Source organism: Dunckerocampus dactyliophorus, chromosome 11 (genome assembly GCF_027744805.1).
Source record: "Dunckerocampus dactyliophorus isolate RoL2022-P2 chromosome 11, RoL_Ddac_1.1, whole genome shotgun sequence".
NCBI lineage: Eukaryota > Metazoa > Chordata > Actinopteri > Syngnathiformes > Syngnathidae > Dunckerocampus > Dunckerocampus dactyliophorus.
Window position 1 is genome coordinate 4788058 of NC_072829.1, and position 269823 is coordinate 5057880.

The 269823-nt window shown below is 40.8% G+C and overlaps 6 protein-coding genes and 1 long non-coding RNA gene across 21 annotated transcripts; 4 read left to right on the forward strand and 3 right to left on the reverse strand.

Annotated features, from left to right (window-relative positions):
- The first annotated feature begins 27593 nt into the window (after window positions 1-27593).
- LOC129189597 (major histocompatibility complex class I-related gene protein-like) lies at window positions 27594-36556 on the forward strand. Of its 3 annotated transcripts, none has more exons than XM_054791422.1 (7): window positions 27594-27746; window positions 29441-29707; window positions 29923-30201; window positions 30393-30701; window positions 31430-31531; window positions 31611-31628; window positions 32266-36537. In XM_054791422.1, coding segments are annotated over exons 1-7 (1032 nt in total). In that variant the 5' UTR covers window positions 27594-27691; the 3' UTR covers window positions 32268-36537. The 3 variants fall into 3 exon arrangements, with proteins under 3 accessions (XP_054647397.1, XP_054647396.1, XP_054647398.1); XM_054791421.1 differs by having other exon boundaries at window positions 32071-35259; XM_054791423.1 differs by lacking the exon at window positions 29923-30201 and having other exon boundaries at window positions 32071-36556.
- Window positions 36557-41610: 5054 nt separating this feature from the next.
- LOC129190194 (uncharacterized) lies at window positions 41611-43863 on the forward strand. Its single transcript, XR_008572951.1, has 3 exons — window positions 41611-41728; window positions 42426-42603; window positions 43283-43863. It is a non-coding gene; the product is annotated as an uncharacterized LOC129190194 (long non-coding RNA).
- Window positions 43864-48296: 4433 nt separating this feature from the next.
- On the reverse strand, window positions 48297-174299 carry rapgef2b (Rap guanine nucleotide exchange factor 2b). 10 transcript variants are annotated; one of them, XM_054793007.1, is made up of 29 exons: window positions 173664-174299; window positions 139141-139211; window positions 134917-134973; window positions 119933-120016; window positions 103497-103572; window positions 99269-99436; window positions 94195-94212; window positions 75467-75598; window positions 70454-70631; window positions 67868-68004; window positions 66182-66340; window positions 65683-65835; window positions 65445-65609; window positions 63819-63926; window positions 63540-63743; window positions 61035-61143; window positions 60679-60955; window positions 60277-60434; window positions 58494-58734; window positions 58032-58415; window positions 57507-57718; window positions 57012-57135; window positions 56644-56667; window positions 54803-55026; window positions 54558-54725; window positions 53319-53468; window positions 52778-52976; window positions 52131-52636; window positions 48297-51852 (listed from the first exon to the last, which is right to left on the reverse strand). In XM_054793007.1, exons 1-29 carry the CDS (start codon window positions 173730-173732, stop codon window positions 51455-51457), a joined length of 4953 nt encoding a protein of 1650 aa, XP_054648982.1. In that variant the 5' UTR covers window positions 173733-174299; the 3' UTR covers window positions 48297-51454. The 10 variants fall into 10 exon arrangements, with proteins under 10 accessions (XP_054648982.1, XP_054648980.1, XP_054648984.1 ...); XM_054793005.1 differs by having other exon boundaries at window positions 54803-55029; XM_054793009.1 differs by lacking the exon at window positions 94195-94212.
- A 714-nt stretch (window positions 174300-175013) lies between these two features.
- On the forward strand, window positions 175014-178998 carry LOC129190096 (uncharacterized protein C4orf45). Of its 2 annotated transcripts, XM_054792478.1 has the most exons (4): window positions 175014-175176; window positions 176959-177188; window positions 178425-178483; window positions 178816-178998. In XM_054792478.1, the coding sequence occupies exons 1-4, from the start codon at window positions 175113-175115 to the stop codon at window positions 178859-178861; spliced, it is 399 nt and encodes a 132-aa protein (XP_054648453.1). In that variant the 5' UTR covers window positions 175014-175112; the 3' UTR covers window positions 178862-178998. The 2 variants fall into 2 exon arrangements, with proteins under 2 accessions (XP_054648453.1, XP_054648454.1); XM_054792479.1 differs by lacking the exon at window positions 178425-178483 and having other exon boundaries at window positions 178816-178980.
- Window positions 178999-179102: 104 nt separating this feature from the next.
- ppid (peptidylprolyl isomerase D) lies at window positions 179103-184625 on the forward strand. The gene is made up of 10 exons (XM_054792477.1): window positions 179103-179295; window positions 179946-180086; window positions 180221-180327; window positions 182042-182230; window positions 182315-182437; window positions 182633-182739; window positions 183266-183416; window positions 183563-183649; window positions 183747-183789; window positions 184318-184625. The coding sequence occupies exons 1-10, from the start codon at window positions 179211-179213 to the stop codon at window positions 184404-184406; spliced, it is 1122 nt and encodes a 373-aa protein (XP_054648452.1). The 5' UTR covers window positions 179103-179210; the 3' UTR covers window positions 184407-184625.
- Window positions 184626-184634: 9 nt separating this feature from the next.
- Window positions 184635-195980, reverse strand: etfdh (electron transfer flavoprotein dehydrogenase). Its single transcript, XM_054792476.1, has 13 exons — window positions 195744-195980; window positions 194946-195107; window positions 191735-191964; window positions 191345-191426; window positions 189199-189317; window positions 188702-188779; window positions 188486-188632; window positions 188122-188262; window positions 186739-186882; window positions 186458-186626; window positions 186203-186385; window positions 185913-186134; window positions 184635-185074 (listed from the first exon to the last, which is right to left on the reverse strand). The coding sequence occupies exons 1-13, from the start codon at window positions 195772-195774 to the stop codon at window positions 184911-184913; spliced, it is 1872 nt and encodes a 623-aa protein (XP_054648451.1). The 5' UTR covers window positions 195775-195980; the 3' UTR covers window positions 184635-184910.
- A 10688-nt stretch (window positions 195981-206668) lies between these two features.
- On the reverse strand, window positions 206669-254462 carry rxfp1 (relaxin family peptide receptor 1). 3 transcript variants are annotated; one of them, XM_054792788.1, is made up of 18 exons: window positions 254253-254462; window positions 245556-245693; window positions 232224-232307; window positions 231856-231961; window positions 229694-229765; window positions 228586-228657; window positions 227219-227290; window positions 226915-226986; window positions 226758-226826; window positions 223437-223505; window positions 217997-218068; window positions 217675-217746; window positions 215791-215862; window positions 215414-215485; window positions 213629-213858; window positions 209660-210070; window positions 207789-208007; window positions 206669-206999 (listed from the first exon to the last, which is right to left on the reverse strand). In XM_054792788.1, the coding sequence occupies exons 1-18, from the start codon at window positions 254329-254331 to the stop codon at window positions 206707-206709; spliced, it is 2274 nt and encodes a 757-aa protein (XP_054648763.1). In that variant the 5' UTR covers window positions 254332-254462; the 3' UTR covers window positions 206669-206706. The 3 variants fall into 3 exon arrangements, with proteins under 3 accessions (XP_054648763.1, XP_054648764.1, XP_054648765.1); XM_054792790.1 differs by having other exon boundaries at window positions 206823-206999; window positions 207802-208007; XM_054792789.1 differs by lacking the exon at window positions 215791-215862.
- Between the last annotated feature and the right edge of the window lie 15361 nt (window positions 254463-269823).

A 269823-nucleotide genomic window follows, 5' to 3' on the forward strand; every position in this document is an offset into this window, starting at 1 on the left:
AAAACAAACAACAAGATTAACTGTATTGATGAGAAAGTATGTTTTGCTATGGGTAATGCATCTGTTGTTTACCAGTGGTCTTACGAATTTGCCCGGCAATACAGTAGTATCAAGCATATTTTAAGATAATGTCAGAGATGAAAAGGAAATCTATATCATACAGTACATATATATCTACACATGATATTCTATATCTAATGAACACCCTTTAAAAACAAATATTAGTCAATGTTTAGACAATAGTGTTTTACATAGGAATTTCTAATGATAGGAATGTTCTCCAATGATGGATGATGGGTTTGTGGTAATCAGTAAAGGGTGAATATTACCTGAAGACCTCTGCTGCGCCATGTTGAATTAAATAAGGGTTGGGGGAAAAAGAGTCTCCTTCTCTCAATCAAGTTCCAGATGACAGTAGAATGTAGTGGGTACAGCGGATGGTTTTTCGGGTATCTGTCGAAAGGGGGTGGAGATTGAGGAAGCATAGCCTGCCTCCTGAGGCCCCCCATGTCCTGGAGACAAGTCAGGGCATGTTTGTTGGTTTGTTTTTTTAAATCAAATAATGTCTCTGCTTTAGTATTTGAATGCTTACAGTATACCGGCGATGTGTTTGGAAATTAAATAAATAAAAAAATCAGTACTTCTGTAGGATTTCATACAGAATGCACGGGTAGCATGCATATATTGTGTCATTACCAACCCCTTGAACGCCGTGTTGTAACTGTAATAAAAAGAAAAAATGAAGAAAGAAGTAAAAGAGAAGTCAAAATGAATAGTACACATATGTACTAATTAACTGTGATTAAAAAGGACACAATGAAAATAATTAATAGAACTCATACAAAACATCATATCTGCACAACTAGACAATGAATAACAATAATAACAACCTCTAACCAATCTCTCCGGGTGTATTAAGTGCCAATATATACATAATGATAATAAATATAATATTGGTCATATGTAAACAGTATATGCGTGTCTTTCTGTTAGCCAACATACAGTATGTACAGTATTTGCATCCACTTTAGGGGGAGGAATTGGCCCTGTAATGTCAAATGTATGCATCAGGACAATCAGGTTTGCTAATGACCAACATTCACACTTTTCAATCAAGACACTCCTTTGTAGGAAAGGCTTTCAGAAGGACACATACCTAACAAAGTCACTATCTATTGTTTTAGATCACCTTTATACAGTATGTTCTAGACTTTTTATTTGTATTAACAGAGCCCAAATGGTTGCAAGTCTACCTTCCTTTAGTCCTTCATAACACTAGAGTGCTGATTAAAAGATAAGACGCTGCAGGGATAGCATGGCTGTGTGAGGAAAGCTCTACAAGTCCAATACATCATGCTGAGATGCAAAACATTTTAACATAAGAAAGCAGACCAAATGGAGATGCGGCCAGGATGGACTCCCGAGAGAAGTCACACCAAATGGACCCGAGTCAGGATGTTCATTCATGACAAACAAGCCAGGAGAAGAAGTTCCAAGAGGAGCCCTGTTGATCAAAGCTTCACAAAGACTAGGTAAAGGGGGCAAAGACTGATGCGTTTCAAAATAAATAAATAGAATATAGTACATTCTTGTATTTGGGTACTTGCTGTATACTGGTACTGCGTTTGAAATAAATAAATCAATAGAATATAGTACATTCTTGTATTTGGGTACTTGCAGTATACTGGTACTGCGTTTGAAATAAATAAATAAATAAAATATAGTACATTCTTGTATTTGGGTACTTGCAGTATACTGGTACTGCGTTTGAAATAAATAAATAAATAAAATATAGTACATTCTTGTATTTGGGTACTTGCAGTATACTGGTACTGCGTTTGAAATAAATAAATAAATAAAATATAGTACATTCTTGTATTTGGGTACTTGCAGTATACTGGTACTGCGTTTGAAATAAATAAATAAAATATAGTACATTCTTGTATTTGGGTACTTGCAGTATACTGGTACTGCGTTTGAAATAAATAAATAAATAAAATATAGTACATTCTTGTATTTGGGTACTTGCAGTATACTGGTACTGCGTTTGAAATAAATAAATAAATAAAATATAGTACATTCTTGTATTTGGGTACTTGCAGTATACTGGTACTGCGTTTGAAATAAATAAATAAATAAAATATAGTACATTCTTGTATTTGGGTACTTGCAGTATACTGGTACTGCGTTTGAAATAAATAAATAAATAAAATATAGTACATTCTTGTATTTGGGTACTTGCAGTATACTGGTACTGCGTTTGAAATAAATAAATAAATAAAATATAGTACATTCTTGTATTTGGGTACTTGCAGTATACTGGTACTGCGTTTGAAATAAATAAATAAATAGAATATAGTACATTCTTGTATTTGGGTACTTGCAGTATACTGGTACTGCGTTTGAAATAAATAAATAAATTGAATATAGTACATTCTTGTATTTGGGTACTTGCAGTATACTGGTACTGCGTTTGAAATAAATAAATAAATAGAATATAGTACATTCTTGTATTTGGGTACTTGCAGTATACTGGTACTGCGTTTGAAATAAATAAATAAATTGAATATAGTACATTCTTGTATTTGGGTACTTGCTGTATACTGGTACTGCGTTTGAAATAAATAAATAAATTGAATATAGTACATTCTTGTATTTGGGTACTTGCAGTATACCGGTACTGTGTTTGGAAATAAATAAATAAAAGTAACACTTTAACACACACACGCACGCACGCACGCACGCACGCACGCACGCACACACGATCAGGGGGGTGGGAGAGGCAAAAAAAAAAAATACACAACACCACATTCAAATGTATATTTTATTTACTTAATAAGCATTAAACCTTGATATAAAACTGAATGATCAACATTTACATAGAGAAAAGCACGCAGGGATGTTAATTCTAGGCTTGATAAAATCCGTACACAGTCTGCAGGATATTGTAGGCCTCTCGCCCAAAGAGACGATGGTTGTGGGAGGCGGTACTGGTAGGCTGGGCTCTGGTAGGTCTTTGTAGAAGGTGGAGCCCAGCATGTGTGATAGAATCACACGGAATCAGTCTCTAATTCACAAACAGGCCCTCTTCCGACCAAACCATCAACCTCCAGTTCTCTGTCAAAAACGGTGATCGGATTTATTCGCCTCTTATCACTAGTCATCTTCTGTCTTCCAACACTGTCTTCAGCTCGAGTGGTTAACCTCTCCCCCAGCAGGGCATGCCTCCGCTTCACACTGTCTTGAGTGAAAAACAAACTAATTTCTTTCAAGAGATCAGCCAGCTTTGGGAAGTCTACCGCCTTGAACGCAAGGTGAATTGGGAAATCCCGCTCTTTCTCCAGATCTGTCCTTGGTCTGGCAGTATTAGCAGCAGAGGTGGCATATCTGACCAGCAGCCAGATGTGTGATCTCGAACAATCGACGAGAAAAGATCCACCCTCTTCACGCAGTAGCGAATCCGTTCTCACCGCTACACTTGGCAACATTCTCGTAAGTCCTACATCCCCTTGGTCGTGCACATGTTGCATGTAAACGATGAAATCTTGAATGGAGCTCTTCAGTTTTTCAAATTCAGTAGAATAGATTCTCAGCTGCGTAACCTCTGGTTCCATATATTCATGACTGTATAGATCCACAAAGGGGACTACTCCCATGCCTCTAAACTCACAAACCACCAGGCGTCCCCCGTCAAGATGCAGACTCTTTTTCCTGAACACCGCCATTTTTTTTCGAACAATCACTCATAGTTTGACTCAAACACCCCTCGTTATATAAGACATCTCACACATTTCCACACCCCCAACACGTTCGCCACGCCCATCAACGCCCTTTAAGATATTACTCACGTTCTAAAGTAAATAACAAAGTCACGCCTCCTTCCTTTACCCCCACCTCCTCAGCCCATGACCTTTATCGGCCGGTTGGGGGGAGTGTTCTAGATGTAGGAGGGAGTGGCCTAGATGGGTCATTTGTACTTTGCTATTGAAGAAACAAGGCTGGTGGATGGACGGCTGACAGGTAATCATGATATTTTTTAAGAAAATATAATTTTTAACAAAATAGCTATAGTAGAAAGACTGGTATCTAAGGATGCAATGTGTTGAATGTTTTAGCAGTATTATTTCTATTGTTTCAATGAGACTATGGTAAAAAGTGTTTTCAGTGTTTTGACTGTTGTTTTGATCAGTGTTTTGACTGTCTTTGCAATTGGCTGATTGAAATGGTTTGAATGGGGACGTGTGAGCTAAGGTTGTAATGTTTTGACTGTTTTAGCAGTATTACTTGTATTGTTTCAATGAGGCTATGGTAAAAAAGTGTTTTCAGTGTTTTGACTGTCTTTGCAAATGGCGGATTTAAATGGTTTGAATGGGGACGTGTGAGCTAAGGATGTAATGTTTTGACTGTTTTAGCAGTATTATTTCTATTGTTTCAATGAGAATGTGGAAAAAAAGTCTTTTCAGTGTTTTGACTGTCTTTGCAATTGGCTGATTTAAATGGTTTGAATGGGGACGTGTGAGCTCAGGATGCAATGTTTTGACTGTTTTAGCAGTATTACTTGTATTGTTTCAATGAGAAAACCCCATGTTTGAGACACAACCTGACACACAGACAGGCCGGAGGGGGGCGGTATTGGGGGCCCCAGTCACACATGCTGAGACACACCCAGATAAGGCCGGAGGATGTCTTGGGGGTGGTGGGGGTGGAGGGGGGGGGGGGGGGGGGTCGTTAGGAAAGGAGGGGTATGGGAATGGGGGCTTCCCCCACACGCAGCCGGAAGAAAACACAGTCACGTGGGAATGATTTTATGATTGTTTGTTTGTTTTATGACTTCCGCATGTCCGCTTCCTGATGCTTTGACCCCTGACACATAGGTGTGAAACTTCTTTCATGGTTTATGGCTTCCAGATGTCCGTTTATGACTTCCGCATGTCCGCTTCCTGATGCTTTGATGTTTTATTATTTTATTGTTTTATTGCTTTATTGGTATGCCATAAACTTTTATTGTTTTATTGGTATGCCATAAACTTTTATTGATCCCTGACACATAGGTGTGAAAACACTTTGATGTTTTATTGTTTTATTGCTTTATTGTTTTATTGTTTTATTGCCATATCATAAACTTTTATTGTTTTATTGCCATGTCATAAACTTTTATGACAGGGTGCCATAAATCAATCAAGACATGTCATAAATACCTTTTTGACACAAAGTGGATTTTATTACTCTCTCACCAATTTACAAATTATCGACCAGTTTCCTTGTTACCACAATTCTCGAAAATTGTGGAGAAGCTATTTAATAATAGGTTGGACAAATTTATTAATAAGAATGAATTATTGGCAAGTAGTCAATATGGTTACAGAGCCAACATTTCAACTTCTATGGCACTGATGGAAATCACGGAGGAAATCACTACTGCCATAGACAACAGAAGATGCGCAGCTGCAGTATTCATGGATCTGACAAAAGCTTTCGATACAATTAATCACACTATTTTAATTTCAAAATTAGAAAGGTACGGAATTAGAGGTTTAGTCTTAAATTGGGTTAAAAGCTACCTAGCAAAGAGGACACAATTTGTAAAGCTAGGAGAATATACATCTGGGAGTCTACACAATACGTGTGGAGTACCACAGGGGTCCACACTGGGACCAAAACTGTTTAACTTGTACATTAACGACATTTGCAAAGTAACTAACAACTTAAAATTGGTCTTATTCGCCGATGATACCACCGCTTTCTGTTCTGGTGAAAGCACACAAGAACTCATTAAAAAGGTCAAGGATGAAATGGTCATATTAAAGTCATGGTTTGACAAGAATAGATTATCTCTGAATTTAAGTAAAACTAAAATAATGTTATTTGGTAATAGTAGAAAGGACACGTACGACCAAATACAAATTAATGGAACGGATATTGAAAAAGTGGAAGAATATAAATTCCTTGGGGTTATAATAGATGAAAAAATGAGTTGGAAATCTCATATTAAATATATACAACAAAAGGTGGCAAGAAATATCTCTATATTGAATAAAGCAAAATATCTTCTTGATCAAAAATCACTCCACACTCTGTACTGTTCCTTAGTATTACCATATCTAACGTATTGTGTGGAGATATGGGGAAATAATTACAAAGGCAATCTTCACTCACTCACTGTACTGCAAAAAAGATCTGTGAGGATAATTCATAATGCCAAGTATAGAGAACATACAAACCCTTTATTTTTAAAATCACAGATATTAAAATTCGCAGATTTAGTACACTTTCAAACCGCTAGAATAATGTATAAAGTTAATAATAACTCGTTACCCAAAAATCTAATCAAGTATTTCTCAATCAGAGAGGAGAAATATGATCTTAGAGGAAAATTAAACCTAAAACATTTATATGCGAGAACAACGCTGAAAACCCACAGCATTTCCGTGTGTGGAATTAAATTATGGAACGGATTGAGTAAAGAACTCAAACAATGTACCGAGATGAGCAAATTCAAAAAACAATACAAGCAGTTGATGTTTGCTAAATACAAGGCAGAAGAGTCCTGATTGTTCTGTCAGGTTTGTTATTTTATTTTATTTATTTATTTATTTATTTTCTATTTTATTTTATTTTATTTTATTTTATTTTTTATTTATTTAATTAAATTTTATTATTTATTTATTTATTTCTATTTATTTATTTATTTATTTATTTTATAATTTTCTTTGTTGTGTTTAAAAAAAAAAAAAAAGGAAAGGGAAAAAAAAAAAAAAAAAGCTTTGTTCTTATTTATTTATTTATTTATTTAGTATTGTCATCATTATTATGAATGTTCTCTCTTTTTTGGGGGGGAGGGTTATCTCACCGTTATCTATTATGTGTTATCCTGACTATCACTGAAAACATGACATGGAATCCAGGAAGTGAACTACATGTACTGTACTAGATGTAGAATGGATGGGGGGTAGGATTAAATAAGCTTTGCTTCTTCCTACTCCTTTTGGACATGTGGAACTGTCAAAAAATGATTCACGAGATGTATTCCATTGTAACCTTCATGTTCAAATAAACTAAACCAAACCAAACCAAACCAAACCAAACCAAACTGTTGCCTATACTAGCTGTACCTGCTATTTTGTTCCCTGCCCGGCTTACTCCGGCAGCGTAAGGACATAGCTAGTTTTCTCCTGCGTGATTTGTTCAGCAGTGTTTTGTGTTTCCTGGCTCTACCCCTTTTGGTAGCTACTTTATTTCTCGTCGTTTTCCCGTGTGCCATCCGGGTCACCTTTTGTTGTACACCCCTTTTGTTGTACCCTTTTTGTTGTGTTGTACTTTTTCCCTTCCTGGTTTGGAATTAAACTCTTAAAATCAACTCTTAAAATCAAACCCCCAACGTTGACTCCCGCGTCTTGGGATCCACCCGCGGCACGCACCGTTCCCTAACAAAAATAATACTTCAGATCATTTTCAACAGTGCAACAAGTGTCTTTGAAGTTGCATTGTCCAAATATGCATTATATGCGTGTGTATATACAAGTATGTATATATATATATATATATATCCTGTATATGCAATACTTTAATTTAATGGCCAAATCAAAAACAAAAAAATGAGGACGTTTTTTAATCACTTTCTGAAAAAAAAAAAAGACACAAAAACGGGACAGAAAATGGAAACAGAACATGTACTGGACAAACAGCATGTTTAGTCACCCTAATCTGTTTGTATATGCCCATCACTTTGTTGAAGAGAAAAAAGAGGCTTCACTACACATCTTAAAATTAAGCTCTGTCAACTATCTGCCAGCCAGCTACAGACGTGGGAGCTATAAGTTTGATCATTTTGTGATGTATGACATCTACGACGTACTGGACAAGTACAGAGTTACAAAGTATATGCAGAAAGTAGATAAAGTACACAACGCGGCTTCTTGGAGAGACACACACACACTGATGGAGACAAACACCGCTCATTAGCATTTATGCTACATACACACAAAGCGGTGTGTTCCCAGTAAGGCTTCCTATAAGCACTGAAAATAACTCATTTTTTGCATTTATTTAGAAATGTATTTCACAAAAATCATTGAATCTGGACAGGCACGTGATGTAACTAAACAACAGCACACACAACAACAGACTGTATAGGCGTCCGATATTATCACACATTATTTATTATTTGGCTACACAAGGGGTGTCCATACTTTTACAGCATACTCAAAAAATTAAAAGGATGTGGGGCCCATTTATAAACTTTATTGAAAACCAACCCATGTAGATCTGCTGGGATTTTTTCAAATTTGTTTTATAAAGAAAAAGTCTGCATCTTTTATAAAGTCTACATTTTTTATAAAGAAAAACAACAGTCTGCATCTTCGCTGTGTGTTACTGGTGACAAAGCGTATTGTTGATATTTTTTACATTACGATACACTTTTTGCTCGTTTTTTCCATTTTCTTAAATATTTTATTTATAATTGTTTCTTCTTGTAATATTATGTCTTTATTTTCATAATATTCTAACTTTATCATCATATTATATCTTTTACCCAACTGAATTTTCCTAAAATTGATACTTATTCTTTTTGATTTTCATGATATTCTAAAAAATACAATAAAAAAAAAATGCTTTTCACATTTTAACTTGATGCTATTTTTTCTCTTAATATTGTGACTTTTTCCTCCTAATATTACGTCTGTATTCTCATTAAAAAAAAATTCCATTTTGTTGTTGACAGCCGCAAGCCCCCGGGCCACACTTTGGTCACCCCTGAGCTCCACAATAGCATAAAGAACATACTGTACCTGGGGGGCTGAATTAGGCTAAATTAACATAACAAGTCAGAAACAAGGGTGGTCTAATCATTGCGTGCAATCCAACTATCAAGTTACCAGTTCGCAAATTCACCAAGCTCCCGATCTCATGTCACATCACTGTTGCGGTTGCCGATGGTAAATTTCACTCCTTTATTCATGTCAGTCAATATAAATTAACATTTAAAACAAACGTGTTAAAGATGTATAAATGTTGGCATAGTAGTCACACCAATAATAAATCACAGGACCATCCAAACCTTGGAAAAAAAAAGTGATTTATAGTCTGAAAAATACCGTAGGTTTTAGACAACATGCTTTTGGCGGCCTATTGTGGGGCCTGTAAAGTAGAAATTTGAAAATGCTCATAAAGTGTTTGCTAGAGGACTGTAGCCATCATACATCACACCAAACTGATCTGCACATGAACATGACAGGCACTGACATTAAATTGCGTTGCATCCGGCTCACGGATAACGGTTAAAAGTACGACAAAGATGAGAAAGCAATGAAAGTGCTTCTGTGTGCATGCGGTTAAAAAGTCATGAATAAATATGTCGTAAAAGACAAATTAATAGATAAACAAATCAGCCTGGCAGCTGTTCTTTGTCATTTTATCAGCCGGTGTGGCTTTTTGGGATAACTTAACTTTTTATTGAGAAGCGGTTGCAGAATCTTGCTGTACTGCTCCTCACACGGTCCACGGTGTGGATGTGTGGGGTCTGGGATAGTGTTATTTGTTCTCGCAAGATAGCACCTGCGTTCGATGTCCAGGGCGGAGGGAAGAGATATCCCCATAAGTTTCTACTGCTGGTCCTCGCCCCTCTCAGCAGGCACTTCCAGTCCACAGCTGAGACTTAGACAGATATTGTTAAGACCCAGTGGTGTGCCGTCAGGGCCATCAAAGCCTTCTCTGCTGGCCTCATCTCTATCACCACTGACCTACATTCTAGTATTTTTTTTCATGAAATTGTATGAATATATTCCCAATAGTCGATTATCTTCATTTCCTGCACTGTTTCCAGATTTTTTTGTCCAATCAGATTTCAGCACCCAAGAGGATTAACTCACTTGTCAGCGATTTAGACTCACTTTATGAGTCATTTTTAGTGGCTAGTAAATCTATATTGCTATACAAGCTGTACACTGACTACTCTAAAGTATACCTTTACTTTCAATAATATTCTCCCTCAAAAAGATGTGAGGGCCCAGTCGTCTTTATGTGGAATTAGTCAGCTGATGCCACGCAATTAAAAAAAAACGCACACTCATGCTCCTTTTAAACAACTCCTCGCTCCGTGCGCCTCGCCTCGGGCGCCTCGCCTGTTATGGAGCCGCATTCGAAGAATACTGCCGCCCTGTTAAACTGCAAAATTAGGAGGGTGTATTTTTAGCTATTAAAATGTATATTTTCCTCCCCCCCCCCGCTCGGCAAGCTCCATTAACTTTTTACATGCGACGGTCCGAGCGCCGAGCATTTCCATCTTATACATTCCGTGTAATTTCCACACATGCTAGTAAATATCTCACAGACTCCTGCAGAATGGCAAATATACGACTTCGTCGTTCAAAAGAGCAAGACGAGGCCGGGTTGTAACTTTATTGGCACACTTTCCACCAGCAGACACGATCAGGTCGGGTTGTGACATTGTGAAAAGTTTACAAGCTTAAACCGGCCGACGTTCACCCTTTTTGTTGCAGGACATTTTGACCCTCTGACAGCCAGCAGGGGACTCATATCGTGGTTTTTTTTGTTTTGTTTTTTTACCAGGGCGTCAACTGTGAAGGCACAGAATTGCCAATCAGTGCCCATTGGCTAATATGGTGGAGGACTGGGGGGTAACACTAACTACACCTTAATACTGGAAGATTGTCCTATCAAGTTATTTCAAAAATATATTCATTCATAAATCATTGCTTTTTTGTGGCTGAAAAAATCCGATTATTAGTCCAATAAAATGCAAATTCCAGCAAATTTGACATATTTTTGGCCTAAATTAAGAATTTTCATGTCACGTTCGTCAGTGACCTGTCTTCGTGCTCTATGTTGCTCTAGTTCCTGCCTTCTCCTGGCCTGTGTTTTTTCCCTTGCAGTCACACCTTGAGCGGGCTGGAGGCGGGGACGCTGGGCACACCTGTTACTGATTACTCGCCATCCATTTAAGCTGACTGCTTACAGCTGGACGCTGCTGGTTCTTTGGTTTTGACAACCGCCGCCTGCTCACACGTGGACTCCTACCACGCTGCCAGTCTTTTCCCTGTTTCTGGTTTTTAGCCAGGCTAGCCCAGCTGTTACCCAGCTACCCAGCCAGCTCCTTCTATTGTGTTCTTGGACTATTTCATGGTGACTCTTAGTTTTGCCTTTTCTGCACCATCGCCTTCTGTTACTCTGTTGGATTTTGCCTGCACACTTGCATTAAAGTGTTAAACTACGTCTAAAGCTCCCTGCCTCTGCTTCTGGGGCCCCAACCCCATCTCCACTCGTCACATCTCAAGCATAAAAAAATTCAAATGCATTATACTACAAATGTAAGGCATTGAGAAGACGCATCCAAACACGTTGTGATGATATGTAATATTCTACACTGGTCAGTAATAAGGTGTCAGTAATATTATATTGTTGCATGTTACAATAGCCACAACAGGAAGTCGCGCAGATGATAATGTGACTCTCCCAATGCTAACATGTGTGAGTCTATATTACGTCTTGACGTCTTATTTTCTTTGATTATGTCTACTATATTGGGTAATAGGAGTGGAAAGGTGACTGCAGGGGTGTTATTTCATGTCTAGAGGACTCTAATGATGTTAAAACCCGTATTTAGGAGGTCGTAAACCGGATTTCTATCCTCCAACTACAAAAATATTCCAGTAATCCCATTTTGAGGAAATACACTTCTCACGCTTGGGTCTGGAACCAATTAACCGTGATAAATGAGGGATTACTGTATTTTACACTGGCCACTAGGTGCCATTAATGTTACAGTAGCCACCACAGGAAGTGCTGTACAGTAAGAGAGAAGTTAAAAAAGGAACAAGGAACTCTCCCAATGCTAACATGTTTCAGTCTATATTCTGTCTTATATGGCTTATTTTCTCTAATAATGTCTACTACTGTATATTGGCTAATAGGAGTGTCAAGGTGACACTATGGGTTGCTTTTTCGTGTCTAGAGGGCGCTAGCGAGAACCCAAGCCAAATAGGCACTTCAAAGGAGACGCCCTCGCGTTCTTGAGTGGAGAGGGACGACTGTACAGTATATTTTGTCATTATTACATAGTACTCTTGTAGGGTCCTGTTATGGCCCCTAGGGGCCGGGTCGTAGCAAGTACAATAGTATCTATTCGGAAATTTGGCTTTGCCTGCTCGAGAAAATGCTAACCCAAAGGTCATATAAGTTAGGGATCTCACAAGGCCAGGCACAGAGAATAGAAAGTTAGTTTATTCATTGGAGATCAGAGTTGGAGGAAGTAATACAGTATTTACTAGCGGGAAACCCCAGATCCGAAGAACTATGAACCAGGATGCATGCCGTGGGAACCCAAGCCAAACGGGGAGGTCAAAGGTGACCCCCCCATTTTGATCTGAGTGGGACAGGGACTATATCAGTTGGTCGATGCAAGAGGAGGGAGGGCACTAATTCCCTAAGTAGTTCTCCCTTCACGAGAGGGCTACTCAAGACTTTACATTTTCGCTTCAGTCGACCACACTGCAAAGTCAATCTAAGACGGTGAATCTGATATTGACAGAAACTTGGTGAGTCCGGGGTCACCCTCATGCTGCCCCCTTGGGTTCCATAGTCTACCTTAAAAAGTGGAACAGAATCTAATGAACCGAATTCATGTTTTTTAGTGCATGTAAATATACTGACTGTCAAAACATCCAAACAGCTTCTGTTAGCACGAAGCCATTTCATTGTCAAAACAAAGCTCACCAAGCATCTGTCAATTTCAGATTCACACGCTTTGATTTATTTTACACTGTCATTGACTTGAAGCAAAAGGATACAATTTCAGGCGGCCGTCGGGATAAGGGAGACGTCTCAACTTCTCATGGCTTCTTCCAAAGATGTCTGCCAACTTTCATCTTAGGCTAACCCTATCAAACATAACAGTGATGCAACAGTTGCAGAAATATAGTGGCAAAAAATCAATATATTCATTTTATCAAATGTATGTGTGTGCTAGCAAGGGTGTGTGAATTTAGCATGCTAATATACATTCATGGGAAAAAATGATTAGACCACCCTTGTTTCTTCAGTTTATGGATCCATTTTAATGGCTGGGACAACTAAAGGTACATTTGATTGGACAAATATAATGATGATAACAAATATAGCTCGTAAGAGTTTCATTTAAGAGCTGATATCCAGCAACTTCCATGGTTTCCTTGATAAGAACCAAAATCACTTCAGTTCTTACATGAATAGCTACAGCATTGTACTGCCCAAAAGCTTAACTCTTATGAGCTATTTTTGTTGTCATTGTTGTATTTGTCCAACAAATGTACCTTTAGTTGTATCAGGCAAGAGAGTAATAAAATCCACTTTGTGTCAAAAAGGTATTTATGGCATGTCTTGATTGATTTATGGCACCCTGTCATAAAAGTTTATGACATGGCAATAAAACAATAAAAGTTTATGATATGGCAATAAAACAATAAAGCAATAAAACAATAAAACATCAAAGCGTTTTCACACCTATGTGTCAGGGATCAATAAAAGTTTATGGCATACCAATAAAACAATAAAAGTTTATGGCATACCAATAAAGCAATAAAACAATAAAATAATAAAACATCAAAGCATCAGGAAGCGGACATGCGGAAGTCATAAACGGACATCTGGAAGCCATAAAACATCAAAGCGTTTTCACACCTATGTGTCAGGGGTCAAAGCATCAGGAAGCGGACATGCGGAAGTCATAAAACAAACAAACAATCATAAAATCATTCCCACGTGACTGTGTTTTCTTCCGGCTGCGTGTGGGGGAAGCCCCCATTCCCATACCCCTCCTTTCCTAACGACCCCCCCCTCCACCCCCGCCACCCCCAAGACATCCTCCGGCCTTATCTGGGTGTGTCTCAGCATGTGTGACTGGGGCCCCCAATACCGCCCCCGCCGGCCTGTCTGTGTGTCAGGTTGTGTCTCAAACATGTAGTTTTCTCATTGAAGCAATATAAACACCATAATAATAATACTGCTAAAACAGTCAAAACATTACAACCTTAGCTCACACGTCCCCATTCAAACCATTTAAATCCGCCATTTGCAAAGACAGTCAAAACACTGATCAAAACAACAGTCAAAACACTGAAAACACTTTTTTTACCATAGTCTCATTGAAACAATAGAAATAATACTACTAAAACATTCAACACATTGCATTGCATCCTTAGCTCACACGTCCCCATTCAAACCATTTCAATCAGCCAATTGCAAAGACAGTCAAAACACTGATCAAAACAACAGTCAAAACACTGAAAACACTTTTTACCATAGTCTCATTGAAACAATAGAAATAATACTGCTAAAACATTCAACACATTGCATCCTTAGATACCAGTCTTTCTACTATAGCTATTTTGTTAAAAATTATATTTTCTTAAAAAATATCATGATTACCTGTCAGCCGTCCATCCACCAGCCTTGTTTCTTCAATAGCAAAGTACAAATGACCCATCTAGGCCACTCCCTCCTACATCTAGAACACTCCCCCCAACCGGCCGATAAAGGTCATGGGCTGAGGAGGTGGGGGTAAAGGAAGGAGGCGTGACTTTGTTATTTACTTTAGAACGTGAGTAATATCTTAAAGGGCGTTGATGGGCGTGGCGAACGTGTTGGGGGTGTGGAAATGTGTGAGATGTCTTATATAACGAGGGGTGTTTGAGTCAAACTATGAGTGATTGTTCGAAAAAAAATGGCGGTGTTCAGGAAAAAGAGTCTGCATCTTGACGGGGGACGCCTGGTGGTTTGTGAGTTTAGAGGCATGGGAGTAGTCCCCTTTGTGGATCTATACAGTCATGAATATATGGAACCAGAGGTTACGCAGCTGAGAATCTATTCTACTGAATTTGAAAAACTGAAGAGCTCCATTCAAGATTTCATCGTTTACATGCAACATGTGCACGACCAAGGGGATGTAGGACTTACGAGAATGTTGCCAAGTGTAGCGGTGAGAACGGATTCGCTACTGCGTGAAGAGGGTGGATCTTTTCTCGTCGATTGTTCGAGATCACACATCTGGCTGCTGGTCAGATATGCCACCTCTGCTGCTAATACTGCCAGACCAAGGACAGTTCTGGAGAAAGAGCGGGATTTCCCAATTCACCTTGCGTTCAAGGCGGTAGACTTCCCAAAGCTGGCTGATCTCTTGAAAGAAATTAGTTTGTTTTTCACTCAAGACAGTGTGAAGCGGAGGCATGCCCTGCTGGGGGAGAGGTTAACCACTCGAGCTGAAGACAGTGTTGGAAGACAGAAGATGACTAGTGATAAGAGGCGAATAAATCCGATCACCGTTTTTGACAGAGAACTGGAGGTTGATGGTTTGGTCGGAAGAGGGCCTGTTTGTGAATTAGAGACTGATTCCGTGTGATTCTATCACACATGCTGGGCTCCACCTTCTACAAAGACCTACCAGAGCCCAGCCTACCAGTACCGCCTCCCACAACCATCGTCTCTTTGGGCGAGAGGCCTACAATATCCTGCAGACTGTGTACGGATTTTATCAAGCCTAGAATTAACATCCCTGCGTGCTTTTCTCTATGTAAATGTTGATCATTCAGTTTTATATCAAGGTTTAATGCTTATTAAGTAAATAAAATATACATTTGAATGTGGTGTTGTGTATTTTTTTTTGCCTCTCCCACCCGTGTGTGCGTGCGTGCGTGCGTGCGTGCGTGCGTGCGTGCGTGCGTGCGTGCGTGCGTGTTAAAGTGTTACTTTTATTTATTTATTTCCAAACACAGAAGAATGTACTATATTCTATTTATTTATTTATTTCAAACGCAGTACCAGTATACAGCAAGTACCCAAATACAAGAATGTACTATATTCTATTTATTTATTTATTTTGAAACGCATCAGGCTTTGCCCCCTTTACCTAGTCTTTGTGAAGCTTTGATCAACAGGGCTCCTCTTGGAACTTCTTCTCCTGGCTTGTTTGTCATGAATGAACACCCTGACTCGGGTCCATTTGGTGTGACTTCTCTCGGGAGTCCATCCTGGCCGCATCTCCATTTGGTCTGCTTTCTTATGTTAAAATGTTTTGCATCTCAGCATGATGTATTGGACTTGTAGAGCTTTCCTCACACAGCCATGCTCTCCCTGCAGCGTCTTATCTTTTAATCAGCACGCTAGTGTTATGAAGGACTAAAGGAAGGTAGACTTACAACCATTTGGGCTCTGTTAATACAAATAAAAAGTCTAGAACATACTGTATAAAGGTGATCTAAAACGATAGATAGTGACTTTGTTAGGTATGTGTCCTTCTGAAAGCCTTTCCTACAAAGGAATGTCTTGATTGAAAAGTGTGAATGTTGGTCATTAGCAAACCTGATTGTCCTGATGCGTACATTTGACATTACAGGGCCAATTCCTCCCCCTAAAGTGGATGCAAATACTGTACATACTGTATGTTGGCTAACAGAAAGACACATATATACTGTTTACATATGACCAATATTATATTTATTATCATTATGTATATATTGGCACTTAATACACCCGGAGAGATTGGTTAGAGGTTGTTATTATTGTTATTCATTGTCTAGTTGTCCAGATATGATGTTTTGTATGAGTTCTATTTATTATTTTCATTGTGTCCCTTTTAATCACAGTTAATTAGTACATATGTGTACTATTCATTTTGACTTCTCTTTTACTTCTTTCTTCATTTTTTCTTTTTATTACAGTTACAACACGGCGTTCAAGGGGTTGGTAATGACACAATATATGCATGCTACCCGTGCATTCTGTATGAAATCCTACAGAAGTACTGATATGATGCTACTTCAGTGACACATTTGACGAATACATCACTAGCAGCAACTTTAAAGGTTCTTTCAGTTAGATATGCGTATGTGCCTGATAGGACAGGATGCTCCATTTGTTGTATAATGTATAATCATGCCATTCTCTCAGCAGGTGTCGTAAGCACAATACGCTTTTTTAAAATTTATTTAATTTCCAAACACATCGCCGGTATACTGAAAGCATTCAAATACTAAAGCAGAGACCTTATTTGATTTAAAAAAAACAAACCAACAAACATGCCCTGACTTGTCTCCAGGACATGGGGGGCCTCAGGAGGCAGGCTATGCTTCCTCAATCTCCACCCCCTTTCGACAGATACCCGAAAAACCATCCGCTGTACCCACGACATTCTACTGTCATCTGGAACTTGATTGAGAGAAGGAGACTCTTTTTCCCCCAACCCCTATTTAATTCAACATGGCGCAGCAGAGGTCTTCAGGTAATATTCACCCTTTACTGATTACCACAAACCCATCATCCATCATTGGAGAACATTCCTATCATAAGAAAGTCCTATGTAAAACACTATTGTCTAAACATTGACTAATATCTGTTTTTAAAGAGTGCTCATTAGATATAGAATATCATGTGTAGATATATATGTACTGTATGATATAGATTTCCTTTTCATCTCTGACATTATCTTAAAATATGCTTGATACTACTGTATTGCCGGGCAAATTCGTAAGACTACTGGTAAACAACAGATGCATCACCCATAGCAAAACATACTTTCTCATCAATACAGTTAATCTTGTTGTTTTATTTCTAATCTCATTATTTTCTTTATAATCATACAGGAATCATCAAGGATCCACACAATAAGACGGCTGAATGCACCAACCTCGACAATGTCCCTACAACTTGGGGTTATGCCCACAATGAATCGACCTACGTGCCCGTTTATCGGCACGACGACGTAACCCCGTCTGAAGACGTTGGAAGGGCGACAAGATTCACTGCAAACATCATCACCCTCTTCCAAACCTTACTGAAAAAATGTTTGAATCAGGTAGCGTGGGAAATAGCACGATCTGAATGCAACGGCTGCATCATAGAACATCCAAGCCAGTTGCAGCATTCATGTCTCAATGAACGAGGAAGAGTCATTTACATCAACCACTACAGCAGGGTAGTTGACAGCGTTTTCCGTCCTACCCTGACAACCGCACTTCAGCAGCTGTCATGTGTAGAACCAGGATGCGTTGTTATAAGTACAGAGAGACTTCTTGGTGCTGCCGAAGCAATAATACACGACCTGATGGAGAAAGCATGCTTTGGTCGCACTCAGGACGACGATGAGGAGCAAGGAAACGAGCCCTCACCTAGAAAAATATCCATGGCTTTCTTGACATGGTTACCCTAAAAACCATGTGTCTTCTTTTGTTTTTATTAACTTTTATATCTCTTTTATACAAAAATGTACATTTTTTATATGTAGGATTACCTCACTTATGTACTTCAAATGACAAATGTATTCCTTTGTTTTATCCTGTCACGGTTAGGTACTGCAATGGGGGGCGCTACTGCTCCAACGACCTATTTCCCTTCCCCCACTTCCTGCTCAGCCATGGCTGCTAATTGTCCATTGTTTTTCCGAGACTGCGTACACGCGTGCGTTCCTGTGCTTTCCCCTTTGTTTCTTTTTTTCCTGGCTCAAACAACAATTGTTAAGAATATAGATTTTTTTTTCTGCGTGCTTGCGTGTGTACAGTTTTTGCTGGTTGGTGTTCTTATATTTTTGGGTGAAAAAGCGTCATTTACATCCAAGGATGGAGACCACCTTTAACCGTCAATAAAAGAGTTCTTTAAAAACTATGCCTCTATTTCCTCATTCGCTTTTCAATAAGCACAATCTTCCAACTACACGTCTTCATTGCATTATGAACACGAACATTTGTAGAGTGACGACGAGCGTCGGACAGTACAGTGACATAAAAGGCTTTGCAGAAGTATGAAAGAAAGTGTGAAACTAACGTTTGCCTTCCTGACTGTGTTACCAATGCTAACCAGGCTACATAGAAAACCAATACAAATAAGTAATTACATTTCTCAATCAAAAACTATCACATACAACTGCAGAATGAACTTGATCGGTACGTGAAATCATTTGCTGCTCAAATCTGAACGTAAAGAATGAGAAGTGCTGTGTGCCACCTTATCCACAGAGATGAATACATCAACTGTTGGCAACTTGGATTGCATAAAAAACCTTGTCACTGTATTCTGACCCATTATTAAAATGTAATGTGCACTTTTTTATTATGTACTGCTTTTTAGGATGTGTGAGTCCTGCTTTCAGTGCATCACAATTATTGAAATTCACTGACCTGCTACAACTCCTATCCAAACTACCCTCTACTACTACAATATTTTTTTCTCAACGGCGAAATAAGAGGGAACAATTGTACTTAAAATATTTGCATGCAAAAACAACACAAAACCTTGTGTGACACAATAATACCACTGATGTACCTTTATTTATCATATTTAAATGTTTATAATGTCTTTTCAATAGTTGTAAAGTAATTGCACCTTTTAAGTCTTCATCTAAATTATTCCATAGATCCGTACCTCTCCGTGTGACACATTGACTCTTAAGGGTTGTACGTGTACACTGTACTTTCAGACTTTGTGTTCACCTTAAGCTATATTTCTCATTTCTATTGGCAGCCCATTGTTGGATGTTACTGTGGGGCTGGTTCTTTTTAAATTTTGTATATTACTGACAACGTTTTTAATTTCAAGTCCTCAGTTTTAAAGTGTTAAATTTTAAGAACAGTGCGTTGGTACGGTCGGGCTAACCGACATTGTGCACAACTTGTCACGGGTGGCACACAGCACTTCTCATTCCTTCCGTTCAGATTTGAGCAGCAAATGATTTCACGTACCGATCAAGTTCATTCTGCAGTTGTATGTGATAGTTTTTGATTGAGAAATGTAATTACTTATTTGTATTGGTTTTCTATGTAGCCTGGTTAGCATTGGTAACACAGTCAGGAAGGCAAACGTTAGTTTCACACTTTCTTTCATACTTCTGCAAAGCCTTTTATGTCACTGTACTGTCCGACGCTCGTCGTCACTCTACAAATGTTCGTGTTCATAATGCAATGAAGACGTGTAGTTGGAAGATTGTGCTTATTGAAAAGCGAATGAGGAAATAGAGGCATAGTTTTTAAAGAACTCTTTTATTGACGGTTAAAGGTGGTCTCCATCCTTGGATGTAAATGACGCTTTTTCACCCAAAAATATAAGAACACCAACCAGCAAAAACTGTACACACGCAAGCACGCAGAAAAAAAAATCTATATTCTTAACAATTGTTGTTTGAGCCAGGAAAAAAAGAAACAAAGGGGAAAGCACAGGAACGCACGCGTGTACGCAGTCTCGGAAAAACAATGGACAATTAGCAGCCATGGCTGAGCAGGAAGTGGGGGAAGGGAAATAGGTCGTTGGAGCAGTAGCGCCCCCCATTGCAGTACCTAACCGTGACAGGATAAAACAAAGGAATACATTTGTCATTTGAAGTACATAAGTGAGGTAATCCTACATATAAAAAATGTACATTTTTGTATAAAAGAGATATAAAAGTTAATAAAAACAAAAGAAGACACATGGTTTTTAGGGTAACCATGTCAAGAAAGCCATGGATATTTTTCTAGGTGAGGGCTCGTTTCCTTGCTCCTCATCGTCGTCCTGAGTGCGACCAAAGCATGCTTTCTCCATCAGGTCGTGTATTATTGCTTCGGCAGCACCAAGAAGTCTCTCTGTACTTATAACAACGCATCCTGGTTCTACACATGACAGCTGCTGAAGTGCGGTTGTCAGGGTAGGACGGAAAACGCTGTCAACTACCCTGCTGTAGTGGTTGATGTAAATGACTCTTCCTCGTTCATTGAGACATGAATGCTGCAACTGGCTTGGATGTTCTATGATGCAGCCGTTGCATTCAGATCGTGCTATTTCCCACGCTACCTGATTCAAACATTTTTTCAGTAAGGTTTGGAAGAGGGTGATGATGTTTGCAGTGAATCTTGTCGCCCTTCCAACGTCTTCAGACGGGGTTACGTCGTCGTGCCGATAAACGGGCACGTAGGTCGATTCATTGTGGGCATAACCCCAAGTTGTAGGGACATTGTCGAGGTTGGTGCATTCAGCCGTCTTATTGTGTGGATCCTTGATGATTCCTGTATGATTATAAAGAAAATAATGAGATTAGAAATAAAACAACAAGATTAACTGTATTGATGAGAAAGTATGTTTTGCTATGGGTGATGCATCTGTTGTTTACCAGTAGTCTTACGAATTTGCCCGGCAATACAGTAGTATCAAGCATATTTTAAGATAATGTCAGAGATGAAAAGGAAATCTATATCATACAGTACATATATATCTACACATGATATTCTATATCTAATGAGCACTCTTTAAAAACAGATATTAGTCAATGTTTAGACAATAGTGTTTTACATAGGACTTTCTTATGATAGGAATGTTCTCCAATGATGGATGATGGGTTTGTGGTAATCAGTAAAGGGTGAATATTACCTGAAGACCTCTGCTGCGCCATGTTGAATTAAATAGGGGTTGGGGGAAAAAGAGTCTCCTTCTCTCAATCAAGTTCCAGATGACAGTAGAATGTCGTGGGTACAGCGGATGGTTTTTCGGGTATCTGTCGAAAGGGGGTGGAGATTGAGGAAGCATAGCCTGCCTCCTGAGGCCCCCCATGTCCTGGAGACAAGTCAGGGCATGTTTGTTGGTTTGTTTTTTTTAAATCAAATAAGGTCTCTGCTTTAGTATTTGAATGCTTTCAGTATACCGGCGATGTGTTTGGAAATTAAATAAATTTTAAAAAAGCGTATTGTGCTTACGACACCTGCTGAGAGAATGGCATGATTATACATTATACAACAAATGGAGCATCCTGTCCTATCAGGCACATACGCATATCTAACTGAAAGAACCTTTAAAGTTGCTGCTAGTGATGTATTCGTCAAATGTGTCACTGAAGTAGCATCATATCAGTACTTCTGTAGGATTTCATACAGAATGCACGGGTAGCATGCATATATTGTGTCATTACCAACCCCTTGAACGCCGTGTTGTAACTGTAATAAAAAGAAAAAATGAAGAAAGAAGTAAAAGAGAAGTCAAAATGAATAGTACACATATGTACTAATTAACTGTGATTAAAAGGGACACAATGAAAATAATAAATAGAACTCATACAAAACATCATATCTGGACAACTAGACAATGAATAACAATAATAACAACCTCTAACCAATCTCTCCGGGTGTATTAAGTGCCAATATATACATAATGATAATAAATATAATATTGGTCATATGTAAACAGTATATATGTGTCTTTCTGTTAGCCAACATACAGTATGTACAGTATTTGCATCCACTTTAGGGGGAGGAATTGGCCCTGTAATGTCAAATGTACGCATCAGGACAATCAGGTTTGCTAATGACCAACATTCACACTTTTCAATCAAGACATTCCTTTGTAGGAAAGGCTTTCAGAAGGACACATACCTAACAAAGTCACTATCTATCGTTTTAGATCACCTTTATACAGTATGTTCTAGACTTTTTATTTGTATTAACAGAGCCCAAATGGTTGTAAGTCTACCTTCCTTTAGTCCTTCATAACACTAGCGTGCTGATTAAAAGATAAGACGCTGCAGGGAGAGCATGGCTGTGTGAGGAAAGCTCTACAAGTCCAATACATCATGCTGAGATGCAAAACATTTTAACATAAGAAAGCAGACCAAATGGAGATGCGGCCAGGATGGACTCCCGAGAGAAGTCACACCAAATGGACCCGAGTCAGGGTGTTCATTCATGACAAACAAGCCAGGAGAAGAAGTTCCAAGAGGAGCCCTGTTGATCAAAGCTTCACAAAGACTAGGTAAAGGGGGCAAAGCCTGATGCGTTTCAAAATAAATAAATAAATAGAATATAGTACATTCTTGTATTTGGGTACTTGCTGTATACTGGTACTGCGTTTGAAATAAATAAATAAATAGAATATAGTACATTCTTCTGTGTTTGGAAATAAATAAATAAAAGTAACACTTTAACACGCACGCACGCACGCACGCACGCACGCACGCACGCACGCACGCACGCACGCACACACGGGTGGGAGAGGCAAAAAAAAATACACAACACCACATTCAAATGTATATTTTATTTACTTAATAAGCATTAAACCTTGATATAAAACTGAATGATCAACATTTACATAGAGAAAAGCACGCAGGGATGTTAATTCTAGGCTTGATAAAATCCGTACACAGTCTGCAGGATATTGTAGGCCTCTCGCCCAAAGAGACGATGGTTGTGGGAGGCGGTACTGGTAGGCTGGGCTCTGGTAGGTCTTTGTAGAAGGTGGAGCCCAGCATGTGTGATAGAATCACACGGAATCAGTCTCTAATTCACAAACAGGCCCTCTTCCGACCAAACCATCAACCTCCAGTTCTCTGTCAAAAACGGTGATCGGATTTATTCGCCTCTTATCACTAGTCATCTTCTGTCTTCCAACACTGTCTTCAGCTCGAGTGGTTAACCTCTCCCCCAGCAGGGCATGCCTCCGCTTCACACTGTCTTGAGTGAAAAACAAACTAATTTCTTTCAAGAGATCAGCCAGCTTTGGGAAGTCTACCGCCTTGAACGCAAGGTGAATTGGGAAATCCCGCTCTTTCTCCAGATCTGTCCTTGGTCTGGCAGTATTAGCAGCAGAGGTGGCATATCTGACCAGCAGCCAGATGTGTGATCTCGAACAATCGACGAGAAAAGATCCACCCTCTTCACGCAGTAGCGAATCCGTTCTCACCGCTACACTTGGCAACATTCTCGTAAGTCCTACATCCCCTTGGTCGTGCACATGTTGCATGTAAACGATGAAATCTTGAATGGAGCTCTTCAGTTTTTCAAATTCAGTAGAATAGATTCTCAGCTGCGTAACCTCTGGTTCCATATATTCATGACTGTATAGATCCACAAAGGGGACTACTCCCATGCCTCTAAACTCACAAACCACCAGGCGTCCCCCGTCAAGATGCAGACTCTTTTTCCTGAACACCGCCATTTTTTTTCGAACAATCACTCATAGTTTGACTCAAACACCCCTCGTTATATAAGACATCTCACACATTTCCACACCCCCAACACGTTCGCCACGCCCATCAACGCCCTTTAAGATATTACTCACGTTCTAAAGTAAATAACAAAGTCACGCCTCCTTCCTTTACCCCCACCTCCTCAGCCCATGACCTTTATCGGCCGGTTGGGGGGAGTGTTCTAGATGTAGGAGGGAGTGGCCTAGATGGGTCATTTGTACTTTGCTATTGAAGAAACAAGGCTGGTGGATGGACGGCTGACAGGTAATCATGATATTTTTTAAGAAAATATAATTTTTAACAAAATAGCTATAGTAGAAAGACTGGTATCTAAGGATGCAATGTGTTGAATGTTTTAGCAGTATTATTTCTATTGTTTCAATGAGACTATGGTAAAAAAAAGTGTTTTCAGTGTTTTGACTGTTGTTTTGATCAGTGTTTTGACTGTCTTTGCAAATGGCGGATTTAAATGGTTTGAATGGGGACGTGTGAGCTAAGGTTGTAATGTTTTGACTGTTTTAGCAGTATTATTATTATGGTGTTTATATTGCTTCAATGAGAAAACTACATGTTTGAGACACAACCTGACACACAGACAGGCCGGCGGGGGCGGTATTGGGGGCCCCAGTCACACATGCTGAGACACACCCAGATAAGGCCGGAGGATGTCTTGGGGGTGGCGGGGGTGGAGGGGGGGGTCGTTAGGAAAGGAGGGGTATGGGAATGGGGGCTTCCCCCACACGCAGCCGGAAGAAAACACAGTCACGTGGGAATGATTTTATGATTGTTTGTTTGTTTTATGACTTCCGCATGTCCGCTTCCTGATGCTTTGACCCCTGACACATAGGTGTGAAAACGCTTTGATGTTTTATGGCTTCCAGATGTTCGTTTATGACTTCCGCATGTCCGCTTCCTGATGCTTTGATGTTTTATTATTTTATTGTTTTATTGCTTTATTGGTATGCCATAAACTTTTTAACAAAATAGCTATAGTAGAAAGACTGGTAACTGTTCTAGACTTTTTATTTTTATTAAAAGAGCCCAAATAGTTGCAAGTTGTAAGTCTACCTTCCTTTAGTCATTCATAACACTAGAGTGCTGATTAAAAGATAAGACACTGCAGGGATAGCATGGCTATGTTAGGAAAGCTCTAGGAGTGCAATACATCATGCTCAGAGGATGATGTCACAATGCAAAACATTTTAACATAAGAAAGTAGACCAAATGCATGTATAAAGTCTGTTTTAGTGTTTTGACTGTTGTTTTGATCAGTGTTTTGACTGTCTTTGCAATTGGCTGATTGAAATGGTTTGAATGGGGACGTGTGAGCTAAGGTTGTTATGTTTTGACTGTTTTAGTAGTATTATTTCTATTGTTTCAATGAGGCTATGGTAAAAAAGTGTTTGCAATGCTTTTGACTGTCTTTGCAAATGGCGGATTGAAATGGTTTGAATGGGGACGTGTGAGCTAAGGATGCAATGTGTTGAATGTTTTAGTAGTATTATTTCTATTGTTTCAATGAGGCTATGGTAAAAAAGTGTTTTCAGTGTTTTGACTGTCTTTGCAATTGGCTGATTGAAATGGTTTGAATGGGGACGTGTGAGCTAAGGATGCAATGCAATGTGTTGAATGTTTTAGCAGTATTACTTGTATTGTTTCAATGAGAAAACTACATGTTTGAGACACAACCTGACACACAGACAGGCCGGAGGGGGGCGGTATTGGGGGCCCCAGTCACACATGCTGAGACACACCCAGATAAGGCCGGAGGATGTCTTGAGGGTGGTGGGGGTGGGGGGGGGGGGGGGGGGGGGGGTGGTGGTTAGGAAAGGAGGGGTATGGGAATGGGGGCTTCCCCCACACGCAGCCGGAAGAAAACACAGTCACGTGGGAATGATTTTATGATTGTTTGTTTGTTTTATGACTTCCGCATGTCCGCTTCCTGATGCTTTGACCCCTGACACATAGGTGTGAAAACGCTTTGATGTTTTATGGCTTCCAGATGTCCGTTTATGACTTCCGCATGTCCGCTTCCTGATGCTTTGATGTTTTATTATTTTATTGTTTTATTGCTTTATTGGTATGCCATAAACTTTTATTGTTTTATTGGTATGCCATAAACTTTTATTGATCCCTGACACATAGGTGTGAAAACGCTTTGATGTTTTATTGTTTTATTGCTTTATTGTTTTATTGCCATATCATAAACTTTTATTGTTTTATTGCCATGTCATAAACTTTTATGACAGGGTGCCATAAATCAATCAAGACATGCCATAAATACCTTTTTGACACAAAGTGGATTTTATTACTCTCTCAGGCATTAAAATGAACAAGAAACTGAAGAAACAAGGGTGGTCTCATCATTTTTTGCATGACTGTATAATTATTTATCCTTTCCCTTCCTGTCAAGAAGCCCGCATGCGTGCAGAGCAACTGCTAGAAATGTATTTCCATTTGAATGTGGAGTGCAGGCCTTGTCAGTGCGCTGCATCTAACACAGTGAAGTGCAGCAGGGCCCGTTGAGACAAATAACATCTTAAGCAAAAGTAAAACTATTTTTAATGCATTAGCACGTCACCACCGGAGCGCGTCAAGGCCTGACAGGCGCAATGAGCGTTTGAATCGTTTGGAAAACCGGCCGTGAAGGCTACAAAATATCAGCGAGAGGCGAAACAAGCCCGCAGTCATTTGTATTGATCAACAGCCGCTATCTGCTCGCACACGTATCCAATTACATGGTGTTCTGTCTGCACCGCAGGAAAGGAAATAAAAACGCTTACCCTTTTAATACAGTGAAGAAACGATTGCTGAGTTGAGCGCAGGAGGACAAACATTGTAGATTTAGGTCAGCACTGTGTGCATTTTCAAGAGGATATGCTATTATTTGTGTGTCAAGTTATAATGATTGAAGTTATGGACAACATTGCAACTCTTTTTTGAGGTAAATATCAAATTGAGTGTGAAGTATCCCATTGTAATTTGTTGCACACTTTGAACATAGTGTTTTTTAATGTCTATATAAAGGAAAGCACATGCAGACAAATTACTATAATGAAAAAGGAGAAAAGAAGGTTGGTATTGGTATCGGCCGATATACAATGTTTCAGTATCGTATTGGTATCCAGTGTTGAGCCATTTACCTTTAAAAAAGTAATTCATTCTAATTTTCTTTCTTTTGTTTTTTTTGTTTATTTTTTTTAATTTTATGACAATTTCACCTATATCTTGATTTGGTTCCTGTAATGATGATAGGACTTTTCTTCATAATCATTTGGTACTTGCAGTAGAGGAGTTCTGTTGTTGACGTAAATGAGCAAGAGAGCTAGAGAGGGGTCACGTGATTTCCCAGAACTCCACCCTGCGTTTTCGTGCTCTTTTGTGACACTTCCTGATTGCTGAGCGGGAAGAAAAAAGTTGCTGCTACTTTTCATTTGCTACATAACTCCATTTTATCACCACGAACAACAACACAACACACGCTACACCTGACAAACAGTCTCCTATTATGTTCAAATGAACCATATGGAGCTTTCTAACTCCAGTACAGTATAGCGGAGACGCTTACCAAGTGATAGGTGACGTCAGAGGTAGGCTGAATCCTCATTGGCTCAGGTGAAGGTTTATATATTCTGGTCTCAAGTTCAGCGTCCATTTCTAGTTTGCTCGTCAAACTAGATTTTGTCATTTTGTCTTCCTCTGAGGGATTAAAACTAGTGACAGCTAATCATGAACTTGTTTTTATTCGTTCTCCTGGCTGTGCAAATACACAGCGTGGCGCCTGGTAAGTCCACTTTTCTTTACAAGTTTATAGACGTCATTCCAAAATCCTATTTATGCTACTTTATTCAAAATATGTTGACACCTTTTTGACACTGTCTGATGACTTGATATCATGACTGACGCTGTTTATTTTTGAAATGTTTTCATTTTCATTTGTGCTCAACCGCTTCATTTGTTGCTCCAACATTTAATGAGTCAAAGTTGTTCACGTTGCGTCACTTTTACAATCTTTACTTACACGGAAATGCATCAACCTTATTATTTAAGATGATTTTTTCCACAAGAGTGTGAGTCTATTTTCAGGAGCATTTCCTGAAACTTTGGTTTCACTTTTAAATGGCAGTATAAAAAAATGTCACGTACACAATCAAGGTTTATTTAGACCATGTTAAAGTATTTACCAGCACCACGATATGTATACAAGTAGTTCAACATGTCCAAAAGGAGTAGGAATTAAAAAAGCTTATACTACTTAAAGACGATCTACTTGTACCGTTTCTTACTGGCTCATATTAATACATAGTTTGTTGCTTATTCTGCTCATTCCATAATTTAATTCCACATACAGATATGCTAAAAGTTGTCAACATGCGTATAAAAGCTTAAGATCTTTTTCCTCCTTGAAAAACACTGGTGGTGCCCAAGACGAGACTTAAGACCCGCTTTTATTCTTTTAACTCGGCGTGAATGTGTGGTCCTCTGTGGCTTTTATTCTTTTTTATTTTTATTTTTTTTTAGGTTTTAATTAGTTTTATTTATGTTAGTTTTTATTTGATTTATTTTATACCTACTTCTTGTATTTATTGCTTTCATTGTTTTTACTTCTTGTTTCAAATATTTTACTGTTCTAAGTGTCTTTTGTTTTTATTTGATCTTTTAGTTTTTACTGTAGTAATTTGTACTTTTACTTATTATTTATGGTTTTACTAGTCTCTGCAGCACTTTGGAAGCAGTGTTTATAAAATGTGCTGTAGAAATAAAGTGGATTGGATTGGATTGGAAAAAAATGCACATTTTGGGGTAGGCCCTTACTCTTATCTTTGCATCATTTTGGCAACATCCACATGGCTTTCATTCAATCATTCAAGTTGTCGGATATTCAACCTTTTAAAAGGACTCTTCGTAAACTCAAGACACTTTCCATGTCTTAAACATTTCTCCCTCAATTGTGTTCATTTGTTAGACGTGGGCTGACTTATCTTGGCTCTGGAAGCCGTGATCTGGTCAAGTGTGGGCTGACGACAGCATTTGCTAACGTTAGCGCCGTGCTCACCGCATCGCGTTTTAGAGGGTGATTATTGTGGAGGCTAAGTGCTTCCGTGATAAGCAAAGTCTTTGCCGCACAAAAACATAAAAACACTGACACTAATCATTTTTAAAATCTAGAAAACTACACCAAAAGTGCTCCTTTACTCCTTTTACGACTCTGGTAGCAATAATGTGGTTTATGTCTTTGCCAGTTACAGTTGTAAAATGACATGAAAGTCAAGTTATTAGTGTCTGTTGTCTTCAAGTACTGTTAATATAAAATGTATCAAATGTCCATAAAAGACAAACTGTGTTATTGTCTCTTATCGACTCTTTACTGTGACGACTCTTCAAGTTTAAAAGAAGACACGATCATTTCACATATGAATTGTTGAACATGAAACAATCATAAAATGTTCTTTTTGTGTGTTTTTTTTTTTCTTTCAGTGATTCATTCGGTGAAGTATTTCGGCACTACAACCTCTCAAGTTCCAAACTTCCCAGAGTTTGTTTCGGTTGGTTATGTTGATGAAGTTCAGATTTCTCACTATGACAGCAACAGCAGGAAAGCAGAACCCAAACAGGCCTGGATGAACAAAATCACAGCAGAGGATCCACGGTACTGGCAGACAGAGACAGAGACCAGTGTTGGTAATGAACAGAGAAGCAAAGTCAGCATTGAAAACATGAAGAAGCGCTTCAACCAAACTGGAGGTTTGTTATGTTGAACGTCCTACTGTTAAAATATATTTGATGTACTCGTACACATTTTATACTGTAGTATACACACACATTACTGCACGGATACCTTCTCTGTCCATCCCATAATGACCTACCAAAAAGCACGACTGACACTTAGAAAGAGAGTTGTGTGCATGTGCGTGTGTGATGGTGATGAGGTTTCACTCTGCCTTGTGTCATTCTCGCAGGTGTTCACATTTACCAGAGGATGTCAGGCTGTGAATGGAATAATGAGACTGATGCGGTTGATGGTTGGGAGCAGTACAGTTATGATGGGGAAGACTTAATATCATTGGACACGAAGACATGGACTTGGACCGCAGCAAAACCACAAGCTGTTCCCACCAAACACAAGTGGGACCATGACAAAGCTTTGATAGAACATAAGAAGTATTACTTCACTGAGCTTTGTCCTTCTTACTTGAAGAAGTACGTGAACAATGGGGCGAACGTCCTAATGAGAACAGGTAGAACCACATGATGTACTTTCACCTTTGTAACCATGTTAGCACGCCCCCTGTATGAACATTACTAGCATTACAAGCTACACTCTGGCTCTGTAAACTTTTCTCTCTCTCCTTTTCTCTCCACCTTGACTCCTCTCGCACCTTCTGTCCGCGTTGTCCTCCGTTCACACGTCACGTCACTTCCTGTGCAGAGCTTCCGGAGGTGTATCTCCTCCAGAAGACGCCGTCCTCGCCGGTCAGCTGCTTCGCCACAGGTTTCTACCCCGACGGAGCGATCATGTTTTGGAGAAAAGACGGCGAGGAGCTCCACGAGGACGTCGAGCACGGAGAGCTCCTCCCCAACCACGATGGAACCTTCCAGATGGCGGTGGACCTGAAAGTGGAGGTGGCGGCCGATGTGGAGGGCAAGTACGAATGTGTGTTTCAGCTGGCTGGCGTCAAGGAGGACATGGTCACCAAGCTGGAGAGAAAACGCATCCTGAGCAATGCAAGCCTTGAAGGTGAGAAAGGTTGAAGTTGACGATGCAGCATGAACATAATAACACCACTCTACAATAATAACATACAGTCATGTTGTTTCTTCACTTTCTTGTTCATTTTAATGCCTGATACAACTAAAGGTACATTAGTTTGGACAAATGTAACAACGGCAACAAAAATAACTCATAAGAGTTACATTTTTGGCAGTACAATGCTATAGCTATCCATGTAAGAACTTCAGTGAGTTTGGTTATCAAGAAAACCATGGAAGTTGCGAGATATCAGCTCTTTAATGAAACTCTCATAAACTATATTTGTTACTGTCATTATATTTGTCCAATCAAATGTACCTTTAGTTGTACCAGCCATTAAAATGGATCCATAAACTGAAGAAACAAGGGTGGTCACATCATTTTTTCCCATGAATGTATATTAGCATGCTAAATTCACACACCCTTGCTAGCACACACATACATTTTTTCCATGTGTGTAGATGATGCCAAATTCAACAATAGGAGCAATCATTTCATTCATTTATCATCACCAATACGTTATTGCATCATTTATATCCAGACTGACTGTACCATGTGCGATTCAGTCCAAATTTGGACTCCGGTATTTCTATATTTATTTACAATGTCTTTGCTTTACTTATTATAGCTTATCTCTTTTCTATTTATTAACCACATGGTGTTCCTTCATGTAACTTATTGTCAAACAAGTAAAGCATACCCTACCATACCAACAGACAACTCCAGCTTAGCCATCACTGTCACGCTGGCGCTCCTCGCTGCGGCGGCCATCCTGGCAGCCATCATCTTCCTCGTCTGGCGTTGTAAAGACAGACCAGGTGAGGGACACAAACGTTTCGTCTTTGCAGTCTGCCGTTTGTGAGATGTGAATTTCACTGAGTTTGTCTTTCATTTCAGCCAAATACGATCCAGCTTGTAAGTAAAACATCTTCTTCTCTTTGAGCCGCAATAAACACAGCAGTGGTGAAGCATCACCCAAACACCTTACCCCCTTCCCGAGATAGAAACACTACACAACTTTCATGCTAGCTTTATTTTAACCGAGAGAGAGTGAAAATAAAAGCGCTTTCCTCCACAGGTGTAATTTGACACGCCAGTATAAAGTGTCACATAAGCCAACTTTTGAAATGAGGCATCATGATAAGGATCAGCCGTGTTCACGTTCATGTTTGCTGACTCACTAAGAAGGCATCCTAGTCAGGAAGTAGAAGAGCAGTATTCTGCTTCTTCATGCTTTTGATCCAAGTCACAATAAATGTTGGAGTCGCACCTCCAAAGATCTGATATGAGTGAAGATGCACATTCTGGGATGAATGCACACAGTCACCAGCTCACGCTGACTTTTGTGGTCCGACAGCTGGTGACGGTGATTTCAAGCTCTCGGAGAACCTGAAGGCTGGAATCTCAGTGAGACACAGCAGCGGGCACAAAGCGAGTTAGCTCACACGGACACCTCCAGATGTTCTTGTGGCTTTGTGTGAAGATGATGTTCATCTACCATCTCCCCTTGGATTCATGTGCTTCTGTTGCTGCTGTCATCTTCTTCCTCCAGGATGGTTTGTGCACTGGAACGCAGAGCGATGTCTCCATCCCTGAGGGACGTCATCACTGTTGAATCACACATTGAGATGTCATTTCCTCATGTTATATACTGTCTTCTTTTGGTGTTTATGGCTTAGAAAACACGGTCTATCAAATATTTTTGCCGGATTAGTGGATGATATTTTGTCAGTCAATCAGGTTGGTCTTTGTGTCCATGTCTATGGTCTATGTCATCATTTGGGACTCGTGTCATCACATTCACAAGGATTTCTTCTTTCTTTTTGAAACCGATAGGTAGCTGCTTATGGGTGAATACCACATTGTGTCACATGTCTCCTGGCCTTTCAATACGTTTTGTTCCAAGGTGTGTACGCTTCAAACTGATTTTTGCGGGGTAACGAGAGGCACAGTTGAAGACAAATACATTTTCTTTGTTTATTTGCATTATTGTGTACTTGTCATGGATTAACAAGCCTTTAAGGTAAAAGATGTAGCAGGTGATTGGATTTGCAATGCTACTTTTAAATGACCGTAAGTCTCCAACTATCAAAATAATTGCAGTGGTTTCTGAGACTAGAGAGACTGGTGAGGCAGGTTAGGGAAGATGAGGCTTTGACAAAAGCAGAGTGGGGGTTTGTTTACAGAGCAGTGCAAGCCAGTGTGACGGAGAGGGACAGAAACGAAGGCTTTCTATGACAAAGTGCTGCAAAAGTTATATTTTATCAGACTTTTTTTTTTTACCATTAGGTTTTGGATGTTGCTGTGTTGTCGCATTTTTGCTGTGTTTTTGCTCAATGAAAAATGCAGAGGAGGTGGTCTGGGAAGTAACCAAGGGAGAACGATCACATACTTTTGATATTCAATGTTTAATCATTCTTGGTTTATATTACAAATCCTTTGCTCATATACACTGTGGGTGTCTTATCAGTAAATACCTTTCAAATTAAATTCTGTTTTTGGGGATGGTCTTTGTACACATTATAACAGTTTCAGCATGCAGTCATGCAAAAGAGATCTTTTAAAGTAGTTCTGAAAAAAGGGACACACGCACATACAGCAGATTGTAGGACACTTTAACAGCTAAAATAAGACTAAAAATTCCAGGTGGACAGTTGCAGTTACAGTAGTAGGTGTGGTGGATGTGACCCGTGAGTTAAAAAGCTTGCTCTAGAATGTTCTGCCACTTTTTAAACAGGTTGGTTTCTTTGCAATATTGACTGATTTGAAGCTGCTGTAGCAAGACCAATCAGGATGGGACGCATGACGATTCCAGAAGCTACCTGATGAGTGTGCATTATCAGTTTCCCTCCACGTCTTGTTTTGTGCTACCAAGCATACGTTACCTGGGACGCACGTTTTGACAAAGGGAAAATGACTACATTTTTAAAAAAGAGAAGCTTTGTGCACTCGGTAGCACTGCTAACGTGTACTGACCTCTAATTCTCTGCTGGGTTACGTGAATGTTAGTTGGAGTGAGACGTGGTTCAGGGCCGGAGTCAGCTGGCCACACTGGTCCCTGCTAGCTGTAGAATAGCTAACAAGTGACACTTAATTGGGGCTAAAATGCAGAAGAAGCTGATAAAACGTGGCTTCCAGCGCCATCACGTTCAACGGAAGACTCTGGTTTTTGTTAAACACAGCAAATTACCAAATAAAAAAAAAGCTTCATAGTAACAACCATGACCAACAAAAGGCACCGCCTCCAGCTTTTGAGGAACTATTTGTTAGGGGGTCATACTGCGCCTAAATCTGAATTTACTATGAAAGAATTTACTCATGTTAAAAAATATATATTTTTTTATATTTAAAAGTATGAAACACGATGAAAGCCTATCAGAGGTTCCTCAACATGTTTTATGTCTAAAATAATACTTCAGATCATTTTCAATAGTGCAACAAGTGTCTTTGAAGTTGCATTGTCCAAATATGCATTATATGCGTGTGTATATACAGTGTATATATATATATATGCAATACTTTAATTTAATGGCCAAATCAAAAACAAAAAAATGAGGACATTTTCATCACTTTCTGAAAAAAAAAAAGACACAAAAACGGGACAGAAAATGAAAACAGAACATGTACTGGACAAACAGCATGTTTAGTCACCCTAATCTGTTTGTATATGCCCATCACTTTGTTAAAGAGAAAGAAGAGGCTTCACTACACATCTTAAAATTAAGCTCTGTCAACTATCTGCCAGCCAGCTACAGACGTGGGAGCTATAAGTTTGATCATTTTGTGATGTATGACATCTACGACGTACTGGACAAGTACAGAGTTACAAAGTATATGCAGAAAGTAGATAAAGTACACAACGCGGCTTCTTGGAGAGACACACACACACTGATGGAGACAAACACCGCTCATTAGCATTTATGCTACATACACACAAAGCGGTGTGTTCCCAGTAAGGCTTCCTATAAGCACTGAAAATATCTCATTTTTTGCATTTATTTAGAAATGTATTTCACAAAAATCATTGAATCTGGACAGGCACGTGATGTAACTAAACAACAGCACACACAACAACAGGCTGTATAGGCGTCCGATATTATCACACATTATTTATTATTCGGCTACACAAGGGGTGTCCATACTTTTACAGCATACTCAGAAAATTAAAAGGATGTGGGGCCCATTTATAAACTTTATTGAAAAACAACCCATGTAGATCTGCTGGGATTTTTTCAAATTTGTTTTATAAAGAAAAAGTCTGCATCTTTTATAAAGTCTACATTTTTTTATAAAGAAAAACAACAGTCTGCATCTTCGCTGTGTGTTACTGGTGACAAAGCGTATTGTTGATATTTTTTACATTACGGTACACTTTTTGCTGTTTTTTTCCATTTTCTTAAATATTTTATTTATAATTGTTTCTTCTTGTAATATTATGTCTTTATTTTCATAATATTCTAACTTTATCATCATATTATATCTTTTACCCTACTGAATTTTCCTAAAATTGATACTTATTCTTTTTGATTTTCATGATATTCTAAAAAATATGATTTAAAAAAAATTGCTTTTAACATTTTAACTTGATGCTATTTTTTCTCTTAATGTTATGACTTTATCCTCCTAATATTACGGCTGTATTCTCATAAAAATGAATTTCCATTTTTGTTGTTGACAGCCGCAAGCCCCCGGGCCACACTCTGGTCACCCCTGAGCTCCACAATAGCATAAAGAACATACTGTACCTGGGGGGCTGAATTAGGCTAAATTAACATAACAAGTCAGCAAATCCAACTATCAAGTTACCAGTTCGCAAATTCACCAAGCTCCCGATCTCATGTCACATCACTGTTGCGGTTGCCGGTGGTAAATTTCCCTCCTTTATTCAAGTCAGTCAGTATAAATTAACATTTAAAACAAACGTGTTAAAGATGTATAAATGTTGGCATAGTAGTCACACCAATAATGAATCGCAGGACCATCCAAACCTTGGAAAAAAAAAGTGATTTATAGTCTGAAAAATACCGTAGGTTTTAGACAACATGCTTTTGGCGGCCTATGTGGGGCCTGTAAAGTAGAAATTTGAAAATGCTCATCAAGTGTTTGCTAGAGGACTGTAGCCATCATACATCACACCAAACTGATCTGCACATGAACATGACAGGTAATGCTATTCCATCAAACTGATCAAACTTCATGGTTAAGTCATCACATTTAGACAACCGAGAGCGAAGTATTCCTTAGCGTTGGTCGGTGGGAATATGAGCGCAGGTTTGCCCATGACGCTTATCTTTACCAGCTCATTACTGCAGCGGCTGCTGATCTGTGGCATTTATCTGGCCTGGAAGAAACAGCCAATTATCCAGCGCTTATCTGCTGCTGCAATCAGAATTGAAATGGCGCCATCAATTTCAGACGTGGATGCAAACGAGATGACGGATGCAGACAGTATGCCTGAAACCTTACGGAAGTGCATTTGTTTTAAAAAGTGTATTTTTTTTTTTACAGTTAAATGCACAACTGTTGTGCACTAGTAATATTAATAACATGAGCACTCAACCATTAAGGACCCATGATGGCCGCGTCATAAACATAACGACCCTTTTAGTGTGGTACTAAGAACATTACTAGCGCCTTTTTCTTAATGTGTACACAATAGAACATTTTTATGCATGTAGGCTGAAACAACCACACCAATCTCAACTCAGACCAGAATTTAAAGGGCATTTTTGACATTTTACAACAGTGGTTTTAGTCCAAAAACACACAAAAAGGACCTACCACACAACAGGTATTATAAACAAGACAATATCAAATTATTGTTAATTTTCAATGTCAGCAAATCTTTTGTTCATCATTGTGTCTGTGGACAATGATCTCATGTATATGCTGATAATACTTCAATTAAATATCATTTCCAATTCAACATTTCTAAACGTTATTTATTAATTTATAATGTGATTCATTTTTGCAATATATCATTTTCTTTTTTTAAATCTGTTTTCAGATACCACCAGTAACAGTCGTACCACACATTTTAACTAAATAGAATTATTTAAGTCATGTATTTTCTAATGTAAATTATTTATGTACTAATTTTTAACATCATTAAATATAAAAATGTAAAAATAATCTCTGCTGTTTTTGGCTACTATTGGATGGAGTCCAGTGCCACCAATGGTACTTGTACCATAAATATAATTAATTAAATAATGTCTTTTCATGTATAACATAATGAATTACATATAAAATTGAATATAACCCATGTTTTAAAAATCTCAAATATCAAGAATTGAATCATGCATTTCCAAAATGTAATTATGTACCTTAAATTCACAACATAAATAAATAATTATATTTAAATATAAAATGCAGTTTCCAATACCTCTGGTGTTTCTTGGTACCACTAGATGCAGCCCATGTACCACCTGTGATACTGCTACCACATATGTTAATTGAATATCCTGAATTAAATAATACATTTTCAATATTTTATTATTACATGTGTAACATAGTTAATTAAATACAAAATAAATAAATAAATGCTGGTGTTTCTTAGTACCACTGGATAGAGCCCACATGCCACCAGTGATACTTGTACCACAGTTATGAAATCCTGAATCAAAAGCGCTCCCCGGCTCCTCCTCCAGTTCTGAAGTGCACTTCACTGAGACAGGAGGCAATTAAATAATTAGAAAGATTTTTTGTAAAAAAAAAAAAAAATTGAATAAATAATACATTTTATAATTTAATCATCATAAATTGAATAAAAACAGAAACTTCGTCAACTGGACGCAAACCACCTGCACCTCAACACCACCAAGACCTGGGAAATGGTGGTGGACTGTAGGAGAAACAGGACGCACCCGGTACCTGGGACCACACCTGCAAATACCCGGGATGATAAACTGGACTGGACCGCCGACATAGATGCTCTGTGCAGAAAAGGGCAAGGCCGTCTGTACTTCCTCAGAAGGCTGGCGTCCTTCAATGTATGAAAGAAGCTGCTACTTATCTTCTACCAGACTGTGGTAGCTAGCCCCTCCTGTATGCAGTAGTGTGCTGGGGGAGCAGCCTCAAGAAGAAGGACGCCACACGCCTGGACAAACTGGTGAGGAAGGCAGGCTCTGTCATTGGCACTGGGCTGGACAGCCTGACATCTGTGGACTCTGAGGGGGCTCCTTTCCATCGTGGACAACCGGCATCATCCAATGCACAGCATCATCTCCCGACAGAAGAGCAGTTTCAGTGGCAGATTACTATCACTGTCCTGCTCCACTGAAAGACTGAGCAGATCATTCCTCCCCCACGCCATGCGGCCTTTCAACACAACAGAGAGTGAGCAATAAAAACACACACAGGACTGGACTTATTACCTTATGATGTATTATTATTATTATTATTATTATTATTATTATTATTATATTTATTATTGCACTACAAATTTGACATCATCCGTAAGTATTTATTCTTATTTTGCTTATATCTCGTGTTCATTATGATATTTTTGCAGAGCTGCTGGAATCTATCTATCTAATCAGATCACTTCATTTAAGGCCAAATGAGCACATGTTTATTGTTTTACCATACAGGATTGCCAATAACAAAAGGTGCTTATTTCAAGTACATTAGTAAAGCAGCAGCAGCATGTTTCAGTCGGAAGGTCTCTCGAGCAAATATTATTGTAAAATGAATGTTTCCTTGCGCAAACATTGATGATTTATTGTTTGTCCTTGCGCTGGCAGGCATTTAAGAAATTAATGGCACCTGGGAAGAAACTAATGAGAGCTGGAAAAAAAGGATTTTACCAGCGTGGAATGCAAATGACGCTCGTACCTGGAGCTGGTGGAATGTGGAAATAAATCTCACTCTATGGAAATGTTTGCTGCTCTTAAGCTTTCCGAGGTGGGGCTTGTTGTCGTTGTTCGTTATTGCAGAATAAGTGGAAGGTGTTTTTTTTAAGGCAATCTGCCTAAATGAAAGTAATGATGATGTTAAGCCAGTGACCGGTTGGCGCCTTTAAAGTCTCACAGCAACAACAATTTGTAATTACTGTTTTTAACAACATTTTGAATGGTGCTGAAATCTGCTTTTGTCACGGCTAAACATGAATATTTTACAACACATTTATGCTAACTGTAATTCTTTCATCTCTGCTCTGACAGGAAGTTCAATTACAGTATGGTGACCATGAGGGATGCTTCGATCAGTATCGGCCGATTTCCGTGAAAAATCATGTGACCGGAATATGCCGATGAATGCCTTTCAACGCCGGTCACAAAAGCCGATCACCCGTGGCTAGTACTATTCCAGCCCGCAGCGATGCCTTCAAGGAGTGTAGTGTCTTGCCCGATGTAAGGTCTTGGGCAGTGTCCTCCGCCCACTTTCCTTCACAGTGCGCAGGAATGCCAAAACAAAAACAACCACGTCTGCCGTGTGGAACTTAACTGCCAACACATCCCACATCAACTATCTTGCGGGGCTGGCATGTTAAAAAGATGTCATTTAATACGGCATTTGAAGAACAAACAATTGATGGAGTATGGTGAGATTTCGAGGCTCGAAGTGTGATCATCAGTCCAACGAGACAGCTAATGCAGCCGTGTGGACACTCGCCCGTATGTGCGTGACAGTCAGAAGGATGAGCAAATAACCCGAAAAAGAATTGTATTCGTCGGATGAGATGAGCAGCCTTTCTCAGCGGCAGACACCGGGTTCTCCGATTGTTCTCTCACTTACCTGGCAGTCCTGCTAGCGCTGTCTCCTTAAAGAAGGCGTCTCATCCTCTGTATGTTTCACCAGTCATTTATGTTCTCTTGAAAAAGTAAGTCAAATATGTTTTTGTCCAAATGAAGTCGATTTTATGGGACCCTTTTTTCACATCACATAGCCAGTCGCAGGGGTGCAGCCAGGAATTCTGTGTCCCATGAAAAAAATCCCCTTCCGCCCCACCCCTTATTAATTAATTACTAATTTTATTAGTAATTACCAATTTTTTGAGCCCCCTGGCAGTCAAGGGACGTCTCGGCCAATTTCATTCTTGGATGATCGGAATCAGCAGCATAAAACCCTGATCGGAGCATCCCTAAAGACCATATTTTGAATACCAAAATCCAAGACACTTGGATACTCAAAGATGCCTTATCATTTCCACACATTTAAAGTATACCTAAGTATTGTTGTACTACAAAGTACTATTTATAACCAAAGGGAGAATATTCAAAAGCAGGCATGAAAAAGATTCCAAGAACAGAAGAACAGAAGCTGAAATCAAATTCTTGTTGAGTTTTGGAATGTAACCGTCTAAAATCACAAGAAGATGGGACTTTGACATCCCCAATTTCACAAGACTTCAACTCAGCAAGCGTCAGAGGATTAACTCTTCGCATACGTTTAGTTTTTCATATGTTTCTCTTTGGCTTTTTGCCACTTTTTGGCAGCACTTCTTCCAAAATCAGCCCCTCGGGGATTATGTCACATGCAGCAGAGTGAGCTGATGCTGGTCCATTTAGGCCCCGTCCACACGGGAACACATCACCAGGTGAAAACGATGTGATACGCGGGCCACACTTACATGTGGCGCTGTAAACAGACGTGCAGACGGAAGCACGCGACACAGCAAACTATAGAAGAAGAAAGAGCGCACGCGCACGAGTCCGTCATCTTCCGCTTGGGTGACTTGCCTAGACTTATGATGAAGTGGAATTACTCGTGCGTGTCATTACGGAATATAAAAAATGAGTCAATATTTTAATCAGATTAATCACGGTTTTCAAATGAATTAATCATGATGCCCAATATGCCCGTTTTTGCTGTATTTTAGTGAAAGAAAGATAAATGACTAGGCAGGATTACATATATTTCGCTGCTGTGACGTCTACATTTCCCCATTGTGGGATAAATAAAGTACAATATAACATATTTGTATGCATTGGCACACATGTCTGAAAATCTATTTACCTAACGCTGGTTCCTTTAATAGCAGAATACTTGAATCAGACTTAAACTGCATTATTATGCGCAAGGAGGAGTTGCGTTCAAAGACACCACGTCATTTAAGGTGAAATCAAATGTTTGGAGTGCATTTTCTGGAATTTCCGAGCATACTTAAATACAGCAAATTTTACTTCCGCATGAAGAGCTACAAAGTGAGTGATAGGAATATAGACTTTTGTCTTTGCGTTTTTGTTTAATTAGACCCACTGATCTGTATAATACATCTGGATAGACCATACGTCGCACGCCGCCGTGCAAGCCGCTGAAGCCAAAGAGACGCCATCTTACCACTCACATCTCGACTACATTGGCACAGCGGACATTGCGTGCAAAGCAGATGAAGAGGCTCGCAGAACACCTATATTTTTAATTAAAAAGCGGGGAGATTCTCCCATTCCTTCAAGTAACGCAACCTTCGTCCCTTAAAGAAATACATATATCATGATATAACAAAAAAGTACGTACATTTCCTCTTAGCTACTATAGAGCTATATAAACCTATCAATTCTGGACATACATTTAATCAGAGGAATTTTACACGATCGAAAATATCTGAGAGATCGACAGTGCAAAACCCTTAAATGATCAATCATAAATCTACATTTCAATCATACTTACACGTGAAATGTTCGTCCACAGCCTTTGAACTGGCGATATGTGCAGTTAATAGCTGCACGTGCAGGCATCTTAAGGCAAAATTTGCGTCCAATCCGAATTAATAAAAGAAGTTCACCACGAATGCAAAAGCTTGCCTGAGAAGTGTTTCTTGCGAGTGGCAATATGGCGGCCGTGTGGCTTCACTAGTCATCGCCAATGAGCTATCCAGATACATAATACAGATCAGTGACTTAGACCGCACATACAGGCATAATAAAGACGTTTTTTGTGACGTTCCGGGTGTCCTTGAGTGCATCTTGCGGTCTGTCTCGTGACAATGAGGAAGTGGCGTTGCAATGGCGAATGGACTAGCGATATGTTTGTATATGGTGTTGGAATTGCACTACTGATGATGTGTTCAGGTAAGAATAAAGTTATAAAAGAGCGTCAGAGACTGTGTGGGGATCTACACTGTGTAGCCGTTTGTCGTCATAGCAGAGAGCAGCGGCTTGCCATAATGCGTATGCGTTAATTAGGCTACAATATAACGTAATTAATTGAGTTACCGCCGTTAATGCTGTTTTTGGCAGCCCTAAATATAATACAACAATAGATCAGGAGAATGTTGACTGGGGTGAGTCATGCCAGTCCAAATATTCAGATATTACGTTGGCTTGTCGTCAAAGCTCACTTCATCAGTTCACATGACGGTAATGTCATCGTTCTCAGAAGGTAGCGTTTGCATGTCTACACAGAAACGACAAGCCGGCGTTGTCAGATTTTCTCACTCTGGAAGCCGTCTCAAAAAATACCGTTTCAGTGTCCACAGAATGTCATTTCCGTGTGGATGAAAGGTTGAAATGCTAAAATACTTGACCGTTGCAGACGTGAAATCAGCGGATAGGCTAACCTAGCATGATGTTGCTGTTAAAATGTGTGTAATGTTAGCACTTTAGCTTTTGTGTCCTCTGTTCCCCATGTCTCCAGACTGACTAAAAACTAGTGAAAAATGTTATAAAATGGGCTCTTCTGTTATGCGCCAGTTCTACGTCCTCACGGAGCACACTTACACAATAAATGACACAATTAAAAACAGGAAATATTTTGTTCACTTTGCAGGCGTCCAGCTGAGCTGGGTTGGTGCCTTCATCAGACCTCCTCCTCCTCCTCTTCGGGCATATGTGAGGCTCCATTGGATGCCGCCATGTGAATGTGATAAGGCGCCATGCTGGGCCGCCGCGGGACTTCTCAAGATTTATATCTGAACCAGGAGGCCAAAAAGTGCGTCTAATCCATGGTGAGCCATGTAGCTGCACTTGCATCACCGGGGATTCTCACAAGGCTTTGAGAAGAGCGTCCACCAAAATAAAGAGCAACAAAACCAAATTAAGTCGGAGTGTGAAAAAAAACGAAACAAAAAGACCCAACAGTGGGCACACCCAAATCCCACTTTTGCCATGATTCCATTACACGAATAAACACAAACGATTCCCTTTTAGCGTGAGAATTCACTTCCACATTTCACAATCCAGTCAAACCATTCCAACGTCAGAACATTCAAACTGTCTGTCTGTCTGTCTGTCAAACAGACAAATGTAGCTCATAAGAGTTTCGTTTAAGAGCTGATATCTAGCAACTTCCATGGTTTTCTTGATAACCAAAATCACTTAAGTTCTTACATGGATAGCTATAGCATTTTACTGCCAAAAAATGGAACTCTTCTGAGCTATTTTTGTTGTCATTGTTATATTTGTCCAAACTAAGGTACCTTTAGTTGCATCAGGCATTAAAATGAACAAGAAAGTGAAGAAACAAGGGTGGTCTCATCATTGTTTCCATGACTGTACAGAAGGGTCCTTCTTTGCTCAGGATTAGTATGAAAAAACAACATGGGGGGGGGGGGGGGGGGCGCTAAGGAAATGGAACAAACAGTTCAAACAATTCTTTTAACAATACTTGTCCCCAATATTGTCCAGGGCGCCACACCTGCCGTCAAGCAGACAGACAAATTCCTATCTCCCTTTTGGTTTAAGCTGATCTGAGCAGCCTGGACGTCGTGCGGACTGACTGTAAGTAGCACCTGTTACTTTTATTGCTAACGTGCACCAGGACTACACCTACTGCAAGAACCCTTTGAAGGAATGAAAAACCAAAAGAGCAAGTGTGGAGGCAATGGCAGAGAGAGCGATGAGAAACATAGCCAGCCAGCCTAATTAGCTTCCAAATGGAAAAAAAGAGGAGATTCAAAGAGGGTAATTAGTGTGGATCCAGCATGTGCAGACGCTCCCAAGGAGATAAAAGGATGCATTTAAATGCACAAGTAAAGCAAAAACGCTCTATTTTTAGCCTGAAAAGGCATTTTGGTTTGCTTTCCAAATCAACAAAATGGTGCCGAGTCCCAAAATACCGATCCTCTGATACCAATCTTTATGGTTCTAGTGTGAATTCCCAAATAGCGATATCAATATTTGATACATTTAATGGTGATGCGCGTTTGAGGGAAGCGCTTGGAATTGATCACCTGACATGATCTCATTTCATCTTGCATATCACAATAAAGTGTCCATCTCCCTGCAAGTATCGTGCAGCATAGGTCTGATCCACATCACAATAGAGTGGATGTACTTTAACCTGTGTATTTGTTGCTTGAGATATCAGTACTGATTAAAAAGTGAACTACCAGCAAGCATTTCTGCGTAAAATGCGTCATTATGGTGTTTGATTCCACAACTGAGTCTTCTTCATTTCCTAAACACGTTGCTTTGCCAAAGTATTGGTACCATTTTACTAACATGCAGTGTGCAAACATGCTACGCGTAAACATGCAAGACATTGCGCCGTGTTCTACTCCAGTCCTGTGGGTGGCGCTATCACAAAGTATCACAAGGTGAGTGCACCTCTTGCACAAAGTCTTGTGGGAAAACACTGACATCCTGATATGCGCTCAGATGAATTGTAGGTTGCCTTGTGCCACCCTCTCTTACAAAGTCTTGTGGGAAATGTGTGTTTTGGCGTAAGCTTGCTCAGTCTCCCAAAGAACTTCCAATGCTATGTGCAAACATTTATTCTGATATGCACTAAAATGTATTAGGTTGCCTTGTACTACCCTTTTGGACAAAGTATGCTGGGAAAATTGACAAAAATTACAATGCTATGTGCAAATATGCAATGTGTAAACATACAGTGGGCAAACGTTTATCCTACCAGGCACTAAAATGTATTAAATACCCTCGAGTGCTAAGTATTGTGAGAGAATTAACGCAAATTGCAGTGCTGTGTGCAAGCTAGCAATGTGCAAACGTGAATCCCATTTTGGTCCTTCATGTGGCGGTAAGGTGCGTGGCACCTTTATCCTGATGTGCACTAATTCGGTGTATTCGGTTCGTTCCGTGCGTTGCACTTTTTGTGCTCTTGCTAACCGTCCGAAAAACGGAAAAACCAAGAAAAAGCTTGTTGGAAGTAACGAGGTTATTTGCTTCTCTGTGCAGCAGCAAATGGAGGCATTATTACGCATGCACGCAAAGCGTCTTACGATGTTAAAGTCATGCGACATTGCGGTCAGTTTCAAGCGGTGGCACTTGTCCAAGGTCACGCCCTCTCTTCATCCATCACCGTCTCCATCCTCCCGCTGTCTCTCACGTGGCGCAAGAGGAGGACATGTCAATGTTATCAGCACGCCACAGACGGCGGCGGCCTTGAGGGAGACTTTCGCCCGTTATCTAATTACGCTCACGGGCGCACTCACACACGCGCACACACACTTTGTTTCAAAGTTGGCAAAGCGACGCAGCTCTAACTAATTGAAATATCCCAGTAGGAACAATTTAGTTCCAACGGACAGACTGGATTAAAAAAGAAAGAAATAAAAACAGTACTCACATGTGTGACAGCAAAATAGCATCCCATTTTTAGAAGATTTTCCATGACACTAAAAATGTGAAGCATATCAGTACGTGCAGCAAAATGATAGACCAAGCTGAGCAAACTGTTCCCGTGAGCCACTTTAATTCTTGGAAAATTGCATTTTTTTTTTTTTACGAATATGATTTGTTTCATTCGAATCTCCATTGGGCACCTCTGTGTGGAGTTTGCATGTTCTCTCCGTGCGTGCGTGGGTTTTCTCCGGGTACTCCGGTTTCCTCCCACATTCCAAAAACATGCATGTTAGGTTAATTGGAGACTCTAAATTGTCCATAGGTATGAATGTGAGTGTGAATGGTTGTTTGTCTATATGTGCCCTGCCATTGGCTGGCCACCAGTCCAGGGTGTACCCCACCTGTCGCCCTAAGTCAGCTGGGATAGGCTCCAGCATACCCCCGCGACCCTGATGAGGATAAGTGGCATAGAAAACAGATGAATGGATGCATGATTTGTTTCATAAAAATAGAAATATTCCATTACGTTACGTTAGCATTTATTTTTTTGCCTATGTTTTATTATTTTAATGATCAACAAATGAAAGGCAAAATCATGAAATCATTCAATGATCTTGAAACATTTCAAGTAAAACGTATCTGTATCAGTATCGATATTGGCAAACGCTGGGTTTTTATTTACTTGGTATGGGATCGATACCAATATTTGCAGCGTCGGAGGCCCCGGTTTTGAGATAAAAAAAACAACAAAAAAACCTTTTCTCTTGTAATATGATTTTTAGTCGAGTAAAATTACAATCTTAATATTACACTTGTTTGTCATAATATAATCATTTCATTTTCATAAAATGTCTTATTTTCCCCGTCATACTATTGCGCTTTTATTCTTTTATATTAGCATTTTTAAAAAAATATATCTGTTTTTTAATATAGTCATGGTTGTAATTTCCTGAAGTTAGTTTTTTCTAGCAATATTGTGATTTACGTAATTCTCGTAAAATGACCATTTTTCATAATGAAATACATTATACAGTATATACTGTATATATATATAAATAATATGGAAAAACCCATCTCGCTCTACTTCCAAGCAAAGCTGTACTTTACAGGCGCGGATTTAGAGGGGAGTGTGTGTGTGTGTGTGTGTGTGTGTGGGGGGGGGGGGGGGGGGGGGTGCACCCACAATTTTTTTGGGGATCATTTACATTGGACATTGAACGTGTGCTGTACAAGGCTATTCAGGTGCAGGTGCAAAATAAAGGTTCTGGCATCATGACTAGAAGGACAACTGCTGTCTATTCTCAATGAAAATGAACCAGAAAAGCGATCCCCAGGGACATAAAATGATACTCAAATCCTCGGAATTTACAGCTGCTTCAAATTGGAAAATATTTCAGGAAATTGAGATAAAACGGGTTTCTCCTAGTACCGGTAATTTTATAAATAGAATGTTTTGTCTTAAACGATATATTCCAAGCATAAAAATAACAACAAACTCTTGAAATTAAGGACATAAAATTGGCCTCAGATATCACCAGATTGCAGGAAATGAGGTCTAATTAAAAAAAAAAAATAAAATGTGGTGGGAGGGCCCACAGACCCCAGGCTCCATTTCCAGCGCCTCGGCCACACCCCCCCTTTTCAAAAAAGCTAGATCCGCCCCTGCTTTAATCCTCCTTTTCACCGCCACCGCCTTTCACCGAGTGCTCAGGTCAGTTCAGGCCCGTCCGGTGTAGACAAGGACCGCTGGGCGCCGTGACATCTGCCCTCCGCTCACTTGTAACATGGCCGCTTTCGTCCAGTTTACGGTGAAAGCCATCCCGTAATATGACCCATAAAGACACACAAAACAGACACGCGCACTCACTATTAACACGATCTCAGAGAAGACTTACATGGAGAATGTCTCCCTCTGGTGGCTGCGAGTGCACACTACACCTCATTTGTTAGTTCAGTTAGTCCAGTGTCACTCGCAGGATTTGAGAAAATGTCGTTGCTGTGCTTTCTTTTTCTTTACATAAAAAATAATCATGAAAAATATTTATTAAAGCACTTTATCACAAGGAAAAGACAATTTGTCAGTGAGGTGTTGTACCTAAGGCTGTTTTTATTTTTTTTAATTCATGCTAACAAAGTCCAACAAGGCATTACATCGTTTTTCTTTACATAATAATTTGTTTAAAAAGAATAACAATTATAAATGCTTTGATTTGACATTGATTACATTTAATGTTATTTTTCTTCAATGTTACTGTTGGCTCGCACTCCAAACAATAACAAAAATATATATAAAAAATAAAATACAGAATAAAGAAAATATATATTCATGCTTATTTTGGACCTCACTTTAAAGGCTTGAAACAATGCCTTCCATTGTTTTTCTTGTAATAATAATTCAAAAACTAACCAAAAAATAATTAGTTTTAAAAATATATATATTTAAACAAATAAAAAAATCAAAGAGTAACGTATGTAGACTAATGCTATTTTGGACATTGCAAAAATGTAGTGTTACTTATTCATTTTTATTTCTGTCAAATGTTACTGCACTCTTTAGTCCAACACGCCTTCCACTGCTTTATGTCTAATTTCAACAAACCATCATTTGTTTTTGTTTTTTAAAAGCAAAAAATAATCAAAATATATTTATACATTTTTATATTTTTAAAAATTAAATAAAATAATAGGTGAGTGCTTTTGCTGATCATTGCAAAAAATATACCATTAATTATTTTTTGAAATGTTTGTTAAATATTAGCTTTGGCTCACACACTAAAGTTCAAGAGCGCATTCCATTGTTTTTCTTTATAAAAGTAACAATAATAATAAAAACACTACCAAAAAACATTTTTTTCCAAGAAAAAATGAAGATAAAATAAAAATACATGCCTTTTTGGACATTGACACAACAAAGTTATTAACTGATTTTTGTATCATATTTTTGCCACATTTGGAGCTGGACTTTCATTTTAATCACCAAACAGGTTCATTTACATTTTCTATTTAGTGTGGATGTTTACGGTCAACTGAAAAAAAAGTGCAAAAAAGCAATAAAATGGAGTTGCAGGTCATGACTTGATGCATCTTTCTGAGAAGCAACAAGAAAAAGAGGGAGTGTGTTGACAGGATTCTGTATGCAGTATTTATTGATTCCCAGCTTTTCATACAAACTGGATGTTGAGGCATAAACAATAATACATTTCAACAAAAATATAACCAATATGTACAATTATTGTATTAAAAATACAAAAAGAAAAGAAAGGAAAGCAAAAGATAGTTCCAGTACCCCACCAATGGTCTTTGTAAAAGACATAGAGGTGCAAGCAGCGGTAGGAGTACAAGAAGGAAGAGAGAACATCACCAGCTAAATGTACACGTCTTCACCGACATCACACGTCAAAAAAACAGTAGCACTTCTACGGCCACTACACCAAATCTTTACGCTCTTTGTGCAACGGTACTTTTTCAAAGGAGCTGGCAGCCCGACCGCTCGTCCACAAAAACGCCATGGAGCGTACAAAACAAAGTAGATCACGATACCACAAAAAAAAACATGTTTTGTTTTTAGTGTGTCGTCGCAGTGGAAAACACAGCAGCGTTTCCCCATCAGTCTCCTTTCTGTCTGTTTGAAATCTCCTCCAAAACTGATCAATGTGATCAGCGTCAATCTGCGATTCCCGACTCTACCAGGAACTATCGGCACCACGCTGAAACCAAAATACCCCCGTCACCGGAACAGTTGTCAACTTGCACGAATAAAGATGGACACGCGACATTGAAACGTTACGGAGACAAAGTTGTCAAATTACCAGGATAAATTCTTTTTTTTTGTCTACTGTGGGGAAAAAGTCAGGTTACTCATGAAATTATGAGAAAATATGAAATGTCAATCATTCATAAACTATACTTTTTTCCCCCCGGTAATTTTATGATGTTAGTCTCGTAAAATTAAGACTTATTTGTTCATTAGAAACGGGTTCTTGGGTATTAATAATCTGTTTAATCATATAACTCCTCTCTTACTATTGCCATCATTCTATTAAAATTAGGATTTTTTTTCCACCAGGTATTATATTCACTTTATCCTGGTAAAATTGTAATTTCTTTGCCTCCTTTTTTTCTGCTGGGAATTTTATGATGTAATACTTTGACTTCATCTTGGTTTGTCCCCACCCTTTGTTTTCCTTTTGCTCATATTTTGATTGAATTGACAGGAAGGAATGATTAGATATCACTTATGTTGGATATTTTTTCCTGTATTATTCTGACTTCATCCTGACAATATGATATTAATGTACATATTATATTCTATCATTTTTTCCTGTATTATTTTGACTAATAATTTTATAATCATATAAACAATTCTCGTAAAAATCTAAGATTTCCTCCTTAACACTACAACTTTATTCTCATAAAAAGAATTTATTCTGGTAAAATGACACCGTTCTCCGTAACTGTGGTCGTGTGTCCATATTACATCATTTCAGCGTGCTGGTGATGGTCCTTGGTGTCTTTTTTTTTTTTTTTTTACTTCTCCACCGAAGTCTGGAAAAAGGAAAAGTGTTCAGTCAGCGCGTTGCAAGGTGGGCGTCATGTGATGCTTGGGGGGGGGGGGTTTGAGGATGTTGGAAGGAAGCGGCCATGAGAGAAGAGGGGAATCATCTCCAATAAGGCATTTCACTCTGCTAGTGGAGGGGTGGGGCTTTGGGGGGAATTTGGAGGGGGGGGGGGGGGGGGGGGGTGTCTCCTTTGATCCTAAAAAGAAGCAGTCATGTAGTTTGTAAGGCGCTTTGGACATTCACACAATGTTGTCATCTTCTTTAAAAGAGGAGGTCATGATTGACAGGCCCCCCCCCCCTTGTACTTTCAGTCCTCAGGCCGGCCCCCCCTCCCTTCTCAACTTGTTTTTGTGCTTTTGGGCAGAAGACGAAGATGATCCATTGATGGTCCACTCTTACCCTGGTGTCCAGGAGGCCGCGTGTCCGCTAGCATTGTGCTCAAAGTGCTAGGTTTTTGTGTGTGTGCGCTAATACTGGGGGAGTTGGGGGGGGGTCGACGGTTCAAACACTTGATGGAGAGACGAGCAAAGTGCAAACATCACATCCAGACTGTCCTCTGCTTGTCAAAGTGCACGGGGACGTCCAACACTTGTCCACCACGTGCGAGTCTGTGGGGTTTTTTGTATTCATTATTGTCCAAAGTGCCAAGCGTTTGACCTCTTCTTCTTCTTCTCTTCTTCTTCTTCACAGTATTTGTTTTATTTTTTGCATGCAGGGTCGTTCAACCCCCCATGATGCTTTAAGGCAGGGGGGAGGAGGAGTCGTCCACCAATCAGGAGGCAGAGCAGGCACGTACGTAACTGATGAGTCTCTTTAACCCCCGCCCGCTTCTGCGTCCGTCCATCCCGTCCATCCAGCCCCGGGCGTGGCCCCTCAGACTGCCGACACCTGCTCGTCGTCTGCAGAGAGACGGAGGAGAGAGAGGTCAGCATCTCGTTTAGCTACGTGGTCAACGCTTCTACTCGTGTCAAACGTGTCGAAGCATGCGCCCCCCCCCCCCCCGGCTGCGTTGCCTGTGATGTTATTTCTCTGACAAGTACGCCACATGGTGGCGCTGTTATTACACCTCAACAGTCAGAACAACTTGAAACTTCTCACACACACGACACTGCAACTTTAAGGCGCTCAGCCGAATCAACACCAAATCTGGCACGCAGCTTTAGGGGTGTGACAAGCACATGCATGTTCACTAAACATGGCCGCCGTCAAGCAAAACGTCTTGCCAGGGGTGCCGGGGGCGGGACTTCTCAACCAGTTGTCCACAAGTCATTCCCAACTTGTGTGACGTGCATGCTAGCATGTACTCCAAAGCACTCCAGCCATAATCCTTAGGGGTGTGCATGGTGGTGCATGTTGTGTTGGACCAGTGCAGGTATGAAAGTTTGCTACTAACAGAAGAGAGTCCAGCCGGGGGCCTGGTGGGGTGGGGGTGGGGGTGGTGCAGGAGAGTGGGTGCGGTGGTGTTGTTGTGCTTCTGCAAGCATGCATGAGAGTCCCACGACGGTAAAGGTCGCAACAGAATCGTGATTTGGAATTGGGTGGGGTCTAGGGGGTGGAGCCACCCCCCTTCAGGAAGTAGTGTGAGTGGTCTCAGTCCAAGTGTGTGTCCATGCATTGAGAGGAGGGGAGGGGCTAGCTGATAAATCAGTCTTTACCTGCCGTGGGGGGGAGGGGCCCTGCCTTTTTTACACCCCCCCCTGCACACACACTCTTGTCACGGTCGGGGCGTCTGGGATGTACGCTGCGCCCTCGGCTTCCTCAGAGCGACAAGTTTGGGAGACAAGGACTCACCCTCCTCTTCCTCCTCCACCTCGTGGTCCTCCGCAGGCGAGCGCGTGCGCTGAAGGCCCCCGCCGCCGCCGCCCCTCTGCTTGGCCGTCTGCTGGTGGGCTTGCGAGTCGGGCGACTGCGTCACCATGCGCGAGCGCTGCAGCGCCGTGGTGTAGTCAGGCGGCCGGCGCGACGGCGCCGTGGTGGTGGCGCTGGTGTTGGTGGCGGTGGACACGGGGGCCGGCGAGGGCGGGTGCTGGCCTTCGGCGAGGTCGGAGATGGTCAAGGCCGTGTAGCCGGGCGGGGTCGGTGGAGGCTCGCGGTATCGCCCCTCTTTCCGGGCTGCAGGGACACAAGAGAGATGCAAACGTTTAAATAATCTCGTCTAGAAGATTTCAAAGGTGGCGGAGCAGCAGCTTGAGAAAAATAAAGAAAAACCTTTCTGTTTTAAAAGAAACAAAAAAACCCTGCAAAGCTAACAATGACGAACACGGTGGATCAGGACTTGATGGCTTGGTTGACGTAAGCATGCCGAACTTAAATGGTTTGTAGCAGTGCCCAGTGTACATGCATTACTGCAGTACTGATGCCAGCCACAAGAGGGAGGTGCGGACACTCACAGATGAGACCTTTACAGCCAGCGGTGATGGGCGACGGCGACGGCCGGCCGATCTGCTTGGCCTCCTCCGACCCCGTGGACGTGATGCTACTCGTCTCCGGGTCGGCGTTGACGTCCTTGCCGCCCCTCCTCTTGATGGTGCCCGTGTCCCCCTCCGAGTCCTCCCCCCAGTAGGCGGCCGAGGATGAGGACGAGCTGGCCGAGGCCCAGCTCCCCCTCGCCTGGGCCGCCCACAACGCGGCGGGCCCACCAAGCAAGGCCTCGGAGCCGCCGGGCGGGAGCCCCCCTCCGAAGGCCAGCGTCTCCCAGCTACGGCCCTGCTGCATGGTCTGGATGTTGTCATGGGAGCCGGACGAGCAGGACGTCCACGAGCCTCGGCCGCTGTCGGCGGCATCCAGGGAGACGCGGTCACCCTGATCCTGGGTCAGCTCTTCAGAACTGGGAGAGGAGAGCACCGTGGGGCAGCCGGCGTAGATGCCCCGACAGTCCTGCATCGATGAGTACGACCTGGAACGTGAGCACCAGATTAACTTGTCTTGCTGTTCCTGAACCATGAGAACATATCGAGTACTTCACACGTGTACACGTTCTAACGCTTATCACACATTATCTTAGTCCAGAAGAACGCTCCTGTGTCATGTGACCTACCCGAGGCTGTACTGGTCAGGGTCGGTGGTGGCTCGCCGTTCCAGCCGGGCTCCCACGTGGGAATCCCCGACCCCTCCCGAGTGCCGCAGCCGCCTCTCGTCGTGCGCCATGTCGAAGGATAAGTTACTGACCAGGCTGGAGCGCGACGAGATCTCGCTGTGGCCCGAGTCCGAGTAGGCGTCGCCCGTGCGGTTGTAACCTGGACCACATGGCAGGGAGCGGGTCATGTGAAACATATTTACAAAAATATACCAATAATAAATGGATATATAATAAATGTAAACACCGCTATGTAATGCTACGCTAAACAATGAACATAACAGTATAAATCCTTTAAAATATTGCTGTATTTTGTTAGAATGATGTGCTAATAATAAATTGTGATAGAAAATCAGCAAAAGGTGCTAAATGTATTTGTCTTTTCTACCGTCCTTGTGCAATAAAGTGAGCTGTGATGCTTTAATTATGCAGTGCACAATGCCAGCCACCAGGGGGCACAAGCGGAATACAGGTGGAGGAGGAGCAGGATTATTGGCTTTACCCTTCCTGGGCGAGCTCTGGGGGGAGGTGGGCGGCGAAGAGAGCTGGGAGGAGGCGTTGGACGCCGTGTCCTCTGGATGCCTCCGATGCCTCTCGCTGGCCTCCTCCGACAAAGACAGGATCTTCTTTAGCGACTGAGGGGAACTGGTGCCTGCGGAGACGTGGGCCAGAAAGAAACCGGCGGAATTAGCAGGAGACGGGAAGAGCGGGGGGGTTGGCGGGTTAACGCTGCCGCCAGTAGTCCGCCCTCGGGGGCATTTGGACGCTAAGCTGCTTTGTCTGAAATTCTGTGTTTGGCAGAAGAGACGCAAGGGGGCAGCACTGGCATACAGCAAGTCAGAATGGACTCATTTTTCATCATGTTTGCATTGGGAGACGTCATGGACAAGTTCATGTTCCCCAACTTTGTGGAAGGTCATACAAAATAAAATTATGATGATTATTATGATTATAGTTATTATGATATAGATTATTATGATATACTTGTTTCTCAATATGTGCCTTGCAGCTCAGAAGTCAGCGACTCTAATGAGGATGAGCGGCTTAGAAACTGGATGGATGGATTTCTATTATTATATTGAATCACATTCACAAGTTCAACGCAATAAAATATGAATACTTTTTTTTAAAATTATGAACTTTCAAGTCCTGTAAGCAGAAGGGCCCAATACTTTTGTCCATATAGCTAACGCATAAATGTATTCTTGTATGCAAAAATAGAATAACAATAATGATAATAATAATAAAATAAAAAACCTATAACAATAATAGTAACTATGACAATACATTTTAAAAAAATACAGCCTTAAATTAAAAATGAAATATAATACAATTTATTATTATTACCATTATTAGTATTATTTTATTTTTATGTTTATTGTTTTAATCAAATATAGTGTGAATAATTTTGTCATTATTATTAATACATACATATGTATTAATATAAATATATATACCCATATATATATATATATAATGTGCACATGTACTCTTATGAATATAAATGAATATGAATACAAATACATATGAATGAATGAATATGAATGTAAATACAGTTGGGCGACTGATAGGTCTTAGTGCTCTGGCCCTAATAAGTACTAATAACAAACTATATATACTGTATGTACAAATAATTATAATAGTAATAATACAGCAAATAATAATAGATATTTAAATGAATCACAGTCATAAGTTGAATGGAAGGATGAATTATTAATTTTCAAAAAGCATGGATCCTTACCAAAAGGAGGCAGATCCTTGACGGGCACCTTCTTGCGGGAAGGGTAAAGGGCCACCGCGGGCACCTGGAGGGCCTGGTTCCCTTTGGCGAGCTGGCCTCTCTGTTGGCTGGCTGCTCTGGACACCACGGGGGACGTGTCGGGTCGTTTGCCGCCAGCGTTCTTGGGCACTGAAGAGAACAGAGGAGATCGTTTAAGGCAGCCGAGCAAGCCTTTCGGTTCCTAACTCGTGGAGCCGAAAACCCACGCGTGCTGATGGAGGGCTCGCACTGCAGCGAGAGCGTCTGCAGGCTCTCCTCGTTGGTCTCCAGGCTCAGGTTGGACAGATACTGCTTGACCTTGCGGGCCATCTGGGCGTCCTCGTAGAGCTTCTTGGCGTTGAGGAACGAGCTGCGGCGCACTCGCTTCTTGTGGCCGCCCGTCTGGTTGACGTCCAGCACGGCCGCGTTGGCGCTGCCCTGACTCAGAGAGCTGCTTGTGTGCACAGGACGTGCGGCACAAAGACAACAGAGACGGTAGAATTAATTCTTCTGAATGCACAAACTTGTTGGGATGCAGAAATAAAACATGCAGAGAGCCGTATTAGCTTTTTGGGAAAAACATTCCACACATTCCAGGCGGGTGAGAGCTGACAGAAGAGTCAAAAAAGAAATTTCTACAACTCCTAATTTCCATTTGTGTAGCTGGACGCTCATCTGAAGACATCAAGATGCAAAGTGAAGATTTGTATCAGCTTTCTCAACATTTCTCCTCCTCTGCTGATTATCTGGTAAATAAGTCATTCCCAGGATGAAGATCAGATCATGAACACGAGCGTGGTCTCCTCATGAGGTATGGATCTTGTCTTTTGATCTCCTTGTTAAAAAGCACTCTTAATCACAAGACGGGAAGCTCCCGTTTTAGTTTCTTTTTTAGACCCCCACTGACTTCCATATGTTTCCCTTTATGTCTTCTGTAGGCACGATGTCGTCCAGCTTCACCACAAAAATGTAAAGAATGATGAAAATGAACATAAAACCTCTGGCTTGGCCGTCCAAACAAAACCTTCAAAAAATACTCAGCACACAAAGAGTCACTTTTGCTGATAATAAGACTTGTGTAGAAATTGCGTGTGAATGCTGAAAGCTGTACGGAAAATGTGGCATTCCAGGAAAATGCGGACTGTTTACAGTCTTGAGAATAGGTAGCCTGAATATCCTGAATGAATGGAATGTTTCGGTGTGGAATGCTTTGAATTGGTTGAGAATTGTCGTAATAACTCTTAAGATCAAAGTGAATTGGTGTTCCGGAAAGTGTGGAATTTTGGGACTAAAAGGAAAGTTTTGGATGAGGAAAATTAGCCTGAATGTTTTGATGCTGTAATGGTCTCAATTGGGTTGAGGAATATTGGAAAAATTGCTTTCATTTCAATAGAAAATTTTCAGCCTGAAAATGTGGAATTCTGGGAAAACTGGGACTTTTTAGAATGTTGAATCTAGATAGCCTGAATGTCCTGAATGAGCTAAATGTTGGAATGGTCTGAACCGGTTGGGAAATGTGGAAGTGGCAAGAACTGTTGAGATCAAAAGTAAATTTCAGAAAAGTGTGAATTTGGGGGTGTGGGAAATTTGCAGTCGGAATGTCCTGACTGAGTTGAACGATTTCATTTTGGAATGGTTTCAATCAGCTGAGGAATGATGAAAGATGTGGAACTTGTAAAATAGGTCCTTGAACGATGTCCCAGAAAATATGAAATTACAAAAAAAGTGGGGATTTTCAGAATTGTTTGAATGGGCTGAGAAAGGTGGACGTAGTGTCGAAATAGGAATAATAATAATGATAAAAATAATAATATATAAAATAATAATAATAATAATAATAAATAATAATAAACAGAAGAATTTTGGTGCGATATAAAGTGCGTGCGAGTGTGTGTGTAGTTGTGTGTAATTGTGTGAATATTCTTCCAGTCCAGACAATCCTGAGCAAAGTGACCTTTTGCTGCTGTGCAGCATGTACAGTATTAGTAAGCAGCGGTTAGTCCAACCCGGTAAAGCAAAGCAGGCCAAGAAATGTGGAAGCACAGCAGGGAGGGCTCTCCAAACTTACCCTAAACTTCTCCACTTCTTCTTCCTACAGGGTGGGTGCCATGAACAGAGAAGCATGATGAGCAACGAGAGAGAGAAAGAGAAGAAGACAAAGCTTAGGACAGGAAAGACCACGCAGATCACCAAAAGTAGAATCAACGTCACCACGGAAAGGTGCCCGCAAAAAAAAAAAAGCCACAGGAGAGGTGACACCACCGGGGGAAGACACTGTGCGCAACTTATGTCAACGTGTACACGATGCAACCGCAGAGGCTGCTTTACACACACAAAAGCGTGGAGCAGAAAACCAAAGGCTACAAAACCTGCCAACCTACAGGGGGAATCACCTAAAATCTTTTTTTTTTTTAAAGCTTCTAAAGACCTCCTTACCGGGTCCTGAACATGAGGGCGGGGTCCATATTGACCGAAGCCATGCGACCCACATGGCGGATTTCTTTGGCAATCATCCTTAGCTTCTCAAAGTTCACCAGGCCGTCCACTTTGGAGTCGTTACCTGAGACAAAGGAAAGACATGATTGGTTGTGCCGTAACATATGATTCCATTTGATTGAATTTATAAAATAAAATACATTTTTTTGGTGTAGCTGTGTGTAATTGTTTTATTTTAGAATACAATAATTTTAGAATGCAATAATTTTTTTTTTTATTTCATTTGATCTATATATATATATATATATATATATATATATAAAGTAATATTATGTACATCAAGTTTACCTACACTGCAAAGATTATAGCACGTTAATTGGAGAGGCTGTTATTTCGTAAATGTGAAAGTCATTACATACGACAAGTTCATTGTTTAACAATGATTCGGAGCGCACAAAAACGTGGACAGGAAAACAGTTCTCTCTGGCCACATACCTTCGTGCAGGAAGGTGAGATCCTTCTTGATGACAGGGAAGAGAGGGATGATGGGCGGCTGCAGGTTCTGATTGTTGAGGACGTTCCTGTACTTGGCCATGTTCCTGGAGGGGTCGAAGAGGTCCTGCAGGTCGCCAAAGAGCTTCTCGTACTTGCTGGGAAGCTTCTCCCACGTCCCCCGCAGCCTCGAGACGGGCGCCAGGTTCAAACCGCTGCGTAGGTAAAAGCCGCAGTGTTAGTGGAGCAAAACAAAGGCACAGAACGTCGTCAGTCGATGCTAACCGCAACTTAAATGGAACGCAGACCTCTGGCAAGGCCAAGTAGTGCAAAAAATGTCCATCTGGACATGGGTTGGTCAGAAAAATGTACTTGTCAGGCCATGCAGTTCCACAATAATTACAACTGTCAACAGAGCCCCAACTGCTGGAGCTGGTGGAGCCAAAATTGAACGGGTTTAACACTTCTGTGTCATCCTGTTAACCAACTCTGTTAAAAATAAAGCAAAGCTTATATTAAGGCTTTTACCTGATGATGGCAAACATGGAGTTGAAGTTCTTGCACTCGCGGCAGTGCAGCGCGATCTTGATGAAGTGCTTGACCGTCTTCATGCGCTTGAGCTGGTTGGGCTCGCGCGTCACCTCAGTGGCCACCCAGAAGGTCTCGTGGTTGATTGCCTCCTCGAAGCGCTTGAGGCTGACCGAGCCCGCCTTGGAGCGCAGCTTGAACAGGTCGTCGATGTACTCGGTGGGCTCGATGGCGCAGAAGAGCTCGAAGGCCCGCATGGACAGCTGCGTGGCCACTTCCACCGTGCTGAGCTGCAGCAGTGAAATCTGGCCCTCGCGGAGGAGGTCCTGGGCGTCCTCGTCGGAGCAGAGTGTCTCCGTCTCCATGTTGCTCTTCAAGTAGTATCTGCGGGTGTACATATTTTTATTTGTAGCATACCCGCAACTCTCACTTCATACTGAGCTGTCGTCACGGCGCTAGCACCTTCCACTGAGCTGTATCCTGTCTGCTAGCTTAGACAGCTGGTCTGGTAGCCGCCGCTGCTTGATGACGCCCTCGGGGGTGACCGACACCTCGCATAGCGAATAGGCCTCAGGCGCCGCCGTCAGGGCAAACTCCCTGATGGCCTGGACCACCACCTCCTTGGCCGTGGTGTCCTTCCCGATCATGATGTAGCGCGACTGTTGATCTGCTTTGAAGACCCGCAACACCTGGTCTGACATATCTGAAAAAGACAAGTTGGAGTGAGCATCTTCTACAGGCTACCAGCTTGGATTTCACCACTTGCACAGGGTACTGAAGTTGGATTTAAACTAGATGGAGTGAGGTTCCACAAAACCTGCATCCAACACAACTTCAGCACCATCAGAGGTTGGCAGCTGATATTTCATTGATTGAAGCATTGCTGGCATGTAATTTATGATTCTAACATTGATATATTCGTGGCAAAACACACATTAATTAATACATTTTTAATAAATCATGCTGTTTTGGGGTTGAATGCAGCCTATTAGTCAAACATATGCATTTTTAATGAAGTAATATCCAAACGTAAGGCATTCAGAAGACGCATTCAAAGGCGTTGAGATGATATGTAGTATTCTACCCTGGTCACTAGGTGTTAGTAATGCTCTTGTAGTGTTCGTTTGTAGTGTAACACGGGCTACTGGTGCGGCTGTAACCCACGCCAAGCTAAAACTCCACTCTGAACCCACAACGTTACGTCCTGTCTGCCTCCCACTCAGCTCCCCTCGCACTCAACCACATTTACAGCAACACACACAAGCGTGAGTCTTCTTTATGTCTTATTTTCTCTGATTATGTCTACTATATTGGGGTAATAGGAGAGTAAAGGTGATTATGGAGTGTTATTCCATGTCTAGCGGGCTCTAATAATGTTAAAAAACGCATTTAGAAGGTCATAAACAGGTTTTCTATGCGTTTAACTACAAAAACATTCTATTTATACTTCGCAGAAATTCAATAATCACAGTTGTGTCTGGAACCAATTTAACCGCGAAAAACGACACCCTCCCATAAATGAATATTGTGCGAAAAGAAAAAGAACTAGTTTCATGCGTGTGGTGGAGGAATACAAAAGAAAACGTCACTTTTGTTCTTTTTAACTTCTTTCCATTTATGATATTCCCCAAGCTTGAGGCATACTTCTGATCGTAATGCGTCAAAGAAAAGGAAAGCGAAAGTGACATTTAGATATCGCAACGTCGCTCAACATTGGCTGCGTGCTCGATCCAAGCTGCTCAAACATCATGGGGGATAAAGGTGGTGTCTTTGAATACTTGTATGTGAAAGGATCTGCTCCTATGCAATGGCCAGTGATAACCAAGCAGTGTAGTGGTCTCCGCCTCCCAATAAGCCTGTCTCTCCCACACTTGCAACGCCCCTTCCAGTGTGCAAGACAATCAAGGCTTTTTCCCCCAATAGCCCCTCCGCCATCCCCGCATTCCTTCAGATTAAATCCATTAGTGGGATTGAAAAGCCTTAATTGCAAAGGACGACAAATCTCCCCACCATAGAAAAACAGCCATGTGCCCACAAGAGAAGGAAGGGTCAGAGGTCGGCGCAAGTGCAGATTAGCTTGACTCAATTAGCCCGAGTGAAAACAAAAGCTTTACTGTAAATTAGCGTAACTGCTAATGAGTGTCAAAGTCTGCATGCTTACTCGGGGTGACCGAGACTGGAAGAACACAAACAACATGTGAGATGGTGATGGTATGTAAAGCTAGCTCAACGCCGTCGTGCTCACCAGGCTGATTGTTGAAGTCCAGGATGCGGTGGTGGGACTGCAGGAGGTCCGGGTTTGAGGATGAGAGGTTGCCGCTGACGGGCAGCGCCGGCGGGATCTGTTTGGACTGCTTCATGCCCACAATGCTGTCATCCTGCGACTGGCCCACGCACACGTCGCTATGGCAACCACACAGAGACAAACCAGTGAGGCTGCAGTACAGCCAACAACAGACAGGGGGAACACTTTCATCTCAACAGTGGTGGGCAGGGGGAATCCAGAACACAACCAACAGGCTTGTCTTCCTTTGGAGGAGCTTTACTATTAAATGAATATGTCTTTTCTGCCATCACATCATACATATTATCTGCTGCCTGCTACCACTTTCATAACACGCTCAAAGGATACGAAAGAAAAACTTACTTGTAGGGCTTAGGGGGCAGAATGCTAGTGAGCGTCTTGTCGAAGATCTTCTTGAGCTTGTTGCGTCCCCCCACAGTGTTGGTCTTGGCCTTCTTGCTGGCCTTCTCCAGGCCCATCACCTGCTCCACGTCCACCGCCAGGTCAGGTATGGAGTAGCGGCTGGCCTTCTTGATGTCCCCGATCTTGGGGAGGTGGGGCGCGCCGTTCTTCCTGTCGTGCTCCTCCTCGCCGTCGATGTCGTGGTCCTGCTCGGGCCTGGTTAGTAGTTCTTTAAAGACTACATTCGGGAGCGTTTCAGACTCATTAGTTGTACGTTCTGCCATGTGCTCACGTCTTGTGTGGCGTGCTAAGCTTACCTAACAGATTGGTTTTCACAGTTATGGACAAGTGGGTGTTGTTCTTCAGAATCTCGTTGGCTTTGCTGAGTTGGACATTCTCAAAATTCTGACCATTCACCTCCAGAATCTTCATAGGACAAAAAGGCGGAGAGAGAAATCTGTTAATGCCATAAACACCATTTCTCTCTGCAGCACAATGTGTACTCAAAATCCTCTTTGGCGTCCAAAGTCTGGCCCAGGGGCCATTTGTGGCCCGCAGCTCACACTTTTTATAAATATAAAATGAAACATGGAACGCATCAGATCATTACAAAGGATGACTCGTGTCATGTTCGGGCTTTGCGGCGCTGTGTGGCGACCCTGAGGATGCAGAGAGCAGGACCAAGCGCAGGTAAAAATGTCTCGTTTATTATTAATGCTGCCATACAGCGACAAGAGTCCAATGAAGAGCAGCAGAAAACGCAAACTATAGTAACACGCTCCGTCAAAAGTCAGGAAGACGCACGTGAACTAAATAGGTAGAACTCAAAGTAGCAACAGGTGTGCGAAACAAGAAACGTAAAGCAGGCAACCACAGAACATGGCAACACAGGACAAACGACAAAATAAGACCAAAGAAACAGGAACTACGGCATAAAAAGGAAAGCAACGCAAATGGTCAGGCGGGCTAACTACGGCCATACTGGAAAAAAAAAACATTAAAAGGTTACCAAAAAATAAATACATAAATAAAGCAGAATTTATAATGATAATTATATATAACATATTATGCATAATATATAATATTACAAATATATATATTATATATAATAATACTATTACACACAATTATACATATATACATAGTATTGTGTCAATGTGTATTTGTGTTTTATATATACATGATATATACTTATGTTATGTTATATATATAACATATGTTATATATATATAACATATGTTATATATATAACATATGTTATATATATATAACATCTGTATTTCATCTACAAATCATTACCTAAATACTACATACTGTATCTATACTTCAGATATCTCAATGCATTTGTCTTTTATTTGTTTTTACAATTTGTTTAATATATTTTAGTTAACTGTAAAAAAATATAAAATAAAGAAATCACAGAGAAGAATGCATGGGCCGAAAATAATTATTGAATTAATGAATTTGTTAATTGTTAATTCATACGTTTGAATTATTTGGGAAATATGTGGGAAATATTGGTTCATTTTTATTGAACTCATTACTTTTAATTGTAGATTAAAAGAAAAATAAATAAAAATAGAAATATGTATGCATTGTGCTATATCCAGCCCTCCTCCTGTTCAGCTATGACTGCTAATTGTTGGCAGCTACTGTGTGTGTGTGTGTGTGTGTGTGTGTGTGTGTGTGTGTGTGTGTGTGTGTGTGTGTGTATGTACGCGCACAATACGTGCATGTGCCTGTGCATGAGGCGTGAATGAGCGACAGGCATTAACACCACTCAAGCTCATTCAGTTTAACCCATTATTGTGAAGAATATATACTTTTCTTTCTTTTTCCTTTTGCACAATCTGTTCTCTGAAACCAGTATTGGTAACATGCTAGTTGGTGGTGGCGTTCTTCGGAGCCAAGGAAGGATAGCACCTTTAATGTGAATCAAAAAAAGGCGAAAACTATCCAAATGCCCACCCCCCATCCTTTGTTTTTTTCTGTATGCAGTCCTTGGTGGAAAAACTTTGGACAAACCTGCTCTCGCACTAACAAGCTGTCAGCATGTGGAGGGAGAGGAAGTCTCTTTGGAGAGGAACGTAAGCAAAGGCGGACATTCTGTGCTGATCCCAGGCCAGTAAACACGCTAAAACCACCAATTAGCCAGCTAGCCGATATATCCGCTTACTGACCGCTTCCCGGAGGATGACTAAACTATACACCGTGCACTGATAACGACGACGCACGTGACTCCTGGCGGAATGTGTTAGCAAGTAAGGCGAGCCAACGCTTCCGAGCGGGTAAGCTTCCGACGGCGGGGAGGAAACAGCTGCGGGGGATGTTTGGATGTTGGAGGGGACTTAACGCGCATCCAGACACACTCAAGATGGTTTCCAGGATTAAGGGGACTTTGGAGCTCAGAGTACCGCTGAGTGTGAAAGCGGTTGTGGAGGTTTGCGAGGTGAACGCCAACACGGCGTGCCTGCAGCCACTGGCAAGAGCGCATATGCCAGGGCTTCCAAAAACCTTGTTTGTTCTGCCACAAATATAAACTCAATCTAAATTCCTGTAGGCCAGGGATGTCCACACTTTTTCCAGCAAGGGCCACATACAGAAAAATGAACGGATGCGTGGGACCACTTCCATACATTTTGTGCATTAAAGATGCTAATTAATGTAAGCTATCTGAACAAAAACACATCTTAGCTTTGACTTATACCTCACAAAGCATAGTGTCACATCTGAATAACAAAAAAATGAGATGCAGGCCGAAAATGGCCCTCCGGCCGCACTCTGGACACCCCTGCTATGGTCAGTGCATACGAACATCATACCTGATCCCCGCGTTTAAGGCCGGCCTCTGCCGCCTTGCTCCCAGGCTCCACGCCATCGATGAATATGCGGAAGCCTTTCTCCTGCCCACCGAGGAGGCTGAAGGCCAGCGGCGCCTCCCTGGATGGCTTGGTCAGCGTCACTAGCCGCGGCTTGGCCTTGGCGGCGCACGCTATGTTTAACAGTCGCAGGTGCCCGCACATTTTCTGTAGAAACACGACAATGTAAGGACAGCACATTTGACTTAATTATGTTCTTTTTTTTGTGAGGATGAAACATACTTCTCTCTCTAGGTTGTTTTCAAACTCTTCCAGAAAGTGAGTCATGGCAGGGTCACCCTCAAAGTCATTGAAGTGATTGTTCACCCACAGCAGGACCACCCGTGTGACCTTGAGACAAGACATGAAGCACAATGTTTTATGTTTTATGTTCATACATTTTCTATTCACATTATTAAAGATTGAAGGATTTCTTTAGCCAACTGATAAAAAAATAAAAACAACCAATGGTTAGATGAGTCTGACTATTTCAATTGTAAATGATACTATACACTGTACATTATGAAACTATATAATAATAAAACATTTGAATAAAAATGGAATATAAATATGCCCTGCGATTGGCTGGCGACCAGTCCAGGTTGTACCCCGCCTGTCGCCCGAAGTCAGCTGGGATAGGCTCCAGCATGCCTCCGCGACCCTAATGAGGTGAAGCGGCATAGAAAATGGATGGATGGATGGATGGTAATATAAATATATGAAAAATATAAAACATAAAAAAAATAACATAAAATTAACATTAAAACACAAAATTTTAAACCCAATATTTTTATGACCATAACTGGATGCCAGGCTTATTCTTCACCTTTTTTTCATTTTAACATTTTTTTTTCAAGTTTTTCAATAATTGTATTTTCAAAAATGGACTTCAAGCTTATTTGTAGAACATACCTTTATATATATATATACACACACACATACATACACATACATTATACATACATATATATATATATATACATTATACATATACACATTATACATACATATATATACAGTATATATATATATATATATATATATATATATATATATATATATATATATATATACACATACACATATACATATATATACATATACACATTTTATATATATATATATATATATATATATATATATATATGGGTCAACTTTATTTTCATTTTAATGTATTTGTTGTTTTTTCTTTTTAAAGCCTAGACGAGGCTTATGAATTTAAAAAATATATATTTAAATAGTTGTATTTTTAACAATGGATTTTAAGATTATTTGCATATTTGCATATTAATATAATTTTTTATTTTAAAAATGTTAGGACCCAAAGTGTCCAGCTGTTTTTAATTTCTCCATTGCATTATTTGTTTGCCTTGCCAGCTTACTTGTTCAAGTGTTTTTGTTTTACAATTTAATGAAAAAACATAAGATTATTGGGCTTATTTGTTCAAAGGAATAAAAGAAATATTGTTATTGTATTCAATAGTTTTATTTTGAAAAATGGATTTGAAGATTATCAATCTAAAATTGTCGGGCTTTTTTAATGTTAATTTCACAAATTGTATCTAGCCAAAATTAAGTTAAAAAATTGACATTTTTTAAAATTATAAAATAATAAAAAAAAATTGTCATTTTATTTTGCATCAAAAACCAATCATGTGTGACATATTCAACATTCCTGTGCAACCTCACCTTTGACGTTACACATTTTATACATTGTTCATTGTTTAGTCATCTTTTGTCTACTTTATTTATTATATTTGGTCATATTTCATTGTAAGTACATGCATATCCGTGTGTATATACACTCCGCTGGAGTGACACCCAGGAAATGTCAGGTCGAGAGCACCACGGCAGCAAAGCTGTCCATACCTTGTCCCTGAGACTTGGGTCGTGGAACCACTCCAAGAGCTTCTTGCCCACGATCATGGGGCTGGAGAGGAAGGTCCTGTAGGTCAACAGGAAGTCCTCAATGTAGGTAGGGTCCACCACTGAGTGCTCTTCCACCAGGTGCATGGTGAGACGCTCCGATGTGCCCTGAGAGCAAACATTGGTGCGTGACCAAAAGATCCCACTCCAGCAAGAATGTTTGGCCGACAAAAACACTCACCTTTATGACAATGTGTCCTTTCCTGGTCCCAGTGCGGTCCAGTTCCCTGTGCTCCTTCACCATGACGATTTCGCCTTCTTCTTCCACCTTCTGCATGTTCTTCTCCACCTGGTTGAGGATGCAGCAGTAATCCTGCTGGGCTATGCACACAAACTGCACACAAGAGAGGAAAACAAGACACATGTTTTGTATTCTGAGGTCCAACGTCAGATGTGGCTCTTAAAACACCAAAGTCGAGGTGCTGACATTTCTTGAGTGAGGAAGAAGGAAGGACAGTGCAATGCTTGAAAATGGACCATTAATTTGTCCCCTGGAGAGCGTCACACTGTCAACATGAAGCCCTGAAGCGCCGTTAGGGGACGCCCGAGTGAGAACATTAGCTGCAAACGACCTCAGCTATTAAAGACAGCGCTGGCAGGCACGGAGACCACCTGAATAGGAGCTGCCTTTTTAATGGTGCCAAGGTTTGTGACACGTGAAGGAGACAGGAGACTCTTACCTGACAGTCGTCCACCTTGGTCTTCATGGCGCCCTTCATGTACTCCTTCTCCATGGTTGGTGACACCCCAAAGCTGTTGCCCATGCACAGGATCTCAGTGCGCCCCTCGGGGTACGTCACCTCCACCGAGCCGTTCAGGATGACCGACCACGAGTCGAGCTGCAGACGTAAACATCCTGGTTGAATGTTTAGTTGTGGGAAACACCGCCCTCTTCAGAAATAGCCATTGTTTTCTCATAAAAAACATTAAAATCACCCTATGTTGGTAATAATGTATACATTATATGTGTTTACATTGTTATTATTAGCTAATTAGGAAAAACAACATAAAAAAAACCTACAAATGAATACAATTCAATACAATTGGTTAGGACATCACAGCATACCATAGCAACCCCACATACTACATATCATGCAAGACATGTTTGAGTCAGTGAGCAGTGAAGGGATTGTATTTGTACTTTATTTTATCCCACAGCGGGGAAATTCACTACTGATTGAATGTGTTTTAACGTTTTCTTTAGCTTATTTTGTGTTTTGTGTGACAGCACAACTCACATTGGCAAAGAGGGAATGTGAAATGACAACTATAGAACCATTCAAATTTCCACAATAAAAATTTAATTTGTAGCGCCCCCTATGGATTGTGCTACAAGAATGCCTTGGAAGACATGCAAGCATACATGCCACACGTATCCTCAAAGTTTTATTATCACTAGGCAAATGATCAATGACTTCTGGACAACTCCTAGTCCCGCCTGCATCCCCAAAAAGATTTTTCGCTTGATGGCGGCCATGTTTTCCAACCAATCTTGCTGAAATCCTAAACACATGTGCTTGTCAGCCCCCTAGAGATGTGTACCAAATTTGGCGGCGATTCGACTAAACAAGCTTTTGTAACAGCTTTTGTTTTGTCGAGCTGTGCCAAAATGTCCAATCAGTCCGACTTATGGGGTTCATACTTTGGGGTTTAATAGCAGCGCCTCCATGTGGTGTACTGTATTTGTCTCAGCTAGCTTGGTAGCTTACGTGAACAAATACAAGGGATGATGTATACTGTTTAGCATAAACAGTGGTTCAGTTAACATTTAAGATGGCTGCCTGTACTGCTATGATGGCAGTAGTTTGACACTGGAACTGTAAACCATGATTCTAATTTCAAAGAAATGAGAGGTCGGCCAGCTTCATGGGTAGGATTTTCCATGTGGAATTCCTTAAAAATCAAAGTGTGAAGGCAAACCTTTCAGCTGGACTGCAGAGACAAGCTCAGTGAACCCTGACCAGTGCCACATTTACTGAAGTGTCCTCGGAGGCAAAGTTCTCCTCTCCATTGTTGGGCCACATTACAGCCCAAGCCTACCAAATTGTCTCCTTTCAAAGCGGTGTCACGTCTCGGCCACAGCGAAGGGGGGGGAATAAAAGCCCAACGCCTGCTTCAGCCGCCCGAGGGTTCCGACGAGGAGGACCGGCGTCACAGGACGATCGTCATTCAGGTTTAATAGAGCAGAAAATACATCAAATGGGCGAAGATTCACTGGCGCGAGAGGTGAGGCCTCCGGAGAGACGCACATAGAAAGCATTTAAAACAAAGTCTGGCCTTGTGTGTGTGTGTGTGTGTGTGTGTGTGTGTGTGTGTGTGTGTGTGTGTGTGTGTGTCGTGTCATGTGGAGCTGCAAAAAGACGCACCTCCTCGCCGTCGTTGAGAACGATGGTGCCGGCGCGCTCCACCACAGCGAACACCATGACGGCGCAGAGCTCCCGCCTCACAGACATGGTCATGTTGGCGAAGGCCGGCAGTTGATGCATGAACTCCAGTAATTGCTCTGCGAGAGAAAGCGAGAGAGGCAGTGGAGGTTAAGAAAAAGAAAAAAGCATCCAAGTAGAGCGAGAGATGTGACAAGCAGCCCGTCCTCGCTGGCACTGTGCTCTCTGTGCTCGCAGCCACCATCGCCACAGCGGGCAGCCGAGACACAAATCATCATGCGGACGAGTTCATGTCCGATATCAATCTGATCGAACGCGGAGTGTGGTGAGGCAGCAATAACTGCTCCCACTTTACTCAGTGACCTCTCAGTGAGTTCACTGCAGCCTCTAAAAATCCCCGCATCACTGCAGCTATCAAACATTGTCTTGTTTTGAAAGTGTTTTTTTTGCCCGTAACACTAAAAATTCCCTGTTTGTGGCACTTTTAGTACTATTCTGCTGTTGTTAGCAGGCTAAGTGTTAGCAAGTTGGTATTTTAGCCCAAATCCCCATAATAAGTTGCATACATTTACATGGAATGACGCAAAATCACGATAAAAATGAACTTTTGGTACTTGGTAGCCACTCGCTTTAGCATTTTAGTACTTTGGATATCACATATCACAATGAGATTTAGCACTTTAGCCATCTATTGGAGCAAGACATGTTCTCACGATAGCACAACATATCCGCGCAGGTTGCTAGCATGCTATCTGTTATAATGCTGGACATTTTTGGGGGATTTTCCCCAAATTAAAAACGGTGTCAGGACTTAAGCATATTGCCTGTCTTGCTTTGCGCTTGCTTTAGCATTTTAGCAATTTGCTCGCCACATTGAGTCTTTGCACTTTACAAACCATTTATTGAAGCAAGACATGTTCCAATGATATCACAACATATCACAACATAATCCACGTTATTAATACACCGCATGAGTGTAGCTGTATTTGTGACATATTTTTATCATAAAATGTCCCTGATAGCAGCATGTTAGCATGGAAGTCATAACTAACAGTTACACCACAAGTTTTGGTTTGAGTCGGACCTTCTGGATTGGATTAATGACGCCTCACGAGGTTCCACTCTACCTATCTTGCTAGGATCTACCTTTAGCATTTTAGCATTTTGCAGATCACATTGAGAGGGCACTTTAGAAACCATTTATAGGTTATTACAACATATCCAGACAGGCTGTTACCATGCTAGCTCTTAGCATTGTTAGCGTTTGTGTTTGTTGTGCATTTGTTTCTGTAAGCTAACCCCTCTAGTCCTGAACCACCCATCCAAAAGGGTGCAAATTTGTTGTAAGTGTGCAGCCCTCCTACCGTGTGGACTGTGCAATTACTTTTTTGACAAATACACCACACGCCAGCACTGGTATTAAACTCTATTAGTCAGACTGACTTGAAATTTCCCACACAGCTCAATGCTGTCTACCAAACACCCGCTGTAACTTTAGCGTGTTTAGTCCAATCCCCACCAAATTTGGTACACACCTTCAAGAGCCTGACACGCGCATGTGTGTACAATTTTAGCAAGATTGTTTATAAAACATGGCCGCCATCAAGCAAAACATCTTTGCAAGGGGCATGGGGGGACTTAGCAACTAATTGGCCATAAGTCACTGAGCATTTTTCTCATGACGATAAAACTTTGAGGTTGTCTGTATTACATGTATATGTTAGCATGTCTTCCAAAGCATTTGGAGCCCAACCCATAGGGGGCGCTACAAACATCCCCTCTTGACTGCACATTTGCAGCATCACACTTTTGACGTCCGGAAGAGGAACGCATCCAACGTTTCTCCGCACCGTCATGGCCGACGCTGACCTGTGTTTGGCAGGTTTTTGAGTGGCGCTGCGGAAGCGCTGAATGTTTAATGTGCTGGGAAAGGTGCAGCCAGAGGATGTGCCGAGAGTGACCTAGAAAAGCCTGCTGGCATGCAGGAGGAGGTACTGCGGGGGAGATTAACCATGGAGCAGGAGGAGGGCACTCGCTCTGTTCTCTCGCCACAGCCAACGCATCCTCCTCCTCTTCCTAATTGTGTCAACATGTACAGCCATGCCTGTTCCAAGATGACTGTCACCATCAAGGTGTCATGTGTTTGATGGGGATGTTACTGCAGGCCTGAGACGACCCAAAAGCTTTGTCATGGGACAGCAGGGTGTGGCTTAGCAGCATACTACAGCAGATCCCAGCCATTTGGGGGTGTTACGTTCCAAGACCTCCAGTAAATGGCAAAAAAAAGTCCTAAAAATAGCCATTTTTCGCAATTATTTTCCGTCATGCCCCCAAGGCACAGACACTTCTTCGCAATGTGCCAGCCTGTCTATTGTTGAGCCGTACAAAATTTTTATTATGCAACATCTGATTAAGTGCAATGGACATGTCCAGATTGCTGATGCTAATGGCTAGCGTGTATATGGGATTTCCCATGTCAGTTAGCATCGAGCTAGCGCATTTGGTTGATGTTGAACGTCTCAGAGAAATGATTTGTGTGTATACAATATGCCTCTCACACACACTCACCTATGTCATCGTCCGTCCTGTCCATGGGGTCCTTCTCCAGGCAGTCCCGCACGATATCCCGACTCATGAGCGGGTCCGACGCTCGCTCGATGTCCTCCTCGTCATCGTCCTCCTCCGAGTCCACGGCGGTCTCCGGCAGGCCGCTCAGGTCCATGTCGCCGGGCTCGTTCTCTGTGGCCTGCGGGTCGGAATAAAATCACCCGGCTGTTAGTCAACAGTGGTATTTTGACGGCGTGCCGCATCGTGTCTGACCCGCTAAGCAAGCAAACACTCGGCCCAAACTCCACCAGCGACTAATTCCAAACAAAAGCCAAACTGTTGTGCAGATGTGACCCATTTTGTGAACAGGATTTTTTCTCAGCACGCAAACGAGCTAATTAACTGCCAAGTTCTCCTCTGCCCTCTGCAAACGCCGGCGTGCGCCTCTCAGCAACATCCCGTTCTTTGAAAGCCGGAGAACGTCTGGAAGTGAGAAAATGAACCTCAGTCGAGGAAGAGCAGCAAAGTAATGCAATTACTTGTGCTTGAGCGCTCCCAAAATCATCAAAGAACGTATCAGCCTGAATGTCAGCCAGCCACACTGGCGCCTCTTCATGCTCACCTAACTTGACACCCGTTTAAGAAAGCAATCCTGAAGAATACAACACAGCGTCCTCACCTGGACGCGATGCTCATTCAAAAGGGAAGAAAAGCTCGACTTGGCAAAATGGCCACAAAATTCCAGAGCCAGACGCATTTTTGCTGTTTTTCCCAAGGAGTCCTTGTGCCCTAAAAGTCGCAACCGTAGCCTTGAGCCATAGCCGCTCCAACGCCATGTGCGAGGGCGGGAGGAGGGCTCATTAATGATTCACGCCGGTGTCGGCGAGGACGTTTGGAGGGCGGGGCCAGGGCGCGGCCCTGCGTGAGAAGTTTTGATTACTAAAAAGAAAGCGGCGTCTTAATCTCTGCAAAGCACCGCCGCAATCTGCCGCCAGAAAATGACAAAATGAGAGAAAAATCAGCACAAATGCATGAAATCAGAGCGTGAGCTAAGAGCATACACATGGCAAACGCTGAGTAATTCTCAGCATCTCTGAATTTAAACAAAGGCTGCCAGTGTTTTTTTTTCTGTCATGAGCGCATCAAAAATCCATAAACGTGCAGCCAGCGTGAAGAGGCAGGTGCTGTTAATATTTCATCAGGGCTATTCTTGGATCAATGCTTTCAAAGGCCTTCTGAAGGACCCATGTCATGATTTATTCAGGCGCAAAACAGCGCTGCCGCGTTGCCCCGGCCGTGAAAAAGGTGCTCTTCCGGGCTCGGGCCGAGAAGACGAGCAGAAGGGAGCGGTAATTAAGGTTCTGGGTGTTCTACTGCCAAAAAAAAAAAAAACAACCCTCCAAAGCAGGAGTCAGCACTTCCTAAAAGGCTGCAAGGAAGCACTTTATTAGTTCCCAAGAGGCAGAGATTGTACAAGCAGGGTTACGTCATAAAAACACAAGACAGTCAGGTATGATGATATTGCTGACACCATGTTGAAGAGAGCCGCTGCCATATTGGCCGCTCACATGAGTACCTGTTCACACCATTTACCAGTTGGTGCCATCAACTTAAGTCGGGGGTGTTTTCCGCTTAGGGCCACGTAGTATAAAATGAAAGGATGCAACTTTGCCATGTTGATATTTTGTAAAGCAACACGTGTAGATATGCTAAGAAGTTATGTATATATTTCAAGAAAAAATTGCATCTCAGCTTTGTCATATAGATGAAAAAGTCTATTATTAGTACAAACTTTGCGCTTTTTTTCCCCATTTTTACTGTTTAATAGTCCAAATTTTATTTTTTTTTCTTAAATAATCTTTGTAAATTTTCCTTTATCATATTTTGACTTTATTCCCATAATATTATAACTTCCCCCAACCTCATTTCCCCAAAAATTCTACTTTTTTTTGTTTTTCACATTGACTTAAAAAATGTCTTTTATATTTCAACTCTATGCTACTAAAATGACATTATTTTCCTCATATTACGAGCTCATCGTAAAATTATAACTTTTTTCCTCATTAGAACGTTCCTTTTTTCTCTTAATATTTTAACTTTAATCTTGTAAAATTACAGCTGTTTTTTTTCTAGTTTAAAAAAAAATCCAACCATTCCAACTTTTTTCTCATAATATAACTTTATTCCCATAATATTGTAACTCTTTCCCTAACCTAATTTTCCATAAATTACAACTTTGTTTGTTTTTCATATCATTATGAATTAAAAAAAAAATAATAACATTTTCTCTTTGCTATTTCAACTCTTTGCTACTAAAATAATATTTTTCCTCATAATATGACCAGTTTATTTTCATAAAATCACTTTACTTCTCATTACAATACGCCTTTTTCCTGTTAATATTTTGACTTTAGTCTTGTAAAATTACAGCTAGTTTTTCCATTTCTACTGTTTAAAAAAAAAAAATTCTACCATTCAAACTTATCTTGTAAATGTTTTCTCATATGACTTTATTCCCATAAAATTATAACTTTTTCCCCAACCTAATTTTCCATAAATTACAACTTTTTTGTTTTTCATAACATTAGGAATATTCAAAAAATAAGGTCTTTTTTCTTTGATATTTCAACTCTATGCTACTAAAATGACATTTTTCCCATAATATTCTAAATTGCAACTTTTTTTCCCTCAGAATACAACTTTTTTCTCTTAATATTTCAACATCGTTGTCCTAAAATTACAGCTGTTTTTTTTCATTTGTGCTGTTTTTTCCCCAACCATTTTAACTTTCTTCTTGTAAATTTTATTCTTGTAATATTATTACTTTATTCCCATAATATTTACACTTTATTCTCATAATATTTTAATTTTTTCCCCAAACTAATTTTCCAAAAATTACAACTCCATGATGTTTTCTTTGTCATAATTTTACAACTACAATTTTTATAATAATAATATAATATTTTTTCCTATATTTTCACTTAATTATACTAAAATTATTTTGTCCTCATAATATGATGGTATTCTTGTAAAATCACGATTTTTTCTTGTTACATTACATATTTTTTCATAATATTTTGACTTTATTCTTGTAAAGTTAGGCTGATTTTTCAATGTTTGCTTTTTCTTTTTTTAAAGTAATTATACCATTATAAAGTGTCGTGGGCCAATAAAAAAACAGCTGTGGGCCACAAATGGTCCCCGGGCCGCACTGTGGACACCCCTGATTTAAGTCCAAATAGCTGAGGTCTATATAATCCAGTGGTACGTGACATATTTGTGGTTCAGTACTCGGGTCCTGACCAAAACCTATTATGTCCAAAGGCTACGCGGTAAAGAACATATCCATAAACTTGATGTTTCTGTTTCACATTTTGCCTTAAGTGAACCGAACCACACCAGAGTTCACTGACAAGCTGACCGAGACCCATCTCACAAGCAGTTTGGGATGATCACATTCATACTTCAACCAGCAGAGCAAATCCACCAGAGTTCCTTCTAACTGAGCACACCAAGTGGGTGTTCCATGCAGTTGCATCATTTCTCAGATGAAACCCGTGTCCTGCACTAAATGACCGAGGTTCAGGGTCAGTTCAAGTCCTGCCGACTGGCTGGTAAAAGTAAATGACAGCTTATATTCTTAAACAACAGCCGCCGTTTAAGCCCGTTTGCAGTGGAAATGTGCAAGGGGACCCCCGTGGGGGTCTTATAGCTAAATCCAAAAGGGGTCAGATGGTGATTAAGAGCAGGAGAATTACTTTTGGCTTCATTACTGTGTTTGTTGTTGCTTATTTCTTGTCTTCATACCTCCTCAAGCCTCAACAGATATGAACAAGAGCACTCGGAGAGCGCATGCATTCATCACCGGCAGGATGAACTTAACGAGCTGTGTCCGCGTTTTGTTACCTTGCCACAGCATCCCACCAGTCCTGTAGGTGGCACTAGCGCAAAACCAGTTCTTCACAATGACATTGAATAACAATGTTTGACTTTCTTGACTCATGCTACACGACTGATGGAACTCACTCAAGCACTTAACACTGTGCACAAAAAAACAAATACCACTTGTATCATAACATAGCACATACGTATGATTAAACTGTGTACAAAAATAAAATAAAAATTCAAAATGTGTAATTGCCAATGCTTTTTTTTACGAGAAAAAAAATCAGCAAATCGTCTTGCAAATGTTACCTCACAGCTCAAAACACACAGCAAACATTAAACGTCCTGATTGGACGAAGAGACTGAAACGAGGAGATCACAATGGTCACATCATTGTAGCTCAACCTAACGCACTAAACAAGCATTTTGCATACTTGAGCGCACACACACTCTCTCGAGTGACAGTGACAGAAGGGAAGGAGACTGGCGGTGCTTGGATTATGTTGGTAAAGGAAAATAAATATGGAGGAGCTGGAAGGTTAAAAGCAGTGTCAGGACACACAAAGCAGCAGCAAAGGTTGTGGAGGAAGACGACACAATAAGACCCTGCGTCTGTGTATGTGTGTGTGTTGACTTTCAGACAGGCGCACCACAGCGGCTGCCAGATGGCTTTAAGATGGGCATCGCACATGGGGGCCCAAGAGAGCGCGTCCAACCCGTCAGACAGGACGTAAACACAAACTCTCAGCTAACACGCACGCACACACACACGCACACTGTCATATAACAAACTATTTAACAAACACACTGTACACGCTTGATTATGAGCGATGCACTCAGAAATAGACGCACAGCAAGTGGCGGCGTGGGCGTTAAGAGGCTTAGTTGTGGTGTACCGTGCCACGTCCGCTGTCACAAGATGTGCTTTTTTAAGCAGTTTTATTTACTCCTGGGGGCGGGATTGCTACTTTGATATCCATCCATCGTTTTGCGAGCTTATCGGCCGCACCCGTGATGCTAACATCGCATTTAGTACTCACCTTCACAACCCAGCTTAATAAGACGCCTTAGAAATGTCACATGAGAGCGTGTCACACCCCCTCGGTGGTCCTGGGGAATGGGAGGGGAACGCGGGGCCCCGTGCCTCACCTGGTAAATATCTGACAGGCTGCTGCTTCCAGAATCGCTGGTGATACTACATCCTGAGTGGCTGGAGGACACGTGGGTCACCTGTGGGTGCAAGCCGTCAGCCAGGTGAAGTCTGCTGAAGTCTGCGGGGAGCTGCACATACACACATAACACACACACATACACGGTCAATGTGGGGGGGTCCCAGCCTGGCATGCAAAACCAACACGACCGCAGACCAACGGCGAGGCGTCGGACAATACACGTAAATGCCATCAGTGTGAATGTAGCGCTGCATACAAGTACTACGAGACGTACACCAAAGTAGGTGATCTAGGGTTGCCATGACAACCTAATGTTTTTTTTAAATGTGTTATGTTGATGGCGTATGCAGAGAATTTTATGAAAATAGGGCACCAGTAAACAATCACAGATCTTTTGTCACATGTAGAAATGGAAAATGACATGTCAAACATACATCATGTCTATTCATTGTAACAGTAAACATGTTTTTGAACTTGGAATCAGACAATTAAAAAATAAATAAAAGAAAACAGAGCACAATTTTTTCTCAAACTTGCTGTAAAAAATGTAATAATAATAATAATAATAATAATAATAATAATAATAATAATAATAATAATAATAATAATAATAATAATAGCTCAATTAAATAATTTTTTAATGATTATTTCTCATTTTTTTTCATAAAACAAAAAAAATATTACCTAGGAATTAAATGTCACTTAGGATGACAATGAGGGAAAAAAAAAAAGAAGCACACACGGGAAGCGCAAATGTAAAAAATGACTGATAATAAATAGGAATACATAGCTCAATGAAACGTTTTTATGATAATTTTACTTTTTTTTTAAATAAACCAAAACAAATCATATAATATTAAATGTCACATTAAAAAAAAAATTTTCCATAGAAATCAACGATGGGGGGGAAAAATTAACAAAAAAAACCCCAAAGAAGCAGTGAATGCAAACATTTTTTAAACTAACTGTAAAAATAATAATAAATAAGTCAAAATACCTTGGTCAATGAAAGCATGTTTTTTTTTCATAAAACCAAAATAAATATTTAACATTAAACATCACATTAAACATAATGTTTATTTTCCATAGTAAAAATAACAGTAACTGACAATGAAAAATGACAACAAAAAAAAGAAAAACAGAAACAAGCACACACAGGGAATGCAAAATTGAGACCAACTGTTAAAGGGGAAAAATGATAATAAAAAAATATATAGCTGATGAAAGCATGTTTAATGGTTATTTTTCTTTTTTTTCACAAAACAACACAAAGATTAAACAAAACATTGATAACAATAAATATATATCTTGATGAAAGTGTGTTTTTTGTGATTTACTTTTCTTTTTCATAAAACAACAAAAAGATTAAACAAAACATTTTTTCAATGGAACCTGACAATGGAAAATACACAAGCCCCGACCCCACAAAAAAGACAAACGTGCACATAGGAAGTACAATAACTTCTGACACTAACTGCAAAAAATGACTAATAAACAAATACAAAAAAACATCTAAGTCAGTGTTCTCAACAATGAAAAAATGACAATGTAGATACGTTTCTTTCTTGGGACATCTTCACTATGCATTGGGGAGTTATTTTGGCACAATGTTGCTAACATGAAAATAAACAAAGGAAATTCACTTAAAAGTGCAAAGATTATGATAAATTGAGACATACACCTTAATTGGTAGGCGTGCATGTAAAAATGTAACAGGCAAAAACATTGCATAACGCCCTTTACAGGCATTGTTAACAACGCAGAAACTCCTTTTACAAACAAGACACGCTCTGCATACGCAAGGGGAAGTTTCCTCATTAAAAGCAGCGAGTTACTACTTCATACTGTATAATTAGGAGCGCTGCAAAAGAGCCAACACTAGTTTATCGAGGGGGGCGATTATGAAACGTTGAACAGATAGAAAACCAAGTATCACAGGAGGTGGTATACATCTGAAAAATACTCCAATTAAAGAGAAAAAAGTGATGTTTTTCCTAAATGTAACGATGCATGGTACATGAGAGTCATGCGGGCTGACGTACGAATGCAATCAAACGGGCTAAAGTGGTTCACGAGGTCTGCGCGCATAAATATTTCATGACCCGATGTTTTATTTACCGGACTTACAGATGATACCCAGCAGGGAGGCCGCGCCACATCTGGCGATGGCAGACCATCAATATTACATCTGTGCGCCCCCCCACCCCCGCCACCAGTGAAATGTGGCGCACGGAAGTGGGTCGCCTCGCTCGCGTCGGGCCAAATTCGAAACATCTCCAGAGTACTTATTTATACGCTTGCATCGTGTCGAATCTCCAAAGCAAACAAGCCCTGGAGATACATTTATGTATGTACATATGGTGGGGGTGGAGGGGATGAGGTAGGGGTTTTGCCACAAAACTCCAAAGTTACAGAAAAATCACTGAGAGACACCAAGTTGGGAAAATTAGCCCTAAAAAGAGCTTTGACATTGAAACTTAATAACATTAAATGGGCTCAGGATTGTGATACCGTCCACAGTATGAGGTCTCACTCTGACACCCCCCCCAACACACACATACACACAAGTCAGGAAGTTAATTTGCAAGTAAATGGGTTTGACAAAACGCCACTGAAGTGCTCGTCTATGTTGCCGTTTATTTCAAGAGTTTTGGAAATGGAAGCGAACGTGTTGAGCCACCAGGGCCAAATCTGAGGAAGATCATGAGATTTGACTGAAGGACTTCTAAATATTCATCAGATGGAGCAGAAGCAATAACAATGTGCTAAGAAGGAGTCAGATTTTGGAACTCGGGGACATTTGAAGAGATACCAAGAGTGCGGTGAACTGGAGGTGGGATGTGATTGCGCGGTGTCAAAAGATTGCCATCCTGTTTAATTATCCGGCTGGCTGCTCCGCACCAAATTGGTCGATCAGAGGGGCCGGTCATTCGCCAGCCCCACCCTCGGGGTACTGTCTTCCTCGTCTGCTCGACTTCACTCGGACTGCCTCCTGCAGCAGACCGTGACGTTATTATTTCCGGGCCGACGCGTTTGTGTGTTAGTGCGAGGAATGTCTTCGTTTTCAGGGGTTGAGGAGTCGGGTCCAGTCACAGTTTATATCTGATACTAACTTACTCTGGAAGAAATTACCCACAAACTACAGGTTAAGAACTGAGGACTGTCATTGGCTGGCAGGGGTCTCACTCAACTGTATCTTCACGACTGGCGTATTGCATCCCAAGGGACAAACACTTGGGTCCTACACCATTCTCTCAGACTATAGAGCTGTCCTATCTAGTCTTTGAGCATGTACTGGTGAAGCCTGCTAGAATGTGAGATGAAACGTCTTTTAAGACAACCTGAACAGCCCGGTTGGGATTGATTCAACGCCTTGAGAATACAATGACCTGGATGACGAGAATACTCACAGGCATACAACAGAAGAACTCTATTTACATCTGTCATCTCTCAATGTCCGTGGTTGTAGACAACCACAACATATCACACCGGCTAACCTCCAATTACTTTTGATATTTTTTATATAACTGGAAACTGCAACCAAACAAGCTGGAATTACAGTGACGCTCACTGCTAGTAGCGCATCAAGCCTAATCTTTTAACTACAGGCATCACTGCAAACGTGTGCTACATGCTATTGAGAAGAGCAGAAGAAGGCGTGGCGTCCTAAATGAGTTAGCTTACACATTAAACAAGATCACGGCAGGCACACACGACTAGCCATGAGGAGAAAGTCAATAAGGTCTTCCGACCAGCCGCCGGAGTGGTCCGCGAGTCAATAATAAAACCCCCTGGCAATCACAGAGAAAGCCCCACCCTCCCGCCTCTGCGTACACACAAGCTCCTCCCCCAGGAAATCAGGATAAAGGGAGAGGATAATAAAACACTTAATCCTTCTCTCCACTCATTTAGGTCATCTGTCTGTGGGTCAATAAGCCGGCCGGGGTCCATTCAGTCCATAAGCATGTGGTCCATTGACCTCCTCGCTCCGATGGCATGCGAGGGGAACAAGCGGAGCGCATTAAGCTCGGACAATCAGCTGTGTGACATCTATCTTGGCGCACGGCGGCGGTGGCGTTATCCGTTAAGTTAGGATGATAACGTCTTTTGCCAACATGCTGGAATAAAACCAGATGTAACAGTCTTACCTGATATTGGCACTTGTGCGATTTGAGTGCGACCTTGTCGCCGGCGTGCAGTCACATGGGAAGGGGGCAGAGGAGCGGGGATTAAACAACGCTCGACGCACTAATGCCCGAGCCACGGCGCTGGTTTCGGCCTACATGTGAGCAGATGTGGAGCTCCTTAAATTACACTGCAGACCTAATGACCTAGATCGGGGGCTGGAAGCACTGGCTGCCTCTCAATCTAGTTAGAGGTCTTCTATATTGTACGACCAGGGCTGGATGGACATTACCGCGGGATGGGCGGGAAGGCGATGCCCTGGCTAATGCAGACACCCGATTGTGTGCAAGGTCGAATCAGGCCCCACCAGGCAGAAGAATCTTGTTCGCTTCAGTACACAATTTTTGTGGTGTTGTCATTGGCAACAGTTGTAAAAGGTAATAAAGTAGAATAAATAAAATACCCTTCTAAATCTGACCAGTTTAATTTGGTATCTTACCGTAAACATTTCCAAAATACCCAAACTAAAATTTCTCGCTTTTCAGAATGCTTTTCGTTGTATGATACGGTTGACTGGTGAATGGATGAAGAAATAAATGAGCGAAAAAAACAAAGATATAATAGAAAATGTGGTCAATTAGGACATTTTTATGAGGAATCCACATTTTGAAGACAGCGAATGCACACAGCAAGTCGGCATCCCAGAACTGTACGGGAAACATGGCTTACGCTCCCACTGCAGTCGGCGTGTATGGTTTGGTCGCAGTCTGCTGCTTCTTATTATTTACATAGCTGACTTCGTCTGTGTAGGCTCTCAGTCGTACAGGAGTTGTCCATCGACTGACTGTCAGGATGGGGTTTCCCATCCCCCAACTGTACCATGGCAAGTCACTAACAGAACTGGACTAAATTTAGCTCAGAGGCGTCCGAAGCTCCTTGAAACTTGTTTTTTTTTTTCCTTCTTTGACAAGTTGAACTGAAAAGTTCCAGTTTTGAAGGGCATAGAACCAGCCCGCAGTTCTCCTGCTGTATCGTCAGCTGGCTTGAGACTTAAGGATCAAGAGATTAACGCCCCTTTTTGGCAGGGTGTCTGATTAAATAGGCCTGATATGCTAACAGCGGCTTTCCCTCCATAGGTCACAGCTCAGATGAGTGAAAAGAACGTTTATCATTTATTGTTCATTTCCTTGCTTAACTTGATGCATCAAGCTAACTCATCCACTTATCTTCAGTAGATGTGATTTCCATTAAATGATAACCATAATCTGCGCCATGGCAACACGGCAACACGGCAACCCATCCGCTTGTCCTGTGTCCTGTTGGGTTAAAGCTACAACGCGACCACAACGACCGACCACCGAGGCCTCTATGGCGGCGCTGTTACAGTAATAAAAGTCCGGCGGCTTGGTGTTTACACTCGCCATGTTGGCTTTCCTCCTGGGATGATTGAACATTTACACAAGCCACAGTGAATATGCTAACAACGTACAGATAAGGGGCGACGAGATAGACCGAATTGCAGGGGAAAAGCCATTCAAACTGAGCAATGGCTGTAGATTATGTGACTAATATTCACACGTCTGCTTTACATCATTTGAGTTACTGGCTTACATACTGTACCCCCCATCGTATGATTAATGTTACATGTAATGTGCAGTGCCCGACTGCTTGTCCCACTTTTGCAGTTTCCTAGAAAACTTGTCAAATCAGCATTAAAAGGGCAACTTCAACGTTACTTGAATGACACGGCACAAGCTGTACGGCACTGTGGTATTGTTAGCACGGGAGTGCCATTAAGTGTCGTTTGCATGTTGCAGCTAGCATTTAAAACCCCCATCTGCCACGGTTGTTAGCGTTCTTTCGCCTGGTACAAAAGGAGGCAAAGAAGGTGCAATAAAATCCACTCCAGATGATTAAAACACAAGCGCGCATGTATACGAGACGTTTTTGTGGCTCCATAAAGCCTTCAAAGCACACAAACTGTAGGGCGATGCGACACGGACGATGACACATCCATGACTATTATGGCGACATTACGGTGATTTGTTGTCATTTATGAGTGCTACAATACGCGCCACTTGTCCCTCTCTGGCTTGATTTACAGCCCTGCCTGATTGCACGCATGTGTGTGCGTGTGGGCCGGGTTTGTGACTGATACGAGTGGCGCTGACTGCAGATCAATTCCTTCAAGTGCACGGTCTCGGGCTTGGTGAGTGCAAGCTGGAGCTGCTTCCAGCACCACGGACAGCACCACTGTCTCTACCACCAATGGCCTCGATGACCTTTCCGGTCAGTGCTTGGAAGCGGAATAACATTAATACGAGAAACAACATCCATTAGGATCACCCCTAGAGATATTCTGGATCTTATGAAGCTAAGAAAAGTAGCTTTTGTACCTCCTAGTTTGTAGTTCTTTAGAAATTATTTGATGATCAAACAGTACGAGGGCAGTTTTGAATGAGTTAAATAATCAAGTCTTAGGCCACCGCCAGGTCTGCAGTTTTAGCAATGCTACATATGACTAAAGATGACTATGGTATTCCCAGGCATCATATCAGTATACAACCAGTAAAAGTTAACATACTGCAACAACGTGTCCTATGTTTGATATTGTCCTAAACTCTAAGCCCTATTGGCCTATATTCCATACGCAAATAAGTAGTCCAACTTCTACAGACATTAAATGCAGACTTTGCTTTAAAAAAATAAATAAATAAAAATTAAAAAGGGCTAAAGGTGAAGGCAATTTTGCTACAAAATCGCTATAAAGCGACTAAAACGCTGAGCTATGCCATTGTTTTGTTTTGGTAAATTGTACAATGAACACTTTGCATACTTACTACCAATCATTTTCCACGTTTAGATGAAAACAGTAAAGTTATCATAAACATCCTCTTTTGTTTGTCCAATTTTCAGGCTCCAAAACGCCCCTCACAAATCAGCAAATGCCCCAAACTGCCCTTAAGAAGCTACAGCAAACTATTGTCAGCATAGTTTGCCATAGAACATTGTGAAGGCAGTTAGCCACAGATGGACATGAGTGAAATCATCAAGGCTTTATGCGGCCTTGAGGTTTGCGCTTTTAGCAATGCTACATACCACCACAGATGACTACTGTATTTACTAGACATCATATTACTATACAGCCAGGGAAGGGTAACATACTGCAATGTGCCTTATATTTGATAACATCCAAAACTTGGCACTTGGCACATTCAGCCTGGAGCCCATGTGTCATACGCAAAAGGGTAGTCCAACTTCTACAGACATTAAATGCTGGCTTTGCTAAAAAAAAACACTATAAACACAGTTAAAACTCTGTGTTACGATATTGTTTTGGTAAATCTTTCCATGCGTATTACCCACTGTTTTGGCTCCAGAACACCCATCACAAGGCAACAAACATCTAAAACCACTCCGATAAAGCTATAACAAACTATTGTCAGCAGTGTAACATTGAACATTATGCAGTTAGACACAAATAGACGTGGGTGAAACCAACAGTCAAGTTTTAAGGCTGGGTTATACTTTCCGCGCGGCTCGTCCGCTCGAGAGACCGTGTGTGACTCTATACTCCGTGCGGTGTCTGCTCCCAAACTGCAGGGGGGCAATGTATCAAAAACACATGTCTACCACGGTACTAAACTAGAGCGGAAGAAGTTTGCCATCGTTTACTTGACTTCCAACATGGCGACACTTGCGCCGTCATTTTTCCCAACACAGGGACTTGTACCCCGGCAGGAGAATGTGCTTCCAGAAGGCATGCTGAAGACGGCAAAAGAAAATAAAAACCAAACAACTTGACTTAAAACAATGCTTAAACTACTGTGCGTCAGGGTAGGCTGCCTCATATAACTGCCGATATTTCTGTACTTCAGCTGCGAGGATCTCCTGCTCGTCTGCCATTTTTTTCCGCGTGTCTCCGTCCGCGTAGTTACAAAAACTTGGAGTTGTACGGAGCGAGAATTTTCCGCATGACAAGGGCCACTCGAGGGGGCGTGGGTACGAAAATGATGTCATTTGTCCACACAGGGCCGCAGGGACCTCGTGGATGCGGAAAGCATAAAACAGGCTTTAAGCAGCCACTACACATGAAACCGGAAAATTATGATCCCCAAAATATTCTAAATACACACTTTGCTGGAGAAGTGCTATCAACGCGACTGAAGAGCAGTGTTCCACCATTGTTGTTTTGGTCAACCGCGCATGCCTAGAATGAAGACGTGAACACGCATGTGCATGTCCTTCACGACCGTTTCCCGGCTTCTGTGTGGAAAAAAAAATCCAAGTTTTGATCAACTTCCTGTCAAGGTTGTCCAGTTTTCAGCCTCCAAAATCAAGTGATATCCATTTTCAGTTCTTAACCGTCTCATGTAAACAAGCCTGAAATGGAACAGAACCTACTAAGGTACTGCTACAGTATATAAGGTTTGTGAGACCCATGCATTGTACTGCGTACGTTCATAGCATAACGTTTGTCTTAATAATACTGTTTTTTGTAAGGTTTCTGTCTTCTTCTACCGTACCTCTACCAGTTCTATGTTGCTGTTGCTGCAATACATTATCGTACAGTATCCACACTTCATTACTGGTGCTATTAAGTTCTCTTTTACGCCACTGATGCTCTAGCTTCTTGTTACGTCTTTCTCTGATTGTGGTTCCAATTGTACTTATAGGCCGCTACAAATTAGCAGTGTGTGTAACAGAAAGCACATGGCGTACGTTTGTACTACAACACATGTCAAGAGGCCGGCCAGAGCCCAACTCTGCGAAGGTGGGCCGCGTCCTTGACCCACCCAGCCGAGGGAACGTCCACAAGGAGGCCGGCTAGCCCGAAACCATGATGAGGGGTGGGGAGGGCAAGCGGGAAGATGGACGTCGACACGCTGCTACTCACCGGTGTTTTGTCTTGCTGGCCGGGCACTCCATTGCTGTCTGCCGCCGCTGCTGCTAATGGTTTCATCATGAAAAACTCCTCTCCAGGCTAAAAATATCTGAATAATCTAACATCCCGGGGCGTGTTCTACGTAGCCCTCATTTCCCTGCACGCTGCCTGCCCTCTCCCCTCCCTCGGCGGCTTGACACTTAAGGGAGTATCCGCCGCTTTCTGGGTAGGTCTCGCAGATCTCCCAATCGACACCCAGCCGCTAATTCCAACCAGAGAAAAACAAAAGCAAAGAGGAGGTAGAAGGGAGTGGGCAAATATCCGAGACGAGGCAGTAGCTCCCTGCAGCCTCGCTGGAGCGAGCCACGGCCGAGAGCACTGCTGCCGACAGCAGCAAAAAAAAAAAAAAAAAAAAAAAAGGATGAGAAGGTGGAGGAGGAAAATAAAGGAGGAAAATGTCTGATAACACTTTCGCTCACGGTAGCACCTCCGCCTCACCTCCACCTCTCTCCCCTCCCGTGCCCAAGACGCGTTTCGGCACCATGAGAAGTGTTAGGGAGAGCGCAGCATCTTCTATTAAAACAGCGGTTTGTTTGCAAGCGGGAGTGTGGGGGGTGGGCGCATGTGTGTATATGTGTGTCACGGGTGGAGGAGGGGGATGGCTGTGGAGTGGTGAGGGGGGGGGGTCGGTTGTATTATAAGCACCTCCTTCTTGCCAGCAGCGGCCGTGTGCTCCTCTAGAGGGCTTACAACGCCCCCAGACAGAGATGGCATGGCAGAGAGAGGGAGGCGAGCACGGCGTCCATTATCACTCCAAGCACCGGGGGCCTGGCTGGAAACAGTTGGCATGGTAACACAATGAAGGAGACTGAGGAGACCAAAAAGGGCGGCTCTATCTCATTTTTTTCCAGGCAAAAGATGGCACTAAAGGAGGTTTATACAGAGGAAAAAAAACAGTTGACAATGATGTCACTCTGTCACTGCCTCTCAGCTGGTGTAGCCATGGAAACCGAGCTTAGCACAAGCGCACCCCGCCCCTCCCGCCCTGCTTTGCACACCCTCTGGGAGCCCACGGTTGCTGAGGCAACGGAAACAGCGAACGCGAAAGAGGAGGAGGGGTGGACAAAAAAAAAAGGAAAGCGGTGCCGGCTGAAACGCCGCCTCGCTTCTCTCTCAGATGTACGCCATCATCAGAGTGTCAAAAAAAAACAACACCTTCCGAGATGGTAGGCCACACAGAACGTATGCGAATGAACGGCCCTCCGCCAAGGCCACGCAATCCCGGTTTGGCTCAGTACCAAACTGAGCACTATTTTAAATCAACTGTCTCGCAAAGTCAAAGCAACAAAAAGTCAAAGCAAGTAAAAATTTCTGGACCAGTACCAGCCTTGAATAAGGATTCTTCCTTTGGCCCGCGTCCACGTCGTTTTCACACGGAAATGCGTTTTCCAAATAAACACGAGAGCAGTAGAGGTAGCAACGTAGTTGAAAGGAAGCGGCAGGCGTTACGTCATCATAACCGAAACGTCAATCTTGTGATACAACTCGTTATGTCCACACACCCTTTTTTTGAAGTTGGATTTCAGCACTTTTCAAGCATTTTCGATGGATTTTCAAGCTTTAACGCACCAAAAGGCTGCAGCAAACGTGCGCTGATCTCTTGTGCCTTTTTTTTGGGTTTGTGACCCCAGCAGAGTGCAGCTGCAAAGAATGATTTAAAAAAAAAAACACACACACACACACAACAAAACATCTTTATACCAAACTACCTGCCAATGCGAGTGTGGCAAAAATTTTGAAAAAATTTAAAAGAATACAAACAAAGCATTGCAAAAAAATATGACGGAACAAATTAAGCTGATGCACATTTCCAAACATCCAATAAAATTTGAAATATAACAAAAGTTGCAAAATATTCATTTTCTCATCCAGACACACAGCTCAGACAAAGCCAGAAATTGGGGAGGGGAAGGGAGAGGGGGTCCTGCACCGTGACATCACCTCCCCTGCCCCCCGCCCCCAGCCATGATGTAATGTTTCACACAATAATACCAAAAAAGCTCAGGTGTTTAGCTGTGCACTGCCATCATTAATGCCTTCAACAGTGACCCCAAGGGGGGGACGAGGAGAAAGGGGGACGGTGAGGGGGAGGGGCTTGCACATCCTTACATCACCGTCAAGAACAACAGCAGCAGCAGTAGCAGTAGGCGTCATGTCTAGGGAATATGTGACCTTCCGCCTCCTTTTTAAAGCTTTCTGGGACCGATGAGCCAATTTGTCATTTTTTTCCTCCCTGACTAATCACCAGATAAATGTAAAGTGAGGCGGGGGGGGGCATCGATCCTGACCGATGGAGACAGCGACGTGAAAAAACCCACTTGAGTGGAACGCTAATGTAGTCGCGCTCAATTGCTGTGTGTGCTAAATGCATGAGGGTTGTGTGTGTGCGCGTGTGTGTGTCAGTATGGCCGCCGTGTGTCAGTGTTTTGTCTGCTGATGTGTCGCTTTCTGGCCATAAAGCCTTTAATTTCCTGTGCCAGATGATGCAAACACATGACATGGTAAAAGTGGCACTATAAGTGGATAAGAAATCTTAAGTAACCATCCGAAATGTGAATATATAAGACTATCAAGACAGTCATGTGACTGACATGGCCCTCTTGGAGGTACTAGCATCATTTTAGTATCGTCATATGGTGTGTGAGTCTGCCTTGCGTCTTCTGCAGAACTTCTATTCTACAGAGCAAGCAGTATGAGTGAATGAGCTGGCTTATTGGTTTATACGGAATGAGGCGCAGCGCCAATAGCGGTGCCTGCGTAAAAAGGGCTTTTGATTTTAATGAGCCAATATCTGAGATTTTACTTTACTTTAAAGAAGAGAGCTTGAATAATTCCATACAACTCACACAAGGAAAACCCACAATAAAACTCTCAGTGTACTTTCAGAGCTTGAATTGTGTTATGCTTTCATTTTTTATCATTATGGAGCATAAAGTTCATTAGACATTTAACAAAAAAAAAAGGCGAGCCATCCAGCAAAACACGCCACAATTATGCACAACATTCTGGATGCTACTGTTCCACTCCAGTCCTGCAGGTGGCGGTAATGCACACAGCAACATGGCTACCAAATGCCACATGCAGCGAGCAACTAATGCACTAATGCACCAAAAAAAAAAAAACTTCAAAAGGCGATCAAAAGCGGATATGCTGCTTTAGCGTAATCCTGCTAATAAATAAACCAGTCAAATACAGTGGTACCTCGGTTTTCGTTATTAATGCATTCCAAAAGGTCAAGCAAAAACCGACACATACAAAAACCGAGGCAATTTTTTCCATAGGAAATAATGTAAGCCGTTCCAGACACCCAAAAAAATATTAACAAAAAATACATTTTATAGAGAATAAATATAGTTTTACATGCAGAAAACAATGCAAATAATGCATGGACGAGTGGCGTTCTTTGTTTAGGGCATTAACGGAATTGCGGAATTTGCCAATAAAAAGGGAATCTACTGTTAAATGCGGAATCTCACATAAATTGACAGTGCAAATGAAATGCTGTAACCGTGAGGAGAAAGAACGTTAGTGTGGGGTAATATTTCCCCAGTGGACCGCTCATTCACAGCAGCATGTCCTCACTAACACTAACGAGCCCCCTCCGTTACTAAATATGTCGAGGCGGCAACCGGAAACATCGGCTAAGTCGGCGAATAAACTCTGAAACTCTTGGTTGTCACACAGTGTGAGCTCGCGTACAGCAATGCTAATGCGGATGCGTGTGCGCCAATCAGGCTGTACGAGTTGTGCTTTAAGTGCTTGTTAATGTAACCGGGCGTTCGTGCAAATTGTGTGTGAAATAGGGACGACAGCCACGACTACAAGAAGTACTCGGATAGCTATCTCACTTAGAAACAGTCAAAACACATTTTCAACACACAACACACTTCTGGCCTTCAAAATAACAGCGGCGCACATCCTGTCTAATAGTAATAGTATAGTAATAGTAATGGTAATAAAATAAGGGTGTCATAAAAAATAGCTGACATCGATAAAGGTATTACAATTGCATCTGCAACTATGTCTTCTTTAACCACAAACAAGGATATGATCGTTTGTTGTCGATTTTGTAGCACTGAAGTTAGAAAAGTTAGTGAAGCTACATCCGTAAAGCAGAATTTGGTGGGAAAAAATGGGAAAAAAAAGACACATACTATTTGTTTGGACATTTTATTTTGTGAAACGATACCGTGCAGAACAAACGTGTATGGAAACCAAGGCAACGTTTTGGGCAAAACAAATGTCAGCAAAACTGGGGGATATGAAAGCCAAAGTTTGACTGTACCATGTAACCTAACGCTTTTTTGCGTGTAATCCTGCTAACTGACAAACAAACACGAAGTGACTACTCAGCTAACTAACAATTAAAATCACCAATAATCAAAAGCTGAAAACACACCATGCAGACTCTTGCTTTTTGTGCTTGCCTAAGCAATAGTAAAATATATTTTGGTACAAAGATGTGTGCGATATTTGCTGTTTTTGCATAATAGTGCTAACCAACAAACTACCTACCTAATGTAACAAAGACCTTCAAAACTTTCGCTGTAAACCACTATCGCACAAAACACTACCTGTGCATTTTCCGCTTAACAATACGAATTGTTTTTGTGAAAACAGACAGTTCCAAGGGAGGGAATCGGCCATGTTCTCATCCATAGAACCTAAACCGAGAGCATCACACACCACCTATTATTTGATCCGCTCTGATGTATTGATCAGTGAGCCGCCGTGCATGAGAAAGCTACTAAAGGACGTCTAAATAGCATCGTTAGCGCAAGAAGGACGATCTAATAACCAGACGCCGTTTCAATTGCGTTGACGGCCCCGGGGGCACGCTTTCATTCATCATGCTGCTGTCGCTGCACGCTGGCCTGAAAATAGTTCAGCGCGTCGACAGCAGAGGTTTTTTTTTGTTTTTGTTTTTTTTTAAACGAGTGCACTCACAGGTTGACACAGAGGGCAAACATGTGTCCCGCACCACCCTTGCGCCTGCTGCCTGGCTGCATAAATCATCAAAACCTGCAAGAGAAATGCGTTCTAAGCCGCTGCGTCTTGAGGTTGATCTGTAACTAGAAGCTTCCGGATCGAGTCAAAGAACAACCGTGCAGTGTCACGAACTGGAAGTATTTGAAACTTCGGCTGCTCCAACTAAGAAAAGGACAACTTTAACTCTCAGGACGACTGTTAGCAGACTTTATGCTGACACAACAGAAAATGTCAGCAGCTTATCAAAATCAGTGGGATATTTCCTTTGGAAGTCGTTACCGACGTTCATTTCGTGGCTATTAATTTGTACACATCGTGTTTCCTCTCCAAGAGACTACAAGCTATAACTGGAAAACGGGCAATTAATGTGTTTTGCAGAAAAACAATGCCAACGCCATCAGTCATACGCGAGGGAACCAGTTTTAGCAGCTTCCATCAAACTATTTCACAGCCAAGTACAAATCACATTTGGTTGTGAAGGCCGGCCTCCGTCACATGGGAGCCATTATTGCAAAAACACAAAATAATGGTGTAATTTGTCGGAAAACGTTGTCAGATACAAAGCTTCTCAGGGCGAGAAGTTTGTGTTCCAGTTAAGTCCCTTCAATTGAAAAAACTTTTCATGGTGTTTGGATCTGGTATTCATGTTCCTGTCACTGTCCATTCTTTAGCATGCAGTCACAGTGAAGCAAAATAACGTCCCAAAAATAAAATCTGTCACAGCCTGCAGAATCTATGATGCCAGTGTTTCCCCTAGGGTTACAGCTTTGGGGGGTGGGGGCCAGGTGGCTAAAGAATACAGACAAAAACGCTCACATAGTCGCAAGCACAGTTTAATGTATTGCGACCACTCTGACAGTCACACTTGACATCTGCCACATTTCATAATAGAAATCAATAGACAGACGTCAAAATGATCCACAAAGTCTAAATTTGCAATAGCTCCTTGACATCATTTAAGAAAGCCAGAGAGATTCCAAAATAATCCACAAAATCAAAATATGTAATCACTCCACAACGGTTATATATGACAACTACCAACTCTCACCATAGAAAGCCATAGAAAGACTCCAAAATAATCCATAAAGTCAAAATATGCTACTGCTCCTCATTAGTTTTCATAACCATCGCTGTTAATAATATAAAGCCATAAAAGACTGCATAAAGATCCACAAATTAAAAATATGCAATCGAGCCTCAACAGTTACATTTGACAGCTGTGGCCTTTCATAATAGAAAGCCATAGAAATACTCTATTTAATCAACAAAGTCAAAGTATGCAATCATTTGTCAACCACCACCTTTCATAACAGAAAGCAATGGAAAGACTCCAAAATAATCTGCAAGGTCAAAATATGCGATTGCTCCTCCAGTTACATGTGACAACCACCACCTTTCATAATAGAAAGCAATGGAAATGCTCCAAAATAATCTGCAAGGTCATTATGCGATCTATTTTTACATTTGACAGCCGTAATCCAAAAATCTAAAAATACTCCAAAACTATCCACAAAGTCAAAATATGCAATCACTCCTCGACAGTTACATCTGACAACCGCCACCTTTCTTAGAAAGCCAGAGAGACTCCAAAATAATCCACAAAGTCAAAATATGCAATCAGTCCTTAACAATTAGATGCGTCAACGGCCACCTTTCCCAATATAAAGCAGTAGAAAGACCCACAATAATCCACAAAATCAAATATGCAATTACTCCTCGACAGTTACACTTGGCAACCGCCGCCTTTCATCATAGAAAGCCAAAGAAAGACTCTGCATGAATGTAACGGCAGGGGAATCAATGCAATCGACAAGCTGTGCCATAAAACACTAATCTAATGTCAATGTCAGCCTTTGGCTGTCGCTGTCATTTCAGTTTCATAAATCTGCCTTTGTTACAATGGTAGCCGAGTGTCAAAGCCACTTGAACGAGGGCAACTTTATCCAAAACAAAAAACACAACAAAAAACAGGCTTCGCCATACATCTTAAAATAAAGACAGGCGCTCCGCTAAATATCAGTCAGACAGCTACAGTCGCGATAGCTGTAAATCTGATCGTTTTGTTTGTCTTAAAATGCGACCCTAACGTTCACAAAAAAAATTGTGCCATAATTGTGCCATATAAACAAGATCGCGTTTCGACCCTGATAACGTTACCCTTTTTACGCCTGCCGAGCACCGACTCGTTGGCAATGAATGTCATCTGTCAAGCCTTCTGAAAACACATTACGACTACAAAAAAGACGGCAGCTGAATGTCAAAGCCGACATGAAAAGCACATGAAATGTCAGCTCGAGTGTCGGGATAAGAAATGGACCACAGCCGGGAAGCCATCAGCTCACAGTCCCCCCCCCCCCCCCCCACCCAGGACTGGCGCTCGCCCAAAAATATCTGTTCTATTTCCATCAGGCCTTAATGTTTGATCATCTGCTATAAATAACCACAGACGGAGGTAGGATGTTCATTAAAGCACACAAAGAAGGACCGACTTCCATGTTTAGTACGTATGTTTATGTAAGTCCTCATTCAACAGTCTCCTGATGTATTTTTAGCCTTACATCACACGATGGAGGGACACGAGGAGGAGAGGTGAGCGTAAGAAAACGGCGCAAATAAATCTCGCTTTCTTTACACCGTCTACTCAGACCCGCCGAGTGCAGCCGCGGAAGAGCAGGCAGGTTTGTCACAAAGGGAGGGCTCTAAAAATAGAGCGCCCAAGTGGCGGCGTCTGTTGAGTGGCGGCGTTTGTTGTCTGCCGTAGCTCCTCGACACCTTTAGCTCTGAACCTCCCGGCTTCAACGCTGAGATGAGACGGGTTGGTTTTTTTGTTTTTTTTTTACTCAGTGAAATTGTGTTTACAGCATGCTGTCAATCATGTGATCTGAAACCGACATGAACAACGTGACGTCTTGAAGCAATACAAGCATAATTGACTGAGATGAGTCCGCCCTGTGTATACGCCCAAAACTCCAAAAACGCTTCACTATACATCTTTAAATAAATCCTGCCAGCTATACGTCAGTCAGCTACTGATGTGGGAGCTGTAAGTTTCAGCAATTTGTTTTTCTTCAGCTTCCTAGCTAACTTAGCATGATGTTGCTGGTAAAAAAAAAAAACCCCGTACTATTAGCACTATAGCTAACATAGCTATGTAGCTTTTGTGTACCACTCCTTAAAGTTGCAATGTTGTACGTGACATATGGCATCTATTACGTTGGATAAGTGCAAGGATCCCTGCAAATTTGTGGATTTTTGATCACATTTGTTTTCCTTCTCCAAAACTGTTTTTTTCTGCAAAAATGACACATCATTCATTATACTGTAATTCAGTAATATTATTTAAAAATGTGATAATACAATATGTACAGCACACATGTGCCACTGTTTAAAAAGCCCAGACATTTTACATTTATGCTGTTGTGCTTCACTGATAATGTTTTTAGACAGAGAGCACTTTGTTTGGTGGTCCTTAAACGCACCTTACGTGTGTGACTGTGTTACACCATGATTCAGATTCCATCTGTTCTGGTGATCATCTTACATCAGTGCTTCTGAAATAGTGGGGGAGGCCAGGGCTGCCCTTTGTCACTGATTCTGTTCATTACTTTTTTGGACAGAATTTCTAAGCGCAGCTAAGGCGTTGAGGGGCTCCGGTTTGGTGGCTGCAGAATAGGGTTTCGGCTTTTTGCAAATGTTGTGGTCCTGCTGGCTTCATTGGCCCCTTGATCTTCAGCTCTCACTGGATCGGTTCGCAGCAGAGTGTAAAGCGGCTGGGCTGAGAACCAGCAACTCCAAGTCAGAGTCCATGATTCTAGAGGATGGAGGAGGAGTTTAAGTACCTCCGGGTCTTGTTCACTAGTGAGGGAAGGATGGAACACGAGATCGACAGGTGGGCTGGTTCGTCAGGTGGTCAGGATGCCTCCCGGACGCCTCCCTGAGGAGATGATCAGGGCACGTCCGACCGGTAGGAGGCCTCCAGGAAGACCCAGGGCACGTTGGAGAGACTATGTCTCTCAACTGGCCTGGGAACATCTCGAAATTTGCCATGAGGAGCTGGACGAATAACCGGGGAAAGGGAAGTCTGGGCTTCCCTGCTTAGGCTGCAGCCCCTGCGAGCCACCCTCAGATAAGCGAAAGAACATGTATAGATGGATCACTTTTATTGCAAATGTTGATTTGAAAGCAGCGGAGAAGTGAGCTTTGTGTTAAAAATAGACATTTTATGGGCGTATCAATTAGAACCATTTGTAACACCCGCAATATGAAAAATGTGGATAAAGTGCACAATAGCGCTTCTTGGAGACAAGGGTGGGCAAACACAGCTCATTAGCATTAAAGCTGCAAACACAAAACAGCATGTTCCCAGTTGGTCTTAATGAAAGCACTTTTAAACTGTCATTTCCAGCATCAAGGCTAGATTTGTAACAACACACTTCCAATAACACACTATAGCGACACCTCTGAGACGCATTTCAAATGGTTGGAAATGCTATAATATGGCAGCTTTAAAGTAGTCAAGCAGCAGCTAGATGCTACCAAGGGGGGAACACAGAGATAAAAACAACACGAACACAAAGCTATAAAACACACACACACACACACACACACAGTGGACAGACAAGATGACTGATAGTTACATATGGTACCTGAGCTTTATGGCATTCCTGGGAGCCACGTAAAAGACAGCCATGTAAAAAAAGAGAGGAGATTAAAGTTATCAAACATTCCAGGTGGAAGAACTGCAGGTGAAGCTTGGACGTTGAGTGAATATAAAACATTCGGCAGCAGAGGAAAAAATGCGGACTACTGTGTGACTCACTCTGCAGGAACGTCTAACATGTCTTTCCAAGTTTTGCACCCGCGAAACATTTTGCAGGAATAGAAAAGCAGCTATCGAACGAGGAGGGCGTACTATCAAATCCCCGTTCTTTCGTCGTATGGGATTTGTGTTACGACACGATGTTTAATGCCACGCTACACACATCACTGCAAACTTCATCAGCTAATGGAGCGAGACGCTGATCAAACAAATATGTCACGCTACGCCCGTTTGCAGCTGTTTGTTGGGTTTTTAACTGGATTGTGAAAGAACTGACAAAACGCTCAACAATAGTGTGTGTGCGTGCGTGTGTGTGTGTGTGTGTGTGTGTGCGTGCGTGCGTGCCTGCTCCCAATGGGAGTTCCTCCACCGGGTTAGCATTACATCTACAATACATTTTCTCAGTTGTATTAAGCAGAGGTTCCGATGACAGAGCACATGACTCGCAAAGCAGTTGGACTCGTGACCTTGTCAACACGGCAAAGACTCCCCTGTTTTAGGGTAATGATGTCATGTAATGTGTAGCCATCACCACAGCTTTTTTATTTAAACATTTACAAATTTAATTGGCCGATTTACCCGTTATTGTAATGTTTTATTCCCTAATATCGAAATCGGCATCAGCCCCACAAAAATTGGTCAGGCCCCAACACTGACCCTTCCAAATTGCCAAATAAGATGACCAAACTATTAAACACAGTTCTGTGCGATACAAGAGCATTCATTTTTCATAAATTACAACCGCTATGACAGAACGAATTGTAAATAAAATAAACAGAAGTACATATAAAATAATTAAATTAAACAATTATTAAAAGACAGAAAGCAAAAATAATTACAGTAATACTGCTAACAATTATTATCATTGGTAGTATTAGTATTATATTTAGATTATATTATAGTATATTTATAACGATTACTGTTACTATATTATATGCATTAAAGTCATTATTATTATTGTTATTATTACAATTTCAAATGAATATTTTTAAGTGTACCTGACAAAGTGGCTTAATCTCTAATCACATTTTTAAGAGAAAAACAAATACACAGTGTCAAAACATTAGAATACAGTTGTCCCTCACTACATCACAGTTCGAACATCGCTTCCTCATTGTAGCGTGTTTTTTTTAACATGAATTACTTCTGATCGCTTTTTCATGTTTTTTTAATGCACATTTAAGCAAATTGTCTGTATTTTTTACCTAAATTAATTAGTTCCAAGCATAAAAATGGCTAAATGAATAAATACAGTACAAGTCATTAAGACCACCAACTTGAATGCAGTATTCTACATTGGTCACTAGGTGACAGTAAGTGTTCAATGAGACTACCACCGAAGCACCAAACTTGAACAACCCTCTTTTATTGAAAGTTTAAATGATCTCACAACTGGCACAATAATAACATTATAATAATCAGAATAATAACACGGGATACTGTTGCAGCCAAAGCCCACGACAAGCTAAAACTCAACTCTGAACCCCTGACATCACTTCCTGCCCGCCCCCGAGTCTGCTCCCCTACAAGGTAAACTGTCTTACATGGCTTTTTTTTCCCCCTCATTATATCTACTATATTGGCTAATCTGAATGTAGAGGTGACTGTATGTGTTTTCATGTTGTATTTCATGTTTAGATGGTTCTAATGATGTTAAAAAAACTTATTTAAAAGATCATAAACAGGTGTCCTATGCCATAACTACAAAGATATTGCATTTAAAAAAAAAAAAGGAATCCTACTTTACGGTCGGGATTGGAACCAATTAACCGTGATAAACAAAAGATTACTTTAACGCCAAAAAGTGCATTTATTTCAGTAGTTCCCTTTATAAAGTGAAACTGGTATTGGCTACACATAGGGAAAGGGTGTGAAATCCCCAAATAATTCATTCTTAATCATTGTGGTGATTACAGCGTAGAGCTAATAAAAAAATCCCAAATTCAGTATTATCAAAAAATTGGAATATTGTGGGAAAAATATCCAGCATTGTAACCGAGAGGTGCTGCGCTTTAATCAGCTGAATTAACTCCTGAAATAAATTCACAACATTTTAATTTATTGACGTGCAGAAATCCAGATTTCTGAGCAGTAATTTTCACTCCACTCCTTCTGGGCAAGACCAAACTAAGAGCCTTCATGCTTCCTCTGCCAGAGTTTCTCCTCCAGAATACATCTGAGTAGCGGCTTGCATTCGAAACGCCTCAGATTAGCTCTCAATGTCAGCTTAGCATCCTCTCATCTTCTCTCTCGTTAACTCTCCTCTCCGCGTCAGCGTTTGGTTGCCATGGCGCCTCCCCTTCACGCCCCCCTTTCCCACAGGAGCGAGCGAGGAGAGTTGAGCGTGTGACGGGAGACATCTGGCCATGAGAAAGTTCAGCGCAGCCTTCTGACTCAAAAAACACTGACACTCTAAATTTAGGAAGCAGGGTGCGGCCTGCTCGAGAGAGAAAGTGCCGCATTTTTCCCCCCTTTTTGTCGTGTTGGTGGGGTGGGGGGTTCACAGCGTTCCAGGAGGGGTCGGGTACACTGGCAGAGGCCTTCAGGGAGCGCCGGCAATGTGCGGAATGCGGTGAAATTGCGCAGAACAGGAAGGACACTGTGCGCTAACTGCATGCTGGCTATGTTGTGCGTCGGTGTGAGAATGCTGCACTTCCTATTCCCAGGAAGAAAGCACACAGAAAGAGGAGCCACATAAAGTCATAAAAGGCACTGTTTTCACTGTAGTCATTATCAGTATCCACTAGTGAAGCCCGCATACTCATCGGTAATTACTTATAGGTGCACGATAATAAAGCATGAAATGTATAGAACCATAACGCCGCATAACTGTACAATGCAACGAGTAATTGTATGACTAGGGAAGCACTAGCATGGACAGTCAACTTTATTACAATACGTTCTCCAAACGTGCATGTACAATGTAACGAGTAACTGTGAAACACCAGCTTGACAAGTAACTATATGATGGTAAGCCATCACTGGAATTACAACAGGCAAGCAGTATGGATTATGAAGACGCAGCATTGGAGAAACACCTTCATTACCTTGAACAGCTACCTGGGGCAACCCGACGGCCTGCCCAGCAACAGACAGAAGCACGGTTGCTGTGCTAGCCTGACGACCACGCTACAGGCTAGACTGTGACTTCGATCGTTTGTGATGAGTCTCTATACATTTTACACTTTAAAGGTTTCTGAGGCATATTGTAGGCCTTAAAGGAAAACTGCACTTTTGCCCATCATCCACAATCCTTATATTCTCTTTTCTGTGCATTCTAAAGATATAAAAACATAAAAAGAGAGCTAATTACTGCACATAATGGGACACACTTACGCAGCCTCTAAAGACCGCTATTAAAACACCTCCATAAACCTCCAACAAGGATTTATGGTTTTACATCCACGCTATAACCATGCAGTAACAGGTACATTCATGATAACATGTAATACATACAACATTTTGTCATATTTTGGTCCTTTTAAGCATTACCGGAACCTCCTTCCTGGACACATTGATTTCACATAGCAACATAGACACGAACGCCTACACTTAGCGTTAACTTTTCCAAACTCAAAAATAAAAACACAGCAGCAGCTCCAATATGTAGCTTTAACCGTCGGTAGTCGTCTGAGGCGCTCTGAGCACGTTGTGATGTGCTGCAGGCGTGTGGTGAAGCTAGTCACTAGCCCATGTGGTGTGGCAAGGTGTCAATACACCAGTAACGTAGTTCAATCGGCGTAACAATGTTAATAATAATAATAACAATGTTAGTTAATATGCACATTACATTATATGTAAATGGGGCGTTGCTGATGCTTTTTGGAGTTTTTTTCAGAAGGCTTCATAGGCGGAATAAGTGTTACCTATTACGTACATTCTTAGCGTGGAAGGTGGGCAAAATTCCCCCAAAAAGTGCCGTTTTCCTTTCAACCTGGATTGTGCTGCTGTGCACTCAGTTTGTCATGAGCGAACAACAGCAGTCAAAGAGAGACGAGGAGGGTTATTGGAGCTGCAGCTCATTTAATAACAGACACAGTCAAGCTAGAGAAACGGCGTAGCATACGGTGCAGCAGCAAAATCTCAATTACTCGTGTTCTGCACTATCCGAGGGGTTATGTTCTAAAACAACCAATGAATAGCAAAAAAAAATGTGGGTAATTCAGATGCCCATAATATTTAAATAATAAAGTCTGAATTATGCCTCTGCATTGAGGCACCACCATACTCGGGCTCGCTCCTCCCTCTCCAAACCTTACTGCTTGCTTGACATTGCCATTCAGCTCTAATAATCCTGCCCCCATCTCTTTTTGACCAGGCTTGATGGCAACATTTGCAAATGAATGCCATAACCACAAAAATACCTGATTGAAAATACTTCAAAATGTTGGATACACGTAAAAATATACCTCTCGATATATAAATATGCAAACGCTTGTCCACACACCGCTTCAAAATGAGCACACTTATCATCTATACTAAAAAGAACCTATACATTCACATCAACACATTTTTGACTGCAGGAGAAGCATGTACGGGTTGCACACGCCAATGTACAGTATGTATACTTGACACCATCACGATGAATCCCGAGTGTGCCGCACACAAACAACCACAAAGTCTCACATCAGGGCACAACAACGACAAGGTAGACACAAACAAGCAGGGAAACTATTAGGCAAAACTACAAAAAGTAGACTACTAAAACTACAAAAAAAAGCACCACAAGCTTGATCTAGCTTGATCACAACATCTAGCAAGGAAGGTCACATCAACTGGCATCCCAACAAACTACAAGGGTCAGCTGACACAACAGCAGCGATTCAGCACAGCGAGGGTTAAGAACAGACAAGAGCGGCGCCCACCCCTGTCCTCCTCCCCACATCCCGTGCGACACTCACCGTGTGATACCCCCGGGCTATGGGCGGCTTTCCGGCGGGGTACGGATCCACCGTGTCGATGATGGTCTGCCTCTCCCCCTTCTGATTGATCTTCCGGAAGCGGCGGCGGGACTGTCGGTGGGAGGCTTGGCGCTGGAAGTACTCCTCATTTTCATCCATATAGTCCACCTGGGAATGACGGAGGCAGACGGTGAAGAGGGGTTAGGATGGAGGGGGTGGGGGGTTGAATGTCTTCATTCACTCGCTTCTCTCCCATCCCGTCAACCCCACCCTCCTGACACTTCTGCCTGTCCCGTTAATAAAAGCGTGCGTGTGGGTTGCGTACCTTGTGACAGTCAAAGAGGGAAAACAGAGACTTTCAACGCATCAAAATTACAAGTTAAGACCAGATCCACGCTTCCAAACGTCGTCGTCAAGCCTTCTCTCCACCACTTCTGGCTAAAAAAAAGTCGAGTGCCACTCCACTCACCATGGAATGACATAATAAAACTTCATTTTCCTTTTTTTTTAACTCCTCGCTAATTCACATTCCTACAGCGCTGGAATTACTCCGCCAAAATCTCCCTCTTCCACACCAACTGCTGCCATGACAACCGTCTCTCGTCTCAAATCTCCATGCATGCAAATGTGTACCAACGTGTGTGAGCGTTTGTGTCTTTTTTTCCCCCCACTTCGACATGTATTCAAAGTCAGACATGCAGGACTGGGGAGTCATCTGTATCCATTCCGGCTGCATAACTGTCCTGCAACAGTAATTACAGGGCTGGATGGCACCTAATACAGCAAATGGGAGCGTCTGCAGCAGCAAACCACAGCAGCAACGACTGTCATTTTAAGTGGAAGGGGGGACCAGAGGGGTGTTTAGATGATAGCTCGGCCAACATTAAAGCCCGTGACGACAACGCATTCATACCACACAGCAATTACGGCATGTGAAAGGGAGATTACCGGGATCTGCTGCAAGCTGACGCGGAGCCAGCCAGCTGTTTTCACAGCATCACATGACCATGCTTGGAAAGAGACGCTTGCGAGGGTGTAGGGCTGCAACTCACGATTATTTTAACAATCGATTCATCGGTCAATTATTTTTTCGATTCATCAATGAATCGGATTTTTAAAAAAGCACATTTTTAATTTCCGCCCCTTAGCAGCGCTCCCGTGTAAGAATGCATGAATGGGATTTTTCCCTCCCTGAAATCATAGCAAGGACGGCGTACAGGGAGAATTTCTCGGACACCAAAAGTGAAGTAGAGAAGTATGAAAAATCAACTGACAAACATCACAAACACTCTACTGCAAATCGACGAGTCACTGGCACAGACTGCTACATGTGCATCACCAATAAATAAATGAGAAATAACAAATAAATAAACTTTAGGGGCAGGTTTTGTGTTCGGCATCAGCTCATCTGCTCTGGGGGGAGAGGCGGTGCCTTGTTTGATGGTCAAGTTGTGAAGCACGTAACAAGATGATATGGCCTGCGCTGGACAGGCACAGACATAGCTATTTGTAGTTTCACTGTTCTACCACTAGGTTTTGTGTGTACGCATGGTAAGGGTTGTGCTTAAATGTATGCATTTTCCTACGCACAAGTACAAGTGGTTAAATCCTATGCTTTGCATGGGAATGTTCTTCAGGGGGTTGCTTTGCAACATATCAGAGAGGCAAAAATGTTGATTGCTTTTTTTCCAAAGTCAAAGCTGTGATGTGATGTGTGATGTGATGTGACTATCCTGTTTTGCCTGAAATGCAAAGATTATAGGTCTGCTTTCTGAGGCTGAAATCAGTATATTAACAGTACATTTTTAAATGGAACGATTAATCGATTACCAAAATAGTTGTAGATTAATTGGATAATCGATTAATAATCGATTAATCAATTGAAGGACATGGAACGCTGTATTGCCGCGTGAATCAACACTAGTCTGTAAAACCTCCAATGGTTTCAGTTTGACAGTTTGCTACGTGCTACGCCAATCGATGCCAGTGTTTGATCACTCCCTTGTCAAACCTATCGTGTTATTATGACCTTTTACCACAGTGGCATTTTGTTTTTAAAAACAAACAAGCACAATACAATAACTTAAATAATTGCATTCTCAGGCTCTAAAATAAAGTTGCCATGCAAATAAATGGCCAAAACTGCACCGTTTTATTCCATTTTCTGGCACTGGCACATTACAAACGCCTCCCAAGGCCAGTGTTGAGTCAGGGCACGTGCTCTCATTTAATAGCATGAGCAAGTATGCCCAAACTTGTGAATGGTACTGTAGCTGTTGTACGCTCTTCTATCCCTAAATCACTACACACAAAAGGGTGAAAATTTGTCAAAACATGCACCCCAACTGTTTTGCCTGTGTTATTATTTTTCTGACAAACACACCATAAGGTGGCACCGTTATTAAACCTCAAAATTTGGATCCCATAAATTGGATTGACTTCAAATGTCTCACACACTTCGATGCACTCTGCAAAATACCCTTCACCCTAACTTTAGGGTGTTAAGGCAAACACCGCCAAATTTGGTACACACCTTTAGGGTTCTGGCAAAGACCTGTGTGTAAATTGCAAGCCACCGTGGCTGAAAAACAAGGCCGCCATCAAGCAAAACAGGACTTGGCAACTAATTGTTCACAAGTCACTGACCATTTGATCCAATGATTCTAACACCCATGTTACAACCCATAGGTAGCACCACAAAGGTCATTTAGAGTCACGTACTATAATGTATATGCATGTATTGGTAGGCTAAAAGTCGACAGTAGTCGCATAACTCTGCATCTGGAACAAGTCTGACGACAAAATAGCGTTTATGACTGCCATGTGTCCTGTGGTCTGTGTTCTCCCACTGGATTCATTTCAGATGTGCGTTTTCCTTTCTTGACTGATCACTAAATCTTACTATTATAACAGTACAGTACAGTAGAGTACTTACTACTTGGAGGGTTGTGTCATGGAAGATATCACACACAAAAATTACATTTTCTATAAATCTAGGTCATATGTTTTGTAGTGTTGGACTTCAAGCAACCCCAAACAGCTTGTATTAAGCACCACACGATCATGATTCCCATTTGAGATCTTTTAGAGCAGCAGTGTCCAAAGTGCGGCACAGGGGGCCATTTGCGGCCCGCTGCTGTTTTTTTATTGTCCTGTAGCACGTTCTCAAATTATAATTTGACAGGAAAATAAAATCAGTAATTTACAAGAATAAAGTCAAAATATTAAGAGAAAATGTTGTGATTTTACAAAAACAATGTCCTAATATTCTGAGGGAAAATGTTATTTTAGTAGCATAAAGTTGAAATATTAAAGACGTTATTTTTCAATGTCGTAATATTATAAACAACAAAATAAAAGTTGTCATTTTTGGAAAATTAGGTTGTGTTATGTTATGAAAAAAAAATGTATTAGAAGAAAGTTCAAATAGTTGGAAAGTTTAAAAGAACCGCAAAAATGAAAAAAATAGCTGTAATTTAATATAAAGTCAAAACATTAAGAGAAAAATGTATTCGAACAAGAATTCAGTCAAAATTTTACAAGAATAAACTCGTAGTATTATGAGGAAAAATAATGTCATTTTGGTAGCATAAGGTTGTAATAGAAAAGGAAAAATACGTCTTTTTTTTTTACATAGTATTATTAAAAAAAACAACAACAAAAGTTTGAAATTTTTGTAAAATTAGATTGCAGAAAAAGCTTGTTACAAGAATAAAGTGAAGATATGATGGAAATAAAGTCATAATTACAAGAAGAACATTTATAAGATGAAAGTGGAAATAGTTGGACAATTAAAAAAAACAAATGGAAAAAAGCTGTAATTTTATGAATAAAATATTTGAGAAAAAAGTTGTTAAAATATTTTTTAAATGTTATTTTAAGTCTTAAAAAATGATAAAAAACAAACAAAACAAATTAAAGTTGTTTTTTGGAAACCAGGTTTGGTAAAAAGTTCTAATATTATGGGAAGAATACTGAATATTACAAGAAGAAAGTAGAAATATTCGGAAAATAAATAAAAAATAAATAAATAAAAAGTAAAGATCAAAGTTCATACTGTCACAAAGCTTAGGTTAATATGTAAGTGTCCCTTGCATCCTTTCATTTGTTAGCGTGCGGCCCTCATTTTTAAAAAGTTTGGACACCCTGATCTACAAAGTGCAGCAAATTAGCCAAAACTAAATATCTGGCTTGGCTTAATAAAAATAAAGAAAAAGAGGGTACTCACCACAATCATCTCTGAGGGTTCCAGGACGATGCACTCACATCCACGTCTCAGGCTGCCGGCCGATCGCTTTCCAAAACTGTGGGAAAAGGCATGAAATGATCACAGATTGAACGTCATTCTCTTCCAGACATGAAAGCTTATTCTGTTTCTGTCATTGTCGAGTGGGATCTGATGTACTGCTGCTTTATGACTCACGCTGAGAGCCAGGCAGCACATAAAAATCAAATTAATGTCTGTTTGAGGCTAGAAGACGTTTTATGGATTCATTATGGAATTTCTGTCTAAAAACAGAGCGGCATTGAATGGACAACTCCGCCCTTCGGCCGGGAACACCCGCCCTCTGGAAAAGTCCGCTGCCGTGACACCGCGGCAGCTCGTAAGGGAATATTTTGAAAAGCAGCAAAGACAAAAATATCCCACAAGACGAGGAGCAGCCGCCGTGGAAATTCTGGCCGTGAGGAGACCAGATTGGGAGGGTTTTGGCCAAGAAGGCCGCCTTTGTACCGCGTCCGGACTGGATGCAGAGACACAAGGCCCTCTTTGTTTGTCATGCTAAGCAAGTTTCAATTAAGAATGCGTGTGCTTGATTTGCCGATCGCCTCGTTAGATAAACTCCAGTGACTCGCACCGTTGAAGCGGCATGCTCCATCTATAATGCACGCGTCTATTATTACAGCGGTACAGACGGTTCCTGGACCGCAGGGCGCGACTGCAACAAAGTGAGCGTGGCGGCACGTGAAAGGTCTTCTAAGTTATAGACACAACCAGCAGCGGCTTGGCTACCTGCACGTCGATCACACAGACACGAGCAGATGTCATCCACTCAAGAATTCAACGAGCGGATTTGGCGGAGGATGGGGAGCTCCTCTGCACCTGTCACTCCGAGGGCAACATCGATCTTGCTTTGCTTTTCTCTTTTGGATTCATTTCTTCCCGACAAACCTTGCATCAGTGTCTTTTGTGTCTTTTACTTTTTTGTCAGCTGACTGGTGTTACTTCACGTCATGTTCCTGGTTAACAGCTAAGAAGCACAAAGCCAAATCAAAGCAAGTTGTAACAAGGAAGAGAGAGACCGCCACAGATAAAAGGTTTTTAATAATATATTTTTTAAGATCTCTTAGAGGTATTGCAAGACTAGCAACCGGTTGACAGTGCGTCTCTTAACGTGATTATTACTTACTTAGTTATTTATTATTACTTATTACTTACTTATTTATGATGTATTGTGTAAAACTAAGACAGGAACAGCATCAAATTAAAAGCGCTAATTAAAAGCACTAAATGAATTTATTTATTTTATATATATATATATATATATATATATATATATATATATATAAAACCTTAAAAACCTAATTGTCAGTAAATATAAACTATACAATAAAATATAAGTACAAAATATAAAATAATGTATTTTAAAATAAAAGAAATTATAATAAATACATGAATTAATAAAGTTTCTGTCAAAATAAAGTTTTCAAGGTGAGATACCGAGGTAAACACAAAGTTCATAAAAATGCTAAAAAACTACCCTGCATTCCAAAGGGTTAACAAATAAAAGGTTGAAATAATCAAAGGCTGATTTCATGCGGCCTGGTGAGGAGAGTCCGGACACCCTTCCTAACAGGTATGCTAGCTTCTTTTCTCTCCAAACAAATGCTGTAATTCTCTGCAGCTCATTCCAGGCTGAAGTCTCCGGGAAACCAGCCAAATCTTCTGATCTGCTTTTACAGACATTCGGAGTCGTCGGCGGCTGTGATCCCGTTGAGCTGGCCCGCTCACTGGAGGGGTAAACGTGGGCCGCACTGCGCATGACAAAACCTGCCGGGGGCCGCGTCCAATGTGACATGTTCATTCCCGTTTGCACTTTACATTCCTGATGCTGGTAAACCAATCCTGCTGGTTGCAACGTGACATATTAAGCGAGGGATTATGAAAGTGGAGATTTTCTTAATTTTTTTCTGGCACCAAAGTGTCTTGTGTGGCGATTAAAAGCTGCATTGCTTCCATGCTGCTGAGCGAATAGACTGGCAGACCCGCCGTGTGGGCCAATCAAACAACAAATGGAATAAGGCTAAACCAAACATAAGATTCCCCGCTTGGATGCGTCACGACCCTCTCAGCAGCCCAACACCCAGCAATTACTTCATTTCTATTTGCTCCAATAACGACGCTGTAGTCTATGTACCCTTTGCTGGCAATGAATAATTCACACTTTTAATCATTCACGCTTGTGTTTTCCTGCATGCTTGGCGATCGTGCAAGAGCGGATAAGAGGATGACAAAGATGAGGACGGTGCCAGATGCCGGCGCAGATCATAACTCTTTCAGAACAAGAGCGCACAACTTGACAAAGATTATCGCTTCCACGCATCGCAAGCCAGCATTTGGATGCAAAGCTCCGTTAAGCCTCTCAGTTTTATATTAGAAGGCTGACAATGTCATGTTTTTTCTGCCTTTGATGGCCCAGATGGACATGCTGCACATGCATGGTTGCAGCATACCATACAGTAGATCACCTGAAATAACGCTGCTGGGGGAACACAAACTTTTCTAGCCGTTGCTACCTTAAAAGTTTGCAGCACTTTCCAAGAGAAAGGTGGGGGGAAACTTTTATCAATGACACCTTCACTGTCTGTGCACTCATCGTTGCTTCAACATCCAAATCACAAAGATGACAGGAAACTCAGGTTTTCTCATAGAAAGATTCACTCTAACCTACTTTCCCACTAAAAGAAGAGCTGGGAAATGGAAGATGATGTAGATTTGTACATTTAGTTATTTAAGAAAGAGGGGGACGGTGCATATTGTCATGTGAACATGCAAGATTATACAGAAAGTGGCTAATTTCCATCTTTAGTCCCTGAGAGCAGGTTGACGTTAAGCACAGTAACAATAATTTTGACATCAAAGAAAAGAAGAAAGATTAAATAAAAATAGGCATAAAATCGTATGCCGGGGGTGTCCAAACGTTTTCCAGCGAGGGCCACAGACTGAAAAATAAAAGGATGCAAGGGCCACTTTGATATGAAGCAACATGTACTGTAGATATCCTAAGAAGTTAAATATATCTCAAGAAAAAAAAAACATCTCAGCTTTGTGATGTAGGTGAAAATGCCTGTTATTAGTATGAATTTCACCTTTTTTAAAAATCCATATATTTCAACTTTCTTTTTAAATAATCTTTAAAAATTTTCATCTCATCATATTATGACTTTATTCCCATATTATACGTTTTTCCCCAACCTTATTTTCCAAAAAAATGTTTACATTTTGATTGTTTCTCATAATATTACGTCTTTTAAACAATGATATATTTTTTCTTTAACAGTGCTACTGCAATGACATCACTTTTTATCATAATATTACAAATTTATTCTTGTAAAATCCCAACTTTATTTCTCTTTAGAATACACATTTCTTCTTGTAGTGTTTTGACGTTATTCTAATCAATTACAGCTGTTTTTTTATTCTGCTGTTTTTTTTATATTTTCCAACTATTTCAACCTTCTTTTAGTAAACTTTCTTCTCATAATATTTTGACTTTATTCTTGTAACTCTAGAACTTTTTTGCTGTTTTTGTTGTTTTGTTTGTTTTTCATAAAATTATGACTTAACAAAAATAACGACTTTCTTTGATATTTGAACTTCATGCTATGAAAACAATGTTATTTTTCATCAAAATACTACGTTATTCTCGCAAAATTAACTCTTTCTTGTTAAATTACAACTTTCTTCTCTTGGTAAGTTTTATATTTTTGCTGTTGTTTTTCTTGTTAAATTATATTTGTAGAATGTGCCGTGGGTCAGTTAAAAAAAAAAAGCCACGAGCGTGAAATGGCCCCCGGGCTGCACTTGGGACACGCCTGCCGTATGCACTTGACAAAACCATGAATTTGAGTGCTTGAGTGCTAAAGTGTCTATGTGCTAAAGTACCTATGAGGCTAAAGTGCTGGCTGCTTTAGCATGAAAACCTGCTGGTGTTATTACATGTTTTGACACACAAATGTGTGCGGATGTTATTGCACTTAAACGTATACAGATGTCTTTGTGTCTGCACTATTTGGAGTATTTTCCTACATAATTATACGTATGAATACAAGACCATAATGACTTAATGACACCATGCATAGAGTGGTTTGTTCTTCCACACCAAACTCCAAGTGTGCTTTTACGGCTCAAGCGCCTTCCCTAAACTGGTCCCACAAAGTTGTTAGCATACAAATGCCACAAATGTCTTGCTAAAATTAAGAATTGAAATGAAGGGACATCTATAGTACAATTTTTGAAATGTGCGAGGAAACCGGAGTACCCCAAAAAAACCCACGCATGAGGAAAACATGCAAACTCCGTACAGAGATGCCCAAACAGAGATCGGAATCCAGATTATTCGGATGTCCTGACTGTGTGGTCGACGTGCTAACCACCGTGCGGCACCCTTCGTGAGGTCATGAAGGGAAAAAACCTCAGAACCGCCTCTGACTACAGCTACGGTCGATGAGCTGACCTTATGTATACGCCCACCACTTTCTAAAAAAAAAAGCAGGCTTCGCTACACATCCTAAAATGCAGTCTGGAGCTCTGCCAACTATCTGTCTGCAGTCAGCTGCAGATGTGGGAGCTTTAAGTTTCTCCAGCGCATATGCTTCATGTGGACAAACAGAGATCATTAGAATTAAAGCTACAGACACACACCTTTAAATGGTCAAAATACACGCATCAAGGGTAAATTTTGGGCAAAACACATTCAAGTAAACTACTGTGGGACCACTGAGACATATTCAGAACTGCTAGTTAGCAAAACAGTTAGCAAAGAACTACAGAGTCAACCACTGATGACATGACAGACGGGCAATGGAGCCATGTGTTAGCACGCTATTAGGCTGCTAACATGCATGTTTTGTGACAAAAATACATGAAAAGGAAAAACGCATTTTTGGGGGGAATTTTGCCCATCATCAACAATGAACAAACTCCATAAAGTGGCCTGCATATGAACCAAGCCGCAGCGACGTTGTTGTAGGCGCTAACGTCAAAGAACTACTTTTCTGGTGTAGTGACACAGCACCCAGCTCACAGAGCCTTACAACCCCTCACTCCACTACCGAGAGGTAACATTAGCTACTGGAGATACTGTATCGCCTTTGAACGCAGGGATGGGAATGGCTTAGTGTTTCACTATAGCTGGATCTGCCTTGCACCCAGCAACATTACTCTCTGCCTGGGGAATGTAAAAGTAAAAAAAAAAAAAACAACATTTTCATGAAATTTGCCATGAAGTCCTAGTCCTAGCAAACGCTTTCTTTATGTTGCTGTTGACGGAAGTAGCGTTCGTTGCTATGGGCTCTGTGAAATCGCTGCGCCCAGGAACGGCAATGCTTAAAATGCACAAAGTTGCTACCTGATCACAACATGTATGGAAAATGATAAAACATTGTTGGAGAGTTTTTAGAGGTGTTTTAATAGAAGGCTTTATGGGTGGAATAGGTGAATCCCATTACATTGCATAATTAGCTGCCTCATGCTAGCAGTTTTTCAATATTTAGAACACACAGAAAAGAGAAAAACGTATTCACGTATCACATAAGGACTGTGGATGATCTTTCTCTTTTCTGTGCATTCAGAAGATATAAACAGGTAAAAAGAGACAGCTCATTGCTGCACGTAATGGGACACACCTATGTAGTAACAGGTGCATTCATGATAACATGTAATACTTATAGTATTTTGTCGTACTTTGGTCCTTTTAAGCATTACCGGAACTTCCTTCCTGGGTGTGTCGAATTCACACAGCAACATAGAAACGAACGCCTACACCTAGCATTAACTTTTCCAAACTTCAAAATAACGCCGGAGGCGTTGTGACGCGCTGCGGGCGAGTGTGCTGTGAAGCGAGTTGCTAGCCGGCTAGTAGCTAGCCGGTCTGGTGTGGCAAGGTGCCAATACGCCAGTTACGTAGTTCGATCGGCGCAATCAGTTATAATAATACCAATGTTGCTGTAGGTTGGTTAATATCAACGTCACATTATATGTAAATGGAGCGTTGTTGGTGCTTTTTGGAGTTTTTTCAGAAGATTTTACAAGACAAGTGCCATATTGTATTTTGGTGTGAACCAAAAAACACATTCCATGTACCATTCATCTCTAAACCACCTCACATTCATTTGCGTACACAAAGCGACGCTTGTCTGCCTGCCAGTTAATACTACACCTGGTCTTGGCGCAGCACCTGGAAGCTCCACAGCAAGAGATCAATCCAATTCATAGCACAGACTCTGTTTGTCATGCAAATGAAGAGATCTGTCGACATTAAAGAAGAAAATACAATCTCCAGGGTGGTGCTTATAAAAACTAGGGCACTACTACGCAGCCACACAGAAAGCCTCATCTGTTTCATTGATGTCAACTGCAAACCGGTTAACTGCGGTGCATAAAGAGTGTGATTTACAGATGAGCTATCACATGACTGACACCCGCGGTGGCCTTGTGTCCCCCCACCCTAGCCTCCTGTTATACAACAAGCCGGGCTGTGGGGAATGTCATTCCGCATACATCACCAGCCTTCCAGTCTGGGAGACCACCGCCGATCGGCGCACTCGCTAAGCTGCATCCCGGTCTGAGCGGGGGTCTCCGCTCTCGGCAAAGCCGTTTAGCAGAGCGGGTGGTGAGAGGGCACGCCGGCTTTTTTAACCCACCCAGGCCTTTAAGAAGGACAAAGATTAATCCGTGCGGTTATGCAAGACTTTGGAGCCAGCGAGGAGGAGGAGATCAGAGGCTCTTAGGAGGGACTGAAAGCAGCGTCCAGGATTCAGAGCTGCAGCTGACCACCCAACCACCTTTCACCTTTGTGGACATAAACACATGTGGTCTCCCCACCTTTGGGCCCGCCACCTCTGAAATAGAAGCTGACGCCCCCGCCCAGAATTTACAATCGACGCGTGACTTTAGCTTCCCAAAATACGCCTCAACCGACATTGGGAGGGCGAAGAGAAAAGGGCACCTGAGAAGAGTTTAGCTGCTCGAAACTTTTCCAGAAGGTATCAATCAATCGGCGCCGCATCCAACATCCATTTGTAACACAATCCCCCCGCAGCGACGACTACGTCTTTGACTTCAAACGTGCCCAATTCATGTCTCAGCCTTTAAATATGAAGAGCACGCACACCCTCCTGTTTTTTTTGGCAATACCGGCAGCACAGAGGCAAATCCAAAATAGTTCTACTTCACATTCCACACTTGAAGGCTTCCCCGCAGAAGCGTCACACTTGAACATCACAACCAAGACAAGAGAGTTTCACACCGCAGCTTTAGCAGGCCAGAAGTTAATTGACGCTCAAGTCTGGGCACTTACCCCCCGCCCCCCACACCGGCTCCCGGAGTGACGCCGCCACCTGATAAGATAAGACGATCCTCTTCCTAAAATATCCCACCACGTTAGTCCTCAGTTAAGTCCTCGGTTAGCATGCTTCAGACTGCAGCCCGCGCTCACTGCTGTGAGAATGAGAGTGTGTGGCTCGTTCAAAGCATGTGCATGTGTGTGTGTGTGTGTGTGTGTGTGTGTGTGTGTGTGGATGAGACTCTGTCCAATGGCTCTGCCCCCTTACACCGCCCCCACCCCGGCAATGTGCTGGGATGGCTACAGCCAGCATTCCAACGTACGACTCACTTCCTGCTACAAGGGAGGGTGGGGTGTGTGGTTGATGAGGGAGTGGATAGGAGTTATGCCCTCCCTTATTCTGCAGAATGAGAGTTAATCATGACTGATATTACGGCAACATACAGTCTAGTGACGAATCCACCCGTACGGATGCTACTGAAAAAGAGATTTTATGCACAACTAGCACAGTTAAAATGTCATCATGTTACGATAAAGTGAAGACAGATAACTTGGAATGGCGTAATTGTTGGTTCTCGCTAACGGTTTAGTTTATTTTGATATTTTAAAATGACAAAAAGGACCAAACTGCACTGACCCAAACATAATACGAACCTGAACACAATATATAAGCTCTTTTTCAGGATATTTCACTCATCATATTTTATTTAACAGGACCTACCCTGCTCATTTCATGCAGCTTTTAAAATGATATTGGATCCCAGTGGGCTACAATAGTAAGCTTTTATTCACAAACCTCAAGTTTTACACAAGGGAAAATCTGCATTTTTCTCCTGTTGGCCAACATACTCAGATTCCGCAGCCGCAACCAACTCCTTTGAGATTAGTCAGGGATCAAGGGTCGCTTCCAGTCTGTTCACTTCTGGTGTTTGATATGTTCACACTTAACAATAATTCCAGTGTTGATCATTTTCTAATAGGGAAAGAAAAGAATAAAGAATGTAAAATCCAGAAATTAAATGATTATTATTAAATGATGGAACAAATACACGAGAAAAACTATTATAATGAATGAATAAATACATATACACACATATACACATATGATCAAGTCACTCTCCCAACGCTAACTTTATGTGAGTCTTATTTATCTCTTATTTTCTCTTATTATGTCTACTATATTGGGTAATACCAGTGTACAGGTGACTATATAAGTGTTATTTCATGTCTAAATGCCTCCAATAATGGCAAAAAATGCATTTAGAAGGGCGGAAAATACAGAATCCTTCTTTGCGAGATATATTTAAAAAAAGTTAAATATATATAAATAAAATCTATAAAATTTAGTTTAAATATATATAAAATAAAATTTAGTTTAAATATATATATTCTTAACTACTTCAATCCTATGCTACTCAAATGCCATTATTTTTTCTCATACTATTACTTGTTTATTCTCATAAAACTGAGACTTTTCTCGTTAGCATACAACCGTATTCTCTAATATTTTGAATTTATTCTCATAAAAATAATTTCTGCTGTTACTTTTTTTTAATTGTTCCAACTATTTCAACCTTTATGTACATTTTCTGCTCCTAATTATGACTTTATTCACATAATATTTTTGACTTTATTCCCGAAACATTGTAACTTTTTCCACAAGGTAATTTTTTTTTAAATTCCAACTTACATTAACAGGACTTTTCAAAGAAAATGTGTTTAATGTTTCAACTTTATTCTATTCTCGATGTTATTCTCGTAAAAATACAACTTTTTCTGGTTGGAATATTTTTTCTCTTAGTATTTTTGACTTTATTCTTGTAATCTCTAAACTCTTCCTGATGATTTTTCCATTTTTACTATTGTGGTATGTTTTTCTTGTTAAATGATATTCTTAGAATGTGCTGCAGGTCAATTAAAAAAAACAGCCGCAGGCCGCACTCTGGCCACCACTGTAATTATGTAATTAATAATAATCAAATAATTAATTTTGGATACATGATATCAGGCACTATGATGCTTCTTCCATGCTAAAGAAGAACATGCTTGTACTGTTACTTTACCCCACATATTAAAGGGAGAGTTGGGATTTTTTGACATGAAGTGGTACGACATCCCCATCAGCAATGTACTCATCAACAGTGACTTAACCCCCCACTTTGTCCCGTGAGCCCAGTTGTGGTCCCGCCGTGTCCCTGCGCACGGTCGCTCGCTTGTCCATTTTTGCGTATGCGACGAAGACGCTCGCATCTTCTTCCACGACAGAGCGCCGTGGCCATCTTGTTTACGTGGGAGTTCCACTGCGGAAGAAGATGCGAGCGTCTTCATCACATACACAAGAATGGAGAGGCGACAGTGCACAGGGATACGGTGGGAGACAAATATAACAATTTGTGAGGTATTTTAGTGATGCAAAAGTATTACTCTTTTGAACGCATATTGTTTTGAGAAGCCAAACTCCTTACTTAAATGGGGGGTAAGTCACTATTGATGTAGTACACTGCTGATGGGGATGTCATGCAGCTTTATGTCAAAAAATCTGAACCAGAAAACTTTAATACACTAAAGGTTTTTAGTGTTGTGCGGGCAGACAAGATGTTTTAAATGCCATTTTTCCCCAAAGGGTAAATTTCTCCTCTCTTGTTGGAAAAACTTTATCATTTATTTACATTATCTGCTGTTTTGCATATGATTTTAGCTGTTTGAAAATGTGCAAAACGGGTGATTTACAAGGTTACATGGCTTGTGAGTGTGGTGTGCTTTCATAATGACTTCCCCATATCCTCACACAGTAATTCAAATATGCTAACACCTCTTAAAGGCCTTGTCATTCCAACGGCGCTTCAAGCCATGAGAATCGCTACATGCCGCAAAAAAAAGTAACCACATTTCACGATGTTGCTGGAAAGAGAGTGAGTAACGTTCTTAGTGATAAGAGAGTCAACGGTGAGGGATGAGTCTGAATGTGTTGCTGCACAGCCACTGACAAGAAATCGTGTGAACTCGAGTGACCTGTATCCCGCCCGCAGGTCGTGGCGCAACATTCCTTGGCTTAGTTCAGCTCTGGCTGCTCGTATTTGATTTTATACGCCTCGACAGGAAGTGATGGTCTGAAAGTTCTATATGAATGAAAGAGCACACCAGTGCCAAGCAGCTGATTGTGATAACAAAAGGTCAGAAATGTGTGCTGATATGCGAGTGACAAATGTTAAGGCTTTTGTGCAATTTAATCAACAAGGCATCACTGTTTCTTATTAAAAAAATGTGCAGAAAGAAAGTACATACAGTTGACCTTTAAAACTCAAACAAAATTTGAATTAATTTTGTTCCAAAAACAGGTTCTAGTTCTGGGTGGAGGCCAAAAAGCATTGGAAGACATGCTAGCATGCATGTAATACAGATATCCTCCAAGTCTTATAATCATTACACAAACGCTCAATGACTCAGGCTCAACAATTGGAGTCCCACCTTTGTCCCTGCAAAGACATTTTGCTTGATGGCGGCCATGTTTTGCAACCAATCTTTCAAAAATTGTAAACTTATATGCTTGTCAGTCCCCTAGAGGTGTGTACCAAATTTGATGGCGATTCGACAAAACACCCTTTTGTAACAGCATTTGTTTTGTTGAGCTGTGTCAGAAATTTTAAGTCAGTCTGACTTTTGGGGGTCAAACTTTGGGGTTGAATAACAGCGCCGCCATGTGGTGCATTTATCAGAAAAATAATAGCACAGGCAACACAGCCGGGGTGCTCGTTTTGACACATTTTCACCGTCTTGTGTGCAGCGGTCCAGGAGTAGAAGAGTTAGATCATGCGGTGTCCTCATATTTCACGACTATATAAAATGTTTAACTATCATCGAGGTTAATGTTTTAACTAGGCTATTCTAACCATGCTTTGCTTTGCTTTTTTTAACACAAATCACTAATTCTTGATGAAAAATATTTTTAATACAATTTTTATTTTTATTTTTATTTTTATATTGAGTAAAATATGCGTTCGGTTAGTAATGGTGTTGATTAATTGATAGTTAGAGTTGTGCGGTCAATTGGCATTGAAATACAAGAAATTGTTATTAAAAGTACTGAACTTAAACTTTTGACTGTGAATTCTTTATTTATTTTAATGTTTTTGCCACGATATCCGTGTCACCACACACAAAAAAATTTTTCAAAATTTTAGGTTGAATTTTGACTTGTTGGCTCGTTGGACTCTCTAACTTGCGAGCGTCTGCTGTCGTTAGCTAACAGTCCACGATCAAGACTTTTAACCAGGGCGTGTTGGAGGATAGCTGGATCTTAAAAAGTGACAATCCAAGCTCTGTTAGTGCAAGCAAGCACGTGTGCAAACATGCTGTGAATGTGTGTCACCCACTTCTCAGGAGTTTGCCTATCTGGGTTAGACTTGATGTCACACGCCAGCCTCTGGGAGAAAGAGCACATGGCTCCGACGTCTTCACTTAATGAGTCATTCATTGTCGGTGGGATAGCGGCTCCATAGAGGACAGATAGGCGCTGATAGAAGAAGGACGGAGTCATTACAGGTTTGCATTGCAACCACAGCGCCACTGGAGAAACTAGCAGAGGACGTCTGAAACGTAACACCGACGCATGTTACAAAGCTGCAGGAAGTCTCGCCGGGCTTCTGGTGTCACGAGCAATTTCCACTCTGAGTCGTCATCAACCCTCTCCATCAGCTACGGTGCTATGACGCTCATTAAGACTGTAATGTAAGAGACAACCAGGGAGTGTGAGCGAGGACAACCTGAATCAACTGCGGGAATTGAACTGACATCAATGAGACAGAAATAGTTTGAGAATAAAGAAACATGCAGGTGCACTACTTGGTTTAACACACACGCACAACAATCAACAGCACACAATCAATTGACTGAGTTAATTGATTAATTAGTTCCAGGTGCTCAAGCTTTCAAGCTCTGGCTTCTCCTTGGCACGATCACTAGCCATGACTCCTGCTAGCCAAAGACTGGGCGGCATTGGATTTGTTTACCGAGTAGATGCATTATGGTACTAAATGTTCCTTATAGGTAAATCCAATGTATCGTTACATCCCTAATAGACACCTTTTTTATTACAGTTGTCTCTCGTTTATTGCGGTTCCAGACCCGACCGCGCTAAATGAATTTCTGCGACATAGGATTCAATGTTAATAAATGTAATATTTTCGTAGTTGGAGCATAAAAAACCTGTTCATGACTTTCTAAATACAGTTTCTAATATTATTACAGCCCCGTAGACATGAAATAACATGCATATACAGGTAGTCAGCTTTACTCTCCTATTATGCATTGTTTACATCACATTGCACAACTCTTTTGATACAGTGACTCGAGACGGCCGCTAGCTGGCAAGCTAGCAAGCTAACCAGCTAGCCTCAAATTTATTTTGTCTAAACTTAAGAAGCCAAAAATTTACCACTGCCACACAAACTGGGAGAATAACTTTTTTCACTCAATCATATCGTACATGCCATGGCGGACTTCATGACTTCATGCAGTGTTAAGGTAATGTAATGTAAGGTAATGTCTCAATGTTTTGTGTCATTACTAGTGACCAGATTACTACATACCATTTGTATTTCAATATGTTTTAATATATTAATAGACCATAGTCTACGAAGAAACGGACATAATTGATTAATTAACTTAGGAAAAAACACAATATGACGAGGGAACCATAATCAAACCGCGATATTGCGAGGGACGACTGTATTTTGATTTTAATATTAGGGATGTCTAATAATGGCATAAAAATGACATCAGTTCATATGGGTCTTGAGGGGACAACTTTTATAAGCACAAAGCTTCGTCACATACCTTCACAATAAAACACTGTGTATTACATCCTGTCAGATGGCATTTAACAAAATAAGGGTCTCAGAAAAATAGTTTGAATTCGCTATGAAAGTGCTTCTTATGCGAGGGGGAAGCAAGGCATCGTCCTTTAATTTGGTCATGGTGAGTGACAATAAATATGTCACTTTTTCTATAACTGTAGCAGTATTTGTCTTATTTTGCAGTCTTTATTTGTGAAATCGGCCGCTGACTATTTCGGTACTGGTAGATATCAGTATCGGTAATTAAGTGCAGGACAAAACTGGTATGTCTGATATCAATATTGTTTATCTGTATTTATTTATTTATTTGTTTGTTTATTCATGTATTTATTTAATATATTTTTTATTTTATTATATAATATTTTATAATATATATTAGCAGTGTCACAAGTTCTCATGTCACAAGATCCTCTGGAATTAAAAAGTGACAAGATGTCTGTCTCGTGGGCACTAGGCCAGGGACGATAATAAATACATAAATTAGACACACAATAAATGAAAATCAGCTTGATAATTTTGCCGGCCTCAATATTTTGCCATGTGCGTCTGTTTTCCTCGCCTCTCGCCTCCAAACAGGCAGGAAGAGAGTTCACTCTGTGCATTGGTTGGTTTCAGCACCTTGGCACGTTTGTTCCAAAGAAGAATAGCATGAACGGCGTAAGCCCTCTTCTCAGTCACAGAGTCTCTTTGTCTTGCTGGGTGGAGGCAGGGCTGGTAGCATACACACAGAGTGCAGAAGAGTGTAGCCTCGTGAGAAACAAGTAGAAATTAAATTAGTGGTGTGCAATATATTGTTATGTACAGTATGTTTTAGATTTTTTTCGTTCTACTTTTCTTAAAGTTCTCCTAGACCTAATCACGTGCATCGTCTCGTCTCGTGAAATCCTAGTGAGGATAATGGAAAGACAAGAAAGCATAATTCAACCCAAAAGATTACAGCATCTACTTAAAATTGGTTGTGCTTCTTCCAGTCATGCTAATGCGCTAAATCCCTTGTGTGCATTGTTCCGTTGTTTTGGATTAAAGTTCAAATGACATATCCAGGACTTTCCATAATGGCATTGAAGACGCTGCTGCAATTCCCATCCAATTACTTGTGAGAAAGTGGTTCACCAGCATAACAAAACTCTGCAGCAAAAGGGACGGTAAACACACGCCTGTTATTCATGCACATCAAACTTCGCTTATTTTCTCCCCTCTGAAATACAGGCTTGCACCGATGGGGAATCATCAGTATTCATTTTGTGTGTTTTGCAGGGTGTTTTCATTTGATATACGGTATATAGATATTTTGATGTATAAAACAAAGAAAGGCAAATTCTTTGTTTTATACATCATACATGACATCGGCATTCGATCAGATCTGACCTCAACAACTGATGATGAGGCCCAAAGATGACCCAGATAAAGTACTCAGAGTGCATAATATGTAACTTCAGTCATGTTTAAGGTATAGCAGTAACCAACACTTTCAATGTATCATTGACAGACACATTAGCAACACTTTGCAGTTCCACTTTATTGACCCTTTATTGTGCTGCCTTAAGGTGTTTCTGAAACTACACTCTACACTTTTATTCTGTCAATACCTGCAAATCCTCCTCCTGCATGCATGCTCTTTCGCCTTGGCTGCAAGTGAAGAGGGTATATTCAGAAGGGGCAGCTTATTTTTTGGCATATTTCCAATATCCTTCCTGCTTCAAATACCCCACACGTTCATGTGAATCTGGAGCATGACCAGCGAGCGACCCCACCTCCCCCATCCTCCTCCTAGCTGTGGCACGGCGAGGACGCTTCGGCCCTGCAGAGCCCAGTGGCCACCCGGCGCCCCAGAGTGGTCTTTTGTGTGTTATGCAATGTGGTGGAAGATCGCCCACATTGCTTGATTCAGGCAAAGACAAAGCAGCATGAGAGATTTAAATCTTATGTCCTCTGAAGGAGATGGAGCTAATTAATATCTGACAAAGACACGAGACCTTCAGACTAACTTGCTCCAGGAGCTCCAGTGCCTAAATATTAAATTCAATGAGAATGGAAGGTCATTATATTGTACAGTAATACCTCGTTCATTGCGGTTAATTGGTTGCAGACCCGAGCGTGATAAGGGAATTTCCTTTATAACCTTCTAAATGCAGTTTTTAGCATTACTAGAACCATCTACAGACTAAATAACACCCCTTTAGTCACCTTTACACTCCTATTAGCCAATATAGTAGACATAATAAGAAAAAATAAGACATATAGTCATCCCTCGCTATATCACAGTTTGAATATCACTCCCTCACTATGTCACTGTTTTTCAAAAAATACTTCATAAATGATCGCTGTTTCATGGTTGACTATGGCTTATTATTAGTCAAAAAATACTGAAAGACCATATTAACTTTCACACTGCATGGAGACTGGCTACTGAGCCAGCAGAGCCCACATACCATGGCTGAGATTGAGTGGGAAAAATTCCGTGTGGAAGTGGTAAGGTTTTTGGTTTCTTAGTTCTTCTTCCCCACTCCGTTTATGACACAAACAGACATAATATTGACACCCATATGTTTACTTTGGAAGAGCTCCTAGTTGTTGCTGTTTTTTCCTTCCTGTGGTGGCTATTGTCTCCTGAATGTAACATTAGTGACATCATCACAACGTCTTTGAAGGCGTCTTCTGAATGCGTTATATTTTTTGTTTACTTCATTTTGCCATTTTTATGCTTGAACATGCTTAATTTAGGCAATAAACTGTTTAAATATGCACATTCCTGTACCAATATAGTATTCAACCACAAAACAGCAATGATGTTTTTAAATTAATATATTTTTTAAAACCTGTGATAGAGTGAAGGCGCAAAATTTGAAGCGTGAAGTGGCGAGGCATTACTGTACAGCAAAACCAGTGTAATGCCTGAAACACACCAGCGCACACACTTGTGGATGACTACAGACTTGCTGCCAAAGAGCCAACCCTCTACCCCTGACCAATCGCAACAGAGTAGACGTGTTTGGCCGAATCCCAGCATTTCGGCCAAGAGGAGAAGAATGCAGATTTACTTTGCTTAGTATTTTATTAAAAGAAACTAACTACTGTATAGTGCCCCACTAGGACACACTATCATTTTAAAAACCCTGAAATGAGCAGGATAGGTCCCCCTTTTAAAGCTAATACTACTTTTCACCACAAAAAGATATGCCGCTTAATTTTCATCACACTTTTTGGGATTGAACCAGATTTTTGAACCGGGAGAGAGCACCTACCTGCTTCTGGGCAGGAACATAGACTCCTTGATGAACACGGATCCCGATAAAAGGATGTACCAGCAGGTGCCGATGTCGTCCGGGCTGCAAGTACAGGGGAAAAAAGGAAAAATAAAATGATTTTTTTTTCCATTGCTGTGTTTCATAATTTAGTGATATATATGTTGATGCAAGGCGTGAATGGATTTAAATACAGAATAGAAACTCTTTTTCCAAGACCTTAATATTATTGTGAAATAATGTTCACCATAGGAAACAATGGAAATGTTTGACTTCCACTGCCCTGGGAATACTTTCCACAAGATGTTGGAATGAGTCTGTGGGAAGTTGGAAGCACATGATTGTCCAAAATGTCTGACTGAGATCAAGAATTCACCCCATACAGTTAAACCGTGAGGTGGCCTTTTATTGTGGCCAGCCTAAGGCACACCTGTGCAATAATTGTGCTGTCTAATCAGCATCTTGATATTATGAATGCTTACAAACATAGACCGAGACCGATTATTGAACAATCTTTGACAGGCCTTTTGTGATAGGCCTTTTGCGTACACAGAAAAAGTTTCAAATCTTTTGAGTTTGGCTCATGAAACAATTATGTTGTGTTTATATTTTGTTGCGTGTATACAGTGGCATGAAAAAGTGTTTGCCCCCTTCCTGATTTCTTATTTTTAAAGTGTTTGTCACACTTTAAGGTTTCAGATCATCAAACAAATTTAATTAGTAAATGACAACACAACTGAAAACAAAATGCAGTTTTTAATGAAACTTTTTATTATTAAGGGAGGGGAAAAAAATCCAAAGCTACATGGCCCTGTGTGAAAAAGTGATTGCCCCCTAAACCTAATAACTGGTTGTGCCACCCTTAGCAGCAACAACTGCAATCAAGTGTTTGTGATAACTTGCAATGAGTCTCTTACAGCGCTGTGGAGGAATTTTGGCCCACTCATCTTTGCAGAATTGTTGTCATTCAGTCACATTGGAGGGTTTTCCAGCATGAAGCACCTTTTTAAGGTCATGCCACAGCATCTCAATAGGATTCAGGTCAGGACTTTGACTAGGCCACTCCAAAGCCTTCATTTTGTTTTTCTTCAGCCATTCAGAGGTGGACTTGCTGGTGTGTTTTGGATCATTGTCCTACTGCAGAACCCAAGTTGGTTTCAGCTTGAGGTCACCAACAGATGGTCGGACATTCTCCTTTGTGATTTTTTGGTAGACAGCAGAATTCATGGTTCCATTTATCACAGAAAGTCTTCCGGGTCCTGAAGCAGCAAAACAGCCCCAGACCATCACACTACCACCACCGTATTTTACTGTTGGTTTGATGTTCTTTTTCTGAAATTCAGCGTGAAATTTATACCAGATGTAATGGGACAAACACCTTCCAAAAAGTTAAACTTTTCCCAAAGGTCTTTGGTATCATCAAGATCTTTTCATTAAGACAAGCCTTAATGTTCTTTTTGTTCAGCAGTGGTTTTGGTTTTGGAACTCTGCCATGCAGGCCGTTTTTGTCCAGTGTTTTACTTATGGTGGAGTCATAAACACTGACCTTAACTGAAGCAAGTGAGGCCTGCAGTTCTTTGGATGTTATTGTGGGGTCTTTTGTGACCTCTTCAATGAGTCGTCGCTGCGCTCTTAGGTAATTTTGGTTGGCCGCCACACCTGGGAAGGTTCACCACTGTTCCAAGTTTTCGCCAATTGTGGATCATGGCTCTCACTGTGGTTTGCTGGAGTCCCAAAGCTTTAGAAATGGCTTTATAACCTTTTCCTAGATAGAGCTCAATTAATCTCAGTTATGTTTCAATGGAGGGGCAATCAATTTTTCACACAGGGCCATGTATGTTTGGAGGGTTTTTTTTCTCCCTTAATAATAAAAAGTTTCATTTAAAAACTGCTATTTGTGTTCAGTTGTGTTGTCATTTACTAATATTTAAATTTGTTTGATGATCTCAAACATGCAAAGAAATAAGAAATCAGGAAGGGGGCAAACACTTTTCCACACCACTGTATATATGGGAAAGTGTCAAGCGGCGCAGACGGGAGAACTATGAATGAACTGCAGAATGAGTTCCTATCCACCCACATCCATTACGCTGCCGGAGGAAATGAGGAAACACAGACGGAGTAAACTCATAGTGACCCCCCTCGGATGGTGACGCTGTTGGCTGGCACGTCTTTTCCAGATAATTGGTAAACAAACGCGCGCAGTCACGCCGTGCATTTTGACAAATTAATCTCTCAGACTTTGCAAACTCAACGTCGTGCTGAACTCTTGCCACCGTCGGGGAGCTTTGATTACATTTGGCTTTTTAATGAGCAACCTGCACCGTAAATACGGAAGACAGAATGCAAAGTTTGAAAGCATGTGTGTGATAAAAGCCGTGCGAGTGTTTTTGCGTAATCTGAGGTCTTTTTCACGGCTGCCGCAGGGATTGCAGAGATAATCTGGAAAGCACAGAGCCATCTGTAGTACGAACATGCAGGATTATTACATGCCAGCCGACCGGAAATCTAAACAAATGGAATCGAGACCAATAGGAGATGGACAGGCAGATAAGCAGATGGGTTACACTGGTCACATGATATATATATATATATATATATGACATGATATCACAGAGGAAATGGATGACTGGGTGTATATATTACTACAAAAACATTTTACTTGATCTCTGACGGGAAGGCGGAAGCACAACTGCAAAGAAGGAAGTATCTGACGTGATATGAGTCAGTGACTGGGAATTTGACATGACGTGACCACCAATAGTCCCCGTGGATAAGATTTGCTGATAATGCAAAATGGCTTTCACTTTTTCTTCGGCGAGATGGACAGAAAACTATTTCTATCATTTTGCGATTGAATAAATTAGTCGATTAAAATGCAAATCTTTCTGCAATTAACAAAAAGAAATTCAGATATTTTTCTTTTATCATTTGTCATTGTGAAAACTGATGCAAAACTGACTCCCCTTGACAGTTGTTTGTCATTTTCTGCAAGCATTTACAAATATTCTGTTGTTATCACCAGTAGGCCAAACTGTTCTGTTTAAAAATGCAATAGCAGTTGTACCTTGCTCCAACAGTTGCACCAATAGCTGGACAATCAGATATTATCAGTGTGTTACGAGCAGTCATTATAATTGCAATTCCCATTAATTGATCAGCACAAAAATTACAGTAACCAGTTATTTACTGTAAAATTAGTAAAACTGTAGATTTTAAAAACTTTGTCCCCTTTCAGACAGTGTTTGACTTAACTGTGCAAATTAATTAATTAATTACCGAACAAATGTATTGGCCTATATCGTATTCATATAGCATTTGAATAATCAGAAATAATTTATTCTTAAATGTGACTTGTAGTTTTAAAAAATAAATCCAAAACCACATATTTTTGACTTAGAAAAACATCATTAAAAACATTTGAAAAATATTAAAAATAACATTATAAAAATTAATAAATTAATTTGGAATTATGTTTTTATTAATTAAATCAATTTTGTATTCATTATTGCTATCATTAAAATATATTTGTAGGAAACAATGCAGACTAAAATAGAGGCAGATATTTTCTTCCTTTGTTTAACTTTCAGAATTAAATATGCTCGGTCAATCTACAAATGTACACTATTAATTATTTTTTTTATTATTAATGAACTACAATAATAGTAATTACAAATGAATGAATTAATATAATTATATATTTAATATATCTATAATTTATGTAAATAGTATTATTGGCCATCCATCCATCTGCTATTCCGCTTATCCTCACTAGGGTGGCGGGGGTACGCTGGAGCCTATCCCAGCTGACGTTGGGCGAGAGGCGGGGTACACTCTGGACTGGTTGCCAGTCAATTCCAGGACTTAGCATTATTATTATTATTATTATTACTATTATTTCTTATTACTATCATATTGTATTATATTATTCTTACTGATATTGTTATTATTAAGAATTTACAGTATATTTGACATCACAAGAGTATACTTAATCACGAAAGTTAAAAAAAACAATTTTCATGTGACTTTTTCTTCAAATATATTTAATATTCAAATATATTTGCATATCTTGACCTACATTGCAAGGTTCACAAAGAAAAGGTGAAGCAGTCTTTTGTGGATACGGCTCTCGGTAGAAAAAGTTTGGATACCCCCCGTCAAAAAATAAATCACAGCTGCGATTTATCACAGCCTCCATCCACTCTCAACCAGCAGCAGTGCGCGCATTTTTGCTTTTTGGCTACAAACAGCACACCCTACTGAAAAACTCCGGCATCTCCTCCGTCACTCTGCAGCCCCAAATAAAAAACACTCCTCTCCTCCCCGCTCCCTCAGGAACGTCCGCGTCCTTTCATGGCTCCTCCAGGAGGCGAGTGAAACGCTCAATTATTAATTGCCAAGCGAAGGGAGAACGGGAAGATAGAGATGTAACACACACAAAAAATCCCCGGAAAGCAGCAAATAAGAAAGTTGTGTACGTCGACAGCTTGACTGAACTGGGTCGTGTGTACTGGAAGAGTTGTCAAATGCGGAATGTCGGCCAGGAATCCTCCGTTTTTTTTCAACTGACAAACGCAGTCATCATGTGGTTGGAGTCTTTGTGATTGCTGGGAACAGAAGTGCGCTCCCCACATTCCAAACAGACCTTCCTATCACTAACACAAACTTTTTACACATCTTGCTCTAAGTAGCCCTCAGAAGACATCAAATCATGTGATTTGGTGTTTCCTCGCCTCGGTCGCCTAAGTGCTTTCTCATGTGGTTTTACGTCGACAAAAACAGTCTATATCAGGGGTGTCCAAACTTTTTTGCATTTTTCCCCCCCCAAATACTTCAACTTTCTTCTTAAATAATCTTGGTACATTTTCTTCTTGTGATATAACGACTTTATTGCCATAATATTTTGACTTTATTCTCATAATATAACTTTTTGCCCGACCTCATTTTCCAATTATTATTTAGTATTGTTTGTAACACAAATAGTTTTTTTTCTTTAATATCTCAACTCTGTGCTACTAAAAATGCATCATTTTTTTCCTGTCATAATATTATAAGTTTGTTCTCGTAAAACTGCGAGTTTTTGCTTTTTCTCGTGAAAATACAGCTGTTTTTTCCCGTTTCTGTGGTTGGTTTTTTAAATTATCTTATGACTTATGTGCCCTGTGATTGGCTGGCGACCAATCCAGGGTGTACCCCGCCTCTCGCCCGATGTCAGCTGGTATAGGCTCCAGCATTTCCTCGCGACCCTATTTAGGATAAGCGGCATAGAAAATAGATGGATGGATGGATTTATGACTTTATTTCCATGATATTTTGACCTTATTCCCATAATATTATAACTAGGGATGTCCGATATTATCGGCCCGATATTGGCATAAAAATGTAATATCGGTAGATATGGATATCTGGTTTTTTTTTCCTATAATGAAAACCGATTTTCAACAATGCTGTACACATGGTCATTTTAATGTTCACATGCCCAGGGTGACACCACAGTCTGGTCACATACAGTGCAAGCCCACCTCCTTTGCGCTTTCCACAGGCTCTTGTCCGCCCTGACTGTGCCAAGTCCGCTAGCTCCACGTTAGCATCTGGGGCGCTAGATGTTAGCCATGTTTCAGAGAAGCACAATAAGCTGCACTCCCTGAAGGTCTTGACGTTCTTTGTCAGCGCAGCCAGCTCGTGGATCTTATTCGGTAATGAATTCACGTTTCCCATGATAATAGAAGGTACTGAAGGCTTGAATCTCCACTTCCTTTCGAGCCGCTTGGCTTTCATCTTAGCCCCGTCATGGAAAAATGGTTACCACCCTTGTTTCTTCAGTTTCTTGTTCATTTTAATGCCTGATACAACTAAAGGCACCTTTGTTTGGACAAATATAACAATGACAACAAAAATAGCTCATAAGAGTTACCATTTTTTGGCAGTGATTCTGGTTATTATCAAGAAAACCATGGAAGTTGCTAGATATCAGCTCTTAAATGAAACTCTTATGAGCTATACTTGTTATCATCATTATATCTGTCCAAACAAATGTACCTTTTAGTTTTTGCAAGCATGAAAATGGATCAATAAAATTACTGCTTATTTCTCAATTTGTGTTGTTTTTTTAAATTATTTTCGTATTAATTTCTTTTTTTACAATGTGCCAAAGGGCCAATAAAAAAACAGCTGCGGGCTGCAAATGGCCCCCAGGCCGCACTTAGGACACACCTGGTCTATCTCGGTCGCTTTTTAGCACCAATAAGAACACGATGGACCAGGACTTGATGAGTTACCGCCTTCTGCGAGTTCCACTGTATTCCTTTTCCCATTATTATTACTTGTACACAGTTTCTGCCTCACGGAAAAGTCAAGAAGCACTAAGTGTTCACAGAGTGTGAGGTTTGTTTGTGTTTCGACTGACAAGACAGTGCAGTATGTGACGGGCACTTCCTGGCGATAAAGACATAAACTATTTTCATTCTTTTTTTAGATGCTTTTGCCATGAAACACACACTGGAGAGACTCTCAGCACCAGGGCGATGCTGCTGCTCCCGTCAAACAAAGAGTTGCTCGTCACATTAAAGTCAACCGAGTAATGTTTTGTTTGGGAAGAAGCTTGAAAGTCTTCCTCACATGCTTGAGAATGCACTGCTGCTACTTTGCTTGTTCCTCTTCCACCTCAACGACTGTTTCAACACACAGGAGATGGAACTTGCTAGCGTTACTTTTATTGTCTTTGAGTGGTGGACATGTTACATAATAATTACATAATTGGTGTGCACAAAGGAGAAAACGGAGCATTGCTAAACGGAAAAGCAAGCGAACGGGTTCCATTGCTGCATAAAACTATAATTGTGTGACTGACGTAAAACATAAAGCATCATATACTGTCAATCATTGGACCATGTAGGCTCTGTGGTGTGTTTACTAATAGAAACCCTTACACCAGGGGAGCCCAAAATCTGGCCCGGGAGCTATTTGTGGCCCGCAGCTAGTTATTTATTGGCCTGCAGCATATTTAAAAAAATAAAATAAAATAAATATGGCGTGCATCAGATCATTACGAAGGAGTATCGGGGCCATTCCGAAAAGAAAAAAAAAACACAAATAAAACTACATTACAGTGTATATATATTTATATGTTTATTTTTATTTATATTACACATAAATACATGTATTTATTATACTGTTATTATCATTATTACTGATATTATTATATCAATATTATTATTATTTATGACTGTAATAGCACTCTGACATTACAATTATAATTTCCATAAAATTACTATAAAAGCACATTATAATTATCTGTACATTACTTGAAAAAATATAGTATTTACATCATTTGGAAAATCAGAAATGATATATTAATAAATTAAATTGTAGATGACGTCTACAGATATTTGTTTTATTTTAAATAATAAAATATATAGTCTTATACAGTATATAGTCTTATTTTGGAATTATTTTTTCATTAATTATTACCAAATTGTACATAAAAAAAAATTAAAAAAAGATTGGCCACCATTGTAGTCTGTGTTTTTTTTCTTCAAATACTGCATATGTGACAGCTTTGCATAGCTTGACCTACATTTGGTTTTCATGTGATTCACAAACAAAAAGGTCGCCCCACATCTATATGTCTATATGTCTATATGTGGCCCTCGGGTGCGGGAAAAACTTTGGACACCCCAGCCCAAAGGTGACAGCGTGTTGAAATGCAGGAGCTTAATCAGAAGATACTAACAACCTTCCTTGCTGGACTCGTGGAAATGTGTCAGGTCAGCCTCTTGTAGCTCAAGAGGGCTCTCTAATCCCTGGATGGTAAATACTGGAAGGTTCAGGCTTTTCGCGGTATCAGCGCTTTCCCTGAGCTTCTGCTCCGGGCAGGGAAAATGAGTACTTATCCAACAATTATCCTTCTGTCGTTAGCCAAGCTGCTGAATGATATGGATATCACGGGGGTATGGGGTCGTTAAGTAGGTCGTATGCGCGCATCAGAGTGCTTCACCGTAAGCAGAGATGTATAGAAAAATCCGCATCTGCTGTATAGAAAAGCTCTCAAAAGTGAGCATTGTTGTCTTTTGATACAGCGTCTCATTAGCTAGTGCAGATGTACCAACAGTACATCTCAATGAAGTACATGGCTGCATTAGCTGCATGATTTCCCTAAAGCATCACAACGGAATCAATTAAGAGAGGTTGCGTTTTACAGAGCAAACAGCTGATTAAGACCCCGCTGAGGGAGAAAGTCAATCAGATCTACGACGGCTAGAACACACGGCTGTTAGCACTCTTCAGAAACTTTCACGCGCACATGCAAACGTTTGATGCAGAGGCTATGTGACGCAGTACACTCACGGCTGCAAACTCAATGATCCGACACACCAAATTGGAAAATAACCCGCTGTCTCGCTGGTGCTTCATGCCCGGAGGTAAACTAAAGAACAGGATTTTTCACTTCTCAATCCACGCCAGCCGGATGGCTGAAAGCCAACATGACCGTCATTTTTAACGAGAAGCAAAAGTAAAAGTCGGAAAGTTTAGGGGAGGAAATGAGAAGAGTTGCCAGGGCACCTATTTATTCTCACTGGGTGTGAGTATGGTGAACCACTTGTCTATTGTTGTCTAAGTAAGTAAGTCTGTATAAAGTAATGTTGGCTTTAAAGGCCCGAACAGTTCCCAGCCTCAACTCAAAGTTAGTTAAGTAAATATTGCATCATGGCATGCATCTTCAACACAGACTGGTAGAAAGTGAATGGAGTGAGATTCCGTAGGCAGGCAAAGTTAGCGCTTCACTGTTTCCATTCTTGCAACTTCTATATTTGGGAGTTGTAGTTTGTTTTCACAAGTTAACGTGCTATTATTTATTCAACTAGACTAATCTTCATTTTGCTGCAGTCGGCTTGTGCGTTTGAATATTTTTGCGAGGTTCCCTAGGCAGGCAAACGCTTTAATATGTTTTCATTCTTGCAACTTCTGTACTTGGGAGTTGTAGTCCGTTTTCATATGTTAGCACACTGTTATTTAATCAGCTAGACTAACCTCTAGTCTCAGAGCCAAAGGCTGCACTGCCCTTACCGTTTGTACTGCGTTAGTTCATGTTAAATCAGGGACAAATTTTTTTTTAGGAAAACAACAGGTTTCTGTTGGTATATCAGTTCAAACATACAGTAGATCCCCGCCTTTTTGTGGTTTGGCATTGGCTGACCCGCATATTTGGGATTTTTTTAATGCTAAGTTAACTAGAAAGTGGTTTCATGGCGCTATCTGCCAGGGAAAAAAAGAGGGCTGCAGCTACTGTCGTCCCTCGTTTATCACAGTTAATTGGTGATAAGTGATAAGTGAATTTCCGCGAAGTAAGAATTTTATTAATAATATTGAAGAAATTGAGTATTTTCATACTTAGAGCATAGGAAACCTGTTTATGACTGTCTAAATACGGCTATACTGTTATTAGAGCCCTGTAGACATGAAATAACACCCCTGTAGTCAACTTTACACTCCTGTTATTCTTTGTTTACGCCCCATTGCGCAACCCTTATGTGCAGGCTACGGGATCTGTGCAGGGACAGAAAATACGGCTGCCGCTTTAAGCATAGCATGCTACAAAGCTAACTAGTTAGCCTCCAATTTATTTATTGTAAACTTAAGAAAGGGTTTCAAACGGAGTGGGGAAGAATGACAAAAACGTACCACTTCCACACAGAATGGGAGGAGAACTCGTTTTCACTCTGTCATGTTGGACATGTTTTGAAAAACCGCAATAGAGTGAGGGAGCGATGTTTGCAAAGTGGCGAGGGACGACTGTACATTATTATTATTTTTTGCTCAGGCACAGTCCCGCGACCCACTGACAATGCCTCGCGATGCCCACCAGTTGACAATCACGGGTGTAGGGATGCTCCAATCGATCGGCCACCGATCAGTATCGGCCGATTTCCGTGAAAAATCACGTGATTGGCATATGCCGACAAATGCCTTTCAACACTGATCACAAAAGCCGATCGATCACCTGTGGCTGGTACTATGGCAGCCTGCAGCTGATTATCAGTCAAACAGCAGCTAACGCAGCCATGTGGACACTCGCCCATATGTGTGTGACAGTCAGAAGGCTAAGCAAATAACCCGAAAAATTATTGAATTCATCGGACTGAATGACTGGGCTTTCTCAGCGGCGGAAGACACCGGTTTCGCCGAGTGCTCTCTCACTTACCTTCCACCAGTGATCTTGAAAAAGTAAGTAAAATATGAAGTTGATTTTATGGTTCCTTTTTCATGTCACATACTGTAGCCAGTGGTGTAGTCCGATGAACCCTTCCCCCCCATATATGAATGTTTTAAGGCTGTAAAACCCCTACAGTACATCTTTATACACTTACCACATTTCTCTCGTTTAAACACTCAAAAAAGTTCACAACTTTGTTTGAATTTTAATGATCAACCTTAATGATTAACACAAGAAATTCTTAAGTCAGTCACGCATATTTCACTCTTGTGACCGTGCCTTTTTGTCCTGGCACCGTTCCACTGTACTGCAGCATTTTTGTATCCTGGTTAAAACATATTGCTACAGACCAACCGAAGATTCATTTACAGGCTAGCAAGCAAGCAAGCTAGCGATGACACAGGAGACATGGCAGGATGGCACAAGGGAGACTGATTGACAATGGTCTACAGCCAATCGCGATACAGAAAACAAGAGAGAAGGAAGAGACAGACACTCAACTTCCCACAATGCAATTCTTCTTAAAGGGCCTGGCTAGGCCTGTAACAGCATTCATACGCTGTAATAAAAAAAAAGAAGCACTAATAAAATCCGCGAAAGGTGAACCGCGATAAAGCGAGGGAACACTGTACTTATTTTTTGGGCCTCCTGGCAGTCAAGGGACCATGGAATTTTCCTGACTTTTCTCCTTTATACGGCACCCCTGGCCAATAGCACTCATCATAAATACATTTTAAAAATGTATAATTAATCCATGTGATCGGAATCAGTATCAGACGTTCTCAGTCCTGGATGGATGAATTGGCAGCATAAAACCTTTATCGGAACATACTTAGTTTAGAGTACCAAAAATATGCATTTTTAGGGCTTTTTATGCATATTTTTCAGCATTCACAGGGGCCATGTACCATAACCCCAGCAAATAGCAAGCATGTACTGTATAGAAAAGAGCAATTCATCGATAATTGAGGGTTCTCTTTAAATGCCAATCCCTTGTTGTCACTAACACAAACAATGTGTCAGGTCAGCATGTATACGTCGTGTAAAACTTCTACGCATCAATCGGGTGTCCACTTGGGAAGTCATCCAGTGAAACGTGAGTGTAGGCGGCACTTGGGCTGAAATTCAGAATGAATCTGCAGAGTAATAACAAACCTACACAAATGCACCCGAGGGAAAAGACAGAAAAAAACAGGCTCTGTTATGCGTCCGCCGCTTCATCTACATTTTTATTGTTTAATCAGCTCATGCCCCGCCGAGCGGGCTCCTTTAATGAGGTGCTGACTTCTCATGCCCCCTCGCCCCACCAAAACTCAACACAGAGGAGCAGGCGGCTGTTAGGGGACAACACACATTGACACTGACAGACTTAATTAACAAGTTTGATTGGAGGACGTGTGACAGCGGACACACACCACTTACTAATACCAACTAACTGCATGAGGACATTTTGGCCCTGTCCACACGGGAACGCTCCTGGGATTTTTTGGGGGGGCGGGTAAAAAAAAAAAAAGTCCAGACTGTGCCAGATTAGTAAATAGTTGCATCCGGACGGGAACGGCTCACTGGGTGAAAACCATGTAAAACACAAGGCACACCACACACAGTTGTAAAGCAATGTAGAAAATCTGTTCCTAATTGAGTAATGAAAACATTCGTTGAAATAGCAGTTTTGTCTCGTTTTGATTATTGCTCATTTGGTCAAATACAACGAAAACAAACTTAAATATATTGCAAGTTGCTCCAAATAAAGCAGCTCATATTATCCCAAATTGTGTGTTAAAGATATGAATACCCAGTTGGTTTGGCTGAGCGTAAAAGGCAGGAGTGATTATTTTGTTCTCAATTTTATTCCAAAAATTATTTTTGACAAAGGTGCAAGTCATTTTTTAGTGAAGTGCATTTCTATTCTATTCGTCAGTCGACAGAAAGTCGTTTTTGTTACCTCTGTGTCGTACGAATTTAATGCAAATAAATAAAAAACAATTTAAAAAAAGGAGACTTGATATATTTTTGATATTTTATTTCTGGTTTGTTTAGGTTTCATAATCATTTGTATTTATCTTGATAGTGTTTAGTTATTGTGAATCATATGTACTGTATAACATAGCTATAACTTATCTTAACTCATCAATAACAATACCAAAGACATGTTAATACGTTTTTATGAACCCCAACGCCCGATCCCATAGACGTCTTTTAAGTTTTTTTGCGCCAAAGTCTAAAAGAGGTGATGACACAAGTGCACGCGAAAAGATGTCATTGTTGCAGCAGTTTTGTGTTGCGCATGCACGCGCACACGCGCACACACACACACACACACACACACACACACACACACACACACACAGTTTAGTCCCAAATGTGAAAATTGTAAATAGTTCAATGTGTTATATTTGTAAATAAATAGTTCTTTTGATGTAAAACAACTTTTTGTGTGTTTTTATGTTGGTACAGTTGTTTTTAATATATGGGCCGCCGCAGAAGCAAAAATTTGTGTCAAAGCGAAAGTTATGCTTGAAATGTATCTTTTCACAAACATATGTTTTTCTCCCTTTTTTTGTTGTGAACTGTTATTTTCCTGAAACGTACTGATGTTCTACTGCTGATTACTAAAGAAAGGAGAAAGGTAGAAACAAACTTTTTATTCTGATGAAAGACAAGAGTTTAATCTTTCCTTTGGTAAGTTTCATGTTTGTATAGCCATAGAACACAATATTCTGTGTGCCTTGACAAATCAGTCAAAGTCATCCAAAATGGTCGGTACTGAAGGGGTTGAATTTTGAAAAATGGCTGGGATTGAATGAGTTAATAAACAAACGTAACGGCGTAAGCAGGCACACAGACAGAACCAGGTGTCACACCAAACTATAGAAGAAGAAAGAACACATGCACATAAGTCTGTCGTCTTCCGGTTTCCAAGGCACGATGAAGTGGAATTAATTCTGTGAATCATTTGGGAGTATAAGACAATGAGAATGTCATGAGAATGCCAACTGGGGTGAGAAATTTTTCAGATATTATGTTGGCTTGTCGACAAAGCTCACTTCTGGTCATGTGACGGCGACGGGTCGGTGACGTCATTGTTTCTGTAAAACTGCGGTTCGGCTGTCTACACTGAAACGACAAGCCGGCGTTTTCGGATTTTAACCACTCTTGAAGCCGTTTTAAAAAAATACCGTTTCAGGACACTGAGAACGCCGTTTCCGTGTGGATGAAAGGCTGAAACTCGGGATGCTCCGATCACTCCGATCATCCAGCACTGAAATCGGCCGATACCAATCACATGGATTAGTTATACATTTTTCAATTTATTTGTAATGCTATTGGCTAATAATATAATGCTAATAATGCTATTATTAATAGTGCTATTGGCCCCGGGTGCCGTAAAGGGGAAAAGTAAGGAGACTTTGGATGTGAGAGTACATTGGTGGAACTTCCATGTACATGATAAAGCACTCCGCGAACTCTCGTCCGATTAATTCAATTATTTTTCAGGTTATTAGCTCAGCCTTCTGACCGTCAGGCACATACGCACGTGCAAGTGTTAGCCACATCAATTGTTTGTTCTTCAAATGCCGTATTAAAGCTATTACCGTGCTACCCCCACAAGATAGCTTCCATGGCGTGTGTTGCTAGTTAATGTCCACACGGCACACATGATTGTTTTTGTGGGAAAAGTGAGAGGATGACGCTAACAAAGACGTTAGTTAGGTTGAGACACTACACTGCATAAAAAGATAGCTGCGGCTGCAACAGAGCTAGCCATAGGTGATCAGCTTTTGTGATCGGCGTTGAAAATAATTTATCGGCATGTGCCGATCTCGTGATTTTCCACGGAAATCGCCCGATGCTGATCGGTGGACGATTGATAGGAGCCCCCTAAGCTGAAACGATAAAATACGTTGCTATTTTGACCTGAAAACGTTTCCGTGTGGATAGTCTCTTAGCTTCTGTTATGTTTGAGCGATGTTTTTTTATGTGCTTGATTTTTGCGTGTTTATTTTTTGTAGGAAGCAGCAGATTGGCCCCGCCCTCTCTGGAGCCTATAAATGTGTGCAGGTGTGCTCTGCTCTGTGGCTCCCTGCTCTGCTCGTGCGGTCTTGTCTGCTGCAGGCTCGTCTCCACCACCTCGTCATGCTCCTGGGCCACTCAGCTGCTTCTCTCTGGCTGCTGGTGTGACGCTGAGCATCAGTTTGGTTTTTTTCCCCAGTTAGTTTTAGTTTCTTGCTTGGCTTGGCGTGACCGGCTGTCCGGTTTTCGGTTTTGTTTTGTTTTTTAGGGTTTTAGTTGTCTGTTTTCTCGTTGAGGGGTAGCGGTGAGGTGACAAGATGACTGCCGTGTATAGAGAGCAATGTTATTGAATGTATAGAAAGAATCGGTTCAGCATTATCTGTGCCACAAACGCTGAGCTGCTGTCCAGACTGGAGGCCGCATGTAACCATTAGCACTGCATGCTCGCCAGGAAATGCTTTTACCGCTTTTTAACCTTCACTTATTAAATCAAGCTGAAGTCGGCCTGCAAATGGCTTCCAGGTCAGAGAGCGCCACGCTGCCAAGTGATGTACATAAGCACGCGCCTCCATCAAGGTGGTGTCATGTTATTGGCGCTTTATGGGCATTTGTTTTCATTAGAGTCAGCGAGTGGACCCTGCCTGCACGGGCTCATCAATAACTCACCGTGGACCACCATGGCGTGCTTCATGCAGCACCATGATGGACGACATGCACTATCACCATTGGGGTGAGATGGAATCAAACATGTACTTACTAGTAGAGCACTTCATTGGCTTCGTGTCTCTCATAACGCACCGTCTCACACATGATCCTGCAGGTACAGAAACAGATGTTACATTGAGAAGCAGTGACATGGCTAATAGTCCATTTGACAGCATATCATCAACAACAACAACAAGTGTTGGTTTAATTGCTGGAGACACAATTTGAAGGCTGTTTGGTTGTTTTTTTTAGTAGGTTGGTTAGTTAGATGGATGGCAGATATTAACAGAACTTTGCAAAGGGAGAATCTAACGCTTTTTGGTGCAGATCAGGAGAAAGGTGCAGAATGAGGAATTAATCTACACTTTTTGCTGTCACAGGACACGTGCATTCGATGCCAAAACGGGAAGTGACCCACCGGTCCACCAGAATTACGTCCTTTGCCACCTGGCACTTCAAATTTCATGGCTTCAATCTATCACAGTTTTGAAAAATATATGAATACATCTTTGCTGTTTCATGGTTGGCTATGACCTGTTTTTAGAAAAATAAATCATAACTTTGGCCTGAATTAAGCATTTTCAAGCATAAAAATGACACAATAAACTAAAATACAAATATAAGGCATATGTTGTGATGATATGTAGTATTCTGCACCAGTCACTAGGTGTCAGTAATGTTACATTGATGAGACAATAGCCACCGCAGGAAGTACTGTACAGAAATAGGAATTAAAAAAGGAGTGAGTGTGAGTCTATATTATTATTGTTACTTATGTCTTATTTGCTCTTATTATGCTTACTATATTGGGTAATAGAAGTGTAAAGATGACTATAAAGGTGTTATTTCATGTTTAGAGGATTCTAACAATGTTAAAAATCATATTTACAAGTTTGTAAACAGATTTTCAATGCTCTAACTATTCGATCTGTAAATGAGGAATCCTGCTTCACTTATCTCGGTTGGGTCTGAAACCAGTTAACCGTGATAAACAAGGGATGACTGTACTGCCACCTACATGACTGGAGTGGAACAGCATCGCCCTCCATTAATTGAAAGCAAACATTATGTAACACTGTTAGGCAACATTCATCATGACCATTGCTTCGTGAGGTTACTATTTTCCCAAGGCTTTTCCCGCCACATGTGTACAAGAATGTCATCCAGGCTTTTCCCATGCAGCCTTCCGGAAAGGCCTCATAACATCACAGACAGACGCTTAACCTGCAGTAGCTCATCAAAACACACAAAAAAAAAAACAGCTGGGGGGCGTGGACGCAAGCAAAAACAACCCTGTCTGGGGAAAAAACAAGGAACCACAGCAAGGAAAAACACATTCCTCACAGGGGAAGGGGGAAAAAAGATCCTTTACATAATGCTATGGTGAGTGTGATGTCGAGGTTTTACAGAAGCCAAAGTTAGCAGAAGTGGCGGGCTGGTCTGCTGGACCACAGCGACATTCCACACCATCCCAGCGCAAGGGAGCAGGGGGAGAGGGGCGGGTGGGGATAAGGGGTCACTCAGTGGAATGTTCCAGCTCACGGGTCATGTACTTGTTGCACATTGTTCCTTCTGCGGTATAATCCACACGTATGCACACTCTGCACGGGAACACGCTCCTCACATGTACTGCCGGGAAAGTCATGCAGTGACGCACAGGTTGGCACGGCATCGCAAAAATGGCCATTTTGTTAGGGTAGTGTATTTTTATGATTTCGTAATAAGGTAGTTTTGTACTACGCTATGTACAATTAGATGATAATTACAGCCAATTTCAAGGCTTGAAGTTGACAATTATGAGAAGCTCTTAAGATGAGTAGAAATGAAAGAGGTGTCCAACGCAAGGCCCGTGGCGTACGTTAAAAATTAAAGTCCATTTGCCCAGTACTGTAACATTGTTTGGTTTTACTACATTCTGGCTTTTGTCTAGTCTGCAACAAATAAATATCGAAAACAGAGATTTGGCTGTAGAGTAATCCCTCGTTTATCGTGGTTAATCAGTTCCAGACCTCGGTTCCAGACCTCACTGTCCTTCTATATAAATGGGAAACCTGTTTACAACTTTCTAAATACAGTTTTTATCATTATTAGAGCCCTCCAGACATGAAATAACACCCCTGTTGTCTCGTTTGCACTTGTATTACCCAATATAGTAGCTTTCGTAACACAAAATAAGACATCTAAGACATAAATAAGACATAATAAAGCCTCACATGTGCACATCAAGAGAATTCCTTGTTCCTTTTTTTACTTCCGACTTCTGTACAGTACTTCCCGCGGTGGCTATTGTCTCATCAGTGTAACATTACTGACACCTAGTGACCAATGTAGAACATTACATATCATCACGTCTTTGAATGCTTCTTTTGAATGCCTTATACTTGTATTTGCACTTTAGTTCATTTAGCAGTGTTTATGCTTGAAAATGTTTAATTTAGGCCAAAAAATATGCAAAATGCGCTTAAATGCTTTTTTAAGACTAATTATAGGCCACAGTCATCCACCAAACAGCAATGATTTGTTAATTAACATATTTTGAGAAAACGAACCGAGAAAAAAAAATGAGAAACCGAAATTTGAGGGATCGCTGTACCGCAAAACTTGGGTAATGCACGAAACCCACACCAGTGCACACATTTCAGAAGTACTTAAGAGGGCAATGGAAGAGTAGAGACTTGCTGCTAAGGAGTCGACCCTCGAGACCCCTGACCAACTGCAACAGAGTAGGCGTGGCAGAAAAGGCTGCGGAATCAGAGCTCTTCGGCCAAGAAGAGAAGAATGCAGGTTTACAAGAGCCACAACCGAGAGATGGATGGAGTATTTTATTAGAAGAAACTTACTAAAGTGCTCCATTGGGATCCAATATCATCTTAAAAGATTGCATATAACTTATAAGTACATTTACATTGGATTGGTTTCAGCATACAAAATCTAACATATCAAAATGGCCCCCGCATCTATGGAATTATCAATATAAGGCCCACGAAGAAAAAAAGTTTGGACGCCCCTGTTGAAGAGGATCACGGCGTATCCCAACAGGCATCTTCAGGAAAGGCAAAAGACCCAACGGGAGCGCACATAAAGTGTATCGGTTCTGCCTAGTGGGGGAAGTGCAGTATTGCAATTTTGGTGAACCTCCTTTGACAAAAAAGATACAGTGGAACCTCTTGTTTTCACGCACCCCCATTTTCATATGTTTCGGTTTTATGATTCATACACTGTCCAGGTTATTGTTCCTTATTTCACGAAACAAATTGTTGAATCTTGTGGTATTACAGTGTGGACTCGCTTTTTCACTGGGTTTTTAACTGCAATTTTAGTGCTTTTACTTTTACAGCATATGAACGTGCATTGTGTTCTGCATCCTTATTGGCTAAGGGAGCACCCGGCCATTGTGTTCTGCGTTCTTATTGGCTAGGTAGAATCCACTCATTGTCTTCTGCATCCTGATTGGCTGTAGACCGTTGTCAATCAATCTCCTTTGTGTCAAACTGCCGTGTTCCTGTTGTCTGATCACCAGCAATCAGCTTGCAGAGACTGAACTCTGTATGTTTGCACGTTTTCTCCCCGACAAAGCCCACAATGTAGACGGCACAGAAAGATGCTAACCGTCGTACAAAAAGTTGGACTTGTGGACATACTGAAGGAAGGTAGATGTTACGCGGCTGTAAGGCGCCATCACAGAGTAATCTAAATGAATCTTTGGTTGGAGGACAACGACGACGAGGATACAGGAACAATATGTTTTAACAAGGACAAAATAATGCTTTAGCGGAGAGGCGCCAAGACGAAGAGGTACGGTCAGAGGAGTGAAATATGTGCGAGTCACTTAATAATTTCTTGTGTCAAACCTCGTAGGTTGAGCGTTAAAATCCAAACAAAGGTTTGAACATAGAGTGTTTAAAAAAAGAGAGAAATGTGAGAAAAATGTAAATGCTGGTCTGAGAAAAGTGTATAAAGTGTATGGGGGGGGTTACAGCCTTAAAACATACAGTATATAAAAATTGTATTAAAAAAACCAAGTTGGCTACTTTGTGGATATCACTTATTGAGGGCTATTTTGGGAACCTATCCCCCGGGATAAACGGGGGAACACTGTAATAAAGCCTCAGCATTGCTTGTTTATTCAGCCATCTTGGATCACACACCCAATGCCAAATCTCGTGATACTTACTTTACACAATACTACGGTATCCCGTAAGTTTATCTTTGTGTTTAGGGCAGTGAAATGTTGAGCACTGAAAGTTATGCAGATGAGTGGACGGGCGACACCCACCTCAGCTGGTGCTCACGTAGGTTGGACAAGGCCTCCATCCCGTGCAGATAAGAGTAGACGATCTCCAGGTCCTGTGGAAACACAGAAAAATCAGGAAAATGTATGAATACTTAGTCTGAGACTGAGTGACTCAATGCTGCCCCTAAACTCAAAAGGCACATTCAGATTGATAGCAAGTGAATAAACCAGAATGATGAACAAGTACTGTATGGTGACCACTATGTGTGCCACACAGAACTTAATAGTGGAAATACATTGCGTATGAAATGGCCATTCAATGCCTTTATACAGTCACCCAGTGAGTTCTGGGACTTCTGGGCCCGGGTCCAAGTTAAGAGGTGAACCAGCTCCAGAGACAGCTACTCTACTGTGTGCTGATACACACTGGAGGCACTGACCACCAGTTTAGTCGAGACTGAGTGTGTGTCTGTAGCAACTGGATGATGTACAAGTGTGGATTGTGTGTTTGGACGCCCACTGAAAACACAACTGCAGTGAAAAGAGCCGTCAAGTTCTTAGCCCTGGTTCTTCAAGAGAACGTGTGGTCTACTGAGGAAATGCCTGATGCAGGTGTCCAGTGGGGATACCTGTTATGACCATGTCATTATAAATTGTCATTAGCGATGATGAACAGGCTTCGCTACACATCTTAAAATAAAGCCTGTTACTCTACCATCTGTCCGTCAGTCAGCTACAGACATGGGAGCAGTAGGTTTCATTGTTTCTCTTTTGTTGGTCTTCATTAAATGGACTACGGTAATCTTGCGTGATGTTGCTGTTAGCACTTTAGCACACATAGTTATGCTAGTGTTGCTAACATGTACGTCCTCTTGTCCCACTCCTTAAAGGGATAGTTGGGATTTTTGGACATGGAGTTGTATGACATCCCCATTTGGTCCCGCGAGTCCAGTTCTGGCAGGATTTCGGTGACGAGGAACGGACGTCTGAAAAGTTGCTGGGTCATTTAAGTAAAGACTTTAGCTTCACAAAACAATATGCGTTCAAAAGAGTAATTCAAGTCATAAACAGGTTTTCTATGCTCTAAATCCCAAAATATTCAATTTATACTGTAAATAAGAAATCTTATTTCACTAAAATTCACTTATCACGGTCGGGTCTGGAATATATTTACACCAATAAACGCGGGATTACTGTACAGTCAAACTTTGGGTTTAGTTATGAATTAGTTCCAAAAGGTCAATGTATGAAAACCAAGGCAATTTTTTCCCATAGGGAATAATGTACCTGTAAATACATTTGATAAAGAATGCATATAGTGTGACATGCAGAAAACAATGCAAAAACATTTATAAATGATGACTGTACAGAATTTATTGTGGATGTGAACAGTGAACTCTCTCAATGCTAACTTGTGAGTCTATATTACGTCTTATTTCTGTCTTATTTTCTCTTATATCCAGTATATTGGGTAATATGAGCGTGAAGGTGACTACAGGGGTGTTGTTTCATGTCTAGAGGACTCTAAAAATGTAAAAAAAAAACACATTTAGAAGGGCGTAAACAGGTTTTCTATGCTCTAACTCCACAAATATTCCATTTGTAAATAAGGAATCCTACTTTGCGGAAATTCACTTATCAAGGTCATACCTGGAACCAATTAACCGAAATAAAGAGATGACTGCATATAAAAAGTGGATAAAGTACACAATAGCACTTCTTGGAGACACACACACACACACACACACACACACACACACAGCTCATAAGCATTAAAGCTACACATAGGGTATATTCCCTGCAGCTTAGTCAAAGCACTCAACACGCTTCCAATACGCTATCGTGGCACATCTAGGGCTTATTTAAGTTTGCTGAACTATACTATAACATTGGACCTTTACCTATTGACATTTGTTGACAAATGAGACTAACAGAAATTGTGTCATAATTCTTCATTTAGCAAATATTTATGCATCATTTATCAACTGTTTGATGTTGCAGTATTGTTCTCAAGGGTGCAAAAGGTGAGGAGTCACGCCTAAATTAGCCAACCTGGGTTGGGCCGTAATGAAGTGCAAGACATTCCTTCATTCCTGAGGGCCCTCAAGGCCCAGTTACATCACACATACGCCGGCATTCCCACGAAAAGCACAACCTGATGTCCACAGTGTGTTTGTGGTGGGTGGGATTACAGTGAGGGGGTAATCACTGGGAGTCATGCTTGGTCCCTCTCTGCCATCTGCTGGCAGGCAGGAGAACTACAGCCCTGATCAACTACGCCACAATCCAACTGCTCTTGAACCGCTGCACACAAAAGGGTGAACTTTTCTAAAAAAAAAAAAAAAAAAAAAAAAAAAAAAAATCATCTTTGCTGTGTTGACTGTGCTACTACTTTTCTGACAAATACACCACACGATGGCGCTGTTATTAACCCCCATAAGTCGGATTGACTTGAAATGTGTCACAAAACACCCACTGTAACCTGACGGTGTTCGGCCGAATCACTACAAAATGTGGCACACACCTTTATGGGAGTGACGAGCGCATGTGTGTAGAATTTGAGCAATATTGGTTGAAAAACACGGACGCCATCGAGCAAAACATCCTCACAGGGGCACGGGCGAAACATGACAGTCTTTAATAATTACAATAAAAGCAGAAGGTGTTTTACATGCAGTTCAAAAGCATTAAATAAATATGCTATTATTAATATGCGACCGTGCATGTTAACTCATGATTATGATTATGATTGGTATAAGTTAAGACTGGGTTGAGTTGCGCCCACTAGGTGGCAGTCTAGCCAGTCACATCACAATGAATGAACCTCCGCTGTCAAACAACAAGCAGCCTGGCAGGGAGAAGAAACATCTAGAACCACCAATTATGGCTTCGGACGCCAATATTTGAGATTTGCAGTATGGAAAGAATGTAAAGGAGACCATCTTTTCCACTGCCAACATGCTACTTTACTACCCCCATTTTTTGTTTTAATCTCCTGTTAGAGAAACACGATCACCGCAAAATGCTCATAAATATTTGTGTGGTAAAGAAGTATCAATGAGTCAGGATGAAGGCATGCGCGTAGTAAAAAAAAAATAATAATAAAAAAAGATTGGTCAGTCATTTTTCCTGTTGGATGCATCACGGTCATTCACATCTTTAGAGGATGGAAAAAGGGCAGCAGACGAAAGTAGGACATGCTGATGAATTAAGATAAACTCAAGCAGGAAAAACAACATCTAATCCCTCCCCCCTATGCTTCCTTCCCCAAACTAATCCTTCCAGGAATACAGGTGGTCCCACCAGAGGAAGGACATTCTGAGATGCCAATGCGGATCAAGCCGGCAGCGGCTTTTCTCACGTTGCGTCAAGTGCTACGGTCAGACATCTTTGTCAACTTCCCTTGATGCAACGTTGCACGTCATCGTGGCTTTGCTAAACATTTACCACAGACGTGTGTGTAGTGTGTGTGTGTCAGCCAAACAAGCAGAGAGAGGCATTTCCTCCTGAGGATGCCAACCAAACAATGGAAGACTCGGGTGGCGCTTGGAGGCGCAAACGCTGCACAAAAGCACCGTCACACGGGCCGAGGCGTCGCCCTCTGTCTTGCAGCCATTATGTAAGGCCACAGCAGGGAAGGGTGCTGCGTCGAGCCTGGTGCCAGGCATGTTGAATGGCAAAGCATTCAGCCGGCAAAAGGCAGGGCAAGGAAATTGGCATGTTTTTCCCTGACACGTTTGGCAAAACAAGGCTGCTTTTACGCTGCAAGTCAAAAAGGGGCATATTCACGCTTCAGCCATTGGTACCGTGCTGGACATTTTGGGGCGAACCTCTCCCTCCCCTGGCCCCCGCTGGTCTGTGCTCACACTGATCATTCGTGCGTTCATGCTTCAGCCTGTTTTCTTGACTTTGTGGATGATTTCTAGTCTTAGTCGCGGTGCTTCCTATTGTGAAAGATGTGGGCTGTCATTAATTAAATGCATCTTTGAATGACATCTTTATTAGTTGCGGGTGAGAAGCCGTGCTGTGGGTTTATTTTTTGTGTTATTTTGAGTCTTTTGTATTTTATTTCTATTACAAAATTTGTCACTTATTAAGAACTCGGGAGGAGTAATCTGCAGACATATACTGTATCACTTTGGCAGATCTCCAATGAGTATCAGATTTGTACCCACAGTTTTTATTCTCACCTCAGCTTATCCGATTCCGTGCACTTTGTTTCTTTCTTGAGTCAGTTGCGCCATGCAGTGCAAGTACGGCCTAAGAGAGGTTTTGCAACGGCATTCCTGGATTACCAGAAGCAAACCGACCTTTTATGTAACTGAGCTATTGAGCGCATGCAAAAGTAACGACTGTTGCAGGACATGATGAAGAACGCAACCACTACTCAGAGGTTTACAGTCACGTATTTCACTGGCTTCCTGTGTGACACTAAAAAGGCGACTTATAACACTGCGATCAATACTGAAAGGTTTCATTAATTGAAGCTGTCCTATGCGATACAGGTGAGAAACCACTCGGCTGGTCTTATCTCAGACCACCACTACAGTGGCGTCTGCTCGCACAGATTAGAAGGCTTCCTTCTCACCGGTGGTGAAAGGCCAAGCCACATATTCATTAGGCTTGGGCTGAGCTCAGATAGCAGGCGGATGCATGCCTCAAACAAAGGATGCAAGCTTTCGAAAACAATGGGGCTATTGCCGTGTTCCAAGTATCCCCTGTATGTATACTTAAGAGAGGTGTCATCCTGTATGCATAAGACTGCTTATTAACACAAGTGTAACCCTGTTCTGTCAAACAACTTCACTTGAAACAAAAAGGTGTCCCTCCTTTACATGAGAACTGCACTTTTTGGACCTAAAAAGTATTTACTGAATAATATACATATTTAATAATATGTGACAACATAGACTCTCTTCCTCTGTTCAAATCCACACTCAAAAAACACTTATTCGGGACATCTTACTCTCTATAATTTATCATGCCATTTTTTTATTTTATCTTATTTAATTTATATGGCTTTTTTTTAATCCCCGTTTTATGTGTGCGTTGCTTTTAACTTAAAGGTGCTTACAAATAAAATGCATTATTATTATTATTATTATTGTTATTATTATTATGTAGTACAAATTACATCATATTTTTTAATAATTATGATGTTTTATTAATATAAATGATATAAACATTTAGTAATATTTAATCAAAAATAAATACAAATATGTAATCATGTGATTATTTAATTATAGAAATATTTAATATTAATAAAAATGTAATAAAATATGTATTAAATCTGATTATTTAACAAAATAATTTATATAAATACTGAACATTATTTTATACAAGTTAAATAAAAATATGTATAAAACATTTTATGAATCATATAAACATTATGTAACACAAATTAAATAAATAGGCCTACTGTATATTTCATAAATCTGAGTATTTTATATATGTAACGCTATTTAATACAAATTAAATACAAATATTTATTACATTCTTTCATTAATTTTGTGTCAATAGTAGAAATGACACTGTTATCGTTTCTGTAAAAAAAAAAACAGTGGCACTTGCAAAGTAACACATGTTTGACGTGGTGTAAAATTGTGTCCGTCTGTCTGTACTGTATACCAACACTTACACTTAAGACCCGGTAGGACAAGATGATGTCTTGCTTACAGTGACATTGCCAACTAGTGGCCTAGCATGCACCTACCAGAGGCAGGTGAACAGCGCTTTGTGTTTGGCTGATAATTATCTCACTGGGAGTACCATCCACAGAGGAAGCTTCTAATAGGTGGTCAAAAGGAAGACCACCTGCGGTGGGGCTAAATGAATAAGCATTCACGATGGGTGAAAATCTTGCAAGTCCATTGTGAAATTGGGCGCACTGTGCAGGGTGACAGTTTTCAAAAAGTTTGCTGGGTCAAATCTGTTCACTGGGTCAGCATCACCACACTTTGAAAACAAAAAGCTCCCCAGGGCATGCGTCTGATGTGCGCTGTAAAACCTGCTATTAAAGCCGGCTATTGTGAGTGAAAGTAATTAAGACATTCACTCAGACGAGCAGCGGCAGCTTTCCTCTCGGCGTCCTCGTTACGCATCTCCGTCTGAGGCGCTTACGACTTTGAACCCTGCCACTCAAAGACGGGGGGGGGACGCTCTAATTGCAGCACTTTGCTCTGGGAGGATTTGTTGCTGTTGCGTTTTGGGAAATAGCTGCGAAAAGCACAAATTAATCCTCACAACAAGAACAGCCTAGTTGTGTAACAATTGCTCACTTGTCGCCGCCCTACTCTGGTCTGACCCCGCTGAACTTTACAATGGACATAACAAGAGCAGGGCACACACAAAGATACTTGTGGGGGGAAAAGCAGGTAACCTTTTATGCAAAATTGCAAAACCTAATTGCAACTAAATCCTGCATAAGCACAACTAAAACACTAAATCTGCTGTGACGATATTTGGCAGTGTATAAAATGTGCAGCATAGTCACGTTTTTGAATGAATTAATTTTCAGTTGTGACTTTCCTTTTCTTTGGCGCACTGCCGCTTGGGAGACATAATTAAATTTAGAAACTTAACTAACAAGTGATGTTATTCTTATACAAAAAATGACTTCTGTTGTGATCTTACGATGGTGTATTGAAAAAAAAATAATAATAATAATCTGAGATTTTGAGAGTAAAGGGAAAACTCGTAATATTACTCATAATATATGAGAATAAAGTCACACATTTATGACAAAAAATGTGTAATATTACAAGAATAAAGTCAGAAATTTACGACAAAAAAGTAGTACGTGAGTAAAGTCATACATTTACGAGAAAAAAAAGTCGGAATATTACGAGAATAGTCGCAAGTCCTAAAAAGAAGTCGTAAGATTGCGTGTCAGAGGGAAACTAGAGCATAACATTACGAGTTTTTTCTCGTAAATTTACGACTTCATTCTCAAAATCTCCGATTTTTTTCTCCATGTGGCCCTAATACCCTGTCGTATGATCCGGCGCTATATAAGAAATACAATTAACTTGTTCGTCCAGAGTTGGTGGGGTCGGGACGGCCCTTTAACATAATGGTAGTTGAAACGCTAACGTTGTTATTCAATATCATTGGAAGAACTGATATATGAAAAACTGCATCGAGGATGATGCATACTAACAAACCTAATAAAATCCTGCCTTAATGGAGGTAATGAGAAAAAGTCATTCTGTCCAATGAAAAAAAGGACCAACTATAGCAGGTTCCTTTGAAGTTGTGACCTCTTCCAGGTTTGCTTTCAAAGCAAAGTAACCTTCTTGTTAAGAGATGTGCTTTTGTATTCTTGGATCCTGTTTCAGAGGGGAGGGGGGTAAGCTCAGGCTTACATTCCTCACATGACAGTGGCCAGATAATGTCTCCGTGTCCAAGGACCACCTCAACGACTTAAGACCAGTTGAAGACATGCCAGTAAGCCGTGCTACGGAAATGCAAAGTCCCGCTGTGCTGCAGTGATTGTTTGATTTAATCTGAGCCACGTCAGCATACTGTATATGAATGCATATCATTTGAAATTGTCTATGGAAAACAGACACTGGGACATTGGTGGCCAAACTCCACAAACATTGCCTTGATAGTCTGTGCTTTGTGGGAGCACTGGGAGCAGAAGAGTGGCTTCCCCAAAGTGCTCCCACAAAGCTGGACGCATACATTGCACGAAGAATTTAAAATTCAGGCCAGCAAACAATGGACTAGACCAACCCTTGATTGGTTAACTGATTGATGCCAAAAACTCAGCTCTTCAAAACTGCTTTTAATACGGACTCATTTTTCCAAAAAACGTATGTTACGACAATGCTTCAAGGTTATACAAGAGGTAATGAAATGTCGTATTATTACAAAAAAAGCCCCAAATATTAACAGCCTAAAGGAATAAAGACATAACGTTTTTGAATAATTTTTTGGCATTTGAAGAAAAAAATGCTCCAATGTTAAGACAATGAAGTTATATGTTTTAAGACGGAAAAATACCGCAATGTTACAATAATAAAGTTGCAATAGTACAAGAAAAATATTGTAATGTTAAGAGAATAACGTTGCAACCTTACAAATAAATAAATGCATTTACAATATAAAAAAACATTGTTTTTTCCAGACGTTCTAGAGATTGCATAGAACAGCCCATTACACCAAAGCACTTCTAGCGAGACTTATCCGTAAAGTGACGCGCCTCGTCGATGTCAACGTGATTACGAGTGTTTAACTGCATTAGAAGGACATCTCAAAGCCGTCGTCCTGGGAGGACACAAAGAGGAGGGGGACACTGGAGCTGCGTAACGAGCTAAACAGACACGCGGGATGCCAGACGGCCCCGTGTTGAAGGTCGGCGAGGTCGCTTTGCCAGCGGTGCAGCATCCGCTAATGACAATATATTTGCGCTAAATTGTCAGCTCAGCGCATCGAGTGCAGCGTGTCAGTGTGCCAAGAGGGACACGGGAGCGACTCCCTCCCCCCTAGTGAGGGAGAAAGAGCAGCGACGGCAGTTTATTCCAAATGTCATACACCTCCAGGCAAGGCACGATGATGCTCCACACACTCTGTGTGTGTGTGTGTGTGTGTGTGTGTGTGTGTGTGTGTGTGTGTGTGTGTGTGTGTGTGTGTGTGTGTGCATTCCCTGGCTTTTGTTTGTACATTCCTCTGTTAACAGGGTGCCCAGGCAGCTGCCCTTGAGTCTCTATTGACACAGAATGTGGGATCCTCTGGGTATTTTTATCCATTAGTATCCGTCAGAAAGCAGGTGGAGGCTTTGCGAGCAACAGCAAGGTCACGCTGTGACGCCGTGATGCTACAACGCCCCGACGACGACGCTTATCTGTGGACGGGCGTCGAGGCCTGCGTGTTCATTTGCTGGCGTTTGTTGATAATGAAGGGCATATCTGGAGAAAAATATTGTTGTTTTTCCCAAACAAAACATTCCGTTCTTCGAGAAAAATAAAACAGGAGATGAGATTGCCGTTGAAGTATTACGACCTTAAAATATTTTCGGTTTGCTATTTTGTTTGCATATCAATTTACAACGAAAATGTATTTTTTAAAAAGTCATACAGTCGTAATATTATGTAATTAGATCGTCACGTTACGATATAATGTCGTAAAGTTACACGAATAAGAACGTAACCTTACGAGAAAAAAGTTGCAATATGATCAGAAATAGAGCAAAATGTTACAAGAAGAAAATTGTACTGTCTCTGTCCAAGAAAAAGACGTACATTACGATAATTTAATGTTACGAGAAAAGCTCTGTGGTGTTACAAGAATTTTTGGGGGAAAAAAAAAAAGTTGCAATGTTACAAGAATACACAAAACACGGTAAAGACGCAAGAATTTAATTTTTGGACGGGGAAAACAGCCGTAATGTCGAGAAAATAAAAACGTAATGCTAAGTGAATACATTTTGTTACAAGCTGGCACATAATGACAGGAATTAAGCTGCATTCTATGCTGTATTATCTACATTGAGAATTCAATGTTACGAGAAAAATTTTATGTTCAAAGAATAATGTTACAAGAAAAATGCTGCAATGTTACGAGATTAAAGTTACATTCTTTGCGGAAAAAAGTAATGTTGCAAGAATACAGGCATATTTCTACAAAAATAACCGTAAAAACACTTACAAGAATAACATCATTGATTTACGGTATTTTTCCACAGAGAGAAAAAAAACGTAATGTTACGAACATGACATTGCAATATTATGAGAAGAGTTGTATTCTGTCAAATTTTGTAAGAAAAAATGTGCACATCAAAGGAATATAAAGTTGCAATGATACAAAACACTGCTGTAATATCACAAGAAAAAAGGCGTACATTACAAGAATAAAGTTACAACCGTAAGTTGGAAAATTCTGTCAAATTTTGTAAGAAAAAAGACACAAATTAAGGACAATAAATTTGCAATGTTACAAGAACAATGTTGTAGCATAAATTTATAATGTTACAAAAAGTTGTAAGCTTTATGAATAAGGCTGTATTTTTGAGAGAAAAAAGTTGTATTGTTATAATAATAATAATAATAATAATAATAATAATAATAATAATAATAATAATAATAATAATAATAATAATAATAATAATAATTGAATACAGCTACTATATTACAAGGAAAATGCATAAATGTTACAAGCACAAAGTCGTAATGTTTAGATTAAAAAGATTAGAAACGTAAAAAGAGTAAAAACGTAATGGATTGTATTCTGACGATTCAAAAAAATTATTTCTGAAAAAAATGTGACAAAAGTCATTATTCATTTTAATCCAAAAACGAGCCATTTCCAGCTATTTCTCCTCCTAAGTCAGTAATTTGGCTTGTTGAACAATGTTGTTCGATTAATCAATCAGAGGACAGAAAATGCAGATGTTATTGTGGGTCAGCTAGCTTTGTTCGAGTGTTTAAGTTAAAAGGGCCAGCACTCCTGATTGTGCAGGCCCTGGGCAGATTAGATTGACATGGCAAAACAGAAACTGAAAACTGATTGGAAAAAAAAAACTACTAACTAACACTACTGGAAGCAATACAGCCAAGAGACGCGCTAATAAATGAAAATAATGGACTATTGGGAATAAATTAATACAATTTCATGGAAGAAATACTACAATTTAAGTTGTAAATGTAGGTCAGGGCATCTGATAGTGCTCAGGCCAGCAGAGAAAGCTTTGCTGGCTCTGACTGCACACCACTGCTTTAAAACTGTACGACACTAATACTAATAAATGTTCTGAATGAAATCCAACAAAAAGTCCTTTTCATGTTTAGCGTACGGCATTAGGTCAAACGGGATTGACACACAAAGCTAATTACCTGTCTTACTGACGTGAAGCTCTTAGTGCAAACTCAACAGGTTAAGCTAGCAGAGCACATGGCGCCGCTCTCACTCGTCCTCTGCGGTTTCCCAGAGTTGAAATAATTGCCGGACCATTCTTTACACACGCACCTGTCCCCGGGCAGGTTTGCCGAGACAACACAGGGAAGGCAGCAAACACACGCAGCTGTCCAGCCGGCGAAGATACATGAACAGGAAGTAAACATGACAGGAACGGAATAACTAACACGATTTAAAGGCATCGGGGGAGGGTTGTTGATTATTTCTCTGTGTTGTTGGGCAGCTGGTGGACATGGCGACTGGCCGGGACTGTAATCAGGGAGGCATGTGAATAAGATTAACAGCACCTACTTGAGCAGCCATTATAAAACCCTCCATAGGGCGAAAAAGCGCCTATGGGACATGCAAATTAGAAGCACAGCAAGCCACAGTTGTTTGGATGTTTCTCTTATTGTGGAATAACAAAAGAGCTGTGAATACTGATGATAGATGCCTGCTGTGCTGTTAATATTTGGGAACATTCTTTTCTGATATGTTATGGATCAAACCACGAACTGTTTGTGTTTGCTTCATATTGATTTGGTCAGTCTAGGGCCTAACCGATTACTCGATTAACCCAAACAACAAGCTTCACATGACACGACTAAGGAAGCAATCATCAGTTGCAGCCCTATCCTGAAGATGCAAAATGAGGTCACCGCTCTCCAGGCTAAAAGTTCATCCGTTAAGTGTCACCTCACTTGATCACCTTAAAACCAGATTGAGGTCACGGTCCATTCAGTTCCCTCCCGCTGCTCCCTGCTCAAAATTTCCTCTCTGAGGTTTTGAGGCCTGGTGGAATCCACCGCGGCGCTACCACCCGAGCGCAAACTGGGAAGGGGAGGTGGGTGCGTCGCCGATGGAGACGCCGTAAAAAGCAAAGTGTTGTGCACCATAACCGCTGCCCCCGACCACAGCCTCCTTCAGCGCCCGACCGCCGGACCCTCGGATTTTAAACGCCAAGACCACATGTGCTGAACAACTAATAGTGGGTAATCATCACATGTTGGAAGGAATATAAGAGGAAAAAAAAAGACTATGGATGTTGAGGAGAGCATATCGCCTCAGCCAAGGAAGATATTTGAGGGCATTTAACAGAGCCAAGAAAAAAAACAAAGTGTTAGGACAAACATGACAAAAACAACCTTATGAGTCTTATTTCAGTTACTGCAGCTGCATGTGACGAACAAAATAAATTGGGATATGGTTGGGATTAGGCATGGGTCATAAGGCCTAAAATCCATATTTCCATGTATATTCCAGCCTTTTACAATAACAATAAAAAAATCACAATATATTCTTTGGCATATAATTTACAATAGAACCAGTTCTATACTGCTTACAAATGCTTCTTCTTTGCTGCTGACATATGCGGTAATGTATTGCGGCATTTACGGTTTTCAGACCTTGCATTATTCACTCTGCGGACTGTTATTAATCCACTTGCTTATTTCCTGCTCATAGCTGGTTACTTTCGGCTGTAATGTGGTTCTAGACTTCCGTTAAAGTCTACTAAGCACTTCCCACTAGTCTTGCGTTTTTTCGTGACTTTACATTCGAACTAGCTTAACAGTTAGCATTGCTACTCTGTCTCCTCCTGCTCTCTCTAGCTTGCCGTGGCTCATAGCTTAGCCGCAAAGCTATTCCTCGTCCTCTGGTCATAATAATACTTGTAAGTAGCCTGATACTGCAACTAAGAAACGGACAGACGAGAATACACAAATATAGCACTCCACATATTGTTTATGTTTGTTAACAGTACGTTATTGCTTTTTCATAATTGCTGACTGGAATTCCGCTTTTTTTTTTAAATCATATTTTTTTTATCGTACAATTGTAAACATTTAATCGGAAAGTCGTGGGTGTTTTTTGGTTGCGAGATTGATATGTGCATAACAATGTAACTTCCTTTCTAGTAAGATTATGACATTATTCTCATCCTTTTAGTTAGTGCACCAGTGTCCAAAGTGTGGGCCAGAGGCCATTTGCGGCCCGCCGCACATTCTAAAAATATAAATTTGACAAAACTTTTTTTTTTAAAGTTGTGATTTAATGCAAAAAAAGTCAAAATTTTAGGAAAATAATGTCATAATGTTATGAGAAAAATGTCATTTAAGTAGCATAGAGTTGAAATATTAAATAAAAATGAAGTTATTTTTTAAAGGCGTAATATGAGAAAGAAAACAACTCGTCAAGTTGGAATTTTTGGGAAATTAGGTTGCGGAAAAAGTTACATAATGTTACTAGCATGAAGTCTAAACATTACGGGAATTAAGACGTAATCAGGAGAAGAAAATTTACAAGATGAAAGCTGAAAATAGAACATTTAAAAAAAACAACAGCAGAAATTAGAAAAAGAGCTGTAAATTTACGAGAATAAAGTCAAAATATTAAGAGAAAAACGTTGTATTCTAACAGGAAAAAAATTTTGCAATTGCACAAGAATAAACTCGTAATATTGGGAAAAATAATGTAATTTTAGTAGCAGAGAGGTCTAATATTATGAAAAACAAACAAAACAAAATAAAGTTAGAATTTTTGGAAAATTGCGTTGGAAAAAATGTAATACATATATATAGGTTCAAAGATAAGTTAAAGATAAGATAAAGATAAGAAGAAGAAAGTGGAAATATTTACAAAAAAAAACAATAGCAAAACTAGGGGGAAAAAAGAGGCTGAAGTTCAGACTGATATCCTTTTTTTCACCTGGATCACAAAGCTGAGTGGCAGTTTTTTGTTGAAATGTTGTCTTTGGACAGCACACTGATTGAGAGTGAGTTTGCCATTCAATCTGCAGAATTTTTCACCATCAATTACTCAATATACTGCATGTGTTAATAGATAAATCCAACTTGCAAAAAGTGGACATTAATACGTGGAGGTGACCGCAACAACGGCTGGATGCGGCTTCTGATGTGGACACAAAGGGATCTCTCAGCCCTGCCGCTGAACCTCGTCGTCGCAGAGAACAAAGCCGGGTGTCCGTCCCAATGAACCTCGCTCGGTCTGGCTCAAACAAAAGACTCAAAGAGGAGAAGCGCCATCGTCACAAAAGTTACACAGCGACCGATGAAGATCAATTCAAAGCGAAAAATAGAAGAGGCGGATAATACGGGAGGAGGATGTGCTTTAATCTTGGCGAGGCAACAAGCTCGCTGTAGCCTAAATGACAGCCCCCTCCCCCCTTTCCTCCTTTATTCTGACCAATTAACTCAGCTGGGAAGAAGGCCAGAGGCTGGAGAGGAGTTACTAATAAAAACCCTGCGGCACCACAATGGAAGCAAAACACTCCATCCCAGTTCAGTCTGGTTTCAACGCGCCTATTTCTAAGCCGCCCCGTTTGTAGTTGAAATATTTATGCAATTCCACAATCAATCTTTTAAATCTATGCTGCTTCTCTCATGCTCTTCAGCAATAATTAATTCCATCATTGTAATGGTACTCCAGCTGCCCGGTTGCTAGGGAACAAGTCGGGAGAAACGCTTTCACTACGGCGTCCAGACGAGCCGCATTCCTCTATCTGGCCGGCGTTACCGCATATTAGCATGATCTGATTCACGCGCATTCACGACGGGGCTACGGCGAGGGCGGGCTGGAGGATGTTAAAGTGCTTGGTTATTTTTTATGCACTACTGATCTAAAGTTTAAGACCTGTTGAAAAATTGCAAGAATTTATATTTTAAACCCTTGGATCGTAAGGAGGTTCTAAGTAGAGCTTCAAAATGCAAAAAGAAGAAACGGGAATGAGACACAAAAAAAAATTTGAGGAAGCATCCATCCATCCATCCATTTTCTATACCGCTTCATCCTCATTAGGGTCGCGGGGGTATGCTGGAGCCTATCCCAGCTGACTTCGGGCGACAGGCGGGGTACACCCTGGACTGGTCGCCGGGCACATATAGACAAACAACCATTCACACTCACATTCATACCTATGGACAATTTAGAGTCGCCAATTAACCTCACATGCATGTTTTTGGAATGTGGGAGGAAGCCGGAGTGCCTGGAGAAAACCCACACGCACACGGGGAGAACATGCAAACTCCACACAGAAATGCCCAGGGGAGAATCGAACCCAGGTCTTCCCGATCTCCAGGCCGTTCCAACGTGCTAACCACTAGACCACCGCGCGGCCTTTGAGGAAGCAATTTATTGCAAACAGCCATTTAAATGCAATAGGCTGTTGATCAGCTGATCAGAAGCTTATTTGGAAGGAAAAGAAACCCGTGAAATATAAATAAAATGTTCAAAAAAGGGCTCAGTAATGAGTAGCTGCGCTATTCGTGTTAATCAGCTCAACAATTGGTTTGAGCATGCTTGATGCCAGTGTTTCCAGGAGGCTAGTGGGAATGTTGCTCCAGGTGGGGAAGATGGCTTCACGGAGGGCATCCATTGTCTGGAACTGACGTCCATTTTTGTAAACTCGCAAAACTGCATTCTTCTCCTATTGGCCGAAACACTCGATTTGATCTGGCATTGAACTGTGCTTTTGTTCACAAAACAGAGCTCCCTAAAGTGACCATGAGGTAGGTCTTTAGCTCCCTTGAAAACAAAAAAAAAGCTGCCTTATTCCAGTATAGGTACACAACTCTTGCATCTAAAAAAAAAAAACACTTTCTGGACGACATTTTCAAGACAAAGCGACAAACGATACTGATCAGCGGTCGACGCTGGGCAAGTTGTCAAATTTGGGCTTCCTAAAGCTGTGACGTCAGATATTCAAAAGATCTCATGGAAAACTTGTGAAGGTCTCATACCCAACTGTTCACGAGTTTTACCAGTTGGCATAAAAATGAAAGGGAAAGGAATGACATAATAAACACACCAACCTCATTATACGGTACATCCACAGCATGTAGATCAAGACTACAAGTTTTCAAACACCTTTCACACAACGTCTGAAAAGTTGCAAATGTAAGATGTTTAAGATGTCTACACGCTAAGTAGTGATGCTCCCACATTTGTGGCATACACGCTGCATTCCAATGCTTCCTGTGTTAATGACACACTCACAGAACAAGCCTTGCTGTTAGGGATTGTGTCACCGTCATTTTCAACACTGACTGTGACTCTGCTACCAAAGAAATGCTGATGATAGCATCACAATTTCCTAATGCATGTGAACTCTGCCTCCAGCTATTATTACTTTCCAAACTTGTTAGTCGCATAACACTGGACCTTTTCCACAAACAGATCTAAGAGCAGTGTGGGAAAGAAAGTGTTGCAATGATGTCCTGGCATTCATTGCCTTAACGACAAAGTACAATAATGAGCACAAGTCTTATTTATGTCTTGAATGTCTTACTTCCTCTGATTATGCCTACTATATTGGGTAAGAGGAGTGTAAAAGTGACCATAGGGGTGTTATATCATGTCTATAGGGCTCTAGTAGTGTAAAAAAAAAACATATTTAGAAGGCTGTAAACAGGTTTTCTATGCTCTAACTACAAAATATTCCATTTATAAATACAGAATCCTACTGAAATTCGCTTATCCAATTAACTGCGCTAAACACCGGATTACTGTATTGGGGGGAAAAACATTTTGCGTTACAACATGCTTATCAACAAGTACATACACGTAAAAGAAATTCTACATCATGTTTAATATGTGTAATATCCTCAAAGTTTAATAATCAATAGACAGATGGTCAATAACCAATGGGCGATTAGTTGCTAGGTCCAGCCCCCGAGCACCTGCAGACGTATAATGAATCTCCACCACATTGAAATTTTCCATTCATTATTTTTCAAAGAGAAAAATGTCACAGAAAATATTGAATTATGGAAAATGTGGGAAATTTTATGCAAGTCCTGATATATAGCCAACATGTCCTGCATGAGCTGAACATTTTGATGTTGGAATGGTTTAAAGCGGCTGAAAAATGTGGGAGTAGTTAGCGGATAAAGAATGTGGGAATTTGAAATGTGAGAATGTAAAAATTAAAACAGAATTCTGAAATGTAGAGCTGCAACAATTAATTAATTAATCGATAATCAAATAGCCAATTAATTGACAGCTTTTTTGGTATTCAATTAATCTTTCTTTAATTAAAAAATGTAAATATCCTCTGACTTCAGCCTCTCAAATGTGAATATTTTTTAATTGTCTTAAGTCATCCACGAAAGCAGACCTATTATCTTAGTGTTTTAGGCAAAACAAGATATTCACAAACATCAGCTTTGACTTGAAAAGCATCGATTGACATCTTTGCCTCTTTTCTGACATGTTGCGGACCAAAACACTAACTGTGTTTGCTTCATACTGATTTGGTCTGTCTAGGGTGCAACAGACTACTCGATTAATCCAAACAACAAGCTTCATATTAATTGACTAAGAAAATAATCAAACAAGTTGAATAATTACAGCCGGCTCGAGGATCGAATCAGCGACCATCGGGTTGGGGAAGCAACCATGCTACCTCCTGATCCATGTCACCCCGTAGAATAAGCAGAAGCTTACAGTAATAGAAAATGGAAATTTATATTCCACCAGTAGAGGGCGCCATATAAATTCTATCCATCCATCCATCTTCTTCCGCTTATCCGAGATCGGGTCAAGGGAGCAGCTGCCTAAGCAGAGAAGCCCAGCCTTCCCACTCCCCAGCTACTTCGTCCAGCTCCTCCCGGCGGATCCCAAGGCGTTCCCAGGCCCGTTGAGAGACATAGTCTCTCCAATGTGTCCTGGGTCTTCCCCGAGGCCTCCTACCGGTTGGACATGCCCTGAACGCCTCCCCTGGGAATTGTCCGGGGGGCATCCTGACCAGATGCCCAAGCCACCTCATCTGGCTCTTCTTAATGCGGAGAAGCAGCGGTTCTCCTCTGAGCTTCTCCCGGATGACAGTGCTTCTCACCTTATCTCTACGGGAGAGCCCAGCCAACCCACGGAGAAAACTAATTTCGGCCGCTTGTACCTGCGACCTTGTTCTTTCGGTCACGACCCAAAGCTCATGACCATAGGTGAGGATAGGAACGTAGATCGACCGGAAAATTGAGAGCTTTGCCTTTCGGCTGAGCTCCTCTCTCCTCTCTCCCGCTCTTCACTATACTGTATAAATTCCATTCAATTTGAATGGAAAAACTGGAACAGGATACTGCTTACAACCACTAGGTGGCATATTTGCATGACTGCATGTTTAATCCAGCGTTTAGAGCCCTCAGTTCAGTTCAGTTGGACGTTTGGGCTCGGCATCTCTCAGCTTTTGCATTTTTTTTTTTAACAAGGTGCTAAATTCCTTGTGATTTTCTCGCGTTGGGCTCTTCGCGGCCGGAGCCCGCCCTTGCGCTGCAGTTCCTCAGCGATTTAAAGTTTCCTGTTTACCAAGTTGCACATCCCAGTTGAGGAGCTTCCACAACACGCTCTGGGGAAACAAAAAAAATTTGCTTCGGCTGCAGATGGACGGGCTGGGGGCTTCTGGCTACATCCTGAGGATGTTTCACAAAAGAGTCACATGAGCCATTGTGATGCTGATGGATGTCACGTGTTGGTTTAGTTCCCTCCTTGACCACTGGTGCACTGTCACAAGCTCTAGCAAGATTAAACATTACAAGATTTCTCATTCAGTCTCGTGGGCAATAAGCCTGGCATGATAATAAATAAATGAATTAATTACACAATTAATGAAAATAAAGTGGATAAATTTGCCCACTTCAATATATTGCCATGTGCATGCGTGTCTGTTTTCCTCGCTCGTTGGTTGGCACTCATTCGTGCATTGGTTTCAGCATCTTTGTTGCACAGAAGAACGGCATGAACAGAGTGAGCCCTTTTGTCAGTCACACAGTCTCTTTTTTTAGGTGGGTGGATGCTGCTAGCATACACACAGAGTGCAGAGGAGTGTAACATAGTAGAAATTAAATAAGTGGATTGGAGTACATTATCTTATATTTTTAGAGTTTTTCATTGTACTTTTCTTAGAAGTAATGTTAAAATCATGTCTCGTCTCGTTCCCGTAGACACAATCTTGTGTATCGTCTCGTCTCGTGAAGTGAGTGTCTCGTGGTGCCCCTACTATTTTATATTTGTGCTTATTTTCTCTTTACGATGTTGTCTTGTGAATGTGGCATTCAGTGGCTATTTAATGCATCAATCAACATTCAGTATGCACACCCTTTAAATAACAAACAACGGCACTGTTACAACTACATTCCGCATACATTGCTGCCTTTCCGGACCCTTTTCCCATACATTAAGCCAACCATTGAGTTCTATGGGACAGGATTTAATTTAGGCATAGTTGCTGCTACTCTTGGTGTACCCGCAGAGTAATTGGCACAATTCTAAATGCTTTTGACAAGCAGAAGCTGGCCGTAACAGGGCGTCATTGTGTCGGGTGCACGTTTCCCTTACTGGTGGATTCAAGGCAAGAAAAAAAAGAAAAGGAAAAGGGAAGCATGCATGAATGGACGGCATCTTTCCTTCCAATTTCTGTCACCGTTTCACCCAATAACACAGCGGCCACGGGGCATTCTGACCTACACGAGCGAGCGACAGACAGTCACTGAGATTCTAAATGCAGCCAGAAGCACATTACATGGTACTTAAAAAAATTCATAATTAGTTTTGTATTGGGGTGCGTGTAAATTAAGTTGTAAGTTGTGGCCTAAAAGAATAGATTTAATGCACGACTAAGGATATCTGTTGTGAAATCTCTTCTCACCATCTTGAGTTGCCGCTTCACAAACATGCAGGCTGACTCATCATCTCCGCACAATGCAGCGTACGATGTAGCTGCATCATAAGCAGAAACACACTGCCTAGGACATCACTTGGACTCTTTCCCATTGCCAACTAATGTCCAACACGGGAAAGAACAAACATCCTGAAGAAGACTGCACATGCGTTAACCCCTCAAAAGAAAAAGTTCTAATGTGGCAAAACGCAAACCCGGGCGGTTTTTGATACCCTTGCCTTTATTCCGCCGAGGTTGCACGACTCGCAAGGCACCCTGTTTCCTACATGGAGGCGGGAATGATTAATGGAATAAGAGTTGGGACTTCCAGCAGGAACGGGTTAAGTGGGGAGGAAATATCGAGCCAGATGGGGAAAACGTCTGTCAGCCGATGGAAGCTGAAGGTCAAGCGAGGCAAATGTCAATTAGCTCAGTCAAAATAAGAGTTCTTGCACTGGTCGTGCTCGCCTGCAACAGGCCCGTGCCTGTTGCTTTAGTTAGGAATGGCTGCTTACACAAGGGGTGTCCAAACGTATTCCACCAAGGGCCGCATATATAAAAAGTGAAGGATGCGGGGGCCATTTAGATACATTTTGTACATTCAAGCTAAATTAATGCTAAAACCAATCCAAAGCAAGTCAATACATGCTGAGCGAGCTGAGCAAAACACTGACATCTTAGCTTTGTGTTGTACAGGGTCTCTGCAGGTACATTTGCGTCGACTTGTGTTGGTTTCCATTTTTAAAAATCCCCTTTGGAGTAAAGGTGCAATATTTTTGCCCAGGCAAAGACCTGCAACCCACTGAAAAAAGATTTGTGACCCACTTTTGGGTCACAACCCACCAGTTGACAATCAACACAAGACCATTTCTTAACATGAGCGTTTCCTACTATTTTATTAGGGAGTTTTTCTATTGCTTTCTATCATGAAGGGTGCTATCAAATGTAACTGGAGGCCCAGTCGCACACAGTACAGTCGTTCCTCACTACATCGAAAATCGCGCCCTCAATCTATCAGGTTTTTTTCAAAATGAATAAATTAATAAATGATCGCTCTTTAATGGTTGAATAAGGTCTATTATTAGTCAAACAAATATGCATAATTAAGCAAATTGTACATATTTTCTAGTATTATGTCTACTATATTGGGTATTACAAGCGTAAAATTGACTATAGGGGTGGTGTTTCATGTCTACATGGCTCTTATTATGGTAAAAACTGTATTTAGAAGGCCATAAACAGGTTTTCTATGCTCTGACTATGAAAATATTCCATTCATTAATATTGAATCCTACTTTGGGAAAATTCACTTATCACAGTCGAGTACGGAAACCAGTTGACCGCGATAAACAAGGGACGACTGCACTGTCTGCTACGCATGCATGGTTGTGCGTGTTTGTGTCTGTGTTTGTCAGCGACCCATGACACACCAGCAATCCCCCACACAAACACACCACATGGTGGCGCTGTTGTTAAAGCTCTAGTTCTCACATAGCTCAGAACAAGTCATTGACGATTTTTGTAATAGTTATAAAACTGCGGATATCTGTATTACATGTCTTCCACAGCATTTTGACCACAAATGTCAAAAATGCCCAATTTTTTCACAAGTCTCTCCAATAAACTGGGAGAACATGTCCACTGCAAATCACCTTGCTAACATGTTTCCAACTTCCTTTCGGGCAAAGAAGGTCTGCAGCGTAAGAAAACGTGACTAAGCACCAGTTAAGACAAACCCTCCCGGATCAATGGCCAAGATAAGGTTTCAGCGGGGCAGATATCTTAAAATCTGCTCTGCTGCACAGACGAAGTGGAACAACACCATTTCCCTCCAGAAAACAAGGAAGGAAACAAAACCGTGCGGTGCTTTATTTTTAGGTGCAAGTGCTTTTCCTATTGACAACAAAGTGCAATGAATACCAGCTGAGTTTTTTTTTTTTTTTTTGGTCACGCCACTGCAATGACTCGCCTTGTAAGGTGAGTCACCACCTGAGTACAGGCGGTAATGAAGAGGCATGACTGGCCACTCCACCATCAAACAGCCGCATGACTCACTCATGGCACGAGGTTCACCACAAAAAGCGAACGTGTCAAGCAGGCCACACTTTGTCCACACTTGAAGAGTGTGTGTTTGTTGTCAATGGAGAGAGCAGCAACTTCTTGATTGGACTGATTCAACCAGACGTGTGAGCTTGGCAGTAAGTGTATCGGCCCTCTTGAGATGATTTGCATTGGGAAACGATAGCAGAAGCGAAAGTGCCCTTGTGATTGGCAACAGTGAAGGACTAGCATGATCCAGCTGACATGTCCGAGCTAATTTGGCCCACAACACAGTTTAAATCAAAATCAAAAACATTTTTAACACACCATGGATGACAACACAGTAGAAATATTGACCTTGTTAGCGTCTCATGTTCAGCGCCATTGATAGCGGAGCTGTAAACAAGCATTAGAGGCCCAGCAAAGCCATATTCTGGGATTTAGAGACCTCTAATCACACTAAATTAATCAGATCCCCATCTGATGCACGTCATGTCTGAGCAGCCGTTCACCAAGGGGGAGGTGGGGATTATGCAGTGTAGCGCAGAATGCAAGGCCTGGAGATAAAAGGGAAGGAGATGAAGGAGTATCGGCATCGGCTTCTGATAGTAGCGTAATTCCATTCATCCATATTCAAGTATCGGAAATTGACGATACCACCTGAGGATAGCTGATCCAAGAGCCACATCTATGTTTTAATGTTGTCAGCAAACATAGCCAAAAGAGTATGAGCACACGTAGCTGTGTCCACACACACAAGCACTGCTCCTGATGCATAAACATAAACACAATATTTGATATTTGAAACATTTATTTCATTCAAGAAAGAAGAAAGCAACAAACAAACAAACAAACAGTATTAAAACAATATGACATAAAAACAAACACTCTTCAAACCAGAATGAAAGGGAGCAGAAAGAAGACAAGTCTTTTTATCTCTGCCCCTTTTTCAGCCACAAACAAAGTCATATTAAAAACAACAATATAAACAAAAAATATACATATAGCAGCCAGCCACGCAGATGGTTACACATCTCCTCAATTACAACTCAACAAATGCCATTTCCCACAATAAAAATAACCATAGTATGATAGTCAATCATAACTAACATATTTCATATTTCCTCAACATACTCATTTTATTTAACCATTTTTAAAATATGACTTCAGACTGGGATTCTTTAGTTTCTTTATTCAGATTGTTCCATAAACTGACTCCTTTTACAGAAACACAATGCTCCATCATTTTAGTGCTAAATTTTGTTTTTTTGAAGATCACTGTATCTTTTAACAAATACTTGCTTTCTCTTGCTTTCTCTCAAAACATAAAACTTCCAGTTCACTGCAGTATCATACTTGCCTGTAGAGAAGAGTTTATTCCAGACTCGCATAAAAATCACCAATAATAACAATAATGCAGCTATCTGTAAGTCATGACATCCCCATCAGCAGTGTAGTCCATCAACAGTGACTTACCGCACAGTTGGCCCAGTTCTGGTCGGATTTCGGTGATGAGAAATGTCGTTTCCGCTTAGTTGTTGGGGTTACTTAAGTAAAGAGCTGGGCTTCTCAAAACAATATGCGTTGGAAAGAGTAATACATTTACGTGACAAAAATGCCTCCTCAAAAAAAATCAGACCTCACAAATCGCTCGGCTTGACTTTCTCTGACGTCGTATTTATGCACGCTATCGGCTGTCCATTGTTGTGTTTCTCCGTTTACATTTTTTTGTATTCACTTTTTTACCTTTTCCACTTATTATAGCAGCATAGGGTGTGTGCTATTTGGGTTAGTGAATAAAATGCAAAAATCCTTCCATTTATTGATGCAATACACCACTGGCCCATTTTGTCCAGTCATTGAGAAATGGATGTAGCTTAGCTGACTTTTCTAATGGCATGTCAGCCTCAGCACAAACTGTAATGCCCGTGCTTGTGATTAAGGAAGATGTAGTCGCAGATGCAATTCCAACAGCCTTATTACTATAGATATTTTAATGACACCCTTATTTTGTTTACACGATGACAAAATGTGACAAAGAGCGCTCTTATGTGTTGTGTGTGTTGAGAATGGCAATTGACGAACTACCGCTGTAGCTACGGAGCCAAATATCTAAACTAACTCCACCACGGTACACCGCGGACATGTCTGCATGGTGGTGTTGCGTTTTCGTCTTCTTGCGGGTGGCGCGAGTTGAGTGGCAACCAGCTTTGAGGCGCATTACTGCACCTACCATGTTGGAGTGTGGCTCAGAGTTATCAACGCGATACAGTAACCGGATCGGCCCGATCTCGTGGCGGAAGCCAATATTTTCCGAACTTCACAAATACAGCGGATCGGCAGCCGATCCTGATCCTGAAGATCGGATCGGGACATCCCTAGCAGTTGTGTGAATATTATAAATTATTTTTTTTTTTGTTTGTGTAATAAAAGCACAAGGCGTAGACATGTTCTATTGGAAATGTATCCTAAAATGACGTCTGTTGTGCTCTGGCGTTACATAGAAAATGAACTTCTAGAGGGGCTAATATAATGACAGTATTTTATTTAACAGTAAATCCCATTATTGTGCCCCACCCTTCTCTATCCGCCAATCAACGGACTGCAGTATACTGTATGTCGAGCGCTACCCTTTGGGTACTGTGGTTGGAACACCAACAGAAGGGTGCAAAATGTGGGACAGTTTAAGTTAATGTGGTGTCCACACACTGCAAGGTATTTGCGTTTTTGTGTTAAAAGGAGAGCTGCTGTATTAGTTAAAGGACTTTGTTTCTATCAATCTTATCTGTGACTCTTTTTTTGTTGCATTTTCCAAATGGCAGAGTTCCCAAAACTTCAACCAAGAGCTTCCCCCTCACATGACAGCCTCATAGCAAGCAGCGTAACTCAATAGCGGGGCCGTGTAAACACTGCACGTCAGATACGGTTTATCCTCTTCGCCCTCCCACCGGGGCCAAGTGGGTCTCGGGCTAAGTATGCAAAGACTGCGGTTCCGCCGTTAGCGTAGAGAGCGAGCTCTGCTGCTTTCCGCTGTGAAGGCCAATGGAATTCCTGGCGCCTTGACTCCCGAGATGTTTTTCTTCTACTTTATAAATATCTGAAGGAATGTGAACAAAAGCAACTGGAGCATGCCTTTGACATTATACTGTAGCGTGTGTTTGACTTGAAACAAGCACACAGTGTGACCCTGGACGCGACGTCTGTGCCCGTCTGACAAGATAACAGAAAGCAAGCGCTCAGATTTCCCAGTAGGTGCTAAGAGACGCATTGAATGTGTGTTGAAGCTATAGCAACTAAGACCAGATTGTTCAGAATAAACACACAAGAAGGAAGCACATCAAACAAGCGGCTGCTTGACCTACATAACCAGGGGGCCACAATGTCCCCACATTCAAGGCCAGAATATTAAAGCACAGCAAGGAGAAGCTCTGTTCCCTGACAGTGTCTTAGAAGGAAGATACAAAAAACATGGCACAACCTTTCTGGTTAGAAGAATGAAAAAAATGCACCTCAAACATGCAAAAAAAAGTGTCCGCACAACACATTCCTGAAGTAACATCCGTCTGGCGTGTAAATCACAACTTTCATCACCTACTTCGACAATGATGCAACAACTGCAAATCTCACACAACTTGCAGGGTAAAATATGCAAGTAGCCGTCCCTCCTGCACAGTTGTTGACTCCAGAGAGACAGCGGAATACAGCTTCTTTAAAATCGCTTCATCATGACGTTATGAATGGAGAAGCGATGAGGTCACGAATATCTCAACTGTCTCTAAGGATATGCAACTCAAACCTCAGATGTTGGACAGACAAATACATTCCGCATCAAGTTCCACGTTAACATGGGGAACAAAATGAGCTAACTTCCAGACTGCGCTCCAACTGAGCATTGTGAAACACTGACCTACCTTCCAAGGGTTAAAATGATAACCAGTGTTTCCCCTACACAGTGACCGGACTGCTGTGTTATTGTGCGGGGAGCTCGCACGGGAAGTGCTGCTCAAAAATGTTATATATTCTAAATCACACCACAAATTGAATAACCATGTCAAGTGATTAGTCCTACCCTAAAAGAATTTTGCATGCCCATTTCTTCCAGTTTCATCTTTTATTGGATGGACTTTTATTGGATTCGGGACCTGACTCACAGAGGTTTGTTACAAAAGCCAAACAATATTGTTGGTCATGCTGTGTAATAAAAAAAATAATTCAGCAATACTTTGGTTGCTTTATTTTTAATGCTTTGAAGAACTATTTTCATAACCATATTCAATTCCACAAATTCATGTTTGTAACAAAAGCTTATTTAAAAAAAAAATGTAATCGTACCGGACTGGATCAGATAGGCAAGACTATTAAAAAAAAAATCGGATCGGAAGCCAAAAAATGTGGATCGGGACATCCCTACTTCCAAATGTGATATTAGCTTCCACTTCACTCGCACACGTCACTACTTCTTGAAGCTGCACGCTAAGCATTCAAGATTCAAGATTCAAGAGTTTTATTGTCATATGCACAGTAAAACATGTAGTTCTGCTATGCAATGAAATTCTTGTTCTGTTCATTCTCCCAAAAAAGCACAAAGAAAATGAATAAGAACATCAGAAACATAAATACCAATAAATTAAGCAACAACAACACAGACATTAATACAAATAAATAAATAAATAAATAAATAAATAAATAAATAAATAAAAAAATAAAAACAAATAAATAAATAAATAAATAGTGCTATGAGTGTGTGCGTGTGTTGCGTGAGGCGTGTGTGAGTGCTTCGTTGATCATGCATCATGGGAAATGTAGCTTTTTTGCCATAAATTAGCCGCATCACTGTACAAGCCTCAGGGCTCAAAGCATGAGAAAAAAGTAGCGGCTTGTACGCTGGAAATTACGGAAAATGAAATTTCTTCTATAAAAGTTTCTCATACATAACAGGCAAGAAGCAATCACATTGCAGTCACTGTATGGCTCAAGCTTTGACTGAACCCCCAATCTCACCCACCACTGCCCGTCCCCTCAAAGTTGCAAACCTCTGTAAAACCAAGAAAAGACCAAAATGAGCCAACGTTCGAGAGCTTGACATGGTTCAGTGCAATTAAACGATGCTCGATGCACTCTGAGCCCGAAGGCACTGCGTCTTGAGGTTGCTGCAACCTCAGCGGTCGGTGCATTTAAACATCAACAAGCCGGTATCTGTCCTTTTATTAGATTTGAGTGCACGAGCCAGCAGGGCACAAAGACCAAATCACTGTGTGCGTTGGAGAAAGCAAACAACATCTGGATCGTAAATTTGCTCTCGCTTCTGGTTGACGGTGATTGCATGCGTCGTGTCTGCGGTGCCATCCTCACGATGTGAGCTCATCTGCTCTCTGAATGGTTCAAAAGCTGAAAACTGAAAGAATGTACGCATATAATGAAGTATAGGTATTCTGGAAGGCCTGCATGTTAGTAGACAATAATTGTTTCTTACTTTCCTCTTCCTATATTTAACACCAGGAGGACTACGTCAGCACGAACCGCGGCATGTAAACCACTCTCAGCTTTCCAAAAGAAGAATAACATGTGACATCACTTTTACTCCTATGGGGTTTTGCGCTGCAAGGAGGGGTGGGTGGCGCCGGCAGACCATTCCGGGACTGACTGGAGGATTGGACGGAAACCTCCCCGGTTGGCCTGGGGAGGTTACGTCACAGTGCCTTTATGTTCAAACTATGCGACAAAAGTCTATTCTGTGCAAAAACTCCTTGAGAAAAATGGCAAGGAAGGAAGTCACAAACCCACACCCAACCTCTGAAAATAAAAAAAGAGCTTGGAAGGGAGCAGGGAAAGGGTGTTCTTTTGTAGCGCAATTCATCCTGTTTAAGTTCAAAACGCATCCTGACACTTTTTCCTCTTCCCGTTTGGAGACACAGGGAGTGTCCTGTGTACTAATCATTTGACCAACTGTAGTAGCTTTGTCTCTCTCTCTCTCCTTTGTTGTTTTTATCCATTCGCACAGAATGTCTTGTCAGTATACAAGCATGATAGGAATTCACTACGCTCTGGCCAGTTACTGATGGCAAGTGAGGCCATTTGTGGCCTTTAGCCTCGCCACCTGGCTAAAGATGAGCAGATGTGACCGCCAGGGTCAAGGTAAGTCCAGTACGGTCGCGGTCACATTTTTTTTCCAAGCGTGAGCACAAAGGGAAACAACTAACATAACAGGTTTTAATCTGTCTCCATGCAATAATCAAATAAACAAACTTTGTATTGGCAGTTAAGGATTAGTTCAACTCTCATGGATGCTGTAGGAGAGAGGAACAAAGTTGTGGGAGAGACAAAAATGTATGTACGAATAAAAAAAGCGTTGTTTGGGATCGGGTAAATTTTTGCCTTTTTGGCAGCTGCTAAGATGCAAATTTATGCATACGCATAACGCCACCTACTAGACCAGGTGTGTCCAAAGTGTGGCCCGGGGCCATTTGTAGCCCGCAACTGTTTTTTTACTGGCCCGCTGCACATTCTAAAAATATACTGTAGTTTAACAAACAAAACAGCAAAAATTGAAAAATCTGCAGTAATTTTACAACAATAAAGTCAAAACATTCCGAGAAAAAGTTTTTAAAAGGTTTTAATGTAATAATGTAAGCATAAAGTTGAAATATTAAAGAAAAATTATATTACTTTTTAAAGTAATAATATTATGAGAAAAACAAAACAAATAAAGTTGTAATTTTTTAAAAATTACAGGAAAATTATGAGAATACAGTGAAAATATTACAGGAATAATTATTAAGAAAATTTACAAGATGAAAGAGGAGAAATTAAAAAAACAGCAAAAATTTTAAGAAAGTCACAATTTTGTGAGAATAAACTTGTGAGGCAAACTAATTTTAGTTGCAGAGATTGAAATATTAAGGGAAAAAAAATCATAATATTAAATCATAATATTATGAGAAAAAAACAACAAAATAAAGTTGTAATTTTTTTTTAATTAGGTTGAGAACAAAGTAATATAATACTATGGAAATACAGTCCCATTATAATGTGTTTATGAAAATCTACAATCCCACAAATAAAAGAATGTATGGTAAACACTGCATTGTTAGGCTGGATGTCATCCTGCCTGAGGAACGTCGCTCCTATCATAACAATCCGGTCTGGCAGTTCTTTCACCAGCCAAGCGGCAATGGTGCAAAACAGAAGGTCAACCGGGTCCATCTTATGAGATAAAGGTTGATCTCTCACCAACCGTTAGCTAATCTTACCACAGGATCACAGTCAACACCTTGAGGGTGAACTGTGCCAGCTAGCACTTCAATGGTAGAAAAGAGTGATGATGTTCCCAAATGCGTAAGAAAGCAACGTATTCGCATTTGCGTTCACATGGATGTTAGCCTAGGCTTGAGACACGCAAGCTACGTATCATGATGAACCAATCAGGGGCTTGTCTCGACCCTTGTTCCCACCATACAGCAGCAATTCATTTCACCTCTGCTTTCAGACTCTTCAGTCTTCTGACCAAACCAATATCAAAGAATCTGTGGAATCCAAGGAACCAAAGCCTCACGTTTGCCTTTAGAAAATCTTAATTAACCACCGACGCTCTATCAGCAAGTACTTTTGCGTAAGATATAACACCACACCCCAGCAGGGAGCAGACGTCCAGATATCTGAGTGTACAACAGAATACACAAGAACGTAACCCTTCCCATATATCGCTCAAGAATGTGTACAGTTGTCCCAACGGACTTGAACGTTTCGACTGTCAAAAAACTCAACCTAAAACTACAGGGTTAGGGTTACCCTCTCTCAGGTGATGATAAGTAGAGCTGCAACTAATGACTATTTTCTTAGCCAATTAATCTGAAGCTTGTTGTTGCAATTAATAAAGTAATCGGTTCGGACCATGCTTGACCAAATCAACATGAACCAAGAAGACGCAAAAATGTCACTGTTTTGGAGCTGCAACAATTAATCAACAACTGTTTGGTGTCGGACCAATCATTTTTTTAGGGGTGTCCCGATATAACGTTTTCACTTCCGATCAAATACCGGCATTGCAACCTTGAATATCAGCCGATACCAATATTGAGCCGATATCAACACTATCATACATACTTCTATGATTTATTTTGTAGTGTGGAATATTAGAAAAGCACAAATCATGCATACTTCAACTTATTTTGCAGTGTGTAATGTTAGAAAAGGTTTGATCAGGTGACATTACTCAGAGAACAACAGGCAACAACAGTAGATATGAGAAAAACTCAACCGTTTACTGCTTTATGCATTTGCGGTATAGTTTTATCAACAATGCTGTGGCAGCTAGGCATAATATAGCGAGGTGGGAGGTGCTCAATGAAACGTTTAAACGTCACATCACGCACCACCGACAGGGCTTGTCTTTTTGCCATCCCGTGGGAGTTTCCCGTGTGATACCGCTTCATGTTCATGATGAGGTTGGTCGTACTGGTCCATGTTGATTTTGTCTGTCTAGGGCAGGAATGGGCAAACTTTTTGGCTTGCAGGCCACATTGGGTTAAAAAATTTGGCGGCGGGGCCATCTACATTTAGGTATATGACATACTTGCTCACGGTGCAACGAAACGAAAACAAAACATATCCACAGCAAGTTAACGCATCACATAAATCAACTACTGCTACTACGTGGGTGTTAAACAACAACTAAGCGCCAAACCTGAAACGTAACATAAAAATGTTATTTCCAAATGCCCGCAAGGCATACTGGGTAGTCCAGCTGCAACAACAATATAAACTATGAACAAGAAAACACTGAATATTAAGAATATGTTAACTCCTCCTTGTTTAGTTCTCTGACGACCTCCTCAACATATTTTGCAATCAAGCCAAACACGGCAAAATGCTGGGAGAAAAAGGGCTACAAGCTACCCAGCATGCCTTGCGGCGGGAATATAAGGGTGTTTTTTGGCATGTGTATTGTGCATAGAGAGGTTTATTTGTATGCCAACATGGTGCAGTAGGTACAGTAGGTGACTTTGTGCATCATGTGTGTTGACATTGTTGTGCTTTGTACCGCTTTTTCATACAAACTACAGGTTGCACCTGACCCTTCGGGCGACTCAAGCGTGCCACAACAGCACTGCAAGTCATGTGGCCGGCTACAGTTTTGATGTTAAAGGTTTAAAAAATGGAATTTGGAAATGCCGGGAGAGCCGGATTATGACGTGTGGCGGGCCTGATGTGGGCCGCAGTTTGCTCCGATTACTCGATTAATCGAAACAACAACCTTCAGATGAATCGACTAAGAAAATAATTAGTTGGATAATCGATTAATCATCACCGAGTTGCAACTGATGATAAGCGCACATGGCAATAAAAGGTATAACAAAAGGTAGTGTTTGCTACACGTTTTATTATTAACAACCTTGTGTGACCTTCTCTTTGTACTCACTTTACAATTAACAATGCTTATATATAACGTCCCTGTTCAGTGCGGTGAAGGTTCAATCCCTTGTTCAAATCCCTTCAAAATGACGTAAAAATCCAAACAAATAGAAGGTTGAACTCCTTTCTTGAAGAGACTGTATATGACCTTCATTTGCCCACTGTCATTTCGCTCCGTTATTGATTCATCAGAGCAGACTGCTTGCAGACAAAGACCACTGTGCACAAACCAAACGCCCTAAACCTTGATCCAATGCTCAAAGCTTAGGTGCACCAAACAGTTTTACTGAAGTCTTTTAAGACATATATTTTTGTACTTTTACATCTGGCAGATTGTGGCTATCTCAGAAACACTGTAAAGCGAAACCTCCTCGTCAGGTGCAGGATGCAGCCGCCTCCAAGCAGGTGTCACTTTGTGCGAGTCACGCTGTCACTTCAACACAACAGGATGGAAAGACACACAGAGCGAGACAGAGAGAGCCACACTTCCTGCCTTTTTTCCCCACCTAGGCCTGCAATTCAATTAACATTTTGACCTGATAATTAAGTCAGGCTGACGTTAGGAACAATAGCCACAAAGGCCTATTAATGTAGAGCTAAGCACCAGACCATCAAATCCTAATCAATTCAATTCTGTTTTTTATGTATTTTGTCTTTTTATCTCACTTGTATGACACACATGGCTTTAAGACTCCAAGTAATCGTATATGAATCACAAGCTGCGCAATGTAAAGTACTTCAGCCTGGTTGAACTTCCAAGCCACTGTGGCCACAAATGCTTTGGCGCCACCACCACCGCCAATTGCATCAAGCGATGGTCTATTGATCGTCTATTGTGTGCAAAAACCAACATCAACTGGCAGTGGAAGTGGCGCTCAAGCAGAAAGGAGCCACCTTTTTGCGGTCGAGCAATGTTTAGAACACACGGTTGCACGCAGAGGACACGCTAACATGTGCCGTCTGTGCGAGACAAACGTGAAATCGACCGATACCAATCACATAGATTAAATGTAAATTTTTCAATTGATTTCTGGTGAGCATTATTGGAGAGGGGGGCCGTATGAGGGGGGAAAAGTTGGGCCAATTCCAAGGTCCCCTGACTGCCAGGGGGCCCAAAAAATGAGCGGGGGGAAAATGTGATGTTTTTTTTTCAAACTAAACATATTTGATTTTTTCAAGAGAACATATATCACTGGTGAAACTTACAGAGGATGAGACGCCTTCTTTAAGGAGAGTTTGGATGTGAGAATACACAGTTTGATGGAGCTCTAGCAGGACTTCCAGGTTTTACGCAGCGGGGCTCCAAGTAACAGAGCGGTAAGCAAACCCGGTGTCTTGCACCGCTGAGGGAGGCCGGTCTTCTAGTCCGATGAATTCAATCATTTTTCTGGTTATTTGCTTTAGACTTCTGACTGTCAAGCACATAGGGGCGAGTGTTCAGCGTTTTGGCTACATTAGCTGCCATTTGGCTGATGATCACGTCATGAGCCTCGAAACTCACCATGCTCCGTCAAGTGTTTGTTCTTCAAATGCCGTAGTAAATTAAAGCTTTTTAACGTGCTACCCCAGCACAGATATTTTTTGTGGCATGTTTTGCAGGGTGCAATATTGATATCATTCTCCCAAACGGCAGGTAAGTTCCACACGGCAGACATGTTTGTTTTGGGTTTGGTACGCCTGCACAGTGTGAAGTGGGCATGGGACGCTCGCGACGGGCTAAATGCTCCAATAGTACGAGCCACATGTGATCGGCTTTTGGGATCGGCGTTGAAAGGCATTTATCAGACATCACAGAAATCGGTTGATATTGATCGGTGGCCGATCAATCGGCGCATCCCTAGTGATAATCATATCAGATAATTGCACTGCATTGGAGGCTGGTTAGAAGTGGGAAAATCCCACTGGGTGACCACTACTAGGTCCGACCTCAAAACATTCCAGTCAAACGTAAACAAAAAAAAAAGGCTGACAACCATATTGAACTAGTATAAGCGCTGCATTTTTTTAAATCCAATAAATACAAATTAACATTATTTTAGTGTGCAAGTGTGCCTCAATTTGCGCACTTTCAGCATTTTCAGTGCATGAGTGAATGCTCTTCCATGCTTCCCATATATCACTTCTTTGTGGCGACACGCCACTAGTAAATTTGGACCACCACAGATAGATTTGGTCCTACTTTATTTTTCCTACACTTGTCTGGCTCACAAACACATTATAATGGAACTGTCTGCGTAACTTATTGTTACAACGCCATAGATTGCAGTCCTGTGGGAAACACTGAGTTGAAATACTGTAATACCTCAATTATCGCGGCTAACTGGTTCCAGACCCGACCGTGATAAGTGAATTTCCGCCAAGTACTGTTCCTTATTTATAAATGGAATAGCTTCGTAGTTAGAGCGAGCATAGAAAACCTGTTTACAACCTTGTAAATATGGTTTTTAACATTATTAGAGCCCTCTAGACATGAAATAATACCCCTACAGTCACCTTTACACTACTATTACCCAATGTAGTAGACTAAATAAGAGAAAATAAGCCATTTAAGACATAAATAATAACAGCCGCAACAGTAGTCCATGTTTTTATTAGGGATTTTTATTCAGGATTATGAGCCTGTTGTGAGGTACTTCAAACCTGCCATAAAAGTCTGTTGTTCCAGCGATCAAGTCGTGTGTCTCACCGAACATTACAGTAACATTACTGACACCTCGTGACCACTGTAGAACACTCCATATCATCAACGTCTTTGGTTGCATCTTCTGAATGCCTTATTTGCACTTTAGTTCATTTTAATGCTTCAAAATGCTTAATTCAAGCAAGAAACACATTTTCTTGAATATGCACTTTTTTACTAATAATAGACCGTACTCAAAACAGCAACCTTTTGAATTAATAATTTATGAATTAATGTATTTGTGAAAGAAAGGAACCACGAAATTCGAAGTGGATGACTGTATTTAAATTACGAGTCTACTTGCACGTCACTGAATTCCGGAAAAATAATTGGACATTTAAAAAAAAAATCCCTTCTTTTGAGTACAGGTTCGAGCACTGTGATTATGGATCATGTCTAAACGATACCCAACCCTAACGTTAAATGTAATTATGGTGAATATAAAACATCGACGGCGCTATGTAAAAATGTAATATACTTATACAAACACAATCAAGTCAATCTGGAATTAGAATTCCACAGAAATTAACAAATGCAGTGTTTTTCTGCACACGATTAGCATCTGCTGTCCTCTTTTTTCCACTTTTAGATGTTTATTTGCACCATCTTTGTGACAAGTATCGTTCGAGATGTAGTTGTAGTTAGCTGGGATCCCAGCATGCATGTTGCACTTCTTGCTATGCTAAGTAGCCCCGATTATCTCTGCTGATAGGCGGCTTAGCGGGATGGAGCCATACGTAACCAATGTGATGCCCACACAAACACAATCATCACACACATTTGTAAGACATTCAAATGTTGCAGATAGCTTTCACATTGTAATATAGCTGACTATCGTTCTTGGAGGTAAATGGTAAATGGTCAGACCTGTTGCGTCCGATCCGCCGGGTTCATCATCACCGCTTCCCGAAAGCTGTTATCCACATAGGACGCCATTGTTTGCAAGCCGCCGTCTGGAAGTGGATTTACAGTAAATTCCTTTAAAAAGAGAATCTTAATTTAACTCCAAGAGGTCGACGTGTGGATCCAAAGGGTGTTTGGCTGTCTTAAGAGGACCCTAAAAGAGGCGAGTGCTTGGGAGTGCCCGGAGCCAGGCCACGACCCGAGCCCGTCCGCCGAGCACTCTTGCCGGGCTGCTGCTGATGCTGCTCGGCCCGGCACCAATAGGATCACCTGACTTGCACTTGAATAGTTCGTCCAGTCTCTGGATGATTAATTCCCCGGAGTCCAAAGTGTCCCTCTATTCGAGACAGCGATCAGCGCAGACATTCCTTGTGTCTTCAGCACTTTGCTAGCGAACAGGAGACATTCCCAGTCGGGAAGAAAGAAAAGTAAGCTAAAAGCAAGATGCTAACCCGACCACACCAACAACAACATGATGGTTGCCGTTTCTGAAGAGGTAGATGGACTCACGGACAAAACATGATGCGGTCTTTTGCAGTTAACGGCACGAAAAGTGCAGCTATGTCCGCCGCCACTGCGCTGTGTTGTGTGCCACCATGGTGACTGGGACCAGCATCGAGGCTGAAGTTCAAAACAGCAAGCACTTCCTGTGCTTTTTTCAAAATAAACGTACATCGGCACGCACAAGCCACAGTATTGTTTATTTATTTTAATTATATTAATAATAACAACGAAAAATACCATGAAACATAGTGATCCAGTCTAAAAAAAAATCAAATTATAACGAGATGAGTTTTTCATTGAACACGCTCTCAACGCCGTTTCCTGTGTGCATGTGTGTGTTATTCTGAGCTTCACACCAGTGTAGTCATACCGGGAGGCTCATGGGCGAGTCCATCCAACAAAAAAGGGTGGGTGCAATGTAATCGTCGAAAAAACGATGCTTTAGCACCATCTAGCGTTATAAAATACATGTTTATTTTGTCCGAGAAAATGTAGCCTGTGGTAACTGATTACAACAGCATGACAAAGTTGCTGTCGTGTGTAGAATTACTCTCACATATTTACAGGTGCACGATTCTGCAAAATTAATCAATATATCATGCATGTTTTTGGGATGGGCCGGAGAACATGCAAACTCCACACAGAGATGTCCACTGTGCCGCTTCATGTCCTTATTCTTATGCTTGATTAAGTGTGCTAAGACAACATGTGGCCTGAGGTGGACGAGGTTTAAAAAAAAAGCCACCCCCTGTTGTCACAGTACAAACTAGGCCACCAGCCTGGTTGCCATGGAGACCGGCCGTGACCCCATGGACGGAGCAGCTCATGTAATCTCCCGGTGGGGCCCATTATTTATGAGGAGTGTAGCCAACCTGCACCTGCCAAAAAACTGAACAGTGTTGGACAGAAATGGCACAAAACAGTAAAGGAGCAACGGGAGGGACACAGACTGGACAAAGAATGATCTTTACAGGTAATACAGAGCGCACGAAACCTTGAATTGGTTCATTCTGTGAATGCTGAAGAGGGATATCTATCTCCAGAGGCTTGGATTTCAGTGTGGTTTATTTATTTATTCTGTATCTACCTGCAGTATATCTATCAGGTGCTGGTATGGATGTCACAAAGTAGTACATGTATTAAGAAGATGCATTAGAATAGGTCAGTGTGGTATCAAGAAAGGCTTTAACTGTACGTAATACATGCTAATTGTAATGTGAAAAAAGTCCAGTTCTGTGTTAAAGTTTTGTGCGCCATGGTAATGGCAAAGGTCAGGTGTTCATTAGAAGGGGGGCTGAATAAATCACAATCAAGTACATTATGAACACACAATAATGGCGTATTTCTTGTAGTTTTTGCCACAAATAAAAAAATATATATTTTATGTATTGTTATGTATCGAGGAAAAGGCTTCTTGAGACGTCATCTGTACTTCTGTGATGACGTCTCAAGAAGCCTTTTCCTCGATGGACAACTCCTGTATGACTGAGAGCCTACACAGACGTATTGTTATGTATATATTTTATGAAATGCAGTGAGTGCCAGGTATTTGTTTGAGGTAAGGTGTTCATTAGAATGGAGGTCTTCACAATAAATCACAAGTAAACAAAGGATAAACACATAAAAATACCATATTTCTTGCAGTTCTTGCCACAAATAAAGAATTATACTTCATATTGAATGAAGTGCAGCAACTGCCAATTGTTTATTGGAGGTAAAGTATTCATTCGAATGGAGGCATTCATAATAAATCCCAAATAAATAAATGATAAAAAGATAATAATGGCATATTTATTGTAGTTGTTGCCACAAATAAAGAATGATAATTCACATTTAGTGAACTGCAACAAGTGCCAGGTGTTTAGTAGAGGTAAGGTGTTCAATAGAATGGAGGCCTTCATAATAACTCACAAATAAAAAAAAATGATAAACACGTAACAATGTAATATTTCTTGTAGTTTTTGCTTCAAAGAAAGAATGATACTTAGTAAATACTGAAGTGCAATGAGTGCCAGGTATTTATTAGAGGTAAGGTGTTCATTACAATAAAGGCCTTCATAATAAATCATATATAAATAAGTGATAAACATATAATAATGGCATATTTCCTGTATTTTTTGCCACAAATAAAGACTTATACTTCATATTTACTGAACTGCAGCGAGTGCCAAGTGTTTATCGGAGGTAAAGTATTCAGTACTCCGGAAGCCTTCATAATAAATCACAAATAAATGAATGATAAACACACAATAATAGTGTATTTTTTGCAGTTTTTGTCCCAAATAGAGAATGATACTTCATATGAACTGCAGAGTGCCAGGTGTTTATTAGAGGTAAGGTGCTCATTAGAAAGGGGGCCTTAATGATAAATAAAAAAATAAAAAAGAACTACATAACAATCATTCATATTTGTACATTTTTAAGGTTTTTGCCACAAACCAGTAATTATGCTGAAATAAAATAATGTGTATTTTTTAGCGGTAAGGTGATCACTAGTAAAGAGGCCTCAGTAGTTAAAATAATAATGAATTCATAGCTGAATCCTATGTATAAATGCTACTTACGGTAATTAAAATATTTAAAATATACCCAACTACAGACAGTGCCAGAGGTAAAGTACTCATTAGAGACGAGGCCTTAAAATGTAAATACAAAATAAATAATAATCAATAATGAACATTTATATATTATTTTATTTATTTATAAATAATGACATTTCATTCAGACTATTCTCACGTCCACTGTCTCAAACAAGGTCCGGATGGTATTGGCGACTACAGGCCAAGGTCCAATCATTCCGCCCAGTACGTCGGTGTGGGCTCCTTATCACCTGAGGCCACGGGAGACCTCACCTACCTGTGGCGGGCCGCCCCGAACACTCCGCCCCCTTTGCCCAAACAGGCCTACGTGGGGGAGGTGGGCTGGGGCTGGCAGTACAACCAGCTGGTGAACAATGGGGCGTTACACAGCGGCATGCAAATTCAGGTACCTTTTAGTGCTATGCAAATGTTGTACATTTTACGCTGAGCCTTATTTTAGCATGGTTAAAACATTTTATACACATACTGTATTTTCAAAGTAGAGGAGCTTTTCCTTCTTCTGTTGTGCAGTTATCAATATCAATTATAACGTAATCGCTGTATCGTCATATTAATGTTATTGCAAACATAATATTGGCTTTGCCACCCGTTCAACAGACACTAAATGTTATACATATTTTATTGCCTGGGGAACCATATTTGGTAACCAAAGTGTGTGTTTACATCCGATCACAACAGCAACATCCCCCACCCCGGCTACGAAATAATCGAGAAAGCCAGGAATCTTTGACAAGTGTTTTTGTTTCCTAAAAAAAAGTGCAGCACGCTCTTGTTGTATAGAGGATCTATGACAAGTGTTTTTGCAGTAGGACCGTAAAAACAGCAGAGAGCGCCAGTCATATAGAGAATCTTTGACCCGTGTTTTTTGTAGCAGGTCCTTAAAAAACAGCAGAGTGCTCCTCTCATACATATGCAGAGGATCTTTGACAAGTGTTTTTGCAGTAGGTCTTGAAAAAGAGTAGAGAAGTCCTATCATATAGAGGGTCTTTGACCCATGTTTTTGTAGCAGGTCCTTAAAAAAACAGCAGAGCGCTCCTGTTGTATAGAGGATCTTTGACAATGTTTTTGCAGTATGACAGTAAAAACACCAGAGAGCTACTGTCATATAGATGATCTTTGACAATCATTTTTTTTCAGTACATTATTAATAAAAACAGCAGAGAACTCCTGTCAGGGTTGAGAGTCTTTGACTAGTGGTTTTGTAGTAGGTCCTTAAAAAACAGCAAAGCGCTCCTGTTGTATAGAGGATCTTTAACAGTTTTTTTTTTGCATAAAAAAAACATAAAAAACAGCAGAGCGCTTAATGTGTTATATAGAGGATCTTTGAAGAACGTTTTTGCAGTAGGACCTTAACAACAGAAAATGTATGACTATATTTATTTTTAAATTGATATCTATGACTATATTATCTATTTGGTGAGGTAAAAATGTGAAGGTATTGACATTATATACCTTCTCTTCTCATGTCTGGTGTCCTTATCTTTCTGAAAATGTGGCGCCCAGATCAATTTAGTTGAATAGCAATGATTCTAAAGTTAAAATTTTACACGTTCAAACATTTTAGAGCATTTTACTGTGAAGTGTTTTGATGAAAGTCAACCTTACGCTCTTTTTGATGTAGAAAACAGATGTTCGAAACGCACTGGAAGACAGAGCGAGCCACAGGTTCCAGCCCCAACAGTAAGACAAAAAACACATTTCAGTTTAGATTGCATTTCATCTGTTGCGCTCAGAATCACGTTGCGGGTTGAGTCCCGCAACATCTCAGGTTTGCAAAGTGTTGATTGTCACCATTGTAGTCTTAGCCCCTTCATCCATACTGCAACACTTGCACTTGTGTATAAGACCCGAGAGCCACGTTTCCTTGCAAAGATAGTTTATGCACTCCTAATTTGCACCAGTGAGGATAGCTTTTAAGGAATAAATCGTAAGAAAAATACGCAGTCAAGCGGAGTCATCCTGATTTACTATCTCTCTGTGGCCTCTAATGACCTTTTATATCCTTATGCCAGACAGAAGAGGATGACTGACACACAAAAATCCAAAAACAAAGTCTGACAGAAAGAAGCAGAAAGAAGCAGCAAGATCAGCGGCCATCTGGGATGTGTCCAGTTTTATCAACACAGAATAATGTTTTGTATTTTGAGGTCATGACAAATGTGCTGTTATAATAAATTATATTATAAGACGAATTAAACACAAATGATCAAATATATGACTGTTTATTTGTATTTTTCCATTTGTTTTGAAATAACACTGCATTTTATTTTTGACGAGCCTAACCGGAACTGATGTCACTTCCGCTGTAGTTCCAGATCATTCGGCCGGCCGGCACACACACACAGTATAGCTACCTTAGCTAAGCTAGTCTGTCAAGTAACGTGTCTAAAGTCGCCCTGTTCTCGTCATGTCTCACCCACTCCCCACCAACAAGCCGTCCAATTCTGAAAACCCTCGCGTTTTTTTTGACGTAGACATTGACGGCGCCAGAGGTAAGGCTATACAATGTATTGTTTGTCCACTTAAAACCGTCTGCCGCCATCATGCACGTCATACCATTCTGTCGCTAGCTTTGTTAGCTAGCATGCTAGCGGCAATGGGACGAAATAAATGAACAATAGTAGTTTTAGTAGATGGAGTGGTAGTATTAGTAGTAGCACAAGGATGTATTAATATGTGTTTGTAGTTGCATGTTGATATTTATGTACTTTTATGTGAATAGATTGGCCAGTTACGAGTAATCTGCAGGAGCCATGTGCGTTTGTTTATGAGTAAGAATTATAATTGTAATTTTTGCCAGTAAAGTTTCCTAGTATTTTAGTGTACACTGACAGAATTGTACACTCCCCTGGCAAAAACAATAGGTAAACCTGCACAAGCAAATTAAAGCAAATACAAAAATGCTATTTTTACAAAGGTGATAATTCAAAGTTCTGTTTGACACTCGCCGAATGCTAGGGCAGTTGAACATGAATTTAAAGCACAAATGCAATAACAAACACAATGTTAAATTATTAATTTCTGGAGAGGGTGAGTGTAAACTGAGCAGAATTTCAATACAGTTCTTCAGTTAGATTTCAGGTGTGCCTCATGTTTGACTTTGGGAACGCATGCTAGTCAGAGTCTGACATGTCTTTTGCAGCCGGCCGAATTGTTCTGGAACTGTTTGCCGACGTCGCTCCCAAGACTGCTGAAAACTTCCGTGCCCTCTGCACAGGAGAGAAAGGCATCGGCAAATCCACCGGGAAGCCTCTGCACTTCAAGGGATGCCCCTTCCACAGAAGTATGTTAGCAAGGACACCAAGTCCTTCTTGGATGTTGTGGGCTACACTTGATGGTCACATAGAATGTGCTTCAGTTTTCTACCTTTTGAGTCAATGGAGGCCACATTTGAGTCGTTTCTCTTGTCTGTGACAGTTATCAAAAAGTTCATGATCCAAGGAGGCGACTTCTCCAATCAGAATGGCACCGGCGGTGAGAGCATTTACGGCGAGAAGTTTGAGGATGAAAACTTCCACTACAAGGTACAGCACATAGTCCGTTATAAGATCACTAGAGATCATACGTCATGGTTGTTCAAAAGACGGCCCAGCAGTTTGTGCTAACAAACTGACCCCAAACTGATTCCAACACCTAGGCTTCTGTACTGCTGTCAAAGACCAAAAGACTTCGACTTGTATTTTTGCTGTACATCCTTCAAAACAGAGGAGCACTCCTGTCACATGTGGAGCAGCTTTGACTGACGTTTTTTGTTGTGGTTCCTTAAAACCACCGGAGCGCTCCTGTCAAAAAATCTTTTGACCAGTGTTTTTGCAGAAGAGCAGTCCTGTCACATACAGAGGATCTTTGACTAGTGTTTTTGCTGTAGGTCATACAAAACAGAAGAACACTTCTGTCACATTGAGGAACTTTGACTAGCAATTTTGTGGGAGTTCCTTCAAATAGAAGAGCACTCCTTTCACAAATAGAGGATCATTGACTCGTGTTTTTGCTGTAGTTCCTGCAAAACAGAATACTTCCGTCATATATCGATGGTATTTCACTCGCGATTTTGCTGTAGTTCCGGCAAAACAGAAGCGCACGGCTGTCACAAATAGAAGATTTTGCTGTAGTTTCTGCAAAACAGAACACCTGTCCCAAATTAAGGATCTTTGACCAGTGTCTTTGCGGTAGGTAGTTCCTTCAAAACCAAAGAGCAGTCCTGTCACATACAGAGGATCTTTGACTAGCGATCTTGCTGCAGTTCCTTCAAAATAGAACAGCACTCCTGTCACATATAGGCTTGTTGACTAGTGTTTTTGCTGTTGGTCATACAAAACAGAAGGAACACTTCTGTCACATAGAGGATGTTTAACTAAATTTAGCTGTAGTTTGTACAAAACAGAAGAACACTCCTGTCGCAAATAAAGGATCGTTGACTTGTGTTTTTGCTGTAGGTCACGCGAAACAGAACAACACGTCTCACATACAGTATTTAGCTAATGATTTTGCTGTAGTTTCTGCAAAACAGAGCACCTGCCACATATTAAGGATCTTTGACCAGTGTTTTGCTGTAGTTCCTTCAAAAACAGTAGAGCACTCATGTCACATACAGGGGATCTTTGACTTCCGTTTTTGCAGTAGTTGCTTCAAAATAGAAGAGCACTCCTATCAAAATAGAGGATTTTTGACTTGTGTTTTTGCTGTTAGTCGTACAAAACAGAACACTTCTGTCACATATAGAGGACCTTTGATGAGCAATTTTGGTGTCGTTTCTACAAAACAGAAGCACACTTTTGTCTCATGTAGAGGACGTTTGACTAGCAATTTTGCTGTAGTTCCTTAAAACTGCCGGAGTGCTCCTGTCAAATAGAGGATCATTGACTAGTGTTTTTGCAGTGGGTTCTACACAACAGAACGCTTCTGTCACATAGAGGATCTTTGACAAGCATATTCTATAAACAGCACAGCGCGTATCCTGGTGATGAGATAGCGCTTCTATTTTAATGTGTGAATTTATTATTCATTTGTTGCTATTTTGTTAGTCCTAGCCTTGTGGGACACTGATGGCCATTGCAATACACTTGAATGTACAGTACAACATGTGGTTCGTAGCTCTGCTGAATGCCAGACCAACTTTGTAGCGCACACTACCGCCACCTACAGTATTGGAGTGCAATGGTATCACAAAATGAGTGGAGGGCTGTACATCCATGCACTAGGTGTCATTGTAATCGGCATCTGTCGTCTTGCACGCAGCACGACCAAGTGGGCCTGCTGAGCATGGCCAACGCCGGGCCCAACACCAACGGCTCCCAGTTCTTCATCACCACGGTGCCCACGCCACACTTAGACGGTAAACACGTGGTCTTTGGACAAGTGCTAAAGGGCATGGGAGTGGTTCACATGCTCGAGTCCATGGACACAAAAGATGATGCGCCCATAAAGGTAGGGGGGGAAAAAACAAAAAAAAACCTGCGATTCACAACCAGTCATCAGAAAGAAATAAACAGTTGCACCATCCCGTTGCAGCCTTGCATCATTGCAGACTGCGGCGAGCACAAGGACGGTGACAGCTGGGCCGTCGTATCAAATGACGGGACGGGGGACACCCACCCTGACTTCCCAGAGGACTCTGATGTCGACTTTAAAGATGTAAGTTTGCTTTTTTTTTCCTTTTTTTTTTTTTTTTTTACCTCCCTCTTCAAGGACACTTTGACTGAGCAGGTGCCCAATAAATGAAAAGATCAATATCCATTTTGTTCAAATGGGCGGAGGGGCCGACAAACACATTCTGCCACATCCCCCGATATGGATTCATCCTTCAGACATATTTGTTTTGTTTTTCAGGTGGACAAAGTTCTCGCTGCAGCTGAGGACATCAAGAATATTGGCAACAACCTTTTTAAGAGTCAAGACTGGAACGCTGCCGTCAACAAATACAGCAAAGCTCTCAGGTGATGCCAAAACTGCTGCTTTTTGCCATTCAGCGACTTTCTCAAAAGTGGGGTATGGGGAACTCTGGGTGTCCATGATAGTCCTGATGCTAATGGGTACTAGGAAAACACAAGCCATAAAATATAATGTTTTAATTTAAATAACAAAGGCCTATTATTGGTCATTTGACAGTCCCAAGTTTTTATGAATGTTTTTATTTTTGTAAATTATATGATAAATATCATTTCTTTATTTCTTTTATTTAAATTTCTCCCATTTTTGCTGTTTGTCTGTCCTACAATTTGCTGTGGGCCAGAAAAAAAAAAAACATGGTGGGCCACACTTTGGACACTGCTGATGTGCACTGTCAAAAATTGGGGAGGGTACCAAAATAAACCAATCCATAGCATAGTTGTTGGTCCCGCCCCATTGAGGTAACACAGTGGTAGGGTACACTGCATTGATTTAAACGACATAGGTTGGTCTGTTGGTCTGAATGTGCAAACCTTTTATTTTGATAACACATGCTAAGGGTTGCCTCCTCAGGTATCTGGAGGTGTGCGGCGAGGAGCTGGAGGAGGACGAGGAGACAGTGCAGAAGAAGCTGCAGCCCACGGCCTTCAGCTGCTACCTCAACACGGCGGCGTGTAAGCTGAAGCTGCAGCTGTGGCAGGAAGCTCTGGACAGCTGCAACGAGGTCTGACTGCAACTCCCATTCTAATTCTGTCCCATTGGGACACTTGTCATTGGCCATCTTAACCACTAGATAGCGCCACTACATTGCAATTCATCTTTTGTTTACGCTACACATGTAAAAGTCTATCTCTGATTTGTGTTTTTCAGGCTCTGGAGCTGAACAGCGCCAACACCAAAGCTCTTTTCCGCAGGGCTCAGGCCTGGCAGGGCTTGAAAGAATTCACCCAAGCCATGGTAACATTCACGTAAAGACCTAGTCCGTCCTAAGACTATGCAGAACAACAAAAGTCTTTCAGCGAGAACAGCAGTGTTGTTTACTTATACTTTACAGACTGATCTGAAGGCAGCTCAGGGAATCACTCCAGAGGACAAAGGTAAGACTGTTTTTTCCTCATTTTGATCTATTACATCCACTCCTTTTGGCCTCAGCATGGTTCAAATTAAGCCTTTATTCAGCAGGAAGTGCTAATGGCTAACTTTTCCATTGCACAATTTCTACTGCATTGCCAGGGTTTTCCCTTCTAAATAGTATTGCAGGAAACTGCAAAAATTAGAGGCTTATTGAACACGTTTTCAGCAAAACCTGCTAACAGAGAACATCTCCTGTATTTATTTCTTGTCAAAAAGACATTTTTATCCAAGAGGAGGGCAGTAAGAAATCAAACCTCTGCAGCAACTGGAGTATAATACTGCTGTTGCTTCAGAATTCTCATTTCTAGTCATCCTATCCTCAAACGTTGCAAAATAGTACCTGGTAGTACTTGCTATTGCCAATAGCAAGGAGAGGCAAGCAGGTACCAAGCTGTGGAGCGAGGGAATTAAATTGCATCATGCACACCTCACGTGACCAATACATGTAATTAAATATAGTAGATAAACTACATTGTTTTTCCTTCTGGCAGCCATCACTAACGAGATGAAGCGAGTGCAGCTGAAAGTGCAGGAGGAGAAGGAGAAAGAGAAGAAAATCTATGCCAAAATGTTTGCCTGAACGCCTCCTAACCGACCTCATTCCACACGACAGGATGCAAGCAGGTGACGAGTCCTTTTTGCGACACTCAACACTTGTACCATATTGTAGCGGTTCAGCAAACTGTTGCCCTTGAACGCATCATCGGCCACTCAACACGTGTCGAACAGTCAAGTAGTTTATTCACTGGTGTGATGATACTATGTACAACATGTACCTGGAATAAATGTTAACTTATGAAAGATGTGCTTGTGTCTTTAAAAATATATTTATTACAGGTGGACATGTTTAAAACTACGACAAAGGCCACTTTATGCAAATAACATGTTCAACGCCCGCTTTCTTTATATGGCAGCAATACAGAAAGTTGTCATTTCCATCATCATATATTAAGAAATTCAAACTCTAACACATGAGCATTTTCCTCCAGTAGGCACATGTTGAGTACTGCTAAGAGGCCCGAATGTCATGTTACTTTACAGTCAGTCATCGTTCAAGTGTTTGTTTGGGGGGGGGCACAAATATTTACATTCCATTGTAAGCTGGTCCACCTCCACCTTCCGGCACCACCCAGTTGATATTCTGGCTCGGGTCCTTGATGTCGCACGTCTTACAGTGCACACAGTTCTGAGCGTTTATCTGCAGACGCATGCCATCACCCGTTTCCATGGGAACGTACTCGTACACACCTGGGAAAGACGGAGTTGAGACAGGAAGAATTGAGGTTTGAGTGGTTTAGATGGAGTGTGGACGGAGCTGTTCATTCCATACAAGAGTTCCATGTTGCACTGAAACGAAAATGGCAATTTTTTTGGGAATTTTGCCCATCCACAATCCTTGAGACATGAACACATCTCTTTTCTGTGCATTCTACTGTAAAGATATAAAAGCAGGTAACTAATGCACGTAATGGGACACCTATTCCGCCAACAAAACACCTCCAGCAACGTTTTATATCCATGCTGTAGCAATGTAGTAACAGGTACATTCATGACAACATGTAATACTTGCAGTATTTTGCCGTATTGGTCATTTTTAAGCAGTACTGGAAGTTCCTTCCTGGATGCATTGATTTCACATAGCAACATAGAATCAAATGCTACACCTCAGTAGCTCCAATATGTAACGTTACTTTATCGTAGTGGCCTGAGGCATTGTGAACATGGCGCTGACGTGCTGCGGGCGAGTGTGTGGTGAAGCTAGTTGCTAGCCAGTGTGGTGTCGCTATGCCAGTAACGTAGTTTTTTGGCATGACAATGTTAATAGTAGAAACGTTGCTGTAGCTTGGTGAATATGCAGGTCACATGTCAATGGAGCATTCCCATACGTGTCCCATTATGTGCATTCTTAGCGGTGTCTTTTTCGCTGTTTTTATACAGTATCCTTAGAACACACAGAAAAAAGAAAGATGTGTTCATGTCTCACATCCTCATGGAAGGATTGTGGATGATGTGCAAAATTCCAAAAAAGGTGCAGTTTACTTTTGTCTTTGAAGTGTTAAGAGTGGTAGTATTTATGAGGTGTTACCTGCGGGGCAGAAGCGTTGCTCGGGCCCGTCGTAGATGCCAAGATTCCTGTTGACGGGCACGCTGTCGTCCTTCAAGGTGAGATGTGCGGGCTGGTCGCCCTCGTGGTTAGTGCCGCTCAGCGCCACGGAGGACAGCAGGTCGAAGCTTATCTTCCCGTCGGGTTTGGGGTACTCGATGGGCATGCACTCTTTAGCCGGCTTGAGCTGGTCGGCGTCGCGGCCTGAAAAGTGTGTAAGATGCGCTCGTACCTCGTGGGGATGAGCTAACGGACGGATTTGTGGTACTCACCGCAGTGTTTGAGCGTCCATGGCTCTTTCCCCCTGAGGATCCAGTAGAAGATACCCGTGTAGACCATACCGCCGTATAGGCCGAAGTAGTTGTGGAAGGACGGTCTGATGTTTCTCACTGCATGAAGCTCCTTCCACACCCACGACGCCTTTAAGGCCTCAGAATACTCAGGAATGTGGAGCCCTGAGGATCAACAATATATTTTATGACTCTGCTTGCACTGGAAGCTACATGAGGCGCATCAAATTGGTTTACCCGCCGTATCCGACTCTGAGCTCTCTGCCGTCACTTTGGGGAAGATGGCCTCAGCCGCCAGCATGCCGCTCTTCATGGCCGTGTGGGTGCCTTTGATTTTGGGGACGTTCATGAAGCCGGGGCTGCAGCCGATCAGCAGGCCTCCCGGGAATGTCAGCTTGGGGATGGACTGGCCAAACAGCGAGCAGAGGGGCAATGTATCACCATCATAATCACTGCAGCTCTCTAAATCCCATACGGCGCCATGTTTAAAGGTGATGTTCACCAATAAGCACTCCTACCTGGAAGCCGCCCTCGTTCAAGGCGCGGGCGCCGTAAGCGATCCGGTGGCCTCCTTCCAAAGTGGGGGCGATGAAGGGATGATGCTTCCAACGCTGGAACTCTCTGAAGGGGTTCAGGTAAGGGTTGGAATAGTCTAGACCGACCTGTGAAGAAATTCAGGGATTTATTGAAAATGTGTCTTTAGTCTTCACTCACAGGACACATTAGGTGCACATGTATAATGAGGTCCAATATATATTTTGCAAAAAGCCTTTCACATTCATGACTCAAATGTTCTGTTTTGAGAGGTACAGTAGTCCCTCGTTTATTGCGGTTATTTGGTTCCAGACCTGACAGCAGTAAGTGAATTTCCGCAAAGTACGATTCAATATTATTTTTATTGAAGCATAGAAAACCTGTTAATGACTTTTTATATACACACACTTTTTACCATCATTAGAGCCCTCTTGACATGAAATAACACCCCTATAGTCACCTTTTCACTCGTATTACCCAATATAGTAGATATAATCAGATAATCTGCCATTTATGACATAAATAAGACTCATGCTTGTTTCAATAAATGTAACCCGGATGTGTCAATAGGAAGTGACGTTGGCTATTCTGGGTTGAGTTTTAGCTGAAGTATGGCCACAACTGTAGCCCGTGTTATGATGATGATGACTTATGTTACTATTGTACCTGTTCTGAGATAATTACAAAATAAGCCTGTCGTTGGTGATTAAGTGTGGTGTGTTAATAGTGACACCTAGTGGCCACTAGACTACAGTTCATCAACATCTTGTATGACCTTAACTGCATTTGTATTTCAGTTCATTTTGAACATGTTTATGTTTAATTTAGGCAAGGAATATGCAACATTTGCTTAAATATGATTTTTTTGGCTTCATAATAGGCCGTAGTCAACCACGAAACACCAAACAATAATCAAAACACTGCGATAGAGTGAGGGAGAAATGTTTGAACTGCGATGTAGCGAGGGACGACTATTCACCAATTTCCTCAGGAAGTCTGAGTAATGAGACCACGACACTGCTTGGTTATCACTGTCCATTTCACAGGAGGAGACTGTCCGGGCAAGCAGACAATGTTCATTAGCGTTTTTCTTCAATGTCTAATTTCACCACACTTTTCACTTTGATTTTCTGTGACACACTGAAATCAGAAGCCTGCCTCAATGAAGGGGAAAAAACGTTTAGTAAAAAGAACAAAAGTGATGTCCTTCCTTGGTGGAGCAACGCGCACATGTAACTAGTTCTTTTTCTTATTAATAATTAACAGGAGTGTGTCTTAAACACGGCGACTGCCTGTAATCCAGTGACGTGAAAGGGAATTGTTCCTGCATTGCGTGTTATCTGACACGTACACAAAGAGGCACTCACCACAAAGCCCAGGGCCACCAGAGGCTCTCCTTCATTGAGGTGGTAGAGGAAGGAGCCACCATACGTGTTCCTGTTGAGAGGCCAGCCCACTGAGTGCTCCACTCGGCCGGGTCTCCACTTCTTCTCATCAATCGTCCACACCTACCATTGAGAGAGAGAGAGAGATAAAAACAGACTTACTGTGGATAGTGAAATAATCTTACAGCATGCAAGCAGCAGTGCTCATTAGCCGTATTGTGAAGTTGCACTGTACTTACCTAATACTGCGTGATACCCAAGTGTGTTAGTGTGTGTTGTCCATGAATATTTATTTATTTAGGCAACAATTGCTCATATATGGAGGTGCTGGCATCGCAGACGTTACCTCCTTGAGGCCGATGGCGTATGTCTGTGGCTCACAGTTCTCACGCAGGTTGAACTGCTTGTAAATCTGCTTGGCCAAATGGCCGTGGCAGCCCTCTCCAAACAACGTGACTTTAGCGTGGAGCTCCATGCCCCTCTCAAATACGTCCTGAAGACATACAATATGGTGGGATAGTTGAAGTGTCTAAATGTCAGTCATGTGTTTGATAGCACGTACCTTGGGGGAGCCGTCTTTGGCGATGCCCACGTCATTGGTGGCGATTCCTTTGACACTTCCGTCCTCATGGAACAAAACCTGCACGTGAGAACGGCAAAAAGACGAGACAACTGGTCATAAAACACTCTAATAATAAGTGGTATCTTATTATTATAAATCTTATTAAATAAATTGAAGTTATTGCACTGCAGTCCTGTAGGTGGCAGTAGAGAGTTGCACATTACACAATGGTTGACAGCTGCCAAAAACGAAATAAAAAAGTTTTCTGTCACAATAATATATTTTTAAAATCCTGAATCCTATTTATGCAACAGTATATGTAATGTGTTTAGCAAGATTTCTATGGAAAGTCACATTCTGACTTTGTTATTCAAGGGTTTGCCAATATCAATATTACCATGGCTAACATTTTTTGAATGAATCAACTCCCCATTAAAAAAAAAAAAAAGTATTAAAAGTGAATTTCTGCATTGAAAAACCGACTTAAAAAATGTAACCTCAGAAGCGGCGTAACCAGGATAGAGCTCCACTCCGAGCTCCTCGGCCTGCTCGCCCAGCCAGCGTACAAAGTTGCCCAGCCTCACGATGTAGTTGCCATGGTTCCTCATGGGCAGACCTGAAACACACAACAAAAACATTATATTGCAGTCGCCCCTCGCGGTTCAAACATCGCTCCCTCACTCTATTGCGTATATTAAAAAATTATTAATAAATTATTGCCGTCTTGCGGTTGACTATGGCCTATTATTAGTCCAAAAAAAATGTATATTTAAGCAAATGTTACGTAGTCTTCGACAAAATTAAACATTTTCAAGCATAAGTGTTCTCAATGAACTGAAATACATAAGATGTTGATGAACAGTAGTCTGCACTGGCCACTAGGTGTCACTAGTAACATGCACCAGACTTGATCCCCAACCACAAGCTTTTATTACGATACGTACCATATTTTCCGCACTATAAAAGCGCACTTAAAAGCCTTTAATTTTCTCAAAAATTGACGGTGCGCCTTACAACCCAGTGTGCCTTATGTGTGCACTGAGTTCCAAAATCTGTAAAAATGTTGTGCGACTTTGGTAAGTGCTCTGCTTGATTGACTGTCTCAGAAGACTGATTAAAAATGCGGTGAGTATATTGTTAAATAGTAGAATGAAGTTCAACCAAACTCACTGTTTTGCTTTCGTTGCCTTTTTTTTGTAGACCGTATGTTTTAGCATGTGCCTTAAGTACACAAAATAGACCCCGTAATTGAGACTGCGCTTTATAATCTGGTGCGCCTTATGGTGCGGAATATATGGTATTTCTCTCACAAGAGGCACAATAATAACATAATAATTATAATAGTCATCATCATCATAACACGAGCTATTGTTGTGGCCGTACTCCCCCTGCGTCACAACTTCTGTAGTTCTTACTACCTCCTCTGTCTGCATTAAACCAGTGTTCGGAACACACTGTTGGTACGATACCCTCGTGAACATCAGGTGAACAGCACTGTACTGGAGAAAGTAATTTGTTGCTACAAAAATGGCAAGAAAAAAGGGAACTAACAATGGAAGAGAGACAGACCATCTTAACACTTGAAAATGTAGGTTTTCCTCCAGGGAAATTGGAGTGTTCTAAAACCTTTGACTGGTAGCGTACAATGACCTCCTGTGATTTCCAATGGGTTGACAAGCTTGTTGTTCGTGCACTGACAGCTCGTGATTGGCTCCTGCCAAAAGGAAGAGCTACTGTTTCGTCACTGACTCGGAAGCGGCACATTATTTAAACAATTTGTAGTAGTTCTGAAGTAAAGGAGATGTAACAAGAACTTAGCCGCACCGCTGCATAATGTAAGCTGCAGGGTTCAAAGTTGAAGAAAAAAGTAGCGGCTTATACACTGGAATTTACAGTATAACGTTATAATTATTATTTTTTATTATAACTATCAAAGGACGCTGGACAGCCCTGACGTAAATAGACAAAGACAAATAGACGAGACAAACAGTGAGCTGTATAATAAGGATAATACAATAATAATAATAATAATAATAATGATAATAATAATAATAATAATAATATCTGTGGGACAATAAACATTTCAAAATGGAACTGATTTATTTTTTTTTCGGTTACATAAAAAAGTTTGTTTGTCCAGTCATATTTTTTCATTGTACTTAAAAAAAAAAACAAAAACAAAATTCATGTTAGAATCTCGTCTCGTCCTCATGGACCCAATCTCGTGCATCGTCCTGTCTCGTGACACCCCTACCAACTCTAGTTTTACAGTGTTTGTACATGTGTTCATCGGTGTTGGGTTTACAATCATTTTCAAAAGTAACCATTAAGTTTATAAGTGAAGTTTCATGTTGCAAGTAGCTAATCTTCAAAAATATTAGCTTGGTCTCTGCAGCTCAAATATGGAGACTGTGACGTCAAAGTATCAATACACTTTAATATATAAAGTTTGTTCTTTTACCTAAAAGCGCCTCACCAATAATTCCATTACTGCTGTGACCCACCTGTCTCCCAGTGGAAAGAAATACCACAAAGTTACAAGAAGAGTTATTTGAGATGTGACCAAGAAAAAAAATAAACTCCTTCTCTGTGGCCTGTAACATTAGATTACATTTAATGTCATAACATCCAATTATGTTGTACCTGGCAACATGGGAACAGGAATCCTGTGCTTCTCTGTCAAGATGCTGAAAACATCCTCGGTCACTGGTGTGGTGAGAGGAGCCTGATGTGAGAGAAACGAGGGGGGAAAAACATAATCTGCAGATAAGATACAGGAACAGGCAGTTTCTCGCCAATGCTGGAACTCAGTACGTGTTCAATCACATCACAATGGAACTCATTTCATGCAAAACGATGAGCAATCTATACACACACACACACACACACAACTTGAACGTTTCAGAGCAGACAATGTGGAGAGAGCTGTGCAAAGCAGTAGCGCACGCCAAGTGCGACTGACACCGTCTCAGAAGGGGGAAATATTGTGGATTTTTGCAGTAGCATACAAACTAGCGAGCGTGAAAGCCTCACCCCTCGCTCCTTCCAATCGGGGAAGAGTTCGTAGAGCGCGCTGGGCTCCAGGCAGGCCCCCGACAGGGTGTGTGCCCCAATCTGCGAGGCCTTCTCCACCAGGCACACTCGCAGCTCCTTCTCCTGCGCGTTGGCCAGCTGTTTCAGACGAATGGCTGCCGAAAGACCCGCCGGGCCGCCGCCCACGATGACCACATCTGCCTCGTCGGCGAACCTCTCCATTTCCACGCCTGGGGAGAAGAAGGGAGCGTTGATGGGAGGTGGTCGGGGAGGAAAGACTTATTCAACAACGATTGCCTTCAGTGAATGCTTGACTGACGGTTCATTACAAAGTTTCTTCACAAGGTCACACTTGAATCGGTTAAATAATGTAACAATCTCAACCCCACAGAGCCTGGGTTCTATTCAAGGTTTCTTCCCTAGGGGGAGTTTTTCCTTGCCTCTGTCGAGTGTGGTTTTAGACATTCTCCATGTTAAAAGTGCTTTCTGCTGAACGTCTGCTAAACAAAACAAATTCAATTGAATTACAGAAAAAAAACAGATACCGATATTCCAATTTTATGCCAATATCGGGCCGATATTATCGGACATCCCTAGTTAGAATAAACGACTAAGATTTGAAGCAAATATTCTTTGAGCCTTTGTGAGCTACTCAAAATCAGCTGGCAAGATACTGTATGTCATATACTGGACACACTATGTGTTTATGTTCATTAAACAACCACACACTAATAGTGTTTGAGGACAAGACATAATTAGTATCATGACAACAAGAGAGTCAAATTCTTCAATGACAGTTGAAGTGAGTACGTACCATGCCATGAACGTGATATCCACTTCCCCGTGGAACAAAAACGAGCTCCGAACTAACGGCGTTGCTTGTTTGTTTTAAAAACAAAATGTCACTGTGGTAAAAAAAAAAAATCATATTTGAAGCTAGGCGGATAACTCTCGCCAGTGACAGCTAGGCAAAGCTTGTAAACAAAGATGCAAGAAAAGTCGTGCGGCAGTACGTTTGATAAGGGAGTGAACAAACACGCTGGCGTTGATTGGCGTAGCCTGTGTCAACCTCAATACGAGACGCATCTTTTTGTTGGCGACCTTACGTGACACAGCAGACGTGTAAGATTTGCCACCGCACGCTGATCGGCTTTGAAAGGCGTTCATCGGCATATGTCGATGTGTTTTTTTTTTGTTTTTTTTTTTACAGAAATCAGCCGATCTGATTGGTTGCCCATCAATCGGAGCATCTCCAAGTATGACTTATATATTAAATAAATAACATTTTTTTCTTTAATATTTCAACTATGCTACATTTTTTTCTTCAGAATATTCTGAGTTTATTCTCGTAAAATTGTGACAGTCATAAAATACGACTTTATTCTTGTAAAATTACAGCTATTTTTTCCCCATTCCTGCTGGGGTTTTTAAAAAATATTTTCCAACTATTTCAACTGGGGATGTCCCGAGCCACATTTTTTGCGCACACATTTTGTTTTTAATAGTCTTACGATCCAATCCCGATCCTTTTTTCTTTTATAATAATAATAATAAGAATAATAAGAATTTGAACTACAACTGAATTTACTTTTTTTATTGCACAGCATGACCGACAATATTGTTTTGCTTTTGTAACAAACCTGTGTGAGCCACGTCCCTAATCCAATATAAAAGTTACAGCCAATAAGAAAAAGTCCATCCAATAAAGTACAAAATTGGAAAAAATAGGCGTTCAAAATACTTTTAGGGTAGGACTAATCATTTGACATGGTTCTAGATCAATTTGTGGTGTGATTTAGAATATATGACATTTTTTAACGGGCTGCACGGTGGTCTAGTGTTAGCATGTTGGCCAACACAGTAACAGTCTGGAGATCGGGAAGACCTGGGTTCGATTCTCCCTTGGGCATTTCTGTGTGGAGTTTGCATGTTCTCCCCTTGTGTGCGTGGGTTTTCTCCGGGTACTCCGGTTTCCTCCCACATTCCAAATGTTAGGTTAATTGGTGACTCTAAATTGTCCATAGATGTGAGTGTTAATGATCGTTTGTCTATATGTGCCCTGCGATTGACTGGAGACTAGACCAGTTCAGGGTGTACCCCGCCTGTCACCCGAAGTCAGCTGGGATAGGCCCCCGCAACCCTCTAGAGGAGAAGCGGTATAGAAAATGGATGGATGGATTTTTTTAACTCTCTCTTCAGCGCAGTAGTAATTTATTGACGGCCCCTAGCGTAAACAACCAGCGGTTAGAGCAGCACGTCCCGTGTGAGCAGTGGCAGAGCCAGAAATTTTTCATTAGGGTGGCCAAGGTGAGACCATTACTCACACAGGGGTGGCAATGAGTTGATAAATGAAATGTCTAGATGCCAGTGGGGTGGCCGGAGAGTGACAAAGGGTGGCCATTGGCCATCGCGTAACTCCGCCACTGCGTGCCAGCTCACCGCACAATGACACAGCAATCCAGGCACAGTGAGGAGGAACTGCCGCTGTAGCTACGGAGCCGAATGTCCAAGATGAAAATAACTTTATCACTGTACACCGCGGACGTGTCTGCATTGTGGTGTTGCATTTTCTTCTTCTTGCGGGTGGCGGGAGTCGAGTGGCAACCACCTTTGAGGCGCATTACCGCACCTACCATGTTGGAGTGTGACGGCAACCGGATCAGCCCAATCTGGTGGCAGAAGCCAATGTTACCCGATCTTCGAAATACAGCGGATCGCCAGCTGGTCCCAAACCTGAAGATCGGATCGGGACATCCCTAATTTCAAATTTCTTCTTGTAATAATAACTTTATCCCCATAATATTTCGGCTTTATTCTCATGACACCAACTTTCTCCGCAAACTGATTTTCCAAAAAGTTGCTCTTAATATTTTACTTTAAAAAAATAACGTCTTTTTTCATCAATATGTCATCGTTATGCAACTAAAATTGTTATTTTTCCTTATGATATTACGTTATTCTTGTAAAATTACGACTTTTTGTTGTTAGATTGCAACTTTTTTGTCTTAATATCTTGACTTTATTCTTGTAAAATTAAGGCTGATTTTTACATTTTTGCTGTCGTTTTTTCATGTAAAAAAAAGTTAATTGTTATGTTCTATATTTAGAATGTGCCGCGGACCAATTAAAAAAAAAAGAATCAGGGGGCCGCAATTGGCCCCTGTGCCACTCTTTGGATACCACTGCATTAGCGGAATTGTGCGCTCCTTACCTTCCCATCTTGGGTCTTTATCCCGGGGGTGGATGGTGTAGTGTGTTGTGATGCGAGGAGCAGACACGGAGGAGCAGCTTCGTCTGTTGTGTACGGTGGTGTAAAGCTGAGGTGAAGCATGGTCCACTTGGACTGCCTTCAGTGCCCTGATACACCTGTGGGCTGGAGAGGAACACAGCAGTCAGGATCCATTTACAACTTGTTAATACATGGCTGTGTTCCAACCGGTGCATCCTCTATAGCTTATCTCATTGCCGCGTACAATAACACTGGCAATAACGGAGTCAGAAATATCTACTTAGCACAACTCCAAGAAAGAAAAAAGAACCTTTGATCAGGAGCAGTGAAGACTATTCGAAATGATAAACAACAGCAGGTGTCACACTGCAGCATGCTAACTGCTGGCTAGCACATCTGTGCCTAACACATGTTACGTTTGCCTAGAAAGCAACAGAAAATGTAAAAAGAAAAACATTCACATTACAAAGCATATGAGTTAAGTTACTGACGATAAGTCACACAAGACAACGCGTTCGTATAGTAAGTGGAGTCCTCTGCAAACGTCACCTGCATTTTCAGTGAACTTTGCCCTACATGTTAGCTTCATGCTAACATCAACGCTAATGTTAGTGCTACCACAGAGAGGAGTCACAATTCTTCATGCAGTCGGAAAGGTCGAGACAGTGGACTGTCGTCAATCTAATTATGCCTTTAAACTGTGTCGTGGCAGCAAGCAACACTCGATATATATGTCACTAAATTAGCATGTTAGCCAAAGTTGCTAACTAGCCGACGTACCTTTACTGGAGTATCTGCTAGCTGGAAACATCTTGTGTCAGCACATAAACGGCAACAATGTTTACTCTTCTTTAAGTATGTCCAAATGAGGCCGCAGCCTTCTCATATATACATAAAAATACGATGTTACTCGCCTCGTCCCGGTGCTCAAACTACAATGTGAGCTTATGGAACACGTCTCATAACACTGACATTGGAGAGCGTGAAAAAGCTGCGCTGTTAGGTGCAGTAACTGCGGCGTGGGTCACGTGACCAGAAGCGCCCGTAACTGCGCAAACGCAAATCCGGAACCTTCACCAACAGCACCTTGCAAGTCAAGTGCGGTTAATAATTGCACATACACACAATAAAGAATAAAAAAATGTATAGGATGCATACATAATTTATTTATATATATATATACTGTACATGGTATTTTAGCTTTATTATTACAGTATGTATAGTAAAATTATTTTCAGTGTTATTATTTATTATTCTCGACAATTATATATTCGATAGCTTTTTATATTTGACAGTCTTGTTTTTTGTATTACATTTTTGAAAAAAGGTGTTACTGAGAACTTGAACCTCCACGAATATTTTCAAAAAATCAACCAAAAAAAATTCTCTTCAGACAAACACTTCACCTAGACCACATTTTAATGTTGCCATGGTGACATATTTACTGTCCCCTTACTGTATTTGACAGTAAGCCACCATTGTGTATTGTTTGCATTTTATTGTATGCTTTTATTTTGTATCTTGATCTTAATTATTGCATTTTATTGTTGTTTCATTTGGATTTGAAGCTGTGAAGCAATTTGTGAGTCATACCTGTGAAAAGTCCCGTAGAAATGAACTCTTATTTAGTCTGCACTGCTGTCTATTAACAGCGCAAGGACAGTACTTTCTTCGTACAATATATACTTTATTTCACATTGGAGACACGCCTTTAAAAACATTCCCCACCCATCTAAAAATCCCCACAAACAGTGAAAATTCTTACAATGTAGCTTGCATGTGTAAAGAACATTTATATTTAATAACGTATGGAAAAAAACAAGAGACAATATAAAACAGGAGTTGGTACAAAGACAGTACAGAGACACGCATCCTCCTTCTGTTTCTTTCTGCAGTCCTGCTGAACGACACAAAGCAAAAAGCACATTGAACCAAAACCTGATTGTGTATCGTTATTGTTGTAAATGAGATATATAATGAAATTAGTAGTAATACTGGAAATAACTGTATTTATTCTTGATTTATTCCATGTAGTAAAAAAAAAGACCTTTTTGAGGTTGCTTGAAAAAGTTGTACTATTATTATGGCTTTTTGATATAATTAAATACATATAAAACAAGTTAAATAATCAAAATGTGAGCTAAATGACTAAATTGGGTATTCATGAATTGCATTATATTAGAAAAATTACTGATTTCATTTATTTATGCAATAATGATTCAGTTTTTGTTTCCTTTGGGATTTGAAACAGTACATTTCATTAATATTTCTTAAATATGTTTATTTCTGATACACATTTAGATCATACCAGTACTTTGTATAGTAATATTATTAATAAATTAATTGTATCAATAAAATAAAATAAATTCTTACAATATTAGGTATCGTTGATCAACATTAGTTAAGCTTTGAAAACATAACAGGCTTTAGCAATCTTAGTCGGTCACGTTTATGGGATTGCAAGGGCAAAATCCTCCACTTCTGTTGCTGAAATATAATTCAGTTCCTCCATTTTTGTTTTTGCATGAGTTCCAGCAAAATTGGCGTGACATAGCACATTCCTCACAAACAGCAGGTTCCAACACTCAACACACAACAACTTGCACATGAGGTCAAATGTATGGCGCAGACAGCATTGACGATTCAATGAAAAGGTGTTGCTGTGCACAAATAATCCCTGAAAGTTTGAGGAAGAGTCGTAGGTGACATCCATGCACTCGATTGTATCCGAGCGCTGCTTTTTACAAATATCAAAGTATTTGCATCAACCTATAACCTTAAATTCTACTTAGAAAATGTCATTGCGTTTAAAATATTGAGATATTTGCAGAACCGCACAATCCAAGATTCATTTGGACTTTGGGGTTGCTATGGGGCGTGTTTTAAAAATGTCCGACAGTCATTTGTCACGATAGAACACTTTAGACCAATGAAAGGGTTCATTGCAGTGGTGTCCCGACCTTTTCCATTGAGGGATGCGTACTGAATAAAATGTATAAAAATAAATACTTTTAAATTAATTACAAAATTAATAATTGAATAAAAAATTTTAAAAATGCGGGATGCAACTTTATTTATTTACTTAATAAATGTTTACCTTTATGAAACATTAATCCATTTTATTGGAGTTTAATTAAATTTCATTCATTATCATTAGTAAGTTATTGCATAGCCTACTTGTATATCCTATGACGGAGTATTAAAAAGCAAACATTTCAAGAACAAAGTTGTAAATTTACGAGACTGAAGTCATAACTTTGCAGAGGAAAAAAGTCGTAAATTGCAGAGAATAGTCGTAAAGTTACGAGGAAAAAGTCGTAAATTTATGAGAATAAAGTAATAAATTTGCGAGAAAAAAAGTTGTAATATTACCAGAATAAAGTCGTACATTTAGGAGATTAGTCTTAAATTAAAGTGGTAATATTATATCGTAATATTCTGCATTTATTTACACATTTTACAATGCTATGGTCAGGTTCTTTTTTTCTACTCCTAGTCATAAATTTACAAGTAAAGTCGTAAATAAAATCGTAAATTTCTTGTAAAATGTACAACTTTTTTTCTCATAAACTTACGACTTTTATTCTCGTAAATTTAGGACTTTATTCTCCTAAACGCATGACTTTTTTCTTTTAAAGTTAGGACTTTATTTTTTTCAATATCCTGCATTTGTTTACACATTTGACAATGCTATGGTCAGGTTTTTTTGATAGAAGCATTTTATTAATTTATATTTAATGCATTTTTTCTTTGAATTTATTGAAGTTTCTATTTATTTATTTGTATATGTATTATTTATTAGTGTTTATTTTTAAATTGTATTAGTTTTTTTTCTGCTTCTTCCTACTCCTTTTTGGACATGTTGAATTGTGTAAACATGCGATGCTCCTTCACGTTACATGTTTGAAACAAATAAAACCATGACTATAGTGGTCAATGTATTTGTGGCATTTCTTGTAATATTCCACGTGTCTCGTAAAATTAAGCAAAACATTATTTAAAAAAAAAAGTTGGGAACCGTACATTCATCAACGACGTCATTGTTAAGTTCTCAGAGGAGGCTCAACACCACCAACATCTTTGCTGTTATTCAGTGCCCAGGAGGCCAGTCCTTCCCAACCACTGTTCCGCGCCACGCTAAAAAATCATCCATTTCACTTAATTAGTCACAAAACGACAATGAATTTACTACAATTACTGTATCTTTGTTCATCCACGTCAGTGACGTGCTGTATAGTCAGAAGACAATTAAAACATTAAAAGTTCCTCCCCTGGGTGGCGGAAGGTACATAATTAATACACTAAGTCCCCTTCTAACGAACATCCGACGTGCGAACTTTCGGAAATACGAACACAGCCGACTAGTCTATATTTTCATGTGTTTTGCCTTATAAGTCCATATTTATACTGCTACATGCTTGACCAGCAGAGGGCACTGTGACACTGCTAATGGGACCAACAGCAGTAGAGCGAAAGCTACATTGTTAGCTGTATAATACAACCTGGACAGAGCGTGTGATTAAAGTTTATGAAGAGTTAATAGGCCTGCTTAATTCTACACCACCCACAGAACACTACCTCTTTTAGAAGAGTCTAACGATGACGACCATTTGTCCTTTTTTCAATAACTCCTCCTCCAACTCCTCCACAACGACGTATGCTCGACCACTCCTCTTCAAAGGTAAATAACATTTATCATTACGTATTATTATATCACTTTTATTATTGTTTTTTTCATTAATTATCCTCGTTTAATATTACTACTGCATCCAAACTCATATTTACATACATACACATATACTGTATATGTATACATGTACATGTAGTACCTACAGTATAATTGGTAATATTACCTTTTCCCCTACTTAAGAACAATTCAACATAAGAACAGTCGTCTGGAACCAATTGTGTTCGCTAGTTGGGGACTTGGTGTATGTCTATCCACCTGTTGTCATTCATACGACAGAATAAATCATAGCACGCTTGTTGGTGTGCCATCAGATTTTTCTACGAGTAAAATACGTGCCTCGGTTGTAAAATGGTTGTAAATCTAGGACAGTGACTTCCAACCACTGTGCCGAATGTGGCTTTGCGAGAGCTCATCAAGTGTGCCGCGGGAAATGATACAATTTCACTAAGTTGGTCAGGAAATGATTATTTATGGCACGCTCGGCAGTGTGCCGTGAGTTTCTTCTCATGCAAAAACGTGCCTTGGCTTAATAACGGTTGAGAAAAAGTGCAGTAGTCGCCCCTCCCTTGCCACTTTGTGCTTTGAATTTCACGGCTTCACTCGATCACGGGTTTTCAAAACGATACCAATGAATAAATCATGTTGTTTCGTGGTTGAATACAACCTATTATAAGTCAAAAAATGCCTAAATTGAGCATGTTATAAATGGCCAAATGAACTAAAACACCAACATGAGGCATTCGGAAGACGCATTAGAAGACATTGTGATGATATGTAGTATTCTACTCTGTTCACTAGGTGTCAGTAATGTTACATTGATGAGAATGTAACATGAATAGCCACAGCAGGAACTACTGTACAGAACGGGAAGTAAAAAAAGCAACACAAAAAGGAACTCGCCCAATGCTAACGTGTAAGTTTATATCATGTCTTATTTTCTCGTATTACGTCTACTATATTGGGTAATAGCAGTGTAAAGGAGACTATAGGGGTGTTATTTCCTGTCTAATGCTCTAATAATGTTAAAAAAACGTATTTCGATAAACGGGGGATTACTGTGGACCAAAACTTGCATGGACTGGGAGAAAAAGATGTTGCTTGCAAGTGGCGCCCATGTTAAAAGTATGCGCCCCCACAAGAGTGTTCCACATCAACAACACCGTCGCTTCCAAGTCACCTTGACCCTTTCCTGCTCACAAAAGAGCCAATTATCCATCAGCCAGCATCATCTGCTCGCCTCCCATTGGACGCCTGTGTCAAGTTCCATTATTGCAACAAGCGGTACAAGGCAGCTGTAGCTTGAATTTGAAATGAAAAAAGCAGGGATTGACATTCAATGGTTGCACCTTTGTGATGTCCAAAGCTCCCAGAGTTGAAAAGGAATGCTCCCTGTGGATGAGAAACCCTTTGTTATGATCACCTCCAATGCAGCATCTTGCACTTGGCAGAGTTCATCTTATTACCGTGCCAAATAGGCTGATAGAGTGCACTCGTGGCACACTTTTGTTGCCTCAAAACCAATATGTTGTTTTATTCGTCCCTCGCGTCGACAGCGATCGCCTTTCCTGTGAGTCAACACAAACGGCGACGTGCTGGAAATGTGCTCTGCAGAATATTTTAGAATATTTCCATAGTTATAGCACAGAAAACCTGTTTACGTCCTGCTAAATATGTTTTTTTAAACATTATTAGAGCCCTCTAGACATAAATAACACCCCTATAGTCACCTTTCCACCTGTATTACCCAGTATAGTAGACATAATAAGAGAAAATGAGCCATTTAAGATGCATGGTGGCCTAATGGTTAGCATATTGGCCACACAGTCAGGAGATGTGGAAGATGTGGGTTCATGTCTGTTTGGGCATCTCTGTGTGGAGTTTGCATGTTCTCCCCGTTCCTCCCACATTCCAAAAACATGCTATGTTAACTGGAGACTCTAAATGGTCCATAGGTATGAATGTGAGTGTGAGTGGTTGTTTGTCTATATGTGCCCTGCCGTTGGTTGCCGACCGGTCCAAGGTGTACCCCGCCTCTCGCCCAAAGTCAGCTCGGATAGCACACCCCCTCAGCATACCCCCGCGACCCTAGTGAGGACAAGCGGCATAGAAAAAGCTTGTGTGTGTTGCTGTACATACATGTGTGTTCCGGTGCCAGGGGAGCTGACTGAGGGGCAGACAGGAAGTGGCGCGTTAGCTCGCCGTGAGTTATGGCTGCAACAACAGCCCCTGTTGCAGATTATTGTACCTGTTGTGAGATTATTCAAACAAGTAGCATTACAGTAACATTACTGACACCTAGTGACCTGTGTAGAATATACTGTATACTACATAGTACATATAATCACATCTTTGAATGCATTTTCTGGATACCTTATATTTGTATTTTAGTTCATTTTATCCTTGAAAATGCTTAATTTAGGCAAAAAATCTGTAAAATTTGCTTAAATATGATTTTTTTTTTTTTTACTAATAATCATATTCAACCACAAAACAGCGTGATTTATTAATCAATATACTTTTGAAAAACTGTAGTAGAGTGACGTTAAACCACTGTGCTAAACTTGGTGAAATTGCTATCATTAGCCGACAACAAACATAACTAATGTGTGTGTGTGTGTTACGTAGGAAAAGGGCGGGCGCAGCACGTACGGAAGCTGACATACGGAAGCTTTTAGTTGAGCGGCGCTAAGCAATGAGCTAAAAGCCCGAGTTGCCAGCTCGGCTCTTAATGCGTCCGGGAGTGATGTTTATCGACTTTTGCACAACCGCACCATCTGGCTGTCGCAGGCTTGAGTTCACACAACAGAACCGCAACAATTGTGCGTCGCAGCTGCGTTGTTAGCAAAACGGTAGATGTTTGCTTGTGTGGCACTTGCCGGTGAATGCTGAACGTGTCGTTCCTAGCAAAACCAATTACAATGCCATGAAAAGAAGTCACTCCTGTGCTCAAGGCTCCCGGTGAGGTGAATGGAAACTTTTATTTACGCGCCACAAGGAGACGCCGAGGTGTGTAAAGGCAGCAGAAAGCAAGACAAATTCGTGCCGTGGCCTTCACTAATCTGACAGCCTCGAGAGGTAACACTTCTGATAGTTTCAGCTTCCTTTGTGCCCGCTGTCATTTCAATTTTGAGTAGACGCTGACAGTTCTGTCTCTATTTGCAGTATGATTTTTAATGGTGGCTTTTAATGTACTGCAATACTGGCAAATATACGGTCAAGGTGTGCTGATAGTATTCATGCTTTGTGCGGGATGTTATGCCAGAGCAAATAAAGGGGTAGTATAAGATGTTTGGACATGAAAATGTAGCAACCTTGAGTTCCAAATTGACCATGAGGTAGGTCTTTAGCTCCCCGAAAACAAAAAATGATTCTATTGCTGCCTTACTTCACTTTAAATACACAATTTTCACATTAAAAAAGCAACACTATCTGGTCAAGAAACAGCAACAACAATCACCGCCGGGCACTCGGTATGTTCTCATACATGGACGTCCTAAAGTTGTGAAATTTCAATTTCTCCTACCCCATCGTTCATGGGATTTTGGAGTGGCATAAAAATGAAAGCACGGTTAAGCTAAAAACACACCAAGCTCATTAAAAGCCTCTCCACACCATGCACTGTGCTTTATATAATGGTATTACTTCATTATGTAATCCCTCGTTTATTGCGGTTAATTGGGTCCAGACCCGGCCGTGATAAGTGAAAGTAGGCTTCATTATTTATAAATCAAATATTTTTATAGTTCGAGCATAGAAAACCTGTTTCCAACCTTCTAAATAAGTGTAGAATACTACATATTATCATGTCTTTGAATGCATTTTCTATGCCTTATATTTGTATTTTTGTTAATTTATCCATTTTTATGCTTGAAAATGCTTCATTTAGGCCAAAAAAACAAATTGCTCCAATATTCATATATATATATATATATATATATATACAGACCCTTTCCAAAAAATTTGAATGTCATGGAAAAGTTGTTTAATTTCCATAATTCCATTCAAAAAGTAAAACTTTCATAGATTATAGATTCAGGGCCCACAATTTAAACGATTTCAAGTGTTTATTTGTTTATTTTTACATAATTTGGGCTTCCAGCTCATAAAACCCACGAAAACAGGAATTCAAAAAATTAGAATACTGTGAAGAAATCACCATTTACTTCTCAGTTTTTGCAGGGAAAAAAGAAAGAAATTAGGATCACATCAAATCAATCAAAATATGGTACTTTCAAAACGATATGTCAATCTTCAATACTTGGTTGGGAATCCCTTTGCCTTAATCACTGCCTCGATGCCACGTGGCATTGAAGCAATCAGCCTGTGGCATTGCCTGGGAGTTATGGAAGCCCAGATTTCCTTGATGCTTGCTGTCAGCTCTTTGTTGTTGGGTATGGTGCCCCTCATTTTCCTCTTGATAATTCAACCATAGATTCTCAATGGGGTTTAGGTCCGGTGAGTTGGCTGGCCAGTCAGGGACTGTGATGGCATGGGCATCAAACCAGGTTTTGGTGCTTCTGGCGGGGGCAGGGGCCAGGTCCTGCTGGAAGATGAAATCTGCATCTCCATACAGATCCTCAGCAGAAGGAATCATGAAGTCCTCTAAAACATTCTGGTAGACTGTTGCGGTGACCTTGGATTTAAGAAAGCAGAGTTTACCAACACCTGCACCGGACATTGCACCCCAAATCATGACGGACTGTGGATATTTCACACTGGACCTCAGGCAGCTTGGGTTCTGTTCCTCAACCGTCTTTCTCCAAACCCTTGGACCGTGATTCCCAAATGAAAAGCACACTTTACTTTCATCGGAAAAGAGGACCTTGGACCACTGGCCAACAGTCCAGTCCTTCTTCTCCTTGGCCCAGTGGAGACGCTTCCTACGTTGGCTCAGGTTCAGAAGTGGCTTGACCCGAGGAACCCGACAGTTGTAGCCCATCTCCCGGATGCGTCTGAATGTGGTGGTTTTTGAAGCTGTGACTCCCACCTGATTCCACTCTTTCTGGATCTCTGCCAGATTCTTGAATCTTCCCTGTTTGATAATCCGCTGAAGCCCACGGTCATCTCTTTTGCTGCTGCATCTTCTCCTGCCACATTTTGCCCTTCCTCTAGACTTTCCATTGATATGCTTGGACACAGCACTCTGTGAACAACCAGCCTCCTTAGCTATGAACTTTTGTGGCTTACCCATCCTATGGAGGGTATCAATGATGGTCTTCTGGCCAGTTGTCATGTCTGCAGTCTTCCCCATATTGAACCCAACTGAGACAATTGAACCAAACTGAAGCAATTTAATGACACCTGGGGAAGCCTGTGCAGGTGATTTGAGTTTAGTAGATGATTAGTGTGTGACACTCAGTTTAAAACATTCATGCCCTGCAAAATTTGGGCTGATTTCTTCACAGTATTCAAATTTTTTTAATTCCTGTTTTCGTGGGTTTTATGAGCTGGAAGCCCAAATTATGTAAAAATAAACAAATAAATACTTGAAATCGTTTAAATTGTGGGCCCTGAATCTATAATCTATGAAAGTTTAACTTTTTGAATGGAATTATGGAAATTAAACAACTTTTCCATGACATTCAAATTTTTTGGAAAGGGTCTGTATATATATATTTTACTAATAATAGGCTGTTGTCAACCACCAAACAATTAATTAATAAATTAATAACAATTACTATAACAATAATAATTAACAATAATAATTAATAATAACAATTAATTAATAACGTCTGTGTCACAAAATGTTACAGCAATGTCCCGCTTTTGTTTAGCCAAATCGGCTGTTCCGGCCTTGATCGGCCAACTCTGAGAATGCTGACTAATGCTTTGTTTTTTGTTTTTCTTGGCATTTACTTGGTAAAATTACGAATTGTGTGACTTTTTTCCCCCCAAGAAAACCCTTACCTTTTCCCCTAATATTATAAGATATTTCCCACAATTGTATTTATTTGCCGTTTTGCATTTTAACTACAGCAAAGCATGCTGGGAAATGCGTAATCATTCACAGCTGCAAACTCTTCTGGGTTACGCATCACACGGATTGTGATGTTTTTGCGTTGATATAAAATACTGTAGCTTTTGCCCGGACATTGAGAGAACGATGAAGAGGTGGTCGATCAACAGTCACTTTTTTTAAGGAAACAACTACGCCACAACAACCATAGTCGTATAGCCACAAAAGTAGAAATTGCAAACAGAAATGAACGGACACAAAAAAAAATGCACATTTGCCCCACTCCAATGTAAAAAACAAACAACAAAAAAACCTCCATCCATACGAGTGAAGTTTTGCGCATTTTGTCCAAACCTGATAACGCAACCACAGGACTGCATTATTTTGGTATGTTGCAATCCCGGCATTGCACGCGCGGGGACACGGGATAAAAGCTGTGTAGGCTGCTTCATTTTCTATTTGTCAGTGCTTTTCTCAACATCTGACCATACTAACTGTTATTTTTCCAGCCAAAGATGAATGGGGCCTGTCCTGTCATGTTTTGCTTCATTCACCAATTATGTTGGTTAAAAGACAACAAGGTTTTAAGGTTTCTAATACCAAGTGTTGAAAATTCCAGGATAAATTATAAGAAAGGTACAAAGTTGGAGTGTGGGGTGGGGTAGTGGGTAATGTCCGGTTCGGCCCACACCCCTGTGCGACTGAGTCTGACACCTCCGCCTTACGTAAACGTGCTTGTACACGGTACATGACATTTGATCTGCACCTGCAACAGCATGACATGCTTTTGTGGCTACACCTGATAACTCCAGTTACCTCTGCCAAGGTAGCGCCTGAATCCCAGCGTAACGTCATACAAGCATCCCTAAGAAAGAAACCGTTCCATTTCGGAGAAAGACTGAGGTTGAGGAATTAGATCCCCATTTTTGTGCAGTGACCCACCAGATCCGGCACCTACCGCCACCTTGGAGTGGAGTTGGAGCGGAACAGTATCGCCCTGCCTGTCATGCGTCCTCACTCACGAGTCACATGTTCACTGGGCCTTGGCGGTGAGTGACACTCTCCTTTACACGCACTTGAACGCACCACCATTCGTGTCATTGCTTGTCATCGTGTTGCTTTGTGTTATTTTCCACAGGGGGGAGCTTGGCGTCCCGATGACCCCCCACGGCGGTGGCAGGGTTGGCATCCTGCATGGGGCACATTTCCTGCCAAGTGTGCAAGGGTGGATGAAGGGGGGGGCTGCTGACCACAGGCCACCTGTGCCTGTAGTTGGCCCAAACCTGCGTGAGAGTCTCCTTAAAGGGACGCGTTGTCAGCGTGTAAAGGATGGGGTTGAGGGCGCTGTTGATGGGGAGGATGAATATGACCACCCACGAGCTAATGGTACCTGGCGACAAAGAGAAACACAAAAATAAATTAGTGAGTGAATATGGGCTTCATGTGGTTTTATGCTGAACACTGCTTGGTTAGAAGAAGTGCTCTTCTCAAAACAATTTCGCCACCAAATGACTTCTTTCATCCCTGCAGGGGTCCTAATTAGGGAGTCTGCACAGCAATAAATCAGAACTTGAAAACGTAAAGTCACTGTTTAAAGCAAAAGAGGCCCTGAAGGAAACCTGAAAGAATCACTGTGAAGGTTAACAATGAATTTAAAAGGCTTTTTAGGCCAAAAATATGTCAAATTTGCTTAAATCTGCATTTTTATAAACCAATAATAGGCCGTATTCAACCACGAATCACTGTAAGTGTGGAATAAACAACAAAACGCAGAATAAAAGTTTGTGATCAATGTTGAATTGTGTGTTTGTATTACAAAGATGAATGAAGATACTGACTTTGAATAACACTCCACATCCCTAACATCAGTTCCCACTACATTATTCGGTGCAAATTATTGTCGGCAAAATGCCAGCTAACATAACGTCTCGTGAGGACACCCTTTGCAACATGCATTACTGCCACCTGCAGGACTGGAGTGGAACAGTATCTCATGGCATGTAGTAATTTCTTTAGGTTGTAGATTGTGGCAGGAAAATGTCAGTGAATATTTGGATATTTTGAGTACGACGTGACTCAAAGTGCTTCTTCGAAAGCATCACGGCCCAGCAATTGTGCACATGCAGCACACACGCTGTGAGCCAACATGGAATGAACGCTTATGGCACATCTACTATACCGGGAATCTCCACCTGCAGCAGCGACAGAATCTTGAGCACGAAAATGGGGATCCAGCAGAGGGAGTCGGTGATGACGATGAAGAAGAAGCGCTTAGCGATGGTCACCTCTTCCTTGATGTGGTTGCTGTACATGGCCGTCTGGGTGCCTGTGCGCTGTATGTTGTAGAACATGCTCGCATAGGAGAGGACAATGATGAGGAACGCCACCAGGTTCAGACCTGCAGAGAAGTTGTCTTAGTGTCACGCCCTAATTAATTAATTTAGCTCATGTGACAGCGTATTTATGTTCCCTTTTATGCCTTAGTTCCTGTGGTTTGACTCACTTCCTGTTTGTAATCACTTCCTGCCTTGCCCTGTTTTTCTGCTTCACATGCTTTACGTTTATCACTCGCACCTGTTTGTAGTTTGAGTCACTGCCGTATTCATTTCAGGTGCGCGGTCCTTAGTTTGTGGACGCATTGTCGTTTGTTCATGTCTTTACTGGTCTTTGTTGTGTTCCTGCTGTTGCGCCACAGCGACCTTTATTAAAAGAAACATTTTTACCTGCACTTGGTCCGCATCCTTGGGGTCGCCACACAACGCCGCATGGCCAAATCGTGACACTTCTTAAATAATCTTTGTAAATTTTCTTTTTGCAATATTATTACTTTAATCTCATAGTATTTTAACGTTATTCTACAGCTGCAACAATTAAACGATTAATTGATGGTTAGTTGATTACCCAATTAACAACTATTTTGGTAATCGATTAATCATTCTTTTATTCAAATATGTAAATCTCCTCTGATTTCAGCCTCTCAAATGTGAATAATTTTACATTTTCGTAGTCATCCATGACAGCAGACCTATAATCTTTGTGTTTTAGCCAAAACAAGATATTCACACACATCAGCTTTGACTTTGGAAAACAGTGATGGGTATCTTTGCTGCTGTTCTGATGATGTTGCGGACCCAACTACTCACTGTAGGTGTTTGCTTCATATTCATTTGGTCCATCTCCATTAATTGAAACAAGACGCTTCAGATTAATTGATTAAGAAAATCATCAAGATTGTATTTTTGTGTACATTTATTGTTTTACTGAAGCGAGTTCACAAACATTTAGGTTTTTTATTATTTAACATTATTTTAACAGAATATTCAAGCGGCAACCTGCTGTTCGTCACTTATTTGCTCTGTCAGTTCAAATCTTCTATTTCTGATTAAGGAAGCGGAAATAAAAAATGTGTTAAAAAAATCAGATTCATCGATTAATAAAAAAAATAATCGACCAATTAATCGGTTATTAAAATAATGATTTGTTGCAGCCCTACTTTATTCCCATAATATTCTGACTTTTACCGCAATGCAATTTTCTAAAAATTATTATTAGTTTATTCTGGGAAAAATTGCAAGTTTTTTTCTGCAACTTTTTCTGTGAATATTTTGACTTTATTTTTGTATAATTACAGCTATTTGTTACAGTTGTTTTTTTTTTATTTTACAAATTTTTCAACTTTCTTGTTGTAAATGTTCTTCTTGTGATTATGACTTCATTCCGATAATATTTTGACGTTATTCCCATGAACTAAGCAACCTAATTTTCCAAAATTTGCAACTTTATTCTGGTTTGTTTGTCATATTCCGACTTTTTATTTTCTCATTTTCTTTAATATTTAAATGTTCTGCAACTAAAATGATGTTCTTTCTCATTAAATTACGTTATTCTAATATAATTATGACTTTTTCCTCATTAGATTGCAACTTTTTTGTCTCCATAGTATGACTTCATTATTGTAAAATTACTGCTGATTTTTTTTCCGTTTTCTAGTTTTCTTGTTAAATGATATTTTTAGAATGTTTGGGCACCCCTGACATACACAATCCTCACCCAGGAAAATGACAATGGAGTACACGTGAGCCCACGCCGTCTCTGGCTGCTCCGAGTGCAGCGGGAAGCAAACGCCGTTGGTCCCGTAGAAGTTTCGAAAGAGCCCTTTGCAGACTAGCGGCAAGAAGGCCACCACGAATCCAAACACCCATATCCCCAGCAGGATGGTGACCGTGCGGCGCCATCCCGGCATCAAGTAACGGAAAGGGTAGACAATGCAGATGTACTTCTCCAGCGTGAGGTAGGTGAGAAGCAGGACCGACACCTCTGTGGACAGCATGGCCAGGGAGCCGATCATCTGACAATGACTGCTGTCCATCCAGGCCTGGGCGTGGCGATTGTACTCGCCGCGAAACTTCAGGTCGTACGCACCAATCATGAAGAGGTAGATGCCCATCAGCCCGTCTGCACCTAGAAGGAAGGAGGATGACCATTGACCATTATCTTTTCTGGAGTACCTTTTTTTGTGTTTGTTAGCTAGCAAGGTACTTCTGGGTTGAGGTTTCAAATGAACGGATGTTTTTTTCTGGCTTGGACACCATGGCAACTATGAACAAATCCTAACCCAAACTTCAGGTGCCAACCAATCACCAAGGCTTGTGTAATTTTTTCCTAATCTTACTGTTAGGAATGGAATATTTTCCACTCCGTTTACCACATCTAATCTAAGGGGATGTGTTTAGGGGTAGTATTGGCCTCTCAGTTAGTGAGAGCTGGCAGTCACTAGGATATATACCATGTGCTGAAATTGTGCTATATGATACACGCTTGCATATGGGACTGCTTACATGCCAGGTAATTAAGTGCATTCTCTACACATACTGCTATAATGGCACTTTGCTGTGTTGGATTGGTGAACCTTTGTTACAGCCTTTGTTGCCTAGGAATTGTGTTTGGGGAGCACATTCTGACAGCAAGACGTCAGGACTGGGCAATCTCAACGGCCACTTTTGCAGTCTCCCTCTAGTGGCCGCTATAAACAAGTTTGACTGTACTTACTTGTTTTTTGTACAGCATTGCTAACGACGGCCAAAGAAAGTTGCGAGTGCCAGCAATTTGATAAAGAAGGTCCATCCATCCATCGTCTACCGCTTATCTGAGGTCGGGTTGTGGGGGTAGCCACCTAAGCAGGGAAGGCCAGACTTCCCTCTGCCCGACTACTTCGTCCAGCTCCTCTCGGCAGATTCTGAGGCCTTCCCAGGCCAGTTGGGAGACGTAGTCTCTCCAACATGTCCTGGGTCTTCCCCGAGGCCTCCTATCAGTAGGACATGCCCTGAACACCACCCTAGGGAGGCGTCCGGGAGACATCCTGACCAGATGCCCAAGCCACTTCATCTGGCTCCTCTCAGTGTGGAGGAGCAGTGGCTTCTCCCGGATGACAGTCAGCTCAGCCACCCTATGGAGAAAAACTCATTTTGGCCGCTTGTCCTTTCGGTCACTACCCAAGGCTAATGATCATGACCACCAAGTGAGACACACAATTGAATTCAAGAAAAAAAAAATTGAAACATTTTTTGTCAGTATTTTTGGGTGTCTGGAACGGGTTAATGACATGATTTCCTACGGAAATAACTGCCTCGGTTTTTTTACTGCCTCAGTTTTCGTTGAACTTTTTGGAACAAATTGATAACAAAAAGGTATCCCACTGTAAAGTAATGAGATGAGTTAAGCTTGGCATTGACAAAACCATTTTTAAAGTGTTACTTCATTGCCTCTAAGTTGGTAAGTCATACATTCCACTCAAGTCCTGCAGGTGTCGGTAGCATCCATCTTCTATGCCGCTTATCCTCACCAGGGTGGCGGTGGTATGCTGGAGCCTATCCCAGCTGACTTTGGGCGATCGCAGGGCACATATAGACAAACAACCATTCACGCTCACATTCATACCTATGGACAATTTAGAGTCGCCTGTTAAACTAACATGCATGTTTTTGGAATGTGGGAGAACCCACACACGCATGGCGGGTGGCTATCCCTGCTCCGTATCTGGTTCTCCCGAGCTCTGTGGCGTTTTATATTAGCTATCAAATCATTCATATAACACAGCACATCGTAGTGAAGTCAGCCACCCTAGTCCACCAACAATTCTCGTGGTGATGTGATGATATGTTTCTAGTATTCAGCATACAGTGTCACTGGTCAGGAAGTGAGCAACGTGGCCATATGTGGACCGCACACCACATGACCATACTTTATTCAACTTTTGGAACCAAAAGTTGTCCCATCTATTTTTTTTTATTACCATCACTCTAGATTTGTTTTCAGCACACTATTACTATACTACTATTACTATTGTTACTGTATTTACAATGAGTAAATAATTGTAGCCCATCAATGATGCATGTGTGTCATTCCTGCAGGAGATGCTGAGCCAACGGAAGTCAGCCCTCTGCTACACAATACAGCACTCCAGTACCTTTCAAAAGCTACAATCCCAGTATGGAAAAGTCAAATGCAGCAAAAGGCCATCCTGGAATTTCTGACAAAATAATCTGAGGAGAGAACATCAACAAAAGGAGGAGAGCGAGGCCAAAACAGGGAAGTTTTTAAACCTTAAAATGATGCCTGATAAGGTCTATACATGTGTTGATGAAGTTTGTTATATTGTTATTTCTATTTCATGTGTATATTTGAAACATTTTCTATTTTTAGAAATGTTGTTACAGTGCTGCTTGTAAGCTGTTATTTATTGGAGTTGTTTGTTGTTTGTGTCACAGTCTGAAAAAGTGTGTGCCTTTTATTTTTAAAAAATGTGTTCTGAGGTTGGCTAAGTAACATTGAAAAACAAGTAGAAATGTATGCACCTTGCTTTATGGAAGGCAACATGTTTTATGAACAACTTAATTATCTCATCTGCCAATGTCACAGCCAGCAAGGGGTGGAGGGTGATGACGTAATGAGAATCAAGTGGTGTCCATTTGTCAGTGGCTTCTTCCTTTTGGCCCAAGGTTTTAAGGGGTAGGGGAAGGGGTAAGAGAAAGGGGAAGGGCTAAGGGGAGAATTGGGACTCAGCCTAAAACCTGACAAGATTTCTGATTCAGAAAAAAAAAAACTCTTGCGGGCACTAGGCCTGGAAAATAATAAATGAATTCATTAATCACACAGTAAATGAAAATGCACTCAATAATTTTGCCGGCCTCAATATTTTTCCATGTGCATGCGTGCCTGTTTTCCTCGTCCCCCGTCTCCAAATAGGCAGGAAGAGAGCTCACTCTGTGCATTGGTTTCAGCACCTTGGCGCGTTTGTTCCACAGAACAACGGCATGAGCCCTTTTCTCAGTCATACAGTCTCTTTGTCTCAGTGGGTGGAGGCGGGGTCGCTAGCATACACACAGAGTGCAGAAGAGTGTAAAGTAGCAGAAATTAAATGAGTAGATTGCAATTTATTGTCATATTTTTTTTTCATTGTTCTTTTCTTAAAAGTAATGATAAAATCTCGTCTCGTCTCGTTTTCGTAGACCCAATCCTGTGTATCATCTCGTCCCATGAACTGAGTGACTCGTGACACCCCTATTAAATAATGATGAATCAATGAAATCAGGATTCTTCCTTTTTAATGCCATATTATTGCACTGTTCTATAATTCTACACCACGTATTGATGCGCTAAGCATTTTTAATGTTGTGCAGGTGTTTCAAATGTTATTTTTCTCTGAGCTCGTATTTCTGCTCTGTTGCTGAAAAAATGTTTACATTATTATGTTATTGAGCATTACTGTCTTTTTAAAGGAAGAATTCTTGCATTGGATGTCGTTAGATTAGTAGCTCTCAATTATTTTCTGCCATGCACCAACCCTGGGGGAGAGAAATGTTTTCGCCCCGTGTTGGAAATCGTCAGACAATGCTAATGCTAATCGCCAGCCAATTTACATTAGAATGGAGCTAGTGCATTTGTTTTATGCATTTCGTTTATTTACAGTAGTAACATGTGAAAGCGCATGATTTCCAGTGATGTTTGCTTGTGACTCACAGCAGAGGGAGATGATGCACATGGCGTGCAGCTTGTTCTCCGAGCGAATGTAAGAGCGCGTGGCAATGACGAAGATGTTGCCGAAGCAGGTGGTGGCCGAGACCACCCACACAAAGACCCTCAGCACGATGTTGGCCAGAAGGTCCTCAAAGGAGGAGATGCCGTCGGTGTTGGGCTTGCAGCTGCGCACATGCGGCGCGTAACCGCAGTACTGGAACTTCTTGAAGTAGCTGCCAATCACACACACACACACACACACACACACACACACACACACACACACACAGGTTAATGGCAGGGAAGCTAATTAAAAATGATAAGGCAGCTTGATTGCAGCAGTCAAATCAGCAACTGCGAAATAAAATCATCATAAGAACACGCCTGGAGTGACATGCACGAGCACACGAGACACATCAGCTCAGCAAACAGGAAAAACTCATTTAACTTTACAAGATTATTTTTAGTAGGTAGTATTTCAGTTTAATTGTTGTTTTCAATAAATGACTTTTTCAAAGTGCTTTTTGTCCCACTCCCCCTTTTTGTTTTTGCATATTGTAGCTCTACTTAAAACCTCCTTAAGATCCAAATGTGCAAAATGCACATTCTAGCAATTTTTCAACTGATCTTAAGATTTTGATCAGGAGTGTAACGCCAAGCGTTTTGTGAGGTCAGATTTTTTTGAGAAGGCATTTTTCTGATGCAAATGTATTAATCTTTTGAACGCATATTGTTTTGAGAAGCCAAAGTCTTGACTTAATTGTCCCCTGCAACTAAGTGGAACTACGTTCATCACGGAAATCTGACCAGAACTGGATTTAGGAGACCAAGTGGGGGGTAATTCTTTGTTATTGGACTACAATGCTGATGCAGATGTCATACAACTTCATGTCAAAAAATCCGAACTAACCCTTCAAGTAATTACCCTCCATAGTAAGGGCAGGTGGGACAGACCGGACCCAGCAGATGGCGCTGTTTTGATGTCTTTTTCATACCGTCGCTGTTAAGCATGTGCAGTTGTGAAACATGACTGGAAAGGACTCTTGGTGGCGCCTCTTATGGGTTGTGGTCAAAACGCTTTGGCAGACAGGCTAGGATACATGTAATACAGATACCCTCAAAGTTTCATAATCATTCATGAAATGATGAATGACTTATGGGCAATTAGTTAGGTGCCCCTGCAAAGACATTTTGCTTTACGGCAGCCGTGTTTTTCAACCAATCATGTGCTTATCAGTCCCCTAAAAGTGTGTACCATTACCATTACCATTACCAAATTGGTAGAGATTAGGCTAAACACCCTAAAGTTACAATGGGTCCAAGTCAATCCAACTAATAGGGGTCATAGTTTGGGGTTTAATAACAGTGCCACCATGTGGTGTGTTTGCTGGAAAAATTATAGCACAGGCAACACAGTAGGGGTGCATGCTCTGACAAATGTTCACCCTTTTGTGTGCAGTGGTTCAGGCGTAGAAGACTTTTAAGTTACACACATACATCACTCATACATTTTTTGAGATACAGTAATCCCTCGCCCTTCAGGGAAGACCCAGGACACGTCGGAGAGACAGAGATGTCTCACAACTGGCCTGGGAACGCCTCGGGATCCGCCGGGAGGTGCAGGACGAAGTAACCGGGTAGAGGGAAGTCTGGGCTTCCCTGCTGAGGCTGCTGCCCCCGCAAAGAAGATGGATGTATGGAAGGATAATCCCTCTCCTCTTCGCGCTTCACTGTCACAATTTTTCATAAATACACATAATGAGGATATAATAATGGCCGCATACTCACATGTGAGTCAAGTGTTTAAGAGGCTCAAACATGCGACGTTGGATGTTCCCGATTTCGATGCCCTCTATGCTCCTGGTGAAGAAGAGAGAAAGAAACATATACTGTGGGGGCATAATTATTAATAAGTTAGCATCCTTACACAGACCAGTCCATCCTTTTTATGCTACGTTTATTTGAATTTAATTAACTGGGATCAAACACTTATTTTCCCCATTGTAGTGTTTTTCCACCACCCTAGTGCACACGTGCAAACAGCAGGCATTTCCACGTAATGTACTTTCATGTGGCGCACTATTTGAATAATGAAAGGAGAGGCTGCGCACGCGCACACACACATACACACAGACACACATACACACCAGCGTGTGAGGACTCACAATGATTTCAGCCTGTGCAGCTTATCAAAGTGGTCCACTTGGAGCTCCACGATGGGATTGTAAGAAATGTTTCTGCAAAATAACCCACCAGTGAGCATTTATTCACCATCACTCTGACAGCACAAGAACATTTTCGACACTCACTTTAGCGCCGCAGCGTCTCCCACGCGGCATAATGGTTTCTTTTATCTTTTTCTTACTTTTCGTTTTCTGCCTGAATGTTGCCCTGTCTGCTATCTAGCCAAACACGGGTACACTGTTGCCAGGTCCAGTCATCGGCTAATATTTGCATAGGATCTTGTAACAGATACAGTTGGAAAAAAAGCAGAACCTCGTAGGAGAGACAAAAAAAGTAGTAAAAACACCTTAATTACTACATTTAGAACTAAAAATAAACTCGATTCTTAGTTTGTTCATTTAAAATTGGCCATCACTTCATCAAAATAAAATAATATTTTATCTTGGCTAGCTCCTCCCAAAGTCTAGACAGCGTAATAATTACAGTACATCCAGCTCGCCTCCAGCCTTCACCTCTTATCTCGTTTTATTTATCATGCATCGTTCTCCCATCACACATCTGACTGGTAAGTGACCGAGCCCAAATGAGGCTTGAGTGTAACGAGCAGTAATTTAATGCAGATTGAGAAACATTTACGTTGTAGATCCGGCTCTGTAAAACAGGGCGAGATCCGTGCCTTGAGCATGCGTGATTCATGGATGCGTGGCTCTCCACTATGCTCTCAGTGTGCAGCGGGAGCCAACAGTGCACGGATGGCTTGTGCCATTTTCGTTAGCATAGAAAACATGATTATGACTTTCACATTTTTTTTTTTACCATTATTAGAGCCATGTAGACATGAAATAACTGACCTATAGTTACACTCCTGTTATTCTTTGTTTACGCCACATTGCAAATGCAGGGATCACTGCAGGGACACAAGAGGCGGTCTCAGCTGCACAGCATGCTAGCGAGCTAACTAGTTAGCCTCCAATTTATTTATCCTAACCTTAAGGCAGGGTTTCAAATGTACGACGAAGTATTAGTGCCACACTGAAAAAAAAAAATTTAGATTTTGGGAATAAAGTTGTAAATTTACAAGAATGAAGTCGTAAATCTACAAGAAAAAAAGGGCGTAAATTTCCAAGATTAAAAGTAATACATTTAGGAGAATAAAGTCGTAAATTTACAAGAATAAAGTCGTAATATTACCTTTGCCGAAGGCCAAAGGTCAGATAAGTCCCCCCTTTTCACATCTGTCAGCTGTCTGAACCAGCAGAGCGTTTGAGTTTGAAACACTCTCTTAAGTTTAGTATAAGTAAACTGGAGAAGCTAACTAGTTAGCTCGATAACTTGCTGTGCTAGCGGCGGCCGTCTGCTATGTCCCTGCAGACATCCCGTAGCCTGCGCAATCGTGGTCGGGTCTGGAACCAATCACCGCAATAATTAGCGAGGGATGACTGTATTGGGTATTTCGTAAGGCTGTAAATTTCACTATTTTACATGAACTTAACATTGTAAAGATATCTTCTACATGTTTTTTTTTTCAATGCTGCTGAGGGTGGGTGAACACTGCAAGAAATAAGGACGTTTTGAGTGCAGCTGAATTTAAAATTTTAACTCCCGTGTCAGGTTGTTAGTTAGAAGGCTCAGAGAATGTGTCATATCTGCTTTTTTTTGGCATTTTTACAACATAATAATAGTAATAATAATAATAATAAATCACAGTAGACCCTTGCATCCTTTTCTTTTTTTTTTAGTATGCAGCCCTTCAGCATGCGCCCCTGTTTGGACACGGCTCTAATGAGCGCATCCAAGCATGTGTGTGCATATGTGAGTGTGTACGTGTAAAAACTATGACCTTAATAAGAAGAAAAACAACTCACAGTTGAAGCAAATCCTCCAGGTGGACAAAGAGATTAGGAGGGATCTCCGTCAGTCTGTTGCTAGAAAGATCTCTGCGTGTGTTTGGAGACAATTCCATGTCATTTCAACAGCAAACATAAATATGGATGGATGGCCATCAGGTGGTTCAGCAGCGCACGCGCACGCGCACACGCACACGCACACGCACACGCACACGCACACACAGTGCTAGTCATCTTAATATTAAGCTCTTTCAGCACTCTGGGCAAACAGCAAGAGGAGGCAATCTGCAGAGTTCTCGTATCTCCTTAATTATTGTCTTCATTTATCAAAAGTACTTACAGCTCCCCAAGATTCTGAAGGACGGAGAAGGCTTTCTCGTGGATATGACTGATCCTGTTGCGCTGCAGAACCCTGGAAAATATCATCAAAAACATTCGTAAAGAAAGACCCAAGAGCATCCGATACATGCAGCAATAGTGGTGCACTCGTACTGTAAGTGTACATACATGAATATTCTAACACTGTAAATATTTGAGTTAATATTCTAGTGGCTTGTATACATGCAGTAATATTCTAGTGCAGTGGTTCTCAAACTTTTTACGGTCGCGTCCCCCTTAGCGAATGTTGACTTGAAGCCATGTACCCCCTACTCCTGGACACTTCAAAATATAAGCCTTTCTATCTTAATTACTTTGAAATATTGATCATAATTAATTCGATAATTGATTTGATAGTAATTCCGGGTCAAAAATGTATATTTTGCACGGTCAAGTAATCTTTTATTCCAGTCTGATCTTGGCACCCTTCCGTTTCAATGGGTTGAATTTCAGAATTTGAGCTTTTTTTTTGTCCACTCATGATGGATACGGTTTAAAGCGGAGGTCACCTTTTTGAGACCAAGGTCCCCATTCCCGGCCGTGAACCTGCACAAAATATGTCTATATATACAAAATTATATATACATACAATATACTGTATGCTTTGTGTTATTATTGTGTGTTGCTTTCAACATTTCAGCTTTTTCTCATTGTGTCTTTTGCTGTATTTTTTATCATTTTTGCTGTTTTTGAAATGTAATTTAGTTTCTGCAGTGATACAATGACAAATGAGCCACAGGCCGCAGATGTCCCCTGAGCCGCACTCTGGGCACTCGTACACTCCTACTTTTGTGGCTCTTGGGCTTGTGGCGTCAGCTTCATGAGCAAACCACAACTCTCATTTGGCTTGTTGGTTCAGTGTAGTGGACGAGCGATGCAGATCGAGGAGAGGGGCTCGTCAAAGTGCTACAACAGTCAGCCCTTAACGAGCGTCATTGTCGCGGCTCAAAGATTTTTTTTTTTCTATGGAGTTATATTTGTGCCTTAACTTTAAGGTGGCAAAGGCAGATTCTGAGGCCTATCAACGTGCAATAATTACTGTTTTGTGCGTAGGCACATCGCTGCAGCGCTCTGTCACTCCCTCCCCCTGTCGCTTGACCTTTTTGCTAGCACAGGGGGGCGAGTCGGTGTACGAGGCGAGCCGGTGTACTAGTGTACCTCCGACCGGGTTTTGGGGACTGGGCTCCATGCTGGGGCTTGCGGGTTGCTGCCTGAGTAGCGGCGGGGCGTACGGGCATGTTCAGTGGACAAGAAGTGTGCCTGTTGGTTGCTCTCCGGGAGGTGAGGGCACTGACGTGATAATACATTTTTTTCAAATGTTCTCGACCGGCAAACTCCCAACTATCGACTAGTAGCTCACGATCGACGGATTGGCACCTCCTAGTTTAAAGGAATTTTGCCCATCATCCACAATCCTTTTGTGAGACAAGAACAGATGACTTTCTCTTTTCTGTGCGTTCTATAGATATAAAATCAGTCAAAAAGAGACTCATTATAGCATGTAAGGGGACACACCTATGCCGCCTACAAAGACCGCTATTAAAACACCTCCAAAAACCTCCAACAAGGTTTGATGGTTTTACATGAATGCTGTGACCATGCAGTAACAGGTACATTCATGATAACATGTAATACATGATAACATGTCGTATTTTGGTCATTTTAAGCATTGCAATTGCATTGTATTTTTGAGAAAGGTTTCACATGGCCTGAAAAAAGTCCCATAATTTGGGGGGCTTTTTTGTTATATATATTTTTATTTTAATAAAAAAATAGTCCAGACAAAGTACATTTCCTAAACTAATTGTATATTTTCAAGACGAAAGTGGTATATTGTGTAGCAAAAAGTTTTGTATTTGTAGAAAAAGTCACATACCTTTGAAAATTTTATTTTTGAGAAAAGTATTATATGACCAAGAAAAAAGCTTATATTTTCTAAAAAAAAAGTTCCATAATAGTGGGACTTTTTAGTTATATATTTTAGAGAAAGTGTATTGTTGAGAAATGTTTTAAATCCATCCATCCATCCATTTTCTATGCTGCTTATCCTCACTAGGGTCGCGGGAGTATGCTGGAGCCTATCCCAGCTGACTTTGGGGGTGCATCCTGGAGTGGTTGCCAGTTAATTGCAGGAAATGTTTTACATGATCTACAAAAAAGTTAATATTTTCTAGAAAAGTTTGGGGACTTTTTTGTTCTATCTTTTTGAGAAAAAAGTTGTATGTTTGTGTCTTTTGTGGGGAGTTTTTAAAATATATTTTTTACAATATAAGTCAAACTTGTCTATAGCGGCCACTAGAGGGAGTCTGCAAAAGTGGCCGCTATAGACAGGTGGCCTCTACAGACAGGTTGGCGTCCAGTTTGAATGTTGACCAGTAGAGGAAAAAAAATTTTAAAAAAGGGAAAAAAATAATAATAATAATGTTGATCAGTAGAGGGCACTGCAGACTGCGGATAAAAGTTGTACAGCACTACTAGGCTTGTTATTATCATGGTTCATGGTTTTAATCCTGAACATGCATATGAGTCAAACAGTAGCACATCACATAGTACAATTCACAATTTTGCATGTCCAAAAAGGAGTAGGAAGAAGCAAAGCTTATTTAATCCTACCCCTCATCAGTTTCACATCAGTTGCAATACATTTATTCACCTCTTGTTCTTCCAAGTGTACTTTGTAGGTCTACATGACAATGTAGTGCAATCATAGCCAAGATTTTTACTTACTAAAAAGGAAGCTAGAGGCTTAATAATAACTGATAGAATATATCCACGACCCACAGAACAAAGCTGTGCTAGTAATGTCTTACGTTTGTTTTTAATATTTTACTTTTTTTACGGCAGAGTTGTCCTTACAGCTTTAGTTCATCAGGAAGTGACGGGAAGTGACGGTGGGCGTCCCGAGCAGGAGAGCTAGGCTCAGTGCTAGCTGTGAGTTTGGAGAGAGTTGGGAAGTGTGTTTACAGTGGTATGAAAAAGTATCTGAAACTTTTGGAATTTCTCACATTTCTGCATAAAATCACCATCAAATGTGATCTGATATTTGTCAAAATCACACAGATGAAAAAACTGTGTCTGCTTTAACTAAAACCACCCATACATTTCTAGGTTTTCATATTTTAATGAGGATGGCATGCAAACAATGACAGAAGGGGGAGGAATAAGTAACTGCACCCTCACATTTAATATTTTGTGGCCCCCCCTTTGGCAGCAATAACTTCAACCAGACACTTCCTGTAGCTGCAGATCAGTCTGGCACATCGATCAGGACTAACCTTGGCCCATTCTTTTCTACAAAACTGCTTTAGTACAGTCAGATTCCTGGGATGTCTGGCATGAATCGCTGTCTTGAGGTCATGCCATAGCATCTCAATGGGGTTCAAGTGTGGACTTTGACTTGGCCACTCCAGAACGTGTATTTTGTTCTTCTGAAACCATTCAGAAGTTGATTTACTTCTGTGTTTTGGATCATTGTCTTGTTTCAGCAGCCATCCTCTTTTTAGCTTCCACTGTCTGACAGACGCCCTCAGGTTTTCCTGCAAAACATCCTGATAAACTTTTGAATTCATTTTTCCATGAATGATTGCAAGTTGTCCAGGCCCTGAGGCAGCAAAACAGCCCCTAACCATGATGCCCCCTCCACCATGCTTCACGGTGGGGATGAGGTGTTGATGTTGGTGAGATGTTCCATTTTTCCTCCACACATGACGTTGTGTGTTCCTCCCAAACAATTCAACTTTGGTTTCATCAGTCCACAAAATATTTTGCCAAAACTTCTGTGGAGTGTCCAAGTGCCTTTTTGCGAACATTAAACGAGCAACAATGTTTTTTTTTAGACAGCAGTGGCTTCATCCGTGGAGTCCTACCATGAACACCATTCTTGGCCATTGTTTTACATATAGTTGATGTGTGCACAGAGATATTGGACTCTTTTTTACCTCTCTGAGGATTCTGCGCTGAACTCTTGGCGTCATCTTTGGTGGACGGCCACTCCTTGGTAGAGAAGCAACGTTGCCAAACTCTCTCCATTTGTAGACAACTTCTCTGACTGTCGATTGATGAACATCCAGACTTTTAGAGATGGTTTTGTATCCTTTCCCAGCTTTATACAAATCAATAATTCTTGATCGCAGGTCTTCAGACAGCTCTTTTGAGCGAGCCATGGTGCACATCAGACAAGACAATTCTTACCAATTCTGTGTGTTTTGTAGTGTTCAGGGCAGCTTTAAACCACTCATCAGTGATTGGGCACACACCTGACTTGAATTGTTTGGTAAAAATTGGTTTCAATTGCTCTTTAAGTCTCCTTAGGCAGAGGGTTCAGTTACTTATTCCTCCCCCTTCTGTCATTGTTTGCATGCTATCCTCATTAAAATATAAAAACCTAGAAATGTTTGGGTGGTTTTAGTTAAAGCAGACACAGTTTTTTCATCTGTGTGATTTTGACAAAGATCAGATCACATTTGATGGTGATTTTATGTAGAAATGTGAGAAATTCCAAAAGGTTCAGATACTTTTTCATACCACTGTATGTTGGCGTGGATGTAAAGTCCTGCAGTGTTCTCCGCTGTTAGTAAAGCCATCAAAGTGCATTGGCGACGTGAGTCTCTCCTTCCCCACAACAAGCGGCATTACAGTATTGACCAGTGCACACCAGGAAATAAACAGTGTCATTTCTTACAGGCATTGGCTGGACAGCTATGTAGTGGGGCTTGTTTAGCTGCTGTCTGGTGGCCGCGTTCAATAAATAAAGTTGGCAGAAGCAACAGGAGAAGTTTCCTTCTTTGCTTCGGAGCTGAATAACACTGACAAGTTAACAGACTAGTAGCGAACGGAAAAGAAGACGGCTTTGTTTGTGTCGAATACAGAAGATGAGGACTTTGATGGATTTGTGGATGAGGATTGATGAAAAATAACGTGAGTACATTCTAAAATACTTCAATTAAGTACAACCAAACTCAGTTTTGCTACCGCTGCCGCATGCATGCTAGCGTATGTTTTTTTTATTTATTGTAGCGTCGCTGGGAGCACGTCCTGTTCCCAGCCTACTTTGCGGTAATGTTTTGGTGCAAATGCTCTTAAAGTTACATGTTTGACCAGGAAATAGCAAGCTCAAAAGAAGACGGCTTTTTTATGTGGAACAACTGAGAGTTTGTGTGGATCTTGTGAATGATTGTGACTGAGCTAGGACTCAGTAATTAAAGTCTACACACGACGGCTTCATTGATTGAAAAACGAAACCTTTTCGTTACTGCTATACACAGGGTCTATAACATGTAAATTTGTTGTGGGGGATTTTTCAGTGGCTGCTATAGGCAGGTGGCTGTTCTATAAAGGTGGCCGCTAAGACAGGTTTGACTGTAGTTAATTTTTATAATATTTTTGAGACAGTGATGACGTACAGAACTGTCAGCATGCTGCATGAGCAGGAGATGTTCTCGAGGGTCTGGATAAGGTTCCCCTCCAAATCCCTGCAAGAAGGCGGGACAAAGTGGTGAAAAAGTGTCTCTTAAAGGAAAACTGCATTTTTTGGGGAATTTGCCCATCAACCACAACCCTAATGTGAGACATGAACACACGTCTTTCTCAGCTCATGAATGCATGTCGTAATGGGACACGCCTACGCCGCATAGAGAGACCAACAAGATTTTTTGTTTTATATACAGCGGTGTGAAAAAGTGTTTGCCCTTTTCCTGATCTCTTATTTTTTTTGCCTCGCTCACATTGCCTCAGACCACTACCAAAAAGGTAAAGCTACATATTGGAGCTGCTGCTACTGCTGCTGTGTTTTTGTTTTTGAGTTTGGAAAAGTTAACGCAAGCTGTAGCGTTTGTTGCTGTGTTGCAATGTGAAATCAATGTGCCCAGGAAGGAAGTTCCACTAATGCTTGAAAGGACCAAAATACGGCAAAAAAGTGAAAGTATTACATGTTATCATGAATGCACCTGTTACTACATGGTCACAGCATGTACGGTGGTGTTAAAACGTTTTTGCCCCCTTCCTGATTTCTTTTTTTTTGTGCATGTTTGTCACACTTAAATGTTTCAGATCATCAAACAAATGGAAATATTAGTCAACACAATTGAACACAAAATGCAGTTTTGAAATGAAACTTTTTATTATGAAGGGAGAAAAAAATCCAAACTGACACGGCCCTGTGTAAAAAAGTGATTGCCCCCCCTTGTTAAAACATAACCGAGATGAATTGAGATCTATCAGTGTGGAAAATGTTATAAAGCCATTTCTAAAGCTTTGGGACTCCAGCCAACCACAGTGAGAGCCATTATCCACAAATGGCAAAAACATGGAACATTGGTGAACATTCCCAGTGGCCGGCCAACCAAAATGACCCCAAGAGCACAGAAATGACTCATCCAAGAGGTCACGAAAGACCCCACAACAACATCCAAAGAACTGCAGGACCCACTTGCCTCCGTTAAGGTCAGAGTTCATGACTCCACCATAAGAAAGACACTGGGCAAAAAACAGCCTGCATGACAGAGTTCCAAAACCAAAACCACTGCTGAACAAAAAGAACATTAAGGCTCGCCTCAATTCATCAAACATCTTAATGATCCCCAAGACCGTTGGGAAAATACTCTGTGGTCTGACGAGACAAAAGTTGAGCTTTTTGGAAGGTGTGTGTCCCATTACATCTGGTGTAAAAGTAACACCGCATTTCAGAAAAAAAAACATCATACCCACAGTAAAATATGGTGGTGGTAGTGTGATGGTCTGGGGCTGTTTTGCTGCTTCAGGACCTAGAAGACTTTCTGTGATAAATGGAACCATGAATTCTGCTGTCTACCAAAATATCCTGAAGGAGAATGTCCGGCCATCGTTTGGTGACCTCAAGCTGAAACCAACTTGGGTTCTGCAGCAGGACAATGATCCAAAACACACCAGCAAGTCCACCTCTGAATGGCTGAGGAAAAACTAAATGAAGACTTTGGAGTGGCCTCGTCAAAGTCCTGACCTGAATCCTATTGAGATGCTGTGGCATGACCTTAAAAAGGCGCTTCATGCTGGAAAACCCTCCAATGTGGCTGAATGACAACAATTCTGCAAAGATGAGTCGGCCAAAATCCCCCCACAGCGCTGTAAGAGACTCATTGCAAGTTATCACAAACGTTTGATTGCAGTTGTTGCTGCTAAGGGTGGCACAACCAGTTACAGTAGTACCTCGCATAACATAAACCTCCTTTTACATAAATTCCACTGAACATAAAGAATTTATGTAAAGTTTTTGCTTCGTATTACAGAAGAAATTCCATATAACAAAGCGTCAAGTCAGTGCAAGTCTTTTTTTTTTTCAATCAACTTTATTAATGCCTCAAGTCGATGCAAGTTCAGACTAACACTCGGTGACGCATTCTGACGCTTCACGCTCTCATTGGCTGATTATCGGGGCACCGCCTACGCTCTCATCTCATTGGCAGAGTTATACAGCACGTACGTGACTTTGTGAGAGACAGGCTTGTCCCTTCAACCTCCTTCCTCTTCATAGTTGCCCTGAAACTAACTTAAACAATTAAGTTAAGTTACAAATTAAAATGTTGCACACAGCATTATCGTGTAGTGCGTGTGCGTTTGTCTGTGAGACCAGATGACTCTTAGACTCTTTAAGGCTAGTCCTCCTCCTCCTTCCTGCCTCCACTTGCGCTCCTGATCAAGACATCTCGTGAACGGTAGGATTGTTTTTGTTTTTCAGTTTTATTCAATTACAGTAATCTTATTTATGACCTTATTTTATATTGGAATGTTACTCTACTATGTTTATGCTAACGTTTTATTATATTTTCCCACCATATTTGGTGGACTTTGAATATTTTGAAGTGCCAAAGGGGTGAAGTTTGGGAAGATCTTGGAACGGATTAGGCTATTTACATGTATTTACGCTTCGTATAACATAAAATCCCTATAACATAAAGGTTCTCGGAACGGATTATTTACGTTGTAGGGGCGTCTACTGTATTAGGTTTAGGGGGCAACCACTTTTTTACACGGGGCCATGTAGGGTGGATTTTTTGCAAAAAAATAAGAAATCAGGAAGGGAGCAACCACTTCTTCCCACCACCGTACATGCTGTACCATGTAGTAACGGGTACATTCATGATAATTCAGTATTTTGCCGTATTTTGGTCCTTTGAAGCATTAGCGGAACTTCCTTCCTGGGCACGTTGATTTCACATTGCAACACAGCAACAAATGCTACACCTAGCCTTAACTTTTCCAAAATCCAAAACAAAAACACAGCAGCAGCAGCTCCAATATGTAGCTTTACCTTTTTGGTAGTGGTCTGAGGCACTGTGAGCAAGGCCAAAAAATAAGAAAGTGTGTGATGAAGCTAGTCGCTAGCCGGCTAGTAGGCAGCTGGAGTGGTGTGGCAAGGTGTCACTACGCCTGTGACGTAGTTCGATCGGCGTATAAATGTTAATAATAATAACAATAACAATGTCGCTGTAGCTTGGTTAATATGCACCTCACATTATATGTAAATGGAGCGTTGTTGGAGCTTTTTGGAGTTTTTTTCAGAAAGCTTTATAGGTGGTATAAGTGTTTCCCATTACGTGCATTCATAGCTGCACTTATCTCTTTTTATATCGCACAGGAAGCAGAAAGACGTGTGTTCATGTCTCACATAAGGACTGCGGATGATGGGCAAAATGAAAAAAAAAAGTGCAGTTTTCCTGTAAGGTGATGTATCGGCGCCCTGTACTTACAGCCAGTTCAGCATGGGCATTTCCTGACAGACGTCTTCCATCCTTGTCAACGAGTTGTTCAGCAACCCCCTGTCAATCATAGCAGACAATGCGCTCCTTTCAAAAGACGGACCCAATCGATCAGCAAAGTTGAGGGACGTGAGTGAGACAAACTCACAGCAAGACCAGCGAGTTGAGCCCAGAAAAGGCTTTGGAGGAGATGTGATGGATGTTGTTGTTCTCTAAGATCCTAGAAGCAAAAGCACGCAGCTTTTATTCCACTTTGTCAGATTGCGTTGCACTGCAACAGGCGGAGATGTGAGCATGATGTCAGCAAAGACACGTGGCTAGAAGAGTCCAAACCATCCACCTCACATCCATACACTGCTCACAAACCACGAAGGAAATGTGTGAATTTTGCCGTTCAGTTCCTGGTTAGAAATGTGTGGTGTGTTTCCAGGAAGGGAGTCAAATAAACATACAACCACTCCAGCTTGTGCAGATCCCTGAACACACCGGGCTTCAGGACGGAAATGTTGTTGTAGTTCAAGTATCTACGAGGAAAAAAAGTAATAGGCCATGGAAAAATGCATACGTTTGATGTAAAAGCATATCAAAGAAAATAATCCCTCGCCACTTTGCTCTTTGAATTTGGCAGCTTCACTCTACCACGGTTGTCAAAAACATATTCATTAATAAATCATTGCTGTTTCGTGGTTCAATATATTGACTATTACTAGCAAAAAATGTGCTTAGTGAAGGTTTTTTTGTGCTTAAAATCAGCATTTTCAAGCATAAATCCATAGCTAAAAATGAGCTGAAATACAAATAGAAGGCATTCAGAAGACACACTCAAAGGCATCATGATGATATGTAGTATTGTACACTGGTCACTAGGTGTCAGTAATTGATGAGGCAGTAGCCACTGCAGGAAGTACTACACAGAACATGGACATTAAAAAAAGAGCACAGCAGAAAACAACAGCGTTTATAGTGTCTTATTTCTGTCTTATTTTTTATTATGTCAACTCTATTGGGTAGTATGACTGCAACAGTGACTGTAGAGGCGCTATTTCATGTCTAGAAGGCTCTAATAATGTTAAAAAAAATTATTATATATGTTATTATATACGTATTTAGAAGGTCATAAACATTTTCTGTGCTCTAACTACAAAAATATTCAATTTATTAATATCGAATCCTACTTTATGGAAATTTACTTATCACAGTCGGGACCCAATTCACTGTGATAAATTTTTTTGTCATATATTAAATACATTTTTTTAATATATTTATCTATATTGGTGTATGTGCCCTGTGATTGGCCTGGTTGTACCCCGCCTCTCGCCCGAAGCCAGCTGGGATAGGCTCCAGCCTATCCCAGCGACCCCAATTAGGATAAGCGGCATAGAGAATGGATGGATATGTTGGTGTAATTATAATATTTGTATTTTTATTACATATATATTTTACAATTATAAACAACATATATACGAAATAAAACATTATGGTTAATTGTTACGAATTGATTTTTATCTTCTTTTTTTTGTTTTTCTACTTTTCCCCCCCACAAATAAATACATTAAACCTGAGGTAAAAATGTAATATAACAACAAAATCTGTCCTCTAATTGCTTATATTCCATTTTTTGCATTGCTCTTTTAATGGGTCTCATTTCCATGTATGTCAATTAAAGTACATTAAAGTTCATTGGGAATACGTTTGTATAATTCAGTATCAACCAGCGCTCGTGGTTCTTGGTTCTAAGGTCATCTTTTCAATATCTTTTCATATCTATTCATATTGGCACACAAATGCACGACATGAGTGATTGAAAAAGCAGACTTACAGCCTGGTGAGATTATAGAGCCCACTGAATGCACCCGGACTCACTTCTTCTATCTGGTTGTGCTGCAGGTATCTGCACAAAAACACAACACAGAGTCATAAATAATGCAAAAAGAGCTATTAGCATAACAAAATAACAATAATAATTCAGATTCATTATGATTTAAGTGCATTCATGTGGAGGAGCTTTAAATGTCGTTTGTCGGCCTTCTGCTGGAAAATCACATCACTTATCCTTCCTCCATTAGCCCGAAGACACAACGATCAAATCCAAATAGAGAATCATTCTCCCATCTTCTCCACATCGGTTACGTTGTGTAGCGCTGCTATTGCAACTCCAAGACTTTTCATTTTTATTCATCATCCTGAAATCCTTTTGTGAAATAAAAGATAAAAATAAATAACAAAATTTATGAAATATTGTTTTTATTTTTTACATTACATCAATTAATGTTATAAAAATAGGATTACATAAATAGAAAATATTATTAGGAGTGTAATGATTTGTTTCAATAACAATTCAATTCCTATCATGACTCGTGGTTGCCGATACGATTCAAGAACGATATTGGGTCATTTAGAACGATACGAAACGATTCAGTAACTTTAAATTGATTCAGACAACTTTTTAGCCTAGTCCAAGTCCTGACCTGAATCCTATTGAGATGCTGTGGCTTGACCTTAAAAAGGCCCTTCATGCTGGAAAAGCCTCCAATGTGGCTGAATGACAACAATTCTGCAAAGATGAGTGGGCCAAAATTCCTCCACAGCGCTGTAAGAGACTCATTGCAAGCTGCTTGATTGCAGTTGTTGCTGCTAAGGGTGGCCCAACCAGTTATTAGCTTTAGGGGGCAATCACTTTTCCACACAGGGCCATGTAGCTTTGGCTTTTTTCTCCCTTGATAATAAAAACTTTCATTTAAAAAGTGTATTTAATGATGTATTTTATGGGACTTATATTTCTTCCATGTTTCTGCACTGAGAGATGTTCATATCAGGTCATCCAAATAAAAAAAGAATGAAAAGGCTCTTGTATTGGTTGGATTTACACTGAGCATGTGCACTTGATGCTATCTAGCTAGCATGCATGCTATCGGAAATGCACTCACAGCTTTTGCAGGCTCTGGTACATGAAGAAGGTGTTTGTTTTCAGAAGTCGGAGATGATTCCTCTGCAAGGACCTACCACGAAAGCACACGGCATCATCTCCGATACAGCATGATTCATGGAACACAGCACATCAAGGAGTCACTGGCTTTGTTTGGTGTTCTTGGGATGGCTTAATATTGAACACTTATACCATTTGTATTGGAGCAACATTTTAAAAGGCATGCAGAGGTAGATACAGCTTCTGGTTGCTGACCACTCATGATCCTTCAAAAATGCACCTAAAGCCATCTTGTGGAGTTCATGAAAAACTACACAGGGAGGGTTGCGTGCAGACACAGCTATTCATGTTTTTTTTTTTTTGATTTGGCACTCATTAGAGATCCCGGTGGTTATTTTGCAGCGCCGGCGACTACAGGAGATTAAATAAATTTTAAAAAAAAAGGTTATACTTGTATTTTCTAGGAAAATTTCAATCATTTTAGGACGATATTTAAAAAAAAACAACAAAAAAAGCTGTATGTTTAAAAAAAAATACACCACTAAAAGTATTATTAAAAGTAGTATATTTTTGAAAAATAATGGCCAAAAAGTATATTTTCTAAAAAAAAAAATTGTAGAGAAAATTCTTGAGAAAAATGTATATTTTGTAGTAAAAAGTTAAAGTCACATATTTTTGAAAAACATGTTTTACATGACATAATCTTGAAAAAAATTAATATTTTGTAGAAAAAGTTCAAAATGTTGTTTTTTTTGGTTGTACTGTACAGTATATTTTAAATGAAAAAAGTCATATATTTTTGACAAACAAGCTGTATAGTTTTGAATAAACGGACAAGTTCAAGTATATTTTTTAGTAAATTTTCCAACTAATTGTACATAGTTGACAAAAAAGTAGTATATTTTGTCGCAAAAAGTTATATATTTGTAAAAAAAAAAAAAAAACAAGTGTATTTTTGGGAAAGTTTTATCAGATCTAGAAAAAAGTTTATATTTTCTTTAAAAAAGTTCAAAATTGTGTTTTGTTATATTTTTTTAAAGAGAAAAACAGTATATTTTTGAAAAAATAGATCAGCAAAAGTACATTTTTTCCAATAATTTTATATATATGAGAAAAAAGTAGGATATTTCAAAAAATATTTTTGAAAATTATTGTAAAAAAGCTCAGTAGTTGTTTGACTTTTTTGTGAGATAATTTTAGTGAAAAAAGTTGTCAATGTTTGACAAAAAAGGCTGTATATTTTTGAAAATACAGTTGAAAAAAAGTAAATTTTTTTAAATACTTACATATTTTTGGAAAAAAAAGGTAGCATATTTTGTAGTCAAAAGTTATATATTTGTTGGAAAAAGTCTGGTTTTGAAAAACAAGTTGTGCATTTTTGAAAAATGTGTATTTTTGAAAAAAGTTGAAACGATCTAGAAAGAAGTTTATATTTTCTAGAAAAAGTTCCATAATTTTCGGACTGTTTTTTAAATGTATTTTAAAGAAACGTTTTTGAAGAAATAGTTGAGGCAATGTATATTTTTGAAACTAATCGTAGAGAAAAAAAAGTGGTATATTTTGTAGCAAAAAATTATAGCAGAGAAGAATTATATTTTCGAAAATAAATGCATACTTAAGAGAAAAAGTAGTATATTTTGGAGTAAAAAGTCACATATTAATAATTTTTAAAAAATTGTATATTTTGGAAAAAATAGTCTCGACAAAGCATAATTTCTAAACCATTTGTATATTGTTGTTCATATGTATGTTTTTATATTGTATTTATAAATTACGTACTATATATATATATATATATTGTTTAATATTTGTATTAAGTGTATTATTGAGAAAAGTTTTATATCTACAAACATTTTATATATTTTATAGACAAAGTTCTATCATTTTGGAACTTTGGAACTCTATTTTAGAGAAAAAAAATGCTGTATATTTTTTAAAAATAGCAGAGAAAAAGTACATTTTCTAAAATAATTGTATCATTTTTTATTAAAAAGTAGTATATTTGTAGAAAAGTTATATATTTGTGGAAAGTTGTATATTTCGTGATAATATAAGTAAGTAATTATATGTTTTATAGATCATTCGCCTTCGACTATTAAGACTGGTGTGTGACAGTGATGGCGCTGGAACCGATCATCACGTCCACCCCGCTGTTCCGCTCACATCATGGTGACGTTGACCGCCACTGCTGGGACGCGGTGGAGCTGTGTCCCGTCACAGTCCAGCTCCAGGTCGCGGCACTGGCACAGCTCGGGAATGGCGCCCAACACTGCGGGATCACATTTGATGACGTTTGAGCTCAGAGTCAAAAAACAGATGGTTGGAAAGTAATCATGCGGCTGTACAGTCTGTCTGAGTGAATCCCATTTGCACTTCATTAAAATGAAACAAATGCTGCGTCTGTTTGCTTTATCTCTGCTGACGTGGTCTTGTGCTGGTTTTGCATCAATGCCGACACTCCTTTGATGAACTGCACGCTAATAGCGGGATATGTCATCATTAGCGATCAAAATCCAAATAATATCACTTACAGCACAGGTTGGACTTTGTCCCGGTGTTGTTGCTCGGCATCCCAAAGTATGTGTCAAACAGATGAGGCCATCCGTTATTGTCTCCTGAGGAAAGACGACAACAACAAAATTGGGATTAAAATGGCTTCAGACATTTAAACCGACGACAAAACTGCAGCGACCCCATCTTACATACATGCGGGCCCTGCATCCATATGGGGGGAAAAATGATACAAACATTTGGAAAAGTATTATAAATAAATAAAAAAAATAATGAAATAAATACAAAAATCAATACAAAAATAAAACAATAAAAAACTTTAAAAAATAAATAAATTAAAAATTAAAAAAGTGGAAAAAAATGTTCTCAAATATATATAAAAACACAGTTGTACATGAAAAAAATAGACACATAAAAGTACATTGTACAATAATTGCATTTTTTTGGGGAGAAGAAACATTTTGTAGTAAAGACAAGTTTGGAAAAAAGTTTTATATGAGCTCGAAAAAAGTTCCATAACTGCAGGAGTTTTTGTTGTATATTTTAGAGAAAAAACATTGTACATTTTTGACAAAAAAATACAGCGTCCAGGGTGGGCGGGGGTCATCCCGGAGAGGGCTGGAGTCGATCTCCTCCAGGCGTGGAAGTGGGGAGCCGATGATCCGTTGAGCCGTCTTGGTGACCCGCTGCAGATGCAGAGCAGCTGGCATACCACACGGTGCATCCATAGGTGAGGACAGGCTCTACGGCGCCGTGTTAAAAGTTTTCCAGCAGAGGTGGAAGGAGTTTGCTCCTCCGCTGTTGGGCCTTTTTGATGATCATGTCCTCCGAGATGTGCAGGCCAAGGAACTTAAAGCTGGTTATCCGTTCCACTTCCTCCCCATTGGTGCTCAAGGAGCTCAGTGTGCTCCTTGACTTCCGGAAGTCAGTGATGACTTTTTTGTCTTCTTGGTGTTGAGGTTGAGGTGGTTGTCACTGCACCAGGCCGCCAGTGCTTGCATCTGCTCCCTGTATGTGCCTCGTCACCGTTGTTGATGAGCCCCACAACGGTTGTATCATCTGCACATTTGATGAGGGCGCTGGAGCCATGAGTAGCAATGCAGCAGCAGACAGTGTCTGCAGTTTGTTGATGGGTCGGCTGGGGCTGATGGAGTTAAATGTGGAGCTGGAGAGAGCTGTAGTGTATGACTCTCTTTTAGCCCCACAAACGTGACATCTTTGCATCCGACTGTTGTCTACAAATATGCTAATTGTGTTTCCGTTGTTTAAGAAGTCCCTGTGGCTGCTGGCATGAACCCTTTGCTCGTGTGTGTGTGTGTGTGTGTGTGTGTGTGTATAAATAAAAGATCATCACTTGGGAAGTCATTTCATTCTGCAAGTGGTACTTCAGTTGTCAGCTGGCTTGTTGAAGCGTGGAATGTAATTACTCCTCAGTGCCATAAGTACCATTCCATCACAACACTGTTTGCAGAGCCTTGCAGAGCCTTCTGCAGGACGCAGTATTTGGAGCACATTGTTACATTTTCTAGAAAAATGGTGCAGAACAAAGTATTATAATTTCCAGAAATCTTCTGTAACTTTTGTGCGTGTGTGTGTGTGTGTATGTGTGTGTGTGGGAACAAGTCATTTACTTTTGAAAAACAAGTGTATTATGGAAGAAAAAAAAGTTCATAAAAAAGTGTATATTTCATGGAAAAAGGTCGTAGATCTTTTGGAAGGAAATTGTATATTTTGTGGTACCTGTAATACGTTACATATGTTACAGGAATAAAGGTTTATATTTTCATTAAAAAGGATGTGTATTTGTAAAAAACTATTTCCCAAAAGTATTTTTGGGAAAAAAAAGTTTGATATTGAAATCAATATTTTAGAGAAAAAAACGTTATATTTTGTAATACAATAAATGTGTAAAAAATAAATGTGTATTTTTGATAAATAATGTTGAGATATTTTAAAAAAATTATTTTTGGGGGAAAAACTTTTTTCTAGAAAAATAGATTTATACAATCTAGAAAGTTTTTTAAATACTTTCTAGAAAAAGTTCCACAATTTCAGGATTTTGTTTTACACATATATATTTAGACTTAAAAAAAAACAGCAAAAAAACATATACATATTTCTTGTTATATATATTTAGTGTATTTTTGAGAAAAAAACAAGATTCTTATTTCATGGAAAAAAGGTTATAGATTTTTTTTTAATGTTTTCTAGATAAAAAGTTTAAATTTTTTAGTAAATATGTTACATATTTTAGAGAATTTTAAAAAATATTTTCTATTTAAAAAATGTATTTTTGAAAAATAATGTTGAGATAAAAGTACATTTTCTACAATAAATGCATATTAGACAGTGAGAGTCATAGAAAGTCGTGGCGTCGCAGAAAGTCCGCAAAACACAAAAGCGCAAAGTCGAACGCTGTTGTTGCGATCGGCGGTTTCGCTTTGCTTGCGAGCAGGACTGCGCAAGAACGATAAAACTGATTTCCACCCTGAGAGTCCTGTCTGTCCACAATGTCATTCTCAACAAATCAAACAGAAGCCTTCTGATGGATTAAAAAGCAAAAATATTATTGTTGAATGCTAACAAACAAACACAAATCCCTTTCCTGACCCGTTCTTTTTTAAAAGGAACTTCTGGATGATTACTGACACCTGTGACACGCCAATGATTTTAATGATGATTATCACGACGGCGATGGCGTCTTCATTTCCATATTGATTGGTGAGAGCAGGTGCTTTGTATGCTAGCCATGTCCTGTGACTGTGATGTAATGTATGCAAAGAGCATACAAAGAGCCGACGGCATCAAACAGTCACACGGACATTTCACAGAGATGGAAATAATTGGGAATATTGTGCGTGTGCTTATGATTATTATGATTATTATGGTAATGAACATTCTCTTTATTGCTGTTTGTCTTCTCTAACTGGGTCTATCTTACTTTTCTTCAAAGGAATCATATACAGTACCTCTGAAACAGCAGCAATTCTTCACAAGTACTTTGCATCTAAATTACGCCTTTATTTAGCCGCTGGACTCTTATGTCTGCTTTGAACCGCTTGCATATAGGGTGGACACACGCTGCTGTACATTAGTGGTCGACACAGAAGCATCACTTCCTAGCGACTACGGAAATAAACGTCCGCAGAGTGGATGTAACAAAGTTATGGCAGCACAAAGCAACAATCTGTGAACTACCTAGAAGGCTGGTCACACACTGCTGCGGGACGGCATCCCACTCCTTAACTCATTCGATACCAAAGACGTATTTAAACGCTTTTATACCGAGCCCAAAGACGTATGTCTTTTACGTTTTTTTGCGTGAGAGGCAAAAAGAGGTGACGACACAACTGTACACTAATCAGTTTCACTTTTACAGCAGTTTTAAGCCACAAAAGGCCACGCAGTGGCAGAAGTGCATTTGATAAGAATTGGCCGTGGATCATTTGCCTGTAAAAACACACTCGACAGCGAAGAGGAAGTGGAAGAGCGTGTAGAAGTGTAGCGTGCAGAAGGTTACGCATTGTTGGGACATTTTAACGCATCCACACACGCGCGCACATGCACGTGTGCGCACACACAGTTTAGGTCCAGATGTGAAAACTGTAAATAGTTCATGGTGTTATATTTATAAATATTTTTTTTATTTTGATGTAAAACAACCCTGTTTTGTGTTGTTTATGTTGGTATAGATATAGATAGATAGTTGTTTAGATATTTCCGCCGTCACAAAAGCAAAAAATTTGTGTCAAAGTGAAAGTTATGCGTGAAATGTATCCTTTCACAAAATGATGTTTTTCTCCCTTTTTTTCTGATGAAAGACGAGAGTAATCTTTCTCTTGGTAGGTTCCATGTTTATATAGCCATAGAACACAATTTTCCGTGTGCATTGAAAGATCAGTCAAAATGCTCTAAAAGGGCCGGTACTGAAGGGGCTGTCATTTGAAAAATGTCTGGGATTGAATGAATTAAGCTGGAGTCGGCAAAAATCAGCAAAACAGATTGTGTGGGGGACTTTAATATGAACACCACGCCGAAGGTAATGCCACGAGTTTGACAGAACACACCAGCCTTTCTATTCTTTTGTCTCTGATAAACATCACACAGTGGGCCGAGCATTGTTATCTCGGGGGATGGCTTTGATCCTCCACTGGTGACAAGCTTTCATTTTCCAGTTTTCCACCACAGTTTGACACAGAGTGGCTCTGGAAGCACAAAACAGCACACACACACACACACACACACACACACACACACACACACACACACACACACACACACACACACACACACACACACACACACACACACACACACACACACGCGCACGCAGTTGTGCTGCTCATCCCACAAATGCATGTTACTGAAAAATAACACTGAAAGGGAACATTAACCAGCTACTTTCCAGTGCTATAAAATGTAAAATGGGAGTCAAATTGGTCCCTGAGCTAAACGATATTATTGTCAACATTTATTGAGAACAAATACATCACTAATGTCATGATAATACATAATAATAATAATGCAAAATAATTAGGGATGTCCGCTAAGATCAAAGATGACGCCCTCCGTGGCAGACGTCTCTGTGACACTCTCCCGTTTTTTCCTATTTTTTGCTATGTTTTTGTTCATTTTGGACATTCAACACACTCACGCAGTACATTACAACAGAGAGCAGACGCTACAGGAGTTTGAAGTCCAGGACCACAAGACTGGCGAACAGCTTTTACCCACAGGCCATCAGGCTTCTCAACGAAGCACTCACACACGCCGCACACAACTCACGCGCACACACTCATAGCACTTTTATTTATTTACTTATTTATTTATTCATTTATTTGTATTATTTATCTGTATTAATGTCTCTTCTGTTGTTGTTGCTTAATTTATTGGTATTTATGTTTCTGATGTTCTTATTCATTTCTTGTGTTTTCTTTCTTTTCTTGGGAGAATGAACAGAATAAGAATTTCATTGCATAGTAGAACTGCCTGTTTTACTATGCACATGACAATAAAACTCTTAAATCTTGAATCTTGAATATCGGCCCACCAATATTATCGGCCCAATATTGGCATAAAAATCTAATATTGGTAGATATCGGTATTAGGTTTTTCCCTATAATGAAAACCAATTTAAAAAAAACCCCTATATAGGCCTATGGGCTCCTGTATTTTCCAGCGCACAAATTAGGACCTCATCAAACTGCATCTAAATCATGTAAACAACCGTGTGTGGCAAGCTTGCTAACAAGTTTGCTAACAAGCTTGCACACTCTACCTGACTAACGTTATGTCTGTGGTGTCTCCTTCGGATATTAAACTGGCAATATGCCAGGCGGAACCAAGACTTCTTCCTTCAATACGTCCTTCAATCGCCCAATTCCCAGGGCGAACTGGACTCACTGGATTCACCAAAACGATTCACCAAACTTGTGGAGTTCCTCAGGCCATGCTTTGCCATGCCTAATCGCAAGTGTTTCTCTGATGTTTTACAATGTTGTTTACAGCATGTCGAGAAGCTAACTGCTGATGGTGTATATATATATATATATATATATATATATATATATATATATATACACGAGCTTCACAACAGATGTGTTAATTCCATGACAGGAGATATGTGATGTTACACATATCAGTATCGGTTGATATCCGAACCGGAAATTGAGAGAATATCGGCATATCGGCAAAAAAGCCAACATCGGACCTCCCTAACAATAATTTTTCATAATAATGCAATATTTCCTTTAATATGTCATCTTTTACTCTGTAAAGTTGTGGCGTGTATTTTTTCTCACAGGCAATTCGTACTGTCTGTCAAATGTTTGCAGCATTTCTGGAAATGCTGGCTGTTTAAACTGTATTAAAGAGCAGCATTTCTTTTGCCGTGTAGCAAACTACACTTTCTGTGAACGCACACCATTTTGCGCTGCTCCGTTCGTATTTAATTTTCCGATCAAACGCCTTGGTGAGATTTGGCTTTCGGGACGAAGGCTCTGCATCTTGATGTGTATTTTTTTTTGTTTTACCAGAATGAACACTTTCCCTGCCAGTATGGAGGTAAGAGACGAGGAAAACAGACATGCAAACAGCACATGGCAATATACGGAGGCGGGCAAAATGATTCATTTTCATTTATCATGTGATTAATTACCGGTAATTGTTTTATTATCGCGAGACAGTTTTTTTCTGGACAAGAAATCTTGTCATGTTTTAATATCCCCCTCTCCCCTAGTGGTGAGTACAGCAAATGTCAGCAGTGATGGCACTCTCTGACGCCTTCACAAGCCGCGCTGGACGACTAGCTGACAGCTATGGCTTTTAGCTGGTCGGCTCGGTTATACTATGACTCAAAATTACTCTTTTTGGTCCACTTGGAAGGTAGATTTGAGGAGTGATCACTCTCTAAAGTCCTTCCTCTAAGGCTCTGACTTGTGTCTCGTCTTGCATATCCTGGTTCCATCACGGTTTATGAAAAGGATTCAGTGCGAGGATTTTCCATCATGCGGGTTCATTAATCCCTGCGGAGTGGGCTGAGGCGGATCAGACAAAGGCGATAAGGAGCGAACAAGCACTACCTGACTATGAATTACTTGATCTACTTTTTAAAGTTGAAACATTTCCCATGTAGGACAGACGACCACAGTGCACATTTATTATAAGTTTTAATATCTTTTTTCCCCCTCACTTCTCAAAAGTTTATGACAAACCCCCGAGGTCTTTCCGGCCAGGCAGAGATGGGACTCCATACATCAAGATAACACCTTTATTTCTTATCCCTTACAAGCGATGGAGACGTGTTAAAAAGCAAATTCATGTGGGACTGAGCGATGATATTAAAGTGATGAAATACAGAAGCACAAACCCATAACGGAAAAACAAAGCGGCACATGCACATCCAGAGCAGGTAGATAATCCCCGACGAAACCTCGGTACTATTTCAAGTCTTTTGCAACGCCTCGCAGATACTGAAAACTCACACACCCCTCCAACCATCTATCTCTGTCTTAAAAAAACAGCAGGAAGAGGCTGCCATGTTCTCCTTTCTGAAGTGGAACACTCAAGTCATTTGTCAGATCTCAGCTTCCTTGCGACACGACCTGCCGCTTCCGAATCAACTGAAATGACGCCATGTTTACGCCATGTTAAAAACATGGTCCTGAAACAACACATCTTTTGAGTCATTGCTGAGACAAAACTGCCCACTCGATTCAGCACAAGTGTTCCTCTGAATGGAGTTATCACGTTATTTTCAATGCTTATTTCCTTATCTGGTTTGTGTTTACCGAAGCCACCCTGAAGAGCTGAGCTGGTGTCCCTCAAGGCTGTATGCTAAGCCCCTTTCTTTAGGACTAAAGACTGCAGAGGTGTACTCAGTTAAACAGCTGCAACTATACCATTTTTTTCCCCTTCGCATTTTTGCATATATAGCGGCACCTCGGTTTTTGTTAATACATTCCAAAAGGGCAGACGAAAACCAAAATGTATTGGCTCCCATAGAAAATAATGTATATCCAGTTAATCTGTGAGTGAGACAGCAATGAGTAGGCTGCTTGGTTGTGTTGCGGAACGATACAAACAAACTAGTTTATGTGCAATACTGTCTTGGACGAAAAATGAGGCATCATTTTGGTGAAAATTTCCAAGTCATGAACAACAACAACAATAGTCACAGGCATTTCATGAACACTCCAAACCGATATCAAGAGAGATATTCCCCTGTGGGGAATATACTGTATCTTTTTCGTAAACACTGAACGATGAGGTTGGCATCATGCAATAATGGTTGGTAAGTTGAAGGTAAATGTCATGAAGTCCCGCAGAGCTTCAAGTCTAAATGATAAATTTCTGCTTTCGATGCGTAATGGCTTTTCCTCAACGAACTCATCTCGGATCAATGCAGTAATATACCATGCTCTGGTCAATCTACGTCACCTTCCTTGCAGAAGCATATGTCATGCACTGCTAACGTTCATCACAGCCACAACAAAAGTTCACAACACATCCATCACACGTGGCAGATATAATTGACCTTATGTGCTGCACGAGCAGGAGGCGCAGTGCGTGATGATCAATAACGAGCAGCAAATGAACAGGGATTTCAAAAGAAAGCTCGGTCAGATCCATGCAGGATTTGATCCACTTGGGCAGCATGGATGTCACGTCTTGTCATGTGATCACTCAACCAATTTGGGCTGATGTTTCGTTGGTGATGCTAAGATTGATCCTGTGTCACAGGATCTGATAACAAGCAGAACACCAAGTGCCAACAGCAGTTGCGATAAGGTTTGATGTGTTGAAGCTCTGTGTTTTTATTGATTTTTGCTCTGCTGACGATACTAGAAATGTAACTATTTTGGTGCTTTCCTGACTACAGTTCACGAGGACAAGATCAGGACTGCTTGCTGATTCCCTCAACTTTAACTCGGGTAGGCGAGAGGGACAGATTCCTTAAAATAAACAAGTTACAAGTGCTGATAGCTGCTAGCAAGTCAAACTAACCAGCTAACTGCTGAGGTTCAAAGAGGTTGCCTAGCAACAATGTCAAACACAAAGAGAAATGATCCTGGCCTTGGATATGCGGATTCAAAATCAGATAAACACGTCTTGCGGGAGGAGATGAATGACATACAAGAGCGTACAGTCGCACAAATAGTGCAAGAAATTAGTTTTCTGAATAGACATATTCAACATTTAAGTTCGCAGAACATCAACCTCAGCGATATGATCTTGACGCTCCATGGTGATGTCATAGACCTTATGGGGGAAAATAGAGCACTAAGCAAGGATACCAACGCACTGAGAGAAGAAATCAAGGAGTTGCAGAATGAAAACACTGCCTTGTGCACTGCTCTTAAAAAGGTTAGAAACCCTATGGAAGAAAATAGGAGCATTATGCAAAGATATCAAGGATCTGCAGGATGATATCATGGCATTATTGGAAGACAATGCTGCCTTGCATGCTGCTTTTAAGGAAGTTAAAAACCCAATGGAAGAAAATAGAGCGTTATGCAAAGATTTTAAGGATCTGCAGGATGATATCAAGGCATTATTGGAAGACAATGCTGCCTTGCATGCTGCTCTTAAGGAAGTTAAAAACCCAATGGAAGAAAATAGAGCATTATGCAATGATATCAAGGTTCTGCAGGATGATATCAAGGCATTATTGGAAGACAATGCTGCCTTGCATGCTGCTCTTAAGGAAGTTAAAAACCCCATGGAAGAAAATAGAGCATTATGCAATGATATCAAGGTTCTGCAGGATGATATCAAGGCATTATCGGAAGACAATGCTGCCTTGCATGCTGCTCTTAAGGAAGTTAAAAACCCCACGGAAGAAAATAGAGCATTATGCAATGATATCAATATTCCGCAGGATGATATCAAGGCTCTATTGGTGGATAATGCTGCCTTGCGCACCACTCTTGAGGAAGAGAAGGAAGCAAAGGAAAATATCATTGAGGAAATGAAAAATATAATTGATGCGCTGGATCAGAATGCACAAATGAATGAATTGATCATCACAGGGCTCCGAATTACACCCAGGCCAAAAGACAGAGCAGTTCATAACAGAGGAGACCCAGAGGGAATGGATGTCCTTTCAACAAAGCAACAGATTTCCAACTTCCTACAATTAAAGGAGGTGAAGGTACAGTAACTTGCATCCTACTATGTGGCAGAAACAACACCGCACGTGTCATCATTGTTCAGTTCACCAACAGGGAATCCAAAACTGCACTGCTGAAACAGGGAAAGAAGCTGAAAGGTACAAACGTCTACATGAATGACCATCTGACAGAATGCAACACTGACATCGCCAAAAAGCACGCGACTTGAGGAAGCAGAGAAACACACAAAGCACATGGAGCAAAATCTACATCAAGTTAAATGGAGGACCGGCAGAAGCAAGAGTGCTCGTTGTCAATGATATCAACGACCTGCATACACATGAAAGATCATATCACCATGACTACAAGTTCTACAAGGTTTACATTCAATAACATTTGACTTTTGATATCATCATTGTAAAGTACTGGAATTAGGAAGCCATGTATCTACATTCAGTGACATTCACAGTACGACACGAAAGACAGGAATACTGGGGATCATTTAGAATACAGGACTTGAACATACAGTACTTGTATGTATTAACAACTGATGTGATTCAAAGAGGGGGTAGAGTTAAATAAGCTCTGCTTCTTCCTACTCCTTTTGGGACATGTGGAATTGGGTATTGTAACATGGAACATTCAATGTAAACCTTCTGCATGTTTGAAATAAATTAAACCATAAGAGGAAGTTACGACAGACCATTTGCAGCACATCGCAGAAAAGGAGCGCTTGATTTGCTCACGTTAACTCACCTACAGGACAATACAGGTAAAGTTTTTTTTTTTTTAATTATTGACGGTATTTTTTATGTTGTTTAGTTGTTTAACGTTATCAGACTTATCAGTATGATGTCATAATTTTCCTCATCAATCCAATAATTATCCTGCACCTCTACTTTACTATATCCGATACACTGATACTGTCCAGCACTTTATTACTGATACCAAAATCTACCGATAACTACAGTATATAACAATGTCGTCCAGTGCGTCAATACCAATACTGATATCAACCAATACCAATATAGCAATGTACTGTAGTCCAGCACTTTCATTACCAATACCGATACAGTAATGTCGTCCAGCCCTCCATTACTGATACCGACATTAACTTATAACTTATATTAACTTATACTGTTGTCCAGTGCTTCATTACCAAATCAACTGATACTAATATAGTGATATCACCCAGCGCTTCATTTTGATACTGAAATCAACCGATAGCAACCTGTATAGCGATGCCGTCCAGCTCTTCATCGTCAACAATATCAACAGATACCGATATTGTCCAGCAATTCATTACCAGTGTCAACTTATGCTGATATACCGATATTGTCCAGTTGTTCATTAAGAATAACAACCAATGCTAGCATAGTACAAAATACTCTGTGGTCTGACAAGACAGAAGTTGAACTTTATGGAAGGTGTGTGTCCCATTACATCTGGCATAGAAGTAACGCCACCTTTCAGAAAAAGAACATCATACTAAGAGTAAACTATGGTGGTGGTAGTGTGATGGGCTGCTTTGCTGCTTCAGGACCTGGAAGACTTTCTGTGATAAATGGAACCATAAATTCTGCTGTCTACCAAAAAATCCTGAAGGAGAATGTCCAGCCATCTGTTGGGAGACCTCAAGCTAAAACCAACTTGGGTTCTGCAGCAGGACAATGATTGATCAATGATTGAGATGCTGTGGCATGACCTTAAAAAGGCTCTTCATGCTGGAAAACCCTCCAATGTGGCTGAATTACAACAATTCTGCAAAGATGAGTGGGCCAAAATTCCTCCACAGCGCTGTAAGAGACTCACTGCAAGTTATCACAAACACTTGATTGCAGTTGTTGCTGCTAAGGGTGGCACAACCAGTTGTTAGGGTTGGGGGGAATCACTTTTTCACAAAGGCCATGTAGCTTTGGATTTCTATTTCTCCCTTAATAATACAAACTTTCATTTAAAACAGCAAAGACTACTTACCTGTGCCTTTAATTGGACTTCAGTGAGACATAATGTTCCTGTCCGTGCCTTTGATTTATTTGCCTTGCGTGGCATTTTGTTTAGTACAGAAATTAAGAAGCATTTTATTATTATATCTTGTCAAGGGACAATTCTGATGAAAGTAAAGTTGAATCAATTTAGAGTAGCTTGTGTAGCTTGTATAGCAATAGCTTTACTATCCACTATGTCAACACACAGCCATTATTGTCTAAAACACGACTGGGCACACCCCTAATATTTAGTGTGAACTCTGCCTTAATCCTCTTGGGCATGGAATTAAGTAGAGCTGAACAGGTTGTTACCGGAATCGCCTTCCACTCCTCCTTAATGACGTCACTTCCTTCCGTCCCACAGGTGCTCACGTGGGCTCAGGTCTGGAGGAGGCCAGCACTTCCAGCTTCCTCCGCAAGGCCCTTAATCATCTTGGAAGTGTGTTTAGGCTCTTTATTGTGTTGGAAAAGAAGGGAGGGGATCACGATCTGTTTCACAATGTCACAGCACATTTTGGAATTCATGTTTCCCCCTCGATGAACCGCAGCTCCTCGGTGCCGGCAGCACTCATGCAGCTTGACCGACTGTCGGCAAGACACGATTGTCTCGCTACTCGCTTGTGTTGCCAGCTATTTCGCCAGTAATGGCTGTGTGTTGATTGTAACATACATGCTGTACACTGACGTATATTTGATGGGTGACATTTATTTAAATGTGTGTTACGTCCTCCGCCCCGTCTACAACGTAGCACAGTAAAGACGAAAAAATAGAGGCACTGACAGAGAAGCTCATTAAGTCCGGGATGGAAACCACCAGGAGATAATAACCTTCTGTGATGTTCCCTGTGAAAATGCCTTCCCCAAAGTGTTTTTTAAGGTTGTGGAACAAAAAAGAGCTGTAGTCCAACCTGTGATTGATTCATGCTTTATCCGTACACATTGAATGCATGCATATTTTAGCAAATTGTACTTATTTTTGGCCTAAATCAAGCATTTTCGAAGATAAAATGGTTAAATGAACTGAAATACAAATACACAGCAGAGGAAGCATTCTAATGGTGACTGTAGTACTGTATTCTACATTGGCCACTAGGTGTCACTGTTCAGTGAGACAGGCGCTAGAGTCACTGGGGAACATATTTACTGTGACACTGCTCAAGCAGGAGTTTTATTTACATCTTAAATGGCTTATTTACTCTTATTTTGTCTACTATATGGGGTAGTATGAGTGTAAAGCCATTTAAAGCTGCCATTGTAATGGCGGAAGTAGGCTGGAAGTATCTTATTTATGCCTAATATGTCTGATTTTCTCTGATTATATCTACTATATTGGGAAATACAAATGTAAAGGGGACTATATGGGTGTTACTTCATGTCTTGAGGGCTCTAATAATATTAAAAACCATATTTAGAAGATTGTAAACAGGTTTTTTATGCCATAATTAGTCAAATATTCTATTTATTAATATTGGAGCTGAATTCACTCATTGTGGTGGGGTCTGGAACCATTTAACCGCGATAAACGAGGGTTTACAGTACTCATCTTCCAACATATTTAGCAGCTGTAATTCATAAATCCAAAGAGCGTCCCAGGCTTCACCATTTGTGATGGGGATAAAAAGCGTTAGCAATCTTAATTCCCGGCGATTTTTAATCCGTTTGCGTCATGGGATTGTATAGACGACTCATGGCCACACACGCACAATAAATTAAAAAAAAAAAAATTAAAAAAAAAGAAACAACCAACACTCACCGCAGTTCTCCTCATCCGCTTGGTTCCCGCAGTCATCGGCGCCGTTGCAGTGCAACACTTGCGGGAGACACACGGTCAGGTTGCCGCAGGGGAAATATCCGAGAGGGCATGTTGACGCTTCTTCTGTCATGTTGAGCGCTGTTAATGAAGGAGGGAAGGAAGGACGGGAGGGAATCAGGACAGTGAAGCAGATTATTATTAGGTACACCTGCACAAGAGGAGGTGGAAGAGCTGTAGCAAATTAAATGTAATCAAATAAAACTGCATGAATTAAATAAACTTGCTTACGATTGCATAGTATAAAATTGCAAAAATAAAATGAAATTGTATTACAAATAAAATAAAGTAGAAAACAGTAGAAGAGCTGTATGAAATAAAATGTAACAAAATAAAGCAGCATAAAATTAAAAAAATTATAATTGTATAAAAATAATAATAATAATAATAAAAATTTAATTGCCATAAAACAAAATCAAATTGCGTCAAATACAATAAAATCACATTAAATTGCATACAATAGAATTGGATTACATTGCATGAAATAAATCAAATAAAGTAGAAAAACAGCAGAAGCGCTATATCAAATAATAATGCAAACAATAATAATAATGCAGTAAAATAAAACTGCATAAAATAAAACAAAAATAATAATAATAAAATTGCAAAAAAAGAAAAATGTGATCAAATAAAACTTCAGAAAATAAAAACAAATGTGCATAAACCATGAAATAAAATTGCATAAAATAATGCATGAAATAAATGAATTAAATTAAGTACAACATCTGTAGAAAAGCTCTAGCAAATAAAACTTAATAAAATAAAACTGCATAAAATGATACAAAAGTTGCATATTGAATTGCAAAAAAAATTACATAAGATTGCGTAAAAGAAAATAAAGTAGAAAAACAGTAGGAAAGCTGTACCAGAGCAAATTCATAAAATAAAAGTTCATAAAATAAAAATAAATGTGCATAAAATAAAACTGCATACCATTGCATAAAGTAACGCATGAAACAGAGAAATAAAATAAAGTGCACAAGAACGGAGCTGTGTCACATAAAATGTAATAAAAATAAATCTGCATAAAATAACATAAAACAGAAAATAATAAATTCATCCATTTTCTGTGCCGCTTAATCCTCATTAGGGTCACGGGGGCATGCTGGAGCCTATCACAGCGGACTCTGGGCGAGAGGTAAGACTGGTCGCCAGCCAATGGCAGGGCACATATAGACAAACAACCATTCACACTCACATTCATACCTATGGACAATTTAGAGTCACCAATTAACCTAACATGCATGTTTTTGGAATGTGGGAGGAAACCTGAGTACCCGGAGAAAACGCACGGGGAGAACATGCAAACTCCACACAGGGACGCCCAACGGAGATTCGAACCCAGATCTTTTAGATCTCCTGAATGTGTGGCTAACCACTAGGCCACTGTGCAGCCCATTACTAATATTGCATGAAATACAGTAAAATTAAGTAGAAAAGCAATGAAACAATTGTATCAATAAAATGTAAGGACATAAAACTGCATAAAATAAAATTGCACGAAATAAGATAATAAATGAAATAATAAAATTAAATTGCATCCCATGAAATAAAGATTTTGCATAATTTTATGTGTAATGTGTGTCCAGTGTGTGAGGCGCCTTAAATAACATACACTACGTCTTTTTTGATTGCTCATCAACCTCCTGCCAGCACCAGTGACTCTCAGGTCCATTGTGTGCTGCACTTCAAGCTCCTACTGCTTCTTATAATGAGTGCATATGTGCTATAAAGTACATGTGCAACATGTGCTGCTGCACAATAAATTGTCTTATTAAAAGATTTCAGCATGTGTGTGCATTGTAAAAAAAAATCCAATACCTGGTGCATTAATGTCTGTTTTCTTATAAAGAAATAGCAAAGTGCCATGATGTCACGCGGTAAGCGTGTTTAATTATGAATGTTGGAAGTACAATGAGAGAGATTGCAGGGATAAACTGCCACGGCAGACGCTTTGCGTGACAAAAGAACGTGAACGTCTTTGTGGCAAAGAGCTCACAGATGGCCTTGGAAGAGACTATTTGCATTGTTACTTATGGAATAATTAGTGATAAATATGAATGCATCGTTGGTGGTGTAATTGTTTATGATACCGAAAGCACAAAACGGGTGATTGGAGAGGCTGTTATTTCCTAAATGTTAAATCTCCTTCTGTATAACAAGTTCAATTTTTCACTTTAATAATGATGTGAAGTGTATGAAAACGTGGAACATAGCTCATTTTGACCACGTGGTCATTTATAAATAAGTATGTTGCACAGCACAGCAACAGAAACAACCAGTTCTTCTTATGAACGCAAGGCTTTCACGCCAACAGCTGAGTAGCATTGTCAACTTAAATAAAGGTACATAGAAGGATTAACTAGAGCGTTTTCGATATTTAAAGCCTAATAGTGCTAATGAGAGTTTGATTGACGCTGTCGTCGAGGTGTTCACTTAACATAGTCTTTACTATTGTGCTTGTGGGTTGCATGCTGCTGTGTCTAATGTCTAGCTCCTCTTATGAAGCTAAATGAAGTGATCCAACCTGCAAAAAAACAACACAATCCATTTTTGACATGGAGCAATGTCAGGAATTGACGTGGGCAAGACGAAGACTACAAAATAATTACTCGAGCCACCCTCCCATCGCTTCGAACTGGATGCAAGAAGGAAAAATCAATATACACTCAAAAAGTGAAGGCTTCAGCCACAGCAGATACTCTTCACAAAATATCACTCGAGCAAATTATGCATTGAATTTTATACGCCTCCTTAATCAATCAGGATTTGTCACTCGTATGACTTCACTTTCTATAGCTGATTTTTTTTTAATACTCAATCATTTAGCCTCTAAGAAATAAGCAAGGCACAGCCACCTTGCTTTCAGATGGGTCCATGATCATCATTACATCTGAATGCTAATGAATGTGATGCTAAGGAAGGTTAAATCACCCAAACGACTATCGTTGGCGGGCAGAGGCCCCACTCCATTGTGTCCTAACGATCGTCATTTGACACCACTAAAGAGCCAACCATTCCTGTGTGGACCTGCCTCCTCCTTTAGAGGATGAATAGATTGGATCTTGCACCAGGCTCGCAGACTAGAGCTGTCCTATCTCGGCAACGCAAGGGAAGCTTATTTATCAAGCGCAATTCATACACAAGGTAGTTCAAAGTGCTTTCCAGAAAATTTCATAAAAACTTCATAAAATCATTGCATAAAAACATAAAATCATTAGATAAAGTTTTACAAAAAAATCATTCCATAAAACAAAAAAAGGTTAAAAAAAAAATGAAAAGTGCAGATCAAATAGTTTCGGGTGTGAAATGCACAGTTGAAAAGAAGTGTTAGAAAATTGCCAAAGATGAGGATTGTCGCACATCTTCTGGAAGACTTTTCCAGATTTTGCCAGGCTCACCGTGTTTAACCACGATTAGAAACACTGTAGGGCTGACAGAAAACGATTTTAATTTCCAGCGACTCGCTTCTAATGCACTATTGTGGGATCTCTGACACTGAAAGTTGGTGAAAAATAGCATAACCTGGGACCTTTCAGCGCAAAAAATATACTTTGTATACATTCTGGCATACAATTCCCACATTTAAAATGTTTATTCACATTTCTGCCGTGAAAACAAGATGAAAAGAAGTGTGAGTGTCGGGTCTATATTATCACCAAATGGCATACTGGCGCTAAAAACACAAAGATCACTTCTCCCAGAAGGGAAGCAAGCCGGCAATTTTTGTTTTGCGTGGCCTTGGTGGAGGTCTCCATGCCACTGAGAATACTGTTGTTGACAAGAAGAAGAAGGTATGGAGTGCCAGGTTCCACTCCGCACTGAAGCGGACCTTCCCAAAAGGCAATAGTTTGTTCATAGCCTGCTGCTCTGCTGTGCACACACGCACACATCGCGTGTGTGTTTTAACATACAAATGTGATACAACAAAGCACACAGAAACCCTGGAATGATGCAGGACACGTCAGTGTGGCAGCACGACGCAAATAGAAGCTGACAGCTTCATCTGAGCGGTGATATCATCAGACATCAAAAATCAAATCATGCCTTTTCTGTATAGTGTATGTATGTATGCCTGTTGTGTACATGTATGGTTTGTGCTGATATCAGATCGATATCGACCATTATTCAAAGCTGCCATAACGGTGTTGTATTGGAAGTGACAAAGTTGTATCGGGACACCCCTACAAATTTTGTCCAAAAACAATGCCTTTTTATTTTTTTTACGGAATTTTGTGACATGCTAGTTGAGCAGAATAGTCATTTAAATACTTCAATAATGTAAATATAATCATAACAACCGTATTTTCAGTAATGGAACAAAAAGGTCAAGTGGTAGACTGACCCTGACCTCAGACCCACTGACCCTGAGCCGGAGGATCCCATTGGCTGTCCGACAAGACACCGGATGATCAAATGAAGGTTGTTACTGGTGCCGAGCGCAGTCCAATAACCATCAGACGGCATCTGTGGCAGAAGGGTTTTAAGAACAAAAAGGCCTCGTCTCCTTCAGCGCCACAAAATCGTCTATTTGGAATTTGTACAAGAGGTGGAAAAAATGTATTCTGTGATGAGAAAAAAATGCAACCTTGACGGTCCCGATGGCTTCCAACGTTACTGGCATGACAAGGAGATCCCACCTGAGATGTTTTCTGCACAGAACACAGTGGAGGGGGCGCCATCATCATCCTTCAATGGAACAATGGAGGTTCAGGTTGTGCAGGGGCGTCAAAATGGCAAACGGCTATGTGGAGATGTTGCAGGGGGCCCTCATGACTGAAGGTCCTCGTTCGTGTGGTACTGATTGGCTTTTTCAACACAACGCTGCAGTTCACAACGCCCGCCTGACAAAGGACTTCTTCCAGAGCAATAAGCTCACTCTTTTGGACCATCCTGCGTGTCCCGCTGATCTAAATCCATTTGGGAACATTTGAGGATGGATGGCAAGGAAAATGTACAAAAAATGGATATCAGTTTAAGGCAGTGGAAGCCCTCCGTGAAGCCATCTTCACCACCTGGAGCAACATTCCCACGAGCCCCCTGGAAACACCGGCATCAAGCATGCCCAAACCCATTTTTGAGGTGATTAACAAGAATGGTGCAGCTACTCATTACTGAGTCCTTTTTTGAACATTTTATTTATTTTAACATTTATTTATTTTATTTATTTATTCTTGTAAAATGACTGCTAATTTTTTAAATGATTTTTTTGCTTTAGTTTTTTTGTTATATTATATTTTTAGAATGTGCTGCGGGCCACCCAAACCTGTTTTAGGTCAAAAAAATTAATGACAAAAAACAGAGCTGCAGACAAAATGCAGTATGTCTCATTTCCACAAAAGAGCATGAGTGCTCACGTCTGGACTTCAAAAGAACATCCGCCAAGGAGCATTTCCTCTGCAGGGGATCCATGTCATTCACAGGCTCATTTGTTTCCTCCTTTCAGTGTCATACATGAATGTAAAAACAAAAAACACTGCTGGATAAAAGATGGGCATCTTTATCAATCGTCTAAAAGGCAACGGTGTGAGCACTCGATGTAGCGCCCCGCTGCCTCTGATTAAAAATTGAAAATGGAACTTATGGACAGACTTTACAATAATGCTAGTTAATGATCCTCTATATCAGGGGTGTCGAACTCGTGCCATGGAGGGCCGAGACACTGCAGGTTTTCTTTCCAGCCAGTCACTAATGATCAACACCTTCAGTTTGAGGGAAGGAGCTCATCAATTAAATCACCTGCTGAAGAAACTGGTTGGAGAGAAAACCTGTCTCGGCCCTCCAGGGCACGAGTTTGACACATGTGCTCTACTTGTATATGACAGGAGCACTCTGCAGATCCTATGTACCTACTGCAAAAACTCAAATCAAAGATACTTCATACAACAGGACCTACTTTAAAAACAGCTAGTCGAAGATGTTCTGTATGTCAAAAGTATTCTGCTGTTATTTTACAGTCAAAGATTTTCAATGTGTCAAGCACGTTCTGCTGTTTTTATCGATTTACTGCAGAAATGATCGCTAAAGAGCTTTAATCCGACAGGCGCATGCTGCTGTTTTTACCAATCTACTGCAAAACAGCTCTTTCAAGATCCTCTACTTGACAGGAGCACTATGCTTCTTTTACAATCTACTGCAAAAATGCTTGTTAACGCTCTACTTGACAGGAGCACGCTGCTGTTTTTAAGGATCTACTAATCTAAGACACAACTCAAACATCCTATATAAGACAGGCTTGCTCTGCTGTTTTTACCTGAACTGGACTGGACAAGCAAACTTTTTTATTTAACCAAGTCACAAAACAAAGCGGGCTGTACGGTGGTCTAGTGGTTAGCATGTTGATCCAGGTTTTCTCCGGGTACTTCAGCTTCCTCCCACATTCCAAAAACATGCATGTTAGGTTAATTGGAGACTCTAAATTGTCCATAGGTATGAATGTGAGTGTGAATGGTTGTTTGTCTATATGCGCCCTGTGATTGGCTGGCGACCAGTCCAGGGTGTACCCCGCCTCTTGGCCGAAGTCAGCTGGGATAGGCTCCAGCATACCCCAGCAACCATAGTGAGGACAAGCCATCCATCCATCCATCCATCCATCCATCCATCCATCCATCCATCTTCCACCGCTTATCCGAGATCTGGTCGTGGGGGCAGCAGCCTAAGCAGGGAAGCCCAGACTTTCCTCCGCCACTTCGTCCAGCTCCTCCCGGCGGATCTCGAGGCGTTCCCAGGCCAGTTGGGAGACATAGTCTCTCCAGTGTTTCCTGGGTCTTCCCCAAGGTCTTCTACCGGTCGGACTTGCCCTGAACACCTCCCCAGGGAGGCATCTGGGAGGCACCCTGACCAGATGCCTCCTCATCTGGCTCCTCTCAATGCGGAGTAGCGGTTCTACTCAGAGTCTCTTCCAGATGACAGTGCTTCTCACCTTATCTCTAAGGGAGAGCTCAGCCACCCTACGGAGAAAACTCATTTCGGCCGCTTGTACCCGCAATCTTGTCCATCAAAATGATGAACAGAATCGGTGACAAAGGGCAGCCCTGGCGGAGTCGAACCCTCACTGCAAACGGGAACGACTTATTGCCGGCAATGCGAAACAATCTCTTACATCGGTGTATGTAAAAAAGTGATTACCCCGCTGTTAAAACATAACTTAACTGTGATTTATCACACCTGAGTTCAAGTGGAAAAAGTTATAAAGGCATTTCCAAAGCTTTGGGACTCCAGAGAACCACAGTGAGAGCCATTACCCACAAATGGCAAAAACACGGAAGAGTGGTGAACCTTGCCAGGAGTGACCGACCAACCAAAATGACCCCAGGAGCGCAGCGACAACTCGTCCAAGAGGTCACAAAAGACCCCACAACAACATCCAAAGAACTGCAGGCCTCACTTGCCTCAGTTAAGGTCAGTGTTAATGTCTCCACCATAAGACAGACACTGGGCAAAAACGGTCTGTGTGGAAGAGTTCCAAGACGAAAACCACTGCTGAACAAAAAGAACATTAAGGCCCGTCTCAGTTTTGACAGAAAACATCTTGATGATCACGAAGACCTTTGGGAAAATATGTGGTGTGTCGAGACAAAAGTTGAACTTTTTGGAAGGTGTGTGTCTCATTACATCTGGCGTAAAAGTAACACCACATTTCAGAAAAAGAACATCATACAAACAGTAAAATATGGTGGTGGTAGTGTGATGGTCAGGGGCTGTTTTGTTGCTTCAGGACCTGGAAGAGTTGCTGTGATAAATGGAACCATAAATTCTGCTGTCTACCAAATGCTGCAGCCTGTTCACGCTTCCGACCCACCACTCGTCCTCCCACCATCCTCTTTTTTTTCTTTAGTCTTTTTGGACGTCTGGGGTCCGTCCTTGATGGGGGTACTGTCACAATCCATGAGTTAGTCTGCGTGACAGTTTAGTTTGTTTCCACTTTTATGCCTTAGTTCCTGTTTTATGCTCTTATTTTGGAAGCTCTGCCTGGTTTTGCCTGGTTTGTGTCTGCTTGCTTTGCTTTTTTCTTTATCACTTACACCTGTTGCTAATTTGAGTTCTCCTTCTATTTAGTTCATTTGAGAAACAACATTCAAAAGCAGTAGAAGGGGTCTTGAAATCAGTCATGCATCTGCAGCATATTTAAAATCAAGGAATGCATCATATGTATCCTTCGTGCCATTTTTAAATTAGTTCTCATAAACAGAGTGTCAAAACCCCCCCAATAGAGATCTTAAAGTAATACATTTTGTTGCATCCTATGTATTATGCATTCATGAGTGACAACACAAGTGCAGTATATTCAAAACCAACAGGAGGTCTTACAAATATAGTAATCTTAAAATCACAAGAAGTCTCAAGCGTAATTAGTACTGCGGTACATTTAGAGCCTGTAGTAGTCTTTATCAAGGGCAGTCGTGCTTCCAAGTAATGCACTCCTAAAGCATCTTAATGGAGGCATCCATCACAAACTGAGTGAAGTGAATAGAAGAGCGACACATATAAAAGCATTCGAGGTAAGTACCATACTGAAAACTAAGAGCTCTGAATCATTTCCTGGGTACTGTATCGTCATGCAGGTATCCCTGAGGATGGCAGTACAGGTTTGTACAGGTTTCAGAGTCATCATTACCATGAAAAGGTGTGCACACTTACCTAAAATCATGCAGATGAACATCACCAGCAGGTAAACTTCTGAAGCCCCTGTGGTAAAAGCATGCCTGTGTGACATCATTAAAAAAAAAGTAGAGCACAAAAGTGTGAAATTGGTTACTCCTCCAATGCTGGGCTGGCTGGAAACCCGTGGCCGCGGTGCAGCAAGCAAGCTCCTCACTGTTTGCCGCTTGCGCTCAGACGCGTGCTCTCTCCAGAGGATGGGGCAGAGTGCGAAGCCATGACGTACGCCCAGTGCAGGAGACGAGCGCTAAAAGCGTGAGGGATGCTGACAGGGAGGAGGGGTTAGCAGCATAATTGAGGAAAACGGCAACCAATATGCTGCCATCCTGCACATGGTGTCACGGCCCTCATTACGTGCCTGTGTTTTTAAATATTGTATTTACATTCAGTTATTTGAAGACGATCAAGTGATTGTCTTTAATCTTTTCAAAATGTCCTATGAAGACTCCTCATTGTTTCCAGAAACACATTTGTGAGCTTGGTGAATGTAATTGCTGCTAATTTGTTCATTTCTTGTGTTCAATTGGTTCACTGAAGACTCTAAATTGTAATGATTACAATTTTTCATGTTTACAAAAAAATGTATGTTCATTGACCCTATATTGTCTTCATTGTTTTAGAAGAAAATTGTTGGTTCGTTGAAAACTAAATTGTCTTTCATGTTTACAAATATAACATGAAGCAAGGTTCAATGGTGACTACATTGGTATTCATGTTTACAAAAACATGTGTTCAGCGAGTTTTACTGTAGATATGGGCCAAAGGGAAATTGCCCAGGGCGGCATTCTCTAGGGTCTAGTCCAAGGTTGGGGGGGTGGGGGAGGCGGGGCAGTAAATTTATTTCTGCTCAGCGCCCATTTGTGTGCGTCAGATGGGTGCAATACTGGGGCCCACTCATAATGCTCAATTGAAATGGATAAAATCAAACCGATGTGAGACACTGAAAGATTATCATCACAAGTCAAAATCTCTGTCAATGTAAACAAGGAATTTAAGGTTGTTTATTTCTTTAAAGGTGTCAGTGCTTACAAAAAACACGTATATCCATTGATGACATTCAATTGTACTGTGGACCAACTCTACACTCTCGGCAGGGTCCTTGAGGGTGCTTGGGAGTTTACCCAAACAGACTACAGTACATGTGTTTTGTGGACTAGGACAAAGTATTTCACCATGTTTCTTCAGAAATCCTGTGGGGAGTACTCCGGGAGTAGGGTGTACCGGACCAACTCAATCTCCCTGTATGACCAGTGTCAGAGGTTGGTCAGTATTGCCGGCAAGTTGAACTCCTTTCCAGTGAGGGCTGAGGACTCCACCAGGGCTGCCCTTCGTCACAGATTCTGTTCATTACAGTATTTATGGACAGAATTTCTAGGTGCAGCCAGGGCATTGAGGGAATCTGAGGGAATCGCCCGGAAAAGGGTGGAATGCCGTCTCTGGGTCAGGGATGAGATCCTACCCCCAGTGGACATGAAAGTACATTGGTAGTCTTGTTCACGAGTGAGACAAGGATGGAGTGTGAGATCGACAGGCGGATTGCTGTAGCATCTACAGTGGTGCGGACTCTGCATCAATCCATTTTGGTGAAGAGGTAGCTGAGCTGAAAGGCAAAGGCAATTTAATGGTCGATCTACATTCCTACCCTCACCTATGGTCATGAGCTTTGGGTAGTGACTGAAAGGACAAGATCGTGGGTACAAGCGGCCAGAAATGACTTTTCTCCGTAGGCAGGGCTCTTCCTTAGAGATAAGAGATCCGGGAGAAACCCGGGGTAATCCGCTGCTCCTCTGCATTGAGACGAGCCAGATGAGGTGGCTCAGGCATCTGGCCAGGATACCTACCAGTGGAGGTATTCAGGGCACGTCCGACCAGTACTAGGCCTCGGGGAAGACACGGGACACATTGGAGAGACTATGTATCTCAACGTCTCGGGATCCGTCAAGAGGAGCTGGATGAAGTAGTCGAGGAGAGGGAAGTCTGAACTTCCCTGTTTAAGTTGCTGCCCCCACGACCCGACCTTAGATAAGCGGAAGAAGATTGGTAGATGGATGCACTTTCAATTATCTTCAGTGTTTATAAACACATTGATGTTAGTTAGGTCCATTGAAGATGCAATCGTCTTTAATAAAACCAAAACATGTATGTTAGCCCCACTGAAGACTTTGTCCCATGAAGACTTAATTGACGAATGTTTAGATAAACACGTATCTCCATTTACAACTCTAAATTGTCTTCAGTGTTTACAAACCTCATCCATGTAAAAATGTCACTAAAGACTCTAAATAGTCGTGAGTTTTTCTGTGTTTCTACACACTGAAGACTGAGAAGTCAGCAGTTTTGAGTGTCATACAAAATAACAACAACATTTTGTCCAATAAATGCACCTCATGGGCCCGGGGAAACGTTTTGTGCAAGTGTCGCGGGGGGACAAGATTAGCCCGGTAATCTGCTATACTCGCCATTAGCTTTTATTCTCCACCCATGTCCACGCCCTCGCACCAGAGTTGCTCAAAGAGTCGGCTTTGCCCTGATGGTTCTTTAAATCTGATTCCCTTTGTTTACCGCATTTCTCCCGAGTCTGAGATAATAGACGTGAGAGGTTTTTCACAGTCTGTCACAGAAAATTGTAAGAGTGAAAGAGAGAAATTGATGGCACAGACGTCGGCAGCTTACTTGCCTCTCATAATTCTCATAATCCACTGAGATGGCTTAAGGGTTACCGAAAAACACTCAGAGGAAGAACGTCAGCATTACATCAGATGAAACGGATACTGGTTATTTGTGGGGCATTATTTGTTATCGTATGTTATTAATGGGACACTTCTTGAGAAGATTCTTGCAAGTTTCCATAAGGAAAGGTGTAATTTAGTTGACCGTGGGGTTTTGGACGGAGGTTATAGATGTCCTATAGATGATCTTTGATGGGTTATACTTTGCAATTGCAATCCAAGATGACCTGAACTGTTTCCACCCAATAGACAGAAAATACACTTTACGACTTTTGAGAAGTCACTTGTTGTTCGTGTTGTTTTTAGCATTAGTATTCCAACTCCACAAGCCATATCCGGCACATTAAGCCTTTTAATATCAGCCTGCCAGCAATGTTTCAAATTATTTTTTAAAACTTTTAACACAGGGGCATCAAACTGGTGCCATGGAGGGCAGAGACAATGCAGGTTTTCTTTTCAGCCAGTCACTAAAGGAGGTTATTTTAATGATCAACGCCTCCTTCAATTTGAGGGAAGGAGCTCTTCAATGAAATCACCTGCTGAAGATACTGGTTCGAGAGAAAACGTGCAGTGACTTCCTGTCGCTCAGAAAAGAGACTTTAAAACAGCATTGCTTGTGTACAAGTCTTTTCATGGTCTTGCGTCAAAGCACATTTCTGTATGTTACATACATGTATGTGCCATATAAACCATCTCAGGCTCTGAGAAGCTCAGGGACAAGTCTCCTGCGGGTGCCCAGAGTCGGGACTAAACACGGTGAAGCTGCGTTTCAGTTTTATGCTGCCGAAATCTGGAACAGTCTTCCAGGAGATGTGCAACAATGCTCAACTTTGGCAATATTCAAATCCAAGCTAAAAACACTTCTATTCAACTGTGCATTTGACAACTGAAAGTATTTTATATGCACTCTTAAATTTTAATTTTTTTTTTTTTGTTTTGTTTTATGGAATAGGGAATTTTATGTAGTGATTTTAGAATAATTGTATGTTTTTATGGAATGATTTTACCCTTCTTTTCTGTAAAGCACTTTGAATTACCTTGTGTCCAAATGGTGCTCTAAAAATAAACTTGCCTAGCCATTGTCTAGGCCAGGGGTGGCCATTACGTCAATCACGAGCTACTAGTAGATCGCCAAGGTAGTTTGGGTCGATTGAGTAAACATCACTTTGTAGTTGTCATATGACATCAGTCAGCTGACATTAAGCTCCCCTCCTGATTCGCGCTTGCTCCCCCGCAGCGTTTCAAGCTGCACACGAAGATGCGACTTTCATCTTTATTATTCTGATTATGGATGAACTAACTCTGCGGTAAGATGTCTATGTCTATAACAAAACTTATCTGTTCACTTGTAGCGGCTAGTTACGTAGAAAAAAGTGTATTGTTTACTGGCTTTGCTTCATGTCATGAACTCTACTACAGAAATCAGTGTTTTCTACACGTTCGCTTCTTAAACTATTATTTCATGATGAAATTAAAAATGTGCCCATTGGTGAAACCTTTTCAATATGTTGCCTTGACTTGGGCTGCATTGTCTTTTGCATCATCATTTTAAATTCTTAAATATTCGTATATGGGTAATGTTTGATAGCAAATGCTAACTGGATATAATACATGAACTGTGTGCCCTAATGAGCGTTACATAGCTAATTTGACTGACATATTACCAGTACTCAGGTTATGTACACAACTATTTAGGAGTTATGTGATAGCAACTAGTTTGATTACCTGTAAACTTTGAAAATGTGAATGTGAAATACTAATCATTAATATTTACAATAGAATTTCAGAGTTTACTGGTTACATTTTGTATATGTTATATGTTTTATAGAAAGAGGTAGATCATTTTGACTTGTACTTGCATGCTGAGAAAGTGCGTGCCCTCCTGATATACATGTATAACGTACATAAATACCTACTCATTTTTTTATATATAAAAAATAAAAAATAGATTATATATAATATAGTAAATATATATATATATATAGTATATATATATTTATAGTAGTAGGTAGATCTTTAGGACTTGGTCATTTTAAAAGTAGGTCACAGGCTAAAAAAGTGTGAGCACCCCTGGTCTAGGCCCTCCATGGCACGAGTTTAACACATGTGCTTTAACATCAAATCTGTAGCAATAGTCTTAACTATCAAAATTACTCCAATGGTTTCTGAAGCAAGAGTTTTCTAGTGATATACAGGTCATTATGGTAATCGTAGGTACATCAGCTCCAGGAAGACAAAGCAATGATGCAAAGTAGGCTGTACAGACAGCTATGTGACGGAGAGAGAAAAAGTTCTGCAGAAAAGTTCTATTTTCTCTGACACAGTGGCGGCTGCTGGTCATTCAAGAAGGGGAAGCAAATTTTTTTCCGGCCTACATCATAAATGTGTTTGTTTATTTACAGTATATGTAAATTGTAGTATCTGCCATCATGTGCAGCTTTCTAGCAGCTGGAGCTGCTGAGCGAGGTTACTGTGTGACCGGCTGTGAGTGTGAGTGGTCGTGACAGGGGGAGAAACTTTGCAGCTGCCGCTGCACGTTGGGGAAAGAAACCGCAGAGTGACAGAAGAGAGTTGCCAAACACAACGCTATTTGTTATTGACAAAGACAAAGTCACTGCGGATTGGTAAAGTCTCCGGATCAGTTCATAACAACGGAATGAAAAACTTGGAAAATAATCCGGTAGAGGTTTATACTCCAGCTCAGCTTCCGACTGTGTAAAACCGCAGTACATACACTCCTGATCAAAATCTTAAGACCAGTTGAAAAATTTGCATTTTGCACATTTGGATCTTAACGAGGTTTTAAGTAGAGCTACAATAGGCAAAAGCAAGAAGGGGGAGTGAGACAAAAAACATTTGGAACTTGTAATTTAAACAACCCCCCCCCCCCAAACTGAAATAGGTTGATTATCACCTGATCAAAAGTTTAAGACCACAGGCTATAAAAGACAAAATCTTCTAAAAATTGTCATTTTCTGTCAGGCATTCACACTGTCATGCCCTCCTGATGGCTAAAGCTAAGTAGATTTCCCTTTTTGAAAGTGGTCGGATTGTTGAGCTGCATGAGCATGGCCTCTCGCAGCGTGCCATTGCTGCTGACGTTGGGTGCAGTAAATCAGTCATTCTAAATTTTTTGAAAGATCCTGAGCATTATTGAACAAAAAAGTCAAGTGGTAGACGACTGCAGCGCAATGACCATCAGATGGCATCTGCGGGAAAAGGGTTTAAAAAACAAAAAACGAATTCAAAGACCTCGTCTCTTTCAACACCACACAACTGCCCGTTTAGACTTTGCCAGGGAGCATCAAACATGGGACATTGAAAGGTGGAAAAAAGTTTTATTCTCTGATGAGAAAAAATGTAACCTTGACAGTCCAGATGGCTTCCAACGTTACTGGCATGACAAGGAGATCCCACCTGAGATGTTTTCTACCCGGCACAGTGGGGGTCCATCATGATCTGGGGTGCTTTTTCATTCAGTGGAACGCTGGAGCTTCAGGCTGCTGCTGCTTACATGCAGATGTTGCAGCGGGCATCCCTCATGACTGAGGGCCCTCGTCTGTGTGGTAACAGCTGTGTTTTTCAACACGACAACGCTGCAGTTCACAATGCTTGCTTGACCAAGGACTTCTTCAGGGAGAATAACATCACTCTTTTGGACCATCCTGCATGTTCCCCTCATTTAAATTCCATAGAGAACATTTGGGGATGGATGGCAAGGGAAGTTTATAAAAATGGCCTTCAGTTCCAGACAGTTGTTGCCCTTGGTGAAGCCATCTTCCCCACTTGGAGCAATGTTCCCACTGGCTTCCTGGAAACACTCGCATCAAGCATGCACAAACTAATTTTTGAAGTGATTAACAACAACGGTGGAGCTACTCATTACTGAGTCCTACTGAGAACATTTTTTGTTCTGGTTTGGAGAGTTATTTGTTAGTTTTTGAGCGATGGTCTTAAACTTTTGATCAGCTGATAAACAGCCTACTTCAGTTTAATTGTTGTTTTCAATAAATTACTTTTTCAAAGTGCTTTTTGTCTCACTCCCCCTTCTTGTTTTTGCATATTGTAGCTCTACTTAAAACCTCGTTAAGATCCAAATGTGCAAAATGCAAATTTTAGCTATTTTTCAACTGGTCTGAAGATTTCGATCAGGAGTGTATTTTACCAGTTTTTTTTGTGGACATTTTAGGGGAAGCTGAGCTTCACTTCCAGTCTTCGAGCAATCACCACTGCTCTGACAATATTCATGGCATTAAAAGTAATTGATCAAGTACTTTAAGTCCAGTTTTCGAGCAAACTGACTTTCGTTGGACAACATGGCAAGACTCAAAGCCTGTTCTGAGACATAGTCGACCTCAAATAGTTTATCAGTTTTAGCTTACTGAATGCCTTTTCCCCAACTAGCAATACTGTAGACTTCTTCAAAAATGCTTTACAGATGCATCTTGTTTACTGCATTCAGGAGACAAAGCGACAGTTTAGGAGGGAAAGCATCAGCATAATACTGTGTTCTGTTGCCTTCGTTCATTTTCAAACTCACGTGCGAGATCTCTGGAATACTTCTTGATACACGGTTGGCACACAGAATAGATTTTATCCTCACTAACCTGCCCAACTTTCTCTTGTGGATCAGTAAAGTCTGCCTAAGTCTGAGTCCATGAATTCCTCAACTATTTCTTCAGTGGTGTGGAACCTGATGTCCAGGTCACTTATGATACTACCCATAGCAATAACAAACTGTGTTCCCAAACACTGTGGCTGCACTGTCCTGAGCTGTCTCCTCTTGAGAGATCTCATCGTAGAATCTCTTCCTTTTCTTTTGCCAGCTACGTTCCTTGCTAAACAGAGGTGCAACATCTGTGTGTGTAGCAATCAGTCTTGCCTCAGACAGGAGTGTATCCCATCTATCTCTATGAGCTAGCATCTCTTTGGTGTCAAGAGAGATTTTTTCAGACTGGATAACCACATTCCTATCATCAATGCATTAAAGTACTTCGGGTGAGACAGTGAGTCAAAGAATAGCGTCAACCGACTTAATGAAGTTCTTCAGACCACAAGTGATATGGCCTCACTGGTCAGACTACACATCTTCAGTATTCTGTCGAGGGCCTCAGTGACAAGGGGAATGTGTTGTGCTCCTGGTTTAACATCCATGATCCTTGAACTCCAGCGAGTATCTGAGAGGTGATGCAAAGAACAACCTGTTTTCTCTTTGTAGGTGTCCTGGTACTCTGGGCTGGCATGAAAAAGTGAGTACAGGCAGCCAAAAAATATTGCTACTTCTGGGCTTGACTTTGCAACGTATACTGTACACCTACAAGATTTTGGGTGCGGGCACTTCTTGACATGTTTGCCCCATTATCATATCCTTGCCCTGTACAGTGTTCAGTGTCTCTCGCTTTGTCATGAAGCACATTTGCAAACATCTTTGCTATAAAACCTGCTTTTTTGTGTGTGAAAGTCCTTCATCTCTGAGAGCCGTTAAAAAAATCTCCCAGTCATCTGTTTCTTTTTCAGAATTCACATATCTTATGAGCATCACATTCTGCTCAGTATGGGAATTGTCTGGCATTGCATCACAGATGACTGAATAATATATACTGTATCATCCCTTTCCTTTATCATTGTTTTCTAAACTCTTCTGCCACATAAATCACTAAATTCATTCTGAATGTCAGATCTCATGCGTCCTGTTCTTTTGTCCCTGACCTTTTGCAAGTTGATCGTAAGGAGACAAAAGCTTGAGTGAGTCTACGAAACAACCATCCATTTTCTATACCGCTTCTCCTCATTAGAGTCGCGGGGGCATGCTGGAGCCTATCCCAGCTGACTTCGGGCGACAGGCGGGGTACACCCTGGACTGGTCGCCAGCCAATCGCAGGGCACATATAGACAAACAACCATTCACACTCACATTCATACCTATGGACAATTTAGAGTCGCCAATTAACCTAACATGCATGTTTTTGGAATGTGGTAGAAAACCCACGCACGCACGGGGAGAAAACAAATGCCCAGGGTGCATCGAACCCAGGTCTTCCCGATCTCCAGACTGTGACTGTGTGGCCAACATGCTAACCACTAGACCACCGTGCGGTGGTTTTACACCCATTGCTGCGAATTATTTCACTTCAAGGAAGAGTCTCTGTGTGCACTATTCTTGTCATGGGCAAGGAATTTACCATACATTTGATGCCACTTTACATCAGACCTATTTTAAGGCAGTCTCGCATCAGGCAACCCAATCTGTATGACGCATGAGCAAACTCTGTCATCAGTCCACACATTTTTTGCCAGTTACGGATCAAGCAGGCATCAGGCAACAACTGATTTCTGCTACGCATGTGCAATATATGTCATTTTACCCACCCAAAAAACATTATTTAGATTTAAGAAATGACAAAATAATCTTCTTTCCCCCAACAGCCTCACGATTGAATATCCTCGTGAACTTTGGGTAGTCACCGAAAGGACAAAATTGCGGGTGCAAGTGGCCATAATGAGTTCCCTCCGTAAGGTGACTGGGCTCTCTCGTAGAACCAGGGTGAGGACCTTCTTTGTCTGGTAGAGACTGGAAGTTGAACACCCGTGTGTTGGTGAGACTATCGGAATCCATCCAGGACAGTGTTTCTCAATTATTTTTTGTCATACCCCCACTGGGGGACAGATTTTTTTTTTTAAAGCTGTACGTGATTAGTCAAAACATGTGGTGCCATAGAAATGTGACGGAAAGCAGGAAACACAAGCTGAGGCCCTAAAGGCTAGCAAAACTGTTACCCGGAAGCTCCTTTCTCTTTCAGTTTTGCACATTTTAATTCGAATTTGGTTGTGTAATGTATTGTACTGTAAATAGTTTGAAATTTACAAATAATAAACACAATCAGATTGGACCTTTTTGTCTAATTGGGTCTTTATGTTATACAATTATTTTTTTTGTTGTCATCTGAAGCCATTTAAATGATAAATATGTCATATTTGTATCTTCAGAAACTCAGTTTACATGTACCTAAGAAATCAATTTAATTATTCATAAAAATGTACTTAAAACTTGTCTATAGTAGCCTTGCCAACCAAATTTTATGAGTAAGCTTAAAAAAAAGGAAAAAACAAATCAAAGTATTTTTTTTTGCCTTTTATTCATACAAAGGCTAAAAAATATATATTTAAAGAGAATGCTTTGTTATTAGTTATTAATAAACAGTACAGTCTTTTCTGATTACATTATTCCTTTTGCCCTTTTTCCCAATTTTTGCTGTTTTTTTTTAGTTCTACAATGTGACGCGGGCCAATTAAAAAACAAGCCACGGCCAACAAATGACCCATGGGCTGCACTTTTAACACCCCTGATTTTATGGCTCGAGCGTGTGACTTCAACTCTGTGGGCTACCACAAATCTCGTCCACTATTTAGCTTGTAAGCATCCAGTCACGAGTGAACGATGGTAATTAAAGAGAGACGGGAAGTGTTACTGCAGCTGGAACTAATTGATGCGTGACAACAGTCAGTAGATCCGAAACGGCAGGAGAAGGCATTCGGAGGTGGGCTGTGCCTCTGAACGAGTCGTATACAGACAGGAACTAATGTACGACAAGCTGACCAATCACAGCCTTAATGGTCAGCTCGCCGCTCATGTTTTGAGTACGAAATATGCGTACATCTTTGGCATGTGTGCATTAGTTGATTTGGTGTATTAGTTTTCTATGATTAATTCCATATCTTCCTGTCTAATGAGGCGTCCATGCTGGTCCGCCAAGCCCTACAGGCCACAATGGTGATACAGGGTCGGCATGGCAACGATAGAGATACTTTCCCTGCGGAGTAGTATCAAAGTATGATGGATGCAGCGTTATTTCAAAGCTAAATGTACCCACAAAGTGGTACTTCAAAGAAACAAGTGTACTTCTCATGTTTGTGATTTGAAACAGATATCTGCAACCCAAGAGGTCTGAAGGCTGCTTGGTGAACTAAATTAACTTGAATTGTAGAAGCAAGCGTCTTTGAATCGACGATCCCGTCTTTACATTTGAGTGTGGAAATATGCAGATGATTCCGATTGATTCTCCGATGAATGCAAAGCTGATTTATGATTCATCTTCCAACGAGGACTCGCTCCCAACTAATATATGCAGACTTCATCAGTGGTTGACAATATGTTGTCATGGCAGCTGGTAAAGTGCCAACTTTGGGTGTGAAGGCATGCATTGCTTAAGGCTGAGCTTCCTGCACATACTGTATACGCGTTCATGCTCGAGTGGGAACAAGAACTCCTTACTTCATTAGAAAACCTCAGGGAATTTCAGCAAGTGTGGAAAAATGACGCCTGACAAAGAAAACATGTTATTAGAGTCCTCCAAGTAGTGTCTGATGGCAGCATGGCAAATTGATCTCATCTTGTTTTTGCTTCCTTCTATAGGGAAGCGGAGGTATCCGTTCAAAGAGTTCAATGCCTGCCTTTTATTTCACATCTAATAAGCAACACCGTGCAGGGAACACAGTCATCAAGTATTCTGTCTTTGTGCGATTTTACGCTTATGTTGCTACAGTGCATAATTCAGATATCCTTAAAGTTTTATAGTCAGGGGAGAGGGGAAGCAACAATACGTAAAGTGCAGAGTTATTCAACTGACCATCAGTGTGAACTCTCATGGAGGAAGCCGTGATATCTGTTGTAATGTTGAAGTATGGCAGCCGCAAGTCCTGGCAGACGAGAGGTGATGAGAGCAGAAAAACACTTGCACATCTAATGCCAGAGTTGAAGGAAGCCCCAGAAAACATGGAAGTGACAGGTACCAGCTTAGGCAAGCTCCTCTTGGAGAACACTCTGCGAGGGCAGGACAGATGATAGTGTCGGGAGATCCAGCTCTGCATGTTCAGCCATTCAGCCGTCCCTTTGGGAGGGGGACCGTCCTCCCTGTGCAGCAGCACCAGCTGCTTCTGAGCCCGAACAGCACTGCTCTCCAACATTCGCTCCAACTACAGGAAGTGGACTTACTGTAAATGTCTGCATCATGGCTTCATTTGTATAGCTGATGATGACATCACAAGTTGTTGGAGATATACATCATTTATGTTCTGATAGAAATGGTCACGGTCAATGTTGTTTTCTTGTCATTCTAAAGTGGTACATGAAAAATAAAATTAGGTACTCAGGTCTTTTATGTGGAGCACCTCCAGCCGCTGTGCCAGGTGTACGGGGAAGGTGTTGGACGCCACAAACCGAGCATAGTGAGTGTTCAGGACATCAAGGAGGGAAGGGTCTGCTTTACCCATAGCAGCATCCTTCGTATGATAGTCTATGATGGTCTTGATGCCCTTTCCACAGTTGCCGTGGGTCCTTGGTGGTAAGGTGACCTTGTATTTTCACAGCATAAATGGTTTAGATGTTCTGAGGTGGCAGGTTGCGGTCTAGAATTTCTACGAAGCTGTCAAGAAGTCGTTGTTCATGGTTTCCCCGAACTCCTCCAACGTCTCAGTTTTTGCCTTGGTCACCGCCAAAGCCGCACCCCTGATGTTACCTGTCAGATGCCTCCAGAGTAGGGTTGTAAAGATTAATTGACTACATCGATGTATCGATTTATATTCCTATGGTGAAGAGAAAAAAAAAAAAAAGTTTTATAGTCATTAGACAAATGGTGAACGACTAATGGGACATTAGTTGCTAAGTCCCACACGCCCCTCTGAAAAGATATGTTGCTGGGGGAACCAATCTTGCTCAAATTTTTCACGCATGTGTTTGTTGGGCTCCTAAAGGTTCGTACCAAATTTGGTGGTGATTTGGTCAAACACCTTAAAGTTACAGTGATGGTTGGGTATCAGTGGTCACCAATTTTTTTGAGCCCGAGATCCCTGTCCTAAAAGATCCCCATCTAAAGTCATACATATCTAAAGAACGTTTTGTGTTATTTGTTGTTGTAGGCAACATTTTGGCTTTTTCCTCATTGTGCCTTCTGCTCTGGTTCTACCATTTTTGCTGGGTTTTTTTTGTTTAAGTTTGTTTCTGCAGTCTGCCCCGGGCCAATGACAAATGGTGGGCAAATGACAAATGAAGCCACGGTCCGCAGATAGCACTTTTGGCACCCCTGCTTTTCTGGCTCTTTGTAGGGGTTTTGCGAGTGGCGTCGGCTGTGCAAGCAAACCACAACTCTATTTGGCTTGATGCATGGTGGTTGAGGCTGGAGGTGGTCGATGCTGTCACCTCCCCTTTTTGAGGACTGGGGTCAGAGCCGGGATCTTTGGGATCGACCATCAAAGTCACAAAGACCGACTGGTCGATCGCAACAGACAGGTTGGCAACCCCTGATTTAGATATTGATACTGGTGCCAAGCCGATACCTTTGTGCATCTTAGCAAGATGCTCATGTCATCTGTGCAGGGAAAAACTAACATTAAGCATAACACCGTCATGATAGTTGCCTCTGGAATTGTAGGCAGCGGTAACTACAGTGGAACCTTGATTGGTTCATTAATTTGTTCCAGACGTTCTGACTAACCAAAACAGATGCTAATCGCATCAATTTTGCCCCAAAGAAAAGTCAATCCAATTAATCCACTCCAGAAGCCAAAAATGTCAAAACACATTTTAGTTTTACATTCAGAAAACAATTGGAAATGCATAACACTACATATAAATGATGAATGAAAGGGATAAATGAACCAAAGACACCATGTGGCAGCGACATCAACACCTTCCACTTCAACCACCACCTTCCTGATCAGCCATGATTTATTTCTTGACTTCAATAGCAGTTCTCACCTCAATAACCCAAATGGAGCCAAAGAAAGTTTCAACTGCCAGCATTTTGATAAACAAGGTGAGAATTCCAAAAATACCAGGACATGAAGGTGGTGCTGAAGAGGAAGGTGTTGATGTCGCTGCCACATCGTGTGTTTGGGAACAGTCACGTCTTCAACGAGGGTAAAAGTACGGCAAGGGCAAGGCAAGTTTATTTATATACAGTAGCACAATTCGTACACAAGGTAATTCAAAGTGCTTTACAGAAAAGAAGGCTAAAATCACTTCCTCACATCCATCCATCTTCTACTTACTTACCCTTACTAGGGTTGCGGGTATGCAGGAACCTATCCCAGCTGTCTGGATACACCCTGGAGTGGTCGCCATAAAAGTCAAAATTAACTGTGCAGATAAAATGCTTTTGGTTTTTCAGTTATTCACAGCTAAATAGAAGTAACCTTAAATGTTAATTTATCCCTTTCATTCATCATTTACAGTATATACTGTAAGCATGTAAAGCTGTGTTAACATTTTTGAGTCAACCATTGATGACAGGCGACGTAGCTGACCTCCGGTTCCGGTTGCCATTATGTTAGCATGCTAATAGGATGCTAACAAAGATATCTTGTGATACAAATAAATGAAGAACACAGTTGGACTCACAATGTATTAACTACACAAGTTGTGCGCAACATTGTACGCTAACGGCAAATGCACAAAGAGGCAAAATTTTGGCATACATTTTCGCCATGACCCAAAAAACACGCCAACCAGGGCGGACGCTAACCTAGGTTCCACTGTGCAACACATTTTCACCTCAGGACAGGTAGTGTTCTATTTAGCGTGGGTTGTTGAAACGTGCCTACGTTTGTTTGTGGAAGCTTTAAATGAAAACTAAGCCTGAGTTTTGACGGATGCTAATACGCCCTACAGGCGATGTTGGCAAAGCTGCAATAGCTTCTGACGCTCTTGCATTACGTAAATTGCAGCGCTGACGAATTCTCCCCAAAATCGGCAAAGGAGATTGCATTTTTATTTTTAACATTGCTGCTTTACGATGCAAATCCCTTCAGTTGTTTATGGAAAAATGCGTACATGACAGTGTTGGAAAGTGAGACATGCACGTGTTCAACCTTAACAGCAGTGATTAGATATTTTTACACGTTGCGCGCGCGCGCACACACACACACACACACACACACACAGGTGTAAGACAAGCTTATTTACACTGTTCAGCAATTACAGGGAAAAAATAATTGCAGTGGTGTTCTATTAGAGTCAATGATATGAGGTAAAAAAAGAAAAGAAAAGAAAAAGAAAAGATGGCTTCCCTTGTGTGCTGTGCTTCAAACAGTTACTACTGCATGTGTTAAAACGCTGATTGGAAGGCAACTTGCTCAAAGACTGAGATGTGCCATGAATTACAAGGCAAGAGACTTCTGGGCCATAATTCAGGGCACATACAAACAACCATTCACACTCACAATCATACCTATGGATAATTTAAAGTCATTTGTGTAATAGGGAAGAGTGCATGATTATGATGGGCACACAATATTAACGTGTGGACGGTTATTTGGTTGCATCAGCACCTCCTGCAAGAATTTGATTTACGGCAACTTAAAAAGAGAAGTAAAAAAAATGGTAAAATTCCTTGAAATAGACAAACTATGCAAGCCGTATGTGAAAATTATAGTCAATCCGACTTACAGTATGTCCAAATTTGCGCAAGATTTGTGGCCCCTATCAAGCAAAATGTTTGAATTTCTTTTCCAATTGTGTGATGTTATTGCTTTGTTTGACTTCATGTAATTGATTCCTCAGTCACCCCACAAACCGACTTGAGTAGTTTTTACACATTTGCCCGTTTTAAGTTTACCCCTCCAATTCCATTTTCCATCCTTTTTTGAAAAACTGACAGTGAAGCCACAAAATTTGAAGCATGACATGGTGAGGGATTACTGTATTCATTGCAGTTATGTAAAATATTTGCATTTATGGTCAATTTATATTTTACTTCTAATATAAATCTATTTTATTTATTTACATTTTTGTACGCATGCAGTTATGTTCATAAATACCTTAATAA

What these genes read in the sequence shown, in the direction of transcription:
- LOC129189597 (XM_054791421.1), top strand. Translation starts at nt 27,692, where the DNA reads ATGAACTTGTTTTTATTCGTTCTCCTGGCTGTGCAAATACACAGCGTG. An exon ending in GCGCTTCAACCAAACTGGAG is followed by an intron (nt 29,708 to 29,922) that starts GTTTGTTATGTT and finishes TCATTCTCGCAG; the next exon opens with GTGTTCACATTTACCAGAGG. An exon ending in GAACGTCCTAATGAGAACAG is followed by an intron (nt 30,202 to 30,392) that starts GTAGAACCACAT and finishes CTTCCTGTGCAG; the next exon opens with AGCTTCCGGAGGTGTATCTC.
- rapgef2b (XM_054793005.1), bottom strand. Translation starts at nt 173,732, where the DNA reads ATGGCGTCCTATGTGGATAACAGCTTTCGGGAAGCGGTGATGATGAAC. An exon ending in GCCTGTCAGATATTTACCAG is followed by an intron (nt 70,632 to 75,466) that starts GTGAGGCACGGG and finishes TCCGACCCGCAG; the next exon opens with GCCACAGAGAACGAGCCCGG. An exon ending in TTCTCAACGACGGCGAGGAG is followed by an intron (nt 66,341 to 67,867) that starts GTGCGTCTTTTT and finishes TTACGTCTGCAG; the next exon opens with CTCGACTCGTGGTCGGTCAT.
- LOC129190096 (XM_054792478.1), top strand. Translation starts at nt 175,113, where the DNA reads ATGGCACAAAACAGTAAAGGAGCAACGGGAGGGACACAGACTGGACAA. An exon ending in ACAAAGAATGATCTTTACAG is followed by an intron (nt 175,177 to 176,958) that starts GTAATACAGAGC and finishes GTCTCAAACAAG; the next exon opens with GTCCGGATGGTATTGGCGAC. An exon ending in CACAGGTTCCAGCCCCAACA is followed by an intron (nt 178,484 to 178,815) that starts GTAAGACAAAAA and finishes TCCTTATGCCAG; the next exon opens with ACAGAAGAGGATGACTGACA.
- ppid (XM_054792477.1), top strand. Translation starts at nt 179,211, where the DNA reads ATGTCTCACCCACTCCCCACCAACAAGCCGTCCAATTCTGAAAACCCT. An exon ending in CTGATGTCGACTTTAAAGAT is followed by an intron (nt 182,438 to 182,632) that starts GTAAGTTTGCTT and finishes TTTGTTTTTCAG; the next exon opens with GTGGACAAAGTTCTCGCTGC. An exon ending in AAATACAGCAAAGCTCTCAG is followed by an intron (nt 182,740 to 183,265) that starts GTGATGCCAAAA and finishes TTGCCTCCTCAG; the next exon opens with GTATCTGGAGGTGTGCGGCG.
- etfdh (XM_054792476.1), bottom strand. Translation starts at nt 195,774, where the DNA reads ATGTTTCCAGCTAGCAGATACTCCAGTAAAG. An exon ending in TCCTGTTCCCATGTTGCCAG is followed by an intron (nt 189,318 to 191,344) that starts GTACAACATAAT and finishes TGTGTGTTTCAG; the next exon opens with GTCTGCCCATGAGGAACCAT. An exon ending in CTCAGAGTCGGATACGGCGG is followed by an intron (nt 186,386 to 186,457) that starts GTAAACCAATTT and finishes GTTGATCCTCAG; the next exon opens with GGCTCCACATTCCTGAGTAT.
- rxfp1 (XM_054792788.1), bottom strand. Translation starts at nt 254,331, where the DNA reads ATGATGTCACACAGGCATGCTTTTACCACAGGGGCTTCAGAAGTTTAC. An exon ending in GACAAAGTCCAACCTGTGCT is followed by an intron (nt 231,962 to 232,223) that starts GTAAGTGATATT and finishes GTGATCCCGCAG; the next exon opens with TGTTGGGCGCCATTCCCGAG. An exon ending in CTGCACAGGCTGAAATCATT is followed by an intron (nt 215,486 to 215,790) that starts GTGAGTCCTCAC and finishes CTTCTTCACCAG; the next exon opens with GAGCATAGAGGGCATCGAAA.